The sequence below is a fragment of the Sorex araneus genome, chromosome 8 (assembly GCF_027595985.1).
Source record: "Sorex araneus isolate mSorAra2 chromosome 8, mSorAra2.pri, whole genome shotgun sequence".
NCBI classification, from domain to species: Eukaryota; Metazoa; Chordata; class Mammalia; order Eulipotyphla; family Soricidae; genus Sorex; species Sorex araneus.
In genome coordinates this window covers 64,805,578-65,046,317 of record NC_073309.1, presented here as the reverse complement: position 1 = coordinate 65,046,317, position 240,740 = coordinate 64,805,578, and the positions used below count along the sequence as shown (strand labels likewise).

General features: G+C 43.5%; 6 protein-coding genes and 1 pseudogene across 10 annotated transcripts in view; 4 read left to right on the top strand and 3 right to left on the bottom strand.

Annotated features, from left to right (window-relative positions):
• Positions 1–35,598, top strand: part of AGL (amylo-alpha-1, 6-glucosidase, 4-alpha-glucanotransferase) — an 83,837-nt gene extending 48,239 nt beyond the window's left edge. Inside the window, exons 21-34 of the mRNA XM_055145505.1 lie at positions 1–62; positions 3,660–3,796; positions 4,036–4,169; positions 5,699–5,874; positions 13,219–13,321; positions 17,683–17,908; positions 20,092–20,203; positions 22,074–22,209; positions 24,218–24,330; positions 26,063–26,274; positions 27,731–27,828; positions 30,386–30,473; positions 30,576–30,709; positions 31,922–35,598. The exon at positions 1–62 is cut by the window's left edge and continues 69 nt beyond it. Coding sequence (XP_055001480.1) covers positions 1–62; positions 3,660–3,796; positions 4,036–4,169; positions 5,699–5,874; positions 13,219–13,321; positions 17,683–17,908; positions 20,092–20,203; positions 22,074–22,209; positions 24,218–24,330; positions 26,063–26,274; positions 27,731–27,828; positions 30,386–30,473; positions 30,576–30,709; positions 31,922–32,039 — 1,849 coding nt within the window. The 3' untranslated portion in view covers positions 32,040–35,598. The remainder of the gene's footprint in view (positions 63–3,659; positions 3,797–4,035; positions 4,170–5,698; positions 5,875–13,218; positions 13,322–17,682; positions 17,909–20,091; positions 20,204–22,073; positions 22,210–24,217; positions 24,331–26,062; positions 26,275–27,730; positions 27,829–30,385; positions 30,474–30,575; positions 30,710–31,921) is intronic.
• A 23,329-nt stretch (positions 35,599–58,927) lies between these two features.
• On the top strand, positions 58,928–94,415 carry SLC35A3 (solute carrier family 35 member A3). Of its 3 annotated transcripts, none has more exons than XM_055145583.1 (8): positions 58,928–59,106; positions 75,969–76,173; positions 81,094–81,248; positions 81,329–81,451; positions 83,054–83,225; positions 90,000–90,118; positions 90,823–90,956; positions 92,781–94,415. In XM_055145583.1, exons 1-8 carry the CDS (start codon positions 59,095–59,097, stop codon positions 92,869–92,871), a joined length of 1,011 nt encoding a protein of 336 aa, XP_055001558.1. In that variant the 5' UTR covers positions 58,928–59,094; the 3' UTR covers positions 92,872–94,415. The 3 variants fall into 3 exon arrangements, with proteins under 3 accessions (XP_055001558.1, XP_055001557.1, XP_055001559.1); XM_055145582.1 differs by lacking the exon at positions 58,928–59,106 and adding an exon at positions 59,623–59,732; XM_055145584.1 differs by lacking the exon at positions 58,928–59,106 and adding an exon at positions 59,939–59,960.
• Positions 94,416–103,244: 8,829 nt separating this feature from the next.
• On the top strand, positions 103,245–140,107 carry MFSD14A (major facilitator superfamily domain containing 14A). Its single transcript, XM_055145018.1, has 12 exons — positions 103,245–103,517; positions 112,275–112,370; positions 122,059–122,121; positions 123,114–123,241; positions 125,263–125,377; positions 126,255–126,473; positions 126,946–127,059; positions 127,954–128,025; positions 134,101–134,213; positions 135,160–135,257; positions 137,568–137,731; positions 138,869–140,107. Exons 1-12 carry the CDS (start codon positions 103,434–103,436, stop codon positions 139,073–139,075), a joined length of 1,473 nt encoding a protein of 490 aa, XP_055000993.1. The 5' UTR covers positions 103,245–103,433; the 3' UTR covers positions 139,076–140,107.
• On the bottom strand, positions 116,455–117,017 carry LOC129406752 (vesicle-associated membrane protein 4-like; annotated as a pseudogene).
• A 133-nt stretch (positions 140,108–140,240) lies between the features above and the next one.
• Positions 140,241–181,806, bottom strand: SASS6 (SAS-6 centriolar assembly protein). The gene is made up of 17 exons (XM_004614674.2): positions 181,650–181,806; positions 170,954–171,014; positions 167,371–167,450; positions 166,779–166,883; positions 165,035–165,206; positions 164,323–164,388; positions 163,266–163,385; positions 160,912–161,103; positions 156,296–156,490; positions 156,106–156,195; positions 155,849–156,028; positions 155,216–155,297; positions 151,372–151,508; positions 148,424–148,552; positions 147,207–147,301; positions 142,920–143,014; positions 140,241–142,826 (listed from the first exon to the last, which is right to left on the bottom strand). The coding sequence occupies exons 1-17, from the start codon at positions 181,712–181,714 to the stop codon at positions 142,723–142,725; spliced, it is 1,968 nt and encodes a 655-aa protein (XP_004614731.1). The 5' UTR covers positions 181,715–181,806; the 3' UTR covers positions 140,241–142,722.
• Positions 181,807–181,947: 141 nt separating this feature from the next.
• Positions 181,948–201,889, top strand: TRMT13 (tRNA methyltransferase 13 homolog). 3 transcript variants are annotated; one of them, XM_055145019.1, is made up of 11 exons: positions 181,948–182,158; positions 185,722–185,768; positions 185,884–185,950; positions 187,416–187,478; positions 187,656–187,725; positions 187,907–187,971; positions 188,871–189,038; positions 191,770–191,842; positions 194,354–194,428; positions 199,424–199,856; positions 200,150–201,889. In XM_055145019.1, exons 1-11 carry the CDS (start codon positions 182,024–182,026, stop codon positions 200,343–200,345), a joined length of 1,392 nt encoding a protein of 463 aa, XP_055000994.1. In that variant the 5' UTR covers positions 181,948–182,023; the 3' UTR covers positions 200,346–201,889. The 3 variants fall into 3 exon arrangements, with proteins under 3 accessions (XP_055000994.1, XP_004614732.1, XP_055000996.1); XM_004614675.2 differs by having other exon boundaries at positions 187,865–187,971; XM_055145021.1 differs by lacking the exon at positions 200,150–201,889 and having other exon boundaries at positions 187,865–187,971; positions 199,623–199,804.
• Positions 200,503–229,772, bottom strand: LRRC39 (leucine rich repeat containing 39). The gene is made up of 9 exons (XM_055145022.1): positions 229,640–229,772; positions 225,707–225,897; positions 217,847–217,952; positions 215,549–215,705; positions 209,860–209,996; positions 206,167–206,312; positions 204,324–204,464; positions 202,897–203,036; positions 200,503–200,637 (listed from the first exon to the last, which is right to left on the bottom strand). The coding sequence occupies exons 2-9, from the start codon at positions 225,817–225,819 to the stop codon at positions 200,600–200,602; spliced, it is 978 nt and encodes a 325-aa protein (XP_055000997.1). The 5' UTR covers positions 225,820–225,897; positions 229,640–229,772; the 3' UTR covers positions 200,503–200,599.
• Between the last annotated feature and the right edge of the window lie 10,968 nt (positions 229,773–240,740).

Sequence of the window (240,740 nt, the reverse complement as noted above, 5' to 3'; positions counted from 1 at the left end):
AGATGGAGGAGGCTGCTATAACATACCCAATTGGTCATCACTTAAATATGCAGGTCTCCAAGGTAGGAAAATACAAGTATCATGAAGCTTTCTGGGGTTTTTTTAGGGTCATCTGTTGTTTTCTTTATAGAAATGGAACTATAGACTTCTATTTTATTTTACTTGGTGATGGTCTGGAGTTTTTTCTGTCATTTTAGAATGGAAAGGAAATCCACATGGGGTACCCTGGGATAGGGAGAGGTGCAGTCCAGGCCCGGCAGGCGGCGCTGGGGGCGGGAGTGGGGGCTGGGAAGCGTCCTAGAGTCACCCACAACCTTGTTTTCCTCTGTGGTGACCTGCAGTGCTGGCTGTGGAGGAAGGCAGGAGGGAGCAGGGCTTTGGGAATGAGGGTGGCTGCAGGGGGCTCTAGGTGGAGCTCTGGCATGTGTCTGTCCCAGGCTGTGCCCCAGTGTCTGCCTCTGTAACAGGTGGAGCACTGGAGCACTATCGTCCCATTGTTCATCAGTTTGCTCGAGCGGGCACCAGTAATGTCTCCATTGTGAGACTTGCTGTTACTGTTTTTGGCATATCAAATACGCCACGGGGAGTTTGCCAGGCTCTGCCGTGCAGGTGGGATACTCTCAGTAGCTTGCCAGGCTCTCTGAGAGGGACAGAGGAATCGAACCCAGGTCGGCCATGTGTAAGGCAAACGCCCTACCCACTGTGCTATCGCTCCAGGTGGATAGTACCAAGTAATCCACAGAATTATAAAATGAGATCATTTTATTCACAAATTGGAGTAGTTTATTAACGATCTTCCTTTTCTCATTTAACTGGGGTCTTCAGTGCTGTGAAGAGACTTTGGAGTAAAATATTACATGGAGTAGTTGTAAATGGGATATAAGAATTATACCTGAGGGTATTTTCTTGTCTTTTCCCCTGTTTGTGATGTTCTGCTGTGGGCTTGGGTGTTGCCTGGCTCTGTGCTTGGGTGCTGTCCCCAGTGCGGCTCCGGGGACTGTGATGCGGGGGCTGCCGGGATCCAGTCCTGTTTCAGAGCAGACGGCGCCCTCCCCACAGCTCCCTGTAGCGCGGCCTTAGCTTTAGTCTGGGGAATCCGGTAAACTGCGCTTGTACCGTCGGTTCGTGCAGTTCCTATGCAGCACGCCTCCTGCTCAACTCCATGTGATTTCTCTGTCCATGGAGCCCAGTTTTTCCCAAAGTGGGAAACCCACCCTGGCCCCTGCGGCTGCGCTGGACTGAGCTGGGGTGACGCAGAAGCCTGGAGCAGTGCGGATGGGCGGCGCTTCGTGTCCTCTCAAGTACAGAAAGGAGATTCCAGAGGAGGGCTGAATAGTTTTTTTTTCTTTTTGGGTCACACCTGGCGATGCACAGGGGTTACTCCTGGCTCTGCACTCAGGAATTACTCCTAGTGGTGCTCAGGGGACCATATGGGATGCTGGGAATCAAACCCGGGTCAGCCGCGTGCAAGGCAAACGCCCTACCCGCTGTGCTGTCGGTCCAGCTCCTAATTTTTTTCTTAAAAGGAGAATTTTCTTAAGAGTCAGCGAGTTTGGGCATCTCTACTTCATCTTTAAGGGCCTGTTTAGTACTGCATCTTCCTCAAGCCTTTCTTAACTGTCACTTTCCACAGTAATTTCTTTGTGATATCCTCCAAACTTTATCTATCTTGGGTAAATGAATGAATATTATACATCTTGGCCTTTGAAGTAGACCTTGGTGAGTGATTAGCATAACACTTTTGTGAATATTGATTGAGAGTTAGACTTAGGGCTCGCTCCCCTCCCTTGACTGTGCCTGTGTTTGCTCACCCCCGGGTCTCTGCTCGCCTGCTTCCCCTCTGCAGAAGCCTGTGTTCTCCCTGGAGCTCGCTCTTCTCTCATTCCCTCCCCTCACATCTTTCTAAGTAAACAATCAAAACTATCTTGCCTCACAAAAAAAAAAAAGGACTTTAGAACTAGACCCCCTGCGTTGCACTGACCCACCGAGTTGCACTGACCTCGCGCAGGCAAAGTGTCTCCGCCACTGGCGTCACCACTCCCGCACTGCACTGTCCAGGTTTATTAAAATACGCTTTTTATTTATTTCTATTTATTTTTATTTATTTACTTTATTTTATTAAGTCAGATTAGATTGGACTGAAGTAGAATGAAGCCAGTGGAGCCAGTGTAATTCTCTTTTCAGCAGGAAATTAAATCCGGGCCTCTCAGATGGAAAGCATGTGCTTACCGCGGAGCCTCGGCTTAGCCCACCAGAAGCATCTGAAAGTTGGGGATTATTTGTTGAGTAATAACAAATCTCATTTTCCATCAGAGCAGTAGGATCTGCTGCATAAGCATAGGAGTCCTAATACTTCTACTTGAATATTTGTTGAGGATATACCTATATGCCTCACTTTTAAACTGCTTGGGTCCCAATATTTCCTGTCATATTTCAAACATTCTTTTTTTTTTTCTTTTTGGGTCACACCCGGCGATGCACAGGGGTTAACTCCTGGCTCTACACTCAGGAATCACTCCTGGCGGTGCTCGGGGGACTATGTGAGATGCTGGGAATCGAACCCGGGTCAGCCACGTGCGAGGCAAACACCCTACCCGCTGTGCTCTCGCTCCAGCCCCTCAAACATTCTTTTAAAGTTAACTTTACTCATATTTTCTTCATAGATGTTCCTTTTTTAACAGGCACAAAAATTTTGTTTATATTGCTTGATATAACAAAATGCTAATGGAATCATTAAAATAAAAATAAATTTTTAGTAAAGGAAACTTTGTGAAAATTGTTAAATCTCACCATGGGGGCATTAGGTGATTGTGATGGTTTACTAAGCTCTTTGTTGCTAGTTGAGCCTTCTGTATTATTGTTTTTGCTCATTGAGCTTAGTTGGCTTCTGTGCCATCTTATTTGGTGTGTTCCGACTGGTGTGTCAGTGTTGTGGAATTTGGAGGTGTCGTATGAATCGCACACACCAGGAATTCCAGCATCTGTAGAACTGGGTAGATGAGCCCCACGGCTGCAGCTGTGAGCTGTGGGGGATTCTGGGGCTCCCAGAAGCTGGGGAAATGGAGGCTGTCAGCCCCCACTCCAAGGAAACCCCCAAAATTTCAGCCTAAAAACTGGTGTACCTGAAATTTTTGTGGTTTGACTTATCTGCAGAGATTAATTGTGAATTAGTGGAATTGGGCCATTGGCGTGCTGTCATCTGTGGGTGTGAGGGTGGGTGCAGCTGCCAGGACTTCAGCAGAACAGGGACTTGGCCTGCCCCCCCCAGGACACCCCCTCCATAGATGCTCTTGCTTGCAAAACACTTCTGTAATTCTATGAGAATATTGTCGGAATGTTAAAGACAAGTATCACTTGGGCAGGGAAAACATTTGTTCCCTTTGATTATTGTGACATGAATGTCCAAAGGAGTAAGGCCAGTCTCACAGGGCGGAATCCTGGAAAGTTCTGCCTAGCTTTTATGGTGGTCGCTCCTACTCTCCGTTGACCTAAATACAATGGCTCATTCGTGGGAAGTGCTACCCACTGAGGATCATGTGAGCCTTTGTAGGAAGCCCCAGTGTCTGTTTAGCCCACGTCAGTAGACTAGCAGTAGCCCAGGCCAAGGGAATAAATTGTCTCTACCAATAACATAACTCAGTATCTTTCTTAACTTTCAGGATTAATGTCTGTACTGGCAGACATAAGACCAAAGAATGATTTGGGCCATCCCTTTTGTGATAATTTGAGATCTGGAGACTGGATGATCGACTATGTCAGTGGCCGACTCCTCACACGACCAGGAGCTATTGCTGAAGTAAGAAAAAAAATTATACTTTAATACAAAAGAACAAGGATACAGTAAGAACTGAGTTACGTGTAGTATTTGCAGTCTTTTCTAACATGGAACATTTTCCTCCCTTATCTTTTAATTCTAATAAATGGAAATCTGGTTAATAGATTGCTACATGGTATTGTTGCTTATTTGGATTTGCCTCATAATGCACCTTGCCTGTAAACACACCAAATTAACTTTTGAAATTATCTTTGTAACAGGTTGGTAAATGGTTGCAGGCTATGTTCTTCTACCTGAAGCAGATCCCACGTTACCTTATCCCATGTTACTTCGATGCTATATTAATCGGTGCATACACCACTCTTCTGGATATAGCATGGAAGCAGATGTCAAGGTATGACCAACATTGCTGGGATGAATAGGCATTTTTTGCAGAAACCATATGCAAAGTCAGGTTATACACCCTTTGAAGACCAATACATGAGGTTTTGTCATAGATTCAGATTACTGAAAAGGTTTGAAAATGGACAGCAAAGTAACTGTCTTGGATCTGGAACATATCTTTTTAGAGCTTAGTTACTGGATTCTGTTCTACAATTAATGAAAACTATCATGAGTCACGAATCATGAAATCCCATTGATTGTCAATTTCTCGAGCGGGCTCAGTAACCTCTCCATTCATCCTATCCCTGAGATTTTAGAAAGCTCTCTCCACTCAGCCTTCCCAATGATGCTGCATTGGAGGCTCTTTCAGGGTCAGGGGAATGAGATCCAAGCAGCCACGTGCTTCTGGAGCTTGCTTTTAAGTCTTTGGATGTTGGCTGTTAATGGGATTACATACACCTGGGTTCCTCTGCCGGTACCTTCATGCATGAGGCTTGTCTGAAGTGTGGAGAGGGGCCTTGAGCATGGCTGTGGCTAAGTTCCAGTGGTCTTCAGCCACTGAGAGCTCTGCTCAAGGCGGGGAGGGAAGCTGGAGCCCATCCCCTCCAAGGGGCCCCAGGAGCCAGGCATGCGGGCAAGAGACTCTCTGCCAATGAAAACTATGCTGATGAAAAATTTTAATTACTTTGGAGTGATAGCACAGCAGGTAGGGCGTTTGCCTTGCACTCAGCCAACCCAGGTTCAATTCCTCTGCCCCTCTCGGAGAGCCTGGCAAGCTACTGAGAGTATCTCACCCGCACGGCAGAGCCTGGCAAGCTCCCCGTGGCACATTCGATATGCCAAAAACAGTAACAGCAAGTCTCACAATGGAGACATTACTGGTGCTCACTCAAGCAAATCGATGAGCAACGGGACAATAGTGATACAGTGATATATTTTATTGACTTATATTAATGTGTATAATATTTAGGATATACATATGTAATTTTTATAATTGTTCATTAAGAGAAAAATATTTCATCATCATGAGTAAAAGTTATCTTTAAAAATGAATTTCCCTAAAATGAAACTAGAGATCTGGATGTACCAGATCTGGATGTACTAAATTGATTTGGACTTAATTTGGGCAGAAAGAACAAAACATGAACTTGTCATTTATTTTATAACATGCCTTAGGCTTAAAACCTGCTAGAATATTGAGTGAAATTAAAGCTACTCTGAAATCTGTCTAAATTGAAATTTTTTCAACTTACAATAATACTATCACACATTTGTACAGTCTATTTGAAGAAAAGAAACTAAGTAAAATGCCACTTCTAAAATATTTTTAATCAGTGGTTATGAAATTTTAACTATATACTTAATAAGGTTTAGAAACCTGCTTATTATAACAGTGTGCCTTGAACATGACTGTATTGGAATCTGATAACGGTATATCCCAAGTTACATCTTCTGACCACAACAAAAGTTTTTTTGAAATAAATGCTGCAGTTTTTCTTCATGCTGGTAATATTTTAAATGCTGTTGCTTCTGTTGCAGTTTTGTTCAGAACGGTTCTACCTTTGTGAAGCACCTTGCACTGGGCTCTGTCCAGATGTGCGGGGTGGGAAAGTTCCCCTCGATGCCACAGCTTTCCCCTTCACTTGTGGACGTCCCGTACAGACTGAATGAGATCACAAAAGAGAAGGAGCAGTGTTGTGTGTCTCTAGCAGCAGGTAAGAAACTGTATCACTTTATCACTCTATTACTGTCTCACTGTCATCCCGTTGATTGTCGATTTTCTCGAGCGGTCTCAGTAACGTCTCTGTTCGTCCTGAGATTTTAGCAGCATCTGTTTACTCGTGCTTTCCCAATAATGCCGCATTGGAGGCTCTTTCAGGGTCAGGAGAATGAGACCCATCATTGTTGGCATATTGGGATATGCTGGCAATTTGGCATATGAATACACTATGGGGAGCTTGCTAGGCTCTCCCCCTGTGGGCAGGATACTTGCCAGTAGCTTGCCAGTAACTCGGTAGCTTGCCAAGTTCTCCAAGAAGGAGAACTAGGCTATTAGATGACAACCCAGCCGCAAGCTTCTGGGAACTTGGTTTTAAAGTTTCTGAATCTTTTTTTTTTTTTTTTTTTTTTTTTTTTGCTTTTTGGGTCACACCCGGCGATGCACAGGGGTTACTCCTGGCTTTATACTCAGGAATCAGGAATCACCCTTGGCAGTGCTCAGGAGACCATATGGGATGCTGGGAATCGAACCCGGGTCGGCTGCGTGCAAGACAAACGCCCTACCCGCTGTGCTATCAGTCCAGCCCCCTAAAGTTTCTGAATTTTGGCCATTGGTGGAATTTCACGGCTCTGGGAGCGTTTCTGGGTGTGACCACCTAGCTACTGGAAAACGGGTGGAATAGGCCCAGTCCCAATCTGAGCGGGCTTGAAGATCTCAGCCTCAGGTCCCACACACCTGGGTTCCTCTGCTGATTCCTTCATGTGTGAGGCTCGTCCGAACGTGTGGAGAGTGGCCTTGAGCATGCTGTGCCTGGGTTCTGAAGGTCTTCATCTGCCAGGGCTCTGCTCGGGGCAGAAAGGGAAACTCAAAAGAAACTGTCCAAAATTAAAATATGTGAGTATTATTCAGAGGAAAACTTACAGGGGAGGATTACTTTTGTTTTTAATGATGTTGTAACAAAAGTGGTAGAATAGGGGTCCAGGAATTGAGGCATTTTGATCCACAGCACCTGGATGGCCCTCTGAGTATCGTGGGCACAGATCCTGAGCGTAGCTCTAGGAGTAAGCCCTGAGCTCTGCTGGGGGTGCCCAGTAACAAAGCTTGTTGTTACCCCAGTGTGAGTTCCTGCATCTGCATCTTTGTTTGGCGGCAGAGCCCCCTCCCTTCCTCCTCTCCCTGCTTTCAGAAGGCTGTTAACCAAAAGACTGGCAGATCGAGCTCACCCAGGGATTTCAGATGTGAGTTCATGAAATTGTGCGGGCTGTGTGATGCAGCAGTGTGTCTGCCTTAGGCGGCAGAGCCCCCTCCCGTCCTCCCCAGGCCTCTCAGCAGAGAGACAGAGAGACGGGGGCAACCATAGCCTGCGGGTAAGGATGGCGGAAGATGATGGCTGGTCACTGCAGAGCTACTAGCACACTGACAGAACACCTGAGTGGGTTGAGGTCCAAGACCTGAGTGTGAGTGATCATTTACATAGATAAAACATCTGGAAATTACATAGATCATTTACATTGATAAAACAACCTCCTGGTAGTTGTTTCTACTATTCTTGGGTGTTAGTCTCCCACTCTGTTATTCTATATGCCATAGATGAGTGCAATCTTTCTATGTCTGTCTCTCTCTTTCTGACTCATTTCACTTAGCATGAAACTTTTCATGCCGATCCACTTAAATAAAAAATTCGTGACCTCATTTTTTCTAACAGCTGCATAGTATTCCATTGTATAGATGTACCAAGGTTTCCTCAACCAGTCATCCGTTCTGGGGCATTCGGGTTTTTTCCAGATTCTGGCTATTGTAAACAGTGCTGCGATGAACATACTTGTGCAGATGCCATTTTGATTATACTTTTTTGCCTCTCTGGGATATATTCCCAGCAGTGGTATTGCTGGGTCAAATGGGAGCTCAATTTCTAATTTTTTGAGAATCGTCCATATTGTTTTCCAGAAGGGCTGAACCAGTCGGCATTGCCACCAGCAGTGTAGAAGGGTCCCTTTCTCCCCACATCCTCTCCAACAGCGGTTGCTTTTGTTCTTTTGGATGTGCGCTAGTCTCTGTGGTGTGAGGTGGTATCTTGTGGTAGTTTTGATCTGCATCTCTCTGATGATTAGTGATGTAGAGCACTTTTTCATGTGCCTTTTGGCCATTCGTATTTCTTCCTTGGTAAAGTTTCTGTTCATTTCTTCGCCCCATTTTTTGATGGGGTTGGATGTTTTCTTCTTGTAGAGTTCAACCAGTGCTTTATATACCATTGATATCAACCCCTTATCTGATGGGTATTGTGTAAATATCCTTTCCCATTCTGTGGATAGTCTTTGGATTCTGGTCACTGTATCTCTTGCGGTGCAGAAGCTTTTTAGTTTAATGTAGTCCCATTTGTTGATCTCTGTTTTTACTAGATTGCTTAGTTCTATGTCACCTTTGAAGATACCTTTATCTTCAATATCGTGGAGAGTTTTGCCGACCTTGTCTTCAGTGTACCTTATGGTGTGTGGTCTAATGTTGAGGTCTTTAATCCATTTTGATCTGACTTTTGTGCATGGTGTCAGGTCAAGGTCTACGCCCATTTTTTTGCATGTGGTTGTCCAGTTGTGCCAGCACCATTTGTTAAAGAGGCTTTCCTTGCTCCACTTCACATCTCTTGCTCCCTTATCAAAGATTAGATGATCATACATTTGGGGTTGTGTGTAAGGATATTCCACCCTGTTCCATTGGGCTACGGCTCTGCCTTTGTTCCAGTACCATGCTGTTTTAATTGTTACTGCTTTGTAGTAAAGTTTGAGGTTGGGGAGGGTGATGCCTCCCATCGTCTTTTTCCCAAGAATTGTTTTAGCTATCCTTGGATGTTTGTTATTCCATATGAATTTTAGGATTGCTTGATCCATTTCTTTGAAGGATGTCATGGGTATCCTTATAGGGATCGCGTTGAATCTGTATAATGCTTTGGGGAGTATTGCCATTTTGACAACATTGATTCTCCCTATCCACGAGCAGGGTATATGTTTCCATTTCCTCATGTCCTCTTTGACTTCATGGAGTAGCGTTTTGTAGTTTTCTTTGTAGAGGTCTTTTACTTTCTTGGTTAAGCTGATTCCGAGGTACTTGATTTTCTGGGGCATGATTGTGAATGGGATTGCTTTTTTCATGTCCCTTTCCTCTGCCTCATTGTTTGCATATATGAAGGCCATGGATTTTTGGGTATTGATTTTGTAGCCTGCAACTTTACTGTATAAGTCTATTGTTTCTAAGAGTTTCTTAGTAGAGGTTTTAGGCTTCTCTAGATATAGTATCATATCATCTGCAAATAGTGAGAGTTTGATTTATTCCTTTCCAATTTGGATGCCCTTAATCTCTTTTTCTTGTCTAATAGCTATCGCAAGTACTTCCAGTACTATATTGAAGAGGAGTGGTGAGAGTGGGCATCCTTGTCTTGTGCCTGATCTCAGAGGAAAGGCCCTTAGTTTTTCCCCATTGAGAATAATGCTTGCCGTAGGCTTGTGATAGATGGCTTCAACTATCTTGAGGAAAGTTCCTCCAAACCCCATTTTGGCGAGGGTTTTCATCATGAAAGGATGTTGGATCTTGTCAAATGCTTTCTCTGCATCTATTGATATGATCATATGGTTTTTATTTTTGCTTTTATTGATATGGTGGATTATGTTGATTGATTTCCGAATGTTAAACCATCCTTGCATCCCCGGGATGAATCCCACTTGGTCGTGATGTATGATCTGTTTGATGAGTTGTTGGATCCTATTTGCCAGTATTTTGTTGAGGATCTTCGCATCGGTGTTCATCAGGGATATTGGTCTGTAATTTTCTTTCTTAGTGGTGTCTTTGTTTGCTTTTGGTATTAGGGAGATGTGTGCTTCATAGAAACTGTTTGGGAGAGTTCCTGTTTTTTCAATTTCCTGGAAAAGTTTGAGGAAAACAGGCAGCAGGTCTTCCTTAAATGTTTGGAAGAATTCGCCAGTGAAACCATCTGGGCCTGGGCTTTTGTTTTTGGGGAGGTTTTTGATCACAGTTTCAATTTCCTTAACATTGATGGGTCTATTCAGGTATTCCAAGTCTTCTTTGTTCAGTCTTGGGAGATTGTAGGAATCAAGGAATCCATCCATTTCTTTTAGGTTCTCCTGTTTTGTGGCATATAGACTTTCGAAGTAGTCTCTAATGATCTTTTGAATCTCACTGGTTTCTGTTAATGATGCCCCCCTTTTCATTTCTGATTCGATTAATTAGGGTTCTTTCTCTTTCTTTCTTTGTGAGTCTTGCTAGCGGTTTATCAATCTTGTTTATTTTCTCGAAGAACCAGCTCTTTGTTTCATTGATCTTTCGGATTGTCTTTTTGGTTTCCATGTCATTAATTTCTGCTCTAATTTTTATTATTTCTTTCCTTCGATCTGGTTTGGGTTCCTTTTTCTGGTCCTTTTCTAAGGTCTTGAATTGTGAAGTCAGGCTGTCTATGTGGGCCCTTTCTTCCTTCCTGAGGAATGCTTGCAGAGCTATAAATTTTCCCCTTAACACGGCTTTAGCTGCGTCCCATAGGTTTTGGCAGCTCGTGTCTTCATTCTCATTTGTTTCTAAGTATTTTTTGATTTCTTCCTTGATTTCCTTCCTGACCCACTCATTGTTCAACATTGAATTGTTTAATTTCCAAGTGTTTGACTTGATTCTCCGTGTCAGTGAGTGGTTAGCTTCTATCTTCAGCGCATCGTGGTCTGAAAAGATGGTTGATACAATTTCTATTTTTCCGATTCTATTGAGATATGTTCTGGGGCCCAGTACATGGTCTATTTTAGAAAATGTTCCGTGTGCACTGGAAAAGAATGTGTATTCTTTCTTTTGGGGGTGTAAGGCCCTGTATAGGTCTATTAGGCCTCTCTCTTCAATTTCTTCTTTCAGAGTCAGTGTTTCCTTGTTGAGTTTTGTTCTTGTCGATCTATCTAGAGGCGATAAGGCCATATTGAAGTCTCCAACTACTATTGTGCTGTTAGTGATGTCCTCTTTGAATTCTGCTAGGAGTTGTTTTAAATATTTAGCTGGTCACTCATTAGGTGCATATATGTTTAAGAGTGTGATTTCTTCCTGTTGTACATATCCCTTGATAAACAGAAAATGACCTTCGCTGTCCCTTCTAATCTTTTTCAACCTGAAATCTATGTTGTCGGATATTAGGATGGCCACTCCAGCTTTTTTAAGGGGGTTGTTTGCTTGCAGGATTGTTTTCCATCCTTTGACTTTGAGTCTATGTTTACTCTGTTTGTTCAGGTGTGTTTCTTGCAGGCAGCAGAATGTTGGGTTTAATTTCTGGATCCATTTTGCCACTCTGTGTCTCTTGATGGGTGCATTTAGGCCATTGACATTGAGAGAGATTATTGTGATAGGATTTTGTGTCATATTTCTGTGGTATTTGTTGTTTTTATGTGGCTCCACCTTGTCTTACAGTAGCCCCTTTAGACCTTCTTTCAAGTTTGGTTTTGAGTCTATGAAGTACCTGAGCTGTTGTTTATCCGAGAAGTAGTGTATGGTTCCTTCGAGTTTGAGTGAGAGTTTAGCCGGATAAAGTATTCTTGGTGAGGCATTCATTTCGTTGAGTCTTTTCACTATGTCCCACCATTGTCTTCGAGCTCAGAGGGTTTCCTCTGACAGGTCTGCTGTAAATCGGAGGGGTGCTCCTTTGTATGTGATTTCCTTCTTTGACCTCGCTGCTTGCAGAATTGTGTCTCTATCCATAGCATCCGTCATTCTGACTATGATATGCCTTGGAGTCTTTTTATTCGGGTCTCTTTTTGCTGGTACTCTTTGGACTCCTTGGATCTGGATGCCTGCCTTCTCCAGCTCTGGGAATTTCTTAGCAATGATGTCTTTGACTGTGTTTTTTTCATTGGGGTTACTTCCCTGTGGTTCTGGTACTCCAATGATTCTTATGTTGTTTCTTTTGAAGTCATCCCCCAGGGCTCTGATTCGCTCTATAGCCATTTTGAGGTCTTTGGCCATGATTTGTTGTTGTCTATAAGCTTTCTGCAGCTCATCTTCCAAGTCGCTGATTCTGTCTTCAGCTGTAGTCATTCTACTGTTGAGGGCATCTAGTGAGATTTTTAATTCGTCTACCGATTCCTTTATTTGTGTGACTTCCGTTCGTAGGTTTGAGATTCCTGTTCTTATTTCTTCCTGTATTTTCTTGGTGGACCGTTCCAGTGCTTCATTCATCTCCTCCCTTAATTGGATGTCTGTTCCATGGTTGCTTGGAGTAGGTCGACTCTCCTACAGATCTCCTCTCTGAATTGTTTATCTGAGAGGTCGTAGATGTGAGTATCCCCCATTGATGTTTCTGGAATTTTTTCTTCTCCCTCTCTTGGTGGAGGGGATTTTCGCTGCTTCTTCATATTGTTACGGAAGTATAGAGTTGGAACTTTGTAGTTATTTATTCCTTTTTCTTCTTGTGGAAAGAAGGGTTTCTGATCGTGCTAAACTTCCCTATTAACTGACAGCTTTTATAGTGTCAGACTAAGCTAATGGCTATTATGCATGTTTGAGATCGCAAAAGTGAATTTTCAAAGAAATACAAGTACCGATTGAGCTGAGGTAACAAAGAATAACTGCATTAGTGGCCGCCGCTCTGAGAGAAGGCCACGCCCACTTTTTAGACCACGCCCACTAAGATACAGGACACGCCCCCAGTGTCTTCCTGCGAGGGCGGGCCGCAGTTAGGGGGCCAGGTCAGGAGACGGGGCGCCGAGGGCACCTTAGGGTTTTTTTTAATATTATTTTTAAAAATTCTTTTGATTTCGAAGCAACTCCCAGGAGTGCTCAGATCTTACTCCTGGATCTGTGCTTAGGAGTCACTCGTAGACAATGCACAAGGTGCCACGTGTGGCGCCAGGGATTGAGCTCAGGTCAGCTACACGTAAGGCAAGTGCCTTACCGCTGTAGTACGTTGATGTCCCATAGCTTTAGAGCACATAGTCAGATGAGGCAATAAAACGTGAGATCCACCAAGTATGAAACTACCTTTTCATCTGGAATGATTAACTGATGTCTCTGAACATAATTGTGTTTTTGATTTTTACACTACTATATAGATCATGTACTAATTAGATGTTTATTCCATTGCTATATAATAGAGGTCATAAACTTGAGAATATTATTAGCACTGTAGCACTGTCGTCCCATTGTTCATCGATTTGCTCGAGCAGGCACCAGTAACGTCTCCATTGTGAGACTTGTTACTGTTTTTGGCATATCAAATATGCCACGGGGAGCTTGCCAGGCTCTGCCGTGAAGGCAGGATGAGAATATTATTAAGATGAATAATGTTACTTTTTGTGTTTTTTGGTAGGCTTACCTCATTTTTCTTCTGGTCTTTTCCGCTGCTGGGGAAGGGACACTTTTATTGCACTTAGAGGCATACTGCTGATTCCTGGACGCTACTTAGATGCCAGGTAGGAGAAACTTATTCGTTTGCAACTCATTACATGTCTGAATGAAACTCTTTAAACCTTCCTTCTTAACCTATTCTCGATGTTTTGGGAGGTATGTTTTCCTTAGATATCTTGTTGCATTTATATATTCATTTAATAGTACCAATGGAAATTCAAAAGCATCAAAGTTTTGCCAAGTTCTTTAGCCTTTCAAGGTCACAAGTGAAGTTATCTTCAGTATTTTCTGGTTTATTTCAATGAAATATAAACGTATAACTATCACTGTTAGTGTGTAAAACTAAAAAGAAAAAGGCGCGGGCGAGGGAAGGGACGCCTCACCGCACCGAGCCAGGCACAGGGCCTAGGGCAGCAGCTGTCTCTCCCGCCACCCGAGTTCGTAGTCTCCAGCTGCTTCCCCACCCCGGGGAGATTGATGGCGATGATGCGGCAGGCGAAGGAAGGAATGGAGCCAAGATGGTTGGTCTCACTTGCAGTTTATTCCAATCTTCCCTCCATACACTCTCCACCCCCTCTCCTTCTCTCCAAACCCCTTTTATTGATCATGGCCCTTCCAAAGGGCGCAATACATTGACGCAATACATTGACGCAATACATTGACGTCACCAAAGGAACCAAAAGATCTTACAGGAAGAACATTGAGGCAACATAATTCTCTTGTATCTGCAGGCCATTAATCTAGCCCCCCCCCCCCCCCCCAACGAAGATACAAAACCAAAAGGAAGCCTTCCTTGGGCTGAAAGCACTGGATTTACACTTGGATTTACTCCGATTTCTTGTGGCTGGGCTGCCACAAGAAATCTACATGTCAATTACAAACTAGCCAGCACCTGAAATTTACATCCCAAAGACTAGGCTGGGCCAGAGCCTGGAATCTACAAAGTCCAGTCAAGCCTGGCTAGCACCTAAAATCTGCGTGTCAAAGATCAGCTAGGCTTCTGTGACAAAAGGGAAACTGCCTCTGAAATTATCTCCAGAAGGCAGCTGAAAAAGGGGAAATATTCCAACAGTTAGCATCATTCACTAAATGGTCAAATTTATATGATCAAATTAAATAAAAGAACCTAAATGGTAAAATTTTAGTTCTACCACTTTTTATTCCACTACATTGAGGGGATTGCTGGCTCTGGAAGTCACAGAAAAATATAGAAAATGTAGAAAATGAAGTCAAAAACTGTATCATGTTTTTCTCTATGTCTTGACCTTTCAAGCTACAGTTTTATATTTTATAGATTTAAAATGAGGTTTTGAAAAAAAATGAGGTTTTGTTCATTCAGAACAGCATGAATGAATTTAGCAGAGGTAGAAAAGAGAAGTTCTTCAGCATTGCCATTCAAAGTATTGCAGACACCAGCAATGTCACCATTCACTGAGAGCTTTTTGGACATACAAAACCTTGGGGAATCAGAATCTAGCCCTAGTGGAGCAGGTGAGGCACTTACCTTGCCTGTGGCCAGTCTGGGTTCGATGTCCCCGGCACCCCATTTGCACCGCCGATCCTGCCTTAAGTGATTCCTGAGTGCAGAGCCAGGAGTAACCCCTGAGCACCATCAGGTGTGGCTCAAACACCCAAAACAGGAAAAAAAGAAATGCAGAATCTTGGGCAGAAGAGAGTGCTCCATGGTCAGGAGACCAGAAGGACATGGAGAGGGAACCTGCCACCACAAGGACCCCGAGCCCACGGGAAGCAAGCCCCTCCTCCAGCACTGCGAAGTGCTGCCCCCGCCCCCAAAAAGGGCAAATTGTGGTGCCTTTAAATGCTAGGCTTTCTTTTTTTTCTTGTACCTAAATGTTTATTCGACAGTTATTATTTCAGCCATGAGAAAAATAAAGCAAGATAAGGAGATTGAGAGGGAGGGGATGAAGTATTGCTATGATACATGGTCAAGTTCAGGTATACGACAGCCTTTTCCTCTAGACACTGCTCGTCTGAGAGAAACAATTGTGATGCTGGCTTATGCCTTCATCCAGTGTTCACGCAGCGCCTCTGTGGACCAGGCCCAGTGAGACCCCAGGCGGGAAGGGCAGGTCAAGAGGAAAGTTCAGTCAAGCAGCGTGTCGTCGCTTGATCTTTTCCTATGGACAATGGAAGCCATCAGAGCACTTTAATTAAGAATTCCATGTGATCACCTTGTGTTTTTAAAAGAGTGTTCTTTTTTTTTAATTAGTGAATCACCATGAGTTACAGTTACAAACTTATGAACTTTCATGTTTGCGTTTTATTTATATCCCTCCACCAGTGCCCAGTCCCCTCCACCGATGTTCCTAGTATTCCTCCTCCCCTCCCACCCCATCCCCCAACCCACCCCACCTCTGTGGCAGGGCGTTCCCTTTTGTTCTCTCTTTTTGGGCGTTGTGGTTTGCAACAGAGGACTGCGTGGCCATCGTGTTTGGTCTATATTCTATTTTCAGCGCACATCTCCCATCCCGTGTGAGTCTTCACCCTATAGTAAGGAAGACAGAGTTAGCAAAAGGAAATATATGTTTTCACAGTGGCTCAAAAGTCCAAGAGTCCTAATGCACAGCTCTGTAGGTAAAACTTTCATGGGACAGGAAAAAAGCACCAGTTACTGGTTTACTGTTCTGACATCAGAAAAATAGCACTGCTGTAGCACTCCTGTCCCCTTGTTCATTGATTTGCTTGAGCGGGCACCAGTAACATCTCCATTGTGAGACTTGTTGTGACTGTTTTTGGCATATCAAATACGCCACGGGGAGCTTGCCAGGCTCGGCTCTGCCCTGCAGGCAGGATACTCTCAGTAGCTTGCCAGGCTCTTCAAGAGGACAGAGGAATCGAACCCAGGTCAGCCGCATGAAAGGCAAATGCCCTGCCTGCTGTGATATCACTTTAGCCCCAAACTGAAACATAAAATCAATAAATTTCTCAGTGATTTCAGAAAGCACTGAGGCCTGAGTGTCTTTAGTTACTTTTCCAAGGCATACAGATGGCAAAACTAGAAATTAAACCTTTCTTTTAGTTTCATGGTTTCATGTTCCGTTTAGGATTCCAAGCTATCTTATAAATTACATTGTCATTTGATATATGACAGAATAATGCTTTAAAAATTTAAGTACCCTCGGGGCTGGAGTGATAGCACAGCGGGTAGGGCGTTTACCTTGCACGAGGCCGACCCTGGTTCAAATCCCAGCATCCCATATGGTCCCCTGAGCACCGCCGGGGTGATTCCTGAGTGCATGAGCCAGGAGTGACCCCTGTGCATTGCTGGGTGTGACCCAAAAAGAAAAAAAAATTAAAGTACCTTCTACCAGTTTTTAAAAGAAAATCATGTTTTGGATCTAAGAGATAAAACAGGGTTTAAGGTGGCTTGCCTTGTACGTGGCTGACACCAGTTTGGTTTCTGGCACCCCATATGGTCCTCTGATTACCACTAGGAATGACCCCTGAGCACAGAGCCAGGAGTAATCCCTACCTGAACAGTGCTGGGTTTGTCAAAAAAAAAGTAGAAGAAAAAAGGATTATGGGGTTTTGTTTGTTTGTTTATTTGTTTTTGCTTTTTGGGTCAGCCTGGCTATGCACAGGGATCCCTCCTGGCTCTGCACTCAGGAATTACCCCTGATAGTGCTCGGGGGACCATATGGGATGCTGGGAATTGAACCCAGGTCGGCTGTGTGCAAGGCAAATACCCTGCTCACTGTGCTATTGCTCCAGCCCCAGAATTATGTTTCTAAGGTCAGCTTTTACCTATTTCTTTTCTTAAATGATTAGTTTCTTCTTAGCATCCACCTAAAATAAGTTCATGTTTTTAGTTACTTAGAGTTTGAAAAATCAGAGATTTCAAAACTAGAATCTAGAGCTATTAAGGACTTAAAAAAATTACAGGGTGCAATCCCTGTTGGGGAAAAAAAATCACAGAGCGTAAATCATATGACTTGCTTTAAAAAATGCAGAGGATAGAATCAAGGATTCTTTGTTTAATTGAATCACTATGAGCTACCCAGTTACAAGGTTGTTCATGATTGGGTTTCAGTCTTACAGTGTTCCAGCCCTTCCCTTTGCCAGTGTACATTTCCACCACCAAGGTCCCCTGTTTCTGCCCTTCCCACTCCCCCCCACCCCCGCCCCAGCCTCCCTCTATGGCAGGCACTTTTCTTCTTCTTTCTCTCTCACTCACTCACTCTTTCATCCTGGGCCTTATGATTTGCAAGGTACTGAGAAGTTATCATGTATCAGGGATCCTAACTTTTAATTCAGTGCTTGTTCTGTAATACCACAACAACTCTCTAAGGAAAAAATTTTAATTAGGATTAAAAAATGCTTCTGAAATTTTAAAAGTGACTTTTTTGTTGACAGTTTTTCAATGTTTGTTTTCCTGTCAATGATATGCCTGACTCTGTTGTTTCAGGAATATTATTTTAGCGTTTGCTGCTACCCTGAGACATGGTCTCATTCCCAATCTCCTGGGTGAAGGAACCTGCGCCAGATACAATTGCCGGGACGCCGTGTGGTGGTGGCTGCAGTGTATTCAGGATTACTGTCAAATGGTCCCAAATGGCCTAGATATCCTCCGGTGCCCCGTGTCCAGAATGTACCCAACAGATGATTCTGTTCCTTTGCCTGCTGGCACACTGGTAAAGACCATTTCTTAAATTACTTTTTTCTTAGAAAATGACCTTTGGTTTCTAATATCCCAACACATGGAGCAGAGCCTGGGGGTAGCTCTGAGGACAGGAGCATGTGCCCGAGTTAGTCCCCAGCCCCGCCAAGTGGAATCTGCAGACCCCTGAGCACTGCAGGCTGTGGTCCTGGTGACTCACGGCAGTAATGAACCATCACAGTGGCTTGGCCTAGATCATGGGGAGTGGCCTGGACCCCCTAAGCATTGCTTGGGAGCCCCCATTCCCTCAAGCCGTGTAATTAAAAATTCAAATCTAAAGAGTTCTCACATACTAATTTTATTTCACATCTTTTGATATTATGAACAATTGCAGAGATAAGATTTGATCCTTTCTGGGGCCACAGCAATAGAACAATGGGTTAGGCACTTGCGTTACTCACGGCCAACCCACATTTGATGCTTATACCCCCGTATGGTTCCCTGATCCCTCCAGGAGTAGTTCATGAGTGCAGATCCAGGAATAAGTCCTGAGCACTGCCAGATGTGCCCCCAAAACAAAAAAAACATAAAACATTTGCTCCTTTCTTAGAAAGCTAGCAATCTGGTAGAAATAGATACTATGAATAATATGTTTTTTAATTGTTATTACCAGAAGAGTATGGGAAATAATATGTAATTCCATAAAAGGGAGAGAAATGCAGGGTCTTGGGAAAGATTTCAGAAAGTACTAAAATTTCACCTAAACTGAACCTCCAAAGGTGAGTAGCATTTCATCAGGGATGAGGGAAGACATCAAAAACAAAAACGATGGGCCACAATAACAGTACAGCGGGCAGGGCGTTTGCCTTGCACACGGCTGACCCGGGTTTGATCCCCAACATTCCAAATGGTCCCCCCAGCACCGCCAGGAGTAATTCCTGAGTGCAGAACCAGGATTACCACCCAGTAGTTCCTGAGCATCATTGGGTGTGAGCAAAAAAAAAAACCTAAAAAATAATTTAATAATGATATAACGCAGGGTGGATTGAAGCCTAGTTTAGGATGAACTGCCCAGTCCCGCCTGACTTACAGTGTGGGGCACCCACAGAGCAGTCAGAGGGAAAAAGGGAGCCTGGGTGTGGAAAAGCCTGACATCCTGTCCAAGGAGTTCAAAATTTGTCTTATGAATAGTGCACAGTAAGTAAACATCTGAGTGTTTTTCTCCATTCAAAAATGTACAATAAGGGCTGGAGCAATTGCACAGCGGGTAGGGCATTTGCCTTGCTCGCAGCTGAACTGGGTTCGATTCCCAGCATCCCATATTGTCCCCTGAGCACCGCCAGGGCTAATTCCTGAGTGCAGAACCAGAAAGTAACCCTATGCATTGCCGGGTGTGACCTAAAAAGCAAAAAAAGTACAATGAGAGTATAATTGTGTCACTTCTGACCTGTCCATTAGGTTAGTTGGTTTGCTTTGTGAGGAGATTTCTAAGCTACCTCAGATCTAGCATATACTTGTATCCCATGATACATATACTAGACTGGAGCGGTAGCACAGCGGGTAGGGCGTTTGCCTTGCACGCAGTCAACTGGGGTTTGATTCCTCTGTCCCTCTTGGAGAGCCCAACAAGCTACCGAGAGTATCCCACCCGCACTGCAGAGCCTGGCAAGCTACCTGTGGCATACTCGATATGCCAAAAACAGTAACAACAAGTCTCACAATGGAGACACTACTGGTGCCCGCTCAAGCAAATCTATGAGCAACGGGATGACAGTGCTACAGATACATATATTGCAAGAATATTTTTGTCCTGTGTCTTTTACCTGAAGTTCTGCTTTAGAATATATTTTATCATAATTTTTGTGCATGTAAATAAAAAAGAATAGTAAGCCAATTTAAATTCAGATTTCTGTATAATAAGCTAGATTCACTTACTAGCTGTACAAGTCAATCTAACAAAAACTGCAAGCTCACAAGATTTCATATCCACTGTCATCAATATTGCATATTATTTCATGCCATGTATATGAATAGTCTACACTACAGTATATTGAGTATTCAACTGTATTATTTGTGTGTTAGTGATACTGCTTTTCCCAGTTCCCCTCAGACCCCTGTTTCTCCAAAATGTTTTCACTAAATTTCAATCGTGGCATTTAAAGGAAGAAAGAAAAAAGTAGTTTTTAACAGAAGTAACATCAATTGTATCTCAAACAGGATCAGCCATTGTTTGAAATAATACAGGAAGCTATGCAGAGACACATTCAGGGAATACAGTTTCGAGAAAGGAATGCTGGTCCCCAGATCGACCGAAACATGAAGGATGAAGGTACATAGCTCTAGGTTCTTACTAAGCATTTACTTCAGAGGCAGAATTAAACCTTGTAACTACTATTTTGTCTGTGTGTAAAACTTCACAATATACCAGAAAAAAATAGATATATTTATATATATGTATGTATGTATATATATATATATATTAGCACAGTTAAAGATTTCACTGACTCAGTTTTAGTTTCTAAAGGAAATATATTTGCAATATGTTAACTACTTACTGAAATACTATTTAGTGTAATGAGAATATAAACATCAGTTATATTCTCATTGAATACTCTGAATAACACTGAGGATAATTTATATTGTTCTCATTGTTATTATAAATATTACAGATACGGTAATTTTCCTGGCCACATAGCTACAAAATGACAGAGCTAGGATATCTCTAGACTATTCTAAAATTCCTTTTATAAATGGGTTTATTTGGTATGCAGAAGTAAATCAGATATGCTCTTTAACCTATCTGAAGTTATATTCCTGTTCATACAACATACTCCCTTTACTAGTCACTACAAGAGTAACAGTTTATTTTGTCTTATTACCCTTTACTCTTCGAGACATTCCAGTGACTTACTGCACAGTTTTTAGTCTTAGATGATTTATTTTATGTGGTTGTAGATTTTTTTATCTTCTCATTTTTAAGGAATTTAAAGCTGAGTTTTTAAAAGTTGCAAAAGTGATATATCAGAGTACTTTGAATCTTTCCCCCAGTTTCTGTAATACCATCTTATATAACTATAATCGAATATCAAAGCTAGAAAATAAACATTAAGCTAGTACTGTTAACTAGACTATAAACCATATTCAATTTTCACGTTTTATATGAATTTGTGGGTGTGTTGGTTCTATGTAGATTTTCACTATTTATAGCACTCTGTAAACACTGCACAATAATAGTACTGTTGGATCATCATAAAGTTTGGCTACCACTTTGTAATAATAATACCAGTCATTCCTGATCTCTGGCAACTACTAATCGGTCATACATTCAGTATTTTTATCATTTTGAAAAAATATATAAATGGAATCATATACTATGTAATCTTTTAGAATTAACTATTTCATTTAGCAAAACATGCTAAGTTCCCAGTATAAAACCTGATTCAGTCCCCAGTACCTCATGGTCTTCCCAACACCGCTCTGAGCATAGAGCCAGGAGTAGCTCCTGAAAACTGTTGCTTGCAGTTTAAAGAAACAGCAAAAACAAAAGGATTGTTTTCTTTAATTTGGGGGCCACTCAACAATGATCATGGTTTACTCTTGGCTGAGTACTTAGGGATCACTCCCGACTAGGCTCATGGAACCTTATGGTACAGGATTGAACCTGGGTTGGCCACATGCAAGACAAGTGCATTACCCTCTGTACTATCTCTCTGCTCTGCCCCACCCGCAGAGTCTTTCAAAAGAGAACAAGGGGCCAGAGAGATGATAGTACAGCTGTTTCCTGGGCCCATTTTTACTTGGATGTCAAACAGCAGGTCCATCAGCTGCCTCAGGGGGCAGTTTCAACACTCAGGGCCTTATTCTGGCCAGGCAAATGCATGAAGCCGCTCAGCTGTCTTCGGGGCTCCCCAGTTCATTCCATCAAATGGTACAGAGAGTTTCTCACTGGATGTGTAAGGCCTGGTGTTTATTTATTTATATACTCAGCAGCTATGTTCATTTTCTTGCTAATATAAGCAGTGTTCTCAAGAATATCCTTGTACATTTCTCCAAGTGCACACTGAGTTTCTTTCGAGTTAGAAATAATGTTATTGTGAGGTAGATTGTACACATCTTCAATTTTTATTCTTTTACTAAATTGTTCCACTGAGCAGTTGGTCTAATTTATCATAGTCCTTTATTTTCTTCTACATTTTTAGGCTTTAATATAACTGCAGGCGTTGATGAAGAAACAGGATTTGTTTATGGAGGAAATGGCTCTAACTGCGGCACATGGATGGATAAGATGGGAGAAAGTGACAGAGCTAGAAACAGAGGGGTCCCGGCCACACCCAGGTGGGGTTTGGTGTCTAGTGCTCATAGTATTTTGCCCTGTTAAAAAATCAGTTTAAGAAGCATTCATCTTATCTCCGAGAAGTCTTTAATAAATCGGTCAATATTTCCCTCCATTCCTTCCACTCAGCACTTTCTCTCCCCAGTAGACATGTACCAATCCTCTTATCAGTCATCAAGAAAACTGTTCTCTTCAGTCACTTCTCATGAGTTGGTTCTCTATAAGCATCACAAAGAAAAATTTTATGATTCATTAACCTGAAGTGCTTTTATTGTAAACATCTCATTATATTATGTTTTAAAAATCTATAGAAAATAACTAATTGTTCTGTCGTTTATGATATCCCTTCATTTTTGAGCCTTTTACCCCCTTAGTTTTTTGATATATGCTTTAAATTTATTGTAAGGGTTTTTTTATGAATATATATTGTAATTTAGTAACAAGTTTACAGTAATATTAATGTCTATGGTTTTGATGCACAATTCCTGAACCTCACCACCACCCAAGTGCCAATGACCAAGTACCAAATACCAATCACCAGTGATCAATGTTACTTCCGGTTCACCTCTTCATTCCTACTTTTTCTTCCCACCTGCTTGGTAATCTCAGTTTGTAATCTGAGGTCAAAAGTTTGTCATTGTTTGATACTGTCTAAGCCTTATTTCACATCTCAAAAATTGCAGATGAGTGAAATCACCTGCTATTTTTTCCTTCTCCCTCTGATTAATTTCACTTCATCAAATAAAAAGTTAATGTTCAAGATACATAAAGCACTCACAGACATCAATAACAAAAACCGAATAGCCTCATTCAGAAGTGGGAAGACGATATAAACAGACACTTCCCTCCTTAATTGTATTTTTTCTTTTTCACTTTTTAAAACGGCATCACCATTAGATACACAGTAATAAAGTTGTCCATGATTGAGTTTCAGTCAGGCAATGTTCCAACACCAGTGCCTTTGTGAGTGTATATTTCCCACCATTAATTGGTTTTCTTCATCCCATCCCATCCTTTTATAATTTCCATGTTGGATACAGTACCAAGTCCAAGAATCTGATCTCTTATTCTTAGTACTATCTTCAGCCAGAATTGTTGGGGAGGGAAATTAATACTAGATGGTGCTACATGCTTGGCAGATTGGTTTTTGTTTATTTATTTTATTTGGGGGTGGGAGTGCTCCCAGACTGTGCTCAGGAAGCCCAGAGTCCCGGCCCGGTGATTCTCAGCCAACCGTCAGGGGTTCAGCAGGCGGCTGGAGGGTACGTGCTGCTTGGTGGGGACCGTGATGGTTGGGAACATCTGGGTCACACCTGATGGTGCTCAGGGGAGACCAGGGCGCCACTTGGCGATGTTTCCGGGCGGCTCTGATCCTGGGAATCGAACTAGATCCCAACCAGGCCTGGCCACATTCAGGCCACCCATGTGCCTTAGCCCCCGCCCTGCCTCTCCAGCCCCTGCAGATTATACTGAAAACCTGTTTGTGGTACATTACTAGATTATGTCTTTTTTTCTGTTTCCCCAAAAGATGAGTTTGGGTCCGGGAGGATGCTCCAAGACTGAGCGCATAATTTGCACATGGGCGTCACACGCTCAGGCCGCAGCACGGCGTGGCCGGTCCCAGCCTAGCTGAGAGGAGCGCTGAGACCACCCAGTGTGGCCTTAAAACAGAAAAATTAATTAAGTGAGCTTCCAAGTTCTTTTGTCCCTTCCCTGACTGTCTTTAATCATATATTTCTGTTTACTCTCTTTTCTCTGGTACTTTTCATCTCATCATTTCCCGATTCCTTACTATCTTTTCCCAGCTCCCTCCTTTAACTCTATAATTCCATTTTACTTCATAAAATATTTTTAATGTTAAGACAGTGAGTAATAGAAAAATAGTAAAAAATAATTCATATATACAATATTAATTTCTATAAAGTTGGATTTTATATATAATTTTCAGGATAGAGGTTATATTATTTTTAGATTTATTTCATTGCATGTAAATTTATTTTTTAATTTTAGGGATGGGTCTGCTGTGGAAATTGTGGGGCTGTGTAAATCTGCCGTTCGTTGGTTGCTTGAATTATCTCAAAAAAACATTTTCCCTTATCGTGAAGTCACTATAAAAAGACATGGTAAGCTGTTCATTTCATTTATTTAGAAGCTTCAAATGTATTGTCTAAATTCTTAACCTTCATAATCATTCTTGACTTACTTAATATTTAAAAAGCCTTAAGATTGAAATGAAAGAAAAACTATTAACTTACTATTTCATATATACTATTAATATATGAAAATAGTGGCACCCTTGATTGCTAACTATATTTTTTTCTTTCCTATTTTTGCTTGTTTGCTTTCTTTTTTGTTTGGGCACCGCACCAGGTGATACTCAGGGGTTACTCCTGATTCTGCACCACCTGGTGGGGAGAAATTACTCATGATGTTCAGGGAACCAGGTGGGAGAGCGAGGGTCAAACACAGGTGCTAGGTAAGCACCTACCCATCCATTCTACTATCACTCCAGCCCCCTCTTTGTAACAACTTTAAAATGAGATGTGAGAAGCTTAATTATTACCTTATGCATTTCATTTTCCTTAATATGGCTTTGAGCAAGATTCATTTTTGTTAAAAGTTATGAAATCTTTACCTTTTTCTAGAGCACTGCTACTCAGTAGAAATGTAATGTGTGCCATGTTCATTACTTAAAAATTTTTCCCACCCTTATTAAAAATATAAATAAAGAATGGAAGTATGATTAATTTTTTCCTGGGCTTTTTTTTAATTTTTATTTTTCTCAATTGAAGATTGATTTTTTTATTTTTAAATTTTTTATATATTATTTTTTTATTAACGAATCACCTTGAGGGTGATTTACATATTTACATATTTTCATGCTTGTGTTTCAGTCATACAGTGCTTGAATACCCTGATTAATATAGCAAAATTTAATAGCAAAAGATTTAATAGCGAAAGAAATGCTAACTTTTGGGGCTGGAGCCATAGCACAGCAGGTAGGGCGTTTGCCTTGCACGCAGCCGACCCGGGTCTGATTTCCAGCATCCCATATGGTCCCCTAAGCACTGCACTTGCCAGGAGTAATTCCTGAGTTCAGAGCCAGGAGTAACTCCTGTGCATCACCATCAGGTGTGACCCAAAAAGCCAAAAAAAAAAAAAAAGCTAAATTTTATTTCAACATCTCATCAATATGAATTGTTTGTGGGATTTTGTTGTTGTTGTTGTTGTTGTTTGTTTTTTGGGTCACACCCAGCAATGCACAGGGGTTACTCCTGACTCACTCAGGAATCACTCCCTGGTGCTGCTCAGGGGACCATATGGGATGCTGGGAATTGAACCCAGGTCGGCCGCATGCAAGGCAAATGCCCTACCCGTTGTGCTATCACTCCAGCCCCATTTTGTGAGATGTTTTATATTCTGTTTAGGGGGCACTCAGTACTTTAAGTCTTTGAAAACTTCTGACACTGAAGACCAGCCTCACTTTTGGGCCGGGGAGTGCAGTTCGTGGGTGCCTGCCCTGCGTGGTTTCATTCCCCGCACCGTGTAGGGTCCCAGGCCCTGCGCGGGTGGTCCCTGAGTGAAGTGCCAGTTGTGGTCTCCCCCCAAAAGTCCAGACTAGCCTCAGCTCACGTGCCCAATACAGAATATTACATATATTAGTGACACAAAGACAATTCAGAGGCTACTGTCTAGAGTCTAATCCTTTTTTTGATAATGTAAAGAAAGATTACTTTTCATTTTAGGCTAGCAGAGATCCTTTCCTTATAAGTGAATTATTTACTACTGTCTTTGTTTATAACTGAATGTATTGATTTATTTGCTAAGACGGTCAAGTTTTTCCTTATATTTCAGGGAAGACTGTGAGTGTGTCATATGATGAGTGGAACAGGAGAATACAGAGCAACTTTGAAAAACTATTTTATGTGTCAGAAGATCCCTCGGATGTCAATGAGAAGCACCCTCACTTGGTTCACAAACGTGGCATCTACAAAGACAGTTATGGAGCCTCCAGCCCCTGGTGTGACTACCAGCTCAGGCCCAATTTTACTATAGCAATGGTTGTTGTAAGTCACTTGTTATTTCAGTTTTTTTTTTAATTATAATATGGTTTACTTAGCTCTTTATTTCCATTTGTTTTCAAATTCATGAAGTTGCTTAAAATAGTCTCTCTTTGCCAACTAATTGTATGTCTCTTCTAATTAATATAATCTATGCCTATGCCTCGTATCCTAACATTCAGTTTCCAAAAAATAGAAACTAATGGCCAGTGGCTCATGAAGTCTTTCCTAACATTTCTCATGTCAGAACACACATAGAGAATGTAGGCCTTTGTACAGCACACCGAGTTTGTGCATGCCTGCACCATGCAAAGGTGCCTTATCTCTGACCTTCCTGGTCGCCCTGAGTGCCGTGAAGGGGGGGTGGGGTCTGTGCTGGCACACCTGTGCTTTGACCAGTGCCTCCTCTTGCAGGTTGGGAAGCCCTGGGCCTTTCCAAACGTGGACCTAAAGTGGGTAGCTTAAACTCACTTTCTGTTTTCTTTGTTTCGCTCTAATTTGTTGTGTCTATCCAAGAATTCTGCACTCTCATTGCATCACTACTTTATTCAGATATAAACTACGGGGATATTAAGCATGAAAATAAGTAGATTGAGCCAAAGAGGGAGTGCAGGGGGGAAGGTGCTTCCTTGCCTGCCCCGAAGGCAGCAAGGATTCAGTCCCAGCTCCACATATGGTCAGTCCCCCGAGCACCACCAGGAGTGATCACTGAGTGCAAAGCGAGAAGTAAACCCTGAGCACTGCTGGGTATGCCCCCCGCCCCTGAAAAAGCAGTAAGGATAGAACCATTTTATCAAAAATAAAACAAACATAGGAGCTAGAGAGATAGTTACAAAAGCTAAGGTGCTTGCCTTGCATATGGCTGACCCTGGTTTAATCCCAGTACCCCTGAGCACAGAGCCAGAAGTGATTCCTGAACACCTCCAACTATGTGAGGCGGGGAGGGGAGAGAAGAGGACTAAACATAGCTATTCATTATAACAAATAAAGGTCACTTTTGCTCACTCTGCATTTGAGTTCACTTAATCATGAAAATGAATGCACATTCTTAATCACCAAAGCTTTTTCACTTTAGTCTTTGTATCAGAAATGAATTTACTCAAGCTGTTGAAGTGGAAAACCTCTGGTGTTTTACTATGACCCGAGAGTAAAAATCAGTGGTAGACATATTTTTTAAGGGAGCTATTGTAAATCCTATGACAAAGGAATTTCTTGGGTTTCAGCATGCTCTTCCTTCATTGTGCCAGCAGCTTCCTCCTGAAACCAGTGCCCGTTCTTGAAGTGACACCAGCAGCAGATAGCTTTCCTGACTTCTGAAATTAAGAACCAGTGCTTCCCAGTCAGCTCCTTAGTTTTAGATCTTATAAGATTTTGTCATCAAGTTCCAAATGTTCCACAGCAGGTCAAATATCATCATTTTATGATTTTCCAGTGTTTGATACTTGTTTTTGAAATGTACTAGGCTCCTGAGCTCTTCACTCCAGAAAAAGCTTGGAAAGCTTTGGAGATTGCAGAAAAAAAGTTGCTTGGTCCCCTTGGGATGAAAACTTTAGATCCAGAGTAAGTTGTAACTTAAGTTTATTATTCATACTGTAGTTAATATTTAGTTACATTTAATCTTGGTACAAAAACTCTAGAGTCTGAGTAAGTTGGAATATGTATTGTAAAGTGGATATTGAGCCTGGGACGTAGTTCAGTGGTAGAACATGAGCGCGACCCTGGGTTTGACCTGTAGCGCCACAAAAAATAGTCATATTGATATTATGTGACTATATTTTGCTTATCAATAAAATCTCTTAAATTGTATTTAAACTTTTTAAATGCTTCTATATTTTCATTGAATATTGGTGTTTGAATTATCTTTGATTTTTCTACATTTAACAATAATTATTAGTGATTAATAATAATTATTATTAATGATTAATGAAATAGAAATATATTTAATATTTCTAATGTCTATTTTTTCTTCCTTTTTTTATTGAATCATGATGAGACAGTTACAAAGCTTTCATGATCAAGTTTCAGTCATGTAAGGTTTCAACAACTACCCCTACACCAGTGTACATTTCCCACCACCAATATACCCTGCATCCCTCCTGCCTCTATGGCAGCAGTTTTCTTCTTGCTCTCTCTCGCTCCCTCGATCTCTCTCTCTCTCTCTCTCTCTCATACTCCCCCTCTCTCTAAATGTCTATTTTTTCTGATTGTAAAAGTTATTGTGGACATTGCAAGTATAGACATATTGTCTTCTCAGAGATCATTTGTATCTTCTAACTTATTACTCCTAGGTCTTTCTACATTTTTCTACATGATATATATGCATATATATCACATATATGATATATGCATATATACACGCACAGCTATTTAATGAGTTAAAATTTTTATGCATTAGTTGCAATGGAGACGTTACTGGTGCCCACTCGAGCAAATTGATGAGCAATGGGATGACAGTGACAGTGACAGTTGCTTACTTAGTGTGATTCTAGATTAAGATTTAACTCTATCCTTCCCACACAACCACACCTTCCTCGCCTTCCTATGTAAACATAAAATTCTTTAAATAGCAGTGGTAAGGGCCTTTGGTGCCTCACACACATGCCAGCCCTTTTGAACTATCTCCTGACCCCCACTTCTGTCATTTTACTCAGTCATTTTTTACCTCATAATTATGTGTTTTATAACTATATAAAACTATATTTTATTTCTTTTCAACTTTTGTTTTTCTTGAGTTTTGAATGACTGGTTTTCTTTAGCTGTTTTCCTCAAAACTTGATCAATTTTGTCAGTTTTCTTTCTGTACTAATCTGAGTCTAATTGGTGTAGATCTTTTACAGGCTTTCTTCGTTTTTGATGTAGTCATTTCAGTCTTGAGATCCAAAATTATATGTGTCTGTTTACCTGCATGGTGAATTAATTTGCACAATTCTGAGTTGCTAAGAACCACTGATGAAACTCAACCCCACAGATAAAGAGCTCACCCATGTGGGTAAACAGCTTCCTCTCTTTCAGTGAACTAAAAGTCATAACGATTCTAAATAACTGTCATATTATCTACTACGATGAGGTTTGTAATCCTCTATGAGGGTGTCTAAATTCTCTGGATATTTTCAACTGATTTTTATAAACTGATAATATACCAGTTAATTTTTAAATAAAATTTTAAAATATTGGCCAAGGGTGCAGCTCAAGTACACGTTGAAAAGCAAGTAGAAAACATGCTTTTCAACTTGTGAGATCCTGGTTTCAAATTTGAGCACTGCATTAACGCCCTCAGTACTGTGCAGTGCCCCCAAGTAACATAGAACAAAACAACAACAAAAACAAAAATAAATAAATTCATGGAGGAACTTTTTCTTTGTGTGTTTTGGAGGGAGTTTGGGCCACACACAGCAGTGCTCAGGGGCAACCTCCAGCTCTGTGCTTACAGCCACGTTCAGGAAGTCTGCAGTGCTGGGGATCAAACTAAATCCTTCCACATGCGGAACAGGGAATCAATACGTTGAGCCATTTCTTTGACTTAATAGAGAAGTTTTCAACAGTGACTTCCAATATGTAGTAGTTATAAAAGCTCATCTTTATTTTGTAGTACCTTGCAATAAAAACTTACGCATACCAGCTCAAATTTTATGTATATTTTAATGTGATAAATATTTTAAAGATCTAGGGGAAAAATTACTTTTTACTTTAAACTAACCAGTACTTAGCTTCAGGCGAACTCCTTGAAGATAATATACTTGAATGTATGTGTGTGTGTTAACTAGTAAGTTTTTATTGATTGTTCTCTAACATATTACAGTCATGCATCATTTAGTGATATTTTGGTAAATGACATACAACAGAGATCCCAATGGGCTGTCCCCAGGAGCTTAGATGTGTACATAAGGAGGAAGGCTCACCACACTTCTCTCAGATGGGCAGATACCATTGTCAAATGATGCATTGACTCCATTAAAGTCATTTAAACTCATGTTATTGTAATTTAAGATTAAATCAATGATGACCTTATTCTATAGAAGACAAAATCATCTGATTACTTTTCCTATCTTCGCTGTTGATAAACTTTCCAATGTTTCTTGTATCTGACTTTTTAACCTGTATTTCAATCATTTTGCAGTGATATGATTTACTGTGGAGTTTATGACAATGCATTGGACAATGACAACTACAATCTTGCTAAAGGTTTCAATTATCACCAAGGACCTGTAAGAATTTTATCTCTCTTTAACTTTTCTATTAAAGTTATCCAAATATTTTTAAATATTCACAGTTCTTTGTTCCCTTTACTTTTAAACCATGTTTTTTAGGAATGGCTGTGGCCCATTGGGTATTTCCTTCGGGCAAAATTATATTTTTCCAAAATGATGGGTCCAGAGATAAATGCAAAGACTATATTTTTGGTTAAAAATGTACTTTCCCGACATTATATTCATCTTGAGAGGTAAGTTGTTGGAGAAATATAATTTATGTAAGTAGTGTTTAGTCACTTTGCTATATACTAGGTAAATGGCATTTCCCTATCATTCATTTCTATATTTTCTAGAGGTGTCAATGAAATCTTAACACTCTATTCTTTAATACAAGTTGTATAATGTGCTTTCCACCATTCTTTATTTTATTTTTCTTTTTGTTTTTGTTATTCACGGAGGGTGGGGAGGGCACATGCTAGGTGGTGCTCAGGGGTCACTCCTGGTGGTGCTCAAGGGACCATATAGGTGCCAGGGATCGAACTCAGGCCAGTGACATGCAAGGCAAATGCCTCCCGTGCTGTACGATATCTTTGCCCAATATGCAGTGGTTTCTTATTCAGCCATCTGTTCTGGACACTTGAGTTGGTCCAGATTTCCTAAACTCCCATTGATAGCATGAATAGTCTTGTTAGAATAGAGTTCGGGGGCTTTTCGGGTAGGTGCCAGGATGCAGGATTGCTGGGTCATATCAGTTCTTAGGAATTTTTTAGAGATGTTCATGTTATTTTCCAAAAATATTGAACTACTAGACATTTTTAGATGTTTTTTAAATATTCTTAAGCTTTGTTGTGGAATAAAGTTAACTTGGAAAGAGTTGATCCTTCAGGTCTTAAGTCTAACCTTTATTAGACCTGATTAGAAAAAGTTTTATTGTGGGATCAATTAATTTCCACTCTAAAATTCCTCATACCATTGCCCTAAAATTGTGAATTTTTTTAAATGTAACTGGTGAGAATAAGTAACTTGACCTTGTGTGAACATCACAGTTCTTATAAAGTCTAAATATTATTGTTTTCGGGTGGAGCCATAGCACAGCAGGTAGGGCGTTTGCCTTGCGGCCGACCCAGGTTTAATTCTCTGCCCCTCTCGGAGAGCCGGCAAGCTACCAAGAGTATACGGCCCGCATGGCAGAGCCTAGCAAGCTCCCCGTAGGTATTGGATATGCCAAAAACAGTAACAACAAGTCTCACAATGGAGACGTTACTGGTGCCCACTCGAGCAAATCGATGAACAACGGGATGACAGTGCTACAGTGCTATTATTGTTTTCATTTTTTATTTGTAGCACATGACTAAACATTATTGTTTTCTGATTTAAAATTAGTAGGTACACTGCCTGTTTTGTTCATTTAACAAAACATGTTGTAGAATATAATTCACAAAATATTTTTTTCTTTTTTTCAGATCCCCTTGGAAAGGACTACCAGAATTGACCAATGAGAATGGCCAATATTGCCCTTTTAGCTGTGAAACACAAGCCTGGTCAATTGGTTGTATTCTTGAAACACTCTATGACTTATAGTTGACTCATACATATTTATGAAGTATGCAGTCACTTGTATTATGGATGCAAGATCTTAAATGCTTTATATTCACAGGCCTTAATCATTTAAAAACTCTTATATATATAAATGCTCAATTAGACTATTATCACATTGATTTTTTTTTCTTAGTTTTGTGTGTGTGTGATGTGCAAGTATAGCTTTTGATTTTAATCAAAAGAAAAATTATCATCAGGTCCGAGCAATAGTACAGCGGATAGAGCATTTGCCTTGCTGAGCTGGGTTCAATCCCGGCATCCCCTATGGTTCCCCGAGTACCGCCAGGAGTAATTCTTGAGTGCAGAGCCAAAAGTAACCTCTGAGTATCACTGGGTGTTATCCAAAAGGGAGAGAGAGAGAGAGAGAGAGAGAGAGAGAGAGAGAGAGAGAGAGAGAGAGAGAGAAGAAAAATTATCATTGAGTGGGATGTTTTTCTTTTGAATTCAAGAAGTATTCTTTAAGTGCCTAGAAATAGAGATTGAAATCCAGAGTTTGCAAAGAAAATTCATAGAATCTTTTGCTTGCACATAATTGAAAATTAAATCTGAATAGGTAATAAAAGAAATTTTAAAAGATCTTTAAACCATGATATACATTTTCATTTATAGTATATACCTGGTTGACTGTGGTTAATGTTCTCCCTTTTTACTCTGCTATTCCTAACATCTTCCGTACTGCATTCAATAATTAAGAACTGAGTCATGGAAGTGCCTACCTTTAATATATGTTCATAAGTGCAGCTCAGACATTCAGAATGTGCTTTTATCTTTTTTACTGCTATAATAATGACAATATTGTGAGTGCCAGTATTATATTTAACAAAATTCACTGTGCTAATGATACATCGTGAGACTTGTTACTGTTTTTGGCATATCGAATATGCCATGAGGAGCTTGCCAGGCTCTGCCGTACGGGCGAGGTACTCTTGGTAGCTTGCTGGGCTCTCCGAGAGGGACAGAGGAATCGAACCCAGGTCGACTGCGTGCAAGGCAAACACCCTACCCAATGTGCTATCGCTCCAGCCCAACAAAGTCTTACGATGGAAACATTACTGGTGCCCGCTCAAACAAATCATGAACAACGGGATAACAGTGACAGTGATACATAGAATATATGAGGGATAAACAAAGCATTAGGAATTTCTTCTTAAAAACAGTTTTATAAACTTAATCTTCAATTCCAGTGTTTTTTCCAGTTACAGCTTCCTATGATATAGTTTACATTTTTGTGAAGCAAATTGTTGAGCATATTTCTGAGAATCTCAAAGAATAAATTTTTGTTTTCCAAAATTTGACTATTTTTAGTTTGTGTGTAAGGTTCATCATAAATACTTGTTTTCTGTTAATAAAAATTGTATTGACACATTTACCTTTGAAGAAAATCTTAATATAACAAATGTATAAACATGAATTTTGTAGTTATCCTGAATTTGGAAAAATTATTTGTAAAGACTTTCAGGTTATTTTAAGATATTTTAAGGCTGAACAAGTCAAAAAAGGGATTTTTAATATTTATATAAGTTGATATTTTTTAGTTAAACTCATTTTCTAGATGGAACTCCTTTTTACTGTTATGTCTCATGAAAACACTTAGATTGTTATATACTTAGTTCAAAGAATATGGTTGCAAAGACCCTTTTATTTAATTAAATATTTAATATTCAGTGGTGTACTTAAAGTTAAAAGTGATGTTACAACACTTTTCTCAATTAAAGGTCACATACCAAACAATCTTTAACTATGCTTACAAAATAAGAATAAAAAAGTTAGACAAATGAACTAAACTCTGGATAGCAAAAATATGTAAATGCTTCAGGTGTCATATACTGTGCCCGAAGTTCATACAATTTGCCAGAGGATTGCCTACAAACTCTCTGACACTGCTTCTGAAATTGTTTTAGACAAATTAAAACTTGTCTGTTTTGGGGCCGGAGCGATAGCACAGCGGGTAGGGCGTTTGCCTTGCACTCGGCCAACCTGGGTTCGATCCCCGGCATCCCATATGGTCCCCTAAGCACCACCAGGAGTAATTCCTGAGTGCAAAGCCAGGAGTAACCCCTGAGCATCGCTGGGTGTGACCCAAAAAGCAAAAAAAAAAAAAAAAAAAAAAAAACTTGTCTGTTTTTCCAACCCAAACAGGCTTTATTGCACAAAGTTAAGGGCAGTTTTGATACTAATCTGTAAACATACTGGTTTCCAAGTTTTCCTTCCTCACTACTCAGTGTATATCCTCTTAAAAGAATGTCCTTCCTTCCTTGCTTGGGAGAACCATGAGTCATCAGAGGTTTGTTGTAGTTGTTTCTCTATTTTAACATCTGTATTTAAGGTGGTTAAAAAAAAAGCACGGAAAACCAGCATATTTAGCAAAAGAAGTGACTGAACGTTAGATATGATAGATATAGATAGATAATGAATTGTTACAAAACAGCCATATTAGATTATCTATAGGACAATAAAATTCCTAATAAGGATTAGCAATGAAAGAACATTGCTATAATCTGCATGGTTGTTTTAAAGTTTAAGAAGGTATGCTAGGAGCTGGAGCAATAGCACAGCGGGTAGGGCATTTGCCTTGCACGCGGCCGACCCGGGTTCGATTCCCAGCATCCCATATGGTCCCGTGAGCACTGCCAGGGGTAATTCCTGAGTGCAGAGCCAGGAGTAACCCCTGTGCACCACTGGGTGTGACCCAAAAAGCAAAAATAAATAAATTAATTGATTTGATTTAATTTAAAGAAAAAAAGAAAAAGCTGTTTGTTCTTAAAAAAAAAAAAGGCATGCTATACATTCATGCTATACTACATCAAAATTAAGTAGTTAAAATAGCGGTTTCAGATTTAGAGAAATAAATGACATTTGACTTAAGAAAGTTTAATAGAATGTGTCCTTAGTTAGGTTGCATTAGGTACCATTATGTTAGAATCTGAGTGGGTGCCAGTAACGTCTCCTTTCGTCCCTGTTGCATGCTAGTGTAGCCTGATGGTGCACTGGGGGCGCTTTCAGGATCAGAGGAATGAGGACCATCGTTGTTACTGTTTTTGGTATATCGAGTATGCCATGGGTAGCTTGCCAGGCTCTGCTGTGCAGGCGGGATACTCTCTGTAGCTTGCCGGGCTCTCTGAGAGGAACGAAGGCTTTTGGGGCAGCCTCTAATCACCTTTACAATGTTCCCAGGCTACCGAATGTAAGCTTTTGACTGGCATGTTGTAACATTACTGGCGCCCACTCGAGCAAATCGATGAACAACAGGATGACAGTGATACAGTGATGATAGAGTTTAACACTGGTTCCCTGTCTTGGTTCTTGCCTAACGCATATCGGCCTTACTCTTTAACATGAGAAGTTTGCCATTTTAACAGTATGTTGTGATAATTTAATAAGTTTCAAAGATAAGAAAATATGTTATTATTTCTGTGACTGTTATAACCTGTGTGAATTATAATCCATGTGTGAATGACTTCCGCTATTCTACCTAGGGGGCAGATTGTCATTTTTATGTCTGTGTGCCAAGAAAATAAAAAATCTTTTCTGAAAAACTTTATTCTGCTTTCATTCTATTAAATTATCAGTTACTAACTCGTCACTGTTGATCATCACCTTTCATTCGGGGTATACTTATTTTGGTTGTCTACCATTTTGTTGCGTGTGTGGGCAGAGAACTTTAACGAGGGTTTGAGGCCTGGCACCACATGTGGTTCTTGGACCTCTGCCAGGAGGGATCCCTGAGCACAGAATCAGTTTCAAGCTATGAGCACAGCGGGGTGTGGCCCCAAAATGAAAACATGTATTATGAAGTGTGAGAATACAGGGATTAAGACACCAGCCTTGCACAAAGCACTTAGGTTTGATCGCTGGATCCATATATGGCCTCCAGAGTTCAGAGCCAGGAGTGATCCCAGAGCACTGCTGGGTAGAGTCTAAAGTCAAAAATAATTTTTAAAATACAATAAAATATAAGTCAGAAAAGATATTTTGCCAACTGGGAATATAGCTCAAGTGGTCAAGCACGTGGCTGGCATGTTCCAGGCCGTAACTTTCATCTCATGCACCCCTGAGTGGGCTGGGGCGATAGCACAGCAGGTAGGGCATTTGGCACAAGGCCAACCCGGGTTCGATTCCTCCTTCCCTCTCAAAGCCCAGCAAGCTACCGAGAGTTTCCCACCCCCACAGCAGAGTCCTGCCAAAAACAGTATCAAGTCTCACAATGGAGACGTTACTGGTGCCCGCTCGAGCAAATCAATGAGCAGCGGAATGACAGTGATGCTGCTTGCTGATGCACCCCTGAGCATGGCAGCAGGTCGCTATGATGCCTCAGAACGGGACCCAGGACTCCCAACCGTCATGCTCCACCTCCAGGCCCCACCGGACGGGGAGCACCCTGGCTTCCCATCACTCTGGCCGAGCCCATATAGACTGTGAGTCGGTCACACCTGGTGGTCTCAGGAGCTCTCCCAGCTTTGTCCTTGACGTGGTTTCAGTGGTGCCCGGGAGACCACAGACATGCCAGGGTCAAACCAGAGTCGGCCACGCACAAGGCAAGTATCTTACAGTGTCTTTGGCCCTTACTAAAAACAAACATTTGAGAGAGAAGAAACGTTCCTGCCACAGAGGCAGGAAGTGGGCGGGGGAGGGAGGGGAACTGGGGATACTGGTTGTACGGAATGTATGCTGGTCAAGGGACAGTGTTGAGACATTATTTGAAACCCAATCATGAACAGCTTTGCAACTGTGTATATCACTGTGACTCAATTGCAAAAAATATATTTAAAAAAACTAAAGATTTTTAGGCATCTGGAGAGAAAGTACAATGGCAGGTGCTTGCCTTCCTGGCAGCTGACCCAGCGTCAGTCCCCAGCACCACACATGGTCCTTGAGCACAGAACCCGAGGTAGCCCTGAGCACTTCTGGGTATGGCCTAAAATCCAAAAATCTGAAATAGAAATTGAAAATTTTTTAATGAGATTATGCTGACATCTTCCTTGCTATATAGATGGGTCTTTGATTCTCTAGACCAGGTTCCTCTTTTTTTTTCTTTTAAATTGAAGCACTGTGAGATAGAGCCTTACAAAGCTGTTCATGATTAGGTTTCAGTCGTACAGTGTTCTAACACCCATCACTACATTTCCCAGCACCAGGGTCCCCAGGTTCCCTCCTACCATGCCCCCAACCTGCTTCTATAGCAGGTGCATCTCTCTCTCTCTCCTCTCTCTCTCTCTCTCTCTCTCTCTCTCTCTCTCTCTCTCTCTCTCTCTCTCTCTCCCTCTCTCTCTCTCTCTCTCTCTCTCTTTCCCGTCCCTCCCTCCTCCCCTTTTGGGCACTGTGATTTGCAATATTGATACTGAAAGGTTATAAAAAAAATATCCCCTTAGACCAAGTTCCCCTTACGCTCTCACAGGACTCAGTGAAATTTCTTTGCTGTGTTCATACTGTCATAATTCTTTAGTATTTATTACAGAAGAATTTCCCCTCCTGGACTGAAAAGTCTGCCTGATAACATCACTGCGCAAGTGAGTAGAACTTGGGTTCAGAACTTACTTCCCCCAAACAGGGCACCTGACACGTAGAGAATTATATACTGGAGAAATCAGAGAAGCAGGAGGCTCCCTCTCCCGCAAGGTACCTCTGTGCAGGAGACAGGACCGAACTCCGGTCTCCAAGACAGAAGGGCGCCAAGACAAATTCAAAGAATTCAGTTCCCCCAGTTTTCTACTTTCTTTCACATTTTGCTATGACTTTTCAGTCTCATCACACTTACCACAGAAGCCCTCGGGTTTAACAATTTCTTCAGTTCTTCATTTCCTTCTGAAGATGCCCAGGTCACATAAAATTAAGATTAAATTCTATGCTTAGCTCCTGCTCTCCTTTATCTATTAAATTTTCAGATCCTGCCATGCTCTAAAAGGAAAACATTTTCCTCCAACACATTAGCAACTACTCCAGTAATCATTTGAGTTAAAGCTTTCTGAATTTAATAAACATTCTATGGCTTACTAGGCTCAAGGGAAGCTTTTTAATTTCAATGCCAAATCTAAAGCTAAGTATTACAAAGGGTTCAAGAGTAAGGCCTACAAATAGGTCAGTGGTTTTCTGACCTATTTGTAGGTATAACTCCAAAAAAAAATTAAGTATGTTGCAGTACTTTGCCTTCTGGCAATCAGTGTCAGTATAATCCTGAAGTGTGTTTAAAAGTCACATCATTTGTCACGCAGATGTTGGGATAGGTGTTTGAAAAGTGTATGAAGCTCATAGTTGTATGAATAACTTTCATGTATTTCAAGATACCCTCTTATTTTTTATACTCTATGAGAAAATATTCTTCTGAAGTTAACACTCCAAATTAATAATGTCAAAGTCTCAGCTTTTAAAAATAAGGGGCCAGCGAGCTAGCTGCACAGCTGTGGGCATGCTTGGTATGTCAGAATTCCAGGTTTGATCCTTGCACCAAAAATGTTTCCCCAGAACCCTGGGGAGGCAACCCAACACACCCAGGAATAGTCCCTGAGTACTGCTGGGTGTTGCCCCAAAATGAAAATATTAAAAGCGGAATGGGAGTGGGGTAATACACTTGCTTTTGGAACATTGTAAGTCAGAAACCCTATTATTAACAATATTTTAAATCGTGATGCTTAAAGAACTTTTAAATAAGAAATAGATACAAGCCAGAAAAAAAAAACATAATAGCATTTATTTGAAGCATTTGACTTCCAGGAAACTTTTTTTTTCTTTTTGGGTCACAGCCGGCGATGCACAGGGGTTACTCCTGGCTCTGCACTCAGGAATTACCCCTGGCCGTGCTCAGGGGACCATACGGGATGCTGGGATTTGAACCCGGGTCGGCCGCATGCAAGGCAAACGCCCTACCCGCTGTGCTATCTCTCCAGCCCCAACTTTTTTTTTTTTTGTATTCTAAAGGAGAATACCAGTTAAAAGCACCTGGTAATCATTCCGAGAGTATCACCAAAAATTTTTCTCAAAGCTTTCATGCATGTAGGCTCATGGGGGTGGGCAAGGGTGTAGATTCTTTAACCAATGATTCATTTGAAAATGTTCTTCCAAAAACCATGCCAGAATTATGAAGACCACCCGTGGGTTCAGCGGGAGGCTTGGCCAGCAGGGGCCCCACCACCCTCAGGCAGCCTGGCACCTGTCCCAGACGCACTCACTGACCACAACCAAGGGCTTGCTTGAACTTCTCCACTCCCACCTGTACCCACTGAAATCAAGGCGTGCGTGCTTTCCTAATGTCTCTAAAATCAAATTTTACGGTAACTTTAACACACTATAACTCATACTGCAGGGCTGCACAACTGGAGGAGCTGGTGGTAGATGGCCTGACTTGCAGGATGACACCGTGGTTGGCTGGTCTGTCCAGCACCCTTGTCATCATCACTGATCTTCGAAAAAGTGCTCATGCGCCCCACCACATCCATGAACCAGGGCAGCCCCCAGCAGGCGTCATAAGCACTCACCACTGGCCCCTATCACTACCTCGAAGGAAAAGGAAAAGCAAAGTTAATAAACAGGTTTTTCCCCACCAACCAGCAGACTGGCTGTCGCGCCCACAATTTGCCATCTTAGTGCACCAACAGCCCTGGCCCAGAGACACAGCAGCGAGCGAGTCCCAGAAGACACCACAGGACCACGGATCTCTCTGGGCCCTATACTGAGCCAATTTCACAGGGGGACCCCAGATGGAGCAGGTGCAGTCTCCTGCCTGCTCCAGATGGAATCCCAGCGACCAAGAGCTTCCACAAGCAAGACCCAGGGATTCAGGTTCCAGGACTAAATCTCCAGGACACATGGGGGCAGAGGACCTGGGTTGTCCCTCCCCGGGTCCCCACCCACCCAGTAGACTGGCTGTCATGCCCACAATTGGACTCTGGGCGCCATCAGCGCACCAACAGCCCTGGCCCAGAGACTCACAATTGAATACCAAATGGACTAGAGTCACTCAGAGATGTCTCTGGAACCCAACCATCTACAATCTAGAAATTCACATTTATAATCACGGCCATGCAAGCTCTCATGATATTCAAAATGAGCAATGGAAAATAAATTATCTAGCATCTGCCCCTGGCAGGTAGACTTGAATGGTGGTGGGAAATTTCGAGCAAAACATAATGCCCAAAATAAGAGAGAGAGTACTGGGGAAATTGTCTGCCATAGAGGCAGGGTGAGGACTGGGATGTGGGTGGTGGAAAATGTGCACTGGTGGAGGGATGGGTGTTCCATCATTGTATGACTGAGTCTCAAATGTGAAAGCTTTGTAACCTTATCTCACGGTGATATAATTGTAGCAGTGTAGTACTGTCATCCCATTGTTCATAGATTTGCTCAAGTGGGCAATAGTAACATCTCCATTGTGACACTTGTTACTGTTTTGGGCATATCGAGTATGCCACGGGGAGCTTGCCAGGCTCTGCCGTGTGGGCAGGATACTCTCAGTAGCCTGCCAGGGAGGGGTTTGAGTCCCATCTGGGGTGATACAATTTAAAAAAAAGAGTAATGTGGAGTTCATGCCCAATTCAATCAGCTTAATCAATGGCTGAACAAATAGCAGTACTCCTACATTATTGTTATCATTTAAAAAAAAAAACAGGTTTACAAGACCTGGGTGAATTTTTTATAACTGATAGATTTTTCCTTTTCGATCAACATTGAGAATAGTTTATTTATCTTAGGAATCACTTTGTTTTGTTTTTGTTTTTGAGGACCACACCCTGTGGTGCTTGGTAACATCCAGGTAACTGGGGAGTGCTCAGTGCCAGGGTTGGAGCTCAATCCTTGTGCATTGATTAGACACTAGAAATAAGAGAGGATTCTCTGAGTGACACTCCCATTCATCACGCCATCTCTCTCTCCAGGAAATTCACTCTTACTTTTAATATTTAATCAACAACTACATTATAATTTGTTTTTGTTTTTTCTACAGAAGCTCAAATTCAAATATACAGAGCATGAACATGATCACTTTACACCGGGCATACTGCACTGAGCTACATCCCTGACCCCATAATTATTTCTGTTCCACCCTGTTACCATTTATATCAGCCTTCCTTCCCAAATATCTCCAATCAAATTTCCCAGTAGCTTTATGGGATTGCTAGTCATTGCCTTTGGCCTGAGGTAACAGATTTTAAAACAGATACTTTCTATTATTAATATTTTGAAATTAATTATAGTTTAGGTAGTAACACACATGTTAGAGTATATGGCTAAAATATATGGCATCAAAAGACAAGAATAGTACATCACACCACCACCAAAGTGCCCACAAATTCTCCACCACAGTCCCTATGTCACCTCTAGTTGGTCTTCCCCCAATTCCTTTCTTCCTTCCACTGGTAATCGGTTTTGTATTCCAATGTCAAGTGCTTGTCATTGTTTAGTACTGTCTACTCTCTTGTTTTGTTTCTCTTTACTCCACAGATATGTGAGATCATCTGGTATGTGTCCTTCTCCCTCTGACTTATGTCACTTAATGCAATCCCCTCCAGTTCCATTCATATTGCAGTGAACTATTAGATTTCACCTTTAATTAAAGTTGCATAATATTACATTGTGTATTTATATCACTGTTTTTTGAGGGGTGGGGAATATCAGGTGCTCAGGGTTTACTCCTGGCTCTGTGCTCAGGAACCACTCCTGATAGAGGCTCGGGGACTATATGGGATGCTGGGGATCAAACTCTGATCAGCCACATGCAAGGCAAGCACCCAGCCTGCTATACTGTCGCCCCAGCCTCCTAATACCACAAATTCTCCATCCATTCATCAATTGTTGGATATTTGGTTGCTCCATATATTGACAGCTGTACTAAACACTGCAATGAACATATTGTGTAACTGTATCACTTCAAATTAATGTTTTTGTACTTAAAGTGTAGAAGCCAAGAACTGACATTTCTGTATACAAATAAGGAACCAAGAAATCAAAAAAAACAATCCCTTTCAAAATACTGTACCAATTGGAGTGCCCAAGAACAGATAACTGGTTAAAGAAACTCCAGTACGGCATCGTTGGAAGGACGAGTAGAGAGAGGTTTCTAAAATATCAGGGCTTGGACGAATGGAGATGTTACTGAGACCGCTCGAAAAATTTGACGATCAATGGGATGATGATGATGGATTTGAAGAATTAACATTGTTAAAATGATCGCCCTATTCAAAGCATTTATACAGATTCAATGGACAATTCTCCACAAAAATTCTGATAATTCTCTTCACGAATCACAAAATCCCGTTAATCGTCGATTTCTCAAGCAGGCTCAGTAACCTCTCCATTCGTCCTTTCCCTGAGATCTTAGAAGTCTCTCTGGACTCGGCCCTACCAACAATTTTGCACTGGAGGCTCTTTCAGGGTCAGGGGAATGAGATCCATCTTGTTACTGGCTTTAGCATATGAATACACCATGGCAAGCTTGAAAGGCTGTCCCATGTGGGGAGGAAACTCTCAGAAGCTTGCTAATTTCTCCCAGAGGGAGAAGTAGGCTACAAGATATCGCAGGGCCGCAAAGCAAGCTCCCAGATAATTCTCTTAAGAGACTTAAATAAGACTTTTTTTTTTTTTTTTTTTTTGCTTTTTGGGTCACACCCGGCGATGCACAGGGGTTACTCCTGGCTCTGCACTCAGGAATTACTCCTGGCGGTGCTCAGGGAACCTTATGGGATGCTGGGATTCGAACCCGGGTCGGCCGCGTGCAAGGCAAACGCCCTACCCGCTATGCTATCGCTCCAGCCCCCAAATAAGACTTTTTAAACAAATTACTCAGGAAAAGATATTTCCTCAAGCAGCTACAGAGGGCAAGAAGCCCTATAATCTGCGTTTTGCAAACTGCAGAACCTGGAAAACTGGTGATGAGATTCAGACCCAGTACAAAGACTTTAGAACCAGAAGGATACAGATACAGAGCCTCAGGTGTATGGAAAGTTAATCTTTAACAAGGAGGGGGAAAAAGTATGAAGTGAAGTCAGAAGGCCTTTAAAACAAATGGTGCTGGGAAAATTGTTTGGTCACATGTAAAACAGATGCATCACACCATGTACAAAAGTCACTTCACAATGGATTAAAGACCTGATGTCAGATCTAAATTCACAAATTATGTAGAGGGAAACAAAGACAGAACCCTTCTTGATATTGAATCTACAGGCATCTTCAATGAGTCTATGTTATTAGCCAAGCTAACCAAAGCAAAGATAAAAATATGGGGGCCAGAGCGATAGCACAGCGGGTAGGGCGTTTGCCTTGCACGCGGCCGACCCGGGTTCGATCCCCGGCATCCCATATGGTTCCCCAAGCACTGCCAGGAGTAATTCCTGAGTGCAAAGCCAGGAGTAACCCCTGAGCATCGCTGGGTGTGACCCAAAAAGCAAAAAAAAAAAAAAAAGATAAAAATATGGCCCTCTATTAAATTAAGAAGTTTCTTCACTGCAAGAGAAATGTTGACCAGAATAAAAAGACTGCCCCCAGACTGGAATAGAATATTTACCCATCACTCATCTGATAAAGGGTTAATATCTCAGATATATAAAGCACTGGTAGAACTTTACAAGGGAAAAAAATCCATCAAAAAATGGAGAGGAGATGAACAGAAATTTCCTCAAAGAAGGCAGATAGAGGAACAGAAGATATATAAAAAAAATACTCTTGGGGCTGGAGTGATAGCATAGCGGGTAGGGCGTTTGCCTTGCACGTGGCCGACCCGGGTTCAAATCCCAGCATCCCATATGGTCCCCTGAGCACCGCCAGGAGTAATTCCTGAGTGCAGAGCCAGGAGTAACCCCTGTGCATCGCCAGGTGTGACCCAAAAACCAAAAAAAAAAAAATACTCAGCATCACTTAGCATCATGGAAATGCAAATCAAACAATGAGATGTTACCTCACACCAATGAGGCTGGTACACATCACAAAGAAAAGAAACAGTCAGTGTTGGCAGGGATGTAAGGGGAAAAGGGTTCTCTTTCACTGCTGAGGGGAAAAATAGCTGGTCCATTCTTTTTGAAAAACAATATGGACACTTCTCAAAAACCTAGGAATTCGGGCTGGAGCAATAGCACAGAGGGTTGGGTGTTTGCCTTGCATGCAACCGACCCAGGTTCAATTCCCAGCATCCCATATGGTCCCCCGAGCACCACCAGAAATAATTCCTGAGTGCAGAGCAGGAGTAACCCCTGAGCATCGCCGGGTGTGACCCAAAAAGCAAAAAAAAAGACCAAAACAAAACAAAAAACAAAACCCCTGGGAATTGAGTTCCCTCAGGATCCAGCTGCAAATTGATGAGCAATGGGATGACAGTGACAGTGACAGTAGGATCCAGCTATTCCTCTTCTGTGTATCTTCCCCTCAGGCCCAGAACATCTCTTTAGAAAAGACAAAAGCACCTCCTGTGTTCACTGCAGCACTATTCACAACAGCCCAAATCTGGAAACAGCCCAAGTGTCCAAGAACAGATGACTGGATAAAGAGACTATAGTACAAATACACAATGGAATACTACTCGACTATAAGAAAAGATGAAATCATGCAACTTACAACTACATGGATGGATTTGGAGAGTATAATACTGAGTCAAGTTACTCAGATGGAGAGGCACAGACATAGAATGACCTCTCTCAGATTCAGGATATAAAGGAAAAAAGTAGGTAAATAACAAATGCCCAAAGGCACCAGAAACTGAGAAACTGGTCTTCAACAGGAAACTTACCCCAGGGCAGGGGAAACGAGGTCATGGGAGGGGTGGGGCATACAAGAGGGAAGCAGATACTCTGGTGTAGGGTGTGTTGCTGCAACGGTTTATATGGGACCCTCTCGTTAACATGTATTGAAAATCACAGTGCCAAAATTAAAATTTTAAAAATTAAGTAAAAGAACAGGAGACTAATGGTGTGAACTTGGAATAGAGAGATAAAGCCCAGTTCCCTGTGCTCTCGTGTCTGAGAACAGGACAAGAGGGAGGTCTCGAGTGAAACAAAGAGGGTCTTCATCCTCCTCTGCCTCTCTGTTCCAGTAGGCCCCCAAAAGGTTGCATGCCACCCCAGGGGCCACCCCACATTGAGAGCCCTTCTGCTTTATTCAGTCAACTCTTCTCAAGCACCTACAAAAATACGCCGAGAAATCTTTGATCTCTTAGCTAAGCATCCCTTTGTCCCATCAAGTTGACACATAAAATTCTTCATTACAGTTAATCTCAAGGGGCAAACTTCTAAGCTCAGTTCCCTGATCTTTAGACTAGGAACAAACAGAAGGGTTCTATTTGTTGAAAGGGAAAAGTTTGGGAGGATTTCTGTTCTGTTGGTCTCTAAGGGCACAGGGCTCATGTAGAGTTCAGTATTGTCGGTCCTTTATTCAAGATGAATGAAAATCATTTCTCACAGAAAAACTGAGGGCTGGAATAACCCTCCTGAACTAAGTCACACCAGGTCTAAGAAATAGCCTCTTAAGATCTCTTTTGGCATTGTGACTGCAAAATCAGTTGAACTATTTATGGTGAGGTGATGGAGAAGGTCAGTTGCTTTAGTGTCCTAGATATCTAAGATAGCTTAAAAAAGGAATGCCTGAAATGTAAAATGGAAATGATCTATGTGAAAGTTTGTACAAAAGTAAATAGACTCAGGTATTGAATCACAGGGTAACCAACCCACTGACTTCACAAAGTGAGTGTGTTCCAGTGAGTTCCTGGAAGTCGATGACGTCGGAGGTGATCTTGAAGACCTCTTGGTTAAAAACCTCCATGACAGCAGCCTGATGGTGCCTGAAGGTTTCCTGATACTCCCAAAGGCCTCTGTGCTTTTGGCTGGACCCCAACAACTTGGGACCAAGTTCACCAAGAAATTAAGTGGCCAAAAGTTAGGTATGTGGGAGTCAACCCCCAACCACCTCTGGCTCAGCTATACAAGCTCATTTATTGGCCTTATTTCAGAGACCCATAAATCTCGAAAGAGATCAAAAGCCACAGTTTATCTCGTATCCACGCATGACTGAACAGACTGGAGTAAATGGGAGGGAGCTTGTTTGGCCTGGTGCCCGCCCAAGCAGAGCCCTCAGCAGCTTCTTGCTTTTACAATCCAAAATTGCCGCTATATCCCCAGCCTGACTCCACTGTCTCAGGTCAGACCTCACTGAGACATAATCTGCTGAAAATTCAGGTATGCAGGTTTTTTGACTGAAATCTCCAGGCTTTCTTGGGGTTGGGATAGGCTACCTTCCCCCACCCCCCTGTAATTCCAGAAGCCTCAGCAGTCACATCCACACCCCAAAGCTGCCACCCAATTGGAAAGCTACTCCAGTCTTACTGTCCCAATAAAAATACTGAATGCCCTGAACAAACATCATGACCTCGTAGCACCTGTATTACAAACCGTATTGCACAAAAGGAAAAGGAGAGAGGGAGAGAGAGAGAGAGACAGAAAGACAGAGACAGAGACAGAGAGAGTTGGGGGTGGGGGTGGGGGTTGGGGATGGTGGGAGGAAAACAGTGGACATTGATGGTGGGAAATGTACTGTGGTGGAGGGCTGGGTGTTGGATTGACTGAAACCCAATTATGAACAGCTTTGTAATGATCTATCTCACGGATATTTAATTAAAAAAATTTTTTTAAGTAATGTGAAGTTCATACCAAATTCAATCAGTTTAATCAATGGCTGAATAATAGTAGCATTCCTATTTTTTTTTCAAAAGGCTACAGGACCCAGTATTTTGGCAAATTTCTGAATTAGCCCGAGAGTGCCTTGTCCAAGTCTCTTCTCACCCCTAAATAGTCCTTTCCCTCAAATCTCCAAGACAGTCTATCTTTATCAAACTCTCTTCTAATACTCTGCTTTTTATGACTTTATTTCATAAGTATCCATGAATTAACTCAATATAGAGTTAAGATCAATCAATATCTTGTCAACTAGTGTGTTGCTTGTTTTGCTTGCAACAGTAACAGAGCCCTGAGTCATTTAAGGCCAAAGTGTGTCCCACGTTAGTTCATTAGGTTTCTTCAGGTCCTTGGGGGAAGCCTGTACAGCATGTGGAAGAGACCCAGGTTACCAGGGTTTAGGACTTGAGTATGCAGAGTTAAGTCATCCCGTTGCTCATTGATTTGCTCAAGTGGGCAACAGTAACGTCTCCATTGTGAGACTTGTTGTGACTGTTTTTGGCATATCGAATACGCCACAGGGAGCTTTCCAGGCTCTGCCGTGCAGGCAGGATACTCTCAGTAGCTTGCCAGGCTCTCTGAGAGGGGCGAAGGAATCGAACCTGGGTCAGTTGCGTGCAAGGCAAACGCCCTACCCGCTGTGCTATCGCTCCAGCTCACAGAGTTAAGTAGCAGGAAGAAATCTAGAAAATTGGGTCAGAAAGGTGGCTCAAAGGACCTTCTCAAGCATAGTTTATGGGGCGCAGGGACCTTGCCAAGCAATACTCCATCTGGCCCTGCAGAAGCCGTGCAAGCTGGAGTCACCAGTGCCACTGTGATGGTGTTTGGGGAACTCAGGTGATGCTGCGAGTTAAATTTGGGGTTGCCACATGCCAGGCAATTTCAGTCCTTTGTGCTATCTTCCTGCCCCTAAGGGGTCCTTTTCCTCAAATCTCTTAGGCACACTGTCTTTATTGATCTGTCTTTTATGCTTTTGATGCTTTGGATTTTATTATTTTATCTAAAAGTATCCACTAACTAGCTCAATGTAGAGCTAAAATCAGTCAATACAATATTTTTTCTAGTGCCAGGGATCAAACCCAGGGCTACCCATCTGGAGAAAAGTGCGCCTACCACTAGTCTAAATTTCCAGCCCCTATAAATAATTTTCAGTTGCTTAAAGATTTTGGAAACTATTTTCAAACTAGCATTCTACAAAACATAATTATTGTTGAAAAACAGTTTTCCAGAAAATGATTCAATTTGTTAAACACTAATCTGTATTTTTCATAATCTTGAACATTAGATATAGTACTAGCTTATTTCATTTATAAATTTATAATGAGTTTAGTAAAAGTATAACCAATAGAATAATATATATTATTAATTCTCAAGAAAACCTCCTTATTTTCACAAAGTCAATATTAAACTAATCTTATTTGTCAAGGATTTACCTAACTAATATGAATAATTCTTAAATCATTTGAGTAATTTTCTATTATAATTTTGTACATTGAAATTTTTAGAAAATAATTTTTTTAACTTCTGGGAATTTTAAGAATTATGGAAGGCTCAAGCATGGCTGTGGCTGGGTTCCATAGGTCTTTGGCTGCGGGGGCTCTGGTCGGGGCGAGGAGGGAAACTCAACCCACCCCCTCCGAGGGGCCCCGGTGAAGACTGCCAGGCTCGAGGGGTTGAGTTTCCCTCCTCATCCCGAGCAGAGACCCTGCAGCGGAAGACCTCTAGAACCCAGCCACAGTCATGCGTAAGGCCCCTCTCCACATGTAGGGATGAGCCTCACACATGAAGAAACTGGCAGAGGAACCCAGGTGTGTGGGACCCAGGGCTGAGACCTCCAAACCTCCTCAGATCAGAACTGGGCCTTCCTGGTCTCTCATTCTGGGCAACTCAGAGAAGGGAACACCAAGTAAAATGTGGTCGGAGGTCATGCAGGGGAAGGGTGACACGTGCCGAATGTAGACTGGAGACTGAACACAATGGCCACTCAACACCTTTTTGCAAACCACAACATCTAATCAGAGAGAGAGAACAAAAGGGAATACCCTGCCATAGTGGCAGTGTGGGGTGGGGGGAGACGGGACTGGGGAGGGTGGGAGGGATGCTAGGTTTACTGGTGGTAGAGAATGGGCACTGGTGAAGGCATGGGTTCTCAAACTTTGTATGGGGGAAACATGAGCACAAAAATGTATAAATCTGTAACTGTATCCTCACGGTGATTCACTAATTAAAAATAAAAAAATAATAATAAAAAATGTTTTCAACAAAGGAAAAAAAAAGAAGAACTGGGCCTCCTCCACCTAGATCTCCCATTTTCCAGTAGCTAGGAGGTCACACCCAGAAACTGCCCCCGGTGCCGTGTAATCCCATCAATAGCCAACATCCAGAGACTATAAAACCAAACTCCCAGTTTTACATTTTATAGCCAAGTTCTCCCTCTCGGAGAAACTGGCAAGCTTCCGAGAGTTTCCTGCCCACATAGGAGAGCCTGGAAAACTCCCCATGGCAATTCATATGCCAAAACCAGTAACAATGATGGGTCTCATTCTCCTGACCCTGAGAGAGTCTCCAATGCTCTTTTGCACCATTGGGAAGGACGAGTAAAGAGAGGCTTTTAAAATCTCGAGGCTAGGACTAATGGAGACATTACTGAGACTGCTCAAGAAAATTGATGGGGGCTGGAGTGATAGCACAGCGGGTAGGGCGTTTGCCTTGCACGCGGCCGACCCAGGTTCAAATCCCAGCATCCCATATGGTCCCCTGAGCACCGCCAGGGGTGATTCCTGAGTGCATGAGCCAGGAGTGACCCCTGTGCATTGCTGGGTGTGACCCAAAAAGCAAAAAAAAAAAAAAAAAAAAAAAAAGAAAAAAAAAAAAGAAAATTGATGATCAAAGGGATGATGATGATGATGATGATGATGATGATGATGATGACGACGACGACAGAAGGCTCAATTATCTCTAAACTAACCCAGCAAAACTTTTCTTTTTTGTTTTGTTTTGTTTTGTTTTGTTTTGTTTTTGGGCCACACCTTGCAAACTCAGGGCTTGCTCCTGGCTTTGCATTCAGGATTCACTTTTGGTGATGCTCAGGGGACCATCTGGGGTGTCAGAGATGAAACCTGGGTGAGCTGTACACGATGCAAACTTCCTTACCACTGTCCTGCCACTGCCCCACTAACAAAACTACAAAACTCCTTTTAAAAGATTTTGTATCTAATTTGGCCTTGACATAGAGAAGTTCTTATATATATATATATATATATATATATACAAATACATATAAATATTTATATATTTATAAATATATATAGAGAGAGAAGTTTTATGGTCTGAATGTTGTCTTCTCTGCCTCCAAATTCATATATTGGCACAAAATGCCCAACTTTGAAAGCATTGAGGTAAGCACCTTAGGAAAGTGCTTCGTCTTGAGGTTGGAGTCCTTATAAATGGGATTAATGATTGTATTAAAAAGACTGCAGGCTGGGGACTTGGCTCAGTAGTAGAACATGTGCCTTGCAAGTGTGGGGCCCTTCTTTCTCCAGCTTAGATAGACTTAGAGATAGAGAAATTCCCTGGCTTCTTCTAACATAAAGATAATATCAAAGGCACTTCTGTGAGCCAGAAAGCAATGCTTTGCCCACTACCTAATCTGCCAGATGGAACCCTGATCACGGATTTTGATCCTCCGGGAGCATATTTCTGCTGTTTATAAGCCACCCTGCCCACAGCAATTTGTTATAGCAACCTAAGGTAAGACAAACAATACATACACTGAATAATTTACAGTTGAAGTTGTTTTGCAAGCTTGGTTGGTGAGCTGACCAAAAAATAGTTTTCTTTGTGGATAGCTATTGGGAGGAGCTCAGACAGTTTTCATCTCAGTGAATTAATTGTGTGACAAGGAAAGGAAAGAACGGAAGCTGATGTGTTAGGGCTGCGCATGTTGGTAGGTTCACATGAAAGGAACTAGCCACAGGTGATCACTGTCACTGTCACTGTCGTCCCATTGCTCATCGATTTGCTCGAGCAGGCACCAGTAACATCTCCATTGTGAGACTTGTTGTTACTGTTTTTGGTATATTGAATATGCCACGATTAGCTTGCCAGGCTCTGCTGTGTGGGCGAGATACTCTCGGTAGCTTGCCGGGCTCCCTGAGAGGGGCAGGGGAATAGAACCCGGGTCGGCTGTATGCAAGGCAAACGCCCTACCCGCTGTGCTTTTGCTTCAGCCCAGCCACAGGTGATAGGAAATAAAACCATCTGTGAATCATGGGTAATAAAGTTCTGTGCAAGTCATTAAAACTGTTGGTCAGAAAAGTCTTATCTGGGGCTGGAGTGATAGCACAGTGGGTAGGGTGTTTGCCTCGCACGTTGCCGACCAAGGTTCGATTCCCAGCATCCCATATGGTCTCCTGAGCACCGCCAGGATTAATTCCTGAGTGCAGAGCCAGGAGTAACCCCTCTGCATTGCTGGGTGTGACCCAAAAAGAAAAGAAAATCTTATCTAAGTTTCAAAGTGGGAAAGGGCATTGTCTTATGGGTAAGCCATTTTTCAGAACAAAATAAAGTTCAAGAATTATAATATGTAGTTGCTATTGTTATTGTTTTTTTTGGGGGGGGGTTGTTGGTTTTTTTTCTGCTTGCTTTGTTTTGGGGTTGAACCAATTGTGCTCAGGGCTTACCTCTAGCTCTGTGCTCAGTCATCACTCCTGGAAGGATTCAAGGGAGCGCATGAGGTATGGGGGACCAAATCAAGCGTATACTGTCTTCCACCCCTCTATACTATCTTTTGGAAGACTCTTGGAAAATAAGGAATTGAGGCTATTTTATAAGCACCGCTATTTTCTGGGAGCACAGGACTTGGTAAAGTTCAACACTGTCACTGGTAACCTGTCTTTGGGCCTGGGCTGGAGTGATGGCATAGCGGTAGGGTGTTTGCCTTGCAAGCGGGTTTGACCTGGGTTTGATTCCTCCACCCCTCTCAGAGAGCCCATCAAGCTACCTCGAGTATCCTGCCCGCATGGCAGAGCCTGGCAAGCTACCTGTGCGTATTGGATATGCCAAAAACAGTAACAGCAAGTCTCACAATGGAGACATTACTGGTGTCCGCTCGAGCAAATCAATGAACAACAGGAAGACAGTGTTACAGTGCTACCATGGGGCCATTCTCAAAATTTTTTGTGAACTGGAGTGGGGGCAGAAGTTGGGAACCACTGTTGAGAGGTTGCCTGATCCTTTCTCTTTATGGGGTGTTTGTGAGGGGGAGAGTTAGCATAAAGAGCTAAAGGAGATTTGTGACTGCTTGAAGTGAATATCGTGAGAAATAAAAGTTTCTGACTGAACATACCAGAAGATCAACGTGAGGTGACATCTTTATTATGGAAGACGAGATACTTCCATTGTTCCCCAGGTCGCTTGCCTTGATGTTCTAAGAGAGGCTCATCCTCACCCAGTTTTTTCTTCTCTTCCTTGGCTGTAACTGATGTGAACTTCAGAGAATATGCACTTTGTTGTGGCTTGGTGGTGCCTGAATTCATTTCCTGTCTATGAAAAGCTAGAGGTTAGGGGCCGGGGAGAGAGAGCACTAGAGGTGTGGCCCTAATGGCCCTTGAGAGGCTTTCCCTGGAAACAAAACAAACAAAGGAAGATCAAATGGGTTGGGGATGTAGGTCAATGGGAGAGCACAGGTCTGGCCTATATAAAGCTTTGGGTTCACTCACTGGCACCATAATAAGAGGGGAGGGGGAGGACGGGAGGCAGTGCGGAAAGAAGGAAGGAAGGAAGGAAGGAAGGAAGGAAGGAAGGAAGGAAGGAAGGAAGGAAGGAAGGAAGGAAGGAAGGAAGGGAGGGAGGGAGGGAGGGAGGGTGGGAGGGAGGGAGGAAGGAAGGGAGGGAGAGAGGAAGGAAGGAAGGGAGGAAGGAAGGAAGGAAGGGAGGGAGGAAGGAAGGGAGGGAGAGAGGAAGGAAGGAAGGAAGGAAGGAAGGAAGGAAGGAAGGAAGGAAGGAAGGAAGGAAGGAAGGAAGGAAGGAAGGGAGGGAGGGAAGAAGGAAGGGAGGGAGGGAAGAAGGAAGGAAGGAAGGAAGGAAGGGAGGGAGAGAGGAAGGAAGGAAGGAAGGAAGGAAGGAAGGAAGGAAGGAAGGAAGGAAGGAAGGAAGGAAGGAAGGAAGGAAGGGAGGGAGGGAGGGAGGGAGGGAGGGAGGGAGGGAGGGAGGGAGGGAGGGAGGGAGGGAGGGAGGGAGGAAACTGGAAGCCAATAAAGGCATTCCAGTGAGTTGCATTAACTGATAAGCATTCCCTTCAATCCTTTCCTGCTATATCTTCAATTCTCTCCCACTTAATTCAGGTACCTGGAACTCATCAAGCTTGGTGAGAGAGGAGTATCTTGATTTCTCCAGCCCTATTCCTTTCCATTTCTATCTAAAAACTAGGAAATTATAATTGAACATTTATCTTTTGTGAAGCGACTTGTCAAAGATAGACAACATTAATATACGGTATTAACATTATATTTGTAGTTTTTCTGGAACTTCAAACATACTGTGTTTATTATTTACTTTCCAAGATATTTTAGGTGTCAGTTTTAGAAAATATTCTGATGTTATTACTGTTATTGTCATCTGTTCAGCTTCAAAAACCAGTTTAATTTTCCTTCAATATAATAAAAGAAATTTCATTTACCCGAAGCCAAAGCTACAAATGTCATACTTTTTAAAAACATATTCCAGCTCTGGTCATTTAGCAATAGCACAGCGGGTAGAGCATTTGCCTTGCATGCGGCCGACCCGGGTTTGATTCCTCCGTCCCTCTTGGAGAGCCTGGCAAGCTACTGAGAGTATCTCGCCTGCATGGCAGAGCCTGGCAAGCTACCCGTGGCATATTCGATATGCCAAAAACAGTAACAACAAGTTTCACAATGGAGACGTTACTGGTGCACGCTCGACCAAATTGATGAACAAGGGGATGACAGTGCTACAGTGCTTTCAATTGTTAAAATCTTTATCACATGGGGCTGGAGCGATAGCACAGCAGGTAGGGCGTTTGCCTCACGCGGCTGACCCTGGTTCAAATCCCAGCATCCCATATGGTCCCCTGAGCACCACCAGGAGTAATTCCTGAGTGCAGAGCCAGGAGTAACCTCTGTGCATCGCTGGCTGTGACCCAAAAAGAAAAAAAAAGTCTTTATCACATGAAGATTGATGTACTTTAAGGCAGATTGGAGGGACCAGGGATATATCTCACTAGTAAAGCACTTGCCTTACATCTGTGAGGCCCCTGGTTTGATCACTGGCACTGATTGGCCCCCCAAAATAATTTTTCTTGGGACCTGAGAGATTGTATAATAGGTAAGATATTTTTCTTGCATGTGGTTTGTTGGGGACTGCTCAGGACCCTGAACGAAAGAGGACCCCGAAACCTTTACCCTGGACAAACCGGAAAATTCCATTACCAGCTTTGCTTGACCTGAGGCACAGGTGCCCTTGTGACAAAGGAAATAGCCAAACTCAAGAGGTAAAAGTAGCCCAGGGCAGTTAACTAAGAGACGCCATTAAGCCCCCCATTAAGTAGAATACCTTCCTCTACCTTGTGCATTCCTCCTGCCAGATGCTCCTGCCAGATAGACCCTTGCCTTCCCCTCCCCACTATTTCTCAATCTACTCTTGAAGAATGTTGTAAGCCCACCGAATACACCCCGAACCTTTCCTTATTTGGTCTGAGAAGACACTTCCCTGATGATTGACAACTTATGTACCAACCCCCTGTTAAGAAAAGTATAAAACCAGCATGGCAGTTAATAAAGTCGCCCTTGATCGGCATGTGTCGTCTTGGGCCCCCTGTTTACTAACCTCACTAGTCTTATTTCAGATTGGGACCCTCACAGAATCCACCTAATTAGGAGCGCTTTCCACTGTTGTCTCTCCGCGGGCCGGAGAGATCTCCAGGGGAACTCGCAGTGGTTGGCTCAGTTTTATCCGTGGCACCCCATAAGGTTCCCTGAGCCCTGCCAGGAGTGATCCCTGAGCTCAGAGCCAGAAGTCCAGAGCACAGCCAGATGTGGCCCCCAAACAAATAAATAAAAATAATATTTTTCTTGACTTTGGCGAGATAGCTCAAAGGGCTGGAATAAATCTTTGCATGCCAGAACCCTGGATTCCTCCCCAGCAATGCGCGGTTCCCTGAGCACGCAGAGCGCTGGCGGCCCACCCTGAGCAGGTGTGGCTGCGTCCTCTGAGACCAAGCCAAACAGGAAAGGCTGGATGACAGACTAAAGACTTTCTGTCCTTTATATTGTAGGTAGCACAGGCCTTCACTTTATATCCTATCTCTCAGTCATGATCTTAAACACAGACTAACTCAAAGGCACAGAGAGAGAGGAGAGAGAGAGAGAGAGAGAGTTGCTGAGGGTCACAAATGGGCTGTCCAATGCCATGCATGATAGCTCTTACATGTAATAAATGAGTTGACATCTCTTTGATTTGGGTTTTATTTTGTTTGGTGTTGGTTTGGGGGCCACAGCTGGTTCTCAGGGGTTATTCCTGGCACGGTGTTTAGAGAGCATTTGGTGCCTCCTCCATGTGCCACAGTCTATAGAGCTATTTCTCTAGCCCAACACCTGTTTTATTTTAATAAGCTATAAACACAAGGAAAATTATAAGAAAACGGTTCCAGCTGAGATAGCCAAGTTTATCTGAACAGAAAGACATAATCCAAATTGGAGCAAATTTTATGTTTTCAAAAACCCTATTCTTCTCATGAATCATGAATGTTTTATAAAATGGTACTGAGAAATATTTTTGAAAGTCCCATATTTTAATGTACTTTGTCTTGTTCTATAGAAATCTTCCAAAGAGTTCTTATGCAAATAACATTTTAGTTTCTAGATTTGGTTGGTAGATTGAACAGAACTAATTTGCCTATATGTTTTATTGTTAGGCAAAAGTAAAAATAACTCTACACACAAAATATTTAGAAGCAACTTGCTAGTAATATATTCATAAGATATCTGATTTCAAGTCAGATAGATTTTTTTTCGAGATAGCTCCATTTCAAAGCAAAAAGGATCACAGCCTGTGAAGCTACTAATGATGGTATTGAGTTCATTCAGTGTCTTTGAGGGCTAAATGATGGACAAGTAGATAATCTTTGAATATTCTTTCCAATTTTCTTTGCATATGGGTTCTTGTCCCTGAAGTTCTAATCCAAACATTCAAATAATTTGGCAGCTTGAAAGAATAAACTGGTTTTTCCTGGTCATGAGCTGTTATTCTAATTCGATAGCTTTGAGAACTGTAATTATATAGGTGCAAAGTCTAAGTGATACCTGGAAACCTGAGGTCTAATTCTCTAAGAATTGAAGGTTTGCATTTTAACTATTCTGGACAAAAATGCATACATATCTCTATAGTGTCAGCTCTCTTATTGTTTTTTGTTTGTTTGTTTGCTTTCCTAATGTTTCTTAAATCATTTACATCCCTAAACCACCAGGCTTGGTTCTGCCTAAGTATACATATTTGAGGAAAGTAACCTTATGTACTTAATGCTTGTAGTGTCAACTGTACCAAATATAGTTTGATTTGGTCTTTATTTTTCTGCGGCCCCACTGGGAACCATAGTTAATGTGCAATATTATAATATACTCATGCTTTCTAATAACAATATAGAGTACCAAGTTTATTTGATCTCTGACGAAGGAATGTTTTTGTGTAAGTATAGTCCCAATATTTCATACAACAAATAATTAGTTATTGTCTGCTCACATTTAACTAGGTCCTTTATTTTATCTGGAACCCTAATCAGTACCACTGATAACAATCTGCACTTACACAGACACATTGTTCTCATTTTGTCTATCTTTAGGGAATCAAAGTTGTATAAAGGAACCAGTAAAACTGAGGGCCAAATATATGAGATCTGCAATTGATATAACCATCTGAGTACCCAAACTGATGACCAAAATTAGCCTGTCCTAGCTTTACTATTTATACTCTAGCAATATGAGAGAAAACCAGACTCAATGAAGTTCCCATAAGGGGATTTAAATTCTACTTGTCTGTCTTGAAAGTGCCCACTTAAAATAACCACTACCCTTGGGCCAGAGAGATAGCACTAGCATTGATGTGATAGTCTTCTCTTTTTTTTTTTTTTATTTGCTTTTGATTTTTGGGTCACACCCAGCTATGCACAGGGGTTATTCCTGGCTCTGCACTCAGGAATTACTCCTGGCGATGCTCAGGGGACCATATGGGATGCTGGGAATCGAAGCCGGGGTGGCCGCATGCAAGGCAAACGCCCTACCCCCAATGTGCTAGTCTTATATGCAGTCAATGCCCACACGACATACAGGCCCCTGCACACCTCCAGGAGGGATCCGTGAGCACAGAACCAAGAGTAATCTCTGAGCACAGCTAGATGTGGCCTGAAATTTTTTTAAATTAAAAACTAAAAATAAAATACACACTACTTACCTATCACAGGAAAAAGAAATGGTACAGAAATGCAGTGAGAAAGAACGTGCACAATTTAGAAAAAAATAAAATGGTAAACACAAGTAGCAATAGAAATAAAATAATAAATATGAGGAAAAAAGAGATGGCCATGAACTTTTTTAAATAAGAACCTAGTAATCTTCTTGGTGTTGGAATATGTGCACTGGTGAAGGCATGGGTGTTTGAGCATTGTATAATTGAGACTTAAGCCTGAGAGCTTTGTAACTTTCCACATGGTGATGCAATAAAAAAACAAAAACAACAACAACAACAAAAAACGTAGTAATCTAGAGACAATAAATGGAAAAAAGCTATGGTGGCTTTTTTATAAAAGCTCTTTATAATTGATTTGGAAGGCAAAATTTTGGTCATTTTTAACTTCATGCCTATCTAAATTGCCCAGTGTTGATGTTTCATAACTCTAAGTGCTTCTTCTCATTGTAAAGCTTTCTGGACAGATATACATAGAATTCTTCAGGATATTATGGCCACAGAGATGTAGTTCAGCTTGTATACTTTATGATGAACTTATATCACAAAGTATATGTTGCTGACGTACATCTAAAATATTTTAAATCTTATGGGGCTGGAGCGATAGCACAGCGGGTAGGGCGTTTGCCTTGCACGCGGCCGACCCAGGTTCGAATCCCAGCATCCCATATGGTCCCCTGAGCATCGCCAGGAGTAATTCCTGAGTGCAGAGCCAGGAGTAACCCCTGTGCATCGCCGGGTGTGACCCATAAAGCAAAAAAAAAAAAATAAATAAAATAAAATAAAAAAATAAAATATTTTAAATCTTTCTACTTAGAACCACACACAATTGCTAAATACTGTTTTTTGAATTTTATTATATACATTGGGTCAGTCGTGTGCAAGGCAAACGCCCTACCCGCTGTGTTACGGCTCCTCATGGCCACCCTCCAGGACTCACGGCTGCTTCTCCCAGGAGGGAACATAAAATGAGGCCCCCATAACCATCCCACAGGACTCCGTGCCAGGCTGTCTCCACTCGGGGAGTCCCAGAGGGGGGCCGGTGAGAGCCCTCCCTACCCCAGTGGCCCAGACCCGGCAGTGGGCCTCCACTACCCAACCGCCCCCACGCTCCAGGCTGCTTTCCAGATGCTCAGGCCGAGACTCATGCATGAGTGAACATATTCCTGGACATCATAAGACACTCCCTACACATTTTCCATAAAATAATAGAAATATAAATATATGCCTCTCAGAGAGCCCGGCAAGCTACCGAGAGTATCCCGCCTGTACGGCAGAGCCTGGCAAGCTACCTGTGGCATATTCGATATGCCAAAAACAGCAACAATAGGTCTCATTCCCCTGGCCCTGGAAGAAGCCTCCAATCGTTGGGAAAGATGAGTAAGGAGAGGTTGCTAAAATCTCAGGGCTGGGACAAATGGAGATGTTACTGGCGCTTGCTGGAGTAAATCGATGAGCAACAGGATGACAGTGATAGTGACAGTGATTATATATATGTATATACAAATTCATGTAAACATATGAGAATATTTTTATATTCTCATATCAAGCACATTTAACGAACTAATTTTGTTTTGGAGTCACCCCATTTTAGTGCTCAGGGACTACCCTTGGCCCCGCGCTGGGGGCTCCTGTTGAGTCAGGACTTAGCCTGGGCCGCCTCCCCCTGCAGTAACTCAGCTCTATCCTCCTCCTGGCCCTGGTGTCCCCCTGTTCTTCCCCTTCCCTCCCTCCCGTGGCTGTGTCGTCTCCAGCGTCTTTCATCACTGGCAATGCAAAGAGGCCGTGATGAGGAAGTGGGAACATGAAAATCTGCATTTCCTGGACCCGGGCCACCTGTCCTTCCCCGGGATGGACTGCGTGGCCGGGTGGCTTCCAGGTCAGCTTTTGCAAAGTCGTGAAGAGGCAAGAGGGCTGGAGAGATGGCACAGCAGGTAGGGCTGCCCCGTCCCCTGGGGTCCCCTGAGCGGCGCCGGGGGGTGATTCCCGAGCGCAGAGCTCGGAGTGGCCCCGCAGCATCGCCGGGGGTGACCCCAAAAGGCAAAAGGTGCCGACCCCTTTGGGTCATTAACCCTTTGGCAGCCAGGTCTCCGGGCCGCCGGCGGGTCCCCTTCCGTACCCCGCACGCGGTGCCGGGCCCCTCGGCGGCGCCCCTGGGCCCGGCCGGCCCCCCGGGAGGGACGCGCGGTCACTCGTGGCGCCCGGCTCGGCCCCTCGGTGCTCAGCGTGGACACTCGGCACCGGAGAGCGGGTCTGATGCTTCCGGGTACTTTGCCCCTCGCAGACTCTGCCCTTTGGCACCGGGCACCGGGCACCGACCGCAGCGCCGCGGCCCAGCCCCTCCGTCCGCCGGGCCCTCGGGACGCCTCCAGAGGGCCGCGAGTCGGGGGTCGCGCCTCGCCGAGCGGGAACGGCGGGCGCCGGGCGCGGGCGCCAGTCGGAGCGTTTGGGCGACGGGACCGCGGGCGCCCGGAAGCGCATGGACCGCGGGCGGCGGGCTCGGCCGGACCTCGGGGCTCCGGTCGCGCGGCGGGGCCGGGGCCGGCGGGCGGCGCGCGAGGTGAGCGGGGGCGCGGGGGGCGCGGGGTGGGAGAAGGGGGAACCCGGGGAGGGGCGTGGCCCGGGCGCCGCGGTCCCTCGCGACCCGCCCTCCGGCCCCCGCGCTCAGCGGCCCCGCGACGGGACAAGTGGCCCCGGGATAAGGCTGCCCGGGACAGGGGGACCCGGGGTAAGGCTGCCCGGGACGGGGGGACCCGGGATAAGGCTGCCCGGGACAGGGGGACCCGGGGTAAGGCTGCCCGGGACGGGGGGACCCGGGGTAAGGCTGTCCGGGACAGGGGGACCCGGGGGTAAGGCTGTCCGGGACGGGGGGACCCGGGATAAGGCTGCCCGGGACGGGGGGACCCGGGGTAAGGCTGCCCGGGACGGGGGGACCCGGGGGTGAAGCTGCCCAGGACGGGGGGACCCGGGGGTAAGGCCGGCCCAGGACGGGGGGACCCGGGGTAAGGGCGGCCCAGGACGGGGGGACCCGGGGGTAAGGCCGGCCCAGGACGGGGGGACCCGGGGGTAAGGGCGGCCCAGGACGGGGGGACCCGGGGGTAAGGCCGGCCCAGGACGGGGGGACCCGGGGGTAAGGCCGGCCCAGGACGGGGGGACCCGGGGGTGAAGCTGCCCAGGACGGGGGGACCCGGGGGTAAGGCCGGCCCAGGACGGGGGGACCCGGGGTAAGGCCGGCCCAGGACGGGGGGACCCGGGGTAAGGCCGGCCCAGGACGGGGGGACCCGGGGGTAAGGCCGGCCCAGGACGGGGGGACCCGGGGGTAAGGCCGGCCCAGGACGGGGGGACCCGGGGGTAAGGCCGGCCCAGGACGGGGGGACCCGGGGGTAAGGCCGGCCCAGGACGGGGGGACCCGGGGGTGAAGCTGCCCAGGACGGGGGGACCCGGGGGTAAGGCCGGCCCAGGACGGGGGGACCCGGGGGTAAGGCCGGCCCAGGACGGGGGGACCCGGGGGTGAAGCTGCCCAGGACGGGGGGACCCGGGGGTAAGGCCGGCCCAGGACGGGGGGACCCGGGGGTAAGGCCGGCCCAGGACAGGGGGGACCCGGGGGTGAAGCTGCCCAGGACGGGGGGACCCGGGGGTAAGGCCGGCCCAGGACGGGGGGACCCGGGGGTAAGGCCGGCCCAGGACGGGGGGACCCGGGGGTGAAGCTGCCCAGGACGGGGGGACCCGGGGGTAAGGCCGGCCCAGGACGGGGGGACCCGGGGGTAAGGCCGGCCCAGGACGGGGGACCCGGGGGTAAGGCCGGCCCAGGACGGGGGGACCCGGGGGTAAGGCCGGCCCAGGACGGGGGGGACCCGGGGGTAAGGCCGGCCCAGGACGGGGGTGTCCTGGCCCCCGGGCGCACGGAGGGGCGGGGAGAGAAGTTCCAGGCCTTCCAGTCTCTCGGGAGACCCGACCCGACCCCCTGTCTGCCCCGCGCCCCTGGCTCCTCTCCGGGAGCTGGCGGAGATGGTTTTCCGAGGGGTCGGGGAAAGGCGGTGATGCTGGGGCGGCCCCGTCCCCGCTCTGCGCCTGGAAAGCCGCCTGTGAGTTTCGACTCCAGAAAGGGGAGCAGGATCCACGTTCCACGTTCCGCGTGGGTCGGAGCGCAGTTTGCAGTCGCTCTCTGCGTGGTGCACGTAGCCCGCCGTCACCGGTGGAAAGCTGGTGGTTTCTCAGCAGGGTGACTTGGGAATCGCTTCTGACACTTTCCTCCAGGTTGTGGTTCTGCTCCTTAGTTTTTGTTCCTTCGCGCTTACTCCACCCGCTGTGCCCCCCAGGTACTAGTGACCACGTTTCTCTGGTTCTGGTGCTGACTAATGTCTGGTCTACTGACAGGGTGTGCTCAGCCTCACTTGATGAAATTCTTTTGGGGAGGAAGTACTGACATTAATCGAGCATGTTAGGGGGTTTACCAGCGGGTGACTAGGATATCCAGATAAATCCACTCTTTGCATTTGCTGTTTTTCAAGAGCCTGTAACTCCAAAAAAGCAATACGTTGTCGTGGTATTTTTGGAGAATATATGTTTCTCTTCATCCCACTTTATAGATGAGAACACTAAAGGTCAGATACCCAAGTAATTTACTGCATTCAATCTTTAGGCTTCTTCAGTTATCTTTCATTTTATGCGCCCCAGTATGCTTGGGAATGACTAGGTAAATAATAAATAAAATCAGCTGAAATTATGTCAGTTAAAGTCTAGCCTGTTATTCTTCAGTAACTGAAGTGTAACTTTTGAACCTCTTTTCCACGCTTGAAAATATTAGTCGGAACTAAAATTTTAGTGGAAACTTTCTGTTTGGTTTCAATCCGCTTTGGAATATTTTTGTAGGTGAAGTTGCAAAAACTTTAAGAAAATTATCCATAACTGAAAATGTTTCAGATTTATCAAACCAGCCGTTACTAATGTCATTTATGTGTATGAGTTTGTTAGATTTCAGCCCTCAAAACCACAAGTTACTCTTATCCATTCAGCTTGTCTTCTTTTATGAAGTATAATGCTCTTCTTATTTTTAATGAATGGTCTTTGGATGTCTTGCTATGTAAATTTGAGTATTTTGCATTAAGATCGTATGTTAATGTATTTTTACTTTATAAGTTTAAATGTTAGGAGCTAATCTATCCAGATCGCCTGCCCAGACTTCTTTTATGTTATCCATATTAGTAATACTACCTGAAATACCACAAGACTATGAGGAACTGTTTGCATTTGCATTGAGGAATTGTTTGCATTTTATAGAACAAGGAAGAGGAGGAACAGAGAGATTAAGTAATTTATCCTTGTTATCAAAAGGTGGAGACAGAAAATGAACTCAGGCTATTTAGAGATTTAATCATGTTTACTGTGTAACTTATCCTTAATAATTAAGATGTTCTTAACTTATGCTTTACTCCAAACACCATGCAGAAGACTTTCCTGCAAAATTAATAACTTTAAGAGGAATCTTGTTTCATACCTGAACTCTGACATCCATGTCAAGTTATATACTCAATGTCACAGAACATTAGTTTTTTCAGCTGTAAAGTAAGTGGAGCCTTTTTTCTCTTTGAATCAGCCTTTTAAAATTTGGCTGCTTTTTTTTTCCCATGGTCACACCCAGCAAAGCACAGGGGTCATTCCTGGCTTTGCACTCAGGAATTACTCCTGGTCGTGCTCAAGGGGACCATATAGGATGCTGGGAATTGAACCCAGGTCGGCCACGTGCAAGGCAAACACCCTACCCGCTGTGCTATCTCTCCAGCACCCCCAATTTGGCTTTCTTTATGTAAGTTTGCTTGGGTTTTTTTTGTTTGTTTTTGTTTTTTGTTTGGGACCACATCTGGTGGTGCTCTGGGCTTATTCCCAACTTTTCGCTGAAGGATTACTTCAGGCCGGACTTGGGGCACCATCTGGGGTGCCAGAAATTGAACCTAGATTGGCCATGTGCAAGGCAAATGCCCTGCCCTTTCTCTCTCTAGCCTCAAAGGGTACTTTTTTATTTTATTTTATTTTATTTTATTTTTTTGCTTTTTTTGGGTCACACCTGGCGATGCACAGGGGTTACTCCTGGCTCTGCACTCAGGAATTACCCCTGGCCGTGCTCAGGGGACCATATGGGATGCTGGGATTTGAACCCGGGTCGGCCGCGTGCAAGGCAAACACCCTACCCGCTGTGCTATCTCTCCAGCCCCAAAGGGTACTTTTTTTAAAAGAGGCATATTTTATTAAAGAATGCACAAAGAACAAAAATTTAAGACAATTAATAGTTTATTGCAGAAAATATGAAGGACTGTTCTATGTTAAGGAGTTTTTTATCTTTTTTGTGGGTAATCTCTTGCACTTTACAAATAGGAAAGGAATGTGGTCAGATCTGTGTGTTGTTAAGATACCTGCTTAAAAGAAGACTAGATCTTGTGGAAGATTGTCGCCTTTAGTAGTGTGACCTGGAACTTGAACAGCAAATATTGAGCAAATGTAATTAAAGTGAATTCTCATTGTCTGTAAAGTTAATAAGCCCAGAGTATATATAATTTATGAGACAGCAGGTTTCAGAGTGGCTGTAATTTCCTGTTTTAAAGGGTGTTGATTTGAAAAAAACTGCCCAGGGCTTTTAAATTCTAATCCTAAAATTTTGTCCCCAGGGGAAGGTGCAGTCTTCCATTAATTACCTAAGCACAGTTGACATCAAGGATTGTAGAAAGTTTAAAAATTCCTGGCTGGTCAATGGTTAGAAGCTTGCCACAAGAGTGTGTTGGGAGCAAAGGGCAGTTAGGACAGAGAAGGGAGGGAAGCAGTATGACAGCAATAGTTAGGAGTAATCGTTTTGGACAGGAACTGAGAACTGAAAGTAGGTAAGGGGATATATCTGATAACCTTTCAGCATATGTATTGCAAATCTTAAGGACCCAAAGGTGGGGTGGGGGTGGGGGCGAGAGAGGGAGAGAGAGAGACAGAGACAGAGACAGAGACAGAGAGCGTATAAAAGTGGCAGTTGAGGGGGTGGGCAGAAGGGATACAGGAGATGGTGGTGGGAAATGTACACTGGTGACCGGAGGGTTGTTGGAACATTATATGACTGAAACTCAATCATGAACAACTCTGTAACTGTGTGTCTCCCTGTGATTCAATTTTTTAAAAATAAATTAATTTTTGTCACATTACAAATCCCTAAGTACCAACTCATTCCAGATGTTCTGTTAAGTTTCAAAAAAAAAGTTGAACTACTTTTATTGATAAATATATTCTAATTTTTTTTCACTTGTCAATAATGTAATGAAGTGATTCAAGATGATCCTTGGGCTGAATTAAATATTGTTCTTGATTTTCTTTGTATACATTAGTACTTGAGCATTTGTAGACCCACCAGAAAATATCAGAGCCTTGTTATTAAGCCAGGGAGCAACACTAGCTTACAGAATAATTATGTCTGACCGTGTGTCCATAGATCGGATTCAGATGTTGTGCTTTGACACATGTAATATATCCAAAACTGGTCAGTAAATCATGTTTAAAGGAGTACAGTAGAAAAGGCACTTGCCTTGCATGCAGTCAGCTAGGGTTTAATCCTAGCAGTGCATCAGATCCTGTGCACCACTGGTAGCACAGAGCCAGAGGCAAAATCTGAGCCAAGATACTATTAGGAATAGTAACACGCTAGACTTTCTTTAGCCTTTTAAGGCCTTTAAGTAGCAGAGAAGGGCTGGGGGTGAAGCTCATTGTTAGAGCTCATGTCTGGCAGGTGTGAGGCCCAAGGTTTGGTCCCTGGTACTGCAAAAAGCAAAATAAAAATAAAGTAGAAGAGAACATTTTCTAAAAGTTATAGAATTTATTTCATAACATTGATCAGGTTCTTACCTTCCGTATAGAAATATTATTAGTCATTTAGTTTAGTGAACATAGTGGATGGCCTTTGTATTTTTCATGATGGAAAATTGTTGGAATAATATTTATTTGGTATCCTTATTTTGTTAGTGGGTTTGGCACTTATTAAAATAACTTCTGAGTACAGGGGCTGGAGCAATAGCACAGCGGGTAGGGCGTTTGCCTTGCACTCGGCCGACCCGGGTTCGATCCCCGGCATCCCATATGGTCCCCCAAGCACCGCCAGGAGTAATTCCTGAGTGCAAAGCCAGGAGTAACCCCTGAGCATGGCTGGGTGTGACCCAAAAAGCAAAAAAAAAAAAAGTACCACCCAGTCAGAAGTACCCAGCCAGAAGTGAGCAGTGTCAGAATTCCCCTCTTGCATCCATGTCCTCGGTGAGGGTGGTCAGGATGGTTCCAAGAGTGGCGCTGGATCGAGGTTTTCTCTTTGCTGACTGAAGGGCTTTGCCAGGGCCCTGCACTTTTGAGGCTCAGCTTCAGGCGTGTTTGCCAGGTTGACCCACACAGGTCCTGCTGTTCTTGTAGCCACTGTTGGCAGCAAGAACCTTTCCTTTTCCGGGTCTGGGCTTAGCTGCTGAGTCCTTCCTCGGCTTCTTCCTTGTGGGCTCCTCTGGAAAGCAGAGCAGAGTAGAAATGCCCCCAGCCCCTGCGGGACAGGGGGCAGCAGCCTTGGGGCTTCACCATCCATATTTTGCTGATCCAGACAGTGACGTATCTTCAGCCTGAGAAGTCAGAGTACAGGACGAGAACCGGTAGTGACAGGTGAGCACAGATTTGGTAACTGAAAGCAGAGATGTATTCTCTGACAGTCTTCTGGTCAGGAACCTAAAATCAGTGTCAACAGACTGATGCCAAAGTGTCAGAGGGGCCAACTTTCTCTCGCGCCTCTAGGAGAGAATCTTTCCCCACCAGTTTCCTTCTTTGGATATAATATTCCGTTCTCCAAGGCTAGCATCTTCAAAGTCATTTTTTCTCCATCTTCACATTGTTTTTCGTCTCCTTATAAGGACTTTAATGTTGCCATATAGGGCTCATTGAGTTAATCCCGAATAATCTTCTTATCAAAACATGTTCATAATTTAGTTTCATCTACAAAATCCCCTTTTCCAAGGTAACATTTGCAAATTCTAGGGATTTGGGAGCCCTGATTTAGCCTATCATCATCCTCAAGCGTGTTTTACATCTGGTTGTGTACTAAGGATATAAAGATCACTGTCACTATCACTGTCATCCCATTGCTCATCGATTTGCTCGAGCAGGCACCAGTAATGTCTCCATTGTGAAACTTGTTGTTACTATTTTTGGCATATTGAATATGCCACGGGGAGCTTGCCGGGCTCTCTGAGAGGAACGGAGGAATCGAACCCGGGTTGGCTGCGTTCAAGGCAAACGCCCTACCCGCTGTGCTGTCGACCCGGCTTCAAGGATATAAAGATGGGGGGAATATATAAAATATAGGATCCTGCTACACTCAATTTTCTTTTTATTTCAGCCTTCAACAGGATCAGACTTTGGATTTTGTTTTCAGAAATGTTGATTTTGCGACTAAAGGAGAAAGGGGGTATTTTAGGGCCAGTGATAGAGCTCAGTGGTACAGCCTTGCCTTGTTCACCTCCAGTACGGGGCCGGAGGGATAGAACTACATGTAGGGCACTTGCCTTGCACGAGGCAGATCAGATCCAGGTTCAGTCCCCAGCATCCCATATGGTCCCCTGAGCATTACCAGGAATGGTTCCTAACTGGAGAGCCAATAGTAACTTCAGAGCAATGCCAGCTGTGGCCCAAACACAAACAAAGAAATGGGAAGTGTGTTTTTTGTTTTGTTTGGGGGGTTCTGTTTTTGTTTTTTGCACTCCCCCTGTGCTCAGTGCTTACTCCTGGTTCTATACTCGGGATCACTCCTGGCAGGCTCAGCTATGTGGTACCAGGGATTAAACCCAGGTCAGCCTCTCGCAAGGCAAGCACCCTAACTGCTGTAGTATCTCTCCAGCCCCAGAAAGGAAATTTTTAAAAAGGGGATTCACAGAAGCTTTCTGAACTGTGATTCCGAGCCTCAAGTTTATTTAGGCCTCAAGTTTATTTATTTTTCTCTTTTTTCTAGGGGCTGGAGTGATGGCACAGTGGGTAGGGCATTTGCCTAGCACGCAGCTGACCCAGGTGCGATTCCCAGCAGCCCATATGGTCCCCCGAGCACCGCCAGGAGTAATTCTTGAGTGCATGAGCCAGGAGTAACCCCTGTGCATTGCCAGGTGTGACCCAAAAAGAAAAAAAAAAAGTTTTCTATGTGACTAAAGCCACCAGTTAATACTACTGTGTATCTGTTTCCAATAAAATGTTTATGGAAACAGCTTCTCAATTACTCTTGATTTATTTGTTCTTGCACATGATAATTTTAGTCTTTTTTTTTAGCCTTGGAATGATTAATTAGTGGTAAATGAACCACTACTCATCAATGTATTAATTTTTTATAATTATAATCAAATCAGAAAACTGATGCCAAGTTTTTACTGTTATGGTTCTGTTACCCTGAAACCACACTTGGTGTCATGTGTCAGTGAGGGTTCCACAGAGCAACGGAATGTTTCCCTGTCATGGACTGAGGCTCTTATCACAGGAATAACACTCCCCTTGGTTGAGGGGGGAGGCAGGAGAAGTGCAGGTTAAAGAAGAGCATGTTGGGAGATGACTCAGAAGCCCCTCAGCAGCCATGCCCCCCAGCCAGTCAGACCATCCAGTGGGGCTGGTGGACAGTTTATGGAAAGCTGTGCCCTTGTGTGACTCTGTGTCCAGCTGAGTCTGGAGCAGGCCTGGAGAGAAAACGTTGCTGTAGATAAGACACGTTATGCCATTGGACTCTGCCAGCATCTGTTTATGTTCCACTGCGCTTAGCCCTGAGACTCTTGGGAATAAAGGTCTTGATTCAATGCTGCCTTCTGAGTCTTCTGCCCTTTGTGTCTGGCCTCCTGTGACCGAAGCCGTCTAGATGCTGGATGGAGTAGAGGGTTTATTGCCAGGTAGAATGGAGGGTTTATATGCTTTCATACTGTCCTGTATTACATTCCTGGAGTAGTGTATCCTCCATGCTGGAGCTTCAGCTCTGGGGACAGTTGAACATTGTTCGTGTTCCAGTGCTTATCACAGTGCTCAACCATGGTGTTCGACTCCTACCCCAGTCTCCTTTGTCTCAGACCTGTATCAGTGCTAGAGCCCAGGTGGTGCCCAAACTTCTCCTGCTCTTCCTCCTCCTCCTCTCTTTCTCTCTTACTCCTTTCTTCCTTCTTCCCCAGGAATATTCAGGTTTCTCCTGGCTCTGTACTCAGGAATTACTCCTGGCAGTGCTCGGGGGGGACCATATGGGATGATGGTAATCAAACGCAGGTTGGCCATGTGCAAGGCCAATGCCCTGCTCACTGTACCATTGCTCCGGCCGCCTACCTGACTTTGATATTCCCTGTTCTTTGTGAAATACCTTTCACTTCTGCCTTTAGTTGTTGTAGGTGATGGGAAATGACCACCGCAGGTCATGGTTGATCAGAACATCGAAGTGGGGGAATGGGAGTGAGAATATTACATTTTTACAGGGAAGCACACATTCAAAGGATTTTTAAGTCCTTATTGAAGTCTTTGAGTTTTATTCTCATTGTGTTTCCCAGATCACTGACTACGTTGAGGACGGCACACTGAAGAACTTTAATCAAAAGATTAGAAGGACAATTGGCTTTATATTTGTATAGTTCAAAAGGTATTTGAACATTATTGATAGTACCTGAAAATAGGATTGGAAAATTTGCAGCTTGTGAAAGAACAAGTTAAAAATTTACAGTACTGTAACAGGGACTAGAGATATTGTCTTAAGTAAATAGACACTTGACACCTTGAGGAAGAAAGGAAGGGAGAAACAATGCAACATTGTTTCACTTAGCTGGTAATAGAACCACTGGATACAGGGAGGCCAGTAGTTAAATGTTTGTTACCTGAGGAGGAATCAGCTTCCCTTAAATACTTAAGAGAACTTAGTGTTAATTACTTTTAACTCAATTTCTTTCGCTTGTGTCAAAGCAAGAAATTTGGATTTTCCAAAGGACTGAGGATTTAAAATACAGCATATTGTTGTTTAGGTAGTTTGAAAAGAAGAAATAGAAGACTCAACCAGTGTCAGAAGTAAACACCAGTTGTAATGACTTTTGTCATTATTTAGCATTCAAAGATATTGGTTGAAGTTTTAAACTCTTGGCATCATGGAAGATAAAGAACAAAAAATTGCAACAGTGATCAGCATTTCTGTATGTATTTTTTTCTCTTTAACTGGGGAAAACATGAAAGATTTCTGTTTCTATTATATAAAGCAATATATGTTTCTGATTAAAATATAAAGTAAACTTATGTTCATATAGTACTTGATAACTTTTTCTGTGTTTTCCATAATGTTATTAAGCTATTAGGATTATTTAGGGAGTATATTTCAAGCCTCATGTGTAGAAAATGTAACATAATTTAAAAACAGTTAAAAATAACAACAAATGTAACCTTTTTTTATTCTTTATTTATTTTGGTTTCTGGGCCACATCTGGCAGTTCTCAGGGCCTAACTCCTGGCTCTGTGCTCAGAGCTCACTCCTGGCAGGCACCATATGGGGTGCCTGGGATCAAACTCAGGTCGGCCCCATGCAAGGTAAATGCCCTATCTGCTGTACTGTAACTCCAGCCCCCAAACCATTTATTTTTACTGCAGAAGGAAAATCGACTTGTAGAATTTCTTACTTAGTAAACTTAAAAAATATTTATGTAAGGGGCTGGAGCAATAGCACAGCGGGTAGGGTGTTTGCCTTGCACACGGCAGACCCGGGTTCGATTCCCAGCATCCCATATGGTCCCCCAAACACCATCAGGGGTGATTCCTGAGTGCATGAGCCAGGAGTAACCCCTGTGCATTGCCGGGTGTGACCCAAAAAAGCAAAAATAATAATAATAATAATAATTTATATAAATTTTTGGCTGATTCAATCCCAATACTGCAAAAGAAAAAAAAACCAAAAACAGAACATTATAGCAAAACCATCAGAATAAAATAATGTCATTTATTCTAGTATCAGGTAGAGTATAATTTTAGTACCTTTTCTGTTAGAGGTGAAAGTTGGATATTTAAGCATTCTGACTTTTGTGACTGCTGTGTATAAATATGAGCTTTGAACACCCAAGGGTTCAGGAGCCTAGTCACCAGGTCCTTAAAAGAACATTGCAATAATTTGTTTACTGGCTCAAATGATTTTTGACAGTAAATCAAATTAGGCTGTATTTTTTAAAATAACTCAGCACTGTTTCTTGTTGAGTATCAGCTTATGCGTTTCCTAGAAATATTTATGAAACAAAGATTAAGCCGGAAAATGAGGACTCTTATGAGCTGAAATGATTTTTTTAAGATATGGAGGAATTGGGTTGTAAGAAGAAAAGAAATCCAATGCCGAACTTAAATCTCAACCATGTTTATTTGGTCTCTAGTTATAGTGGGAAATATTAGAAACTAATTTAATCAGATAATTAGTGTAAGTAGAACACAATATTCATTTTGACTAATTTGATATTTATGGATTGGCTTCATATTAATAGATATTATGTGAAAGTAGCTGTACTTTTATACTCTTAAAACCAAACTGTATAATCTTAGCATTGTTTTTATTTTTATGTTGCCCTCAAAATCATTGTGAATTTTCTCATTTGTTGGTATATGTTTTCTGTTTCTGCTTTGCATGAGGAAGCCTGCTCTATTCTCGACTCCTGTTATCTCCAGGTTCTTCTGATCACCAGATGTGTGGGGGTTTTCCCCTTTGAAAAAAGGCTCTTTTCTGTGATACCTCCTCTGGTTTGGTTAGTTGCTAGAATGGCCCAGAGAATTCAGTGAAATATGTTTATACTTTATTGAAGGATATAATCATTTAGTTGAACACAGATGAAGAAAAACATAGGAAGAGGTCTGGGAGTTTCTGTTCCCTTGCAGCTAGGGTGCCTCCTCCCACTGAGGTTGATGACATCCAGCAGCCTGGAGACTCGGAACCCCGCATCACCGGCATTTTCAGGGAGACGGTGCAGGCAGGCTCAGCCATTCCGATTTCAGCACTCCTCCTTGCTCGCCAAAATCTAAACTTCTCTGATTGTGGCTTTTAAAACATTTGCTAACCAGCCCTCAGACAGGAGCCTCTCCAAAGTCGCATCTTTAGAACAAAAGGTACTTATATCACCTAAGAAGTTATAGCCGTTTAGGATAAAGGCCAGTGTCAGAGTTGGAGGCTGACTCCATGTTTATTTTATTTTATAGTTTTCTACTATCACAGATTTTAAAAATAACATCGTATGGGATGAACAGTATTAAAAAACTGCATTAATCCTTAAAAACTGTATTATCTGAGAGAATCTTTATATTAAAACGCATGTACTTGGAAATGGAAAAGGAAAATAGTGAAAATAGTGCATCATGGACTAGGGTTTGATTTTTGAGTTTCACATTAGAAGGGAAACTAGAGCAGTGCTGTTATAACAGGTGCATTATGGTCTTAGCTGCATATAATAAACAAAAGACTTCCTTGAATAGGTCTGAAAGCATTGTTTGACACTTTCCAGGAGAATCAGCATATGTGCCAAATGTTGACTGCTGGAAAATTGCATTCCTTCTGTACAGAGATAAAGACAGTGATTTTCTCTGGAAATCTATGGTAACATTGAGGGAAAGAGTTATGATATTTGATTATATTATCTAATTTTGTCTGTTTTTTGGGGGTCATACCCAGCAGTGCTCAGGGTTTACTCCTCAGCTGTCACTCCTTTTGTTGCTCAGGGGACCATGTGGGGTTTGGGGGTGGAACCTAGGTTGACTGAGTGCAAGGCAAGCGCCCTGCCTGCTGCACTATCTCCCCAGCCCTCTGCTATCTAATATTTTAACATTTACTAGTTAATTACAACTTAATTCTAATTACTAGTTAGTTCACCTTGAACAAAGTCACTCAAGGCTTCTGTTGACTCCTCACTTTAAAATGAAGAGTTAGAACATGTGTTAGCGTGTGTTCCGAAGCATCTCCCAGCACTAAAATGTTTTGATTTTATTTTAATTAGCTCTTTTGCTAATGCATATTTATAGTGATAATGTAGATGGTTGGTGTCAATATTCTTCTAAATTTGATCTTCATTTTATATGTGACAAAATATACTGATTTTCTCTCTCTTCTCTCCTCTCCCTCTCCCTCCCTCTCCTCTCCCTTTCCTCTCCCTCTTCTCTTCTCTTCTCTTCTCTTCTCTTCTCTTCTCTTCTCTTCTCTTCTCTTCTCTTCTCTTCTCTTCTCTTCTCTCTTCTCTCCCTCTCCCTCTCCATCTCCCTCTCTCTCCCTCCCCCACTCCCAGCACAGCCTATGAAATAATCTTGTCACATTTTTCATTATTAATTTTCTTATTCTTAAATATTTATTTTATCCTTATATTTACATTAGAGGTGTATTGTTCGTACTATAGGGCCATATTCAGTTGTAGATAGGAACTGTTAAATTCAGTAAGCAGTGCTTTATGCCTTAGGAAATAGGCCCTCTGTGCATGATGCTTATTAGACTGGTGTAGACTCTGATTACTGAACCTGTTTACATATATCATATACTATTGTAATAATTACTATAATAATTATTACTGTAATAATTATTGTAAGGAAAGGAAAGGGTCATATATCTAGAGCTGTAAATTTGGGATTAGTTGTGAGAGCTCTGAGAAATAGACTACAAAGTTTATATTAATAAAATTTAGTTTAAAAGAAGTTGAAGGGCTGGAGTGATAGCACAGCGGGTAAGGCGTTTTCCTTGCATGTGGCCGACCTGGGTTGTCCCTGGCATCCCTTATGGTCTCCCAAGCACAGCCAGGAGTGATTCCTGAGTGCAGAGCCAGGAGTAACCCCTGAGCATCGCTGGGTGTGACTCAAAAAAGCCAAAACAAAAAAAAAAAGAAGTTGAAGAACAGTGAGCACTATCAATGTTATGCATTACTGATATTTACCATGTTGGTACCGTATGACTGTAACCTAAAGGAGTCAGGCAGCAGATGCTCTGAAGAGAGCCTGCTGAGGAGGACAGCTCTAGCGCACCCTCCATCTCTAGTGAAAGGGGAGCTGTATAGACATTGCAGTGTACAGTGAGGTACAATAAGTTCATACAATTGCCAGACATTTTCACAAAGTGGAAGATAATCTCCATCACCTCCAAAAATCCTTGCTGCACCTCTACAGTCCAGCACCTGCCACCAGCCCGCCTCCAAGTGAAGAATGCCCTCCATTATGCAGGTCAGCTGCCCTTTCTAGAAGCTCATATAGTTGGATTACATAGGACGCACGATTTTGTATGCTCTCATTTGCTCACTGTGCCCTGAAGTCAATATTTATTGCATACCAGTATTACAGTTCTTTTTATTATTGAGCAGTGCTTCATTTTTCATGTCATCGTGTGTTTAATAATTCATCTGTTAGTGAGCATTTCCGTTTTCTTCACTTTCTGGCTTTTAGTGATAAAGCTCTTATGAATAATAATTTGCAAGTACTTTATTTTATTTATTTTTTTATTAATGAGTCACCGTGAGGGTGCAGTTACAGAGTTTCATGCCTGTGTTACAGTTATACAATACTCAGTACCCATCCCTCCACCAGTGCCCATTCTCTTCCACCGATGGCTCCAGGCTCCCCCCACCTATGCACAGGGAATTCCTTATTGTTCTCTCTCTTCTTTCGGGTGTTATGGTTTGCAATGGAGATACTGGGTGGCTATCGTGTTCAATCTATAGTCTACTTTCAACCCACCTCTTAATTTGCAAGTATTTTTATGGACACATATTTTCAAACCTTTTGGGCATAACACGGAATAAAATTCTGAGGTAATCTGAAAAAAATATTATGGAGTTGTTTTTGACTTTGTTTTTCTTTTTTTTTTCTCTCTCTCTTTTTTTTGGGGGGTGGGTTTTGGGTCACACCCAACGATTCTCAGGCCCGACTCCTGGCTCTACACTCAGGAATCACTCCTGGCGGTGCTCAGGGGACCATATAGGATGCTGGGAATCAAACCCGTGTCGGCCACGTGCAAGGCGAACACCCTACCCGCTGTGCTATAGCTCCAGCCCCTTGACTTTGTTTTTCAAAGCAGTTGTACGACTTTTATGTTCCTACTAGCAATATTGGGAATTTGTTTTCTTCCAAATTTCTCTTACTACTCAGTAGCCACAGTTTTGAATGTTTAAATTGGTACATGTGCTATCTCATTGTGGCTTTAGTTTACATGTCTCTAATAATTGTAATATTGCTTATCAGCCATTCATTTATCTTTTTGGTGAAATAGCTACTGAAATCTTTCACCCATTTGAAATTGTGATTTCTTCTACTAATCATGTTGTAAGCATTGTCAGATAGTATACTAAGAATAATTCTTTCTAGGCTGTGGTTTCCCTTTTATTTGATAGTATATTTGGTGGTGCTCAGGGTTTCCTCCCGGCTCTGTGCTCAGGGGACCGTATGGGATGCTGGGGGTTGAGCCTGGGTTGGCTGGTACAAGGAAGGGCCCTGACCGCTGAGTATTGCTCTGGCCCCATGTTTCTATCACTTTTAGAAAACGCTTTTAATTTTCACGATGTTTAATCTCTTCCTGCTTTTTGTGGGGTTTTGTTGTTGTTGTTGCTTATCTAAGAAGTCGATGAAATGAAAGACTTCTATTTCATTGTGGTTACTGTTTTCTCTTGCCAATTATTAGTTTTAACTTTTATCACAAGTCTGTTATCTATATTTCTGTGGGGGAACAGAGCTACAGTGAGTGGTTAGGGCATTTGCTTTACACGCAGCTGACCCAGGTTTGATCCCCAGCATCCCATTGGTCCCTCAAGAACTGCCTGAAGTCATTCTTGAGTGCACAGCTAGAACTAACTCCTGACCATGGTCCAGTGTGGCCCCCAAATCAAATACGTGTATGTGTATGCATATACACATTTTTTACACATATCTGTTCCTATAGAATAATTGGTATGAGCGATAGTGGTAGAAGTTCATTGAAAAATAGCTGTTTACTTTTGAGGTAAGTGCTTAGGGATGCAGAGAGAACTCAGTAGCTGCTGTGTGTTTTGCGTCTGCAAGGCTGGGCAGCCATCCCCGCTTCCCTTGTCCCTGCCGGGCTCTGCAGGGAGCACAGGGTTCAGGCCCCAGAGTCTGTGGCTGCAGCTCCCTCGCCTGTGTTCATGGCGTCTGTGGTCAGCAGTGCTGCACCCCACAGATCACCCTGAGCCCAGGGAGCATTTCCGGTCCGACATGTATTCCCATGTATTATCTTGGGAGGTTTGGGTGTGTGGCGGGGTGGGAGGAGGTTCACTTTTTTTTGTTGTTGCTACTGAGCTGCAACTTTTTGTGCCTTCAGGTTTTAAACTACAGTGTCACCCAAAGTGAGATGTAGATGAGGGGGAAAATCTCCAGGGAGGGGCTGGAGCGATAGCACAGCGGGGAGGGCATTTGCCTTGCACGGGGACAACCCGGGTTCGATTCCCAGCATCCCATATGGTCCCCCGAGCACCGCCAGGAGTAATTCTTGAGTGTAGAGCCAGGAGTACATCGCCGGGTGTGACCCAAAAAGCAAAAGAAAGAAAAAAATCTTCAGGGAATTTATTGCTAAGACATCACTGAAGGCTGACATTTATAGCCATTTTGTCTTAATTCCTTCACCTTTTGAAACTTTCTTGTCATAACTTTTCAGTTTGGGTCTAAAGTCAGTAGTTAAACCTAGGACAATAAGAGTGGATTGCACTCTGTCCGTCTTGTGGGGAATCAGAAGTCCCTTCCTTGTTTTTAAATGTTAGCTTCTGTATTTCCTAACTGTATTTACCCCATTTGTTTTGTTTTTCAGGCAAATGAAGATAAAACAATGTCTGCCAACCTAAAATACCTTTCCTTGGGAATTCTGGTATTTCAGACAACCAGTCTGGTTCTGACAATGCGTTATTCTAGAACTTTAAAAGAGGAGGGACCTCGGTATCTGTCTTCCACAGCGGTGGTCATTGCTGAGCTCCTGAAGATAACAGCCTGCATCTTACTGGTCTACAAAGACAGTAGTAGGTATCTAGGGCTTCTTTCATTGGCTTTTAAGTTATCCTAATTTGTTTGATATTATTTTTATATTATATATTAGTAACTATACATGTCATACATTTTTTGGTGCCCTTGTATAAGAACATTAAATATTTCATATTTTTAAAGATAGTTTTATAGGTAGTAGTGTAGGCATTTTAATAATAGATCATGAGCACAAAGCCAGAAGTAAGCCTGAGCAGTGCCAGACCTGGGCAAAACAAACAGACAAACAAACACTCCTTCCTGACTTTCCAGTCACATTTTCACAGTTGTCTCCCCACCTCTCCTCCCATCTTTTAATTTTGTTGCTGTTGTTAATCTCCCTTCTCAACATATTCTCTAAATGTTGACTATGATGTCTGGCCTTCCTTTCTGGAAAAATACTGTCATCCTACCCTACTCTGTTGTTATTAAAGCAATAGAGAAGCCAGTAAGCACATGAAAACATGCTTAGTGTCATTAGTGATTGAGGAAATGCACTTCACATTGCATGTCAAAACTGCAGAGAAACAGCACTCCTCCCCGCTGCGCAGGGCTGTCTGCTTACATAGAGACTTCACTGGGGCAGAGAAGTAATTTGAAAGGTGCTAGAGTCCACTCCTGGCATGGCTCAGGATCATCTGTGGTGATGGGGATCAAACCTGAACAGGTACTTTCAAAGGCACATGCCTTCCACACTGTTTATCTCACCAGGGTCAGAAAGCAGTGTTTTTGTTGTTAAAGTCTGGGTGATGGAAGCAGACACTCATGTGGCATTATAGATCCAGCGGTGTCTTAGACATCAGAGAGTGTAATGTAACTAATAGTGAGCAAAAACACAAGTAGATAAGACTATGCACAAAAATTAAATTATAGGCAAATTAAAATTTGATGCTTAAAAGTACATTTTATGCTATGAGGGTTTGGAAACAAGTTTCTAAAATACAAATAAATCAAAGCAAATATAGATCCTTTTTGTTCAGTAAATTCTTTTTTTAATACTGTTGAGACATTTTCCAGAACTGCAACTTTAAGCAAAATGATCTGTAACAAACCGGTTTTATTATAGGCTACTGGATATAAGTAAGATCCAAGTTCCTAGGTCATATTTCTGGTCACAAAATCATTACTGTTGGAGCCAGAGTGTAGAGTGTTGGCCCTGCACGTGGTCGACCTGGATTCGAGCCCTAGCATTGCATGTGGTCTCCTGAACACAGCCAGGAGTGATTCCTGAGTGTAGAGCCAGGAATAACCTGTGATCACCACCAGGTGTGGTCCCCACCCCACCCCCACCCCCTGCCAAAAGAAAATCACTTAACTTGTAAAAAAGGTCCCAAAGACTTCTAATATGAAATTTATTTGTAAATGGATATAGATCTCAAACACTTCTAATATGAAAATATCATTATTAATTGTAATAGTCACTCATTTTTCCAGCCCCCACCCCCACTCCCTTATTTTTCAGTTCAGGACTATAGGTCACTAAAGTCTGTCCCAGACACCTAGGGCAGACCTAAACAGGGTGCACCTCCACACATCCGCCTTACTTGGTGTCAGGACAGTGAAACACACCAGTCGACACACCAGTGTGCACATCTTTGGGAACGGGGAGGAAGGCTACAGACGTGGGACACTACAGACCCCACACGGTCACAGTCCTTGTCAGGAACTTCTTTTCTCATTGATGATGTCATGAGATGGTGAGTGAAATGACATCATTCAGGGACCTTCTGAACGTTAAAATGAATATGCCTATATATCAGACTAATGAAAAGACAAAGCTACACATTGAAAAAATACATTTACATCATATGATATCATCGGTGAAGTCTGGGTCATACAAAGAACTTCTACAGCTCAATAAGAGAAAGACCGGCAGCTCAACTGAAAGGGGAAAAAATATCAAAATAAAAAACACAAAAGAGATCCACTGAATGGCCAGTAAGTGAAAAGATGCTCAGCTGCACTTAACAGTTAGAGAGAAGATTACACACAGAAGACTCCGTCTTTCCACCCGCAGCAGCGAAAACAAGAAGTCTTGCATATCTGACTTGTTTGGAACGTGGCATAAGATCTCCCTGTGCTACTGTTGAAAGGAAGAATCCAGCATCATTTCAAGTTTAATTAAAACTAGTAGAAAGTTTTTTCCCTTTCCTTTCTTGTCTTTTCCCACTGCAGTGCCAGGAGTGGAAGCTGTGTCTCCAGCATACTGGCCACTCCCTGTGCCACTGGCGCCTCTTTTAAAGGGGCTAGCCTGTTACAGAATATTCTGCTGAGAGAGAGAGGCGGTAGCACTGTGGGTAAGGCGTTTGCCTTGCACTCGGCCGACCCGGGTTCGATCCCCAGCATCCCATATGGTCCCCCAAGCACCACCAGGAGTAATTCCTGAGTGCAAAGCCAGGAGTAACCCCTGAGCATCGCTGGGTGTGACCCAAAAAGCAAAAAAAAAAAAAAGTTCATTTCTTCTGGGGGCTCTGGGCCACACCCATTGGTGCTCAAGAGCTATTTCCAGCTTTGTGTTTGGAGGTGGCTCCTGGCTGTGCTGGACTGGGGGATAAACCCTGGGTCTCCTGGAGCTGGAGAGATAGCATAGCAGGGAGGGCATTTGCCTTGCACTCGGCCAGCCCAGGTTAGATTCCCAACAGCCCATATGGTCCCCTGAGCATGACCAGGAGTAATTCCTGAGCACATGAGCCAGGTAACCCCTGAGCATCTCCAGGTGTGACCCAAAAGCAACACCAAAAAGAACCCTGGGTCTCCTACATGCAAAGCATGCCCTGTGGCCCACTGAGCTATAACTCTCTTGCTCCAAGATTTTTTGTTTGTTTCTTATTGTGATGCCCAGGATAGAACTCAGGGCCCTATGTATATATATATATAAGGCAAGTGTTCTGCCACTAAAACCACATCCCTGGCTAGTTATATAATTTTTAAAGTATCATTTTAGTGTGAAGAGAGTATAAATATCTGGGAGTAAATTTTTTTTTAATAAGAGCCATGCCTTGTAGTATGGCCTATGTATACCAGGTTGAAGATAGAGCTCAAGGCCTCAAGAACATTCTAGGCAGGTGTTCATCACTTGAGCCATACTCCTGACCCTCATGAGAGCTCTCATTAAGATCTCTTTCATTTTGTCTTCCACTTGTGGAGGCCACACTGGTGGTACTTGGGGGCTGTCCACTACCTGAAGTGGAACTCAGGTCCTCACACAAATAAGGCATTACTTTTAAACAGTATTATGTTGAGAGGGGGAAAAAATTATCTTTAAATTGTTACTGTTGATGAAGTGTGAGGGTTCTGTACAAAATGTAAACCTTTTCAGGGTCCTCACTCACTGCTAGTGGGAATGTTGACTGGCCCAGACTTTTGGGAAAACAGTACTCTCCTTAAAAAAAATCACCAAGGAATTGAGCAATTCTGTGTCTGAGCACAAGGGCCCAAAAATTACCTTCAGAAAATATATTTGGACTATTGATTTGGTATGTTCATTGCAGCACTATTCACACTTGCCAATATCCGGAAATGACACAAGTGTCCAAGAACAGATGACTGGATAGAGAAACTGTGGTATAATACATACTTCGGAATACCGCTTGGCTACAAGAAAATATGAAGTCATGCGATTTGCTGCAAGGTATATGGATCTGGAGAGTGTCATGCTGAGTGAAGTTAGAAGAGGGACAGATACAGAATGATCTCTTTCATGTGGGGTATAAAGAAACGAAGTAGGGCGATAACAAATGCCCAAAGACTACAGAAACTGAGAACTGCTCTTCAGCAGGAAACTTACTGTTAGGATGGGGGCTGGGGGTGAGCACTGAGACAGTGGTGGAGGGTGTGGACACTGCGGGAGAGAGTGGCATTGGACTGTGTCATGAATCAAACCCTACCATTAACAGTCTTGGAAACCATTATGCCTATAATTATAAAAAAATTGAACAAAAAAACATAAACCCTTCCCTTAGGAGTTTTCAAATTGCTTAGAAGTTAAAACTTTCTAAAGCAAATGATACTGTCATTTGCCTAACAAAATCTCTTTTCCTCTTGTGTCTAATGTGCATGCAAGGCAAGTGCCATCTCACTGTACTATTCCTCCAGCCCCCGTTTTCCAGATCTCTCGAAGCAAGAGGTTTTTATGCCACACAGTGCAGGCACAGTGAGAGCAAAGAAAATACTTGAAAAGGAGTGTTTTCTCCTTTCCTCCTCTTGCTACCGAGACAAGGACCAGAGGGCCAGTAGACGTTTGGTGACCTTGTTGCAATAGTCATGTCGTGTAAAGAATAGCTGAGAAGCATATATTTAAGCTTCATGAGTCTTATATAGCTCTGTGTGTGTGTATGTGTGTTTGTGTGTGTGTGTGTGTGTGAGAGAGAGAGAGAAAGAGAGAGACAGAGACAGACAGGGAGGGGTGTCACTGAACCTCTGGAGCTAGATTTAGCATATGAGACAGATCCCCCTGGTGCGGCCGGTGTTGGGTTGGTTTTTGTTGTTTGTAGCCAAGCCTTCTCCTAAACTGACCTGCCTTTTTATCATTAGACTCTTAAAAATTGTTAAGTGAAATGGATATTTGATGATTAAACAATGCAAAAAGTCAAGTTTTTTGTTGCTATAATAAATTTTTAAATACGCAATTGACAAATTAATACTTTTGGATTTTGGGTATTGTAAATATGCATGTATGAATGTTCAAGCTTCGCATGTTCTTGATTGTTTTTCTCACTGAAGTAATATAAAGATAATGCTTTACTTTATTGCTGGCTTATGATATCTAACATAATTAAAGGTGTATTATAGACCTAAAAGTATCTTAACATTAGCCCAATTTCCTTTTTTTTACAGATGAGAAAACTGAGGCCTTGAGAGAGGGTATGTAACTTAGAGTTACTTAATTACTGATTTTGCCCATTTCATGTTTTTTCTAGAATGTAGTCTAAGAGCACTGAATCGAATACTACATGATGAAATTCTTAATAAACCTATGGAAACGCTTAAACTTGCAATTCCATCAGGGATATATACTCTTCAGAATAATTTACTGTATGTGGCATTGTCAAATCTAGATGCTGCTACTTATCAGGTACTTAAAATATATTTTCAGTAATCCTTTTAAGAAGCCAATAAGCAAACTTTAATAATACTAGTTGTTTTCTTTTTCAGGTCACCTATCAGTTGAAAATTCTCACAACAGCATTGTTTTCTGTGTCTATGCTTAGTAAAAAGTTAGGTGTGTACCAGTGGCTCTCCCTAGTAATTTTGATGACAGGAGTTGCTTTTGTACAGGTAACTATTCAAGATAAGTATATCTTTCATTTTGGTCACAATTTTAAAACCTGGTTTATGTTATTTATTGAGACCAGTAAATGCTTATTCTCAGAATTGACTTTTGGGGGTGCTTTCTCTGAACAAGATTCTATGTAAAGATTGCGATATCTGCCGTAAAAATAAATGAACTCCTTAGGGAATTAAGACACTGCATGTCAAATGAAGCTGACGATTACGGGCTATCTGGAGTGTTGAGTTGTCATGTGCTCCTGTTTCGTTGTCCCCCTCACTTCCCTGGCTCAGGTCTTCTTGGCCTTTCTCCTGTCTTTTTTTTTTTTCCACTTTTTGGGTCACACCTGGCGATGCACAGGGGTTACTCCTGGCTCTGCACTCAGGAATCACTCCTGGCGGTGCTCAGGGGACCATATCAAATGCTGGGAATCGAACCCGGGTCGGCCACGTGCAAGGCAAACGCCCTACCCGCTGTGCTATTGCTCCAGCCCCTCTCCTGTCTTTTTGGCGGTTCCTCGTTGGCTTTGGTCCCAGGGTCCTGTCCTTCGCTCTCCCACTTAGATTCTCAGGTGCTCCGAGGCTTGCTCTTTCTCTAAAATTGGGTTCTGATTTTTGGAGATCATATTCCGTCTGGAGGTCTTTATTAACACCTGTGCTATGGCTCTTCATCTGTCATCAGCCCTGGTTATCCTGATCTTTTCAGATTGTTGCTTATTGGTGACGGGTCTGGCAGACTCATTTTATCCAACACTAACCTTTATTATTTTTTCCACCTAATCTGTTCTTGTTTCTCTCGGTCATTATGTTTTCAGCCTGAGGAATTATTCAAGATACTGTACATTTAACTGCTGAAATCTCATCTAGTTTACTTTTCATTGCTTCTTGATTTGTCCGTGCCTGTCTGTTCTCCTGTCACTTCTGCAATTCATGCCTTCTTGATTTCTTGTGTTGTTTGTCCTCCCAGGATTTCTTTTTACTACACATTTTATCTTTAGCCTCAAATTAAGCTTCCTCTAATCCCCACAGTGGGCTGTTTAAAAATAACCCATCCAGAAGGGACCCCTGCCACATCTCCAGGATGTGATGTATATGTCTTGAATACAGATATTTTAATATTCATTTTGAATGGGCATTAGAAAACTGTAATGGCTCATCAAACCTTGAGGCTACTGCTTAAACCTAAGTACTATTACAGTTTAAGTGGATATTCTTAATTTAAAATATGAAGGAAGGGGTCATTTAGGAACAGTGGTCTAGAGAATCCAGTCTCGAAGGGTTAGCTGGGCGCCAGATGGCCTCGGTGCACCCGCAGCTTCGCTTCCTTTCACTGCGCTGCTCTTCACAGTCCGCATTTCTGCAGCCGCGCTGCTTGCCGAGGCCCCTTCCCGCATCTGTGCACATACTCACGCTCTCGCTCTGTTCGGAAAGCTTTTTAGATTCTAACTTACAACAGGAATATCACTGTGGGGAATCTATGCAGAGATTCTGAGGTTTCCTCTTGAAGCCCCAAGAGTGTTACTGCTCACATTGTTACCTTCGAGTTTGAGTGGAGATGCTGAGCAGTGCCTGGGAATTAAGCACTGCCTTCATTTCCTCCCTCCTGCGCAGTGGCCCTCGGATTCTCAGGAGCTGGACTCCAAGGACCTTTCGGCTGGCTCGCAGTTTGTCGGCCTCATGGCAGTCCTCACAGCCTGTTTTTCAAGTGGCTTTGCCGGGGTTTACTTTGAGAAAATCTTAAAGGAAACCAAACAATCAGTGTGGATAAGAAATATCCAACTGGGTAAGTTTTAATGCTTTCTCTATTTTCTACAGGTGCTTTGTTGTTATGATTAAAGACTTCTGTGTATCTTTAAATAAATAAACCTTTCATAAAACCAGCAAGGTTTTGCCTATCAAAAAAGTATGATTTCATTTCTTAGCAGTGCTAGAGTGACCCTAGGTCTCATAGGTCAAAGCATGCTCTGCCATTGAGCTACATCCTAGCCTAAAAATTCGTATTTATATTTTACATGAAAGCCTCTTATTCAGTAATACGGTGATTTAGGTCTGTAACCTAAAGTATGTGTATCCTTTTGCAGCTTAATAACTTTATGTTTGGTTGTTGCTCTTTTCCTTGGGAGATAGTATAAATAACTTAGGTATTTCCCCTTTCTGGGAAAGAGATTAAAATATTTAGCAAACTTTATATGTTAACAGTGTTGTCAGCTGGTCGTGTTATATAAGTTTATTAAATCTCCATGATATATACTTTAAATATCTTGTCATATGTACTACAACTTAAAAAATAAATACTTAAAGGAAGTTTGAAATAGTGTTTCATCTGTTTTGAAATGTTAATAGGACTTTATGTTTTCTTGATTGAGGTTCTGTGATTTACAATGCTATTAATGGTTTCTCATGTACATAATTCCAGTACCACACCCATTACCAGTATATCTGCCTCCCTTTCAAAAGACTTTTTATTTCAAAATGTGTGGTTCATTTTTAATCTTATTGTATTTTGGTTTGGTGGCCCCACCTGGCTGCATGCAGGGCTTACCGCGACTATGCTCAGCGATCATTCCTAGCAGGTTCAGGGGGCCATATCGGGGCTCCTGGGATTGGACTTGGTCAGCCCTGTGAAAGGCACGTGCTTTACCCCCTGGACTGTTGCTCCAGCCCCTCATTCCTTATTTTAACTGAATGTAGTTTATTCTTCTTAAAGTAGTTTAAAAGAAAAATCACTCCACACATTGAGGATTGCCTTTGAACAAATATGTTGATGATTTACGTATAGTATTATTACATCTTTCACACAGTTTCCACCACTTAGTATTTCTGGTATACATTTATTTTGGAATTTGCTATGTGTGAGAAGCAACTCAACTGCAAATCAACACGTTCTATTTTAAATCTCTGTACTTGTGATTTTTCAGCTCATCTTTGAAGCTGCTGCTTTTTTCTGCTCATATCATTTTAGTAGGTACAGGGTCCTCTTCCCCCCAGCCGAAACTTGACTGTGCAAGGAACATGCCAAATCATACCAGAGTGGCCCTCATTTATTTCCCAGGGGCATCCATCCTGCCACTGTGCCACGTTCGCTGCCCTCATACCTTTAGGCAGTTGGGCAGTCCCTGTCACAGAGTCTCTGGACAGCAGCCCTAAGCGGCCCGCCCGTGTTCTACCTAGTCATTAGTCTGAACTCCCAAAGGCTGTATTTTAAGCCAGGCCATCTCATGCAAACGGGACTTCCCCACTTGATAAAGGCCATCCTTTAAATTGTTTTCTAATCATGTGAAAAGAAACTGACCTTCATTTTTATCACATTGTAGAACGCTCAAGATAAATATTTTTTCTTTTCCTTTTTTTTATTGGGGTGTGAGTGTGGTGTCTGCATCGTACCGAGCATTGCTCAGGGATCACTCCTGGTCCTCCTGGGCCGTAGGTGCCTGTGTGGTACTGGGGTTAAACTTGGGCCAGCATCTGCAAGGCAAGCACCTTACCAGCCATACTCTCTCTTTGGCCTCGCATTTTTCTTTTTTAAATGCGGTCAATTATTTTTCCATTGTGTGTTAAAGCAAATTGATTCCAGTGGTTTCTAGTACTTTTTTTTTACCAAAACAAAGCCATATTTTTATTAGTAATCTTGTCTAAATAATTGCAAGGCAGTATATATCATATATTTTTTGCCAAGTGCAGGATTCAGACAGAATAAGAGGAAAAGCTAAAAGCTGTTGAAGGTGAAAGTATTTTAATTTATTCAGTTTTGGGTTTTTGGTTTTTGGTTTTTTTGCCACACTATTGTTCTCAGGGCTTACCTCTGGCTCTGTGCTTTGTGGTCACCCCTGATGTCCCAGGGGACCACGTGTGGTTCCAGGAATCAAACCACAGTTGGCCACAAACAGGGCAAGTCCTTAAACCCTGTACTATCTCTCTGGCCCCATGGTTTGTTTGTTGTTGTTGTTGTTGTTTATTTGTGTTTGGCTACACCCTGCAACTCTGACTCTGCACTCAGGAATCACTCCAGGCATTTCTCAGGAGACCCTGTGGGTCAGCCATGTGCAAGGCAAGAGCCCTTCCTGTTGTATTATGTCACCAGCCCCTCTCGCCCCATGATCAGAATTTCAAACATTAGAAGTCACCATTCAAATGATTTAAAGTAGAAAAGCAGGGGCCGGAGTGATAGTACAGTGGGTAGGACGTTTGCCGTGCACACAGCTGACCCAGGTTCAATCCCTGGCGTCCCATAGGGACCCCCCCCCCCAAGCACTGCCAGGAGTAATTTGAGTGCAGAGGCAGGAGTAACCCCTGAGCATTGCTGGGTGTGACCCCCCCCCCAAAAAAGAAAGAAAAACAGTTTTTCTTTTCACAGTGTAGAAGGTAAAATTAAAGAAAAAAAATGAGTTAACAGTTTTGTTCAGTTTATCTAGAGACCAAGTTCAGAGCAGTTAAAAAGCATGAATCAATTAAATTCATCATTTCTGAAGAATGTGTTTATAATATAGTGGTTAAGAACACTTTGTATTGTGGTCAGACTTCAAATGCTTGGTATATCATCATTTATATGGCTGTAAGGAATTTTTTTAACGTTCACTTTTCTCATCTATAAATGTATTTCATATGTAGCTTTGATGATTAAATGATATATATATGTATGTATATAAAGTTGTTAGAATGAAGAATCTGGCATTTCATAAGCACTAATAGGAGATATTTATATAAGTATGTGAACATATTCCATAAGACACTCCCTACTAATTTTCCATAATTACCGCACCATATTTGATGGGCTTCAGACAGTAGACAACAAATCAGAGAGGGAAATACATATATATGCCTGGCTGGGAACACCTGTAAAGGCGATTAGAGGCTGCCCCAAAAGCCTCCATCCTTCTCAGAAAGACTGGCGAGTTACCGAGAGTATCCCACCCACACAGCCGAGCCTGGCAAGCTACCATTGGCGTATTTGATATGCCAAAAACAGTAACGGGCTGGAGCGATAGCACAGCAGGTAGGGCGTTTGCCTTGCATTCAGCAGACCCGGGTTCGATTTTCAGCATCCCATATGGTCCCTGAGCACCACCAGGAGTAATTCCTGAGTACCTGAGTACAGAGCCAGAAGTAAGTAACCCCTGTGCATTACCGGGTGTGACCCAAAAAGAAAAAAAAAAAAAACAGTAATAATGATGGTCCTCATTCCCTTGACCCTGAAAGAGCCCCCAATATGCCATCGGGTTACACTAGCACAAGACAGGGACGAATGGAGACATTACTGGCACCCGCTTGAGCAAATCGATGAACAACAGGATGACAGTGAGACAATGATACAGTGATAAATGTAAGAGAAGAAATATTCAAACTTGGGACCTGAGTGATAGTACAGCGGGTAGGGTTTAAATGTAATACCATTACATTTATTAATGGTATTAATGGTAAACTTGCTCAGAGTTTTGAAAAAGATGAATAAATACGTTTATAGATCATTCAACAGACATTAAGACATCAAAGATTAGTAAGTTAAGAAAATCCGGGGGCTGGAGCAATAGCACAGCGGGTACGGCGTTTGTCTTGCACGTGGCCAACCCGGGTTCGAATCCCAGCATCCCATATGGTCCCCCGAGCACCGCCAGGGGTAATTCCTGAGTGCAGAGCCAGGAGTAGCCCCTGTGCATCGCCGGGTGTGACCCAAAAAGCAAAAAAAAAAAAAAAAATTTAAGTCCTCTATGATTAAAAATAAAAAAGAAAAGAAAATCCGACTGCTCACAGTTAATTATTTATAATAATAAATAATTACATTAATTTTTAATGTTTGAAGTTTATATATACTGCCATTCTTTCTTCCCAGGTTGTTTCATAATGGCGTTTCTTTTTCTATTTTTCCTGTACCTTTTTTTAATTTTCCAAAGGCATTTTTTTTTTTCTTTTTGGGTCACACCTGGCAATGCTCAGGGGTTACTCCTGGCTCTGCACTCAGGAATTACTCCTGGCGGTGCTCAGGGGACCACATGGGATGCTGGGAATCGAACCAGAGTTGGCCGCATGCAAGGCAAACGCCCTACCTGTAGTGCTATTACTCCAGCCCCTCTATCTTCTTTTTCATTTAGATAGTTTTTGCTGGTGATTCTCTTAGTTTCATCATTTTTCCTTTGTCACCATGAGCAGTATATTACAAAGATAGTGATTTTCTTTTTTTGTAGAGTGTGTGTGTGTGTGTGTGTGTGTGTGTGTGTGTGTGTGTGTGAGGAGAGTGTGGCACACCCACAAGTGCTCAGTGGTTGCTCCTGTCAGTGTGGGGGACCATGTGGTGGTCCCCCTGCAGAGTGTGTGCTTCCTTTTTCCCTCTCCTACCCTGACTGATCCTTTTTAGACTAAACAGATTCTCGTCTGCTCCCTTCCTTTACTGAGGGTTTGTTGTTAACTCATCTGACGGTTATGGTTCTTTACCACTAGCACGATGTCCAAGCTGTGCTGTTACCTTTCTTTTCTCTCATGAGGACTCCTTTCTTTCTGGCTGTTTTCATTTGGCTGCTTTGTGTTCCAAGGTCACTGCAGCGCCTCAGGGGAGAGTGCAGTGTCCAGGCGTGCCTGTGGGCATGCACTCCGCCTTTCTCTCCCGGAGGGAAGCAGAAGGGTCCCCAGGCAGGTACTTGCCAGCTGGCCCGTGTGCCCTAGTGCTGGAGTCTCATGTGAGCAGCGCTGGACTCCAGCAGCCTCTGGCCAGTCCTGAGGCCAGAGGAGTTGAACCCGGGCCATTGCATGCTTACCGCTACCCAGTTCCTTTGCCCCGACCTTTGGGTGCTTCTGCAGATGTGGGGGTGCTCCCTTAGCTTGGTTGTTCAGGAAAGCCTTTGCTTATCCACCATATTGGAACAAAAATTTTGCAAGACATTATTTTTGCTGAGAAGTTTCTACCTTTCCTAATTGTGAATAGATGGTTCGTCTCTTCTAGCTGTGGGGTTTATGCTGAGAAATCTGATGATAGTCTGATCCTGAGGCGTCTTTGAACATTACCTCATTTCTTCCTAAATAGCTTTTACTATTGTCTCCTAAAATTCTTTAAAAATAATTTCTCTTTTGTCATTGAAAGTGGAATTTTGTAGCCAAAGGCTCTGATGGTCAAAGATGCTTTTCAGTATGGGCTCAGCGAGGCCACTGTCCTTGCGGCCTGCTGATAGAGCTGGCACCTTAGCCACAGGCCCTGCTGGAGCAGAATCATATTCTGCTGTGAAGGATTCTGCGGGTGTCCCAGACAGCTCTGTGTCCCTAGGGCTGGAGAGCCGGCCCAGCCCCCTCTGCGGCACTGGGAGGTGCAGCCCGATGTTCCTAGGTGGAAGCGCAGCACAGGTGTGTGTGTGCGGGGGGGCTCCTGCCACGCTGTGTCTGCCAAAATCGCCAGAGTCCAGAGATTGGTCGTGGCACTCAGCCTCTGACAGCCAGATGGGGAGTTCCCTTCCCCCACCCCGAGTTCCTGCCCCATGGTGCTCTTCCCCTGTGTGGTCTGTGACTCCCCTGGGGCAGTGCCCGTCACCTCTGTACACAGCACCACACCAGTGGTCGTTAGTCACCCTCCTTCAGAACTGAGGAGCCCAGGGTACAGGAACCCCCTGGGGTATGGTTTCCCGCAGGCCGCAGGCCGTTTGAGACGAAAGGCGCTTGCTACTCTTTTTCCAAGGGGATTTTCCCACATTGAGGGCTAATTCCTTTGTGTTTCAAGGGTGTCCTGTTGTTTTTACATGGACAAAAGAAGTAGGCCTCTGAAGTATTTGTTTTCGTAAGTTTGTGTTGTGCCTCAATTTTCAGTTCATAAGTAGTCATATTAAATGTAGGGTTGGCATAAATAAAATTCTAGAAAAAGTTTCATTTCCTTTTGTAAAATTCCCCATTTCCGTGGGGAATGCTTACCTCTGGGTTTATACTAGATTGACTTCACGCTTCCCTCTTCGGCTGCATGTGGCCCCAGAGCCTGCTCCTAGGAGACGGCCCCGCCCGCATCTTCCTTCCGAGCTGGAGATTGGTCCTGGGGCCCCTTTAGATTTGGCAGTGAGACGATAGGCCCTGGCGGACAGCCCCTGCTGTCCGTGAGCACTGGCCTTCCCAGCAGGCTCCAGTAAGGTCAGATTCTGATGTTGCCTACAGCTGATTATCTCTTCATTCTAATATTTTTGGATACTACATTCAAAAATTCTTAAAATAAAAAATGCTGTCAGATGCCTGAGGTTTCGTATCTGCACGTGTAACGCAAATGCATGTGGATCTACCAGTAGAAGGATTGAATGAAATATGCCCAAAGTTAGCATTTTACAAATACTGAAATAAGCCAGCAGCTTTTAGTGATGTTTATGCATTATATTTTTTAATGCCCCAAGGTTGGTAATCTCTGTTGTTTTATATTCTCATGTGTTTGACTACATCATTATATACAACTATATGTTTAAAATTATATGATGAAGTAAAAAAAATTATGTGATCAAATCTTATCAAACAATAAAAGTTAAGCATCAGTTATTTATAATATAAATAGAAATTCTTTAGAAAAACAGATTGGCATATGACATAAACTTTTTTTATTTTTTAGGTTTCTTTGGTAGTATATTTGGATTGATGGGTGTGTACATTTATGATGGAGAATTGGTATCAAAGAATGGATTTTTTCAGGGATATAACCGGCTGACTTGGATAGTTGTTATTCTTCAGGTAAAGCATTTAAAGTTTTCTATTTAGTACTAACAGACTTAATTTTGATATAAAAATTCACAGTAGCTATAGGTACTGATGTAAGCAGAACCCATCCCTCTGTGAACATGTTAGGATATTTAGTTTCTTCAGGAACATTAAAATTGGGGCTGGAGAGAGCACAGCCTGTAGGGCCATCCCAGATTCGATTCCCGGTACCCCATCTGGTCTCCTGAACCACGCCAGGAGTGATCCTTGAGGGCAGAGCCAGGAATAAGCCATGAGCACTGCTGTGTGTGATTGAAAAACAAAAAATAAACAAATTTGAACGAGTTTGGGCTTTGGAAAACAGTTCGAAGGACAGGAATGCATGCTTGGTATGCAGAAGCCTAAGTTCAGTCCTTAATGGTTATGAGATGTCTCAGGCTGGAGCGATAGCCCAGCGGGTAGGGTGTTTGCCTTGCAAATGGCCGACCCGGGTTCGATTCCCAGCATCCCATATGGTCCCTAAGCACTGCCAGGAGTAATTCCTAAGTGCATGAGCCAGGAGTAATCCCTGTGCATCGCCAGGTGTGACCCAAAAAGAAAAAAAAATCACTTTCATGGGGTTAAATTAATAGGGCAAAGCTTAAAACTATTGAATGAAATTATTTTTTAAATAATGAGATTATTTTAAAAGCAATTTTATGTATGTCTTTTTTTTAAACTATCTTAAAACTCTGCAGGCACTTGGTGGTCTTGTAATAGCTGCTGTTATTAAGTATGCAGATAACATTTTAAAAGGATTTGCGACCTCTTTGTCCATAATATTATCAACACTGATATCCTATTTTTGGCTACAAGATTTTGTGCCGACCAGGTAATCTTCTTTTCTATATCATTCTATACTTGCCCCTTTTCTGAGGTGCTGTGATTGCGTACTGCTAATGATAGTTTCGTGCGTAGGCTGTTCCAGCAACATCCCCATCACCAGAGCCAGCTTCCCTCCCCCAGTGCCGCGTGGTCCCCCCCACATCACCAGGCGCAGCCCCACACCCCCAAGCACCACCAGGGCAGAGCAGTACCTCATCTGTGGGGCAGTCTGCCCTACTGACCAGGCATTGCCAGGAGGGGGCGGGTGGGGGTCCCTGGGCCTCCTAAGCATGGCTTGGGAGTGAGCTCCCCCCAACCTCCCCCAGTAGGCAAAGTCATAAAAAGTCACATTAAAATTTTTAGTTTTTATTTGCGGGCCCGCTCAGCAGAGCCTGGCAAGCTCCCCATGGCGTACTCGATATGACAAAAACAGTAACAACAGTCTCACAATGGAGACGTTACTGGTGCCCCCTCGAGCAAATTGATGAGCAATGGGATGACAGTTCGACAGTGCTGCAGTATTTGCAGGCCACATTCTGCAGTACTAAGGGGTCACTCCAGGTGATGCGTAGGAAATGGAAGTCCCCAGGACTGAAACTGTGCTCAACCTCCCGAGTAAAGTGCAGAATCTACAGAGCTAAGAAGTATGAGAAGGGCAGCATTTTTTGAAGAAGTCAGTGGTGCTGCTTTCCTTTGTTGTTTCTTTTGGCTACTCAGAGAGAGACTCAGGGAACACATGTGATGCCCAGAATCGTCCAGGCTCAAAGATTGCCTTATCCCGGTCAACTCAGAGAAGTGATCACCAACTACATTGTAGTCGAAGGCCATGTGGGGGAAGGGAGTTGCGGGCTGAATGAGGGCTAGAGACTGAGCACAGCGGCCACTCAACACCTTTATTGCAAACCACAACAGCTAATTAGAGAGAGAAAACAGAAGGGAATGCCTTGCCACAGTGGCAGGGTGGGGTGGGGGGGAGATGGGATTGGGGAGGGTGGGAGGGACACTGGGTTTACGGGTGGTGGAGAATGGGCACTGGTGAAGGGATGGGTTCCAAACTTTGTATGAGGGAAGTATAAGCACAAAAGTGTATAAATCTGTAACTGTACCCTCACGGTGATTCTCTAATTAAAAATAAATAAATTAAAAAAAAAAAAAAAAGATTGCCTTATCCCCATCAGACCCTCTCTTGGGCTCCTCCTCTTCTGTTTGTTTTTAAAGCTACAATGACCTCTGCCTGGTCTTTGACTCATTCTTCAGGTGCCTTGGAGTACTGACTTCCCATACATTTAGGTCTTGGCTCAACTACCACGTTATCGAGACTTCAAATTTAAAAACGAAAAAGGAGCTCTCCTTCTAGCCTAATTATCTTTCCCTCTTTATTTGTTTATTAGAATCTGATAAAGAAATGTCGTAACTGGTGCCAGAGCGATAGTACAACTGGCAGGGCATTTGCTTTGCAAGTGGCCAACCCGAGTTAGGCCCAGCATCCCATATGGTCCCCTGAGCACCGCTGGGAGTGATTCCTGAGTGCAGAGCCAAGCTAACCCCTGAGCATCACCGGTGTGACCCAAAAAGCAAAAAAAAAAAAAAAAAAAAAAAAAAGTGTGTGTGTGTGTGTGTGTGTGTGTGTGTGTTTATATACATGTCTTCTTTGGAGAAGTCTGTTGCTCTTCTTTGACAGAAACTTAAAGTGTCCATTATGTATATGCATGTCACTGTACTGGATCCTGAAAAAATAGGAATTATACTTGTTTTTTATAATAAAGAATAGAAGGGATTTGTTTTTCTTTTTATCTAATTTTCTTTCATTTTTTTTTCTTCCTCTGTTTAGTGTCTTTTTCCTTGGAGCCATCCTAGTAATAGCAGCTACTTTCCTATACGGTTATGATCCCAAACCTGCAGGAAGTCTCACTAAAGCATAGTTGAATACTGTCTTTAACTGTTTTCACAATGGTGCACTGGAAACCTCAACATTAGTCTTACACAGAGGATACCTTCAGATTCTAAGAAGATATCCCCATGCTGAATCTGATCATGTTATTCAAATGGTTTGAAAATATGTAACTTTATGAAGGAAATATGTATATTTAACAAAATATCTATTGCATTTAGAAATCAAAACTTGAAAGCATTTCCAGGGATTAGAATTATTGGAGGAAACTATAAGTTTGAATTTTAGAGATGTTAGCTTTTCTGATCGCTGCAGGACAGCCCTGTGCACACTGTAAGGGCACACGACAAATGTCCTACAAACGTTGCCAACTAGGTTAAGTTTGTATGTTTTTGACTTTTTTTTCTGATACAGCAAATTGTAAGGCATATTCAAAGGTTATCAATTATAATTACCTGTTATGCTGTGAAGAAGTAGATGTATGATTTGAAAGACTTTTTGTGTACCTGAGATTTTTATATTTATATGAAAGATTACTAAACAATGAATTGCAGAATGCTATTGTTCAACTACAGGAAAGTTGAGAAAAGTGATATTCTTGGTCTGATTTGTCAGAGGATGAAATTAATGTTTGTTTAACGTAGAAAAACATAGACATTTCTTTCTCCATCTACATTTTACGATCCTGTAATGCCATGAAACTGGTGAGGGCAATCCATTGGCCACCATGCTTGACTGTCGCCAGTGACTTTTGTACCGGTGGGGCTTGTCTTTAATCTCATAATTATATTTCTTTTCTGTAAATTAGAAAAATCCTTTTTATAAATATTGCTTTAAATTAAAATGTTGTGTTAATTTCCACTGTAATGAAAGAACTCAAGGGTTTAAATATTTGTGTAATAATTTAAAATAAAATAATTATTATTATTGCCTAATATCTCCACTTGGAGATTTGAGATTTATCAAAGTGTATACTGTATGTAACTAGAATGTTTGTGAATGAGTAGTTTATTCATTAAGCTGTATGAATTTCCTTTATTCTGTAACTGTTGAAAAAAATACTACCAAACAATAGTAGTACAAATGTCAGTGAATTGAGACCATAATGACTTTCCTTGGAGACATTCTTGATTGCTGTGTTTTATTATTTTTAATGACACTGTCACCGCAAGCCCAAGGCTTCTTGGGGAATTTTTCAGACCTTTGTTTGGTCTGGACGAGGCAGTGGAATTTGAAGTTCCCTTAATGTGCCCTATAAAAGCCATTGGGCAGGAACAAACATTGCTTTGAAATAGTGGTTTCTTGTCCTTTTTTATTAGCACTGGAGGTGAGGTTGAAAATTACGACTTATTTTGTAAATTGATTCAAGGGAAAGAGAATATAGCAGAAAAATAAGATGAACTGGTGAGCAAAAATACTTTGTAAATTTGGACGTGGATCTAATAATTAAATACAGAAACAAATCTATTAAGTTTAAGAAATATTTTACTTTATTCTTTTCATTTATACTTAAATTTAAAATTCCCCATTTCTATAATATAATATTGTGAAAAAATAATAAATATTTTTATATGATTCTCCTGGATTTTGTTGAAGAGAATTTGGCTGAGAAAATACTATCTCACACACACACACTCTCTCTCTCTCTCTCTCTCTCTCTCTCTCTCTTTCTCTCCTCTCTCTCTCTCTCTCTCTTGAGTACTCTTCACAAACTCGGGCTGATTATGTTACTTTTCTGAGACAAAAAAATCTTTGTAGGACACAGGCCTAATCTGCTCCATCCAGAGTTGAAATGTGTTTTAATGGTAGAAAATATTTTTTAAGTTAATTTGCTGGAAATTCCAAATTGCCACCAAGCAAACTTTCTGAGAGTTACGGATTTTCAGTGATAACCTTTAGATAATTTAGTAACTTTGTCATATTTTAAATCTTTCTTATTAGTATTTTGCGGGTGGGGGGGCATCCCGGCCATTTTGGGCCAGCAGAGCTACCCCTACAGGTGTTAGGGAGGCTCCGTGGTCCCCGGGCTGGGCCTCAGCATTGTGCGGCCAGGCACATCTCCGGTTCCCTTCCGTCAGACTCCCACACCTTCATGCCTACTGCTAAGTGAAATCTGAGTCTTGCAAATGCACAGAATTCAAAGTTAAGGATAATGATTTATGTTCAACTTATATTGAAGTACTTAATAAGGTGGGTATTTATTCATTCAATATACACATGATTTTTATCTTAGGTCTACTCTGCTTTATTTTAAATAAAAAATTATACACATGAAAAATACTGGATATCAGATACTAATTACAGCATTAATATATGTTTGGGTGCCCAAAATAATATAATTCTCAAGATTCCCAGTAAAGTTTATGAAAATAAAATCAGAGCCAGAGCCATGTTACAGTGGGTACAGCACTTTCCTTGCATGCAGCTTTGATCCCTGCACCCCATATGGTCCCCTCAGCCCTGCCAGGAGTGATCCCTGAGCACTGCAAGTTATGGTCCAAAAAATTTTATATATCTGTATATATAAAATTAAGAGTTACAGTGAAAAAAAAATATTTTCAAGGCAAACATTTATTAGGGATCGTTTATTGTTTGTATAGTAGATTAGAAAATGATATGAATTAATCATAATTGATAATTGGGAAGCTAGATCTGTAGACTAGGTTATGTCTTAAATAGATAATGCATTCTCTGTGTGTGATCTTTGATAACCTTCAATGGTCTTATTAATATATATTTTTTAATTTATTTATTAGTGAGTCACAGTGAGGGTACAGTTACAGATTTATACATTTTCGTGCTCATGTTTCCCTCATACAAAGTTTGAGAACACATCCCTTCACCAGTGCCCATTCTCCCCCACCATTATTAATATTTTTAGAACCATGACTCCTTGGTTATTTAAGTTTTTTAACTTTTATAAAATTTACCTGTTAACTATTTTATCATAAATATGTGCTAATTCATGGGAAGAAAATGCCAACTGATGGCTCCAATAAAAATTAGAGTGTGAGGGCCAGGCAAATATATGTGGTCCTAAACCTAATCCACAGCACCCAGAATAAATTTAAATTAGTATACCATTTATAGAAATAATGGAAGTTTGAAATGTAACATATAGATATTCGATACAGTAATATCAGTTTTTAAACAGATTTTGAAAAGCAAACTACATTTAGGGATGGAAGGTTTAAATGTTTACATCAATTTATATTGAATGTCAAAATTTACTGAAGAAATGGTAGCTAAATCTAAGAAGACAGAGTCTGTCAGGAGATTGACTTCTGTGTAGTAGACGGAAGCTGGTGATAAGCTGGGAGCGGAGGACCGTCCCCTGCAGTGTGGGCTGGGAGACTTCCCTGTCAGGGACTGGTCCTTGGGCCCATCCAACTATCTCAGTTCCTATTCTTTTTTTTTTTTTTTTTTTTTTGGCTTTTTAGGTCACACCTGGCGATGCACAGGGATTACTCCTGGCTCTGCACTCAGGAATTACTCCCGGCGGTGCTCAGGGGACCATATAGGATTCTGGGAATCGAACCCGGGTCGACCGCGTGCAAGGCAAACGCCCTACCCGCTGTGCTATCTCTCCAGCCCCTCAGTCCCTATTCTTAAGAATTGATATATTTTTCCTGCATATCAAGCGAGTGAACGTTTAAAATGTCACTGGATACTCATTCAACTGAGTTTTTCTTTTTCAAAACAAGGTTTAGCCTGACTCACTCATTATATTGCTTATGAATGTCGTTTACCGTAGAAAAGGTTTATAAAAGTTATTTATTTGCCGGATTGAAAGTCATATTAATACACAGCCAAGAGTCCTTGGCTTGCACTCTGCCTACCTGAGCTTGATCCCTGGTACCATATATGACCCTTTGAGCACAGCCAGGGATGATCCCTGAGCACAGAGCCACCAAGCCCTAAGCACAGCTGGATGTGGCCCAGAAACCAAAACAAATTGAAAAGTTTGAGGAAAAAAAAGGTCTCTAGGACCTGTAGCAATTATAGGACAAAGAAAAAGCATCTTTATCAAAATCTGGTCATTTGTACCTTGCCCAAATACCTGACTCTTCTGGAGGTATTACTGCAGTTCACAACTTTCAACACACAAGGGCAGAGGTAGGATGTTTCAAGAGTAACTTATTTTTTTCCTGTTTTCAACATTTTTTCTTTAAACCTATAATGTAGGAGGTAGGAATATAGCTCATCAGTTGAGCATTTGCCATGCGTAGGTGAGATGTTGGGTTCAATCCTTGGCACCACACACTAAATACATAAAATATATGACTATTAAATTGGGATTATACAAACACAACTAAAAAGTATTTAAACAAGTATGGCATCATTGTTCCATCACTGAATTTTTGGAACTTTCAACAATTGTATATAACTGTCATTTTCTGATCTTATATTTTAGTATGAAATATAATTTACTGTTACTTTTAAAGGCATTTTTAATGGTTTGGATTCTGAATTTATAGGTCTTTGTTTTAGAAGATTCTTTTGGGTTTGAGAATGTAATTTTCATATTTAAATTTTTATGGATGTGGGGGCTGGAGTGATAGCACAGCGGGTAGGACGTTTGCCTTGCACGCGGCCGACCCGGGTTCAAGTCCCAGCATCCCATATGGTCCCCTGAGCACCGCCAGGGGTGATTCCTGAGTGCATGAGCCAGGAATGACCCCTGTGCATTGCTGGGTGTGACCCAAAAACCAAAAAAAAAAAAAAATTTTATGGATGTAATTCAAAGGAATGTATAGACTTCTTTGTTAAATAGCTTTTTAAATTGAAGAATTTCTCTGTCAATTTTTAGTATCCACTTATCTAGTGGATTTATGGAAATAGATTATTTTCATAATTAACTATAAATTTCTTGCTATATATTTCTATTTCCCTGTTTATCTATGTCTGACTTAGCCTGTGAATTACTCTTATCTTTTTCTATAAAATATAACTCACAAATCTTTTTCCTGCTTCTTTACATGATGCTTCTTCCTTTTTTATGCTCGGTACTATAGTATGAGAGACTAGACTTTATATTAGAATTTCTCTACCAAGTGATGGTATAAGCTTAAAATTTTTGTTTTAAATTGTCTTTGTTAGGCTCAAGGGTAAGTAATTAAAGTAACTGCTATTTTCCCCCTGCAGTTTGAATTTAAATACTTCTACTCTGACTATCCTTTCAATGCATAGAAATCAAATTGTAAGCATTTTTAAGGTTTAATTCCTGCCACTATTACTTAAATGTAATCTGCTATAAATTGCTTTTTTTAATTACTAAAAAAGAACATTTTTTTTTAACTTATTTTGTGCTGGGGTTACACATAGCCAGCAGTGCTCGGAGGACCATGTGGCTTGGGGACCGGATCACTTCTCTGGGCCTCCCAAGAGGTGCGCAGGAGGCCGGCTGGGCCGGTGGTGTTCAGAGCTGCACCTAGAGATGCTCAGAAAACCACAGAGTACACAGGATCATTGCATGCCCTAACCCTGTAACCACCTCTCCGCCTCTCTTTGTAGTTCTTAGAGAATTCATCAAAGCAGAACTGAATATATATATATATATATATATATATATATATATATATATATATATATACTGCAGGAAACAAAAGAGCCAAAAGGGATAAAATTGCCTCAAATCCCAAAGACTTGAAATTCTATTAGAGTGTCTTGGTAACTGGAGATTTAGGGGTTTGCCAAATGTACCTCAACAACAAGGACTGTCACTGTAGCACTGTAGCACTGTCATCCCATTGCTCATCAATTTGCTCAAGCGGGCACCAGTAACGTCTCCATTGTGAGACTTGTGACTATTTTTGGCATATTGAATACGCCACGGGGAGCTTGTCAGGCTCTGCCGTTCGGGCAGGATACTCTCGGTAGCTTGCCAGTCTCTCCGAGAGGGACGGAGCAATCGAACCCGGGTCGGCCTCGTGCAAGGCAAACACCCTACTGGCAGTGTTACGGCTCCAGCCCAACACCAAAGACTAATGCACCAAAAGTAACCATTCTCACAGTTATATTTATTACAGAGAAAGAATGCAAATTAGAACCACCCAGAGGAGGAGTTAGGGCACATTCTAGGAGACACCCAAACTCCAGTAGTTTACAGTTTTCCGCCCCCTCACCCCCACTATGGACAGTGTTTACTTCTGAACAGTGCATGGTACCTCCCTGACTAGAAATGCTCACCTCGAACTACGTTGTCAAAAAGCCTTGTTCAGAAGGACTGGAGGCAGCTCCGAGAATGAAGGGACTAGACACTTGTGCTGGTGATACTTGGCCACTCGGCAATGCTTGGCTGGTAATGTGACACTGCTCAGGCCCACCAGCACTGCCCTTGGCAGCATGCTGGGGGTGGGACCGGGACCCTCAGAGCCCTGTCACCAGCCCGAGGTGTCCAGATATCTACTAGAACTTGACTTCTTGGCATGCTTGGTTCTTGCCCCACATAGATGAACACACCTGCAGGCCAGCCTTTCCCTGGAGAGTTCACTGACATCAGTAATCTTGACCTTAGGAATCTTGTTAGCATAAATCACGTAGTCTTGAGGGCCCTATCATAAATCACAAAAATACTCGGGTTTACTGAGACCACCTGAATATTTGGGCCAAAACTCTTTGATGATGTCAAAGTAATTCCTTACTATTCTGAAGTAATGTGGATGGCACAAGATGTGACACTTGTTTATAGAGACCTTTATACACTGTCATTTTTAATATCATAAAATCTGTCAAATTAATCTGAACCTAACATGAATCGGGGCTAGAAAACATGTTTATGAATCTGATACAATACTATGTAGCACATGGAGTATTTTTGTTAAATACTCATCTATTTTAATGAGCAATTTTGTAAGGTTCAGATGAAATAAGGGTGTAGACAATATTAAATGATGACAAACACTTGGCCTTGGATTAAAAATCAGATTACCAAGCAAAGGTGGGGAGTGGAGGACTGGAAGTGACAGATGGGCATTGGTAGAGGGCCACTTTGCCAGTAGTGAATACTGTAACTATAGCAAAACCATAAACATTAATACTATGTAGCCATGTTGCCTAAACTATAAAACTTCTAAATATGTAGTTTGGTTTATGCTATATATTAATGTATAGTTTTGAGATTATTTTAAATGACCACTAATCATTCTAAGAAAAAGTTAATAGAATAAAACTTATGAATTGTTTTTCAGTTTGTTGTTTGGTGTTTGGGTCCCACTTGCCTTTGCTCAGAGATCACTTCTGGTAGTAGCGGGTACTTTGTGCAGTACCCAGGCTACCACTTGGGCCAGGTGCATACAAGGCAGATGGCCAAGGCAAGTACTGTCACTCTGGCCCTTACTCATTTCTTTAAGAATAGTTAGCTTCGCTCATTTACTTTATCACTCAAAGAATTGCACTTCTTTCCAAAGTGCTTTTGGCTCTGTTGTCATGAACTTTTGAAACCCTGGTTCTTGCCTTTTTTCCAAGCCCAATTCTTGGCCTTCTTATGAATCTGGGAACTCCCAATATCCATCCAAACATTTTTTAGCTTGTTAGCCAATGCTAGTTTCTGTTGACTGAAACTAAGAATCCCAACTGACATATCAAACTCTTGAAGTAAAAATGATGAATCTTCACAACCCTAAATCTCAAATCCACAAATAAACGAGCCAAAAAAAGAGCTGAGTGGATCTCTCGTGAGGGGGCTGAGCTTTGGTCGCTGGCACTGCTGGGAAAAACCCCTGAGCACCATCTGGTGCGACCCAAAATAATCAAACTGAACTACAAAATACAAAGACACAAGTTTACACACATTAAGCCTTTCAGAACAAGACTCCCTTGTTCGCTAGTGCAGCTCTTCTGGCAAAGTCTGGGACACTGTACATTCAGTATGTTAAACTTTGCTTAATACATTGCTTCCACCAGCACTCACCAAAACTGCAATTACCTTTTGTGCTGTAACTGTGTCCCCCGGTTTATCTCCATGCAGACAAGTGGTCTCATTTCTGATGTCTAGTAAAGGTGACAAATTAGGTAGAGTATTTTTGAATAATAATCTGTTTATGAAGATGACAGAATTGATGCAGCTGGATGAAGTATGATTGTATGGAGCAATGAAAAGTTAAAGTGTATTGTTACACAATAAATTATCTTAGAATTACCTTTATAACCATCAAAGATAAGTTCCTGGGCTGGGAAGATAGTATAGGACTTAGGATGTGTGCCCATTATGTGCCTAAACCAGGTGTGATGCCTGGCAACATAGGGCCTGAACATCTGGTGTAGGCTGTGAGGACCCTAGCACTGCCAATATGTATGTCCTGGTTCCGGTAACACAAGGCCCGGTCACTGCTGTGTTCTCAGGCCTGAACTAACAGTCCTCAGGTATTGTGGGGAGTGGCTCCCTGCCCCACGGTGATGTACAGGTGTTACTCCTGGCTCATGCACTCGGGAGTTAGTCCTGGCGGTGCTCAGGGAACCATAAGGGATGCTGGGAATTGAACCCAGGTTGGCTGGGCATGCAATGCAAATGCCCTACCTGCTGTGCTATCGCTCCAGCCCTCTGGGAATTTAATTTTTAAGAAATAGTGCAGTTGCCTTGTACACAGCTAACCTCCGCTTGATCCCTAGAACCCAATCATGATCACGATCACGAAATCCCGTTGATCGTCGAGTGGCTCCAGTGGTCTCAGTAACCTCTACATTCGTCCTATCCCTGAGATTTTAGAAGCCTCTAAAGGCTTCAGGGTCAGGGGAATGAGATTCAACTGGTTACTGGCTTTGGCATATAGATACACCATGGGAAGTTTGCGAGGCTGTCCCATGTGGGCAGAAAGCTCTCAGTAGCTTGTGAGTTTCTCCCAGAGGGAAAAGTAGGTTATAAAATATCACGAGGCCGCTTTGCGGTGGCACACTTCTGGGAGCTTGCTTTTAGGTCTCTGGATCTTGGCCATTGATGGGATTACACATACCTGGGGTTCTTTGCTGGTATCTTCATGCATGTAGGCCTGTCCGAACGTGTGGAGAGGGGCCTTGAGCATGGTTGTGGCTAGGTTCCAGTGGTCTTCGGCCGCCGGAAGCTCTGCTTGGTGCAGGGAGGGAAGCTGGAGCCCATCCCTTCTGAGGGTCCCCAGGGAAGACAGCCAGGCGTGTGGGCAAGAGACTCTCAGATCTGATCGTATAGAACCCAGTATGGTCCTCCAAATGCCGCCCAGAGCACCTATGGGTGTGGCCCCAAAATCAAAACCAAAACTAAATAAGATGAATCCCTTATATTTCTCTCTCTAAATTTCACGTTTGTAATTCAACTAAAATACTTTGTTAGCAAGAGTGTTTTCAAATGATGTTTACTTGGTGATGTATAAGTATAATGAAGAGCTGGGGGAAAAGGCAGTTGGGATGGAGAAGGGACCAGTAAGTCAATGATGGTTGGAGGGATTGTTCGGGGTGGGAGATGTGTGCTGAAAGTAGACTAAGGACCAAACATCTCAGTATCTGTGTTGCAAACCATAATGCTCAAAAGTAAAGAGAGTAAGAAGGAAGGTGCCAGCCACAGAGGCAGAGGGGGCAGGATGAAGAATCAGCCAGAATGCCTTCTTTCCCTGAAATTTGCCATTCTAGTCACAGAAACAAAGGGAAGAGAAAATCATATTTTTAACATTCTGAAACTAAACATTTTAAAATTTTCAAACTTAAAAGTTGCAAGAATAGCAGAAAGAATTCACATTTTAAAAATAACCCTATGTAGTAGTTATCTTAGCTGTGTAGCATGACCAAAACGCTTAGTTATGTTTTTTTTGGGGGGGGGCGGTAGGTGGGGTTGCGGGGCTGCCGGCCCGTATTGGGTGGTGCCCTGGGCTTCTCCAGGCTCTGCGTTCAGGCATCAGTCCCGCGGGGCTTCGGCAGCCGGGTCGGGAATCTACCCAGTTCGGCTGCACCAGGCGGGCGCCCGTCCGAGGGGTCTGGAGCCGGGGAATCGGGCGGGTGGTCCTGCGCGGGCGCAGACGTGCCGCCCCCAGCCCTGCAGCGAGCCTAGGGGGCCCGCGGGGCCCGGGCGCGGCGGGGCTGGGGAGCCCGCGTGGGAAGCCCCGCGGGGCTGGCGGCCAAGGACCCTCCGAGCCCGCCCTCCCAGGTCGGTCAGTGTCCCGCTCCCGGGGGGACCCGCCACAGTCCTTGTCGGCTCGGCCGGCTGGGGCCGCGCTTCTGAGCCAGCGGGCATCGACGCCAGTTCCGCGCTCCGGTCACTCCGGAAACGTCAACCCCGTCGTTCCGCCGGAGGCGGGACAGCGGACGTGGGGGCGGGGGGGACGAGGGGGGCTGGGAAGCAGCGAGCGGCGGCGCCGGGCGTCACGTGGGAAGGGCGGGGCGGGGCTCACGTGGGCGGGACCGCGTCGCGGGGCGGGTGGGGTCACTGGGCGGGGCGGCGTCACGTGGGCGGGGCGGCGCGTCGGCCGATCGCACGATGTGACGCGCCGCCCGAGGCAGGCCGGGCCCTCAAGATGGCGGCGGGAGCCCCGAGCGGCTCGGCCGGGCAGTAGTGGCGGGACCGCACTCGCCGCGGGGTCGGCCGCCCCGGGAGTGGCTGCAGGCGCGCCCGGCACCGAGGATGGTAAAATGACCCAGGGGAAGAAGAAGAAACGGGCCGCGAACCGCAGTATCATGCTGGCCAAGAAGATCATCATTAAGGACGGGGGCACGGTGAGCCCCCCCGCCCGCCCGCCCCCGCCCGCCGCGGCCCCGGGCCCGGCCTGCCCCCCGCCCGGCCCGCCCGGCCCGGCCCGGCCCGCGCCAACCGCCCGGCACCCGCACCTGCCGCCCGGCCCGCCCCGCGGCCCACGTGGGGCGGCCCCGGCCCGGCCCCCCGCCCCCCCGCCCGGCGCCCCCCGCGGGCCGGGGACCTCGGGCAGCGGCCCGAAGTCGGGCGCCGGGGCTCTCCCTCCGGGCGGGAGTGACTCGCGTGTTCCTCCCCCGCCGCCCGCGCGGGTCCTGCTCGCCGCCCGGGGGTCGCGGCGGGCGGGACGGCCGAGCGCGTGTCGCCCTCCCGGGCCCGGCGCCCCAGTGTGACATGCGTCCGCGGCCACTCCCGGGGCCTGACCGGCCTGCGGGGGCGCAGCTGGTGCCGACGCCCGGAACCCGCGCTGGCGGCCGGGCCGGGCCGGGCCGGGTCGCGTCGCTGGGACCGTATGGCTCGCGGCCCCGCGCTCGGGCCGGGACCCGGTGCTGAGGGGCTGTTCGCGCCTGGCCGGTGAGTGCATCGCTGGGCGTGGGTCAGCCTGGCCGGGCCGAGAGCCGCGAGCTGGGAGCACTCTCCCGAGAGCAGCGGAAGGGGCTGGGACCGAGCCGGAGCCGGGCCTGCGCTGGCGCCCCCCTCCTTGCCCGACACCGGGCCGCGCCGCCGGCCCCGTGAGGCCCGTGTCGCCGCCGGCGGTCTGCGCGGTGTGCGGCGGGCGCCTTGGCACCGGGTCCCCTGAGATCTGCCAGAGGTTAGCGTCTGTCCCTTTCAGACCCCTTTGCTCCTTGCGGTGAGCTCCTGGTTTGCTTCTGGACACGTTGCAATTTTTTCTTTTTGTGGTTATTTTTTAGTTCTATTTTGCTCGGGGGCACCACCGAGTGATGCCCAGGGCGTCCTCCTGCTTCTACACTCAGGAATCACGCCCGCTGGTGCTCGGGGACCATCTGGGGTGCCAGGGATGCAACCTGGGTCACCCGCGTGCTGTACAGCGCCCTGGCCCCTGGACTATCTCCCAGCCCCCGCAGTTACAATGTTTTATACCACGCCTGTGTGTTTCCAGTGGGCAAACAGAAAGTAGTAGAGGCTACATGCATGAGGGTATTGCCATTTGTCATCGTGTACACTTCTGTAGCATTTTTTTATTCCTAGGGCACCAGACACTGGGAAGAGTATGATTTTTGTTTCTGCATCTTTGAGTCCTATGGAAGTTTAAAATGATTACACACTTAAAGTGATTAAAAATGTGTACTCTAGCACACACTAGATGACTTTTAATTGTTCTTTTATTCTTGTGTCTAATCAGGGATTGTGGTCTGTCAGGGTAGTTTTTTGCATTTGTTTTTTGCCACGTTAAGGGAGTAAGATTGCCTTTGATATTGTTCTGTTCTTCCTGTGTCTGTGTTTAAGGTCCACCGGTGAGTGGGTGGATTCATTGGAGTCAGGTCCCCAGGCTCGGAATCCTTTCACATCTCTGGACAATAATGGTACAGCTCTGATCGTCTTCGGTTTCCTACTTAGTGTTCAAGAATATTAATAAAGTGGTCTTGCTTTGTTCTGTTAATGACATCTTGATCAAGTCCACTCATCCAATTTTAATGTTAAGAAAATGTAATGATCACTTTTGTCCAACAGATTTATCATATGTTTTAGCAGTTGCAGGTTAACCCTTCTAGACCATATCATGCAATGCTTAATGGTTTTCTTGAAGTTGGCCTTGAAACCAGGGTTAGGCTTACTAAGATATGAGTAGTACATAATTAAGGCAGATTACACAGAGGTGTGTGGTTCTTTTAACATCGGCCTGTTAACCCTGAAGTTGTTGACAAAATTCTGACTGTATATTTTTCTGGGAGAATACCTCAAAAGATTTGTACTTTCCAAAGTTGGAGAAAGTTTAATTTGCAGATGGCATAAGTGTCAATATTAAATACACATTGTATACTACATTCTGAAGTCACCTACAACCCAGCAAAGGGTGGAAAATTTTCCTTTATGGGATTTTGATTTTCTCTCTCTTCCCTCAGCTTTCCTAAATAAAACTATTTTGCATAGTAAATATTAATCTATTTCATGGCATTTATTGATCAAAACAGTGACAGTGATGTGAATTTTCTTTTTTTGAGAGGTGTAGGAATACAACTTTCATAAGTTCTAACATATGAAACATTTTGATGACTTAAAAATGCATCCTGACTTTAGAATGCTTCCAGTTTTGTTGTTAAATCATTATATCACCAGATTTTAAGAACTAGAGTTGTTTACGTTAGTGTTTTGTGTGATAAAAATAGAATTTCTTATGATTTTAAAAAAACTTTATTATTTCTTAGGAAATTTTTTTTAAAGTACAGTTGTTAAACTGACTATCCTGACAAAGTTAAAATATGCAGTTGTTTTCACAAGTGAGTGGGTAAAAAATGACTTTAAAATTAAATAGAGAGGGGCTGGAGTGATAGCACAGCGGGTAGAACCCGGGTTGCCTTGCACGCGGCGACCCGGGTTCTAATCCCAGCATTCCATATGGTCCCCTGAGCACCGCCAGGGGTAATTCCTGAGTGAAGAGCCAGGAGTAACCCCTGTGCATCTCCGGGTATGACCCAAAAACCAAAAAAAAAAAAAAAATTAAATTAAATAGAGAACTGGGAATACTGTTCAGTGGACCTTAGCATATGAATTTCTTTTCTTTTTTTGGTTTTGGGTCAATACTTGTTAATGCTTAGGGCATTCAGAGATTACTCTGGGCTCTGCGCTCAGGAATTACTCCTGGAAGTGCTTCAGGGACCATATGGGATGCCAGGGATTGAACCCGGGATGGCCACATGCAAGGCACGCACCCTGCCTGCTGTACTATCTCTCCAGCTGCTGAGCACATGTTTTTACTTGCAAGAACCTCAGGTTTGATTCCGAGCACCCCCTGGTCCCCTGAGCACTGTAGCCCCTAAGGACTGTTGGGTATAGTTCCCATACGAAAAGATAGTAAATTAGATACAGAACCAGGTATGTGAATTGCTATGTTGGATGTACCTGGAAAAATAAAATTGATCATTTCATTTGCAGAATAAGATAGTCCCACAGAAGGATGGCACAGGGTTTTTATTAACTTGGTTACAGATAGGAGTCTCAAACCGTTTCATTAGTCTGTGTTCACATTGGTGGCTCTTTGCAGTCTTCCTTGGCTGGGCTGGGGGATAGGCAGGAGAGTTGCTCTGTGGTTCTTCCACCCCAGGAGCCACTGGCCGGGTAGCTGCTGGTTGCTGAGGAAGGTCTGAGCCAGTCAGAGAGCACCTCTTCTCTGGCCTGGGTCAGGCTGAGGGAGCTTGTCTCGCATGGTGCCACCCTGTTCCATCTCCAGATGGTCGCCAGCCCCAAAACCAAAATAAACAACATTGTTACAAGAACTAATCAGCGGCAGTACTCTTTTTCCCATTTCATAGATTTAGGATTGATTTAGTATTACTGTTTTGTTGCACTTTTTATTTTCTTTCTGTATATTTCACTTTTTTTCTGAACCATCTGTAAGTTGTAGAGATCACAGCACTGTCCCTAAAACATTCTGAATGTCTTACCTGAGAATCAGGATATTGCCTTTCCCAGATAACCACAATAGTCACCATGTTCAGAAAGTTTAATACTAATGAAATTCTAGTGTGTATTGTAGCATTTTCCCAGTTGTCCCAAGTGTGCTCTATAGTTGTCTTTTTCTTTTTTCTTTTTGTGTCACACCCAGTGATGCACAGGGGTTACTCCTGGCTCTGCACTCAGGAATTACTCCTGGTGCTGCTCAGGGGACCATATAGGATGCTGGGAATCAAACCCGGGTCGACCGCGTGCAAGGCAAACGCCCTACCCGCTGTGCTATCACTCCAGCCCCCAGTTGTCTTTTTTCTTAATGCAGAATTTAATCAACACATTTAGCTGCCATGTCTCTGGTCTCTTTTAATGTAAAAAGACCTGTTTTGGATAGTGTTGACTAGTGCTTTAAGAACAAACCTGTTTGACTTCCATTGTTTTCTCAGATACATCCTAATAAATAGGATTGCTTATAATAGCCAGTTACCTGATAGAACTATTTGTTTCCTGCTGAACCATTCACAGAAGCCCCTGGTTCACTGAGAGGAATGCAGCGTATTATTGGTCTCATTAGTTTGTGGCGCTGAGGAATAGCTCAGGGGTATAGATACCTACTTACAAGTGTATGGCCACACGATCAGATTCCTGGGCCAATCATGTCTTAGCAGGATCCTAGAAGCTCTCTGGGATTCCTCAATTCTGTGCATAGCTGTATCAGACACAGCACTGTGGCATGTGTGTAAGTCCCAGCAAGCACTGTTGTCCCACTGTTCATCGAGTGGGCACCAGTGACGTCTCCATGGTGAGACTTACTGTTACTGTTTTTGGCATATCCAATACGCCACAGGGAGCTTGCCAGGCTCTGCTGTGCGGGTGGGATACTCTTGGTATTTTGCCGGGCTCTCTGAGAGGGATGAAGGAATTGAACCCGGGTCGGCCACGTGCAAGGCAAATGCCCTACCCGCTGTGCTATCACTCCAATCCCGCAGCAAGCATCACAGTTTTAAAAAGACATGTGAGTGCCTTGCTAGGAACTACGACCTCTGGTGAATGCCACCAATTCCCTCCCCTCTCCAAAAAAAAGCGGGGGCAGGAAGCAGGGAGGTGAAAACTTGAAGAAATCACTACCCAGCATTAACCACTGCATTCATACACCCATATTAGTTGGGCAGTCATAGACTTAGAATTTGATTATTAGGATGCATTAATAAGCTGTCTACCGGGGCTAGAGTGATAGTACAGCAAGTAGGGCGTTTGCCTTTTAACGCAGTCGACCCGGGTCCGATTCCCAGCATCCCATATGGTCCCCTAAGCACCGCCAGGAGTAATTCCTGAGTGCAGAGCCAGGAGTAGCCCCTGTGCATCTCCAGGTGTGATCCAAAAAAGCAAAAAAAAAAAAAAAAAAAAAGGCTATCTACCCCTGATAGGTGACAGTGGTAAAATGATTAATTTAGATTACCTAGCAATTTGTGGCCTTCATAATTATGGCTGATTAGGATCAGCCAGTTTCGTGGTGTTAAATGCCTTTCTTTCCCCAGAACCAACTGTGCGTTGGGATACTGGATGGATGGGACTGGATCCCTCTGCTTCAGTAACACACATGGCAGTTTCCTGTGGTCTGACCAGTGGCTTGGGCTCTGGTAGTGCCTACAGTGACTGCTCCAGCTCTTACTTGATGAAGTCAGCTTTGAAATTAAGATAATAGTATCTAGCTGAAAAGGTTGCTGGGAAGAATCAATAAGATTATGAATGTAGTACTAGAGAACTGTTGTCCCGTTGTTCATCGATTTGCTCTTGCGGGCACCAGTAATGTCTCCATTGTGAGACTTGTGACTGTTTTTGGCATATCGAATACGCCACTGGTAGCTTGCCGGGGCTCTCCGAGAGGGATGGAGGAATCGAACCTGGGTCGGCCGCGTGCAAAGAAAGTGCCCTACCCGCTGTGCTATCACTCCAGTCCATTATGAATGTAAACCGTTGTAAATCTTTAGTCATAGTCTTCTAATCTAGGGTATGTATGTAGTAAATTCATATGATAGGTGATACAGTAGCAATATGTGAGATATCAGTATAAAGGAAGCAGTGTATAAGGGAAGATAAAGGCTTCTAATGCTGTTTCCAGAATGATACGATGTGCTAACTCCTAAGTACCTATACTGATGGAAGAAATTTGGAGAACACTTTCGGTTTAAAGCAGTTCTGCAAACACTTATTGAGCCCTTTGTGCTATTCTATGCATGTAGTATAGATTCCAGATCAAAGAGTCAAGTGCAGGGTCTGCATCAGAGCATGAGCTTGAGTATGAGCTTGGACAAAAGTTCAGGTTTGATCCATAAGAACCTTGCATAGCCAGATTCAGCTGCCGGATGCTATCTGGTGTTACAGGATAAGAGAAAAAACATACAGATTTAAATACTTAGTCGAAAGCCTTGATAATGGAGCCATAATGCTAGTACTGCAGAGAGTGTGATTTGGGAAACAGGAAATAGATGGGAATGTGCAGGGACTAAAGATTACCCTGACTTCTGGAACTGAAGAGAGGTGGCTGCAGTGGAAGCGCCTCTCGCTCCATGGTAGGGAAACTGCTCGGCCGAGTGGACTCTGGTAGAGAAGCCGTGAGGGCTTGGGGTGGCCCGTCTCTGCCTTGGCCATTGGGGGGTGCACAGATGGACGCTCTGATTTTTCTGCTTCCGGATTTTCTATTTTGTGCCCAGTGAATTCTCTTGCGCACCTGAGGCAGGTCACCTGTGGATAGTCTCACCGTAGGATCCCCTCCTCTTGGTGCCACAAGCTGCTCACTGGGCAGATACTTTGTTATCCTCTTTCCACCCAGTCTAGACCTTTGTAATCTGTCTCAGATTGTTCAAAACTTTAGGAGTATTCTATTAGAATCTACCAAATCATACCACACGGAATTACCTGTGCTTTCTAACAATAATATTCCCTCTTGTCTTTTTTTTTTTCCTTTGCTTTTTGATTCACACTCGGTGATGCACAGGGTTATCCCTGCTCTGCACTCAGGAATTACTCTGGTGGTGCTCGGGGGACCATATGGGAATCGAATCCGGGTCGGCCGCATGCAAGTCAAACTCCCTACCCGCTGTACTATCACTCCAGTCCCCTAAATAATAAATAATATTTTAAACTTAATTCGTACTGTATTTCTTAGGTGCCCCAGTCTCTACTTTGGGGGAGAATTTGGGACAGGAGAGACATGGCCAAACGCTGTGGTGCTCGGAGGCTGTTCCTGTCTCTGAGTTCGGAGTGACCCCTGGCAGTGCCTGGGGGCAGGGGAGGCAAGTGTGGCGCCAGAGAGTCAGACCAAGGCGAGCAGGATGAAGCGAGCCCTCGGCTCTCCGGGACCCTCACGACTACTACTGTTTTTCCAAAAGGCACACAGTGCCGGGTGGAGAGGGATGGGGTCTCTCCTTGCAGTGCTGGTGGGGAAGGGCCTTCCAGGTATGTGCTTGGGCCACACGATGCTCCGTGGGGGGCTGCAGAGCCAGGGGCAGGACCCGGGCCATGCTCAGTGTGTGTGCTCTCGCCGGAGCTCCTCCCGAGCCTCCGTGTTTCAGTAGTAGTTCCTGATTCCTGCTGATGACCGCCACGGCGCCTGCCAGGCTTCCTCTGTTTCAGGCTTCGTCTACAGCTCTTCCTTTGTCAAAGTGATTAAACGCTTTCATCAGCTCTTGGGTCTTTCTTACTCTGCAGTGGCTCCCATGGCCTTCAGAATTAGAGGCCGTCAGCACGGGGCCAGGCCTGGACCTCTGCAGGCGGAGTCTCCCCACGGGAGACGTTGTGTCCGTCCAGGGGCCAGGTACAGCGCAGGTGCAGCTGGCAGGATACTTTGTGTTTGTGCACTCACAGTAGCTTCCCGGTAGTTCCAAAGGGTTGGAGAGGCACCAGAAAGTGATTGGAACGTCTGTGAAACCAGTGGTTCCCTCCTGGACTCTACCCCAAGAACACCAAAACGTGAATCCCCAGGGACAGTATGCATCTGCGTTCCTTGCAGCATTGTTTACAGAGACAAAGTTCTGGAAACCCAAGAGTCCACGGCAGATGGGTAGATGATGAAATTCTGGCATATGTGTGTGTACCGTGGACTCCTGCTCAGCTTAGAGAAAAGACGCGCTCTGGGTCACTGCAGTGCGGTGGAATTGTAGGGTATTGTGGCAAGGGAAGGGAGTCAGAGGGGAAAAGATAACTACAAATATCAAGCATGAAAAACAATTAAAAAGGAAAAAGGGACAAGAGAAACACCAGAAACTCTCTCTCCTACATGGAGTGTGAGAGGCTGAGCAAGGGAAACAGGCCCTGAGATGTGGCCACCAGTGAACCGAAGGCGCGAAAGCGAGTTCAGGGAGAGAGGGCCTTGCGGACTGTGGTGGAGGGGTATCCACACTTGCTGGAAGGGCGGGTGGGTAGCATGCCAAATACGAAACAGTGTGGAAACTTGGAAGCTACATTTTGTCAATAGAAATTGCCCGGGGAGGGGCTGGAGAGATAGCACAGCGGGTAGGGCGTTTGCCTTGCACGCGGCTGACCCGGGTTCAAATCCCAGCATCCCATATGGTCCCCTGAGCACGGCCAGGGGTAATTCCTGAGTGCAAAGCCAGGAGTAACCCCTGTGCATCGCCAGGTGTGACCCAAAAAGCAAAAAAAAAAAAAAAAAAAAAAAGAAATTGCCCGGGGAGGGGGGGGCGGGGCGTGGATGGGTGCAATAGTTTTCTGTTAATTTTCATTAAAGCAGACTTTTAGGAAAGCACTAAGGGGTTTTTTATTTTCTTTCCCAGAGAAGGAGGTGGTCAGCCAGATACATTTGGGAATCTCTGTTCTGTTAGTTGTACAAACTGTGTTGTGAGTCCTGTAACGGTCCCTGCCCTCACGTGTCTGCGGGCTGCTGCCCTAACGTCCACTGGCCTCACCCCACTTGCCTCTGTGTAACTCCTTCATATTCTTCAAACTTCCTCCGGGAAGTCGAGCTTTTACACACACACATACACACACACGTGTAATGTATGTGTTTCCCTCTTCCTTTTAGCTGTTTGACTTACTGCCCTGATCATACATATTTTCAGTGAACGTTTATTGACTATTGCTGTTATTGTTAGTAATTTCGAAATGTATCACTAACTTAAAAATTTTTTTTTTTGTAGCCTCAAGGAATAGGTTCTCCTAGTGTTTATCATGCGGTTATCGTCATCTTTTTGGAATTTTTTGCTTGGGGATTATTGACAGCACCCACCTTGGTGGTAAGTAATCTTTGCATATCTCTGGTCTTAAGATCTCAGTTTCGTGGATGAGAGCCTTCTTTCCCTCCCATGATAAGACTCACACCGGTATTGTCAGCCTTTCATTACTGTATTTTGCTGGTTTTTTTTTGTTGCTTTCTAAATTTTTTTTCCTGGCCTTTCCTGTTTCCTTATGTAGAACTTAAGTGGTGAATCATGTATGTGATTCTTGTGAATGTGTTTAAACAAGGTCACAACCACTTTGACTGCATAGAATGAACTTAAAGGATTTTTTTGGGTCACACCTTGCGATGCACAGGGATTACTCCTGGCTCTGCACTCAGGAATTACTCCTGGAGGTGCTCGGAGGACCATATGGGATGCTAGAAATCGAACCTGGGTCAGCCACGTGCAAGGCAAACGCCCTATCCGCTGTGCTATTGCTCCAGCCCCCTGAACTTAAAGGGTTCTTAGGTTGGCAGGTATAGAAGAGACGATGCCTATAGTCCTGATCAGCATTATTTTGAGACTACACTAACTGAAGCAGTTCTTTTAGTTTAGGCCAAGAATTTGGAAAAGTATTTTCCAGATCACCCATAGTTCTGAAATGATTTTTTACCTAAATATTCCTCTATTTGAAATCTTAAGACAAATCTCCCTGCCTGATTAAGCAATCCCAGTGATGACCAGTTTCCTCCCATTGGTCTAAGTGGTGAGAGTAATGAAGTGAAGAAATGGTTAACATACACGTCTGTCTTGAACTGTTCAATTAGGATAAATGTGCAGCTCAGCAAATATCAGAAGAACTTTAAAGATGTAATTTCACTTATTTTCATGAACTTGCTATATAAAGGTTTATATTAAAATACTGAATCATATAAGTATATTAAGCTAGTTAAAATATTTTGTGTTTCTATTTCTGGCATGTTTGTTTTATGGATGCATACCATATTTATGTAAAATATGAATATCTAGTATCTTAAATTTATGGTTCATCTTCATAAGTACTCTTAAAAGAGAATTCATAATATAATGCTACTTTTTACAGTAACCGTGCAGATTAGAATAATAGTAGTTTTCTGAACTATAGCTGTACTACAGCTTTGATAGTTTTGATAGAAACTCTTTCCTGTTTTACAAAGGGAGCAATGGCACATTTACCGCTAATGACTTATTAGTTTTACAAAAATTAATTTTCAGGGGCCGGAGAGATAGTGCAGTGGTCTAGGGTGGGTCGGGTGCTAGTCTTGCACATGGCTGCCTGGGTTCAATCCCTGGTACCGCATATGGTCCCCAAGCACCTTTCATGAGGCCAGTGGGCATCAAGGCAGCGGCCTACACAGACACTTGAGAGGAGCGACCACTAATGAACTCACAACCCAGGTCTACACTAGTAGCGCAGAGGTTCCCAAATTTATCTGGCCAATTACCCCCTATTCTTTTTCCAGGGAGGGGGCGGGGGAATACACTCAGCACCTTCCTGAAAGTCTAGTGAAAATGAACAACTCTTGCGCACCCCCCACTTCTAGGGACTTAGCGTGGTTCACAAGTCTCTGACTCTCTAACTCAGTGAACTTGACAGCAGAGCTAGGGGTGGCTCTAAGGCAGTTCAGAATAAATAGTGTGGACTTCTAAGGGCTCTTTTTAAAAATCACTTTCTGTGTCAGCGTCTTAAGTGATTGTACACATTTTCTGTCTTCATTAACCCAAGTATACAGAGTTGGAGCTTTAAGATGGTTCAAGTTCATTGTGACATTTGTAACTTCATTATAGTGTAATAACCTGATGTCAGGGCTGTTGAGTGAGTGTGGTAAGTATGGGACCTCACACCTTTATATTGCCTTTTCATTTCATTCATAAATCTGCCTGGTGGATCATTTTTTATTAGTGAATCAACGTGAAGTACAGTTAAAGATTTACAAACGTTCATGCTTGTGTTGCAGTCATACAATGATCAAGTGCCCGTCCCTCCACCAGTGCCCATTCTCCACCACCTCATTGGTCCTGTATTTAAAGTGTTTGGGATTTGTACCAGTAAATAGTTCATAGAGTTGGTTGCTCTTGACACGTTTTAAGCACCTTCAATATATCATCACTTTTAGTCCTCGAAACTACATAACGTGCATTAGAACATTAAAGTCGGGAAAGCTGAGTGGCTGGCTTGCTAGGGTGATGATAAACCACAGCACTGGTATTTGAACCATCGCTGTCTAAGAATGGAAGAGCTAGAGAGAGTACAGAGGTTAAGGTGCCGCTTGCCGCTGACCACAGTTCCAACCCCCGGCATTCATATGTTCCCTGGGCACTGACAGGTCAGCCCTAAGCACAAAGCCAGGAATAGCTGAGTGGCACTGGGCATGCCCAGCCCTTGGCCAGCCCCAGGGAAAGTGCCTTTGCACTCTGCTTTCTTTTTTAAAAACTACTGAGCTGAATTCTAGTAAGAAACATGAAGGATGCTGGTGTGGGAGGATTTCTACTTTCTGTCCCCTTTCCCCCTGCATGGCTGCACTGTTTTAGGACAGTCGCTATAGCATCATTGGCAATTGTCGGTTTATAGCAGACTCCCGCCATGGTTATCTTAACAGTAACTCTCCTATGTTTTTATACTTGGATTTTAAAATGACAGGATGAGGGGCTGGAGCGATAGCACAGTGGGTAGGGTGTTTGCCTTGCACTCGACCAACCCAGGTTCGATTCCCAGCATCCCATATGGTCCCCTGAGCACCGCCGGGCGTGATTCCTGAGTGCAGAACCAGGAGTGACCCCTGTGCATCGCCGGGTGTGGCCCCCCCCAAAAAAAAAGTAAAAAAAAAAAAATGACAGGATGATTGAAGTGTGGCTTTCAAGGAGAAGTTAGTCATAACCCTGTATAATACTTTATCATTACTTGATTATTTAAAAATCAAACTGCCTTTTTGAATGAATTTGTAAGTTTTGTGGGCTTGGGGGTGGCGTATGTTGCCATGCCTGGCAGGCCCCAGGCCTTGCTCGTCCTGCAGTGCTGGGGTCGGACTGGAACTGTGGTCTGTGAGGCAAACATCGGGTTATGAATATGAAGCTCAGGGCTTTTGGCTAATTCTTGTCTCGTCTGATGTAAACATGTTTTCACTTGTGTTACGTGTTTTTATTTCGTGTGAAGAGAATTAAGGAGACGTCGAGGCCAGCCAGGCCTGAGGTGTAGAGATTAGGCCGTACCTGATTCCTGGGATTTGCTGTGCTCCGGGCGCCTTGGCCATGGGTCCTTTGGGCAGCAAAGTACTGAAATGTGATTAAGGAAAACTGTATGTGGAAGCATGTGTGAGTCCGTGTGGACGTATGCCCTTCTGTATGTCCTGTAATTCTATTTTGTGTTGCTGTTGGGTTCTGATTTTAGTGCCCCAGACCAGACCTTGAGCCGCTCAGGGCTTTTCCCCCGTCTCTGCTCCGGAATCCTTCCTGGTAGGTTTGCACGGTCCTGTGTGAGCTGGGATTAGCCCGGGGTCAGTCTTGGGAAGGCCAGCACCTTAACCCCTGAGCTGCTTCGCCAACCCCCATATTTGCCTTTTCTTTTTCTTTAAGACCATCAGAGTTTTTTTTGACTTTTATCTTATTCTCCATTAACTATAAACATTTTTGGGGTTTTTTTTTTACAGTCAAAAATAGGTTTACTGGAATGTTTTTAAGTGAGAGCTGAAGGTAGCCACATTTACAACACTTGGTTTTTGTTACACCCAGAAACATGTGGAAATTGCAAAGCAATTATAATGTGAGAAGAATCTTGCAAATACTGTCAGGGCGGTTCTGCCATCTCCTTTCGCTGGACGGCAGAACGCTTCTCCCTCGGCTGCCGGGGGCCCCACCAGAGATGCAGTAATACAAGTCCTGTCGCCGTTGAAATCACAGTATGAAATCTCATTATCAGTGTTTTAACTATGTACACAACAACGCGCCGGCAAGTATGTCGCTTCAAATGAGCTCCTTGGGGCATGGCGAAATAGAGGTTGGGTTATCTGCTTTGAAAAATTATTAAAAGCACGTTTTGTTGGGAGGGAGAGAAGTGGGCATTCCCGGTGCTCCCATTTGAAGTGACGCTCGCGTCGCGCTTTGGGGGGGAGTCTCGGGGCTTTGTGCACGGTGCCATCTTGCATTACTGTCCCGGGTTCAACAGACATCAAGTCAGGTGCGGTACTTTACAAATATAAGAATGATGATCACTAGCAAAAGGGCCACAGCGACCAAAGCCATGATAGCTTTTATCTGATTTGTCCTGGAGTTCATCTACTCTCTCCCCCTTTCGATGACCTTCGTGAGTTTTCTGGCGTGACATCGATGACTTCGTCCACCTGATTCTGAACATGCTGATCTTATCATTCCTGGGTTCAAATCTCGGTCTGGAAGGCCCCCTCAGGAGAAAGTCCTCTTCTTCGTCTGAGTCATCTTCGAGAAGATTCCTCCTTTCACTCTTCACGGATGCAGTGATGTCGTCATCATTCAGGTGGCGCTTGAACTTGGGAGGCATGTTCCTTAGCTCGGGGAGCACCTTTCTGCTCCCCCAGGAGAATTAGTTACCTGCCCCTGCGTGTGCTCTCGGGGCTCGGCGGAGTGACCAGGGCAGTGGGCAGCCAGGGTCCGCGTCGCCGCTCCGCAGCAGCTGCGCCCCCGCGCATCAAGCCCATCGGCGCTCCCCCTTTGGGGTGTTTTGAGTGAGGGCACACCCAGCAGTGTTGAGGACTTGCTCCTCACTCTGCTCAGGCAGTCTTGGGTCCCTGCGGGTGTCCGGGACCCACCCCAGCTGGGCTGCAGGCCGCACAGGCTCCCTACCTGCTCTGACGTTGCTCTGGCCCCATTTGATGTGAGGATTTTGTTGTTGGATTCGTTTAGGTTTTAGTGACTCAAGTCTTAAAGCTTGTTTGCTTGCTTGATTTCCTTTTATTTTTTGGGGGGCCACACCTGCTGATGACAGTGCTTGGAGATCAATTCCTGGCTACTCCTGCTAGTGTTTGGGGAACCAGATGATGCCAGGGATCCGACAAGTGCCCTCCCCATGGCACTGTGCCTCTTTCTCTCCTTCCTCCCTCCCTCTCTCACTTTCTCTCTCCTACCATTCCTTCTTTATTTTTTGCTTAAGGACTGTAGTTGTTTTGTTGGCAGTTCTGTTCTTTCTTTAGGACCTCTGCATCTCCCCTGATCCCACCCTCTTGTTGGGTGCGGGGCAGGTGGCTTTCATGGTAGACCAAGGATAGCTAATGCAGCAAGGTTGCCTTCTAAGTCTGTTAGCATTGAACCATTTTTATTTCTTTCATGTGTGTCTTGAATGTTACTGTAAAGGATACTTGCTAAAGAATCATAGCTCTTAACATTTAAAAAGAGAAAGGGAAAATGAAGGTAAAATTTGATCTATTTGTGTTTAAGTTGGTTCCTGTTTAGAACACTAAACAATTAGAATTTGTTTAAGCATTTGAAATTTCTAAATAGTCTTAATTTATTTTGCTAACCATGTTTTTTTAAATTGAATCACCGTGAGAATAGTTACAAAGCTTTCAGGTTTTAGTTTCAGTCATACAATGATCAAACACCCATCCCTTCACCAGTGCATTTTTTTTACCACCAAGAACCCCAGTATACCCCCCTTTCCACACCCCACCCTGCCTGTGTGGCACATGATTTTCACTTTACTCTTTCTTTACTTTGATTACATTCAGTTTTCGACAGAAACTCCACTGTTATTATTTGGAATTTTCTCCCAACAATCAGACCTGCCGAAAAGGCATCACTAGATCATTTGTTTTCTATTGCTGATAATGAAGAGCATAAGATGTCGCATGGCCACAGCAGCGGCTGCACAGTTTAGGAATTCTGGTATTTTAGTAATTAAGTCCATAGGTATTTCTGCCAGCAGCCACTGCATTCCAAGATTGCTTTGTGTGCCTCTGGCATCATGGCTGTTCAGGGGCGGAGGAGCCGTTCCTGAGCTTTTTTTTTTTGTCTCTCAGGAAAGGTTTGGAGAAACAGTCCTGGTCCCCACATACCGGAGCCATGTTAGTAGAAGCTCAGTGTCACTGGGATTCCATCTGGAGAAGGCGGGGAGACTGCACCTGCTCCATCTGGGCCACCCCGGTGTTATCAGCTCAGTCTGGGGTCCGGAGCATTCTCTGGCCTGTTTGCTAACCACTCTTAAGACACATTAGCTATAATAAATGTATTTTTGATTTGTGTTTGTCTTAGAAATATAAGTGAAGTAAAAATAGTTTACATTTCTTTATGTGGTTGCAGTTATTTTTGTTTGAAGCTCATTGAGCTTATAGAACACAGTGTTCTCATAGTACACAAAGAACAAGAACAGTTTCTGTACTGTGTGGAGAATCTGCCCGGGGAGGTTGGTGAAAGCGCCACTCGCAGGGATCTTACTACAGACAAGAATTTTGTACTGGCAGATATTTCTAAGGATCGCGGCCTGATATTGTGATCGGCTGGTTGGTTTGTAGGGGTCAGTTAGCGTTCCTCCTGTGAGGATATATACCACGGTAGAAAGTATCTTCACGGGTTTGAGAAATCTGTGGTCTAGACACGGTAGGTCAGTGTCTGATGGCCTAGGCTGCCGGGCACACTGTCCATGGTGTGGCCCGAGGCCCCTGCATGTCTCTACGTAAATGGCGTGCATCCTTTGCTGCGGAGCTGGTTCGGAGGCATTGAATAACTATTTACTCTTAAAATGTTAAAGTTCTCCATAAAATTTATTGGGGTGTTTTTTTCCTGTTAAACCCCAAAGTCAAATACTAAGGGTGTCTCACAGATGGAAACTCCTTATATTGTTGTTTTGTCTATATTTGTCTTGATTTTTCTTGATTTTTGCTTTGTTTTGGGGGTCATTCCCAGCAGTGCTTGGGGCTTATACCTGGCCTTCTACTCACGGGTCACTTCTGTGGTGGTCAGTAGAGGACAGGGTTGGCTGCAAGCAAGGCAAGTGCCTTTTCCCTGTACTATTTCTCTAGCTCATGACCTGTTAAAAATTCAGACACGGGTTTTGTTTATCTTATTTTACTATATTTCTTTGTGTAATTGTGACATTTTTTATTTTGTCACGTTAGCTAAATTAGTTTATGTATTGTCTTGTTATGTTAATAAATTTTCTTATTAGGAGACAGGGGGTGGGCCACACCAGGTGGTGTTTAGACTAAAGCCTTATGTGCAGTACTCTCTCTCCGACCCATATGAAATTGTTTATTGTGTGTGTGTGTGTGTGTGTGTGTGTGTGTGTGTGTGTAACAAAATAGATTTAAAGAAATTTACTTAAGAAAATTGTGAGGTGAGAGAAAGAAAGATCAAGAGAGAGCACAGGCTCCTCCAAATGGAAAAAAAAAACAAAATAATTTTTATTTTGTTTTATTTTTGCTTTTTTGGGTCACATCCAGTGATGCACAGGGGTTACTCCTGGCTCATGCACTCATGAATTACTCCTTGCGATGCTCAGGGACCATACGGGATGCTGGGAATTGAACCTGGGTCGGCCATGTGCAAGGCAAATGCCCTACCCACTATTCTATTGCTCCAGCCCCTGTAGTAATTTTTTTAAAAAAGGGCGTATCTTTATCATCTTTTAGTGATGCTACTACATGAAAGCATTCTAGGAGGCACTAAAACTATGTTAAATTCTTGGTATAGTGGTTGGAGTATCTTTTTTTTTTATATATAAGTTTGAATAAAGCTAAAAAATATGAAGTACATGCAAAACTGAATAATACCAGAGCAAAGTTATTTATTTATCAGTCTTGTTATTTAAGGACTGTCACAGAACCGTATGTGATTGCCATGAAAGGCAGTGTGATCTCCCTAAGGGAAAAATCTGCTTTGAATGGGGAAAATTGTTAGCAGAGAAGCAACAGGGATAGTGTGGGGGTTGCCAACTCAGAAAGGGATATTCAAATTGGACCAGATGCCCTGTATGAAACTATGGCTTTTGGTAACTGAGGAATATATATTTCTAAAGTAATCAAGAGCACAGTGATTGGAATAGAATTGATTTACTCAAGCGGGCACCAGTAACATCTCCATTGTGAGACTTGTTGTTACTGTTTTTGGCATATCAAATACAACACGGGTAGCTTGCCAAGCTCTGCCGTGCAGGTGGGATACTCTCAGAGGCTTGCCAGGCTCTCCGAGAGGGACGGAGGAATCGAACCCGGGTCAGCCCTATGCAAGGCAAATGCCCTACCCACTGTGCTACCGCACCAGTCCTGGAATAGAATATAACATGTAAAGTGAATCTTTAGAATAAGATCTAGCATATTATACAACTTTTTGAAGGCATTCCTTATGTTCTTGATTCTTCATAACATCTGTTCTGTACTTTGCCAATTGAGAGATTTGATCCTTAGTAATGAATGGTAGAAAAGTAGATAAAGGGCCCCGTAGTTGATTCTATATTGGAGGCCCTAACTGGGCATTGCACCTTTATAGCTGCTTCTTGCTCTTGGTTGAGAAAATTTTATTCAGGCAAATCAGTGCCTCAAAAACATAATTTTGGACTGGAGGGATTAATACAGTTGATGGGGTGCTTGCCTTGCACACAGCCAACTCAGGTTTGGTCCCCAGCACTCCGTATGGTCCTGCAGCCAGGAGTAAACCCTGAGCACAGCTGAGTGTGCCCCCAAACAGAATATACATGATTTCCCCAGGCTTATGCTTTTCTTTGACAACTATACATTTTGTTTCCAATTTTTTTTCCTCTTTTTCATGTTATTTTTTGTGGAATTTTGGTATTTGGCACTAGAATAACTGAAGGTTATTCTAATCCCTCTAAAGGTTTTTCTTGTAAGATGTCAGAAATATACTTCTCATCATAGTTTTTCTTCTTGAATAGATTTCCCTGCATTTATTTCCTGCATTACCGCTCGTCACAGGTAGGGTATTTGCCTGTGTCCGGTCGGCCCGAGTTCAGTCCTTAGCGTCTCATATGGTCCCCTGAGCACCACCAGGAGTAATTCCTGAGTGCAGAACCAAGAATAACCCCTGTGCATTGCTGGGTGTGACCCAAAAAAGAAAAAAAATGTAGTTGCCTTTAAAGCAATGAAGAACTCGTTGACACAGACTGTAAAAATGGTGTGGCCACTGCTTTTTCTTTTTCACTTATCTTTCCTTCTAATTTTTTTTTTTAATTCCCAGTGGTTGTTGCTCAGTGAATATTTTCACTTGTGGTTTGAGACCAGGCCATAGAAAGGATAGTATAACATATTTCTCTTAGGTAACTGTTTTGTTTTCTTTATGAAATTTTTCTAGAGCCACCTTTTGGAATTACAGTCTCCTTATTCTCTTAGTCTGCTACCCTAAACAATATGTGCCTGTCTATAAAGGAGTTGTAAGTTACATCGAGAGGGCAAAGTAATTGAAAGTGTGAACTTTGAAAACAGACTTGCTGTGTTCAGTTTTAGTTTTTACCACTTAGAGGTTATGTAATCTTGCTCGGTCAGACAAGCATTTGACCTCTGTGTCAATTTTCTGATAGAATTGTGAGAAAATAAAGGACATGATATATGAGAAGTGTAAGTCCTTGCTTTTATGACATAGTAAATGCTTATGCGTCTGGAAGTATTAATACTCACATAGTATCATGTAAATATGAAAATTTATGTTAAATAAGTTATTATATTTTGAAGGGGTGTTTTTGAATGCAAATGTCAAAATTTTATCAGGATTGAAATGTAGAATGAGATTTTTTTGTTTTATTCTTTAGGTACTACATGAAACTTTTCCTAAACATACATTTCTGATGAATGGCCTAATTCAAGGAGTGAAGGTGAGATCATGTTCTGCGCATAGATATACTCACGTTCACACACATGCCCATACACTTGCGTATATCATTCTTCCATTATAATAAGTTAATTGACTAGTACTTGTTATAGATAGAGTATATGTCGAAGAAGTGCTTAGTACTTTTTAAATTAGCTGGGTTTTAAACATTATTTGACTCAGTGTAGTCAATTCATTTAAAATTTGTAAAATTTTGGGGGTTTTTGGAGCCGTAGCTGGTGTGCTCTGGGGTTATCCTGAGCTCAGGAGTGATCCTAGGCAGTGCCGGGGCCACTGTGTGCAGGGCCAGGACTCAAACCAGCATCGGCTGCCAGCAGGGAAGTTCCTTACAGGCCACTTTATGTGGCCAATTAGGTGTATGCATGTAACCCCGAATGCTTTGGTAAACTAACAATAATCATATGTTATAGAGAAAATAACTTCTTAAAAAATAACTCAGTAGGTCTGGTATGGCTCAAGTGGTAGACCACCTGAGGAGCTTGAGAGCCTCTGAGTCCAGTCCCCAGCGTGGCAGCCCCCGCCCAGACTGCCAAGCCTGGTGGCCTCCCCGGGTACCTGCAGTACAGCTGGTGCCGGTGTATAAAGTCACCTAAGTATGAAATCTGTCAGTGTGTTAAATCTTGATTGTCCTACAGAGTCTAGATTCCATTTGACAAGGTTTTAGGAACATAATTAGCCTGTGGGTAATTATTAGCTAAATAATGTATGCTTTCTAGTATTGCTGCTTTGGAGCTAGCATAGTTGAGAATTCATTAGAGCATTTCATATTTGGTGCACAGAGCACTGAAATTGATTTTAGACAATTTTGAGAATTTGAAATCATACTTAGAGAAGTATTGCTTATTTTTATTTAGTGCTGTCTCTACTTGCTTTATAAATGTCTTTAAAATTTTTCTGTGGTTGTAAAGCAATTTATTTTTGACTCATCAAGTATGCATTTTTTTCCTTCCCTCCCCCTTCCCCCCCCTTTTTTAGGGTTTGTTGTCATTCCTCAGTGCCCCACTTATTGGTGCTCTTTCTGATGTCTGGGGCCGAAAGTCCTTCTTGCTGCTAACAGTATTTTTCACATGTGCCCCGATTCCTTTAATGAAGATCAGCCCATGGTATGTGCATGCTCGGTTTAGAACTGCCACATTTCACGTCCTGCCCATTGTGTTCTGGATATTCCTTTATTTCACTTTCTAGGCTCTATCTCTATTTCTGTTCTTCAGATACGTGGGCCATAAGAAACTAAGCTGTAGTTGATAGAGTTTAGCTCTAGAGGCTGCTTTTAAGAAGCATATGTACTTTGGGATTGAATGGTCCAACTTTTAAGACGATGTTTTAACATGGAGTTAAACTTTTAGTTAGCAGATGTTGGGTGGGAATTTTGGAGTTCTTTAAAGAGAGGCAGTCTGTTTTACTACCCCTCTGCCTATCCACCCAGTCTCATCTTGCTGCCTGATGTGTCAACAGGAGCCTGAGTAAGTGCTTTAAGTGTCTAAGGACATTAGAGGATGGATAAGGCGCTGTTTTATTTCTTGAATAGAAAGTTAAAAATCAAAGTTTGTCATTATCTGTATTTGTTCAGAATAGTTTATGTATCATGAAAACCCAAAATAATACTCAAAATCAAGGGAACATAGTTGCTCTCTCCAGATGGAGCATCCAAAGTGGATACTTCCCCAGGGAACGAGACTTCTCGGTCTTTGCTCCGCATCCTTTGCTTCAGCTCCTGTCCAGGATGGCTCTTTTGGCTCCTGCTCACATCACACTAAGGCATAGAGATGGAAGTATGTTGTCTGCCTTTAAGAAAACTCTGGAAAGGGCCAGGATGAAAGGTCCATGGTTGGAAGCCTGCCTTGGTCAAGGGCTGGGGAGAGGGCAGTTGAGACAGAGAAAGGACCATTATGACAGTGATGGAGGAAGGGATCTCTGTGATGGGAGATGTGTGCTGAAAGTGCGCAAAGGACCAAGCATGATGGCCACCCAGTATATCTGTATTGCAAACCATAATATGGGAGGCGGGGAGAGGGAAGAGAAAGTGAGGGTGGCAGTAGGCATAAACAGAATTTGCTATGGAGAGCAGTGTATTAGGGAAATTTGATAAGAAGTACACTCCTGGTAGAATGATTATTTTGGGACTTTGGGGCCAGAGTTATAGTACAGTGGAAGGGTGTTTGCTTTGCGCATGGCTGACCTGGGTTCAGTTCCCCCGGCATCCCATATTGTCTGCTGACCACCACCAGGAGCAATTACTGAGTGCAGAACCAGGAGAAACCCCTGAGCATTGCTGGATGTGGCTCAAAAAACTAAAAGAAAGAAAAGATATTTGGAGACTTTATAGTGATTATGCTTGATTTGAAAAACTAAATTAGAATTGCAATAGAAACATTTTATTCCCTGCCAGGTGTTTTGATATTATGTATGATGAAATACAGGCTTCTAGATAGTAAATATCTTTCAGTCACCTTTTTATAGTAACCTCTCAACTTAAGATAACTGCCGCAAAGATTTCTTTCCTGCTGACATTTGAAGAATAGAAAGACCAGGGGTCTGGTCTAGCTTGGTGGCTGAGTGTTTGTCGTGTGTGTGTGTGTGTGTGTGTGTGTGTGTGTGTGTGTGTGTGTGTGTGTGTGTGTGTGTGGCCTGGTGGCTGAGTGTTTGTCGTGTGTGTGTGTGTGTGTGTGTGTGTGTGTGTGTGTGTGTGTGTGTGAAGAGCCAGGGCTAATGCCCAGAAACGCCCTAGTTTCTGTATGCAGGCTTGCCATAAATGTGGTCGCTTGGTCCTTAGCTTTACTTACTGAGTTTCGGTGTTTATACTTTACTGTGGTAAAAATTAGTAGATGACTTTTGATTGTTTTTAGAGAAACAAAGCCACTAATAATTCAGCAGTTGGGTAAACAGTTGGCCTGAATACATTGGCTGATTTTAAATATTTCTACATTATGTCTTAGTTGCTATCAAAGCCCTCTTCAGTCAGATTTTTTTTATATCTGTGACTATGATTTATAGAATTATTTTATAAATTACCAGTAAACTTGAAACAAATTAGCTACTCTTTAATTCACTGTAGAGATAGGAAGAGTTAAAGTATAATAATCATTGTTTTGACCATTTCTTGTTAATTATCTTTCAATCCTAGGTGGTACTTCGCTGTTATTTCTGTTTCTGGAGTTTTTGCAGTGACTTTCTCCGTGGTATTTGCATATGTAGCAGATATAACACAAGAACACGAAAGAAGTATGGCTTATGGACTGGTAAGTGTTCTACACCTTTGTATCGGATGGAAAATAGAATTTTTTTGACTTAATATTTTGGTGAGAGCAGGGCTTTAAAGCCACATTGGAGGTGTGGAAGTGCTCAGGGCTCACTGCTGGCGGGGCTAGGGGACTGTATGTGAGGCGGGGATCAAACCTGGGTCGGCTGTGTTGCCCTGCGCGCTGTACCACCTCTCCAGCCCAGAGTACCTCCGTATTCGCTTGGACCTTAGCTCACTGCCTCACTCCTGCAACCTTACATCCCTCCCCGACCTCTGCCCTGGGGACCATTGATGGCTTCCTTCCCAGCGGAGAGCCCCAGGCACAAGGTCTTCAGAGACCTAGGCCACTGCATGTCATTTGCTGGGGCTGTCACACTGTCCTGTCTCCATGAACCAGTTCTCACCACGTTTCCGCCAGCCCCCACCCTCCCCAGGCCGTCTGCCTTCCAGCTCACCACCTGGCCCTGGGCACCCGCAGAGCCAGTGTCTCTCTCAGTGGTTGGCAGGATGGTCACTTCAGTGAAATGTAGTCTCTGTGTCCGGCTTCTTGAACACAGTCTTAGTCTTTGAGGTTCTTAGTCTTGAACAAAGGCTTAGTCTTTGAGGTTAATTCATGTCAGTGTACGTGTGAATTGTTTGTTCCTCTGTTGTGTGTAGTTTTCTGTTGTCTGGTATATTGGATACATATGTGAGGACATGCATCCTCTTGTTATCCTCCTGTTATTTTTCTCATAGTACCTTTTTTTTTAAAATTGGCACCATTGCCACAGACCAGACCAGGGTGAGAGTTGTGTGTGCCGAGTACCTTACTGATCCAGGGTGAGAGTTGTGTGTGCCGAGTACCTTACTGATCCGTCCGCCGTCATTTGTTTCAGGTCTCAGCAACCTTTGCTGCCAGCTTGGTGACTAGCCCAGCAATCGGAGCCTATCTTGGGCGAGTGTACGGAGACAGCCTGGTGGTGGTCCTGGCGACAGCCATCGCCCTGCTGGACATCTGTTTCATCCTCGTGGCCGTGCCGGAGTCGCTGCCTGAGAAGATGCGGCCCGCATCCTGGGGGGCACCCATCTCCTGGGAACAGGCTGACCCCTTTGCCGTGAGTTTACACTTTGTCCTTCCACCAAAACTGACGGATGATTTAAAAGAGCACTAATATTTTGTTGAAGCTGCTCTTTGGTGGAAACAACTTGGTGATTAAAAAAAAAAAAAAGATTTTGAAATTGTTTAAGAATAGGTTGGATGGGGCTGGAGCGATTGCACAGTGGGTAGGGCGTTTGCCTTTCATGCAGCTGACCAGCTGACCCGGGTTCGATTCCTATATGGTCCCCCCAGCACCACCAGGGGTAACTCCTGAGTGCATGAGCCAGGAGTAAGCCCTGTACATCGCTGGTGTGACCCCGAAAAAACAAAAAAAAGAAAAAAAAAGAATAGCTTGGGAAAGATGTGTTAAAAAAAGAGAGAGAAAACTAGCTGCTTATATATACACTGCTAAAAAGTATCACTGTATATTCTTGAGACTGGTCAGTAGTTTTACATAAAACCTTGCATCCAATCTTTCTCTGTTCCAGTCTTTAAAGAAAGTGGGCCAAGACTCCATAGTGCTGCTGATCTGCATCACGGTGTTCCTCTCCTACTTGCCCGAGGCAGGCCAATACTCCAGCTTCTTTTTATACCTCAGACAGGTAAAATTCTATTCTGCCGAGATGGACTTTTCTTTCATTGTTTAGTGCCATGGTAGCAAGATATTTAATTCTGAATGAGCTGTTATATTAGAGTGGTACCACATTTAAAATCACAGTCCAGGGGCTGGAGTGATAGCATAGCGGGTAGGGCGTTTGCCTTGCACGCGGCCAACCCGGGTTCAGATCCCAGCATCCCATATGGTCCCCTGAGCACCGCCAGGAGTAATTCCTGAGTGCAGAGCCAGGAGTAAACCCTGTGCATCGCCAGGTGTGACCCAAAAACAAAAACAAAAAAAAATCACAGTCTATGGGAGTTAGCTTTGAACTTAATGTTGCTGGTGTTCCTTATGCTTTTCTGGTAAGACGAGCTTAAGCAGAAAGATTGTTTCCCCATAATAGATATGTAGTCTGAGTTTATTTGGGTATTTGTTTATAGAGTTACTGAAATTAGTTCACCTGCTCCAGTCTTTATTCTATTTAGAGTACATATTAATAAATCAGCTAGCCAAAATGAGAGCATTTGGCACTGACCTTACAAAGCGGAGATCAAGCTTTTTATCAGTAAGAAGCTCAAAATGGTATATAGTATATAAAATGAATTCTAAATGCTTGTTAGCTTCCTGTAATTAAATCAGTCTGATTTAAGAGATTTAGACTTAAATTAGATAGGAATTCTTTTTTAGGATGTCAGTATAGGTAGTTCTGGTTTGTAGTGGAAGCCAGATACTTCCTCCTATGAATTCTTGGGTTATCAAGAGTTATTTTTCTTGCCCATCTAAATGATCTGTTAGAACAAATCAACACACTAATTAAGTATAGAACAAGTAGTTTCTTTGTAATCTGTTTGTTGTGCTTTTTTATTTATTATTGTTACTTTTTCTGAAAACCTTCTAGATAATGAAGTTCTCCCCAGAAAGTGTCGCAGCGTTCATAGCGGTCCTTGGGATCCTGTCCATCATCGCACAGGTGGGTCCCTCCATGACTGTGGCACAGAGGGTGGCCCAGTGGCCGTGCTCAGTGAGGGGATCTCAGTGGCATCACCAGTGTTTGTAGGTTTAGAAACTCAGTTGTTAGATGATAAGATTTGGGGGACTTACATATTAAACAATAGATGATGTATAAACAAGACAGTTTACTGAGTTATACTAGAGTGTATACCTATGTAGAGTAAGAGAAATTTTATTTGTCCTATTCTGCTATTCATTCATTCAACAAATATGTACTTAATACCTGTCATGTGTCCAAGCACTGGAGAAATACAGTGAATTTTTTAAAATACAGTTTTGTGGGATAGAAAATGAACTTGTGTCAGTGTAAACTTAGCAGTTGTAATGGAAAGGAAGACGGGTTCGGGGGCTGTCCAGTGATTGGGGCGGGGTTTGTCTCATCCGGTTACGCAAGCCTGTTGGCGCAAGATGACTTGAGAGACCCTCAGAAAGAGGAACAAGCCTGGGACTGTGCGGGGGTGAGAACCCTCGTCAGAGGGAAGGAAGCGCGCAGTGACGGTGCCTGACATGGGGAGAAGTCGCCAGGAGCCAGTCTTGGTGCGGTGGGGTGACTGGAGTGGGGCCCTGGGGGCTGCAGCCTGTGACTGGCCGGAGGGGAGGCGTGAATGACATGTCGCTGTCTTGAAATCCAGTGGTGATTTGATGAGCCAGATACAAATTAACAAAGGAAATTAAATTTTCCTCAGAGGTATTTCTTCTGCCCGTAAATGATCTCTAAATGACCTTTAAATGATCTCTGCTTCATAATCAAAAAATTTTTTTTCAGTCTTTCTCCTTTCTGTGAAAATGCTCTGCCTATTTCTGTTACTTCGCTTTCTCTTTCTTGCAATGGTGCAGATGGTTTATTCTGCACTGTCCATCCCCTGTCCTGTGGGAGTAAGCTCTGCGCTCAGGGTCTCATACGGGGTACCAGGGATTGAACCCAGGTCAGCCACAAGCAAGGCAAGCGCCCTGCCTTTTGTACTGTCTCTCCCGTCCTAGATTTTGTTTTGTTTAGCTCTTTGGGGATGTGGGGAGGGCTAGTTGCAGGCACATCCAGAGGTGCTCGGTGCTCGGTGCTCGGTGATTCTGGGGTGCCGGATGTCACCCTCGGCCTCTCATGTGCAAAGCGTTTGCTCGGCCCCCAGAGCTGTCACCCTGATTCCTGATAGTTGCAGTTTATGCCATTAGAGAAACTCAGATATTAAGTAAAACGTGTTAGAAGGTTAAGAAATGACCTAGATTCTTGTTTGTGACACCATTGACCTCTTCAGCCAGGACGGTCAGTGTCGTCACTCCGCTCCGGACAGGGCTGGTCGTGGACCCCAAGTTGTGCCTCTTCCTGCTTGCCCTTGGACCTCATTCCTGCTACTGCTTTCTGTTCTTCCCCTACACTCATTCTCACCTCTCTGGGTTCCCGAGAACCTGGCCGTGTCCGTCCTTGTGCAGGATACACACTGTTCGAAGTTTCTGCTTCCTTACAGCTATTTCCCCGTGGTCGACTGACCCACCTTGTGGAGCTCCAAGTAGGTTGTGAGTTGGGCTTATATCACACTCTCAGGCACTGTAGCACCCTGCCCAGTCCCCGCAGGTGCTAAAGTAAAGGTCAGAGGGGTTTTCTGCAGGGACCAGCAGTCACACACTGGGCTTGTGGTGCGCGCACACAGCTGGTCGCATTGCAGACATCCCTGCAGTGCAGGGATCCCAGACAGGAGTGAGAACCGTCATCTCGCACCCCAAGGCTGGCATTTGGCCACTGAGCTATCCCACCACTCCACAGTGTTGGGATGCTTTAAAATCAGCATCGAAGGTTAGTGTGATCCAGAAGGACGATGCACTGCTTCTCCCACCGGATTATCAGGATTATCAGGCCTAGTCACACTGCACAGGTCCAGCAGTAGGAGTCACGTGCTTCCTGCCCCCTTTGGAGTTTCTGGTTTGCCTTCATTCCCGTCACTCCTGGCACCACTAGTCGAGGAATAATAATGCATTGTAGTAAAAAAGGGTTTACTACTGCATGGATTTAGCTCTCCACAGCCCCCCCCCCGCTCTCATTCGAGGTGGTAGCTGCCCAGTGGACACCCTCCGGCCACCCTGGGCCTGTTGACATCGCTGCTGTGCACACAGTACGGCCGGAGCGCAGGGCCGCAGAGCGCTGCTGCCTCTCCGTGGAGCCGCCCTGTCTCCTGGCCTCCTTGGTTCCTTTCTCCCCACGCCACCTCCAGGCCGTCACCCAGAGCCCGCCTGTGAGCGCCAGCCTCAGAATCAGTTGTGACTCCGCGTCTGCTGCAGGAGCTCAGCTGCTCTGGGCAGTGGACTCGAGTCTGCCTCCATGCTTCTGCCTGGCAGTGAAAATGTCCTGTGCTCCTGTTTCAGTTCACTCTCCCTGGTACCCACGATGAGGTTCTCGCTGTGACCTCATTTCCTCCGCCCCACCTGCTGCTGAGCTGGTTTGGGACCTTTGAACTTGCTGCCGGCCCCCTGGCCTCCAGGCCCTGGAGCAGCAGTGGCCTCAGGACCTGCCCCCCAGGCTCGAGCAGCTCAGCCCCCAGATCCACTTCGCAGCAGCGAGCCCACACTGCGTGGTTCCATGAGTGTCCTTATGTCTGTCTGTCCTCACCTGACAGGTCATCTTTCTTGCTGACATGTTTTGTTTTTGCTTTTGTTTTCTTTTTGAGTCACACCCGGGGATGCACAGGGGTTACTCCTGGCTCTGCACTCAGGAATCACTCCTGGCGGTGCTCAGGGGACCATATGGGACGCTGGGAATCGACCCAGGTCGGCCACGTGCAAGACAAACACCCTACCCGCTATGCTATCGCTCCAGCCCCTGCTGCTGTGCTTCTGACCTGTTCTCTAACATGACGTCAGTGTACTCCGAAGCCCGAAGTTGAATATAGTAGAGGTTTGGTGAATACTTGTTGACTGACTGACACAGCTGATGTCAGTTCATGGTTTGTTAACTAGCTGAGTCATCTTGGTTATGTCATTTAGGCACTAGAATTAGTTCTCTTATCTCCTAAAAAAGAGTTCTCTTAAGCTAGGGAACACTGAATCTTTTTGGCCTCGCATACTGCATTCCCTCCTGGCTGTGGTGGTGGAAGGGCTTATTCCAGCAGGGCTCCAGCAGTGACAGCTCAGTCCCACGGTTATCTGATCGGAGAGGAACTCTCAGAGAGCAAAGTTCCACAGCCTGGAAAAGACTTTATTTGGGCAGGACAAATAGTCCAGTGGGTAGTAGAATGCCAGCTATGCACCCGACCACGCTGGGTTCCATCCTCAGCATCCCGTGTGGTCCCCCCGGCACCACCAAAGGCAGAGCCAGGAGTAAGCCCTGAGCACTGCTGGTGCGGCCCAGCACCCGACTCTGCAGCCCCGCCCCCACGCCCCCAAAGCATTTGCTTTCTCCTGGCTTGTGCTTGCACTGGATTCAACTCTTCGACTGTTGCGAAGAGTTTAACATTAGTTTTGATCATTGTGAATCTAGAGTGTCAGCCAGCCATCTACTAGTGATTCTTGAGTGTTTTTTGTTTCTTACTGTATGAATTTATGTTTATTTTATATATTTAACGTTGTTGTTGTTGGGTTTGGGTGACTCCAGAATGCTCAGCTTACTCCTGGTCAGTGTTGATCGTGATCACTCCTGGTCTAAAATTTTAACTAGAAAAGAACAAAATATTTTCATTAATCCTATATCATTTCTTAATTTCATTAGCATTGAAAGAAAACCCGCCAGTTTATAATACTCTATTAAATTCAAAGCTCACTAAACTCTTAGGTAATTCTCTAATAGATATGGCAAACTTGTAGGTTATTTTTATCACCATTTTGTAAGAGACGAAACTGTCAGAGTGAATTCAGTCTTGCCTCAGGTATAGAGAGTCAAGATTATAATCTGCTCGGCTCAAGGCTGTGTTCTTACTTATATTGTATTGCACCCAGGTCATTTATTAAACTGATTGTAAAAGCAAAGGATTTCATCAGAAGTTAAAAGCCAGAGTGCTTGTACTAGAGGCAAGCACTAGCCTTGTGTGCTGCTGACCCCCGTCCCATCTCCAGCTGCCTCTTCTTCAGAAGGGGAAAAAAACCCTGCTCTGGGCTAGGCAGATGGTGCAAGGGATAAGGTGCCTACCCAGCACTCCCGACCTTGGCCTAGGCCCAGAGCCACAAACACCCTCCCATCCCCCGCCACCCAACCTGTCTGGACAGACAGAGAAGCCTCCAGCAAGCTGGGTGTGGCCCTGGAAGAAAGAAGAGGAAAATGTCAACTATTTTTTCCTCTTGGAAATGTGCCTTCTTCAGGTGAACACACACAAAGTGTCCCCCTGCGGTAGCCCAGGCAACCGCCACCCGCCTCACCGGCCATTATCCCATGCTGCTGCGGCATGGGGCAGCTTGCGGAATACTGGTTAAACAAGGGGGTGTGTGTGACTGGCAAACTCTTGAACTTTGTCCAGAAGAATCAGTAGTTTTCATTAATTTGAATTTATAAAACCCCTGTTAAAGTTGTTATGGTTTGGGTTTTTTTCTTTCCCTTTTTTTAGTTTTTGGGCCATACCCAGTGGTGCTCAGGGCTTACTCCTGGCTGTGTGCTCAGAGGAGCAGATGGGGCACCGGGGACAGAAAACAGGTCAGCCGTCCTCAAGGCAAGTGCCCTTACATGCTGTACGGTCTCTCCAGCCCCCGACGTGTAGTGTTTTTCGTTTGTTTTAATTTTTTTATTGTATCACCGGGAGAACAGTTGCAAAGCTTTCAGGTTCAAGTCTCAGTCATACAATGATCAAACACCCATCCCTTCACCACTGCACATGTTCTACCACCAAGAACCCCAGTGTACCCCCCGGCCCACCCCCCCACCCTGCCTGTGTGGCAGATGATTTTCACTTGACTCTCTCTCTACTTTGATTACATTCAATGTTTCGACAGAAAACTCACTATTATTATTTGGAATTTCCCCCCAACAATCAGACCTGCCAAAAAGGCATCATTAGATCATTTGTTTTCTGTTGCTGAGAATGAAGAGCATATGATTTTGGATTTCTGGTATTTTAGTGATTAAGTACGGACTGATTTCTGCCAGAAGCCGCTGGGTTCCAAAATGGGTTTGTGTGCCTCTGGGATCATGGCCGTTCAGGAGCGGAGAAGCCGTTTGTGGGCAGCCACTCGGGATCTCGTCTGGGCGGGGAGCAGTACTAGTACTTCCCCCCATTCCAAGATTTCCTGCACGCCCTGTCACTGCAAACTCGTACCTCCGTCCAATGGGCTCTGAGAGATGGCGGTCGCCGTGCCGCTGCCGCAGAAAGGAAAGGCCGAGGGATGAAAACTTGCCTCTCCCGGGGCGGCACGAGGCCATAGCTTAGTTCAGTCTAGAGGCATTTCTGCAAGAAGCCGCTGGGTTCCGAACTTGGTTTTTGTGCCTCCTGGGCTCTCTATAGTTTTGGACATTATGTTTTCCTTGGATATTCAACACCACCACTCAAGCCTGCCTTCTAGGGGCAGGTGCTAGATCATCTGTTTTCCATTGCTCACTTTGTAGATCAAGAAAGGTGTTCGGAGAAATAGTCCTCGTCCCCACGTGCCGGAGCCATGCCTGTAGAAGCTCCTGGTCGCCGGGATTCCATCTGGAGAAGGCGGGGAGACTGCACCTCCTCCATCTGGGACACCCCAGTGATACTGGCTCTGGGGCCCGGAGCATTCTATGATGTTGCATTGCCTGCCGGCCGCCCCCAACATTATATCTCTATGGAACCAGGGCTTTTAAATCATTAGAACACTGGACTCAAATGTATTCAACTGCCAGTTTAAATGGTTCGCAATAGAACTACGGTATTGAATGGAAATTTCGCAGACTGGTTTCTTTTCTCTGAATTTGTGTCAGTAGAAAACACACAGAAATGGGCTCAGATGTGGTCAAGGTAGTATAGCTGAAAAGGCAAAATACAGAAAGATGTGGTTGTCCTCTTATATTCTAGATCGAAAGAAGCCGCCAAATAATTTATAGTCCTCTGAGATTTCAAATGTTTGATGAACCATTTTGATTTTTCTTTTTTTCTAGACCATCGTCTTGAGTTTACTTATGAGGTCAATTGGAAACAAGAACACCATTTTATTGGGTCTGGGATTTCAAATACTACAGCTGGCTTGGTATGGCTTCGGCTCAGAACCTTGGTATGTACATTTTGCTCTTTTTCATGTTCTATTTTGAAAGGTTTGACAGATAATTGACAAAATCTTTTGCTTTTGTTTTCTTCACAATTTAGGCATATTAACTTCACTTTTTTCTCTCGAAGTGTCCACAACATAAATCTCTCACTTTTGTATGTAGCCATTCTAGAATGATAGAAGGATTCAGAAGGGGACATTTTATTCCTAAGGTTGGAGTTTTGAATGAGACTATTGAGCTTTGACTCTCTGAGCTCAACACTCTAGATTTGGTACTGGGGGAGATATGCAGTTCTCTAGCAACAGTGCCCTGAAAGTTGGAGCCTTTCTTGCCTTTCCTGTTTTTTTTGGTGAGAAAGAAAGTTAAGTACCCACACCTTTAGTGCTCATTACTGAAACCAGGAGAGAGAAAGGCTGTTCTGTGGTTCTGGCTATATGCCAAGAAAGGTCTGCTGGTCCGGCTTCCCGAAGGGCCAGGGCGGGCCACGCTGGCCCCAGACACTCCTCGGCGCCTCGTGCTCGGGCACAGCTGACAGGGTTTCAGGCAGCGGGCGCCCATCCCTGCTGGAGGAGTGAACACCAAGTGTGTGCACAGGCATGTGGTTTCGCATTATATTCTCCGCCTCTCCCCACCCACGCCAGACTAGTCATTCCCATCACATTGTACGATTGGGAACATGACAGCCTGACATGAAAGCCCATCATTCCTATAAATAGACATTACAAGAAAATACCTTGTAAGTAGAATTCTTGCGTTTCTGTTTCTAGAAGAGTAATTAAGAGATTCAGGCTTGTAAACTGAGTTGCCCAGAGTCACAGCAGTAGGAGGCAAGTACGGTACTGCTTCCTTCCCTGTAAGCCTCTCACAGGAAGAGTTCCTGGAGTTTAAGAATGTGTTTGACCTGACACACGGTAGAGAGTAACCCATCGCTGCCTTGCGCTCCCTCTCTAGGATGATGTGGGCAGCTGGGGCCGTGGCAGCCATGTCCAGCATCACCTTCCCAGCGGTCAGCGCCCTTGTCTCACGGACTGCTGACGCTGACCAACAAGGTACGGTTATGTAAAAGCGGGAGGGCGTCCGGGCACGTTGGGGCCGGCGGTGCTTGTTTGCCGTGCATGTGGCTAGCCATGGCTTTATCTCTGAGCACAGCAGGAGAGGCCCCTATAAAGTAAACCAATTAGAGCAAAGTGTACTTTGACCCCACGTGCTACCACTCCCCTCGGCTCCCGAGTCCTGAGACATTCAGCCGTGTGTCGTCATGAAGGGATCCTTCCGCTCTGCTCAGGGAGGCCCCATCAACTTGGGGTGAGGCATCCTTCCGACTCGGGGATTCCTCTTCACTTGCATAATTTCTGAATACAACAGGTTTATTTCGAAAAATTTCAAAGTAAAAAAAAAAAAGCAGTAGGTTCTAGCGTCCTTTCAAGGACAGTGTATATTCCTTTCTCGGCTTGGGTGTGAGGAGCAGCTGCTCTGTGGCAGGGAGAGACAGAGGGCTCCTCCCAAGCAGTGCTCAGGCACAAGGCGGTCCCCTCCCCCCACCCCGGGATTCTGGCTGACAGTTCAGCTGAGGGTCCGAGCCGTGTGGTGCCGTGTGACAGTGCTGGAGGTCATTTGTGCCAGGGCCCGCACGGGGATGCTACTGAAATGCAGGCACTGGCCCCAGGGCCTTCTCACTCTGGCTGCCCAAGTGACCTCTTGCTGGAAAATTTAGTGATGAAGATTGGCTGTCTTCTGGGCTCGTGTACTTCTGTAGGGGCCGGAGTGAGGGCCCACCTGACAGTGCTCATGGGCCTGCCTTGGCTCTGGGCCCTGGCTCACTCCCGGTGCTGCTCCGAGGCCCCGCGTGGTGCTGGGGCTTCACCCACAGTTGCAGGTGCACATATGCTGGTGCACACCTTAGCCCTGTATTCTCTCTGGCCTTGTCTCCAGTGTTTTCACTGTCATTTTTTTTTCTCTTTTTGGGTCATACCTGGCAATGCACAGGAGTTACTCCTGGCTCTGCACTCAGGAATAACTCCTGGCGGTGCTCAGGGGACCATATGGGATGCTGGGAATCGAACCCAGGTTGGCCACATGCAAGGCAAACGCCCTACCCACTGTGCTATCACTCCGGCCCCTGGATCAAATATTTTAAAAAATTGTTTTCAAAATCAGTTTGACTTATTAGCAGGCCTTTTCTCAAGCCACTTACCACTTAGGTGTTTGTTGCCGTATGCTGGACATCCTTATATACACTCATACATTTTTGTTAAATTTTCTGGTTTCTGTTGCCTAAGACTATGAACAGCAAACATGTCTAGATGCAGTTTTGGTAGGAACATTTAGTTATTGCAGTAACTGATCAGTAATAATTCTCAAAAAAAAAGCTGTTTTGTGTGGTCATGAGGAAAAGGAGCAGTGGTGGCCACCTGTGTGATGAGGAAGAAAAACTAGTGACCACAGCAAGTTGCCTTTAAAATTTTCCAGGTCCTTGAGACAGACAAAACTCACCTCATTAAAAGCTTAGCTCTTGTATTTACATGGAAGTGCGGGCTTGAGGGGGGGGCAGGAGGGAGGGGGCACCCAACCAGTGCTCAGGGCTACTCCCGGCTCTGCACTCAGAAATCACTCTGGCAGATTCGGGGGGACGGTATGGGATGCCAGCAATTAGACCAAGGTCAGCCGTGTGCCTTACCCTGCTGTGCTATTGCTCCGCTCATAAATGGAAATTCTTAACAAAATCATGCTGATTTTTAGGTAGGAAACTTCTAAAAGGTGAAAATAAGGTGCTTTTGCCTACTTGATTTTTTTTTTTCACCTTGTACACATTTCAGACCACCTGCCTCCAGCCCCCTCATCATGTTTTGCAATACAAGTTCTGAAAGGTTATGGTTCGCTCTTTGTCAACTTCCACTTTATTTTTGTGTGTTGGGGCCACAGCTGCTTGTTCTCACGGCTGACTCCTGGCTCAGCACCCAGGGTCACTCCCGGTGGGCTTGGGGGACCATATGTAGTGTCAAGGGTTGAACCCGTCAACCTGGTGCCAGGTAAGGGCCCTCCCGCTGTATCATCTCTCTGGCCCCTGCTCAGTGAGACCTGATCTGGGCTCAGCCCCACCCACACTTGCTAATGGGCTCCTCACGCTGTAAGCTGCTAAGTCATTTTGGTTTGGTGTTTTGGTTTGGGGGGCACACTTAGTGCTGGGGATCAAACCTTGGCTGGCCATGTGTATGGCAAACGCCCTACCTGCTATACTATCACTAGGATCCTCTAAATAAGTTGCTGGTGCAGATACAAACTTTGCATTTGTGCTGTGATTAAATATTTATCCTATGGTAGAAAAAAGTTGTGTCCTAAGGCCATAATTTATTTTTTAGGTGTCGTTCAAGGAATGATAACAGGAATTCGAGGGTTATGCAATGGTCTAGGACCAGCTCTCTATGGATTTATTTTCTACATATTCCATGTGGAACTCAAAGAATTACCAATGACAGGAACAGACTTAGGAACAAATACAAGTCCACAGCACCACTTTGAACAGGTAACTTCATCCATGACAAATGGAATTTATTTGACCGAACTGAAAGATGTGTTTGCTCACTGGAGCTTTTATGAATACTTTACATTTGATGAAACACTTTAAAATAATCCATGATAGGAAACTGTATTCTCCTGTTTGCCTTGTTGTGAAATTGGTTCCGCACGTTTCATTTTTCCCTTCAGAACTAAAGCTGACTTAAATGCCCTTGATATACTTAAGGGCACAGGCCACTGTGCTGCCACTGCCCTCCTCTGGAGCCTGTCTTGTCCAGCTCTGGGGGAGCTGTCGCCTTCTGTGGAAGGACCTCCATGGTTTGCTACACTGCCCCTCCCATCAGCCCCCTTACATTCTCTTGTTTAGTCCACTTTTATTTCCACATTTGAACTGATGATCAGTGACAAGGAAACTACAACTGAAAATGTTAACAGCAAACAGCTTTATGTTGGCCAATGCACATAGTTCAGCAGTTTAGAATTCCACCTAACCTCAAGGCAGCTAAGACTATTTTTAAATAAAACAGAATGTGGGCCATATACAGGTAAAACTGGCAGTGCAAGTTTTGCTAAGCATGTAATTTTGGACGGAACAGTGGCTGTTTACCTCTTCACAGGGTAATAGAAATCACTTTCCTTTAGTCACTAGAGAATATAATTATCCTAGAGAATATAAAACAGGCAAGTTGGCCCTTGGTCCTGCTGCACAGTTAATACTGTCTGCTACTTCACTGCTGCTTGGCCCTTTCTGTGGAGGCCAGAGGTACAGTGCAGGGTTCCAGGCTGGCACGAGGCCCAAGTACCTGCTCAGCAGAGCCTCCCCTCTCCCGCCCCCTCAATCCCAAAACAAAAACAATAAAGTTTCTATTTTCCTCATAAGATCAGATTTGTACCATGACAAATTTAGTATTTTTGCATAGACTGTTTTAAAAAAAAAACCTTTTGGCTCTGTAAGTTATTAGTGCCGGAATTAAGTATATCTTGAAAAGCACATATGTCTTCTTTGTCCTGGAATGGGAGTGCGCTCGCTGCCCGTGATTTTGAGAACCGCCAGTGTCTCGTAATTCACAGCAGTCAGTTATCACTAAAGGTAAGCAGTTTCTTTGACGATGCCTGCACAGACATTCCCTTCCTTCCTCCTCAGAATTCCATCATCCCTGGCCCCCCCTTCCTCTTCGGAGCCTGCTCAGTGCTGCTGGCCCTGCTTGTTGCCTTGTTCATTCCGGAACACACCAACCTGAGCTTGCGGTCCAGCAGCTGGAGGAAGTACTGTGGCAGCCACAGCCACCCCCACGGCACACAAGCGCCAGGCGAGGCCAAAGAACCTTTGCTCCAGGACACCAACGTGTGACGCCTGCATCAGGAAGACTTTTCTACCCGCGCCCAGGTCTTAGTTTCACCTGTAGTTCTGGATGTACATTCCATTTCCATCTAAAGTACACATTACGGTTGTCTTACGAAATGTATCTGCATGAACTCCGTGGGAACTAAAGAAAGAACCGGACAGTTTTCCAAAGATGTTACAGTTTCTTTTGAAAAGGAACCTTTTGTTTATGAGCACCAATTTCTTGCCACTAAACTGTTTTATTGTATACATCCTTTAATTAAAAACTGTATATGTAACTCCTTAGCTCCTAGAATGTCTCTGCTACCATTTCCTTCAGGTGTTGAGCTTTAACTCTATGCTGACACACAGTGAGACAGAGTACGTGATACGGTTGTGGACTAGCTTAACATTTTAAAATACTGAGTCAGATTTTAATATTGTAAAATCTTGGGTCAAATAATTCAAAGCCTTAATGCAGATGCACTAAAGAGACGGTAAATGAATTGTTTGCATTTTAAAAAAGAACTCTTAAAAAAATACTAAATCTGAATCATGTTTCAAGCTCATTTGTAGTAATTTTGTGTTACACATTATTCACTACTGTTTTTGAAATGAAAAAAATATCAGCCATTTAGAATTTAAATGGGGGGCTTTAAGAGCCTGTAAATTTAATGCTGGCTCACATTTGTTCCCCAGCTACTTATACCACTATTTTTTTCATGTTTGCATAATCATAAGAACCTCAACACTTGAATACATAATCTGGAATTCTCTAGTACAGCTGGTAGCCTCGAAACTGGCGGTGTGATCTCCATAGTAGATGAATATATACATATATATATATAGTGGCCTTTGAGGACTGCTGTCACAGTAACACTTTATTTACCCAGCTAATGTTTGTCCTAAATTTTCAGGACCCTAGGAGAGAGCTTTATACAATTACTGATGTGAATTTCTTCTCTAAAGTGTATATTTTTGTGTCCAGTTATATTATTTAAAAAAGTGTTACTTTGTAAAAATTGTACATAAAGTATTGTATAGTTTACACTGTTTTCATCTTGTGTGTGGTTATTGCTTAATGCTTTTTAAACTTGGAACATTCGCTATGGATAAATAAGGTCTTAAATGTAAATATTCTGTTAATAAAATTAAATATTTTAATGATTTTTTTAAAAAGAAAGTCTTGATCTGTGAGTACCTCTAGGGCTGACTCTGGCTTTGTTTGTTACCTAATAATTTGACAGTAACAGTCAAAGCTTGATGTTTTCTCCCTGTGAGTCCATTTTCATTCCCTCACCATTTCTCCCCCAGCTGAAAAATAGGAAGACAAAGGGAAGGAAAAAAAAAACCCAACTTAGTTCCCAAATTAACTGAAACAGTTTTAGGCAGAAAAGAAAAACTGTTGATTAGTATTATGTTTTATATACTTTTTACGTGTCGTATTTTCCAAATATTAATATTTTATTAATATTAAAGCTCACAGTTTACAAAATACATTAAGTGCAACATTCTGATTATTAACACATGTACAATTTTACACTGCAAAACAATTTCAAATAAGTTTAAGAGGTAGAGCAAAGAATTAGCACACTTGAGTATATATGCATATATATACACACATTTAATACAAAAAACAGCCTAGCAGTTTTATAAAAATTATCTCCATCCCATCTTCTGGGATGTCCCAGTTATCCGTGTGTGGGTGTGGAATGGAAGGGAAACCGTGCAGAGGGACTGCACCCGAGGTGCTGGGCCCTTGCGCCGGGCACGCTGCGGCAAGCACATGTGCTGGTGACGGGCCTGGTGCACGGCAAGCATCTGAACTGCTCATGCACTGCCCGGCCCCTAAAGGGGTTCTCTAAAGGAGGAGAGAAGTACTGCAGGTTAGCTGTCTCCTCCAAATCCTGTGCTCCTGTATATTACAGGTCTTTAAAGAAAGCGGATTCCAGGTGTCTTTCCAGAACAGAGTGCCTTCACCTTCCTGTAACCAAGTATCCTTACTAATGTAATACATTTCAGTGAGGAAAAAAAGAGTCAGTGCCTAATCCTGGTTCCTAACTTTTCAGTTTAAGTCCACTTGCAATTAATTACCAATAGTTTCCATATATTATGATGCGATGTCAAAACTTAAAATTTTAATCACGATTCCTTGTCTCACAGGGAACTTAGTAACAGGAATGTCACTTGAAATACTTTCCTGTTTTAATAAGATCCTTGAAAATAATTATTTAAATACCATGAGCACTAACTAGTAATGTATGCAAAAACAAAATTGATTTAGGGATTTCTTAAATCACCAGTAGCTGTCAACAAGAAGTAGGGCCTTTAGTGATTAAAACTCGTGTGTTGGGCCGGAGGGATGCCACAGGGTTACGGCCCTTTGTCTTGCGCACCTCCAGGAGGACACCGATCGGGGCACAGCCCTTCAGTACCAAGTGTGATGCCCTAAACAAAGCCAAAGCCACTCAACATAAAAAACGCAATGAATGTTACGTTCTTAGAGAAAAGATTTTGGTAGCATGGATTCTTCAAGTTCCATATATTCAGATTTAGTTGCATAGCAAATTAATGAATGCCCATGAAAGAAAAATTGGGTGTGTATGCAGCAAAGGGGAAGGGAGAAGCCGCAGGCGGTGCTGAGAGGGGTAGGGAACAGCCCCACAGCGCGCCCAAGGCAAGGGAAAGAGCACAGAGCACAGAGGCCAGCTGGGGGCCGGAGGTGTGAGACCCTGGAGAAGGAATCGTGTTGGAGTATTGTATGCCCAAAACTCAGTCACGAATAAGTGTCAATCATGGTGCAAAAATGTCTTTAAAATACATATAAATAAAGTTCTCTGAAAAACACAAGTTTGGATGTGTAGACTGTCAGGAAGCTTTAAAATCTTTGTAACTAAGCTTACTGAGTTAAATAGCTAAATCAAGTTATACACCTAGTCATATGTACTGCAAAACAGTTACTAGAATTTCATCAAAATTAATAGCTGAAGGGTTTTGTTTGGTTTGCTTTTTGGCTTTGGGGTCACATCCGGCATGACTGCTCTGGTGTTGCTCCTGGCTCTGCACTCAGGAATTAGTCCTGGCAGTGCTTGGGGACCGTGTGGGATGTTGAGGACTGAATCTGGGTCAGCTGCACACAAGGCAACACCCTATTCGCTATACTGCCGCTCGGCCCCTAGTTGACAGTTTTAAGGGCAATACTTGGTATAAAAATTCATTTTCAGTAATTTCAGTAAGTACCCTTTACAGTAAACAAAAATATAGTTCCCTGAAAAGATAATTTTTATTTTACTAATGAAAATAGCATTCTTTGGCTTCAGATTTCTTCTATGCAAGTTTTAATTTACCCGGCTAGTCTGATTAGACAGTCCCTTCAAGGAAAAGACTCTTTCCTTAAAGGTTTTAAGAATGTCTAAGGATTAGTTTAGTGACATTTGTACCAGTCCGTAAGACATTCTAAGCTCACAAATTAAATGTGTCGTCTACTGGGAATCCGCACCCATCTCCAAGTACGACTTTACCTTTCGAAGCTTCTGCCATAAATGAAGCATTCTGAAGGAGCCAGTGCCTAGTCTGGCAGTTCCAGTAAACATGGGAAGATGCTTGTTTCAAATTTCATCAAGTTCATGTGTTCAGAAAGCAGCTGAATTTCTCTGAGGAAGGACGACGCTCCATCAGCTGCTGGGTGGCTGGGCGGGAAAGTAGGCGGACGCCGGGGAGGGAAACCCCGCCGGCTTGGCAGGCTGCAGTGCTGCCAGGCTGCTGTCTTTGGGGCGCTCTGCAAGGGAGGGCAAGGACACTTATTTCCCTGGGTCTTCACACTCGTGTGTCATTAAACAATGAACAATTCATTTCAGAAGTGTCATGTTACCTGGATTACCAAACAGATTTTGGCTGAGCCCCCGTAAAGGAATGCTATCTTCCCTCTTCTTCAGATACTTAGATTCCAGCCCTGAACTTTCACCACTGCAAAGGAAAAAAGGAATTTACTTATTTTAATCAAGTGTTACTTTTTTTTTTGCTTTTTGGGTCACACCCGGTGATGCACAGGGGTTAGTTACTACTGGCTCATGCAGTCAGGAATTCCTCCTGACAGTTCTCGGGATGGGATGCTGGGAATCAAACCCAGGTCGGCCACGTGCAAGGCAAATGCTCTACCTGCTGTGCTATCGCTCCAGCCCCTCAAGTGTTACTTTTTAAGTAGTTGTTCTGATAGTTTATCTCACATACACAGGTGCTATACATAACTATATTAATATTCAACGTTTGCTCAAAAACAAATCACATGCTTAATAAGTTTCTTATACAGAGAAGTTAGCAATACATCAGCCAATCCCCTTCCAAGGAAAGAGTCATCTATAGAGCCAGAGGAATGGCACGGGACTGAGAAACTTGCTGTGCATGTGGCTGCTGCTGGTTTGATCCCGGTGCCACATGATCCCTGTGCACTGCCAGTCATACCCCTGGTGGCCCCCGAGAGCCAGAGGGTTTGCCTTGGTGACCAACCGACCAACACTGCGATGCTGGATCTGAGCAGTGAACTGGCTGGACCCTACAGCTGGCAGCACTGCCAGAAACGGGCAGCCGCCCCCTTCACACTACTCGGAGGCCCCAGATAAAATAATAGAACCATTTTAATAGTATCTTACCCTCTCCTACAATCTTTATTAAGTTGATTTTCTAGTAGTGATAATAAAATGTTAAAGGCTCTTGCAAAACAGTAACATTGTAGACTTAGAATTATTAGTGACTCCCCCCCCCCATTTTTAGAAAGCAAGTAGTCAAATAAGCATTTTTAAAATTTTGACATTTTCAAAATGGCAACACTCCGCAAAGAACTATACAGATTCAATGCGATCCCTATACGGCTACCAATGAAATTCTTCAAAGAAATGGATCAAATACTCATGAAATTCATATGGAACAATAAACAATGGGAGGCATCACCCTTCCCAACCTCAAACTCTACTACAAAGCGGTAATAATTAAAACAGCATGGTACTGGAACAAAGGCAGAGCCGCAGACCAATGGAACAGGGTGGAATATCCCTACACAGAACCCCAAATGTATGATGATCTAATCTTTGATAAGGGAGTAAGAAATGTGAAGTGGAGCAAGGAAAGCCTCTTTAACAAATGGTGCTGGCACAACTGGACAACCACGTGCAAAAGAATGGGCTTAGACCTTGACCTGGCACCATGCACAAAAGTCAGATCAAAATAGATTAAAAATTTCAACATCAGACCACAATCCATAAGTGACTGAAGACAAAGTCGGCAAAACCCTCCACGATCTTGAAGCTAAAGGTATCTTCAAAGATGACACGCAACTGATCAACCAAGTGGAAACAGACAAATGGGACTACATTAAACTAAGAAGCTTCTGCATCGCAGAAGATACAGTGACCAGAATACAAAGGGAATCTACAGAATGGGAAAGGATATTCACCCAATACCCATCCGATAAGAGGTTGATATCAAGGGTATGTAAGACACTGGTTGAACTCTACAAGAAGACATCCAACCCCATCCAGAAAATGGGGCAAAGAAATGAACAGAAACTTTCTCAAGGAAGAAATATGCAAAAGGCACATGTCAAAAGGCATGTCAAAAGGCACGTGAAAAAAATGCTCTATATCACTAATCATCAGGGAGATGCAGATCAAAACAACTATGAGATATCACCTCACACCACAGAGACTGGCACACATCCAAAAGAACAACAACAAAAAAAAACGGTGTTGGCGTGGATGTGGGGAGAAAGGGACCCTCCTACACTGCTGGTGGGAATGCCGACTGGTTCAGCCCTTTTGGAAAACAATATGATTGCCTCTCAAAAAATTAGAAATTGAGCCCCCATTTGACCCAGCAATACCACTGCTGGGAATATATCCCCAGAGAGGCAAAAAAGTATAGTCGAAATAACATCTGCACTTGTATGTTCATTGCAGCACTGTTTACAATAGCCAGAATTTGAAAAAACCCGAGTGCTCAAGAACAGATGACTAGTTAAAAAAACTATGGTACATCTACACAATGGAATAGTATGCAGCTGTCAGAAAAGACAAGGTCATGAACTTTGCATATAAGTGGATCACCATGGAAAGTATCATGCTAAGTGAAATTAGTCAGAAAGAGAGAGACAGACATAGAAGAATTGCACTCATCTGCGGTATATAAAACAACAGAATGGGAGACTAACACCCAAGAATGGTAGAAATAAGTACCAGGAGGTTTGCCCCATGGCTTGGAAGCTGGCCTCACATGCTGGGGGAAAAGGCAGCTCAGATAGAGAAGGGAACACCAACTAAAGTGTGGTTGGAGGACCCTCTCAGGATGGGTGAGGCGTGCTGAAAGTAGACTATAGATTGAACACAATAGCCAGCCAATACCTCCACTGCAAACCACAACACCCAAAAGGAGGGAGAGAGCAAAAGGGAATGCCCTGCCACAGAGGTGGGGTGGGGTTGGGGGGTATGGGATGGGGGAGTAGGAGGGATGCTGGGGTCATCAGTGGAGGAGAATGGGCACGGGTGGAGGGATGGGTACTAGAGCACTGTATGACTGAAACACAAGCATGAAAATATGTAAATCTGTAACTGTACCCACACGGTGATTCATTAATTAAAATTTTTTTTTTAAATTTTTAAAAAATCAGAATAGGGGGCTAGAGCGATAGTATAGGGGGTAGGGTGTTAAAAAAATTGACATTTTTATTTTTATAATGCATTACCACTTTTCTCCACTAATAACCAGCTCTAATCAGAAAAACCTAAAATAGCTGAACAGTCCTAATTTTAGACATTCAGCTTGATTTTGTACTACATAGTATCTTCTACAAGTAAAACTGTTATCTGTGTTTGATATACTGAAATATATAAACATTATGGTACTCTACCATTAAGAATTTTCTAGGTGTTCTTCCTCCTGAACAGGTATGAATTAAGTAAAACAATTATGTACAGAGCTGGAGAGATAGTACAGTGAACAGGGCACTGGCCTTGCATATGGCCAAACTGGGTTTGACCCCTGGTGTCCCATATGGTCCCCGAGCACTGCCAGGAGTAATTACTGAGCACAAAGTCAGGAGTAAGACCTTAGCACTGTCAGGTATGATACAAAAACAAATAATCAAACAAAAACCGAATATATATATGTACCAGAACTTCAAAACAAGTTTTTGTTTTGGAGCCATACTCTGGATCAACTGTATGCAAGTCAAATGCTCTACCCACTGCAAAACAATGTTTTTTTTTAAAAAAAAGGAGGCGCTCTATCTATTTAAGGTGCATCTTTGTGCCAACTTTGAAGAGCCAGTGAACAACAGCCAAGCAGTTGGGATAAGCCTCTGTGAACCTTGTTAGTAACTGATTCTGCAAAATATTGGCATGATGAGAGCTCATCAGGGTAGGTGCTGGCAGAGCAGCCCCAAGCGCCACTAGAGTTTAAGGACGAAGGCGTAATTATGAAAACAGCATTACCATCATGGAAACTCATCAGGGACAAGTCTGCATATGAGCGAATAGTGCCACAACTCACTGACTGAACAAACGTCACTGAGTAAAAACCTGTTTAAGGTCAAACTTAGAGGCAAGGAATCTCTCAGGAGGCAAAACGAGGCACAAGTTGACATAAAAGCTTATTCACATAAGCTATGGCACATTCACAAGCCTATTTACCAAAGAATTTTAGCAGGCTCACTAGTAGTAGACTTGCAGATGGAATAATAATAATTATTATTAGGAGCAAAAATTTTAAAAAAAAAAAAAAAAGCTTGCCAGACATAGAAAACCAAAGTTAACTGACAATTAGGCATTAAGAAGATTTATACTTGTCCGAGAGTATTTGAAAGGGCAACCTTCAGTTTTGTAGGAGAACTTCCTTTAAAAAGTAAAAATTTACCATATGGGGGCAGGAGCAATAGAAAAGCAGGTAGAGCATTTGTCTTGAACTTGAAGCACCCATGTTGGATCCCAAGCAACCCATATGGTCCCCTGAGCACCACCAGGAGTAATTCCTGAGTGTACAAGTAATACAATTTCCAAATACTGATAAAAATGCTTGACAATTTGTATCGATTTTACACTGTTTCTGAAAAAAATCTTTATGATGACTTTTAAAATTGCAAGTATTAAACATCCTGTCCACGAGCACTTACTTTTCCTTGTCAGCGGGGCCAGGCACACCAGGAGCTGCTCCCGGCTGGGCCTCTGGAGATGCATTTGGGTTTGCAAACTGCAAGTTAAACTGGACCTGTACACGGAAAAGCATATCATAAACCTGCATTGTGAGAACTGAGACAGATGGTAAAAAAGATTTTTTTCCTAACTCTAGACTCTAGATTTTTTTCGTAACTCTATTTATGAATATATTTCATAAATAAGTTTAAGCCTTAACCAACATTTACAACATAAGCACAAATTGTAATGGTTTCATTTAATTTTAAATTAAAAAATAATAAAAGACCTGATTTCTCCCTGCTAAAAAAGTCACTGACCTATTTATGATGAACACAACGACTTTTAAAATAATGGCACTGAAACAAAAACATGAGCACAAATACAGTCAACGAATGCAATAGTCTTGAAAGTAACCAAGTACCACAAGTCACGTTTACCTTTGCATCGTCTTTCCACGCTGTCACTCGTCATAAGTGCTGGCTTAAATGCAGCAAGTGGCCGGGAACTAGGTCAAAAGGCACATATTTCATCTGCACAAGAGGGGCCCTGAAGCACACCCTCAGGCCACTTTCCCAGCTGTTTCCACTAGGGAAACCCCTCGAATTTTTGCATTTGTTTGTTTTGGGGTCACCTCCATGTTACTCAGGGGTGCTCCTGGCAGTGCTCAGGGCACCATGTCCGGTACCAAAGGCAGGGCCTCTCGTACCCAAGGCAAGGGTTCCATCACTGAGCCGTACCCCTGGCTCAAAGGAGACAACCTATTAACAACTTTTTATTTTAATATATATATTTTTAAATATGCATTTTGTCTTTTTCCTCTCTGGAGAAGCCCTTCTCTCATGAAATGTGCTCTCTCTTCCTCTCCCCTCATACCATTCTAAGTACATTTAACAAAACCATTTTCCTCACTGAAAAAAAAAGTTATTTTAAATATTTCTTAGATGTAGATTTAGACCCAAAGTTATGAATGAAAATTAAATCAAGTGCCTAGTCAGTACATTTTCTATAAATTTATGTACTAAACATTCAGTAATACATCACCTAAAATGCATCAGCAACCTAGGATGAATTTTTATTCATCAAAGAATCAATTATACTAAACATCTGAAGATAAAGACTATTTGTGTATCTTACTATATTGTTCTATTTCTAAGAAAACATGTTATTTTTCTGAACCACTGATCTGGTTAGGCACCTTTGGTCCGGAAGCCGGGTGGATGGCATTCCTGGCCACTACCGGGCGAGGAAAGGTGTTCTGGAATGCAAATGCCGAGGAGACAGGATAGCCTATCCCACAAGCCGGGTAAGCGAGTCGACCATCAACCTAAAAACAGAAACATGAAAAATGGTTCAGGATGAAAAGTTAGTTCTGAATCATACATACTTAGCCAAGAAAATGACCATAGAGTAGTAATTAAGAGCACTAGGTCAGGGTGAAGGCACTGGTGTTGCTGGCACCTTGCACACCTGAAACTCAACCACAGTTAGCTCTGTAGCACAATGATTCCGTTTAAAAAAAGAAAAGTGCACTAGCCCAGACTGATTTTATTTATGCCAACATAACTCACAGCAGCAAGACGGGACAGTTCTGGCTGGGAAGCTTCTCAGTGTCTGCAGCCTGATGAATCAAACCACTGGGCCTCCCTCTGGGCTAACAAGGCTCATCTCAGTCCCTTCGGTCTCGAGAAGGGGAGAAGACGTGAGGATGGGAGCCACAGTCAATAGGCCAGTCAGTAATAAAATAAAAAATATTTTATGCCAAACCTTAAATAAAAACAAAATAGGTTCTTCCCTGGACTGAGGCAATAACTTGCTTTGCCAATAATTTTCAATATATTGTTAATACATGAAATTAACAAATGTCATAAAACAGCTTATACAAGGCTAGATGAACACAAATCTTGTTGTTGTTGTTGTTGTTGCGGGGGGGCCTGGGTCATACCTAGGAAAGCTTCGGGCTTCCCCAGGCTCTGCACGGTGTTTCCTCTCGGGGTGCTCTGGGCCAGACCAGGTTTGGCTGCACGAAGGCAAGTGCTTCCACCCTGGACTATGTCTCTGGCCCCGGAAACACAAATACTGGACAAATGTATACAGCAGGGGCTGCCTATCAGAAAGTACCTATCACACAGCTACTTATCAATTAGCCATCAATCAGTCATGATAAATCTGTCATACACAAGGCAACTGTCCGTCTCCAGCTACTGCTCTGAGATTCTAATTCAGGTCCAGGTATTTCTTTACAGAACATCTTCTAATTAAGCAGAAATCCTTTCTCTTTTTTAAATGGCAAGTACTGTCTGATTTATTAGGGTATATTAAAAATTCAATGAAGCGTTTCACTTTTAGAGCCTCTGTCAATAAACCACAGGTACATGACTACCCACACATACCTACAGGTATACAGGCTGCTTTGAGTCCTTACACTGACTGCAAATCATCAAGGGGCTCGAGCAGAGGGTATTTACTGAAAGAATGGATGTGTCAGGCCTTGGCATGTGCTAGACCATTTGAGGAAGAGTTTAAGAAAGTGGGATTTTCATAATGCCCAAAAGCGGAGAAAGAATATGGGGAATACTGTCTGCCATGGAGGCAGGGGGAGGGTGGGAAAGGGGGGGTATACTGGGGATACTGGTGGCGGGGAATGTGCACTGGTGGAGGGATGGGTGTTTGATCATTGTGTGACTGTAACCCAAACATGAAAGCCTGTAACCATCTTACGGTGATTCAATAAAATTTTTTAAAAAGTGGGATTTTGCTGTGAATTAAATACAATTCAAAAATGGGAATAAATTTATGTCAAAGTAACTCAATAAATTTTACTTAAAACAGCAGAAGGAAAGTTTTAAGGGCAAAGCTATAATTAGTAATGGAACAAGTCACTATGTTAGCCAGAATAGGAAACTTCTTGTGGTTTATAATGTTCATGTTTATTATCTGTTTTGAGACATTATGGAGTTTCCTTTTGTCTCGACTGATCTGTTACTGATCAGCTTGTGTGATGCTGATGTTCTGTGAAGCTGCTATGTTCAACAGGAGAGCGCCAGACCCAGCGAGGAGCCTAAGATCTGAGAGTACCAGATGGAAGAAACTGCTTTTGTTTTTACCATTCTCCTCCTGTTTCCTGAAGGGAAACAAACAAACAAACAAACAAACCAGCTCTTGGGAGCTGAAAAGTACACGTCTTTGAACCAATTTTTCTTAGAATCTACATCGAACAAGCCTAACTGTGGGGCTTTCCTTATTGTCTTTTTGCTTCTTCTTTCGGGGCACACCTGGCAATGAACTATGCTCAGGGGTCATTCCTGGCGCTGTCTGGGGAAGCAATGTGGTGCCAAGATTTGAACCAGGGTCTACAGCATTCAAGGCAAGCGCCTTCATCCCTGTACCATCCCGCTGGTCCTCTTCTTCCTCTTCACTGACAGAATCCCACTAGGCTGCTTGCATGGCAGTTCCAAACCGAGGCCCCAAGCCCTCCAGTGCTCTATTCTCAGTCTCCGAAAGACTTTGTGCTGTGTGTATGCAAGCAGGAATGTATCTTACAAATCTTCAATGCGTTTAGCAGTACTTTATTTAATACTAGATAATCTGCATATCATTAAAATTGCACAAAGCAGTAATCCCTTAAAAATAGCTTCTTCCTAGAATCTACTCATATTTCAAGTCTACGTCCAGCTTCTAAGAACAATGTAAAACACTACTTCAGGAGCTGACTGCAGAGAATGCAGTTAGAACATATGCTCTGAATGAGGACGCAACGAGTCTGACTGCCAGCACCCTCTGATCCACTGAGCACTGCACTGAGTCAGGAGGAGGCCTCGAGTGCTGTCGGGGTTGGTTCCCAGAAAACCTCTACTTCATTTGTAGGTTCCCGTTGCAGGAGTGCCTGCATCTCAAGTCAGAGACTTCATAAAAATTTGGGAGGTTTTTTTTTTTTTTGCCTTTTTGGGTCACACCCAGCAATGCTCAGGGCTGATTCCTGGCTCTGCATTCCTGGCGGTACTCAGGGGACCATATGGGATGCTGGGAATCAGACCTGGGTCAGCCTCGTGCAAGGCAAACGCCCTACCTGCTGTGCCCCTTGGGAGTATTTTTTTGTTTCAGAAAATTTATTAAGAGCTCTCCACATCTTCACTTAAATCTTACCATATTGGGGTTAGGCGAAATTCCGCTTCTGATTGTGTTGCCAGCAGGATGCAGAGATGGAGTGGGGGCGGCTCCTAGAACATCTTGCTTTCTCACTAGCTGATTTTCATTCAGCTCTTTATTTAACCAGGTGATCACTTAAATGAACAGACACAATGTAATGAAATTAGACTTTCCCCCTAATAATTCCAAACATCAGAAAACTAACTCACTGAGACTGGCGCCAGAGTGACAGTGCAGCGCCCGGGTGTTGTACTGAACACAGCCAAACCCAGCAGCCCACTTGGTCCCCCAGCACGTCCGGGAGTGACTCCTACGCACAAAGCAAGAGGAAACTCAGCACTGCTGGGTGTGGCCAAAAACAAACGCAAAACCACACTTAAACATTTTTGAGTTTTTAAGACCACTTTGTATCACTGGAGAGGCAACATAGCCTCATTTAAATGTGTATCTTTCACTTTACCAAGGCAGAGATACGAATGGCCAAAAGGCACATGAAAAAGTGCTCTACATCACTAATCATCAGAGAGATGCAGATCAAAACAACCATGAGATACCACCCCACACCACAGAGGCTAGCACACATCCAAAAGAACAAAAGCAACCGCTGTTGGAGAGGATGTGGGGAGAAAGGGACCCTTCTTCACTGCTGGTGGGAATGCCGACTGGTTCAGCCCTTTTGGAAAACAATATGGACAATTCTCAAAAAACTAGAGGTTGAGCTCCCATTTGACCCAGCAATACCACTGCTGGGAATATATCCCAGAAAAGCCAAAAAGTATAGTTGAAGTGACATCTGCACTTATATGTTCATCGCAGCACTGTTTACAATAGCCAGAATCTGGAAAAAACCCGAGTGCCCTAGAACAGATGACTGGTTGAAGAAACTCTGGTACATCTATACAATGGAATACTATGCAGCTGTTAGAAAGAATGAGGTCATGACGTTTGCATATAAGTGGATCAGCATGAAAAGTATTATGATAAGTGAAATGAGTCAGAAAGAGAGAGACAGACATAGGAAGATTGCACTCATCTGTGGACTATAGAATAACAGACTATAAGACTAACACCCAAGAATAGTAGAAATAAGTACCAGGAGGTTGTCTCCATGGCTTGGAGGCTGGTCTCTCATTCTGGGCAACTCAGAGAAGGGACCACCAAGTAAAATGTGGTTGGAGGTCATATGGGGGAAAAGATGATGCGGGCCCAATATAGACTAGAGACTGAACACAATGGCCACTCAACACCTTTATTGCAAACCACAACACCTAATCAGAAAGAGAGAACAAAAGGGAATACCCTGCCATAGTGGCAGTATGGGGTGGGAGGAGACAGGACTGGGGAGGGGGGAGAGGGATGTTGGGTTTACTTTTGGTAGAGAATGGGCACTGGTGAAGGGATGGGTTATCAAACTTTGTAAGGGAGAAACATGAGCACAAAAAAGTATAAATCTGTAACTGTACCCTCACGTTGACTCACTAATTAAAAATAAACTATTAAATTTAAAAAAAAAAAGGTCAACTAAGTTGATCAAATCTTTTACTATACTGATTGAAATAAAAGGCTTAACTAAAATAAAACATGAAAAATGGAAAAAAAAATGTGTATCTTTCAAGTCTTATTTTAGCAACTATCAAGTAAGACTATTCTATCACTGTGAGAAACATTTTTACTATTAACGGATTTTTTGAAAGATTTTTCTCTTTATAAAATCTAACAGTCCGCTAAATAGAGAGAGAGAACAGAAGGGAATGCCCTGCCACAGTGGCAGGGTGAGGGGGAGATGGGACTGGGGAGGGTGGGAGGGATTCTGGGTTTACTGGTGGTGGAGAATGGGCACTGGTGAAGGGATGGGTTCCCGAACTTTGTATGAGGGAAGTATAAGCACAAAAGTGTATAAATCTGTAACTGTACCCTCACGGTGATTCACTAATTAAAAATAAATAAATTAAAAAAAAATAAAGCTAGAAATGGCTGCCAAATGAACCAGCACTTACATGCTCTGGCTCTCTTAAGTGAGTGCAACATATCTTGGTAGCCAATTTATTGTTTGAAATTTAGTAGCATTTATTTCTATCCAGACAGTCTCGATGAAGTATAGCCTCTGAATAAAGTCATTTGGGGTTCGAAATCAAAAAAAAAAATCTAACAGTCCTGAAGTTCATACATATCTGATAAACAATACTGGGAACTGAGAAAATGTTAGCTATATGCTTACTCTTCTATTATAGCTCAAATAATCAATAGTTACTCTTAGGAAAATAGTAATTTAAAAATGTCACTGTCACTGTCATCCCATCGCTCATCGATTTGCTCGAGTGGGCACCAGTAACGTCTCCATTGTGAGATTTGTTGTTACTGTTTTTGGCAATTGAATACGCCACGGGGAGCTTGCCAGGCTCTACCGTGTGGGCGAGATCCTCTCAGTAGCTTGCTGGGCTCTCCAAGAGGGATGGAGGAATTGAACCCGGGTCAGCCGTGTGCAAGGCAAACGCCCTACCACTGTGCTATCACTCCAGCCCTAATAGGAAAATAAAATTTTCAAGTAAATATTAAACCAAGGGGCTTTACCACTGCTGGGAATATATCCCAGAGAGGCAAAAAAGTACAATCGAAACAACATCTGCACATGTATGTTCATCGCAGCACTGTTTACAATAGCCAGAATCTGGAAAAAACCCGAATGCCCCAGAACGGATGACTGGTTGAGGAAACTTTGGTACATCTATACAATGGAATACTATGCAGCTGTTAGAAAAAAGGAGGTCAAGAATTTTGTAGTCAAGTGGATGGGCATGAAAAGTTTCATGCTGAGTGAAATGAGTCAGAAAGAGAGAGACAGACATAGAAAGATTGCACTCATCTATGGTATATAGAATAACAGAGTGGGAGACTAACACCCAAGAACTGTAGAAATAAGTACCAGGAGGTTGACTCCATGGCTTCGAGGCTGGCCTCACGTTCCGGGGAAAGGTCAACTCAGAGAAGCGATCACCAACTACATTGTAGTTGAAGGCCATGTGGGGGAAGGGAGTTGAGGGCTGAATGAGGGCTAGAGACTGAGCACAGCGGCCACTCAACACCTTTATTGCAAACCACAACAGCTAATTAGAGAGAGAAAACAGAAGGGAATGCCTTGCCACAGTGGCAGGGTGGGGTGGGGGGGAGATGGGATTGGGGAGGGTGGGAGGGACACTGGGTTTACGGGTGATGGAGAATGGGCACTGGTGAAGGGATGGGTTCCAAACTTTGTATGAGGGAAGTATAAGCACAAAAGTGTATAAATCTGTAACTGTACCCTCACGGTGATTCTCTAATTAAAAATAAATAAATTTAAAAAAAAAAAAAAAAACAAACCAAGGGGCTGGAGCAATAGCAGAGCGGGTAGGGCATTTGCCTTGCATGTGGCCAACCTGGGTTTGATTCCCAGCATCCCATATGGTCCCCTGAGCACAGCCAGGGGTAATTCCTGAGTGCAGAGCCAGGAGTAACCCTTGTGCATCGCTGGGTGTGACCCAAAAAGAAAAAAAATAAATAAAAATACAGCTACAGAGCTGGAGAGATAGTAGAGTGGGCAAGGAGCTCGCCTGGCATGTGCCGACCCGAGGCATCCAAACCCAGCATCCATATGGTTCACCAGGCACCACCAAGATTAATTCCTGAGGGCAAAGCCAGGAGTAACCCCTGAGCATTGCTGGGTGTGGCCCAAAAACCAAAACAAACAAAAACAAGAATATAGCTCCAGTCCAAGGATACGGCTCAAGTGAGAAAGCACATACCTGGCATCACGTGCCCCAAGTTATATCCCCAACAGGGCATGGCCCCAAGATAATATACTTACACTTTTCATTATTTTTTAGAAGCTGTTTGCTCTCTTCAAGTTTTTCAACTGTAGCTTCTAATTGCTCTTGTAATTTGCATACCTGAAATATGTTAATGCCCATAAGTATAATGAAAACGGGAAAAACTGAAGATATGAATCACTGCTGGCTGAGTTTAATAATAATTGGTTCACCTTCGTAAGAAAAGATCCACACACATATATACAAATGTCCAAGACACATGAGGCATAACTTTTCGAAAACAGGCTAACTTCTATTGAATCTAGTCCTATTGTTTTGAAAATAAAAAAAAAACATTTTTATTTTCTAATATAATGAAGTGAAAAAATTTTAATTACATCTTGAAGGGGCTAAGAAATAGAACAACAATTTGGACATGTGCAGAGGGAAGCTGACTTTGCCAAGTGTGGCCCTAGGGGTCCCGGAGAGCCACCTAGGTGGCCCTGTTGCCCCTGGCAGCACCATGTCTGTGGGGACTGTAGCACGTGCCACCAGCCCAGCTGCCTGAGGATCTGCCCGGTGGCCCATGTGCCCACGGGTACCAATCGGCAAACTCCCCTCCAAAAATCCAAAATACACCTAGGGAAAATTTTCTACCTTGTAAATAAACAAACAAACAAAATATTAGCTACCTCTTGCTCTTTAAGTCGAAGAGACTGTCCAACATCTTGTAATTCTTTCTGCTCCTTTTGCAACTTTTCTTCCTTCTCAGCCAAGAGTTTCTCTTGTTGAATAGTAACTGTATTTTTCAGTTTCAACTTACCCACTAAACTTTTCATATCCCCTTGTAACTTCTTGATAATTTCATTTGCCTGTAAAAGAATTTCATATACATTTCTACATGCTCCAAATAAACTGTCCATTATTTATTAAATTTTTCAAAACAAACCTTAAGAAGTTCTGCTGATAATGATTTTATTGTAGCTTCAAGTTTTCCTAGTTGCATCTGATTTTTCTCACCATTTTCTTCTAAAACCACCTAATGTGGGCAAACAGGAAACATTAGGGTATCTGTGTTTGCTTAGGAAAAGTAGCACTTGCAAATGCCATCATTAATTTGTTTAGAAAGTTTTAAAGACCTTTTGTTCCTGAATTGTATCAAATGCTTCTTTTGTTCTTAACACAAGCTGATCCTTATCCTTGATTTCCTGTTCCAAAACGGCCACTTTTGTTTGTAGCTGATTAATATGTTTCTCCTTTTCGTGGCATTCAGCATCCAGTGCCGAATTCTCTCTTCTCAGAGAGAGGACTTCCTGCTTGGTCCGCTGGAGTTCCTGTGAGGTCGAGGGGACAAGAAAGATGAATTAGTGTCTAAGTTCTGCTGAATCTAGTCCTATTACTCTATAGAATTACAGAAATGAGAAGTAGCCTCATCCGGCAGTTAATCATTAAAATGATTTAAATATTTTTTGGGACTCCAAGCCAGGCTGTTTCCACTCGGGGCGGCCCAGAGGAGAGCAGGTGAGAACCCTCCCCGCCCCAAGGGACCTAGCCCCCGAAGATGACGTCCACTGCCCAACCCCACCACGCTCCAATAAGACATTTCCTACCCATTTTCCATAATCGCCACAGTATAATTGATGGAGTTCAGACAGTAGGCAACGAACCATAGAGTTATATGTATACACACACACACACACACACACACACACACACACACACACACACACACACACACACACACACACACACACACACACACACACCCCACCCCCCCCCCCCCCCTTGGAGAGCCCAGTAAGCTATTGAGAGTATCCCACCTGCAAGGGCAGAGCCTGGCAAGCTCCCCATGGCGTATTCCATATGCCAGAAACAGTAATAAGTCTCATTCCCCTGACCCTGACAAAGCCTCCAGTCGTTGGGAAAGATGAGTAAGGAGAGGCTGCTAAAATCTCAGGGCTGAGTGTAATAGGAGACGTTACTGGTGCCCGCTCGAGCAAATCAACAAACAATGGGATGACAGTGATACAGTGATATTTTTTAGAATCTAATGTTTTAAAGTTTTACAACCAATTTTTCTTTAAGGATCTAAAAGAATCTAGAGTTGTAGGTAACTTGTGAATTTGGAATATATAATTGTAAAATGCACTAATACCTAATTCAACCGCTGGAAGGGAAGAAATTACTTCTTGATTAATGAATAGATGGCTGTAGCTTTTCAAAAGTAGTATAATCAGCGGAGCTGGGGAGATAGTCCAAAGGGCTGGGACACAAGCCTGGCACGAGGAGGCTCCCAGCTCAATCCCTCCAGGTACAGTGCCAGGTACAGTGCCAGGTACGCACCAGGTGGCCCGGCATGCTGGGTTTGCACAGTGAACAGTGTGGCTCCACAGGCCCACCGAGGGCTGCCCCCAAGCGCTGCTTGTGATGATTCCAGTTAGAGTGAGAGACAGAGAAGCAGAGGCAGCACCATGACAGGCTCATCAGGAAGCCAGAAGCAGCCAGGCCTAGGTTTCAATTCCAGAATTCCTGGAACTGAGCACAGACACCTGGAACTGAATCATGATTTCCCCGAAGTGAGAGAGCCATGGTGAGGTCAACTAAGGGTCACCAATCAGGTGCAGGCAGGGAAGCCCCATGTAAGCTTCTATCACTCTTATGCAACCCTTATGTAAAAATACAAGCAGTGGACAGACTATGGCCAAAAAGGTGGTCCATGGAAAGTCCCTGTTACCTAATGTTTGGGTATAATAGCCCCTCACTTTTGAGACTCCCCGAGGCCACTCCTTCCAGGGCTGCCACTGTGTCGGTGAGCCAGGCAAGGGCCTAGCTCGAGCGAGCCACAAAGACCCTTTGCTTGTTGCGTCGCAACTTGTCTGTGTGTGATTCCTTGGGAGGTGTCAGCCTGGTTTAACAAACGCCATGCTCAGAGGGCAACTGTTCCCTCTCTCTCGTCCATCTCGGTATTCTCCAGGTGTCAGTGTTGGCCCATGAGGACAGAAAGGCTAGAAATCAGGCTGGGATAGGGCACAGCAGCAGGACTCCTGCCCCACACCTGAGGCCCGGGTTCATGACCCAAAGCGGAGAGGAAGAGAAGACAGAGCTGGGAATCATGGTCCATACAGAGGTTTGTTTCTCACGAGGAGCTCGAACCGTGCAGGCTTACACTCCTTTACATATCAAATATATTTGCATGTCAACAATAACCCATTTTTTTTGGTTCACTTCTTAAAGCAAAAGTCAAATAATTAAAAATAAATTTAAAAAATCTAGATTATTTCCCAATGAGCTAATAAGTTGTATGATACCAGTACATAAAGGTCCAACATATACATTCCTAAATAGAATTTTTTTTTTTTTTGCTTTTGGATCACACCCGGTGATGCTCAGGGGTTACTCCTGGCTTTGCACTTAGGAATTACTCCTGGAAGTGCTCAGGGGACCATATGGGATGCTGGGAATTGAACCCAGGTCGGTCGCGTGCAAGGCAAATGCCCTACCCACTGTGCTATCGCTCCAGCCCAATATTCCTAGATAGGTTTTATAAATTTATAAATTTTATAAAATCATTTTGTAGTATCACATTAGAGCGGTTTTAGAAGAATTTGGTATCACATAAACTTGAATATAAATCCTGGTTCATTTGAATGATCTGAGGAATAACAACTTCCCTAAATCTCAGTTACTTCATCTGTCAAATAAAGAAGACAACACTTTATTTAATTTTTAAAAAAACCTTTGTGAAAACACAACATAATTTCTTGCATATAATAAATGGTCAGTATCTAGAAATACTGTAACAATAACAATATTTTGGTGGTGTTAGAGACTGCACCTAGGGCCTCATATATGCAAAGCCTCTATAAATAAAGCAATTATTTTTTAGAATATCTAAAATGTAAAAGATCATTCAAATTAAGAGAAGTATTTTAGATTATGTAAGTACCAACACAATCAAGCACTCTTGTTTATGTACTGACCCACTTGAGAACTAAGAAACCACACAGCACTTTAATGAAACATTTCGATTATACAAGGTACTGGGTTTGCAAAAGGTAAAGGAAGTAAGTAGGTAAGAAAGACTGAAGGCCATTATTGTGGCCAGACTGCTGTGAGAATCAACATCCACTCCATCAGGTTTCAGTTTCTAGGCTTTAGGGCCAAGGGTAGCTCAGTGGAGGCTAAGGCCCTGGGTTTAACTAATCTCCGGCACCAGGGGAAACGGGAACAGTATGTCGTGTTCCTACGCATAAAAGACTGGTGAGATGGCATTGGCAGCCTCTGTATTTACATGGAAGAAATATGACTGACTACCAAAACACCAACAATAACATATAACAAGATGTAAATATAACAAGATGTAAATATCCTTGCTTGAAAGAACATGGCAGGACAAAACAGGAAAATAACAGAGGGTTCCAATCTTATTCTTCCACCTACATAGTTATGACCCTGGCCAGTTACTTAACTCTCCGAATCCTTGATTCGTCACCTGAGATACGAGGACAATGACAGGACCTACCTCCCAAGAACCGTTTTAAGAGTTAAATGGGATAGAGAAACCAAGGCGGATGCATGCCCTGTACAGGGCAGACCCGGTCAGTCCTTGATGTCCCGGACATGCCAAGAGCGACCCCTGAGTGCAGAGTTAGGAACAAGCCCCGAGCACTGCCAGGAGTGGCCCAAAGACAAACAAAAAAAGAACTAAATGGAATAAGAGGTAAAGAACTTAGAAGTGTCTGTCACTTCTAGGTACTGCTTAAGAACTGACTGACACGAATGCTCTCGTGACTAGATGACACCAAACTACATCTGTTTGGTGTGCTGAGTAACCTGGGGTATGGAACTCGCCCTGTCAATAGTCAATACTTACTGGGACTACACTGAAAACGAACAGAACAGTCAAGATCCTAAAGCCCCCATGTCCAAGATTATCTCAGTGCTACTCAAAACTAACCCTTTTAGCTTGGCGTAGCCTGGGGCAACTCTGGCCACTCCCAACTGGGCTCAGGATCCCACGCGGTGCTGGGGGGTCAGGTGGCATCAGGAATCAGTCTGGGCATCCTACGTGCAAAGCCCAAGTCCCAGTCTGCTAAGTTATCTCCCTGGCAGTAACTGATCCTTCTAATAAAAATCAAATTTCATACTGTGTTTTCTTGCATGGTATGATCTGATCACCCTGCCAACGGATCCCCATGCCTCTACACAGAGAGGAAGACCACCCACACAAGTTATATCACTGTCACTGTCATCCCGTTGCTCATCTATTTGCTCGAGCGGCACCACTAACATCTCCATTGTGAGACTTGTTGTTACTGTTTTTGGCATATCAGATACACCACAGGGAGCTTTCCAGGCTCTGCCATGCAGGTGGGATATTCTCAGTAGCTTGCCGGGCTCTCCGAGAGGGGTGGAGGAATTGAACCTGGGTCAGCTGTGTGCAAGGAAAACACCCTACCCACTGTGCTGTCGCTCCAGGGCAGACACAATTTATAAAGTAACCAAACTAAGTTGTACTTTAAAGTTGTGGGGTAAGGGGGCTGGAGCAATAGCACAGCGGGTAGGGCGTTTGCCTTGCACGCGGCCGACCCAGGTTTGATTCCCAGCATCTCATATGGTCCCCTGAGCACCGCCAGGAGTAATTCCTGAGTGCAGAGCCAGGAATAATCCCTGAGCATTGCCAGGTGTGACCTAAAAAAAGCAAAAAAAAAAAGATAAAGTTGGGGTAGGAGAGAACAAATCCAACACCCAGTACCTCTTCCACACTAGACAATTTTGCTTTGAGTTCTCTGATGGAGGAGTCTCCTTTGTATTTCCTTTCAGTTAGGTCTTTATTAGCCGTCTCTAGCTCAGACAGCCTGTTCTGTAGCTGCTGGACATTCCGTTGATGGAGGGCTTCTAAATCTTTTTTCTGTTGTTCATGCTGTTGTTGGTACTGAACCTGTGCCTATTATGAAGCAAAAATAGTTTCAAAATTCAAAGGAAAAAGTATAATATATATAGAAAGATTTGAAGAAAAATATTAATCATACTAATTAACAATTATTAGATTTCCCTGTTCAAAATGTCTTATAACTAGAAAAAAGGGCATAAGGCAAATCTACCACTAAAATCTTATTTATGTATACTATCTTTTTCTAAAACCCATGTTATTATTAAAAGCATACGATTAGTTATTGGTATTTTAATAATTATCAGTTATGATATATGTAAAGCATTATATAAGTATATATAGTGACTCTAAACCCACATATATCTTTGAGTTATGTGGAAAGTGATACATAACAAAGTTAAAAGAACTACAGGGACTAGAGCAACAGTACAGCGGGATACGGTGCTTGCCTTGCATTTAGCCAATCTGGATTCCATCCCTGACACGACATATGGCTCCCCGAGCCCGCCAGAAGTGATCCCTGAGCACAGAGCCAGGAATAAGACCTGAGCACCACCAGGTATGCCCACCCCAAAAGTTCCCCCACCTCTGCAAAAAAAAAGTAAAATAGATCTTGATGCCACAACCCACAGAGAAGCGGCAGGCATTCTGGTGAGCAACGCGGCCCGGACAATGCTCCGGACCCGAATCGGGGCCAGCAACACCGGGGGGCCGGAGGGAGGAGGTGCCGCCTGCACACCTTCTCCGGATGGAACCCTGGCGACACTGAGCAGCAACTAACACGGCTCCAGGATTCGGGACTGGGACCTTTTCTCTCAGAGAGCCAGCCCTGTGTAACCTCAGAGATCTAGCACCTGAGTAACCTCCGAGAGCCAGCACCTGTGCAACCTCCGAGAGCCAGCACTAGAGTAACCTCAGAGAGCCAGCACCTGTGCAACCTCAGAGAGCCAGCCCTGTGTAACCTCAGAGAGGCAGCCCTGTGTAACCTCAGAGAGCCAGCACCTGTGTAACCTCAGAGAGCCAGCACCTGAGTAACCTCAGAGAGCCAGCCCTGTGTAACCTCAGAGAGCCAGCCCTGTGCAACCTCAGAGAGCCAGCCCTTTGTAACCTCAGAGAGCCAGCACCGACACAACCTTAAAAAGTTATTTTGATGTGGTTGGAGGTCATGTGGGGGAAGGGTGATGCAGGCCGAATACAGACTAGAGACTGAACACAATGGCCACTCAACACCTTTATTGCAAACCACAACACCTAATCAGAGAGAGAGAACAAAGGGGAATTCCCTGCCATAGTGGCAGGGTGGGGTGGGGGGAGACGGGACTGGGGAGGGGGGGAGGGATGTTGGGTTTACTGGTGGTGGAGAATGGGCACTGGTGAAGGGATGGGTTATCGAACTTTGTATGGGGGAAACATGAGCACAAAGATGTATGGATCAGTAACTGTACCCTCACGACTCTCTAATTAAAAATAAACTAATAAAAAAAAAAGTAAAATAAAACAAAAAACACCTCTGAAACAGTTTATATAAGATCACATAGCATGAATTTGGGTAAAAAAGAACTGAGTATTTTTTCTAATTTTTAGATTGGGGTTTTTGGTTTTGTTTTGGCTTATGGTTCACACCCAGCAGTTATTGCCAGCCCTGCACTCAGAGATCACCCCTGGCCAGGAACAGGGGACCACACGGGGTGCTGGGCAGCCACCTGCCTTATACCTTGCGGCCCAGGGCTCATCAGCACTTGTCTGAAATACCTTTATATTATATCAAGTTTTTTGTTGCAGAATATCACACTCACAGTATCACAAATGCAAAGCATAATGTTTTGTTTTTACAACCAGAGCACATATTCTTTTAATTCCTGGGGTTTTTTTGGGGGGAGGTAGGGGGGAATCGAGGGGGGTACACCCAGATGTGCTCAGGGATTACTCCTGGCTCTGCGCTCAGGGAATCATCCCTGAGGGAGCTTGGGGGACTATGGACAATGTCAGGGACAGGACCTGGGTTGACCCCTGAAGTAAAGATTCTTAATTTTCATTTTATATACTTCTGCAGCACTGTATACTGTCCTTCCGTTGTTCGCCAATTTGCCCAGGTGGGCACATATACTTCTGTAAGCTTGAAAATTTTTTAGCAAACACATTTTATTTTCATAATGAACAAAATGACTTACCACGTGAATGAAGCTATTTCTCAGGGTTTTAAAAAATGTTCCTACCTGCAAGGCTTTTTCTCTCTCATTTGTCAGTTCTTGAGAATGCTTATTTGACAATGCGGCTGTATGTGATGCCCATTCGTTCCGTAATTTATCTAATTCTTGAATTTTTTCTGTCAATGTCTGTATAGAGTTATACAAATTAAGACAATCTCTTAAATTTTATATTAAAATATGGCAATCCTTTGCAATGCTATATAAAAGTGGAATCCATTTTTCAAGATACTTATAGCAGTTTCTTCAAAATCTATATTGTTCAAAATCTAGACAGATTTTTTAAGTTTAGAAAATAAAGATTAGAAGCAACTTCAGAGCTAAAATGGAGCACAGGTAAAGTATACCCATCTTTATTTAACTGTTTTGTTAAATCTGGCTCTTCACCTTGTGACCTTCTCTTCGGACAGTAAGAAGAAAAGCAACCCACGGCCAGAAAGAGAGTGCAGAGGGGTCAGTCCCCGGCACTGGAGCCTAGAGCAAGGAATCAGCCCTGAGCATTACTCAAGTGGCCCCCAAAAATAAATAAAAAGAAGCGACCCAAGTAAGTAGTAAAGAGGGGTAGTTCACTTATCTAACCTAATAATACAGATTCCCAAGATGAACCAAGCTACGTAGGGTTATATTCTGCCTAAAACAGTGCAGCTTATCAGATACTTTGATCCTTAATTTCAAGGGCTGAGATGATAATAAAGGTTGTCAAAGGAATTTAATCTAAACATAACAGAAGGATGGAATAGATATGAAAATCAGGAACTAAGAAAACATTCCAGACAAAAGAAATAGAGTAACAGAAAACTAACTTGTGGAAGCAAATGTAAATGATATGATTTAATGAAGATTTGAAGGGAACAAGCCATACATCCAAACAGTCTGGATGAAAATTAGCTGGTAAAGGAAAAGACAAGACACAATTCAATAACATATTCTGAACACACACACACACACACACACACACACACACACACACACACACACACACACACACACACACACACTCTTTGATTTGATTCAAGAAGCAATTCCAAGCCAATGTTTGGATGATATTCAATAAAATTTGAAGTACCTTTTGTGTGAAGTTCAGTTGCCTAGTAACATCATCAAGTGATTGCGTCAATGATAATTTTTCCTCCTATTTATAAAAATAACATTATTATGCAGTTTACAATTTAATCATCTGCAGTTATGCTACTCAGAGTAACAATGTATGGCATCAGCAAGACCCTGGTAGCTAATTACAAAGGCAGATTAAAATCTCATCCTTCAGACTCAGCTTTAGAAAGTTCCCAGACTTGAGCACCATTAAACTCTGAGATGCACTGATCTCAATGCATTTGATTAAAATACTTCTGAACCACAGAGAGCACAAACAGCGCATACAGACAGCCGAAACAGGCTTAATCCCTGGCACTGCATGTGGTCACTCCGACTCACTATAAGTGATCCCTGTGCACAGAGCCAGGAGAAAGGTCCAAGCAGCTAGTACATCCCAAAAACAAACACCCTGACATTTTAAGATGCCTATCAATGTTATTTTCTTAAACTATCTACTTTATGAAGCAATCAAAGAGATAGTATAAATACTTGCTCCCACTTTCTTCCATATGAGGCCATATGCCCAAGATGCCAGAAAATTAGTAAAATGCATAGGACCGATGCAGCTCAAATCCTACCCAAGAGCTATCCTCACTGTACCTGGACTGAATAAAAGGTTTGTTTTGAGAAAATTTATATTAAACCTGCACTTAAAAAATAAAAAGCATAAATATAAGTCTTACCTTGCTACATTTTAAACAGCCTGCTAGAAATTTCTTTATTTCCACGTCGTTTCCAGGTAAAAGTTTCAATGAGAGGTGTGTGAGATGCTTAAAAGGATTTGTCTCTACCACATTTAAAAAGGCAGGCGAGTTATCCAAAATTGCCGATGGAGACACCAACTGTAGCAAAAACCTTGAAAAGAAGAGTGTCAGGTTTGAACACATTTATGAACAGTGACCCAGAGGGTGAGGAAAGGAGGCGCAATGGGAACGTAGATGCAGATATGAAGGAAGTCCCCAAACGGCAAAATGGGAAAGACCAATGCAAGAGGGGAAATGGATGCACTGGGCAAGAAAACAGATCGACTGAAACAGCATCTATATATGCATGTCCAGGTCCATGAGATGCAAGTAAGAGGCACATAAAGGAGAGGCAACGAAGACAAAACCAAGGGAAGGGGGAGACTGCCCCAGGGATGGAGAACATGCCCCCATGCCCCGCACCCTCTGCACGGCCAGACCGTGGGCCTGGTGCTCCCCAGCAACACGGGGTGAGAGCAGAGTTGCAGTCCCGTATCGGGGTCTGGTCTCTGGGCCCCAAACACGCCTGCAGAGGCAGGTCCCTCAACACCCCCAGCAACTTTCTAAAGAGCAACTTCACTACAACCATGGAAGTAGGTAACAACTCCTGAAGTCCCTGAAAAATTGTTTTAAAAACTGACAATTTACAAATACAGACAAAAATCTGAGATGTAATTTGTATGAAATCTGAGAGTAATCACAGTCGAAATTGATGAGAAGCTCTCCTATACAGAATTATACCTAATAATATAGAAATAAAGAATTAGGAAATAATATTTATAGGTCCTAATGAAATTAACTGTTTCAAACAGCAATCGATGAAATCATTAGTCAAAGGGTTGGTAAACAATAATGATTGGATCGAGCATCACCACCAGATTAATACAAACATACACTAATCCAAAATCTTATTCTTCTCTTTTTCTAAGTTATTATTACAAACATGTTTGATATTGTGAAATATTTCAAGTGTGTCAAATGGCTTTTATATAAAAATTAAAAGGAGGGGCTGGAGCAATAGCATAGCGGGCAGGGCGTTTGCCTTGCACTCAGCTGACCCGGGTTTGATTCCCAGCATCCCATATGGTCCCCTGAGCACCGCCAGGGGTAATTCCTGAATGCAGAGCCAGGAGTAACCCCTGTGCATAGCCGGGTGTGACCCCCCCCAAAAAAAGAGCAAAAAATAAATAAAAATTAAAATTAAAAGGAAATATAAAAATTAAAGGAAGTATAAAATTATATTTTATGAAATATAAATATAAAAATATATAATATTTTATACAAAATTAAAAGGAAATATTTGGTTGGTTTTTACTGTAAGTTCTTAAAACCTGAGATTTAACATAGCCCTAGCCTCCATTTTTATGAATCAGTCTTTTCTATTCTTTATTGCAGGCGTTTGCCTTGCACGTGGCTGACCTAGGTTTGATCTCTGGCATCCTATATGGTCTCTGCTGACTACCAGTAGTAATTCCTGAATGCAGAGATAGGAGTAACCCCAGAGCATCACTAAGTGAATGTTTCTTAAAAAAATTTTTTTTTAAAAAAGGCATCTATTTTAAAGCTATTACTATCTTCTATACTTAACAGAAGATATAGAAGATATTCTGTCATCAACTTGGTAGTCAAAGGAGGGCTTGTCTTAAGAAAAGCTTAATAAATATTTCGCTCTCATGACACTTACCTTGGAATTTCTTTGGCGTATTCTTGAGTACACTGCTGAAGCAGATCAATAAATTTCTGTGGGAAAGCTAAGAAGTCCACCAGAAGGCCCTGCTGAAATTTTAAACTACACAGAGGACAAGAAAAAAGATTTTTTAAAAATTAAGTACTACATTTAATTATAATTCCATTATTGTATACATGATTGTTTTAATGTATAGTCATCTAATAATTACCAATTATAATAAAGAATTAAGCCAGAGAACTTTGATTTTAGTAGGTTTTATTCAGTTATAAAAAGAAAAACAGTAAATTTAGCTACAGCTCCAAATTTCTGACCTATCTCACGCAGAATTCTGGTAGCCCAGGAAACATTTATTTTTCAAATCAATGTGTGTTCCCCAAATATCTGAGTGTTCCTAATAGGTATTTCAAAAAGAACCCCGGGCCGCAGATGTGGTTCAGCAGAGAGACAAGTTGTGCCCTGGGTGAAGTCCTGGATTTGAGCCCTGACATTGCACAAAAGAGCCAACAAAACAAAGCAATACCACCAGATTCATTAAAACCTAGAAATCTAGGTTAAAAATAAAGAGCAGAAAAAGAAGTTTCGTTACCTCTGAAAGTCTTCCTCAGATATAACCAAGTTATACAGAAAAAATGGATCTGAATCATCAGTCAGACGGATAACTAAGTCCTAGAAGGGAAAAAAAAAGTTTTAATGTCTTTAGTAGAGCTGATTTTGAAGCACTTTCTTCCCTCTCGTAAGCTAAACCACGTACGAACATCAGTGCTTCTGTCTGAAATGACTTGCTTTCGTTGCCTCAGGGTTTTCGGGACAGGAGAGAAACACTGGCCGCTGAGAGCCACCTGCGGGGGTCTAGGACTGGTCTAAATGCTCCAAGGTCAAAGAGTGACAGAGCCCCAAAGGGGAGGGTGCTTGCTTTGCACACAGCCAGCTCGGGTTTGATCCCCAGGATCCCATATGGTCCCCCCAACACCACCAGGGGTAACTGTAGGATTACATAGCTTCAGGTAGTTTAGGTTTATTGGGTTACTCCCATCACAGTGCTCCCATTCCTGTGTTTATTTGTAGCTTCTTTCTTAGTGTTCTGTTGACTTGTAAGTAATGTTTTTCTCTTCTCCTTGAGTCCTTTGCATAGTTTTTCAGAGCAAGTCCTTTTTGTATGGACAAAGAAAGACATTTAATTGGCTTTGAATATTATTAATTCCCGGGCATCTGCTTTCTTGACTGTAGCCTTGGTTGCCCTCAGTTCCTTGCCCTCTAAAAGGCAGGGTCCTTGAAGTATAGTAATTTTGTACATCAAGACTATAAACTTTAATATTATTGTAACTACCTAAACTATAAATAAAAATATATTTCAACCCTTCCCTAAAAAAATAAAAAAATAAAAGGCAGGGTCCCAACGGGGGACGAGACGGACCCAGGGCAAGCGGTAAGTTATGTGCTACCCTGGCATCGAGATGGGCCTGGCCAAAGTGCCTCATTCTTAACTATACGTTAAGAGTCTGATCATGGACAAGTGCTGTCATGATCTTAAAGTAAAGACGAGACTAGGACTCTGCTAGGGATAGGAAAGACTAATCTGGCCTGAGCACTGTAGTCTGAGATTGAGATGGCCCCAGGAGAGCAATTCTAAAAGCTTAATGCATCTCTTGCTATGCCCATACAAAACGATTAATATTATGAATGCTTATAGGTTTGTTGGACAAGGAGAGGAGAAACACAACCATGTGATTTCATCATTGATGGGTCCTGCTGAAAGAGTATCTGTCCTAGAGAACAGGTGTTCTGCTATTGTTATTGAACCTTTTAAGCTTGAATTGTTACATAGTAGATTCCAGGCTCTGGCCCAGCCAGGTCTTTGGGCTGTAGTTTTCAGGTGCTGACTAGTTTGTAATTGACAATGTAGATTTCATGTGGCAGCCCAGCCCAGTCTTTGGTATGTAAATCCAAGTGCTTTTCAGCCCAAGGAAGGCTCCGTTTTGGTTTTATATCTTCTTTCCGGAGGCCTAGATTACTGGCCTGCAGATACAAGAGAATAATGTTGCCTCAATGTTCTTCCTGTAAGATCTTTTGGTGCCTTTGGTAACTGTCAATGTATTGCGCCATGAGGAGAGAGAGAGAGAGAGAGAGAGAGAGAGAGAGAGAGAGAGAGAGAGAGAGAGAGAGAGAGAGAGGGAGAGAGAGGGAGAGAGAGGGGGGGGGGGAGAGAGAGAGAGAGAGAGAGAGAAAGGGAGAGAGAGAGGGGGGGGAGAGAGAGAGAGAGAGAGAAAGGGAGAGAGAGAGGGGGGGAGAGAGAGAGAGAGAGAGAGAGAGAGAGGGAGGGAGAGAGAGAGAGAGAGAGAGAGAGAGGGGGAGAGAGAGAGAGAGAGGAGAGAGAGAGAGAGAGAGAGAGAGAGAGAGAGAGAGAGAGAGAGAGAGAGAGAGAGAGAGAGAGAGAGAAACTAGAGAAGGAATCGGAGTAGATCCGCAGAGGGGCCGGAGCCGGGAGTGCGGGAGATGGAAGTTTAAAGATTGAATAAACAGTAACAAGACAGCAACCAGCTGGGTTCTGGTCCTTCCTTCGCCTTTGCTTGACCATTGGCTGTCCTGATCCAGTCCTCGGCGAGCTTTAGTTTTTTAACAGGTAACTCCTGAGTGTTGTCAGAAGTAACCCCTGAGCATTGCTTTCCCCCCCACACCACCACCAGTAAAAGGAACATCATCTGATGAGAGGCTTAGGAAAAATGGGCTCAGTCCTTGCTACCAAGACAAAAATACTCTACCAATGTCATGTCTTATCTTATCTGATCCAGCTGGCATTGTGAAAGTGGCATATCCAACAGGGGAATGACAACTAACCACCTGCCCTAGAAAACAAAGGAACATTTGTCTCTCTGGCAGAGGACAGGGATATCAGGTGACAAACTGCCAGGGCTCCACCCTAAGGGCCTATTCTCTCCTATTCCAAAGGGGGACCCCATCTGTTTTCAGTTTCAAATTAAGTTAAGCACTTTTCACAAAAACCACTTTCCAGGCAGTCACATTTATAGCAACTGATCTTCATGGCAGTGAAAGCTTATTAAAAGTACAGACTCATGTAGAAAACACGGGTTTAAGACACTCAGGCACAGCAAAAAGAGAGTGGAGGATTAGCAAAGAATTCAGCATTCAAGTAAGAGGAAGTTTCCACTTTGAAATAAAATCTTGTGGTCACGGATGAACTGCTAGGATCCTAGAAATATCTGATTCACATACAGTAGAACTAGAAAATCAAGAACGACGAGCTCACAGGTCAGACATTTTTATAACCTCTATCCTGGAAAATTAGCAATCTGGTATTTGTTCAGAATGCCCAGCTCTTAAAGCAGATCCTATTTAAGTCCTTCCTGAGACTCACCCCAATATGCTACTAATAACTGTGAGGTCTGATCTTTTTGAAAGCGGTAACAGAAAAAGCATGCTGTATGTCTTACCTCTCCAATCTCTCGCCTCATCATTACTGAGCCATGATAGTGGAAAATCAAACAGAATGTTCTATGCTCTCCTTTTGAGGTGGGTCTGGGAAGACTTGGGCCATACCCAGCGGCAGTCAGGACCTGATCCTGGCTCTGCTTAAGGGTCACTCTGGCAATACTCAGAGGAACATGTGCAATGCCGGGGTCAAATGGATGCTTAGTGCAGGAAAAATGCTTCACCTCCATACTATCTCTTTGGCCCAAAAATCAGATCAGATGTTCTATCCTCTTTTCAAAGGGCAACATAAAAGATTTAAAAACATAACACCAGGGTGGCGGGAGGGATCCTGGGAACAGTGGTAGTGGAGAATGGCACGGGTGGAGAAATGCATACCCAAACATTGTATGACCGAAATGTAATCACACAAGTTTGTAAGTCTGTACCTGTATCTCATAGTGATTCGATGTATTCTAGCAAATTTTAAGTGCACTGAGTAAACTTAAGAAAAGCCTATTCTTAAAAAAAAAAAAAGCCTATTATTGTATGCCTTAGAATTCTATGACATATACAAAATAACTTTATCATCCCACTGGATTCTACTACCCCAGACTTGCACATTACACAAAAATCCCAGAATTTAAAACCAAGATGGTCTGACAGATCTCATATTTTTCAAGCACAAAAACAATTAAAATATACATCGAATGCCATGATTTCAAGGGCAGAGTAATACCGACCTTTCTGTGAACTGGACTGGAAACTGACTGTAGCTCAATGCTCACTCTCACACTTACTCTCCTGGTGAAAGAGAGAAACATCTATCAGACACATCAAAGGAATGATTACTGTCATTCATATTAGCTACAGCTTCCACGTGGAGAGGGGGGGAGAGAGAGAGAGAGAGAGAGAAGGGCCGCGTGCACACTGTGCGGGCAGAAGCCCTGGTCTGTGTTTGCTGTCGTTAACTCTGGGAGGGGCTGTTGCTCAGGACCCACCTGGCCATGGTCAGGAACTACTCCAGAGAGTGCTCAGAGGATCACAGAGCTCCAGCCCTTCACTATCTCTCTGGCCCTGGGAGACCTAGTGATGCCATCCCACATGGAATCCTGAGTGACTCCCGAGCACTGAGCCACTGGTGCTCCCTGGCGTAAGAAGAGACTGCTTACAAAAACACACCGGAGGGCCAGAGCAATAGCACAGCGGGTAGGGTGTCTGCCTTGCATGTGGCCAACCTGGGTTCAATCCCCCGCATCCCATATGGTCCCCCAAGCACTGTCAGGAGTGATTCCTGAGTACAGAGCCAGGAATAACCCCTGAGCATCGCTGGGTGTGACCCGAAAAGCAAAAAAAAAAAGAAAGAAAAAACACACTGGATTCTAAGATTGCCTTCTTGGCCTACTAGTAAACAATCAGATTTTTCTCCTCATTGTAAAATGAGGTTTTAAGAGTTAAGTGGGATAAAATGATGTGAAAAGGGGCTGGAGCGATAGCAGAGCGGGTAGGGCGTTTGCCTTGCACACGGCCGACCCGGGTTCCATTCCCAGCATCCCATATGGTCCCCTGAGCAGCACCAGGGATAATTCCTGAGTGCAGAGCCAGGAGTAACCCCTGTGCAGAGCCAGGTGTGACCCAAAAAGCAAAAAGAAAAAAAAATGATGCGAAAAGCCTAGTAGCATCCTGTTACATAATTCACTGCCCTGATTCTAAGACAGCACCTATGGAAAAACTCAACCATCAATTTGATATGCAATTTATCTGAAAAAAAAAATAAATATTTATTATTTTTGCAGTGGTTAGAATCAAGGAATTAATGAAAACATTCTCTATCCTTGGGCATACAGGAAATGTATTTTTTTTTTCAGATTTACAAACTACAACTCCTCAACATGTTCTCTAAGACAGAGCCATAAAAATGTACTGAAAAAGTTTATCATCTATCATCGAGCAATTCTAAATCAATGTTTTTCGACCTTTCTTTCTGCCTACGGTCCCTTTCCAACCGTGTTCCATCCTGCACTCCGCTTCTTCTCCCAGTCCTGTGCTGTGACCTCCCCCCAACCATCTACACGATTTTCACCTGTGGCCACTCGGAATATCCTGGTGGCTACACCTGGCTGACCAATGCTGCTCTAAATCACGAGACAGATTACAGCTTTTACATTCTTTTCTACATCTTTAGAATCCAGTATCTAAAGTATTAATAAAAACTGAGGAAAAAATTGTTTAAATAATTCAGGAATAAAAGTAAAAACTGGAGTTAAAAAAATTACCAAGTAACTCTCAAACTTTTTAAATTAGAATTAAGTAACAAGTCAGAGAGACAGTACTGCAGGTTGGCTGCTTGCCCTGCATGTGGCCGACCTGGGTCCCACCCCCCACCCCCCACACAGTCCTCTAAGCCGGCCAGGAGTAATCCCTAAGCACCACTGGGTGTACCTCCCTTGCACCCTCCCAAAATTAATAACAGCCTACCTACTGTGTAGGGAAAGAAAATTAACAAACAGTATTTATTGCAAAAAATGTTTTGATGGGGGAAGGACACCCCTGTAGAGTTGAGGACTTCCTCATGGTTCTGCCATTAGGGACACTCCTGGCAATGCTCAGGAAGCCGCATCGGACACCAGGGACGGAAACCAAGTTTGCAGCCTGCAGGCAAGAGTCCTACCTGCTGTACTCTGTCTCTTCAGGTCTGAGAATTTGTTCAATTTAAGTTATTCTTTTCATGACAGTTTTTCCTTTTGTCTTTTTTTATTAGGGGCCATGCCAGCAAAGCCGATCCTACAGGGAGCACTGATGGTGTAGGGTTCATCCCAGGGCCATCTATTTGAAACCTCTCCCGAATTCTACTACTATCATGCTAGAGAAATTTGAAAATTGGAGACGTAGCAATTACATGTTGACAGAAAAACCTGGAAATAGTAATCAATGAAAGCTAAAATAAATTGCTTAGACAGTTTTTCATGTTATATGTTTTAAAACATGTCATTTTGAGGGCCAGAAAGACTGCACAGGGATTATGGCCTTCCACATGACCACCACCCGTTCAATCTCCAGCACCACCGGCAGTGACGAGAACACAAAGCCAGGAGCAAATTCTGGGTACGACCAGGAGAGATCCAAACAGTTCCCCCCCCCCCCCCCCGATAAATAAAACACGTCAATTTGGGGCAGGAGAGACAGCTCAAAGGGCTGGGGTGCAAGCAAAGCATTAGGGACCCTTGGGGGGAGGGGTACCTGACACTGCTGAATGTGGCCCCCAAACCAAACAAAAACCAACCCCAAGAGAAATTGTTTTAGCTCTTTTGAACATAAATTTGAATACTAAATTGTTGGATATTAACCCTGTTAGGCTTCATCAGTGATTTGCCCCTTTTTCTCCTTCCAAAGACGCTTACATGCTCTTGCTAGCATCCCTATTTTAGTTCGGGTTTATCTTGAACCTTTCCTTGGTGTTTTACCTCTCATTGTCTCAGTTCACCAAGTCAGTCAAACTTTTTGGTAATTCTGAACTTTGCATTTTTACTGCTTTGTATTTGAAATGCTGTGTATTTGTGCCTGCTTTTCTATCTTCCCCATAGCCTTTTAATGTTTTACTATAAAGCACTGTTCTTTGGTTAAACACAGAAAGACGGTTAATGCTATGCTCTTAGTATTTGGGAGTTGACTGGCTCTGAAATATATCTACTCCTGGGAACTGGTCATAATTATTTGACTCGGGCTTCAGTTGCTGTAGATCCTAGCACCCCAAAAAGGAGGTGTAGGACTGGGATGGACCCGGGGCAAGTGGCAAAGCTATGCTGGCATCGAAATGGGACAGTCTAGAAAGCATAAATGCATGGTCTTGACGCAAGCTGTTATGACTTAAGAGACAGGACCCCCATGGAAAGGACAAGCTGAACTGGCCTGAGGGCTTAGTCTAGGATTTACAGTAAAAGCCTTGCTTGCTCCCAGAGCCCAGAGAACTAAGTGTTGGGATCTTTGTCTCTTACTGCCTTTATCCAAAAAACTGCAAGTACTGGCAAGAAGCAAATTTAATTGTTTAACATATACAACTAGAAGGAGAGACAAAAGCAATGTAGATGTCCCTGGGAGACAGAGCTTCTCCTGGAGTTAATCTCCCCAAGAAAACTGCCTCTGCCAAATGTTTTGCCTTAATCTCAAGAGACTTGCCTCGCCAACTGTTTTATCTCTGTAAGTGATCAGCCACACCTATGTCCTTACCTCAGGCCCTCAGATGTTCTCTAAGGATGCTAGCAGCTCTGCACTAAACCGGCCATTCTCACCATCAGGCTGTGGCCCCCCTTCTCTCTGTCTCTCTGCTGGGGAGGCCTGGGAAGGGTGGGAGGCGGCTCTTGGCCACCAAACAGCACGCACAGCACCCACATATTTTGTGAACTCACTAAATCGTAGATTTTATACCAAGTTACCAAAATTTGCCTTTATAATTTAAAAAATAAACAAGCTGGGGCCAAAGTGATAGTACAGCAAGTAGAACACTTGCCTTGCATGTGGCCAACCCAGGTTCAATCACTGGTAGCACTTATGGTCCCCCAACCCCCACCAGTAATTAATCCTGATGCAGAGCCAGGAATCAGTCCTGAGCACTGCCAGGTGTAGCCCATAAACAAACAAACAAACACAACACAAAAAAGCCTTAAAAAATAATTTTTAAAAATAAACAAGCAGCACTAGTGAATAGCACGAGAAAATTATCTTTTTTTTAAAAAAAATATGCTTCTGGTGACGGGATGGTGTTTGAATATTGTATAACTGAGACATAAACCTGAACACTTTGTAACTTTCCACATGGTGATATAATAAAAATTAAAAAAAAAAAAAGATGCTTGGTTTCTATTTTTCTAGCATATAGAATATGAGTCCTGTTGCTCTTTATGGTCCGGGGGCCACATTCCCCAGTGCTCTGGGTTTACTCCTGCCTCTGTGTCCCAGGGTCGCTGCTGGTGGTGCTCAGAGGCCATATGCAGTGTCAGGGGTCAGATAAAGGTCGGCCATGAGCAAAGCAAGCACCTTAACCCCCCCCCCCCCAACCTGTGACTCGGATTAGATAACAACTTCAACTTCACTGAATCATTCTTTGGAGGAAAGGGCTTCCATTTTGTAAAATTAGTGGATTGAATTAGGTCTGTCAGGTCTTTTCTGATAAAGTTATCACAGAATTTTCACGTTTTGGATTTTTTTCCACTCATAATTCCACAATAAGGTATGGTGATTTCATTTGAAAAGACTTGTCAGGCCTGAAACCTGGCATTGTCTGCAGACCACGTGGTGCCCAGGATCACACCTGGGATCCAGCATGCTAGGATGCAGGGACTGAACCCGGGTCAGCCACGTGCAGTGCAACCGCCCTACCCGCTGTGCTATCACTCCAGCCCCCTGGCCTCCACATTTTCTTTTTTTTTTTGGCCTCTACATTTTCTAATACAATTTTTCTCCATCTCATTACATCTTCTCTTCCTGAAGCATAATTTCATCCTTTTTTATTCCTCAGCCTTTTTTTTTTTTGGTTTTTGGGTGACATCTGGTGATGCACAGGGGTTACTCCTGGCTCATGCACTCAGGAATTACTCCTGGCAGTGCTCAGGGGACCATATGGGATGCTGGGAATCAAACCCTGGTCGGCCACATGCAAAGCAAACACCCTACCCACTGTGCTATCACTCCAGCCCCTAATAAAGTATTCTTAACAGAATATTAGAACTTTGTAACAATAATCTTCCAATAATAATAAAAATTCTTTTTTATTCTTTTATTTTCTATGTCCTTTTATTTCTATATTCTTTTTATACATAGCAAGAATATTTTATATATTTCTATTTTTATGTAGAATATATATTTTATAGAATAGATTATATATTTTATATATAGAAAGAATACTTCTATATTCTTTTATTACAATGATACACTGTCATTGTCATCCTGTTGCTCATTGATTTGTTCAAGCGGGCATCAGTAATGTCTCTCATTAAGAGACTTATTGTTACTGTTTTTGGTATATCCAATACGCACGGGTAGCTTGCCAGGCTCTGTCGAGAGCCCTCGGTAGCTTGCCGAGCTCTCCGAGAGGGGCGGAGAAATCGAACTCGGGTCAGCCACATGAAAGGCGAACGCCCAACCGCTGTGCTATTTAGTATAGCTCAGACTTTTTTCTTTCCCCTTTTTCCTTCCTCTCTGCCAGACAGCAAACCTTCAGTATCATAGTCTAAATGACTATGCATTAGACGTTGAAAGAACCATAGATTAAATCTAATACTCATACTAAACTTCAAAAATCCCACCCAGATATAGCTTACAGAAAAATCTGAGCTTTCAAGGAACATGTGATCTAAAATCATAAATATTATCTCTGCTATAATGGTTAATGTCATAAGAACAATAAAAATCAATTCAATGGAACAGAGAGATAGTACGGTGAGTTCAGAAGCTTGCCTTGCGAGCTGCTGATGCTGGTCCAATCCCCAACACCACATATGGTCCCCCAGATCCGCCAGGAATGACCCCTGAGCACAGAGCCAGGAATAAGCCCTGAGCACAGCTAGACTAGCCCCTAAGCCCCAAAATACATAATAACCCCCAAATCAATAAAAGCTCAATTTAAGGGGCTAGAACGATAGCAGAGTGGGTAGGGCATTTGCCTTGCACTCGGTAGACCCGGGTTCAATTCCCAGCATCCCGTATGGTCCCCTGAGCACCGCTAAGAATAATTTGAGTGCAGAGCCAGAATAACCCCTGTGCATCGCAGGGTGTGACCCAAAAAGGAAAAAAAAAAAAAAAACAACTCAATTTAAAAGGCTAGTTGTTAGAACCAGAACTAAGTTCAATGATATGGCCCATGATTTGCATGACTGAGACTCTGGGCCTGAGTCTGGCATCCCACCAAAATAAAATTCTTTCTCAAAACAGAGGTCACACTCTGGACAATGCATGACTCGACATGGAATCCGCCCTGTTAGTTACATGTGGCATTCACACAGCAGACTCAAGCCTACCTGTCACCTAGGAGCCATGGTCCGAAACCCAACCCAAACAATCGAGGCTACTCTAAGCCAGGTGCTGTACCGGGTGCTAGGGAGACAAACAGAAATAAACATGGTCTAGGTCCTCAAATGAAGATGAAATGGCTTGCCCCGGATTTGCTTTGAACTGAATTTCAGGGCTTCAAGAGAAGGCCAGGAAGCAGTACTAACACTTCCTGAGTGTCTACACTACTGTGTACTGCCACGGAGGATACACGGAAGTTTCCACCTAACTAAAATCTTAATATTCTCTCCAACACACAAAGGAAGAACCTGAGACTACAAACTTGGTTAAAGTGACACTGCAGGTCACTGCAAAGGATACTAAGTATCCTGTGAGACTGGGGGAGAGGAGTTTAGGTAACAAAAGTGATTCAGCCAGCTGGTGTCCACCACAGGCTGTAACACTGCCTCTAGAGAGAAGACTTGGAGCGTTATCAGTCTCAACTAAATGTCCTTCTTCTCTCTGGCTTGAGTACAACTTCATGCAGCACTTATATTTCATTCATAATAGTATTTAGTGAATGCTAATTATGTTGCAGGCACTGTTCTCAACATTTTATATGTAAAAACTTATGTACATAATCCAGTGAAGTGAATACTTGCATCTTTCGTTCAATTTTTTTTTTTCTTTTTGGGCCACACCTGGCAATGCACAAGGGTTACTCCTGGCTCTGCACTCAGGAATCTCTCCTGGTGGTGCTTAGGGGACCATATGGGATGCTGGGAATCGAACCCGGGTCGGTCGAGTGCAAGACAAACGCCCTACCCGCTGTGCTATTGCTCCAGCCCCATCGTTCATTAATTTTAAAATGCAGCAAAGAAGATTTTAAAAAGGGGACAAAATCACACTAAGTGGCAGAACTGGGGCTGAAACATAATCTGGTCTCAAAGCCTAAACTTCTGAACTGTACTACAGTGCCTCTCCGTGATTTTGTCCCGCCCTATTAAAGTGGAAATTCTTTGAGGGCCAAAATAACTGACCTTTCTTTAGCTGGTAGAGAGGTGAGTAAGAAAGAAATGATATAGTTTTAGCAACCAGGACAGTTTCTCGTAAATAAGCATTTAAAGGCCTGCACTGGCCTTGAGTAGTTAATTCAACAGTATGAACTGCTTTTCCTACAGATCAGGGATCAGCAACTGTTTCAGTAAAGGGCCGGAAAATACATATTTTAGGCTCAGCAGGTTATAAAGCTTCTGTTGTGATTTCTCACCTTTACTCTTGTAGTTCTATAGCAGCTATAAACGACTCTTAAATAAACGTGGCTGTATTCCAATAAAGCTTTGCTGACAAGCATAAGCAGTGATATAAGACTCTGATTTGCAGACCTGGGCTTACGTGACAGACTCACGAACAGACCACCGGGCGAGCGTGAGCAGTAGGACATGTTATGCATAAACTAGACCCTGAATTAAAGACTATTCCGGCCCAAAATCAAAACAAAAAGGCAAGAAGTATATGAAAGGCTGAGGAACAGGGACTGGAGTGATAGCACAGCGGGTAGGGCATTTGCCTTGCATTCGGCCGACCTGGGTTCGATTCCCAGCATTCCATATGGTCCCCTGAGCACTGCCAGGAGTTAATTCCCGAGTGCAGAGCCAGGAGTAACCCCTGAGCATCGCCGGGTGTGTCCCAAAAAGCAAAAAGCAAAAAAAAAAAAAAAAAAGACTAAGGAATAAAAAAAGATGAAATTATGCTTCAGGAAGAGAAGATGTAATAAAAGTCGTATTAAAAGAGAAAAGTCCTATTAAAAAATGTAGAGGCCAGGGGGCTGGAGTGATAGCACAGTGGGTATGGCGTTTGCCTTGCATGTGGCTGACCCAGGTTCAATCCCTAGCATTCCATATGGTCCCCGGAGCACGACCAGGAGTAATTCCTGAGTGCAGAGCCAGGAGTTAACTCCTGAGCATCTCCAGGTGTGACTCAAAAAGAAAAAAAGAAGCCCAGCAAGATAGTTGTATGCACAGAGTTCATGCTTTGCATGCAGGCGGTCCAACTTTTAGCCCCCAAAATGCATGATTCCTGCAAGCACCTTTGGGACCCTCCCATCAGCCAGTACGGGAAAAGCCAGCAATGCATAGAGCAGGAAAGCCCCCACAAGCACCACCAGATGTGGTGGCAAAAACAAACAAAATGAAGAAATTCATTTTATAGAAATGTTATTTCTAACCTAACTGATCTAAAATAGTCTCCTTGATATTTCATCAGTATAAAGATCATTGAGCGGTCGGGGAGCTAGCTCCACAATCAGGGGCCTGAGTAGTATCCGGTCAGTCAGGTGTGGCTGTTGCATGGCCTGGCTGACACAGGAAGAGCGTGCTCAGTGATGGCCTTGCCAGACACACCAACATCTGTGGATCAGGGTTTGGAGAATGGGCAACTCCCCGATCAAGGGCAGGGTCCCGGGACAAGGCATTCTGCTCAGAGCCTGGCTGTTCTGAAAGGGAGCAGGTGGGCAGAGTCCAGTGCCCACGGGCACAGCCCTGGGTTCAGGAGCACCTGATCTGTGAGTACAAGGCCCAAATTCAAGTCTCCTACCAGAAGCCCTCCTCCACAAAGCGGCCCCACACCGGGCCCTACACAGACTGTCTGATCCTGTATTTTGATGGGGCTGCAGGGGGCTGGGCACCACTCAGGAAGATGTCCTCACCCCAAAATTTATTGAAATATTTTGTTCTCTTTAATTCGATAGGACTGGAGCAGTAACACAGTGCATTTGCCTGGCACACGGCCGACCCGGGTTCGATTCTTCCGTCCCTCTGGGAGAGCCTGGCAAGTTACAGAGTGTCTCTGCCACACAGCAGAGCCTGGCAAACTACCCGTGGCATATTCAATATGCCAAAAACAGTAACAAGTCTCACAATGGAGACGTTACTGGTGCCCGCTCAAGCAAATCGATGAACATCAGGACAACAGTGCTACAGTGCTGCAGTGCTTAGTTCTATAGGAAATCTCAAAATTCAAAGTCCACTTCAGTCTTAAGCATTTCAGTCTTAAGCACACGATTTCCGTTAGTTTTAGTCCCAGTGCAACCATGCAATAATCCTCTGGGTCAAAGAAAGGCAAATGGAACCACCACGCCCACCAGTTAGTTTTGGTGCCAGCCCAATGACTCTGAACCTAACTTTGAGTTATTTGTTCTCCATTACAAGTCACATGATAAATTAGTGTCTTCATTTTCATGCCACAATTCCACACCAGGTGGCTTTCAAGCACTTTTCACACTTGACCCTCATACCAACTGTATATGTGGGTTGTAGGCCTGTTATGTCTGCTTTACAAAGGAAGAAACTTAACAGGTTGGATGAATTCAGAAAAAAAATTCAAAGCTGATTTGAAGTCAGATATCTCGACTTGTGCCCCAACATCATCACCACTACCTCAATCAAAGCTACAAGTGCGCATCTGTCTGTGGGGCTGGCTGGAGGGCGCCCCACCCGCCAGTCTGCAAATCCCACAAAGGCCCATTTCCCAACATAATGCACCGTGTTCTGTTAAGTTTGTCTGGATCATGGCATGCAAACTTGGACGTGTAGAATTTTATTGCGACTTTAGTGTGCATATTTGAACTTTTTAACATTTAATGTCGGTGGCAAAGAGAATTTGAGCTTCTGTTAATTTTGTAGGTCTACAGCTGAACCACTAATAGCAATCATAACGAAGATTTCCATTTGTCTAAGAATTAGAAGTCTGGGGCCGGAGCAGGGCGTTTGCCTTGCACGCCAGCGACCTGGGTTTGATCCCCAGCATCCCATATGGTCCCCCAAGCACCACCAGGAGTAATTCCTGAGTGCATGAGCCAGGAGTAACCTCAGAGCATCGCTTGGATGTGACCCAAAAAGGAAAAAAAAAGAACTAGGAAGTCTTTTCATAGCATCACTGGACATACTCCAGTACACAGATTCCCTCGCTTGATTTAGATATAGCCCGTATTTCGGCATATCTAAATCATTGAAGCCACGTCACACTTATTGGACTTTCTGAAAATAAGTGACAAAAGCCAAAAAAAGAAAAAATTGTACAGGCTCTTCCTGCCATCCGATGCCCCGCAGGCGTCTTGTGCAAAGAGGCGGTAATTGTGGGTCGACCGGCGGATGAACGGAATCCCTGGGCATCCCCTACCGCACATCCCCGGCTCATTCGGGGCAAGCCCCGCGCACGGGCGGCAGCGCGCCGCGAAACCGGCTTTCTCTGGCAAACGTCCAAACGGCTCCGGGGCCCCGCGCTCGGGCGGCGGGGAGGGGCCGCGCCCCGCGGGGCGCGCGAGCCCCCCGCGCGCCGCCCCCACCCCCGGCGACCCCTCGGGGTCACGGTGCGGGTCGGCCGGGCCCGCGGCCGCCGCCATCTTCCCGGGCCCGCCCCCAACCGCCGGCCGCGGGGCCGGAGCGCGCCTCTCACCTCTCCTCGCACTCCTTGCACTTCACCAGCAGCGGGACCGGCTGCTGGAACAGAACCTGGCTCATGTTGGGCCGCGGCTCCGGCGGGGGTGCCCGGGAGACGCAGCAGCCGACAAGCGAGCCGCGGGTGGCCCCGTTTGAGTTTGGCGCCCGGCTTCCGCGGAGGAGGCGGGGCCAGAGAAACGGAGGGAAGGCGGGTGAGGTTTGGCCTTGCCGGCCACCGTCCGCCACTTCCGGCCCGGCGGAAGCTGGGCGGGCGATTCCGGGCTTCAGCTACGTGGCGGAGGGGGCGCGGGGCACCGGGGCGGCCATGTTTTTTAAGGGCAAGAGGCCCCGGGGAAACCGGCCGCTTTTCCCTGCCGGGGACCCCGAGTTATGGCAGCTTCCGAGCCGCCGCCACGCGCCACCGCGGGTCGATGCGGGTACTTCGTGGAGAAGAAGAAGAGGTTTTGCAGGATGGTGGTGGCGGCGGGGAAAAAGTTCTGCGGGGAACACGCCGGCGCCGCCGAGGTCGGGAACCGCGCGGCCTTTGCGGGGTCGGGCGGGCCCGCGCCCCTCCGCCTGGCCCGGGGAGTCGGGGGCGTGGAGGGGGTCGGCGCCGGGGACGCCCTCACTGCGACTCTGCGGGGAAACGGGGCGGGGAGGAAGTTGGCCCCGGTGCTCCTTGGGGCTGGAGAGAGTGCTCCGGGACAGCCTTCCCCGCCCGTGCTCCGTCCCCGCACCGCTTGGGCCCCCTGAGCACGCCGGGGTGACGACCCCCGGGCGAGCTTTGGGGAAGCAGGTGCCATGCGAGAGGGTGCGAAGGCACGTCAGGGTGGGCCTTCCCGGATTGCATGGTTGAGGCTGGGAAACACGCGGTTCGGTCCGGTTGTCGGGCGTGTCCCGGCCCTGTCCCGGCGGCGCCTGCACTGTCCTGGAGGTCTGTTCACTCGGAACGCGCAGGCCCCGGGACGACCAGCAGCGGGGGTGACCGAGGAAGGGGGGAATGCGTGTAGGAAGTCAGCGGGGAAAGAGCAGTGCACGTGCATCTGTTTCCGAGTTTCTGTCCGCTGGGTGACTGTTTCCTGCAGAAGGTATTCTTGGGGTCCCCGGACGGACCGCATCCCAGGGCCCGCGACCTGCTGCAGATTTTTTGCCTGCAGTCTGCCCAGAGATCGGCGCCCCAAGGAGCATCTGCGGGGAGGCAGAAGACCTGTGGTCTAGGGGAGATCTTTGCAGCGCCCTCACACTCGTGCCCGCTGGTCTTAGGGGGGTCGTGGGCCCAGGCGCCACTGAGGCATGAGACTCTGATGGAGAAGTTTCTTGTCTGTTCCAAGACGGAGAAAACTAGACATCTAGGAGGTGACCCCGGTTTGTGGCAGCCCCAGGGGACTAATCCCCACATCCTGACTGCCCCCGCAGAGCAGTGACATGATGTTGTAGGTCCAGGGAGGAGAGAGGAAGAAGGATTGACAGGCTGGAGCCTGAGAAACACCAGATGCCACACTTCCCCTGACTACAGTCTTTTCAGTTGTGGGCCTCCTGCTAGATCCAAGTTATGATGTAATTGTGTGCCACGTCCATCTTACTTTCTTTTCTGTTTTGGTGGGGGTGCTCCCCATCAGTGTTCTGGGACCCCTGCCAGCATGCTGGACCACCAGAGTCACATGTAGGATGCAGGGGCCATGTGATCTTTCCTGGCCCCCCATTTTTTCTTAACAGCTGAGACACCTGTGCTCATTTTCACCCCATGATTCCCAGCTGGAGGTGATTTTTGCCTCCCAGAAGACTAGGCGGTATCTGGAGGGGTTTTGCAGACTCGAACACTTACACTTTCCAGGGCCCAGAGAGCTCGCTCAGTGGGTTCAGTACAAGCTTTCTGTGCAGGTGTCACGAACCCCAGCACCACGGAGGCCCCGACACCAGCAGGAGCACCTCTGAACATTGAGCATGGAGCTGTCCAAAAGGAAAAAAATTAATTAAAAATGGTTTGAAAAGAGTGTACTTAGAATCTCAGGGCCACTCACCAGAGACACCGCTAGCCCGTCCTCACTGTACATCAGAGCCCCTCCCACAAAAGAATCATGAATCATTAGACCCAACTGACAATAGTGGCAAGGTTGAGAAACCGTGTTTCTAAACTCAATTACGGAACCTTGAAATTTTGCACAGTGGTTCTGCTTTGGGGGATCAGAATAGTGCTCAGGGATTACTCCTGGTGGGACCCCCGGGGGCCATACATGGTACTCTTGACCTGACCCAGGTTAGCAGCATGCAAGGCCAGCACTATGCAGATCAGCTACCCAGCACGCTGTACTAAAGGGTCAATTTGTAAAGTCAGCAGATAAGAAAAAGCAATGTCATTGCCAAAAAAGAAAAGAAAGTGACTTAGCTTTCCTATGTCCTTCAGTGTACTTAGATTTGTTACTATGATATTCGGTGTACTAAGTTCAGTTACTATGCTTGGAGGCAGATCAAAACTACAATAAAATGAAAAAAGGGACACCCGACTTTCACCCTCTATATAGCTAGCACTGTGGCAAGCACTTTTAACTTTAGTTCATTTAATTTTCACAAAACTCAGGCAAGACACACGATTTTTTCTTTCAGAAGAGGCAGTAAGTCTTAGAATTAGGAACTACTAGATAAAATTGAGTGCCATGGGCTGGGGACACAGCTGAAAGGACTGGACATATGCTTTGCATGCAGTGGCCTGGGGTCAATCCCTGACTGCAAGGTCATCCTTAATTGCTGAGCTAGGAGTAGACCCTGAGCATCACCGGATAATGCCTGACCCCCTCTCGAAACAGAAAAACAAGGTCATACTGAGGAAATCTTACTGATCTGTGGTCTTAACTGTTATCTAATATTGTTGCATTCAGATTAATATAAATATTGAATAGACTTGCCAACTATTAATTTTCATTTTTCCTGGAGCATGTAGCAAAGTCTATGTGACTTAGAGCTAATCAGGATTTGATTTGGCTTTACTGGAAAGTTGCAAAGCCATTAAATCTGGCCACATACTGATCCTTAAAGTGCCATATTTCACTGTTTCTCAGACACTCCCCACATTTAAAAAAATTTTTTTACTTTATAAGTTAGTTCAGAATATTTGATTACATTTAATATTCAAACACCAATCAGGGTGGAGCCATAGCACAGGGGTTAGGCTGCCTTGCACGCGGCCAACCCGGGTTTGAATCCCAGTATCCCATATGGTCCCCTGAGCACCGCCTGGAGTAATTCCTGAGTGCAGAGCCAGGAGTAACCCCTGTGCATAACCAGGTGTGACCCAAAAAGGGAAAAAAAAGCAACAAAACACCAATCCCAGCACCATTACACATTCCCACCGCCAAATTCAGGATGTTCCATCCCAAGCCCCAAACCCTGTCCCAAAGCACAACCAAAAGAGTATATTTTGTACTGTCTGTTATGAAGAAAAGAACTGCTGAACATGCTTACAAAGAGCTGTTCATATAGGAAGCAGTGTGAAGATTGTTCTATTTTGGCAGGAGCCATTAAGACATTCTACAGGATATCACTAACATGTTAAAGTTTGGGTGATGTGAGCCTTGGTATGTATATATATATATATATATATATATATATATCTGAAAATATGCACATATCTATGTATTTCCCTCTATGATTTGTTGCCTACTATCTGAACCCGATCAAATATGGTGTGGTAATTATGAAGAATGGGTAAGGATGTGTCTTGCGGCCGTGCAGTCCAGGAATATGTTTAAGGACATGTGAGGCTTGGCCGGAGCATGTGGGGAGCAGCCTTGAGCGTGGCGGCGGTTGGGTTGTGGAGGTTTTTGGCTGCTGGAGCTGCATCCTTTGGGGCAGGGAGGGCTCTCACCCGCCCCCCCTCCCGGGTACCCAGAGACATACCCAGAGACATTCCCCACATTTGTATATCTGTGAAATCAAACTCTTAGAGCCAATGAAATGTCATAATTTCATTAGTAGCACTTTTCTTAGTAGTTTCTAAAATAACAGTACATGAGCTTATAATTACACTAAAGTTATCTGTAAGTAATGAACGTTATATTTTATTTAAGTAAAGACATCCTTTTTCTTTCTAGGAAGAAAATTCTCGGAAAAGAATACTATGTCCTTTAGATCCAAAACAGTAAGTATGGGTCAAATAAAGGAGATTTTCACTGATCTTATTTTAAATAATTTTCTGTGTTAGAAGCAATAATTGTCCCAAGCCTTATTTTATATCATTTTCTCTTTAAATTTAGCACCGTATATGAAGATCAACTTGCAAAGCATTTGAAGAAATGTAACTCAAGAGAGAAGCCCAAACCTGTAAGTATTTAATCAGTAAAACTAGTAATAAATGTGCCATATCTTTGGTTTAAGACCTTAAGTATAACTGACAGTCTTCATGACAGTTAAAAAATATCCTGACATGAAGGGAAACTGGGGATGCTGGTGGAAGGAAGGTAATACTGGTGGTGTTAGGAAAATGGCTGTATTGTAAACAACTTTATAAGTCACAGTGTTTTAATACAGATATTTTTTTTAATGTCATGACAGTTTAAACTGACATGGTTAAAAATTTAATTAAAGGTATGAGAGGGGGGCTGGAGCGTTAGTATAATGGTACAGCATTTGCCTTGCTCTACCGCTGTCCTGGGTTGGAGCCCCCCTACCCCCTTTATGGTTCCCTGAGTGTGCCAGAAGTGATCCCTGAGTGCAGAGCCAGGAGTGAGCCTGAGCACGACCAAGTGTGGCCTAAAAACAAATAAGCAAACAAAAAAATTAGAATATAAGAGTAAGAGAGATAGCTCAATGGGCCGAGAGCTTGACTTTGCACCCCTGAGCCCACATTATCTCCTGCATGCAGCGCAAGCACAGAGCCAGAAGTCACTCCAAGCACCACCCGGTATAGCCCAAAATAAATAACAAAATAAATGATGAATTTGTTTCTTTTTTTTTCTTTTTCCTTTTTGGGTCACACCTGACAATGCACAGGGGTTATTCCTGGCTCTAAACTCAGGAATTACTCCTGGTGGTGCTCAGGGAACCATATGGGATACTGGGAATTGAACCCGGGTCAGCCGCGTGCAAGGCAAACGCCCTACCCACTGTGCTATCACTCCAGCCCGAATTTCTTAGATTATAAATGTTTGTTTAGATAACCATCTTATTGGAATATAAAATCTATGAATTGAGGCTGGAGAAATAGTATAGCAGGTAGGGTGCTTGCTTTGCAAGTGTTTGACCTGGGTTCTGTCTTTGTCACCTCAGGTGATCACCCACCAGGAGTGATCCTTGAGTAAAGAGCCACAAGTGGGGCTGGAGTGATAGCACAGGAGTTCGGGCATTTGCTTTGCACAGGGCAGCCCCAGGTTCGATTCCCAGCATCCCATATGGTCCCCTGAGCACAGCCAGGTGTAATTCCTGAGTGCAGAGCCAGGAGTAAACCCTGTGCATCTCTGGGTGTGACCCAAAAAGCAAAAAAAAAAAAAAAAAGACAGGAGTGAACCCTAAGCACAGGGAGTGTGACTTCCTCCACCAAAAAAAAAAAATCTGTAAACTCAGACATTTTTGTCTCTCTTTTTTTTTTCTTTTTTTAACTGTGGTGAATCATTATTACCTACCAAATAAAAATGAAGGACTACAGTCAGTAGTACTCAGTAATTATTTAACACGTAAAGAAGGAAGGATGGCAGGTAGAGTGTAAAGGTAGAATGGAATTTTCAATTTATGTTTTCTGAGTTTTCAGATTAATAACAGTATTGCTATGGTTTTCCTTTCTTTTGTTAAGGACTTCTTTATTCAAGATATTAATGCAGGCCTAAAAGATGAAACCGAAGTGCCTGAAAACTTAGTAAGTACTTGGCTTACTATTCAGCTTTATATTTATGAGCTATCTCCATTTTGTGATTAAACCAGGTTCCCATTTTTGTTTGAAGTAATTCAGTTGTTTGGCTTTAAATTCATTTCTGGAATCAGTATTAGAAATTAGTTCTCAGTACCTGTTCATGCGCTATTTCTATATATATAGGTTCCAATTTCTTCTCTCTCTGAAGAGCGATTGGAAAACTTAATTAAGAAATTGAGAAAAGTATGTAAAGGTAAGATTTTTTTTAAAAAAATAATGGTATATTTAGGTGGTTTATAAATTGATACTAGTATGACTTAGGTTGCTGCCATTGTTTAGAGACTTGTTGGGTGTTTTGCTTATGTAAACTATTATGTTTATATTTGGCACAGGTTTGAATTCTACACTTAAAAATCAAATTCTGTCCCATCCAGCATTGCATGATGTCCTTAATGACCCTAAGAATGGTGATTCTGCAGCCAAACACCTAAAACAACAGGTACGTTCAGGCAGTAGCAACTCTGTACAAAGTGGTATTTTGCTCATTTGTCAAAACCTACCTTGGGTTTATTTCTAAATATAGCTAGTAATGAGGTTCTGAACAGTTTACCTTTCAATTAATAAGAATAAATAAGCATATAGAATAAATTTTTGCCATAGACCGACCTGGGTCCGCGTACTCTGTAATATTTAAAAACCAGAGAAAAAACATTATTTTTATATATATGTGTGTGTGTGTGTGTGTATATATATATATATATGCGGTGCTGAAAGGTGGTGTGTATGAAAGCCTGTCAGCAACAGTACTGTAAAGCATTTTGCAAAAACTAAGGAGTGGAAAAATATCTTTTGTAAAAGCAGACTGGGGTGTAGGAAGCAAATGAGTGGCTGTCGGGAGACGGTGGTAGAAGGAAGTAGGCAGTGATGAAGGGATGGTGTTGAAACACTCTATGCCTGAAACATAGTTATAGATAACTTTGTAATTTCACGGTAACTAACTTTAAAAATAATAAGCAAATATTGTCACTGTCACTGTCATCCCGTTGTTCATCGATTTGTTCGAGCGGGCACCAGTAACGTCTCTCATTGTGAGACTTATTGTTACTGTTTTTGGCATATCCAATGAGCCACGGGTAGCTTGCCAGGCTCTGCCGTGCAGGCTCGATACTCTCGGTAGCTTGCCAGGCTCTCGGAGAGGGGCGGAGGAATCGAACACGGGTCCCTGCGTGAAAGGCGAACGCCCTACCTCTGTGCTATCGCTCAAGCTAATATTAAAAGTAATATATTTTGTCAAAAATTACCAATTGAACATGTTGCCTCATTTAGTAACTATATTGTTGTTTTCCCATTTGAGACCAATGTTTGCTCTAGTGTGTGAAATAATCTGTAAGTTTGTAGGCTTCTATTTTAGGTAACATTGAAAAATTAAAGTTACTTGGTCCAAGAAGATGCTTTGTTGAGTTTGGCGCAGGAAAGGGAAAATTATCTCATTGGGTTGATATTGCCTTAAAAGATGCTGAAAAAGTTCATTTCATCCTCGTGGAGAAGGTGACCACAAGGTTCAAGGTAAGAGAAACCATTGCAGTATATTAGTAACCAAATGTTTGTACTTTTCTTTAAAAGTTGGGGGGGGGGGAAGCCTAACTTCTTAAAATATGTTTACAAAATCAAGAAAGCATCAGGTCAGGCTGAGTCCGAATCCAGAGGCCAAACCCAGCATCTGGCAGGAGCAATTCTGAGCTCAGATCTGGGGGTAGCCCCAAGAGCCACTGCTGGTGTGACCCCAAAATAGACACAAAGAATTCCTGTATCCTAACCTCTCTCTGCTGCTTCCTAACTATCTGTTCACTAAACGCTGAGCATACCAGTGGGCACCTTGACAGACATTGATACATAAGGTTTCAGTGCTTTTTATTGTTTATGTTCAGAAATGATAGACAAATCATTATCATCATCATCATCATCATCATCATCCCATTGATAGTCAATTTTCTTGAGCAGTCTCAGTAAGGCCTCCATTCGTTCTAGCCCTGAGATTTTAGAAGCCTCTCTTTACTCGTCCTTCCCAAGGATACTGCATTGGAGGCTCTTTCAGGGTCAGGAGAAATAGACAAATAGATAAAATAATTGCTTTTTTAAAAAGTTAAAAATTTTCAGGAAAAAGTGCACAAAATAGTGTGGGTTCGGAGAGGGGACAAACAAGTTTAACTGAAAAAAAGGGGGCAGGGACGAGTGGGACTGGAACAATAGGATGATGGAACAACGAGTAGGATGCTTGTCTGTATGCAACTGACCTGGTTCGATCCCCGGCATCCCATGTGGTCCCCGGAGCAGTGCCAGGAGTGATTCCTGAGTGCAGAGCCAGGAGTAACCCCTGAGCGTTGCCAATGTGGCCCCAAAACAAAAGAATCTAAAAGTTGAAGCCAAGAGCCTAAGATCATTCCTACCTACTTATCTGAGAAGTGAGTCAGAACAGAACAGTCGTGAGACAAGGAAAGGAGGATGAAACACTGCCCTGTTGGAAACCACAGACTTGGGGATGGTAGTGTTCATTGTGACAGAACTTATTCCTCAAGAAGTTTTTCCATTTTAGTTTATGGCTTGTTTGACTGAGTGATGCGCTCGCCAGAGATTACAGATGTGGAAGGGGTCAGAAGAGGAACAGGCATGACGGCAGCGAGCAGTTTGAGTGAACGGGCTGTTAGAGTGAAGCGTTCATTTGCAATTGAGTATATGTTTGTTCCTCAGAGAAATCTCCACCGCAGTGAATTTTTTTTTTTCTTTTTGGATCACAACCAGCCATGCTTAGGGGTTACTCCTGGCTCTGTACTCAGGAACTACTACTGGCAGTGCTCAGGAGACCATATGGGATGCTGAGGATCAAACCTGGGTCTGCCATGTGCAAGGCCTTACACACTACTATCACTCCAGCCCTGAGTGAAATTTTGTTTTGGGTTTGGTTTGGGGGCCGCACCTGGCAAAGCTCAGGGGTTACTCCTGGCTCTGCACTCAAGGAATCACTCTTGGAAGTGCTCGGGTACCATATGGAATGCTGGGGATTGAGCCCAAGTCAGCTACATGCGCGGCAAATGCTCTACCCACTGCACCATCTCTCCAAACCCCCACAGTGGAATTTTAAAGCTATAAATAGCCAGGTGTGATGAGATTGGTTCTTTCAGGAAGAATAAGAAGAGCAAGCTGGGGCTGGAGTGATAGCACAGGGGGTAGGCGTTTGCCTTGCACGCGGCCGACCTGGGTTTGATTCCCAGCATCCCACATGGTCCCCTGAGCACCACCAGGGGTGATTCCTAAGTGCAGAGCCAGGAGTGACCCCTGTGCATTGCCGGGTGTGACCCAAAAAGCAAAAAAAAAAAAAAAAAAGAACAAGCTAAGGGGCTGGAGCGATAGCACAGTGGGTAGGGCATTTGCCTTGCATGCGGCGGACCTGGGTTCGATTCCCAGCATCCGATATGATCCCCTGAGCACTGCCAGGGGTAATTCTTGAGTACAGAGCAAGGAGTAACCCCTGTGCATCGCTGGGTGTGAATCAAAAAGCAAAAAAATAAATAAATAATTTTTTTTTTGTTTTTCTTAATGATTGTTTAAAGTTGTTTTTGGTTTTAGTTACAGCTTTAATTTGCTTTGTTTTGGTCCACTCTGAGGAGTGTCGGGCTGTTCCCAGCTGGCCGCTCGGTTGGCTCCGGGCAGTTCTAAGGGGCCCCTGGGGGTGAAAGCAGTCCTCCTGCATGTAAAGCATGCACTCAGTCTTGTGGACTCTTTCTCTCTAGCCTGTAATTATACTTTTTAGTACTAAAATGTAAGAATGGAAACTTACTCTGAACTTTGAAAGCCCTCAGAAATATATTTTTTAAATTTTTTTATTTTACTTTATTTTTATAAAGTAGTTCACAATATTTGATTACATTTAATATTTTAACACCAGTCCTATCACCATTACACCTTCCCACCCCCATATTTGAGAGCTTTCCATCCTGAACCCTGCCCCAAAATAGAACCGAAATTATTTATTTTGTATTGTTTGTTATGAATAAACTGCTAAAAATACTCAAAAAGTTTCTTTAGAGGAAAATGTGTAAAGATTGTTGTATTTCACCCAGGGGCCATAAAGCCCTTCTATAAGAGATTACTAACATGTTTTAAAGGTTGAGCCTTGTGTCATTAGATGGATGGATGGATGGATATAGACATATAGATACATGTCTGTAAAAATATATTTCTCCCTCAGAAATATTTTAGCACTAATCACCATTACCATACTTCTATCCTGTTTGTACAGGTAGACGGCAAACATAAAAAGAAAAATTCAGTGTTTGAAAGACTGCAAATTGATATCCAGCACTTGTGTTTGAGTAAGTTGTGTACCTTCAGTTGCTTTACCTTAAATCACAGAAGTTTCAAAGCCTGGGATTGTTTAGGAACAAGACAAACAGCATTTTAAGGAAGTAAAGTAAAAGTAACCCTCGTTATTGAGAAGTTATTTACTTATTAATAACCGCTATTATTAATAGCAGTAATTTTTCTGGTGTTAGCTCAAACACAGGACTGTCTAGAAGGAAGCTCAAAGAACTGAGGCTCAGTTGTTGCAAACTTGAGGATGGGGTTCTTTCCCCAGTACCACCAGGATCTGCCCCCCAGTCACGGAGCCTGAGTAGCCCCTGAGCACTTCCAGATGGGACCCCAAAACAAAACAAAGAAAACCACAATGAAACAACAAAATCTTATTCCCTTCAGTCCAGTTACCTCTGGCTTATCTGCTCCAGAGAATCCATCTCTAGTGTAGCCCAAGTGGGAAAGAAGTAGGATTCTGACGGCGTCAATAAACGTTCCAGGGGCCAGAGAGATAGTGCAGCCGGTAGGAAATTTGCCTTGCACACAGCCAACCTGGGTTCAATACCCAGTCCCACTAATTGTTCTCCCTACCCTACCCCACCACCCCACCAGGTTCACTGCTGGGTGTGGCCAGAACAAAAATGCTGAAAACAACAAAACTTTCTGCCAACACAGTTACCGCCATTTTAGGTCTATTGTACCTGACATGCAGTTCCTGAGTCTTCGGGGTTTGTAGGATGTATTTGGTTTAGTCTCAGCCTTTCCACACTTTCCTCCTTTTCCTTCAAGAAGTTGGGGGTTTATACTGGTTCATTTGTTTGTTATTGGGCTGCACCTGGTTGTGATTCTGCACCCATCCATCATTCCTGGGTGATGGCTAAGTGATGCTAAGTGATTGCTAAGTGATGGCACTATGGCTAAGGGCACCATATTGGGGTGCTGGCGATCAAATCCAAGTTGGCCACATGCGGGGCAGACAGCCTACTGGATGTACTGTCTCTCCAGCCCCATCTCATCTGGACTTTTTGTTGTTTGGGGGGCCACCCCTGGCAGTGCTCAGGGCTTGCTGCTGGCTCTACACCCAGGATCATTTCTGGCAGTCCTGGGCAGACTCGGTGGACCTTGTGGTGGCATGGATCAAGCCCAGTCTTCCTGCTGTCTATATCTATCCTGCTCATCTTAAGACTCTCTGAACCTCTGCCTTCCCTGATACAAGCAAACTCTTCACTTCCGCTAGTACCTAATGCTGTCTGAAGACATGGAGTAGCAGAGTCGGGACACTCACTCGGTCCCTTCCTTGGACAGTACACGGTGTTGGATACTAGTCGGGTTTGAAGAGATGAAACAACCTTTTCAGTTGGGACTGACACTGAGCTTGGAGTAGCCCCTGAACACTCCAGGGTAATGGACCCCGAAACAAAACTAATTAAACTTAGGTGGAAGAAAATGGAAGCCATGCTAGTATAATACATTTTTCTGAATTATCTTGCAGACAATTTGGGGTTTTGTTTGTTTGCATGTTTTTTTAACTTTTATAGGACTCGGTAATCTCTTTTTTGGAACCATATGAAAAGCAAAGATATTATTGATCATCAAGACTTATTAAAGAGGGTCCGGAGTGATAGCACAGCGGGTAGGGCGTTTGCCTTGCACTCGGCTGACCCGGGTTCGATCCCCAGCATCTCATATGGTCCCCCAAGCACTGCCAGGAGTAATTCCTTAGGGCAAAGCCAGGAGTAACCCCTGAGCAACACTGGGTGTGACCCAAAAAGCAAAAAAAAAAAAAAAAAAGACTTATTAAAGGCCAGAGTTGAGGGTAGTTATTGGGCTGGAGAAATAGTACAGCAGGGACAGGATTTAACTTACACACAAACAACCCAGGTTCGATCCCTGTGATGCCTATGGTCATCCAGCACCACCAGGGGTGGCTCAAGAGATCAAAGGATAAAATAATAAAGGATCTAGTTAGAGTATGCTTGTAAAAGTGAATTGAGTACTTTGTTATATGTGTGTATTATGTTGATTGTGCTTTACTTATATTTATAAAATGTGTGTGTCTTCTGGTAAGGAAAATCATAAGCTCCCCGAGTCAATCATTTTGGCTTTGGGGTCACACCCAGCGTGTTCCGGACCCACTCCTGGCTCTGCACGTTCAGGGGGTCACTCCTCGAGGGACTCAGGAGACCACACGTGCCAGGGACCAAACCCAAGTTGGCCATGGGCAAAGCAAGCAGCCTACCCACTGGACTATCGCCCTGGCCACCAGCAAAATGAAGTTTATACAAGGGAAAGGCCTTCATGTAGAGGAAATAGCTTTGGCTTTAGAGCTGGGAAACCTATAATACTCTATCACCAGATTCCTCTCTTACTTACCAAGTTATTACATCCCTGAGATTCTTATTCCTTATTTACAAAGTGTCAGTTTTTTTGCTTGTTTCAGTCCTAAAATTCTTATGCTCTCTCTTAGAGAGCAACCTTAATGACTTGTTATAACAAAAAAACTAACTGAACTGTCATTCCTTTCATTTCAGACAAGATTCCAATATTGAACAAAGAAAAACTACCAGTAGTTGGAATTGGAAAGCATCTTTGTGGTGCAGCAACAGGTAAACTCACTAGTGATATCCAGACACAGTGACTTTTAATTGAGTCACTGTGAGATGCACACTGATAAAGTCGCTCATGATTGGGTCTTGGTCATACAATACTCCAGCACCCGTCCCTTCACAGTGTACATCTCCCACCACCAGTGTCACAGTTTTCCTTCAGTCACTCTCTCTCTCGCTCTCGCTCTGTCCCTCTCTCTCCTTTCTCCTTTCTCTGTCTTTTCTCTCCTCTCTTCTATCTCTTTCTCCTCTCCTCTCTTCTCTCATTCTCTCTCCTCCTTTTTCCCCTCTCCTCTTTCCTCTCTCCTCCCTCTTTCTCTCTTTGTCTCCTCTCTCTCTCTCTCTCTCTCTCTCTCTCTCTCTCTCTCTCTCTCTCTCTCTCTCTCTCTTCCCCCCAACCCCTTTTAGGCACTGTGATAGCAAAATATGGTCCCCACCATTTAAGTGGTTCTTTGAATAGTCCTGTATTTATGTCATTTAACATTTGCAATTGATTAATCTTCACTGATTCATCTTCTGATGGCATTGGACTCTTTAAGATAAAACTTTGATATTTCCTGCTCGTTTTGGCCGCTTTGAGGGATGCATTAAGAATTTTATTGAGCCAGGGCCAGAACCACAGTGCAGTCGATCAGATGCTTGCTGTGTTCACGGCCGACCCAGCTTCAGTCCCTGGCACCCATCCATCCCCTCAGCACTGTCAGGAGTGATCCCTGAGCATAGCCAGGAATAGCCCCCCCACATTTCTTTCAAAGTTTTTTAAGTTTATGTGCAGGGTTGGTTTAGTGGTAGAGCATATGTGGAGCCCGAGCACTGTAAATAAATAAAATAAAAATCTGTACTTAGGCTGGAGAGAGAGTTCAGTGAGATGTGGCCCGGCTTCCATCCCCAGTATTGTGTGTCCCCCCAAAACTGCCAGCAGCAAAGATTAATGGGAATTGCCCCTAGATACTGTCATGGATTACACAAGAACAAATTAAAAACAGGAGGGGGAAACGTGTATGATTCCACCCAGGCACTCGTGTAATTTTTTAGCAGAATTACTTGGGAAAGGCTCTATAGCTTATCTCACCACGAGATATCTGAGTATTAGAATGTTGGGGGAAAAGGAATAAATTAGATAAAGAATCTAGACTCTTGCCTCGCACTGCTCTCCCTCTCATGCAGCGGGGTTGGTGGAACGGAGTGCATTGGCTGCAGTCGGGTTTGAGAGCAGGTCAACTGTGCAGGATCACCTTGGCAGACTCCATAAACTTTGACTCTCTCATATGCAAAGCAAGAAATGTATAATTTGTTGATTATATATAAAGTGCTGGCACATATTAGTGCCAGTAAATAACAGCTATTGTTATTTCTTCCACTGGCTTCTGCTAGCTTTGTCTGCACCCTGATAGGGGAGCTTGAAACCTCCATTAAATATTATTCAGATTTGCTGCACAGTCTCTGAGTATTACGTATTTCTGTTGTCCGTCATAGTTTTTAGGTGGTTTTCAGCCTGATCTTTTAGCCTTCTGAAGTTAGCCAGTTTCCTGCCAGAGAGGAATAAAGCTTGCTCCTTCCTTTGCAGCTAGGCCAGTTTTCTCAGATGTAAAATCTGTATCGGTCACTTCTCATGTCCACACTTTTCCCGTCTTTGACTCAATCTGTGTGAAATCACTCTTCATCATTATTATATTGAAAACATCTGCTGCATTTGTTTATTCCGCTTACTTCTCTTTCTTTTTTTTTTTCCCTTTTGGCTCACATTCAGCGATACTCAGGGGTTACTCCTGACTCTGAACTCAGGAATTACTCCTGCCAGTGCTTAGGGGACCATGTGGGATGCTGGGGATTGAACCCAGGTCGGTGGCGTGCAAAGCAAACACCCTCCCCACTGTACTATTGCTCCTCCCCTCCTTTTCTTTTTGATTCTTCCTTTTGATTCTTCTTTCTTGATTCTTCCCCTGTATCTACAGTTTTCTTTCTCTTTTTCTCATGATTTGTTTCCAGAACCAATCATTTAAATACTAATAGGGTGGATACCCACAAAACCTTCTTCACCTTCTCAAATCTCAGTCGCCTTCAACAAAATGTTTAAGGTCTTGGGGCCAAAGCAATAGTACAGCAGGTGCTTTTCCCACATGTGGCCGGCCGGGGATCCATCCCCAGCATCCCATGTGCTGACCCACGCCTGCCAGAGTGATTTCTTAAGTGCAGAGCCAGGAGTAAGCCCTGAGTACCACCAGGTGTGACCCCCGACCCCCCAAAAAAAAAGAAACACATAAATAGTTTAAGGTCTTTAGCACGATGTCCTGCTCTAAACTGGCCACTGCTTTCCTCTTTGCCACTTCCAGCCTCGGGCTTGACTGGCAGCAAGTTCAAACTCTGCATTTCCCACATGTCATACTCAGTCGGTTTCTGAACTTTTCCCTTTCTGCTTTTCTGCCGGTGGTTGTCATTGCGTTCAGAGTGCTTCCTTAAGATACTCCGCTGTGACTTTGAGCAGCAGCAGTGATAACACGGTGCTTGTTACATCACAGGAGCTCGGTAAATGTTTGAATAAATAATGTTTTCATTCAGGTGCCAGAACAATAGTACAGTGGGAGGTGCGTATGCTTTGTACGCGGCTGATCTGGGTTCAGTCCCCAGAATCCCAAATGATCCCCTGAGCACTGCCAGGAGGAATCCTGAGTGCAGAGCCAGAGCAACCCCTGAGCATTGTTGAGATTGCAGAGTGTGGCCCAAAAACCAAAAATAAATGAATAATGTATTCATTCAGTTTATTCTTGGCAGTCAACGCTACATTTCCTTGACCTCATTATTTATGACGCTTTGTCCTTTAACTTGTCTATACACAGAGGATTCAGATAGCTAAAACTTCTGTTTTTTAAATAACTACTTTGGGGCCTGAAGTTAGATTATGGAGGGTAGGGCACTTGCTTTGCACACAGCCAACCTGGGTTATATCCCCAGCATCCCATATCCCATATGGTCCCCCAAGCCCTGCCAGGAGTGATTCCTGAGTGCAGAGCCAGGAGGAACACCTGAGCATTGCCAGGTGTGGCCCAAGAACAAAAAAATAAAAAACAAAACCTAAAACATTCTTTTAATACTTTATAATTTTTTTGGTTTTTCTGACTTCTGAAAATCATTTAGTTAAAGACAATATAAGCGAAATCATGACTTGAGTGTGAGGCAGCAGAGATAGCGCAGCAGGTACAGGCCTGCCTTAGGTGTGCCCAGACCAGGTGCAGTTCCCGGCATCCAGCAGTGATTCCTGGATGCAGCGCCAGGAGTAACATCTCTGGGTATGGCTCCAAAACTAAAAACAATAGAAAAATTTATAAATTGATATACACACATTTTGGGGGTCAGGGGGCCATGCCCAGTGCTCAGGGAACCATGAGGTGTGGTCTGAACCCGCATCTACGTGCCAAGCAGGTACTCGAGCCAGTCATCTCCCTACCCAGTCCTTAAATGTACACATTCACTTTCCTACTAGAATAAAGACCATATGATATTTATTTGTGGTATCTTAGGGTAATAACAATTTCAAACTCACTTGTTTTTCATTGACCAGCACAGGATAGCTATCTAAGCAGACATGAAGTGGGTTTTACAGCATATATTTGGGTGTCACCATGGCACTTGTCAAAATAAACGGGTTTGGCAATGAGCGTTTGGAGTCTTTTTTATAGTATTGAATTATAGTAGTCTCCAAGAGAAAGTAGTCATCCGAAATCCAGTTGTTGAGTTTAGTGGTTTTTAGTACTGGGAATTGAACCTAATGCATATAAATATATATTCTACTACTGAGCTATACCCCCTGCACCATTTTAGTTTGGGTTTTTGGGGTTTTTTGGGGGGTTTGGTTTGGTTTTTTGCTTTTTGGGTCACACCCAGGGATGCTCAGGGGTTACTCCTGGCTCTGAACTCAGGAATTACTCCTAGCAGTGCTTCGGAGGACCATATGGGATGTCAGGGATCAAATCTGGGTCAGCCTCCTATAAGGCAAACACCCTCTTCACTGTACTATCATTCTGGCCCCAAAACCATGATTTCTAACACTGCTGCTGTTTCTATTAACTAGCTTTTTTGTTTTGGGGTCACACCCCGGGGATCAAACCCTGATCGGCCTCATGCAAGGCAAAACACCCTGCCTGCTGTACTATCATTCAGGCCCCAATTTTTAGTTTTTAAATGTTCGACTTTTTATCTCACTGTGGAAGCCATCTACCGGTAGTATGTGTATCAGTAAAGTCTTACACATGAAAGGCATTTGTCCCAGCATCATATATAGTCCCTTGAACACTGCCTGAAGTGACTCTGAAAGCTAGGTGTTCCCTGAGCACTACTAGGTGTGGCCCAACCCACCCTCCTTCCCCAAAGCCCCTCAAAAGAAAGGGCATTCAGTAACTCTTTAATGAGTGAGTGCACAGCTTACATAAAACCCAGCACAGCCTGTCCAGTAGGTTGGTCCCTTCTTCTTGACTCTTCCGCTAATCATTATTTGCTAGAAACATCTTAGCTAAACTAAACATGTTAGTTAAGTGTAACACCTAACATCAACTATAACAGTTGTTTAGCAGGTAAATACCTTTCTTCTTTTTCTTTGTCTTAAACTCAAAACTTCCCTGAAATATAAGTATCAGCTAAAACAAAAGAAATAAAATTCAATTCAAGTAGTTGGTCTAAATCCAAGTAATTTTTGCAAAGTTTAGATCTTACATCTCATACAGTTTTGGTGAGAAGTAGACTTTATGCAGAATAAGTCATTAGGGAAAGTGAAATGGTAATGGAAAAAGGAAATGTCAGTAAAGTTGGTAATTCACCAGAAAATTATCAAAGCATAAAGCTAAGCAGGGCTTGGGTTTTTGGTGTTTTGGTGTTTGGGTTTTTTTTTTTTTTTTAGTTGTTGGATTTTCTTTTTTTTAAAACCATGCTGCTTAATAAATGTAAAAATACTTATTTTTTAAAGATGATGTGGTTGGGGGGGTCACGTAACTGTGTTTGCAGATCTTGCATTACGATGTTTGGTTGAAACCTATGCTGCCAGTTATGAGGAAGGAAATGAAGAACCTTTAGCCAAACGCATAAAGAGTGATAAAACAGAAAAAGGAGTTAACCCTTTGGCCGAGGAAGGAAGTGAAAAAATTGTCCCCGAGAAGTGGACGCCTGTGGCTGGCATTGTCATTGCACTCTGTTGTCACCACAGGTGTGATTGGAGACATTATGTGGGCAAAGAATATTTCAAGACTTTAGGCCTGGGAGCAGTGGAATTCCACTATTTCCAGCGAATGAGTAGCTGGGCAACTTGTGGAATGCGGAAGACACCTTCGGAAGCTTCAAACATCGCCACAGTGAGAAAAGAGGGTCGGAATGTTGATGGCGAAGAGCACGATGAGGAGGGCTGCACGGCCTCTGAGGATGGTTCCGAGAGCACACCTGGGTGAGTGACCGCACTGAATAAATGCACGAATGCCGGACGCCGTTGGGGCAGAAATGGTTTAATACTGCGCTAGTTTCTGTTTAGATACACATTACCAAACATTGATGAAAATATATTTTACCCTCTAATGTTAAAATAAGTTAAAATACACACATTTTTATTGTGGTCATATTATAGCACCTCATATAATAGGGATTATTTAGTAGCTGACCAATAAATAGAAGTGACCCTTTTTAATTTTTATACATTTTTACAAAAATTTTAAGTGGTTTTTTGTGTTTATTTTAATTTAGGTTTCTTACTGTAGAAGAAAAGAAGAAAATAGGGCACCTTTGTAAATTGCTGATTGATCAAGGCCGAATCGACTATTTGCAACAAAAGGGATTCAACCCTGCTCTGCAGTATTACACAGATCCTGTGGTGTCTTTGGAAAATGTATTGTTAACTGCTTTACCAACTCATTCTTCATCTCCAGATAAAATTGTTTAATGGAAATGAAATTTTGAACAATACCTGGTTTACACCAAAAGAAATTAACACTTTACATTGTATTTTTATTGTATTTTTATACTCATAAAAATTTCATTGAATAGCAGGTAACATCAATTTTAGAAAATGTTGAGGCCTCATAGAATTGTAGTGATAGCTTTGGTTTTTACTTGAGAATTTCAAATATTGAAGAATTCACCAAATTCCCAAAGTATTCCTCATCAACAGGATATCTTGAATGATATTATCCGTCATTATTTGAAGAGACTGGTAGAACTGTTGATTTGGATATCTGAAACACACAACATATTAACACGTAACTAGAATAGTAACTTTCTGTTTGCGTTAATTTGGAAACCTGTTTTCTTTTTATTTTGTTTAAGACTTATAAGTTCTAAAGTTGAAGACATACTGATCAGTTCTCAGTTCATGACAAGTCAAACCGATAACCTGGCTTATGTATGATTGTGTTCCCCATGAAGACCTGAAAGTATGATTAGAGATATGCACAATCAAGTCATTCACCTTGAGATCCCAGTCATACATATGTTTCTGTCACTGAACAAACAGCAAAACAGACACAATTTCACTTCGTTTTTAAAATTGGTTATTTTTTGAGAACTTTCTAAGAGATACTTAGGACCCTAATTCACAAATTAGACTGAAATTTTCGAGTAAGTCCTAAGTTAGACATCTACTATCTTTCAACATGCCACTTTTACATGTAGAAGTACATGATACATAGTTATGTTCCTGCCTGCTTAGGAAAATAATTGGGAATCAAGGTGAGTTATAAAACTAAATGTTCTCTTTAGGCCTCATTTATTTAACTCACAAGAAGTTTTATAAGGCTGTCTATGTTCAGATCTCAGCTGTATAAACTGGAGTGGTAAATCTCTTTGTGCCTCGATTTTTTCTTTTCTTTTTCTTTTTTTTTAAATTTTCTTTTATTTCCTCTTAAAATAGGCATGCTGTTGATGATTTTGATGAGGATGATGATGATGATGTCTCACAAAGTTGTAAACATCAGATGAAATAGCATGTGAAATGCTTAGAGAACTCCGGCACAAAATGCTCACTAAATAGTAACTTATTAATGGTACTGATTTCATGTATCTGTTTTAATAATAGGCAGGCTTTTAATAACTCTTGTTTAAGTTGTAGTCTTTTTTATCTTGTTATAAGTTTTATGTCAAGCTAAGGCAATTGATTTTTCAAGAAGTTATTCATGTCCCCCAGTGAAAAGAACATAAATGAAGACTGTGTAATAACTGATTCACAGGGGAAGGAAATGCTAATTTTTTTCTGTTTTGAAACTATGCTGATTTTTATTATTGTTTGTTTTGCATCATTCAGCAATTTATGCTCAGAAATAAAACACTTTCTATAGCAGGCAAAAGTTTGGTTACATCTTATCAAGCTTAAATATGCAAGATAACACTGATACTATCCTGTATCAGTAAACTGACAAATGTTACCCATTTAACAGTGATCTGTTTGTGACAATGTTACCAAATGCAAAGAAAGTAAAGCTTGTCCTTCAACACACCAGCCATAGGTCAAGATTATTGACCCAGGTTTGATTCCTCCGCCCCTCTCGGAGAGCCCAGCAAGCTACCGACAGTATCTCGCCTGCACGGCAGAGCCTGGCAAGCTCCCCGAGGCGTATTCGATATGCCAAAACCAGTAACAAGTCTCACAATGGAGACGCTACTGATGCCCACTGGAGCAAAGGGCTGACAGTGATACAGTTTATTTCCTCTATCATTGAGAAGTATCCGATTTACTGCGCTAAAACTGAAGCTCAGCTACTTTTACCCCCTATCTTTGCCATTAAACCAGCTTGTCCACCTCATTTCCTTATCTCAGCCTCACCGGCCATTCAGGTGCTCTGACTCAGAGGCCCCAAACATATTTGGCCTACTGCTCCCTTTTCAGGAAAAAAAAAAAAAAGAACACCCCTGGAAAACTACCTTCTTTTGGGGGGAAGGGGAGTAGTTTAGGCCACACCTGACGATGCTCTGGGGTCACTTCTGGTGTGATGCAATCAGCATCTGGTGGTGCTCAGGGAACCTTATGGAATGCTTGGGTTTGGCTGCATGCAAGGCAAACAACCTACCCCCCACCCCACAAGAAAACGTCATACTCTACTCACTTGGTTTTGTTTTTCCTTTTTGGTCACACCCGGCAATGTACAGGGGTTACTCCTGGCTCTGCACTGAGGAATTACCCCTGGCGGTGCTCAGGGGACCATATGGGATGCTGGGAATTGAACCCGGGTTGACCATGTGCAAGGCAAGTGTCCTACCCGCTGTGCTATCACTCCAGCCCCTCTCTACTCACTTTGAAAGACTGAATATCTTCACAGTCTCCTCTATGCCTATAGCAAAATTGTAAAGGGATTTAAACTTCACTTTCTTCCACAGTATCCCAAGAGACCAGAATTTGACAAAAAATATTAGAATGAGAACTCTATAAAGAAATGAACATGTCTATATATTCATTTCTTTACTAAAAAGAAGTTAGCCTTCATTATATACAAATTTCGTACCTGCTTTTCTTCGTGATTCTTGTATATATATGTGCATAAACCGCACTCCATATAGTTCTTGTTCCTCCTCCTCCTCTGTGTTTTCACTGGGAGGAAGTGTTACCTCCAATTTCAGAGGGTTGTCTCTGAAGTTGACAAACCTAGCAGTTCACCAAAGGGGGGGAAAGCATTTTTAAAGGTTCCACAAAAGTGCACTTAACTCCCTGGAGAAAGATCAGATGTCATCTAAATTACTCTTTAAACTGGTTTCAATAACAACATCATGCAGAGGGCTGGAGCAATAGCACAGCGCGTAGGGCGTTTGCCTTGCATGTGGCCGACCCAGGTTCAATTCCCAGCATCCCATATGATCCCCTGAGTGCAGAGCCAGGAGCAACTCCTGTGCATCGCCAGGTGTGACCCAAAAAGCAAAAAAAAAAAAAAAAACAACATCAAGTAGAGATTGCAGAGATGTGATACACCCCAAGTTTCTGTCCTAAAAAGAATACTTGTTTCAAATAACTAACTTTCAGAGGTTGTAAAATCAACTATTCGACCACAGTGTAATATTTAATACGGTATATTTTAACTTCCAAGAGTTAAATCTGATGCATTTCATACAATTAAGGCTATGAACGTAAAGGTTCTCTTTATTTTATAACTTATCATTTTTCTTCACCATCTAGTATACAGGGTTCACTAGTTTCTGAATAAGTTGAAGGAATAAATTATTTTGTTATGGTAGTTGCATAATTTGTGTGAATCTTATGTTCACTATTAGGAAAGAATTTTGGAAGAAAGATACTTGGGGGGTGTCTGCTAGTAATTTAGTGAAAAGTTTTTCTTTTTTCCTCTTTGTTGCTTGTGTCCATTTGTAGTACTTATAAGAAAAAAAATTAAAAATAATCACTTATGATTTTAGGTGGTTTCATATTACTGATGAGATTAGTTGGCAATTATTAAGATGGTTTTCATGAAAATGTCACTAAAGAATATTGCATAAAACTGATAAATCCCAGTGTGACTTTACTTTCAAGGATTCTTGAATAATTTAGATCATAATCATTTGAATAATCTATTCATCAATTATAGAATTTCAAAGTTGAAAATGTTTTTAGTTTATTCATTTATAAGAATGAGAACTCAAATCTATTAATAGTAATTTTTTCTGTATTACTCTACTGTGTAGCCAGAAACAGTTCTTATATGTGTGTACAGCATTTTTTTTTCTTTTGGGGTCACACCTGGCGATGCACAGGGGTTACTCCTAGCTCTGCACTCAGGAATCACCTCTGGCGGTGCTCCGGGGACCATATGGAATGCTGGGAATCAACCCGGGTCGGCCGCGTGCAAGGCAAAGGCCCTACCCGCTGTGCTGTCGCTCCAACCCCCCCCCTCCCCCCCCCCCCCCCCCCCCCCCCCCCCCCCCCCCGTGTACAGCTTTTTACCTCAGGTTAGTCATCTCTTCCATACACTCTGGAATATCTTGTAGTTTATTGTTGGTACTCAGATTTTTCATCTTGTTGATGGTTTCTGGCAAGCATGTTATTGCATTTCGTTGTAACCATAGAGTATGTAGATTTTGCATTCTGAAGAATTGAAAAAAATTTCTATGATTAATCGCATAAAAAATATGAAAACTCTTGTTTCAATTAACTTAAAAGCAAAAGGGGGCAGGATATCTCAGGAGCACATGGGACCAGAGCATTTGTGCAGTGGGTAAGGCATTTGTCTTGCAACAGTTGACCCGGGTTTGATCCTTGGCACCCATAGGGTTCCCTAAGCCTACCAGGAGTGATCCCTGAGCACAGCCAGGAGTAAGCTCTGAACAAGGCCTGGTATGACCCAAAACACAAATTGAAGAGGTAGAGCACATACCCAGCATGTGTGAGATCCTGAGTTCAGTACCAGCACTGCCTGGCCCAGCCGACTCTCAGACCCCTACCAGCCCTTAAATACCACAGGGCCTCAGTGCCATGCTACTGGGACAAGCACCATGCCACTGGAAGTGGCCCCTAATAGGAAGGAAGGAAGGAAGGAAGGAAGGAAGGAAGGAAGGAAGGAAGGAAGGAAGGAAGGAAGGAAGGAAGGGGGGGAAGGGAGGGAGGGAGGGAGGGAGGGAGGGAGGGAGAAAAAGAAAGAAAGAAAGAAAAAGAAAGAAAGAAAGAAAGAAAGAAAGAAAGAAAGAAAGAAAGAAAGAAAGAAAGAAAGAAAGAAAGAAAGAAAGAAAGAAAGAAAGAAAGAAAGAAAGAAGAAAGAAAGAAAAGAAAAGAAAAAACAAAGGAAAGGAAAGAAAGAAAGGAAAGAGAAAAGGAAGGGAGGGAGGAAGGAAAGAAAAGAAAAAGGAAAGAAAGAAAAAGAAAGAAAGAAAAAGAAAGAAAGAAAGAAAGAAAGAAAGAAAGAAAGAAAGAAAGAAAGAAAGAAAGAAAGAAAGAAAGAAGAGAGAAAGGAAAGAAAAGGGAGAGAGGGAGGGAGGAAGGAAGGAAGGAGGGAGGGAGGGAGGGAGGGAGGAAGGAAGGAAGGAAGGAAGGAAGGAAGGAAGGAAGGAAGGAAGGAAGGAAGGAAGGGTTTATTCATGTTCTATCTCTACCCAGGATACGCGCTCATTGACTTTATATTACCTGCCAGGGGCACTGCATCAGGAAGTTTGTCTCTACAGTACAGCTCTCATCAGGCGGTGGTAGAAATAGAACCAATGCATTCTAGAATTCTTTGCTATTCTCACAAATAGGACCCCTGCATTTTAGAATTCTTCACTATTCTCACAGAAATAGGACCATTGCATCCTAGAATTCTTCACTATTCTCACAGTTTCTTAAAGAAGAGCTGCTGTAAATGTTACCTAATCCAAACTAGAGTCTCAAGAGAAAAAACAGAAATTAATCACCTGCCCAGTTGGGATAAGGTGAGTCGTATCATGGTGAGCACCTTGACTCTGACCCCAGGCTGCCTAGTTCCCAGCCCATGCGTGCACACTTCTGAGACGGGCAGCAATCACTAACATCTTGGAGATTTTCTCATCTGTTTGTAAAGTGCACAGACACGTGTGGCATGCGCTCGGCAATGCTGTTATGGCTGTGGTGTTATTTCTATCAACTTGAAGTTCAGACCCAACTCATCTCTCCCAGAATCCTTTTACTTACTCAGACTGAGTAAAAATATTCTGCTGTTGTTTGTTTGTTTGTTTGTTTAAGAGCGTGGGCTCCGTTGGTGATTGTGGCTGGACTTCATTGGCTATTTTTGTTGTTTGCTTCCACATATCTGTTAGTAAGAAACAGCTGCTGCTCGTACCTTTCAATCATCTCAGGCAGTTGTTGAAGACTGTTGCTTCCCATGTCGAGCCATTCGAGGGCCGGCATGTTCAACACGGCAGGAGGGATTGTAGTGAAGTTGTTCATGCTCACATCAAGATGAGTGAGCTTTCCCAGGTTGCTGAGCTGAGAGAGAAAGCAAGTTTTCAAAATTAGCGCCATGTGAACTATGGAGCACTTAACCTTAATGAAGGAAATATTGGTCTTTATTAGTCTTAATATGAGGAGTGTGGGGGCCGGAGTGATAGCACAGCAGGTAGGGCATTTGCCTTGCATGCGACTGACCTGAGTTCATTCCCCGGCATCCCATAGGTCCCCCACGCACTGCCAGGAGTGATTCCTGAGTGCAGAGCCAGGAGTAACCCCTGACTATGGCCGTGTGTGACTAAAAAGCAATATATATATATGATTGTTTATTGTGCTTGGGGTCTGTATACTCCATGACAAAATTGACATCAAATTTAATGAAAGCTCCATCCCTTGCTAAGTTTATCTTTTCAAAGAAAATTTAAAGTTTTCCAGGACCTACCTGGCAGAAGCTTTTAATTTTTTCCTGAGAGTAAGTGTTTAGTGTTTTTCCACTCATATAGTAGCTGAAATTTGATGAGAAAAACAAACTTCATAATAATAACTATTGTAACTTCTTTGTTGAACACAGACTATCTCAGTCATAGAATTTATTTTTAGGTAATTGTTCTTTTAAATGAAAACAAAAAAATAAAAATTTGTTAGGAATATTATGCCCCCACTGCTTCAACTTAAAAAATATATTAATATGACTATACTACACATTTCTGCTTGCTTCCTCTTTAGTGATAATCTGTATTCTGAATTTAGCATCATTCCTATGTTTTTATTATTATATATGTTGTGTGTCTTTCTATAATTATATATTTTTATAAATAAAACATTTTATATCCTTTTAAATATTTTAGGATTATAATGGTATTCCTTGTCTTTGACTTCTTTTTATATGTTATCAATTTTAAATTGTTATTTTTAAATTATTGCAGCTCTAGTTTATTCATTTAAAATAGACCTTTAGTAACCTATCTTCTCTACTTCCAGATTGAGAAAATTTGAGTATGTGAATTGTTAATCATTGTACCTTAAATTAATAATTTTGAGGTTAGCTTTGCAAGGTGAAAACCTTATTTCCAATATAAAGACAAATGATTTAAATAGGTCTTGCAAAGTAGAAAGTCAAACTATGACTCACATCCAGATTTTTGTGGCTTAAAGTCACAAAATTTCTTCCCATATACTACTGAAATGAAAATTGAAGAATTTAGTTTATTTACTTAATTTCTATCTCAGAGCATATTCAAACTCATTCCATAATTATAATGCCATCAAAATGCAGACACACACAAATTTTTGTGAGTAATGCAAATAAGGGAATGACTCCATTAAGTGGGTGCTATTTCTCCAGTTAGAATTCATGCCATAAAATGATTTTTCAAAATACTTATCAAACTTTACTTTTATAAATGTTTCAGAATAGAATCATAAGATGATTCTTTTTCAGTTGCACAATGAGAGTAAGTGTGTGCATACCTTAACTACTGGTTTTGCAGTACCAGAACTCTTTGGATTTACAAATTTTTTAAATGTTATAATCTAACAGCTTTACTTCTTCATATGTGGGAGCTAAGACCTAGTTATATAAAGTGGTGTGTTCACGGGGCTGGAGAGACAGTGCAACTGCCTCGCACTCAGATTCCATCTCCAGCTCGCCACAGGGCCCCCCCACGCTCCTAGCCCCCCAGGCGTGATCCCTGAGTTCAGAGCCAGCAGTAAGACCTGAGCACCGCCCGTTGTGATACTCCTCCACCCCTCAAATAATTCCCTGAGTGAAGCAATTAAGATAAAAGCAGTTAATAGACATACCCAAATTTGCAGCTCAAGGGTGGGGACCAGCGTGTGGGGGTGAGGGGGCGCCCACTCCCACGGATCTCGACCACCCAAGTCAGCAGCTCCAGGCTAGGGAGAAGCCGTGCTACTGGACCCAGCGGTCTCCCAGGCCAGGCCACCACAGCGGCGTCTGGGCTACACCCAGCAACGCGCAGAGGCCTCAGACCGCGGCCACCGCCCAAGCATGCCCCCAGCCTTTGACGCAGCTCCTGGGCTCTGTTTTTCTCCACTTCCATCTTGCAAAGACATTTATGGCAAAGCACCCTGGAACTATCTTTTGCTGGCTTTTAAAAATCATCAAACCGGCTGGAGCAATAGCACAGCAGGTAGGGCGTTTGCCTGGCACCGCGAACCTGGGTTCGATTCTCAGCATCCCATAGGGTCCCCCGAGCACCACCAGGAGTAATTCCTGAGTTCAAAGCCAGGAGTGACCCCTGAAAATCCCTGGGCGTGGCCCAAAAAGGAAAAAGTAAACTAAAAAAAATTGTCAAACATGTTTGAAAAGTAACACAGATGTCAAAGCTCTACAATCAGTTTGGTTTCACCAATAACAATATATGCTAGTTATAAGTTTGAATACTTCCCAAGATTATTGCCTTGCTATTACTTTTACAGTCCAGAAAGTATTTCTCTTTTTTTTTTTTTTTTTTTTTGCTTTTTGGGTCACACCGTGCGATGCACAGGGGTTACTCTTGGTTTATGCACTCAGGAATTACTCCTGGCGGTGCTCAGGGGACCATATGGGATGCTGGGAATCGAACCTAGATCAGCCGCGTGCAAGGCAAACACCCTACCTGCTGCGCTATCACTCCAGCCCGCCAGAAAGTATTTTTCTAAAAAAAAACTTTCCTAAACTAAAGAATTCATTTTTCATTACTTCTCTGTTAAGAACAAACCACTTAAAAATAAAACTCAACCAGTGAATGAAAGTTTTCTAGCACCATATTGTCTGTGTTTATAAAACTTATTTATTCAATATACAACTAAGAAACTCTTGTCTGTGCCTGCAATTCTGGGAATAGAAATAAATTCACTTTATTCTGAATTTAAGGAGGTCACAGGCTAACAAATGATGTTAATATTTTGGCAATGATGGATCTTTCTTTATGCTAAATAGATATTTCTCTTAAAAATGCATTATAAGGCGTAGGGGTATGACTTAGTAATAGAGCACAAGTCCAAGACCCTGGACCCAATCTCCAGCACTGCAAAAAAGAGGGGGAAAATAAAACTTAAAAGATATTGAACATGGGGGCTGGAGTAATAGCACAGCGGGTAAGGCATTTGCCTTGCACACGGTCTGACCCGGGTTTGATTCCCAGCATCCCATATGGTCCCCCGAGCACCGCCAGGAGTAACTCCTGAGTACAGAGCCAGGAGTAACCCCTGTGCATTGCTAGGTGTGACCCCAAAAGCCAAAAAAAAATTTTAAAAAAAGGTATAGAACAGAGCTGGAGAAATAGTATATCACATAAGATGCTTTCATTGCCTGCGACTGACACAGGTTCAATACCCAGGATCCCATCCCAGTAAAGCCAAGATTCTTAAGTGCAGAGCCAGGAGTGACCCCTGAGTATTGCCGGGTATGGCAAAAAATGAAAAAAGAAAAAGACATAAAACTTGCATTATATTGATTGTAATAGGAAATGGTTTTTATTAGGTATTTCCTGAAATAAAATATGTGGCATTTCTTACTGCTATTTTCAGTGGCCACGCCATGACAAGTGGATAGAAAATATAGACATTTAAATTTTCTGACCTCTTCTGGAAGATCACATATATCTCTGTTAACAGCAAGTTCTAATTTCTCCAAGTTGGCACAGTTACTTAGTTCCTTGGGGATGGTCTTGATTTTATTGTAACTAAGAATCAGTTCCTGAAGTCTAGTAAGCAAACCTAAAAACAGAAGGAACAAGAGAGAACAGGTGTTAATAACAGTTCCAGGTAAAAAGCTTTGTAACATAAGTTTTGGTTTCTTGACTATTTCACACTTCTCAGGGTTTGTTTGTTTGTTTGTTTGTTCTTTTTGGGTCACACCTGGCGATGCACAGGGCTTACTCCTGGCTCTGCACTCAGGAATTACTCCTGGCAGTGCTCAGGGGACCATATGGGATGCTGGGAATCAACCCGGGTGGGCCTCGTGCAAGGCAAACACCTCCCCACTGTGCTATCGATCCAACCCCTTCTCAGGGTTTTTAATTGTTGTTAAGTCATAACAACATAAGTACTGAGCCATAGCACAGCGGGTAGGGCATTTGCTTTGCAATGCCCTGTGACCAACCTGGGTTTGATTCCTCCATCCCTCTCAGAGAGCCCGGCAAGCTACTGAGAGTATTCCGCCCGCACGACAGTCTGGCAAGCTACCTGGGGCGTATTCGATATGCCAAAAACAGTAACAACGAGTCTCACAATAGAGACATTACTGATGCCCACTTAAGCAAATCGATGAACAAAGGGGTGACAGTGCTACAGTTAAGTCATAAAAAAATCCTACAAGAAACACAATATAATTTTTTATTTCAAAGTTTTTTTCCATAAAATATATTTTATGGAGCTATTGAAAATATTATTTAAGTGTATTGCCAAGGATTAAATGCTCAATGAATAGGTTACCTCTCTAAAGCAATAACAAAGAAAAGAGATAGGAGAAGCTACAGAATATTACAAGGCTGGGGCTGGAGCGATAGCACAGCGGGTAGGGTGTTTGCCTTGCACGCGGCCGACCCGGGTTCGATCCCCGGCATCCCGTATGGTCCCCCAAGCACTGCCAAGAGTAATTTCTGAGTGCAAAGCCAGGAGTAACCCCTGAGCATCGCTGGGTGTGACCCAAAAAAAGCAAAAAAAAAGAAAAAAAAAGAATATTACAAGGCTGTAAAAATGAAGTTGCATGAGCTGATAATGTCTGCACAGTAGATGAAATATAAATAAATTATCTTAGAAATGTTTCCAAGAGATACAAAAATAACTTCCAAAAACATAAAACTCACACAAACATGGATTTATGAAATACTATATTACTCTTGATACTTTGAGATGTAGTGAAAATTACAACATATTGGATAGAAGTTTGTATGACAAAATTATAAAGTTTGTGGTATCTTATGCATAATTACGATTCATCATGTGACATAATAATGCTTTGATATTACATATTAAATATACAATTTCTAGGATTCCTCAGAAGATAACAATTTCTTCAAATTGGCATTTCATAAAATCACTGTATCACTGTCAGTGTCATCACTGTCATCCCATTGCTCATCGATTTGCTCGAGCGGGCACCAGTAACGTCTCCATTGTGAGACTTGTTACTGTTTTTGGCATATCAAATACGCCATGGGTAGCTTGCCAGGCTCTGCCGTGCAGGCAGGATACTCTTGGTAGCTTGCTGGGCTCTGAGAGGGACGGAGGAATCGAACCTGAGTCAGCCACATGCAGGGCAAATGCCCTGCCCGCTGTGCTATCACTCCAGCCCTTAATTAAATAATAATTAAATAATTAAAGTAATTCTAGATAATTATTAATTATATTAAATAATAATTATGAAATTATTATTTCATAAAATGATTTCAAAAAGCTCTAATTAGTATTGACATAATAAATGAAATACAACATATAGTAACTTTAATTTTGACATATTCTTTTCTAGAAGACATGTCATAGGCAATACATATTTAATATTTCAGATATTATTATTTAGAACACTTATCTATGTTTTAATTTAAATTATGAATAATAAAGCACCTTCTGTTCAGAAATAATACTTTCAAATACTCTCAAATACTCCCAAGTAATAATGAACACATTTAGTAGCTGTGATATGTTGTCAGCTTTGAAAATAATGTGGATTTATTCTTTTGGCCATGATCATATTTTCAAAGCCTGACTAACAAAGCATAGTTTTTCAGTTTGCTATTGACAGAATTTGGCGGGTTTTTTTTTTTTTTTTTGGCGGGGGACATATATCTGGGCATTTTTTGGTTTTGTTTTTGTTTGATTTTGGTTTTAGGCCATACCAAGCAATGTTCAGGGGTTCCTGTTGGCTCTGCACTCAAGAATCACTCCTCACAGTGTTCAGGGGACCATCTGATGATACCGGGGATTCAACCTGGGTTGGCTACATACAAAGCAAGCGCCCTATCCATTGTACTATTGCTCCTTGGACACCATTTTTTTAAATTTTATTTTAGACATTGTGATTTACAGTACTGATAAGGCAGAATTTCAAGCAAAAACCATTTCAATGTCATCCCCTCCTCCAGAGCGTCAGCCTTCTCCCCACTGTCCCAGTTTGTCCCACCTCCGTCCTATTCTTCCTGTTTCCCAGACATTGGTAGCTTCCTACTTAAGCACCAGTCTCAGTTTCTATTGCCTTTGGGCGTTTGTTATTTCTTTGTTTCTCTGTATCCCAGACATGTGGGCAGTCATTCTGTGTCTGTCCCTCTGCTTCTAACTTCTCTCAGCATGCTACACTAGCAAATCTATCCACCCAGCAGCAAACTCCATGGTTTCGTAACTTCATGTAGTCAGTAGTATTCCTGTGTGTCCATGATGATTTTAGAGGCACTTTTAATGCCACTGTCCAAGCAAACAGAAGCAAAGATAAGCAAATCAGGCTACCTGAGACTAAGAAGCTTCTGCAGTGCAAAAGAAAAGATGATCAGAATAAAAAGACACTCCAAGGGCTGGGAATAAATGTCTGCCTACCACTCATCTCACAAAGCATTAGCATCCAAATTAAAAAAAAAAAAGCATTAACATTCAATATATATTAGTACTTGACAAGAAAATACAACCAATCCCATCCAAAAATGGGGGGAAGAGTGAAAATTCAACAAAGAAGGCAGAAAAATACTCTGTGCCACTTATTGTCCAGGAAATGCAAATCAAAACAACCAGGAGATACGCAAATCAAAACGTCAGTAAGAGGGGCTGGAGTGATAGCACAGGGGGTAGAGCGTTTGCCTTGCACGCAGCCAACCGGGATTCAATTCCCAGCATCCCATATGGTCCCCCAGCACCACCAGGAGTAATTCCTGAGTGTAGAGCCAGGAGTAACCCCTGTGTATCACTGGGTGTGACCCGAAAAGCAAAAAAAAAAAAAATCAGTAAGACTAGCATACATCATAAAGAGTGAAAACAGCCAGTGTTGGTGGGACACAGGGAATGGGACCCTTGTCCTCTGCTGATAAGAATGTCGACTGGGGGGCTGGAGCAATAGCACAGCGGGTAGGACGTTTGCCTTGCACGCGGCCGACCCGGGTTCTAATCCCAGCATCCCATATGGTCCCCTGAGCACCGCCAGGGGTAATTCCTGAGTGCAGAGCCAGGAGTAACCCCTGTGTATTGCCGGGTGTGACCCAAAAACAAAACAAAAAAAAAAGAATGTCGACTGGTCCAATCTTTTTGAAAAACAAATGGACAATCCTAAAAAAACTAGGAATTGATATTCCATATGATCCAGCAATTACATTTCTGTATATCTACCCCAAAGCCCCAAAACTACTCAGAAAATACATTTGCACTCCTCGGCTCGTTGCAGCACTATTCAAAGTAGCCAAAATATGAAGGCAATCCAAGTGTCCCAGAACAGGTAATTGGATACAAAAATGGTATTTCTCAAGTTTTAACTTTTCTTGGTCAATGACTTATTCTTTACAGGACTTTTGGTGCTATCGGCAAAAATATTCCTTTGTCATTCTGATTTATTTATACTGTATCCTGATCAGTTTTCCATTTTGGGATTTTTTTTTTCTCATTTGGAAACCCCACTACCACCCCACCTTTGGCCTTTCAATTATCTGTTTTCTTCTAGGGGAAATAAACAAAAATATTGCTTCAAGAGTCTGTCACTGTCATCCTGTTGTTCATTGATTTGCTCGAGCAGGCACCAGTAACGTCTCCATTGTGAGACTTGTTGTTACTGTTTTTGGCATATTGAATACACCACGGTAGCTTGCCAGGCTCTGCTGTAGGGCAGGATACTCTCGGTTGCTTGCCGGGCTCTCTGAGAGGGATGGAGAAATCGAACCCAGAGTCTACACAGTAATAATTCCAAAGACTCTACTCATGCTAAAATTTCATCTTGTGTGTATAACAAATAGTGCTAAGGACTGAGCATATGTTTTTCATATAGAAATAGCCCTGAGGGCTGGAGCAATAGTACAGCTTATAAGGCACTTGCCTTACATGTGGCTGACCTGGGTTCAATCCCCAGCACCCCATAGGGTCCCCTGAGCACCATTAGGTATGACTCCTGAATGCAGAGCCAGGAATAATCTCTGAGCATTGCCAGGTGAGGCCCCAAAACAAAAAACAAAAACAAAACAGATATAGCCCTGAGCACCAGGGAATGTGACCCCAAAGTGAAATAAACAAACCCCCTCTCGAACCATTTTATTAATCCAAAACTTTAGATGTACCTGGAAATTTTCACTTAGATTAGTTATGATTTCCCCAGGAGTGGACATTGGTGGTGGGAAATGTACACTGGTGAAGGAACGGGTGTTGAAACATTACATGACTGAAACCCAATCATGAACAACTTTTCTAACTGTGTATCTCACTGTGGTTATGTATATATCTATAAAAAGTGAGGGAGGAAAAAGATTTTCCCAGGACTTAGAGATATATAAAGATGAGCCCCCCCCTTTTTTTTAATTGTATTGAATCACTGAGACAGTTACAAGCTTTCATGTTTGGGTTAAAGTCACACAATGATCAAACACCCATCCCTCCACCAGTGCACATTCCCCACCACCAATGTCCCCAGTATACCCCCCCTTTCCCACCCTCCCCCTGCCTCCATGGCAGACAATATTCCCCATACTCTCTTGCTCTACTTTGGGGCGTTATGGCTTGCAACACAGACACTGAGAGGTCATCATGTTTGGTCCATTATCTACTTTCAGCACACATCTCCCATCCCGACTGATTCCTCCAGCCATCATTTTCTTAGTGATCCCTTCTCTATTCTATCTGCCTTCTCCACTCCGCTCATGAAGCAGGCTTCCAGCTATGGGGAAATCCTCCTGGCCCTTGTGTTTACTGTCCTTGGGTATCAGCCTCATGTGATGTTATTCTATACTCTACAGTTGAGTGCATTCCTTCTATGTCTGTCCCTCTCTTTCTGACTCATTTCACTTAGCATGATACTCTCCATGTCTATCCATTTATAAGCAAATTTCATGACTTCATCTTTCCTAATAGCTGCATAGTATTCCATTGTGTAGATGTACTAACGTTTCTTTAACCAGTCATCTGTTCTAGGGCACTTGGGTTGTTTCCAGATTTTGGCTATTGTGAACAGTGCTGCTATGAACATATAGGTACAGATCGATGGACCCCTTTTTCATCAAAAAAGAAAAGATTGGGGGGAAAAAAGGAAGGAAAAGGAAAAAGCAATCTATACGTGGATAAAATAGCACAGCCATGAAAGCAATCTTTACCAATTCCTCGTGGTATCTCTGAAATTGTGTTTCGAGATAAATCTAACACAATGAGGTTCTGGAATCTTCCAACGAATTCAGGAATTTTCAACAAACCAGTTCTATGAAGTTGCCATTCCTGTAGCTGGTTCAATTTCAGCAGAGAAGAAGGAAGGGTCTAAACCGAGGCAAAGAAATGACAGTTAGGACCACAGTCAGAGCTCAGCTGCAGAGTACTTCCCTCGCCTGCACAGACCCCGGGTTTGTTCTCTGCATCATCACCCCTGAAAACTGAGTTATGATGCTAAACTATTTCAGTGTTATGTTTCATTGAAGAATGATTTTAGATGTATTATTTGATTTGCAAGAGAACTTTAAAACTCCTTTTCCTTCCTGGCTTTTTCCTAAAGACTTTACTGTTACTTCTAAGGCTTAACTTTTTTCCCTTGACTATCAAACCCCAATCAAAATATAATGATATAATGAACAAAATTGACATGTGGGTCAATATTACATGAACTTCTGTCATATGAGGATACAAATGCTGTTAAAAATAGAATGTATGAGGCTGGAGCAACAGCACAGCGGGTAGGGCGTTTGACTTGCTCTCCACTGACCTAGGTTCAATTCCCAGCATCCCATGTGGTCCCCTGAGCACCTCCAGTGGGTAATTCCTGCTTGCAGAAACAGGAGTAACCCCTGGGCATTGCAGGGTGTGACCCAAAAGGCAAAAAAAAAAAAACCTCCTCCTCTTTTGAAATATTTTTTAAATATTTTTTAATTATTTTATTTTTAATTGGTGGATCACCATGAGGGTACAGTTACAGATTTATACATTTTTGTGCTCATGTTTCCCCCATACAAAGTTTGAGAACCCATCCCTTCACCAGTGCCCATTCTCCACCACCGGTAAACCCAGCATCCCTCCTACCCTCCCCAATCCCATCTCCCCCCACCCCATCCTGCCACTGTGGCAGGGCATTTCCTTTTGTTCTCTCTCTCTAATTAGGTGTTGTGGTTCGCAATAGAGGTGTAAGTGGCCACTGTGTTCAGTCTCTAGACTACATTCAGCACGCATCACCCTTCCCCCGCATGGCCTCTGACTGCCTTATACTTGGTGATCCCTTCTCTGGGTTGCCCTCTCCCCAGAATGTGAGGCCAGCTTCCAAGCCATGGAGTCAACCTCCTGGTACTTATTTCTACTATTCTTCTATTCTTGGGTGTTAGTCTCCTAAAAAAAAAAAAAAAAAAAAAAAAAAAAAAAAAAAAAAAAAACCTCTTTTGAAATATTTTTTTAATATTTTAAGAGAAATTTTTAACTTAAGGAATTTGAGTTTCAACTGTTCTGAACTCTTTCCCTTTTAGCTTAAAAGAGAAAATACAGGGGCCGGAGCGATAGCACAGTGGATAGGGTGTTTGCCTTGCACGCGGCCGACCCGGGTTCGATCCCCAGCATCCCATATGGTCCCCCAAGCACTGCCAGGAGTAATTCCTGAGTGCAAAGCCAGGAGTAACCCCTGAGCATTGCTGGGTGTGACCCAAAAAGCAAAAAAAAAAAAAAAAAAAACACTGATTCCCCTAGCTAAATACACATAAATTCATAAGAGTAGACACGAATCCAAGGAGGACAGGCCCTTGTAAAAATAAGAATCTATTAAAATTAGACCATATATCCACTTAACTATGGTCTGAAGTTAGAGGTTTGAACAGAGGCTCCTGAAAAATTCAACTCTTGGAAGACATCACCAAGAGGAATTTTTGGAGCTACAGCCTAGCTCCTCAACTTGGCCTGTGATTACTTCGTCTCTTCTAAATAAAAGCTTTCTTAGCCTTCATGAGAGGGAGGGAGAGAGAGAGAAAGACAGAGAGAGACAGAGAGAGAGACAGAGAGAGAGAAAACACTCATGTAATATCATTTACCAACTTTGTGAAAGTGAGACTATAAAGATGGTGGATTTAAGAAAAATTAATAACTATTTCCATTTTATAAAATTGCAAATGAGCATTTGCTTTAGAAAAATTATATATTTTTATTAGGCAATGGTCATCATTTTTACAGAAAATGAAAAATTGTTTATTAGAGTTAATGGAAATATAAATGACAAGTTTATAATATTAAAGCAAGTTGAAGCAAGACAGTAATATTTTGTCAAAAAATTGTGAAATGTTTATTTTTAGTGTTTATGTTCAAATTCACTGAATACATATTATTAAAATTGTACCTTCTAGCTATTCCAGTCTGAATGTCAAAATTTTTATCTCATATCGCCTACAAGTAGCAAAAGGTAGAAAATCAGAAACTTCTTCAGGAAAGCTTACCTTCCATTCCTCATTTTCTATTTTCAAAACGATTCTTCCATCTTCCCTAACAACCTTTTCTTTCAGCTTGGTTAAATTTACTCTTTCTTCCCATATTCGCACTAGCCTAGAAGTCCAGAAAACCATTTCAGTGTATAGGTAATGCCAGAGAGCACTCGCTTCGTTAGAAAATAATGAAATCCATTAAAAGGAAATATTTGATCAATAGTATCTGAAAATCATATGTGAATTTATTTTTCAGCAATTATATTTATTGTAAGAAATGCTCCAGATTCACATTTTTGAAAAGTCTGGTCCCCCAAAATCCCTTTTGGAGGGGCCAGAGGGTGTCAGTGGCCTGAGGCCAGCAGCGTGAGACCCGGCCATCGAGCCCACTTGCCTGTCCAGGGCTGAGCCAGTGATATTGGGGGGCCAGGCAGCAACAGGCATTGCGCTCAGGGCTTAGCACATGCAGACGTGAGCCCTAGTCTTTTGACAGAACACCCCAGCCTGACCATAGCTTAATTAATACATAATTAACGTGCCATAAACAGATCCTTTCAAAGTAGTCCATTCATTCAGCCATGGGATATTCAGAGAGTACAGTCACATTCCATCGGATGATATTCTAGACTTGTACACGGAACACCAACCACCATCTCGTTCAAAATGGCTTCATCCCTCATATGAACACTAAGGGCTGATTGTACAGCAGGGGGGGCGCTCACCTTGCACACAGCCAACCTGGGTTTGGTCCCTGGCACCTGAGCCTCCAGTAGTGATCCCTGAGCACAGGGCAGGAGTAAGCACCAAGTACTACTGCTGGGTGTGGCCCCAAAACAGAAAACAAAAACAGAATATTTATTTTGACACACTGAAGCAAATTCCTTTGACTTGGTATATCAGAGACATACGTAATACCAAGCTGTAAAAATGACTACCAAAAATTTCCTAATTCTATACTAAAACATTTTTGATGTATCAAAAACAAGAAATTTAGAATTGAAATTTCTGAAAGTTAGAATTTAAATTTTATCTTCTTAAAATTATACCAAATACAGATCACTGTATCACTGTATCGCTGTCATCTCCTTGCTCATCAATTTGCTCGAGTGGGCACCAGTAAAGTCTCCATTGTGAGACTTGTTACTGTTTTTGGCATAGTGAATACACCATGGGGAGCTTGCCAGGCTCTGTTGTGCGGGCGGGATATTCTCGGTAGCTTGCCGGACTCTCCGAGAGGGGCAGAGGAATCGAACCTGGGTTGGCCACGTGCAAGGTGAACACCCTACCCGCTGTGCTATTGCCCACCAAATACAGATATAAACAATTATTTTAAAAAACATACAATTAATTTGAATATTTATTGGAGAAATATCAACATCTGAGAATTATTAATATTCTTGTATTTTGCCGGTGGCTGTTTTGGTTTTGGGGTCACAGCTGTGCTCAGGGGTTACTCCTAGTTCTGTGCTCAGGGATTACGCCTGACAGGCTCGGGGGACCTTACCTGCTATACAACTCTCCAGTCTCCCAATACATATTTTTTCTTTTTTTTTGATTTTTGGGTAACACCCAGAGATGTTCAGGGGTAACTCCTGGCTCTGCACTCAGGAATTACCCCTGGCGGTGCTCTGGGAACCATATGGGATGCTGGGATTTGAACTCAGGTCGGCTGCATGCAAGGCAAACGCCCTACCTGCTGTGCTATCACTCCAGCCCCCCACCAATACATATTCTTAATGGTTTTTTTTATATTAACTGATAGTGAAGATTTTGTTTTGAAAACACCCTAAATTATCTCTGAAACTGTATTTTCTACCTATTTGAGTTGACAAAATATTTCTATGGAGTCTGCATTTTTGTCAGCTCTTTTTTGGAAATTTAGGTGGGGGTTTAGTTTGCTCAGGATGCGGGTGACCATCTGGGTGCTGGGGACCAAACCCGGGTTAGCCACGTAGAAGGCAGGCACCCTGCCCACTGTAAATTTGACTAATCTACAAACAAATGCATTCTGACAATGTCTATATATGACCTTCGAGACTGAACAACTAAACTTATTGGCACTAACTGAGACAAACACGTACTGCTATTTTCAGTTTTATTATATTTTATAGAAATAGCATTTATTTGAACAACATTAAAATAGTTATTGCTCATTAATATATATGCATATTTCTGAACAAGATTTAATGAAAATGCAATTGTCCTATTCCCTAATCTTTAATGCCCGTTCAAGAACTTATTTATTTATTTATTTGGGTTTGGGGGTGTTTGAGCAATTCTCAGGGCTCACTCTTGGCTCTTGTGTTCAGAAATCCCTGGTTCTATACTCACAGATCACTCCTGGTGGTGCCAGAGGACCAAAGTCGTGCTGGGGATTCAGACAGCCACGTGCAAAGAAAGAGCCTACTGTGTGTTATTTCTCTGGCTCCTGTTAAGCAGCTTACTAAGAACCCATTATGTGCCAAGTTCCATGGTGTACATGTATAAACTGAAAGCTCAGTCTTTAATGAGTGTATAGTGAGAATATTATTAGGTAAGTCTCTTTCTCACTGTAAAGTGATTCCTTTATCTTTTTGGCTTTCACTTCCTATCATCAGGTTCAGAACAGCAGTTTATCTCAGTCCCCTTGGGTAAGACCTCTCACTCTCTTGGCCTTGCTTACAAAATGTAGGGGTTGGTGGGGCTGGAGTGATAGCACAGCGGGTAGGGCGTTTGCTTTGCACTCGGCCAACCCAGGTTCGATTCCCAGCATCCCATATGGTCCCCTGAGCACCGCCAGGGTTGATTCCTGAGTGCAGAGCCAGGAGTGACCCCTGTGTATCCCCAGGTGTGGCCCAAAAAGCAAAAAAAAAAAAAAAAAGTAGGGGTTGGGTTAAATGGTATCTAAGATCACTTGTGGTCCTGGTATTCTGTAGTTCCTTTACTACTTATTTAAGCTTTATGTTCTTGGGGCTGGAGCAATAGCACAGCGGGTAGGGCATTTGCCTTGCACGCGGCCGACCCGGGTTCAAATCCCACCATCCCATATGGTCCCCTGAGCACTGCCAGGAGTAATTCCTGAGTGCAGAGCCAGGAGTAACCCCTGTGCATCGCCGGGTGTTACCCAAAAAGCAAAAAAAAAAAAAAAAAAAGAATTACTAAGCTCTTTTCAGGGCTGGAGAGATAGCACAGCGGGTAGGGCGTTTGCCTTGCACAAGGCCAACCCAGGTTTGATTCTTCTGTCCCTCTCGGAGAGCCCGGCAAGCTACTGAGAGTATCCCGCCCGCACGGCAAAGCCTGGCAAGCTCCCCGTGGCATATTCGATATGCCAAGAACAGTAACAAGTCTCGAAATGGAGATGTTTCTGGAGCCCGCTCAAGCAAATCGATGAGCAACAAGATGACAGTGACAGTGACAGTGAAGACTTACAATGACAGTTCTTTTCAAGTTTTGGATAGAGTTTCTACTTCCTCTAGAATCCTCAGAGTTCTTGGGCTGGAGCAACAGTACAACAGGCAGGGCATTTGCCTTGTACACAGCCAACCCAGGTTCGATCCCCGATATCCCATATGGTTCCCCGAGCCAGGAGTGATTCTAGACGAAGAGCCAGGAGTAACCCCTGAGCATCGCTGGGTATGACCCCCCCCAAAAAAATAGAATTCTTGTAGTCTAAAGTCTTTCCCCCGTGCCTTCACATAAGTGCTTACCTAAGTGCTTGGTTTCTTCATTTTGGCATCAAGAGACCATGAGTACAGGAGCCAGGGTGAGAAATCAAAGGGCTGACCATGATAAAGTCACAACTTTAAAAAATAAAGTTGTGACATAGGCCCTGCTGAGCGAGCCCAGAATTCTCTCCCTGGATCCAGATGGCACCCAGTACGGCCAGGCGTGGCTTGGTGGCCCTAGCGCACCAAGCCTGAGTAGCCCTGCAGCACTGTGCCCAAGCACCTCACAACAGGCCTGTCCAGCCAGGAGTGACCTGGTCTTTCCAACACTACTGTGAAGGCCCCCTCAAAAAATAATAATATTAAAAAGACAAGCAATACAATTTCTGTTTAAAATTTAGACTTTGGGGTGGGGGGATCACACCGAGTGATTCTCAGGGGTTACTCTTGGATCTGCACAGAGGAATTACTCTTGGCAGTGCGTTGAGGGCCAGATGGGATGCCGAGGATAGAACCCAGGTCGACCGCTTGCAAGACAAACATGCTACCTCTGTACTCTCTCTCCAGGCCCTAAAATTTAGACTTTGGGGCTGGAAGGATTGCCCAGGGAATAAGGCGCTAGCTTGGTACACAGCCATTGTGGGTTCTATCTCCAGCACTGCGTTTGGCCCCCCAGCAACACCAGGAGTGGGTCCTGAGCACAAAGCAAAGTGCTAGGTCTGGCCCCAAAATCCAAATAAAATAATAGCCTCTAACATGGCAGAGCCTGCTAACGTCACAGATATGTGACCAAGAAACAGGGACAAATACATGAGAGATTAGAGGGAGAACCAGCTTTAATTACACCTGCAGATGAGACCTGGCTAAAGCCAAAATGAAAAGCCAGGAATACAGTTCACACAGATCTTTTAGAGGTTAGTTAGAGAATGTACTGTTTCGGTGGGAACCATTTTCTTATCTAACACACACAATGATTGCTTAGCATACGTTATGCTTAGTACAATCAGTTCCACATAGACATTTACTAATTGTTTCTGTGTCCCCATTCTGTTCCTGCTCAAATAACCAGATCGTTCTGCCTCTTCTGCTCTGTTCTGATTGTAACTTTATGATTTATGACTTAGTCATCTTAGCCTAGTTCCTACAATGGGTCACTCAGAGGTCTGGCCTCTAATTACCCACCTCTGCTCCTAATTTCCCCCTACACTTATAATCTGCTTAGTATGCTATTCCACTCATACAAATCCTCTAAATTTAATTAGATGGAGACTTCTCTAAAACATCTCGTCTAGCAGCAAGAGATGGGTCAAGGCAGAACATGGCTCAGTGGTAGAACATGTACCTTGAATTCACGAGGCCTTAGGTTCAATTCCTAACCCTGGCAAAATACGTAATGGGTAGACAAGGGTTCTTGAAATTTCTGGCCAATGAGATGTTAGCAGAAATAACAGTGTGTCTAGTTTCTGCTGAACTGGAGTTAAGTATGATGGCTGCTGTTGTTGTATCTATTTGGTGAATGAAATGACTTTGGAATGGAAATGGAATGAAAAGCATGCACTACTCGAGCAACCAGCTAGAAGCTTCGACACTACCCAGAAAACCTAGCGTTCTGTATTGGAGGCACTATTATTTTAGTTTCCTTCATCTCATTATGGAAATTTTTTTCCCACACCCAGTAGTGCTTGGGATTTATTCCTGGCTCCGCATTCAGGGATCACTCCTGGTAGGGCTCAGGAGGCATTCTGGGATGCTGAGGATTGAACCTGGGCTGGCCGAGTGCAAAGCAAGTGCCTTACCCGCTGTACTCTCATTCTGGCTCCTCATGATGGAACTTAATCCTCATTGTGACACTATGCTTCTAAGTATTAAATAATAATTAAAAAATGATGTTGTATGCATGAAACAGCAGAGTGCCTTGTAAACAGTTTAGTTCCAGTTGTGACTTTATTGTGGTCAGCATCAGTTTTTCTATTTTTTTTTGTTTGTTTTTTGCTTTGTGGGTCACGCCTGGCGATGCTCAGGGGTTACTCCTGGCTCTGCACTCAGGAATTACTCCTGACAGTGCTTGGGGGATCATATGGGATGCCGGGGATCAAACCAGGGTCAGCCTCTTGCAAGGCAAACGCCCTACCCACTGTACTATCGAACCAGCCACTCCTTTGACTTTTTTTGGGGGGGAGAGTCACACCCATTGATGCTCAGGGGTTACTCCTGGTTCATGCACTCAGGAATTACACATGGCAGTGCTTGGGGGACCATATGGGATGCAGAAAATCGAACCCGGGTTGGCTGCGTGCAAGGCTCCAGCCCCCCTCCTTTGACTGTGGTTGAGAAAAATTGCTCCTCCATATTCAGATTTTTTTTTACAGTTTATAAAACACAAAAAATTATTATCAATAATATTTTTCTGGACCAGAGAAAAAATACAATGCTTGCCTTGCTCATGAATGAACCTGGTTTGATCTCTGGCACCCCACAAGGTTCCCCAAACCCAGCCAGGAGTGATCCCTGAGAGGATAGAGCCAGGAGAAAGCCCTGAGCACCAGTGGGTGAGGTCCCCAAAACAACAGTAAGAGCAGTAGCAAGAATAACCACCATCATCATTTCCCCCTCTTGTGCAAAAGTTTAATTATTTTCAAGTGCCTCCACTCCTCTAGGTAACCTGGGTATAAATCTTAAAATGTCTAAGCCAATCATAATACACTCTCATTTTCTCTAGAAGAGAATTCAATTAATGGGGTACAAATGACACAGATCTGTGCAATAAGAGGTAAAGGCAGGGCTTGAGCGATAGCACAGCGCGTAGGGCGTTTGCCTTGCACGTGGCCGACCCAGGTTCGATTCCCAGCATCCCATATGGTCCCCCAAGCACTGCCAGGAGTAATTCCTGAGTGCAGAGCCAGGACTAATCCCTGAGCATCACCGGGTGTGACCCAAAAAGCAAAAAAAAAAAAAAAAAAAAAAATGAGGTAAAGGCAAAATGGAACTTCAGAAAGCGTTCTTCATGCTTCAAATAGCTCCCGCTCCTCTGACAACTGAAGATGCCTGGGAGAGTTTTGAGGGAAACTCACGTAAGGATCAAATGAGGCATTTAAGCAAAAGAAGCTGAGAATTAAAAAACAAAACTAGAAGGAAAAAAAAAGATGAATCTTTGATGCAGTTGACACCTTTAGATTAATTTACTTTATCCCTGTTGCCTACCCATTTTCAGTTAAATTTTCTAATTGTTTTTGGTTTTTGTTTGTTTGTTTGTTTATTTTTGTTTTGCTTTGCTTTTTGGGTCACACCAACAATTGCTCAGGGGTTACTCCTGACTCTGCACTCAGGAATTACTCCTGGCGGTGCTTGGGGGACCAAATGGGATGCTGGGAATCGAACCCGGGTCGGCCACGTGCAAGGCAAACGCCCTACGCGCTGTGCTATCGCTCCAGCCCCTAAATTTTCTAAGTGTTATCTGAGCAAGACTGATATTTGGAAAGAGACTTCATGAAAAACAATTGTATGAAGCTATGTGAAGTCTGATAAGGAAAGGGGCTATTCTTTCAAGAATAGTTGGGTACTTTGCTTTGCAGCTATCCCAAGTGGGAGAGTAGATAAGTATAAAGAAGACAGAAAAAATGAAAGCTAAAGTACTTCAAGATGGGCCACATCAAGAAATTGATCCTCAATGGGGACCTGGTTAAAATTCATAACTATTTAAATAAATTTGACTGCCTCGTCCATTCCTTCTGATATTGACCCTGTGCGATGTAATGTTGAACAAAGAGTCACTAAAAAGTGGACGAAATGATACTTGAACATTACCGGGTACTAGAAGACCCTGAGTATGATGAGTTAGTAGTATTTCATTTTGCTGAAAGACACTTGACTTTCAGTGGCCTCCTCACATTGCCACGTTTGCTCGGTAGTTTCCTTACCAAAAATGGGTGTTTCCTGTAGATGGATTTTCTGTTTTCAGCAAATAAATATCTCTATCACGTTCCGTCCTAAGGCATTTAATAAATGCTATTTTCGGGAGATCTGATGATGGTGGGATTGGTGTTGGGATAGTGAATGCCTGTAACAAATAATTCTGAACAACTTTGTAAACCATCTGGTGTATATAAAGTGTAAAGAGAAAAATGGAAAAACTTAACTCAGTTTTTAAAAAAGGAAAAAATGCTCTTTTCTAAGTGATAATGTTGTAAGTTTTTTGCTAATTAATTGAAAATAACAAATTGGTATAGCATACTTTTGCTGAAATTCCTTCTCTTGCTTCAGGTCATCATTGAGTTTCTTTATTCTTTTTTCCCAAACGTCCTTTGCAGCATGAACGGCTCCCGTACAAACCATGTTTTCTGACATGATTCCTTCACATTGTCACAGCCACCAATATTATTAAGTTCTGAATTGTGATCTTCCACATGCCATCTCAAAAAATATCTAATCGTGCAAGAGAAAAAAAAAAAAAAGAATGTGTAGGCCAGAGTGATAATAGTGGGTAGTGGTCCTTGCCTTGCATGCAGCTGACTCGGGTTCAATCCCTGACATCCCAGAAGGTCCCATTAGCACTGCCAAGAGTGATTCCTGAGCACAAAGCCAGGAGTAATCCCTGTGCATTCCCAGGTGTGGCCCAAAACAAAACAAAATCAAATAAACCACATTATTTAAAACCATAGTTGTATTGTAACACTGACTAAATGCTCTAAGTATGGGCTGGGATTCAATTAAGTGATAATATATTTGGATTGTTTGCTCTTATGTAAAATAAATGGCAAGTAAATGTGATATTGAGGCCTGTGATATAGTTTTTCTTTTTGGGCTACCCCATCAGTGCTCAGGACTTACTCCTGGCTCAGTGCTCAGGCATCATCTGTGCTTGGGAGACCATATGTGGTGCTGGGGAGTGAACCTAGGTGAACCTGCAAGGAAAGTATCTTTCTCTGTGGCCTGAGAACTGTGATTAAATCTCAGAAATGAGATTAAAATAAAAAGACAAATAGCTATGTCAACTATGGTAGATCCATAAGATGGAGTGTTCTTTACAAATATTGTATTGGTATTTCACAAGATTATATTAGGAATAATTAAAAATTTGAATCATAATAGAATTATATTCTCTCAAATGCAGGGAGTCAAAGATGTCCACAGTACCCACATTTTGTGTTTGGCCCAAACCAGCAGTGCTCAGGGACTCCTCTTAGCACTTTGCTCAGGGGTCATTCTTATCAGTGCTCCAGGAGGCCGTTATTTAGAGCAGCGAAGGGCACGGACAGATGACAATGCTGAATTTGGGCCTTCTTCTGGTGCACTATTTCTATCAGCTATCTTGCTGGTCCATAACAATAAAATACTTGGGGGTTTGAGAACCACACCCATTGATGCACAGGGCTACTTTCAGCACGGGTTCTAGGTCCTTCTAGTGGTGCTGGAAGGACCAGGTTATACCAGGTGTTGACCTGGGGCTCCTGAATACAAAGCATACATTCCAGTCCTTTGAGTTATCTCCCAGCCCCCATCAAGTCACACTTTCTATCTACCATTATACTGGAATACTATAAAGCCAGTAACAATGCTAGGTCTCACTCTCCTGACCCTGAAAGAGCCTCCAATGCGGCACCATTGGGAAGGATGAGTAAAGAGAGGCTGCTAAAATCTCAGGGCTAGGATGAATGGAGACATTACTGAGACCGCTCGAGAAATTCTACGATCAACGGGATGATGATGATGATGATGATGATGATGATGACTATAAAGCCAGGGACATAAACAGAAATACATAAAGCTTGGAAAGGGAAGAGTGAGGCTCACAGTAACATAAGGAAGAAGATATTCCTTTTTGACACAGGTGCCGCAGTCTCATGCTAGGCAAGTGCCTGAACCTTAAAAGCAAAAGTGCTTCCAAGAGAATTCAAAAGAAGGAAATGGGGAAGAGAAGCAGCGGCAATATCTACTACTTCAAAGTAGGAAATCAAGGGACTGGAGTGATAGCACAGCGGGTAGAGTGTTTGCCTTGCATGTAGCTGACCCGGGTTCGATTCCCAGCATCCCCTATGGTCCCCTGAGCACCGCCAGGAGTAATTCCTGAGTGCATGAGCCCAAGAATAACTCCTGTGCACTGCTGGGTGTGACCCAAAAAGAAAAAAAAACACACAACAAAGTAGGAAATCAAGGAATACTATTTATGCTTTACCTGAGTAGAAATGTAAGTTAAAAAAAATTTTTTTAAGTTATAAAAGTAGTTAGGAGAGAAACTAAAAATGAGGATATACTGCTGTGAAGGTAAAAGTGAATTTAAACATCATATCTCTGAGTAGATAATGTCTAAAGTTGACTAAAAAGAGTAAATAATTGCTTTTTTTAAAAAAGAAATGGATATATGGAGGTAACCATTAAAATAAAAACTTGAAATAGTTTTTAAAAATTATTGCTTCTGGGGGGGAGGGATACTGGGTTTATTGGTGGTGGAGAATGGGCACTGGTGGAGGGATGTGTTTGTGAACATTGTATGAGGGAAAAACAAGTTCTAAAATGTGTGAATCTGTATCTGTACCCTCATGGTGATTTACTAATTAAATAATAAAATTTTTAAAAATTTTAAAAAAAGAAATTGAAAGTCAAAAATAAATTATTGCTTCTACGGTGAAAGAAACTAGACAGAGATTGTTGCTTTTCCTAATTAATGTCCTCTAAATGTTTCCTTTCTTTAAACTAAAACTGTGCAGTGTGTTTGAGAGAGATATCAAAAGTGACAGAGACAAAAAGAGGGAAAACTTTAATGCAGAGAGAAAGGCTTAAAACTTGAAAATTGACATTGAATTGCCAATAGCATCAAATTATTGAGATGATTCCTACTTTTTGGGCAGTCTTGGGCCAGGGCCTATACCGGCTTGCACTCCGCCGAGATTCGACCCAGATGGCCATGCTTTTGCACGGCCGCTTTGCTGCTGAACGACCAAGATTCAGAGCCAGCTATATTACTTCTGGTCCCAGCAAGTGCTTGCAGCCATGTCTCCAGACTGTGAACTAAGCTTTTGCCCCATGCTGCCCCAGGAAGGGAAATGATGCAATTTCCAACTTAAATCTCCCTGGACTTAATTACTAAAATACAGAAATCCTAAACCGCGGCCTCTCGACTTTATATCTCTTCATTCTCATCAGTGGAAAACCAATTATCAAATGTTTCCTTGTCAATAGGGCCGTATTTTTGGGGGATAAACAACAAGAATAGTGAGTTCTGGGGCCGGAGCGATAGCACAGCGGGTAGGGCGTTTGCCTTGCACGCGGCCGACCCGGGTTCGATCCCCGGCATCCCATATGGTCCCCTGAGCACTGCCAGGAGTAATTCCTGAGTGCAGAACCAGGAGTAACCCCTGAGCATCACTGGGTGTGACCCAAAAAGAAAAAAAAAAAAGAATAGTGAGTTCTGTGTTGAAACTCCAACAACAATAATGAGTTTTGTGTTGAAATATGGAATGTAATCAAGGTAAAGAGAAAATGAAATGAAATTTATCACTTATGCAGTTGGGGGTGGGGGAGAATATGGGCACTGGTGAAAGGACGGGTGTTTGAGCATTGTATAACTGAGACATAAGCCTGAGAACTTTGTAACTTTCCACATGGTGATTCAATAAAATAAATTAAAAAAAATAAGTAGCGCATGCAAAATTTACACTAGAATATAGAACATACGTAGACTTATAATTCAACTCCCTGGACATGTCACAGTCACTAAACAATTTGTTGTTTCAGATTTTTGAAAGTTTATAGTACTTGATTATTAAATCACAATTAAAAAATTTCAAGTATCTACCTTTAAATGTATATTGCAGTAGAGATATGTAATAATTTACATCCTAATTTATTTTCTCATTTGCAAAAAAAAGAGTTTATTTTATACAACAAAATAAGTATAGCAATGCCATAATTGAGTGAGTCAACTTCCTAAAATCCTAAAGTAAAAGCATAAATAAATAACAAAAAACAGCAAAAGAAATGCAATTTTTGAAGAACTATTTCATCACTTCCAGAGGACAATTTACATGCATGACTATGAACTTTAGATTTATTTCACGCTTAATTTAACATTCCAGCAAATGGAGACAGAATAAAGGCATCACCAGCGATCTGTTTTTATGTGAGGAGCAGGTGGAAAGTGGTCAAATATTTGGTACAAAGTACTTACTGTTGTTGGTGGATTCAGAAACGCACAGACCCAAAGTCAGCAATGGTGGGCTAAGGAAGGGGTCCAGAGTTGTATTCAGTGCGACTCCACATGAGTAAAGTCCCCAGTCAGACTATCAGCAAGTGAAACCTAGTGTCAGGCTAGTTCTAAATTTAGTTCATGGACAAAGCTGAGAATAGCAAGAATCACATGGGCCTCTGTGCTCAGAGTCAGCTGACAGTCCAGCAGGCATTGTCAAACAATCCAGTGTAACTTTGACTGAACTCCTGTGAAAGAACTTTTGTTGAAGTCCTTGCACCTTCCAGGACTTAGATAGGCTAATGTTTAATGGAACTGAATGAATCTGCTATGCAGCACTCGGGCATAGAGCTCTGGATGTTCCCCACTGCCATCCCTTTGCTGACGCATCTGCAATGAACAGGGGTTGCAGGCTGGATTGTGGGTTTTTGTTTGTTTGTTTGTTTGGTTTGGTTTGGTTTTGGGGGTCACACCTGGCGATGCTCAGGGGTTAATCCTGGCTCTGCACTCAGGAATCACGCCTTGCAGTGCTTGGGGGACCATATGGGACTGCTGGGAATCGAACCCGGGTCTGCTGTGTGCAAGGCAAACGTCCTACCCGCTGTGCTATCACTCCAGCCCCTGGATTGTGGTGTTTGCACACACATGGTTGTAGTGAGCTGGAGATGACACACTTTTAAAAACTTATTTATATATTTGTATAAAGTTCTTCCTGATGATTTATATTGCATTCAATATTCCAACACCAATCTCACCACTATTCACCTTCCCACCAGCATGATTTCTAACTTTCCTAACCACCACTCAAGTCTGCACTAATAGCAGAACCTAAATTATTTATTTTATATTTCTTGTTATGAATAATTCACTAAAAATGATCAAAAAAAGGTTTAAAAAGGTTTCCTTAGGGGCCAGAGAGATAGTACAGCGGGTAAGGCATTTGCCTTGCACATGGCCGACTCGAGCTTGATCCCTGGCATCTCCAAGCACCGCCAGGAGTGATTCCTGAGTACAGAGCCAGGAGTAACCCCTGAGCATCGCTGGGTGTGACCCAAAAAGCAAAACAAACAAAGTTTTCCTTAGAAGAAAGTGTGTGAAGGTTTCTGTATCTTACGACTGAGCCATTGAGCACTTGTATAAGAGATTACTAACATGTTGGCACAGGTTAAGCCTTGTGTTTTAATATCTTCTTAATCGAGATTGGTTGCATCCCATCCAACACTGGTGTATCAGTGATGTCGAGTTTGAGATGTCTTGCGGCTAAACTCATGGCTGCACACTTCAGGAATTCTAAAATTTTGTATGGGGTGATACAGCTGAAGTTAAGTTTTAATTGGATGATGACTCTGCACCTCTGCAACTTGTTGATCTCTTTTGAGATTTATTTGTGAGTCTCTGGATCAGGGCTGGTGAATGAGCTTATTTGTCACCAGAGGCAGTTCATGGGCGTGACTCCAGGCTCCCTGAAGAACAGGGGATGGTGGGAGGTCACCCATCCCCAACTCAGTGGGATCCTGGAGATTTTGACCAGAAAACCCTCATACCTGAGTTTTTTTCAACAGGTTGATTTCTGGATGAGGCTCTTCCCGAGTTCAGATGTGAGTGGTGATGGTGCTCCACCACTGTGCAGCTGCCGGGCTGTTTGGGTGGGTGCTGGGCTCACCCATCCCCCTCAGGGGTACTCCCCGATGAGAGTCTGGCGTGGGGTCCAGAATCATCTCTGAGATTACACACTTTGCTGAGGCCCTGGGCCCAGAGAGCAGACTCTGTTGCCGCAGTGTCTGGTATACGGGGTCATGTTGGGGGTGCAGCCTGTACCGCTAGGCTATGTATCTCTAAGTATTTCAAATAGAGGCACAAGGCATCAGAAGTAAAGGAAAATGAAGCTGTTGGTTAGGGTGGGTAACAGAAAAACTCCGGACCACTGCTACATTTGCACATCTGTAAAAAACATCTGCCAGGGTTGGCCAGGGAAGAACCCCCCACCACCCACTCCCCCCCCAATTCCCCCCCAGCAGCTCTCACCATCGGCCACGCCTGGGTTCGGGGTTCGGTCTCGGGCTGCTCACGCAGCCAGGGCGGCCCAGGCCATGGGGCAGACGGAGAAGGAAATGAGGGCCAAGCCGGTTGATTGATCAGTTGCCGTTTATTCCATTCTCTCCACAAGCCTGTTCCAGTCTCTCTGAGATCCCCATTTCTCTCCTCTCCTCTCTCTCCCCCAGCACTTTTCCTTCCTAGCTCCTCACTCCTCCATTCTCAATACTCCTTCTTTTCACTAGTCTCTCCCCCTACTTGTCTCTCTCCACCTTGCCCTCTGGGCTACACACAGTCTGGTAGCAAAATCAACATAAGAAAGCCCTTCCTGAGGTCCCACCAGGTTCAAAGGAAACTCCACCTAGGGGCATTGCAAAGCCCTTCCTGACTGCCACTGGCAAAATACCTCTTAAGATGTTTTTCTCTTTTCCTCGTCCAAAAACTCCATGAACATCTTAATACTAGTTATTTTTGTATGGACACAGTAAGAGATACATTGAGGCTTGTAGGGCAGCTCTCCTGGCAACATCTTGCCACAGACTCAGACTACAGCACTCAGGCCAGATTAATCACTCCTAAACCTAGCGGGGTCCGAATCTAGTTATAACTTTTTGGATCATGACAGCATCTGTTCATGATCAAGCTCTTAACTTACAGTTAAGCATTAGGCGCTTTGGCCAGGCCCATCTCGATGCCAGGGTAGCACATAACTCACCGCTTGCCCTGGGCCCGTCTCGTTCCTCGTCGGGACCCTGTCTTTGGGGGTGCTAGGAAGTAAGGGCAGCTGAGGCTTAGGTTGAGAGAACAGATGTCCAGGAGGAAAATATCATGTGGAGTCAAATGACTCCCAGGTTACAAAAGCATAGCATTTGCTAAGTCTTCTGTGCCCAACAGAAGGACATGGCTCTGAATAAACTATGCAAAGGACTCAAGGAGAAGAGAAAAACAATATTTACAAGTCAACAGAGCTCAAAGAAAAAAGTTACAAGGGGCTGGAGCAATAGCACAGTTGGTAGGGCTTTTGCCTTGCACGCGGCCGACCGGGGTTCGATTCCCAGTATCCCATATGGTCCCCTGAGCATGGCCAGGAGTAATTCCTGAGTACAGAGCCAGGAGTAACCCCTGTGCATCGCCAGGTGTGACCCAAAAAGCAAAAAAAAAAAAAAAAAAAAAGAAGTTACAAATAACACAGAGGAATGGGAGTACTGTGATGGGAGTCATCATCATCATCATTCCGTTGATCGTGGAATTTCTCAGTAACATCTCAGTAATATCTCCATTTGTCCTAGACCTGAGATTTTAGAAGCCTCTCTTTACTCATCAGTGCCAACAATGCTGCATTGGAGGCACTTTCAGGGTCAGGGGAATGAAACCTAGCTTGTTACTGGTTTGGGCATGTGAATACACCAAGGGGAGTTTGCAAGGCTCTCCCATGTGGGCAGGAAACTCTTGGTAGCTTGCCAGTTTCTCCCAGAGGGAGAACTAGGCTATAAGATGTCTTCTGGGAGTTTGGTTTTATAGTCTCTGGCTGTTGGCTGTTGGTGGGATTACACGGTGATGAGAGTAACCCAAATAAACCTAAACTACCTGAGGCTATGTTATCCTACACACATCAAATGTGATTATCTTTCAGTGTTTATCTCTTCAGAATGCAAGAGATAGTAATTAATTTATATCTCTGCAATAGTAGAGCCTCTTGCCCATGCACCTAGCTGTCTTCCCCAGGGCCCCTCGGAGGGGGTGGGCTCCAGTTTCCCTCCCTGCCCCTCGCAGAGCTCCCGAGGCGGAAGACCTCCCCAACCCAGCAACAGCCATGCTCAAGGCCCCTCTCCACATGTTCGGACGAGCCTCACACATGAAGGTACCGGCAGAGGAACCCAGGTGTGTGGGACCCAGGGCTGAGACCTGGTCTGCTTCTGGCGCCATGTAATCCTACCAATGGCCACCATCCAGAGACTTAAAACCAAGCTCCCAGAAGCGAGAGACATCTTATAGCCTAGTTCTCCCTCTGGGAGAACCTGGCAAGCTACTGAGAGTTTCCTGCCCACATGGGACAGCCTTGCAAACTCCCCTCGGTGTATTCACATGCCCAAACCAGTAACAAGCTAGGTCTCATTCCCCTGACCCTGAAAGAGCCTCCAATGCAGCATTGTTGGCACTGATGAGTAAAGAGAGGCTTCTAAAATCTCAGGGCTAGCACGAATGGAGATGTTACTGAGACCGCTCAAGAAATTCGAAGATCAATGGAATGATGATGATGATGAGATGATGAATATTATGTATTTATGTTTGGAACTGGTAATATATACACTGTATCACTGTATCACTGTTATCCCGTTGCTCATCAGTTTGCTCGAGCGGGCATCAGTAATATCTCCATTGTGAGACTTGTTGTTACTGTTTTTGGCATATCGAATACGCCACGGGTATTTTGCCAGGCTTTGCTGTGTGGGTGGGATATTCTCAGTTATCTTGCCAGGCTCTCCAAGAGGGATGGAGGAATCGAACCCAGGTCAGCTGCATACAAGGCAAATGCCCTACCCCCTGTGCTGTCGCTCCAGCCCAATGTATACACATGTAACAAATTTCAAAAAATGAACCTCCCTTTATTCCATCCTCACCTCCAGGCACCCAGGTCTCTGCTCTGAAGACTATCAGTGTGAGCAGTTACTACTGTACCTTACCCAGGACAGCGTGTTGGGGCTGAAGAGATGGGCCCAAGGGCTGCAGCTGCTGCTTCCCTGGCAGGATGCCCGTATTTGATGTCTGCCCTGCACACTTGTCTGAGCACAGCTGGGAGCAACCCCCAGCATAGAGCCAGGAGCAGGCCCTGGCACTGTGAGTTGTGACCACTCCTCCCCACCCCCAACACACACACAAAGCAAAAGCAAACAAGAAAGATTTCTCAATTTATAAGAATAAATATGCCAGTAATCTTAAGAAGCTCATGCAAGTACCAACAGACACACAAATGGTAGCTACATCCCTGGCCTGAAAAACTGGGTTTTTTTTAGAACCGACTGTCAGGATCAAGACCACTCCTCAATATTCAGAGAGACAAAGTGCAGCGGGACTGCAAAACACACACCGAGACTTTATTACTCCAGCTAGCTGGGGCCGACCTGCCCTGCTGAAGCAGGAGGTCAGAGCTTGACCCCGAGGGCTTACAACAGAGGGTTTATATAACCATCCTGGGCACACAGGCCTCAGGAGTAGGCACAAAGATAAACAATTCCAAAGGCAAAAATAACTTTAAACATTTCATAAATGAACAAAAGCACACAAGAACAATATATCAAGAAACCATTCCCAATTAGGAAGACATTCCCAATTCCCATACATCAAGAAAGCAAGGCATTCCCATACGTCAAGAAAGGATCTTATCAGTTAGACACAGGATGCAAGACACGGGTGTGCTGGCTTCTGACTCTCCAGCAACGTGTCTGCATAAACACCAGGTAGTTCTTTTAGTCCATTAACTCAGTCATATATATTTCCTGGCCAGGGCTGCTTCCCACTAAGCGGTACTGTCAACTAGTTAGCTCAGTTAAGTCATGTATCCTTCCTGGCCAGAGCTGCCGCCCTACAATCTTTATGACCAGGGTGAAGAAGAGATGAGCTAAAAGCTTCTCACATTCCCCCCATTTCTATGAGCATACTGAGGAATAGTCTGCTTCTCACCCCGACATAAGGAGTGGGGATGTCGCCCAGCAGTCAAGCACTTGCCTTGGGCGCCCTGGGTATGTCTTTGAACTGTGAAAATAGGAAGGAATGAAGAAAGAAAATAAAAGAATAAACAGGCAAGCAAACAGAAAGTAATAGGTTGTACTCAGTGGTGGGTATGTACCTGGTATGTCAGGAGTCCTGGGTTTGATCCTCAGTGGGGGAATAAAAGGAAACAGAATTATTTTAATGATATATTTGGAGGGTGGAGGGCAGGGAGGTTGAGCCCAAACCAGAGGTGTTCAGGATTATTCCCGGTTCGTGCTCTGGCCGTGCTCAGGGAACCATATGAGGGGCCGAGAATTTGATTTGTTGTGTTGGTTTGTTGTTGTTTTTGCTTGTTAGTTTGTTCAGGGGCCACATTCTCAGGGGTCACTCCTGACTCTGCACTCAGGAATCACTCCTGCCAGTGCTTGGGGGGAAACCATATAGGATGCCGAGGATCAAACCCCCGCTGACTGCCCATTGCATGCAAGGCAAACACCCCCCACCCACTGTATTATCACCCCAAAGGGTGCCAAGGATTCGAATCAGAGTCAACAGCATGAAAGGCACGTGCCTTTACGTTGCACTGTCTCTCAAGTCCTTAACTATTTGTTACTGTACTTCCCAAAATGTGTGTACACTGCTATTTCTTTCTATACTTACTTCAGAATCATCTGTTAACGTTGTACCATAAAAAAGAATAGCAGGGAATTAAACTAATCACTAAGTGTAATCTATTCACTTCCCTTGTCCTCCCAATATAGTTTTATCACTTTTTTTTTCTTTTTGGGTCATACCCAGCGATGCACAGGGGTTACTCCTAGCTTGTACACTCAGGAATTACTCCTGGCAGTGCTTGGGGGACCATATGGGATGCTGGGAATTGAACCCGGGTCAGCTGCATGCAAGGCAAACACCCTACCCGCTGTGCTATCGATCCAGTCCCTATCACAATATTTTTTAAAATTTTATTTTCATAAAGTTGTTCACAATAATTGATCACATTTAATATTTCAACACCAATCCTACCATCCTTACATCTTCCCACCACCAGTATTTTGAAGCTTCCCACGACCACTCAAGTCTGCCCCACAGGCAGATGCTAGATAATTTATTCTGAATTGCTTGTTATGAATAATATAAGCTGTCTGTGAGGGTCTATCTCATGGTGATTCAACAACAACAACAAAAAGAGTATGATAGGGTCGGAGTGATAGTACAGCGGGTCAGGTATTTGCCTTGCATGAGGTCAACCTGGGCTCCAAACCTAGCATCCCATATGGTCCTCTGGGCACCGCCAGGAGTGATTCCTGAGTGCAGAGCCAGGAGTAACACTTGGGCATTGCCGGGTGTGACCAAAAAAGCCAAAAAAAAAAGAGTATTGTAGGATGACATTACTTTGTCCTTTCCCTCCTTGCCACAAGTAGCTTGTCCCGGTTTTACCCAGAGTTTAGGCTTACCCCAGTCACACCCATCAAGGTGTTCCCGAATTTCTCCCATCCCTTTGTTTAACTATAATCACTTCTCCATGCTCTCTTCCCCAAAAGAGTTAATCTGCGGCTTTCCCTTAATCTGACTCTGCTAATTTGCAAGGTCAGACCTTCCTAGGATACTGAATTTATATTATATAAATTAATATTGCCTTTCTCCTCTTCTTGTGCCTTTTGAATAATTTACTTTAAAGCTATGACTGTTTTGTATAGACACAAGAAGACAATATTATGTTTTTATAACTTGGGAATTAATTGGCCTCGAATATTATTCCCTCCCGGGCATCTGCTTTCTCCACTTAAGCCTCAGTTGCCCTCAGTTCCTAGCACCCCAAAGCAGGGTCCCCGACGTGTGACGGGAAGGATCCAGGGCAAGCGGTGAGTTATGTGCTACCCTGGCATCGAGATGGGCCTGGCCAAAGTGCCTAATTCTTAACTATAAGTTAAGAGCTTGATCATAGACAAATGCTGTCATGATCCAATAGTAATTATGAGACTGGGACCCTGCCAGGGATAGGAAAGACTGATCTGGCCTGAGCACTGTAGTCTGAGATTGAGATGGCCCCAGGAGAGCAATTCTATAAGCTTTAATGCATCTCTTATTGTGTCCATACAAAATAATTAATATTATGAATTCTTATATGTTTGCTGGCTGAGGAGAAGAGTCCCACATTCATGGGACTCCGCCCTTGGGTGGATCCTCCTGCTGAAAGAGAATTAAGTCCTAGGAGAAGCATCCCCTAAGGGAAAGGACCTTACCCTATTGATGGTGACCACACCTATGGGTACACCCCAACCCCCTCATGCTGTGGAGATTTAACTAGGCTGTAAGAGTGGGTTGGGGGACCAGATCCAGGAGAGCGGGAGAGAAGCGGAGAGAGAGAATGAAATAAACGATCGAGCAACCAGTTTGGCCTTCTTCCTTCTTCCTTCCGTCGCCTGCCCTCGACCGACGGCACACACAGCGGTTCTGGGGTACCGGACGCGGGCGGTGAGACAGAGCCGCCCAGAGAGCCTGAGAGTGCACTCGCCCCTCGGCGAGCCTTAGTTTTTTACAGAGTATGACATACAGTGTTGGGGCCACATAGTCCTGGGATCATAAAAAATAATTGGGGCCCGGAGTCATCTCTGCAGCAAGCTGCTGGGTTCCGAGACTCATACATGAGTCTCTGGATTGTGGCCCTTAACACGCTTGAACAGCAGCTGGAGGCAGCTCATGACTGTGACAGGCAGGACCCCGGGAGGGCAGGGAGGTGGGAAGGAAAAGCCCTGTCCCGACCCCAGAGTCAGGCACTTTGAGTCACTGGTTCCACAAACCTGCCGTTTTCAGCGGATTTATTCTCTTGCATGGGGGGCCAGGACAGGCCTATGAAGACCGGCCATGAGGGTGGCGGCGGTTGGCTTCTGGGGGTTTGGGGCTGCCAGGGCTCACCTGGTGCAGAGGGGGAGAGAGGACCCCTGCTCCCATGTCAGGTGCCCCGGGGAAATCAGCCGGGTGTGTGGTCTGGGGCCCTCCCTGCAGGGGCTGCTCGTCTGAGATTCCTATGAGTCTTATCAGAAGATTCGTCAAACCGGCAATTAGTAGAGTTGAACCAGCTACTGGGAATGATGATGTTCCTTTTGTATCTGTGTGTGAGAGTGTTTACGGTTCTGTTGGGTTTGTTAATGTTATGGGTACTTGAAAAATTCTTTCCTTTTCTCTCTTTTCATTCTCTTTCTTCTTTCTTAAGGATCAAGCATGTACCACCTAGCCACATCCCCCAGCCCTTGTTTTTTCAAAAAAGTATTTCTCCTCCTGCTCCTCTCCCCTTCTTTCCTGTCCCCTACCTTCCCCTCCCCGTCCCAGCCCTCCTCATCCCTTCATTGTTACTGCTGCAACGAGCAGTTTGCAGTGCTCACACGTGTGGCTGAGGTGCTCTGGGGTCCTCAGTGGCTGGGTGATGTGGTGCAGGGCCCACCGGTTATGTCAGACCACACGCTGGTACAGCACTCGGAGTCCTGCCTGGCAGAGCTGCCAGGATCTCGCCTCATGCATGTGGGCAACAAGAATGTACTCACAGCTTCATACTCGGAAGGTCCAGATTCCACATCCCCACCTGCATACAGTTCAGGTGATGGGTCTGGGGCATGGGGAGTGGCATGGAGAGAGAATGAGGGGTAGGGGGCTTGCCTTGCAATGGTCCCTCTAGGAGTGATCCCTGAGCTCAGAGCCAGGAGTAAGCCCTGAGCACTGCCAGGCATGGCCCAAACCCCCCACCCTGCCAAAAATAATTTTTTTTTTTTGTTAAGTCTCGGGGGTGCAGTGGGGCCCATGAGATGGTTCAAATGGTAGGAGCACAGGCTTGTAGGCTGGCACCGTGGATTTGACCCCCAGCACGGCATGGTGTCCGTTCCTGGCCCATGACACAGCTGAGACCCCTGAGAGACACACTCCACAGTAGTTCCTAGCAGTGCCAGGAGTGCCCCCGAACAAAAAGTAAAACAGACAGGGAGCCCGTGGTGATACTGGGCGGTCACAAGGACTACCTGAGACCCAGCATAGTTGAGAGCTGTGTGGGTCTCGCTCTAGCTCAGGAGACGTCAGAGTTCGGGGGCAGCGCGTCCAGAGGCAAGGAGAGGAACTGCATTGTATCTTTTTGCCAAGCACACCATGGTTGCAAGTGAGTCGTGACCAGTATTAGAATTTCCATGCCAACTACACACTGCAGAAGGTACACAAAGGCAGGGAATGGAGAGGAGGCTTGGCCAGGTCGCCGCTGCGCATGTTCCCACCAGTCTGAGAGAGGGGTGTTCAGGGTTTTTCATGTACACAGAGACCAGTGAAACTAAGAGAATTTGGATGGGGGCAGAGAGGTGGTTGTTGTTCTTTGATTATCTTTTTGCCTTTTGGGTTATTCCCAATGGTTCTTAGAATATCATTAGGTGCCAGGGATGGAATTTGGGTTTCCTATTTATTTTTTTTAGCAGGGGGAACACCCAGTTGTGCTCCTGGCTCTACACTTGGGGATCATTCATAGTGGTGTTTAAGGAACTCTATGTGATCCCAGGTCTATACCGTATGTAGAACTCTAAGTGGTCCCAAGTCTATACTGTACGTAGAACTCTATGTGGTCCCAGGTCTATACCATATGTAGAACTCTATGTGATCCCAGGTTGGTTCCTGACTGCCTGTAAGGCAAGCACCTTACCTGGACATCTCTCCCACCCCATCATCTCTCCATATATTTATCTTACTAGTCAGGGTAGCATTATCTAATATAGTATTCTCTGGGACGATGGAAATAATCTATATTTCTTGGTTTGCAGCCTTGGGAATTCCCTGGCTGAGACAGGACAGTGGCCCTTGCTTCAGGAGAGCCAGCAGAGACAGAGAAGCCAGAATGTGGCTTTCCAGAATGTGTGGGTGGGTGGGCGGGACTTCACAGGGGCACTGAGATCTGAGCTCACTCAGGCGGTGCTAGTAAGCAGACCTAGACAACCACCAGCCAGGACCGGTGAGGATGTCCTCATGGAGTTCAGGCTCAGAGACACTGGGGGCTGCTCTAAGCATTGATGGGGACCCTCCGTGCCAGGGATTGAACATAGGCCACCACAAAGAACATGTTCAACCTGCTGAATTCTCTCTCAGGCCCAAGACAATTGAATACCTGTCTTCCTCACTATGTTGTAAACCTAATAAAGGCAAGAACCATGAGGTAAATATTTGATGTCCAGGACTAAGTACCATGTTTTGTACACAGCAGACTTTTAGTATTTAAAAGCAGGGGCCTGGAGAGACAGCACAGCAGGTAACTCTTGCACTTGGCCAACCTGGGTTCGATCTCTGGCATCCACATGGTTCCCTAAACACT

Coding starts and splice junctions, on each gene's coding strand:
- SASS6 (XM_004614674.2), bottom strand. CDS start 181,714: ATGAGCCAGGTTCTGTTCCAGCAGCCGGTCCCGCTGCTGGTGAAGTGC. Junction 171,015..181,649: donor TGCAAGGAGTGCGAGGAGAG/GTGAGAGGCGCG, acceptor CTCTTTCACCAG/GAGAGTAAGTGTGAGAGTGA. Junction 156,491..160,911: donor AATTGTCTAGTGTGGAAGAG/GTACTGGGTGTT, acceptor TCGACCTCACAG/GAACTCCAGCGGACCAAGCA.
- MFSD14A (XM_055145018.1), top strand. CDS start 103,434: ATGACCCAGGGGAAGAAGAAGAAACGGGCCGCGAACCGCAGTATCATG. Junction 103,518..112,274: donor TCATTAAGGACGGGGGCACG/GTGAGCCCCCCC, acceptor TTTTTTTTGTAG/CCTCAAGGAATAGGTTCTCC. Junction 122,122..123,113: donor GCCTAATTCAAGGAGTGAAG/GTGAGATCATGT, acceptor CCCCTTTTTTAG/GGTTTGTTGTCATTCCTCAG.
- TRMT13 (XM_004614675.2), top strand. CDS start 182,024: ATGGCAGCTTCCGAGCCGCCGCCACGCGCCACCGCGGGTCGATGCGGG. Junction 182,159..185,721: donor AACACGCCGGCGCCGCCGAG/GTCGGGAACCGC, acceptor TTTTCTTTCTAG/GAAGAAAATTCTCGGAAAAG. Junction 185,951..187,415: donor CAAGAGAGAAGCCCAAACCT/GTAAGTATTTAA, acceptor TCTTTTGTTAAG/GACTTCTTTATTCAAGATAT.
- SLC35A3 (XM_055145582.1), top strand. CDS start 59,652: ATGGACCGCGGGCGGCGGGCTCGGCCGGACCTCGGGGCTCCGGTCGCG. Junction 81,452..83,053: donor CAGGAGTTGCTTTTGTACAG/GTAACTATTCAA, acceptor CCTCCTGCGCAG/TGGCCCTCGGATTCTCAGGA. Junction 83,226..89,999: donor GATAAGAAATATCCAACTGG/GTAAGTTTTAAT, acceptor TTTATTTTTTAG/GTTTCTTTGGTAGTATATTT.
- LRRC39 (XM_055145022.1), bottom strand. CDS start 225,819: ATGTCAGAAAACATGGTTTGTACGGGAGCCGTTCATGCTGCAAAGGAC. Junction 217,953..225,706: donor GAGAAGGAATTTCAGCAAAA/GTATGCTATACC, acceptor CTGGACTTCTAG/GCTAGTGCGAATATGGGAAG. Junction 206,313..209,859: donor TATGTGATCTTCCAGAAGAG/GTCAGAAAATTT, acceptor TTTCTCTCTCAG/CTCAGCAACCTGGGAAAGCT.